At 40.6% G+C, this 277,877-nt stretch overlaps 17 protein-coding genes and 1 long non-coding RNA gene across 33 annotated transcripts; 10 read left to right on the top strand and 8 right to left on the bottom strand.

Moving 5' to 3' along the window:
• The first annotated feature begins 9,152 nt into the window (after window positions 1–9,152).
• On the top strand, window positions 9,153–26,478 carry LOC5501007 (ankycorbin). Of its 2 annotated transcripts, XM_048728165.1 has the most exons (23): window positions 9,153–9,499; window positions 10,804–10,898; window positions 11,631–11,690; window positions 12,010–12,098; window positions 12,574–12,696; window positions 17,830–17,900; window positions 18,452–18,558; window positions 19,234–19,337; window positions 19,575–19,658; window positions 19,810–19,853; window positions 20,930–21,016; window positions 21,271–21,300; window positions 21,425–21,514; window positions 21,999–22,076; window positions 22,424–22,507; window positions 22,748–22,810; window positions 23,211–23,267; window positions 23,613–23,654; window positions 23,771–23,839; window positions 24,821–24,901; window positions 25,502–25,630; window positions 25,808–25,873; window positions 26,299–26,478. In XM_048728165.1, exons 1-23 carry the CDS (start codon window positions 9,458–9,460, stop codon window positions 26,371–26,373), a joined length of 1,770 nt encoding a protein of 589 aa, XP_048584122.1. In that variant the 5' UTR covers window positions 9,153–9,457; the 3' UTR covers window positions 26,374–26,478. The 2 variants fall into 2 exon arrangements, with proteins under 2 accessions (XP_048584122.1, XP_048584123.1); XM_048728166.1 differs by lacking the exon at window positions 10,804–10,898.
• Window positions 26,479–26,713: 235 nt separating this feature from the next.
• LOC5502630 (fibropellin-1) lies at window positions 26,714–40,531 on the bottom strand. 2 transcript variants are annotated; one of them, XM_048728164.1, is made up of 14 exons: window positions 40,469–40,531; window positions 40,319–40,394; window positions 39,124–39,234; window positions 37,987–38,112; window positions 37,604–37,720; window positions 34,825–34,941; window positions 34,374–34,493; window positions 33,493–33,606; window positions 31,812–31,991; window positions 30,261–30,374; window positions 29,163–29,262; window positions 28,924–29,048; window positions 28,294–28,482; window positions 26,714–27,309 (listed from the first exon to the last, which is right to left on the bottom strand). In XM_048728164.1, exons 2-14 carry the CDS (start codon window positions 40,383–40,385, stop codon window positions 26,990–26,992), a joined length of 1,800 nt encoding a protein of 599 aa, XP_048584121.1. In that variant the 5' UTR covers window positions 40,386–40,394; window positions 40,469–40,531; the 3' UTR covers window positions 26,714–26,989. The 2 variants fall into 2 exon arrangements, with proteins under 2 accessions (XP_048584121.1, XP_032226797.2); XM_032370906.2 differs by having other exon boundaries at window positions 28,924–29,262.
• Window positions 40,532–41,283: 752 nt separating this feature from the next.
• Window positions 41,284–51,460, top strand: LOC5502631 (neurogenic locus Notch protein). Of its 3 annotated transcripts, XM_048728170.1 has the most exons (10): window positions 41,284–41,357; window positions 41,433–41,506; window positions 42,221–42,337; window positions 42,688–42,816; window positions 42,925–43,038; window positions 45,786–45,902; window positions 48,867–48,989; window positions 49,188–49,388; window positions 50,536–50,782; window positions 51,041–51,460. In XM_048728170.1, exons 2-10 carry the CDS (start codon window positions 41,446–41,448, stop codon window positions 51,129–51,131), a joined length of 1,200 nt encoding a protein of 399 aa, XP_048584127.1. In that variant the 5' UTR covers window positions 41,284–41,357; window positions 41,433–41,445; the 3' UTR covers window positions 51,132–51,460. The 3 variants fall into 3 exon arrangements, with proteins under 3 accessions (XP_048584127.1, XP_048584125.1, XP_048584126.1); XM_048728168.1 differs by having other exon boundaries at window positions 50,536–51,460; XM_048728169.1 differs by lacking the exon at window positions 41,284–41,357 and having other exon boundaries at window positions 41,364–41,506; window positions 50,536–51,460.
• A 6,200-nt stretch (window positions 51,461–57,660) lies between these two features.
• LOC5502622 (TNF receptor-associated factor 4) lies at window positions 57,661–64,273 on the top strand. Its single transcript, XM_048728174.1, has 4 exons — window positions 57,661–57,781; window positions 57,991–58,152; window positions 58,688–58,762; window positions 63,069–64,273. The coding sequence occupies exons 1-4, from the start codon at window positions 57,737–57,739 to the stop codon at window positions 63,708–63,710; spliced, it is 924 nt and encodes a 307-aa protein (XP_048584131.1). The 5' UTR covers window positions 57,661–57,736; the 3' UTR covers window positions 63,711–64,273.
• On the bottom strand, window positions 59,864–61,898 carry LOC125563182. The gene is made up of 2 exons (XM_048728173.1): window positions 61,419–61,898; window positions 59,864–61,123 (listed from the first exon to the last, which is right to left on the bottom strand). Exon 2 carries the CDS (start codon window positions 61,113–61,115, stop codon window positions 59,949–59,951), a length of 1,167 nt encoding a protein of 388 aa, XP_048584130.1. The 5' UTR covers window positions 61,116–61,123; window positions 61,419–61,898; the 3' UTR covers window positions 59,864–59,948.
• Window positions 64,274–66,088: 1,815 nt separating the features above from the next.
• Window positions 66,089–78,069, bottom strand: LOC5502632 (degenerin unc-8). Its single transcript, XM_048728167.1, has 12 exons — window positions 77,895–78,069; window positions 75,984–76,270; window positions 75,296–75,669; window positions 73,827–73,957; window positions 72,948–73,111; window positions 72,095–72,205; window positions 71,504–71,606; window positions 70,751–70,829; window positions 70,446–70,500; window positions 69,593–69,666; window positions 68,820–68,895; window positions 66,089–66,781 (listed from the first exon to the last, which is right to left on the bottom strand). The coding sequence occupies exons 2-12, from the start codon at window positions 76,209–76,211 to the stop codon at window positions 66,614–66,616; spliced, it is 1,563 nt and encodes a 520-aa protein (XP_048584124.1). The 5' UTR covers window positions 76,212–76,270; window positions 77,895–78,069; the 3' UTR covers window positions 66,089–66,613.
• Window positions 78,070–80,029: 1,960 nt separating this feature from the next.
• Window positions 80,030–81,658, bottom strand: LOC5502633 (adenosine 5'-monophosphoramidase HINT1). Its single transcript, XM_001623751.3, has 3 exons — window positions 81,503–81,658; window positions 81,127–81,231; window positions 80,030–80,320 (listed from the first exon to the last, which is right to left on the bottom strand). Exons 1-3 carry the CDS (start codon window positions 81,578–81,580, stop codon window positions 80,153–80,155), a joined length of 351 nt encoding a protein of 116 aa, XP_001623801.2. The 5' UTR covers window positions 81,581–81,658; the 3' UTR covers window positions 80,030–80,152.
• Window positions 81,659–81,825: 167 nt separating this feature from the next.
• On the top strand, window positions 81,826–154,177 carry LOC5500668 (poly [ADP-ribose] polymerase tankyrase). 3 transcript variants are annotated; one of them, XM_048728162.1, is made up of 49 exons: window positions 81,826–82,652; window positions 82,931–83,099; window positions 87,964–88,243; window positions 89,152–89,257; window positions 89,628–89,788; window positions 90,288–90,372; window positions 90,957–91,088; window positions 91,389–91,505; window positions 91,819–91,896; window positions 92,240–92,403; window positions 92,608–92,854; window positions 93,883–94,039; window positions 94,257–94,465; window positions 95,296–95,523; window positions 95,797–95,841; window positions 96,217–96,465; window positions 99,737–99,889; window positions 100,951–101,097; window positions 101,787–101,957; window positions 102,444–102,593; window positions 104,604–104,705; window positions 105,704–105,739; window positions 105,887–106,040; window positions 108,290–108,471; window positions 108,598–108,680; window positions 109,063–109,169; window positions 126,846–127,065; window positions 127,290–127,467; window positions 128,568–128,644; window positions 129,112–129,204; window positions 129,274–129,433; window positions 129,786–129,938; window positions 130,419–130,536; window positions 131,171–131,276; window positions 131,712–131,880; window positions 131,973–132,152; window positions 132,945–133,106; window positions 141,487–141,695; window positions 141,757–141,862; window positions 142,347–142,516; window positions 143,456–143,612; window positions 143,750–143,877; window positions 144,857–144,917; window positions 144,999–145,176; window positions 148,478–148,594; window positions 150,179–150,399; window positions 151,179–151,268; window positions 151,483–151,691; window positions 153,175–154,177. In XM_048728162.1, the coding sequence occupies exons 1-49, from the start codon at window positions 82,125–82,127 to the stop codon at window positions 153,344–153,346; spliced, it is 7,674 nt and encodes a 2,557-aa protein (XP_048584119.1). In that variant the 5' UTR covers window positions 81,826–82,124; the 3' UTR covers window positions 153,347–154,177. The 3 variants fall into 3 exon arrangements, with proteins under 3 accessions (XP_048584119.1, XP_048584118.1, XP_048584120.1); XM_048728161.1 differs by having other exon boundaries at window positions 105,701–105,739; XM_048728163.1 differs by lacking the exons at window positions 141,487–141,695; window positions 141,757–141,862; window positions 142,347–142,516; ... (7 more) ...; window positions 151,483–151,691; window positions 153,175–154,177 and adding an exon at window positions 138,479–140,108 and having other exon boundaries at window positions 105,701–105,739.
• On the bottom strand, window positions 136,758–138,268 carry LOC125563183. The gene is made up of 2 exons (XR_007308197.1): window positions 137,739–138,268; window positions 136,758–136,951 (listed from the first exon to the last, which is right to left on the bottom strand). It is a non-coding gene; the product is annotated as an uncharacterized LOC125563183 (long non-coding RNA).
• A 2,968-nt stretch (window positions 154,178–157,145) lies between the features above and the next one.
• On the bottom strand, window positions 157,146–167,424 carry LOC116610125 (dynein axonemal assembly factor 4). Of its 2 annotated transcripts, XM_048728171.1 has the most exons (9): window positions 167,119–167,424; window positions 166,311–166,595; window positions 164,530–164,875; window positions 163,566–163,687; window positions 161,754–161,863; window positions 161,505–161,585; window positions 160,687–160,759; window positions 159,802–159,907; window positions 157,146–157,553 (listed from the first exon to the last, which is right to left on the bottom strand). In XM_048728171.1, the coding sequence occupies exons 1-9, from the start codon at window positions 167,239–167,241 to the stop codon at window positions 157,450–157,452; spliced, it is 1,350 nt and encodes a 449-aa protein (XP_048584128.1). In that variant the 5' UTR covers window positions 167,242–167,424; the 3' UTR covers window positions 157,146–157,449. The 2 variants fall into 2 exon arrangements, with proteins under 2 accessions (XP_048584128.1, XP_048584129.1); XM_048728172.1 differs by lacking the exons at window positions 166,311–166,595; window positions 167,119–167,424 and adding an exon at window positions 165,247–165,567.
• A 245-nt stretch (window positions 167,425–167,669) lies between these two features.
• LOC5502555 (nucleotide triphosphate diphosphatase NUDT15) lies at window positions 167,670–172,130 on the top strand. Its single transcript, XM_001623674.3, has 3 exons — window positions 167,670–167,848; window positions 170,272–170,471; window positions 171,526–172,130. Exons 1-3 carry the CDS (start codon window positions 167,712–167,714, stop codon window positions 171,627–171,629), a joined length of 441 nt encoding a protein of 146 aa, XP_001623724.2. The 5' UTR covers window positions 167,670–167,711; the 3' UTR covers window positions 171,630–172,130.
• Window positions 172,131–172,323: 193 nt separating this feature from the next.
• On the top strand, window positions 172,324–195,089 carry LOC5502556 (alpha-aminoadipic semialdehyde dehydrogenase). Its single transcript, XM_048727881.1, has 20 exons — window positions 172,324–172,551; window positions 172,896–172,949; window positions 175,340–175,405; window positions 175,661–175,741; window positions 175,839–175,962; window positions 176,266–176,398; window positions 176,955–176,999; window positions 177,336–177,413; window positions 177,793–177,850; window positions 177,922–177,961; window positions 178,072–178,113; window positions 186,373–186,467; window positions 187,362–187,446; window positions 187,832–187,911; window positions 188,370–188,396; window positions 189,227–189,343; window positions 190,352–190,449; window positions 194,077–194,150; window positions 194,711–194,786; window positions 194,865–195,089. The coding sequence occupies exons 1-20, from the start codon at window positions 172,348–172,350 to the stop codon at window positions 194,917–194,919; spliced, it is 1,632 nt and encodes a 543-aa protein (XP_048583838.1). The 5' UTR covers window positions 172,324–172,347; the 3' UTR covers window positions 194,920–195,089.
• Window positions 195,090–197,265: 2,176 nt separating this feature from the next.
• LOC116610131 lies at window positions 197,266–212,230 on the bottom strand. Of its 7 annotated transcripts, none has more exons than XM_048727789.1 (5): window positions 212,065–212,230; window positions 206,963–207,316; window positions 202,719–206,626; window positions 198,421–202,322; window positions 197,266–198,288 (listed from the first exon to the last, which is right to left on the bottom strand). In XM_048727789.1, the coding sequence occupies exons 1-5, from the start codon at window positions 212,147–212,149 to the stop codon at window positions 197,466–197,468; spliced, it is 9,072 nt and encodes a 3,023-aa protein (XP_048583746.1). In that variant the 5' UTR covers window positions 212,150–212,230; the 3' UTR covers window positions 197,266–197,465. The 7 variants fall into 7 exon arrangements, with proteins under 7 accessions (XP_048583746.1, XP_048583749.1, XP_048583748.1 ...); XM_048727792.1 differs by having other exon boundaries at window positions 197,266–200,841; window positions 201,400–202,322; XM_048727791.1 differs by having other exon boundaries at window positions 197,266–201,950; window positions 202,215–202,322.
• Window positions 212,231–215,808: 3,578 nt separating this feature from the next.
• Window positions 215,809–223,800, bottom strand: LOC5502570 (synaptotagmin-1). 2 transcript variants are annotated; one of them, XM_048727872.1, is made up of 6 exons: window positions 223,643–223,786; window positions 222,247–222,359; window positions 221,165–221,385; window positions 218,844–219,701; window positions 217,459–217,579; window positions 215,809–217,234 (listed from the first exon to the last, which is right to left on the bottom strand). In XM_048727872.1, exons 3-6 carry the CDS (start codon window positions 221,336–221,338, stop codon window positions 216,921–216,923), a joined length of 1,467 nt encoding a protein of 488 aa, XP_048583829.1. In that variant the 5' UTR covers window positions 221,339–221,385; window positions 222,247–222,359; window positions 223,643–223,786; the 3' UTR covers window positions 215,809–216,920. The 2 variants fall into 2 exon arrangements, with proteins under 2 accessions (XP_048583829.1, XP_048583828.1); XM_048727871.1 differs by lacking the exon at window positions 222,247–222,359 and having other exon boundaries at window positions 223,643–223,800.
• A 607-nt stretch (window positions 223,801–224,407) lies between these two features.
• On the top strand, window positions 224,408–234,176 carry LOC116610130. 2 transcript variants are annotated; one of them, XM_032370826.2, is made up of 5 exons: window positions 224,408–224,675; window positions 225,596–225,642; window positions 228,446–232,458; window positions 232,735–232,882; window positions 233,778–234,176. In XM_032370826.2, exons 2-5 carry the CDS (start codon window positions 225,600–225,602, stop codon window positions 234,077–234,079), a joined length of 4,506 nt encoding a protein of 1,501 aa, XP_032226717.2. In that variant the 5' UTR covers window positions 224,408–224,675; window positions 225,596–225,599; the 3' UTR covers window positions 234,080–234,176. The 2 variants fall into 2 exon arrangements, with proteins under 2 accessions (XP_032226717.2, XP_032226715.2); XM_032370824.2 differs by lacking the exon at window positions 224,408–224,675 and having other exon boundaries at window positions 225,191–225,642.
• Window positions 234,177–239,432: 5,256 nt separating this feature from the next.
• On the top strand, window positions 239,433–241,093 carry LOC116610141 (synaptotagmin-4). The gene is made up of 2 exons (XM_032370843.2): window positions 239,433–239,664; window positions 239,807–241,093. The coding sequence occupies exons 1-2, from the start codon at window positions 239,659–239,661 to the stop codon at window positions 240,725–240,727; spliced, it is 927 nt and encodes a 308-aa protein (XP_032226734.1). The 5' UTR covers window positions 239,433–239,658; the 3' UTR covers window positions 240,728–241,093.
• A 5,495-nt stretch (window positions 241,094–246,588) lies between these two features.
• Window positions 246,589–251,198, top strand: LOC5502571 (synaptotagmin-11). Its single transcript, XM_032370839.2, has 4 exons — window positions 246,589–246,839; window positions 246,915–247,714; window positions 249,350–249,458; window positions 249,963–251,198. Exons 1-4 carry the CDS (start codon window positions 246,827–246,829, stop codon window positions 250,280–250,282), a joined length of 1,242 nt encoding a protein of 413 aa, XP_032226730.1. The 5' UTR covers window positions 246,589–246,826; the 3' UTR covers window positions 250,283–251,198.
• A 1,962-nt stretch (window positions 251,199–253,160) lies between these two features.
• On the top strand, window positions 253,161–272,287 carry LOC116610688 (protein disulfide-isomerase A4-like). The gene is made up of 16 exons (XM_048727904.1): window positions 253,161–253,331; window positions 254,121–254,205; window positions 255,194–255,317; window positions 255,551–256,515; window positions 257,957–258,283; window positions 259,643–259,800; window positions 264,437–264,524; window positions 264,962–265,082; window positions 265,472–265,519; window positions 265,670–265,732; window positions 266,277–266,400; window positions 267,410–267,624; window positions 269,954–270,146; window positions 271,057–271,159; window positions 271,365–271,573; window positions 271,817–272,287. The coding sequence occupies exons 1-16, from the start codon at window positions 253,189–253,191 to the stop codon at window positions 271,977–271,979; spliced, it is 3,129 nt and encodes a 1,042-aa protein (XP_048583861.1). The 5' UTR covers window positions 253,161–253,188; the 3' UTR covers window positions 271,980–272,287.
• The last annotated feature ends 5,590 nt before the right edge of the window (window positions 272,288–277,877 follow it).

Here is a 277,877-nt window from a genome sequence, read left to right as displayed (position 1 = left end):
AGTTATCGAGTTAGCTTCCCTTATCCATAAAAAGTCAGTTTTGAGCAGAAAAAAGAGACAGAGAAAAAAGAAGAATAAATTACTGCCCCCCCCCCCCCCCCCCCCCTCAACCAATCCCCACCCACCCTAGGAAGGAAGCTAATCTTATTATCAAGTTACTATGGAAATTATTAGAGAAAAAACGATATTTACAAAGTTTATAGGCTAGATTGACATTGCACAGACAGTAGATGATGTTTGGCGAGTTTTGGAAAAGAAAAGGTGCCTGAGTCCTTGAGAGAAAATGGAAGATCTCTCCAAATATCAGAACCGACAAAAGAAATTGATTGCTTACCTATATTTGTTCGTATTTTGGGTTTGTATAGATTTTGATTTGCTGCGTACCTAGTGTTGTAACTATGTAAGCTGCTGGCATATTGAAAAGTGTAATAAAAAATATCAGGAAGAAGTGCCACGAGTGTATGAATTTTAGGGCATGTAATTTGAAAACATTATCTACAGTCAGAATATCTAGTAAGTTTAGCAATGGTTTGGCACTTGCAGTGTCTTTCCCATAAGTGCGGGCAAAAAAAATTAATCTGACAAAATGATTTTGTTTTGTTTGTAAACTTTTCAAGTTCGTTTTGAAAGTCCTACCCCATGCTAATATGCCATATGAAATATGTGGATAGACCAGATTGTAATAGATTTGCTTCAATTGTTGGATGGAAAGATAGTGCCTTAATTTAGATATTATTCCTATGTTTCTGGAAATGCGGGAGCGAATAAAAGAAATGTGATTTTTTCCATGTAAGATGCTCGTCTATCATTACTCCTAGGTATTTAATGTACTTCTTACGTTCCAACAATTGATCAGATCCATCTGAATTTCTAAATCGAATATTAATAGGAGTATCTTTTTTTCTAGATGATTTGATTATCATGTAATTTGTTTTTGTCATATTTATAGAAACCTTATTAAAGTGGCATCAGTTTTCCACCTTGGCAAGCTCCGTATTCATCAAATTCTCTAGTGCTATAAGATCGCTGGAAGAGGCTTTCGCATTGGTGTCATCTGCGAATATTTTGAAACTTAGCTTGTCAGAGGAATGTGGCAGATTATGTAGATTAGGAATAGAAGCGGACCTAGTGTACTTCCTTGAGGAATACCACAAAGCATTGTCAGCTCAGAAGACCTGACCCCACCCAAGTCAACATATTGTTTTCTCTCTGTTAGGTAATTAGTTAAACCACTTGAGTGTCAATCCCCTTATCCCATAGGCCTCTAATTTATCTAGTAAAATGCCATGGTTAACTGTATCGAAAGCCTTCGAGAAATCTAAAAATACACCACAGGTATACATATTATTGTCGATCGCTTTTCTAAGAGTGTTTATTATTTCGGTTATAGCCAATGAAGTTGAGTAACCTTTCCGAAATTGAAATTGACATTCGTAAAGTATGTTCTGTTTTTCTACATAGTTAATGATTTGTTGATAAACAAGCTTCTCAAGTACTTGAGTGAAAGTTGACAGAGTTGAAATTGGTCGAAAATTAAACGGATCCGTGATTTCACCACCCTTGTCCACAGGGGTGATTTTAGATATTTTGAGTATATCAGGTACCACACCCTGCTGCAATGATTGATTAAGTATGGTGGTTAAACTGTCACTAATGTGACTAGACGCAGGTTTAATACAGCGCCTTGGTACGCCAATTGACGATACTTTAAGGTCCAATCCATATAGCAAGTCGTACACTTCGTGGACAAGAATGGCGCGAAAACTGAAGCTATCACGAAAAGTACGTTTTATGTACTGTTTTGGCTGTTGGGTACTATGTGGAATCTTGTTCGCGAGGTCTTGACCTACATTAATGAAATGCGTATTTAAGTGGTGTGCAATACTGGCTTTTTCAGTATGACACTTGTTGTTATAGATTAATTTCGTAATTGGCGGTAGACTGGTACTATTTTTCCGGTTTATCAGTAAACCTATTAATTTCCAAGTTGTTTGAGGTTGCCACTATTCAATTTAAATTGATTCTCAAAGTACACTTATTTGGCAGCCTCTTTTACACGATTTAATTTGTTGTTGTAGATTTTATAGAATCTAACTTTACTCGAATCGTTACTGAGAAAGTGCGTTAAGAAAAGTATTTGCCTTTGTTTTATCGAATTAAGTACTGCTTTAGTAAGCCATGGTTTTGCTTTCTGTTTAATTTGTTTATTGGTTCGTTTACGTAACGGTGCATGTTTATCCGTTAGAGATTGCAGCGCACTGATTACTTTATTAATGCTATCATTAACATCGTCAGTTACAAATTGTTGAAAATCAATTAACCCAAGATGGCTTATAAACAAGTCATTATCAAAATGCGAGAAATCACGGAAGTACTTATTGTCTTTACGCAAGGGAAGTTTATTTGTGACTGTACAAAAAACAGGCAAATGATCAGTGATACCTGCTAAACATATCCCCGCCTTAGCAATTTTTGCGGTACATTGGTATAAATATGGTCGATAAGGGTTGCGCTGTGATCGGTAATTCTTGTGGGCTTCGTGATCAATGGTATGAAACCCAAATCAAATAGCATATCTAAATAATCTGTTGTTTGTGTGTCTCTATTGTAGTGTAAAAGGTCTATGTTCGCATCGCTTAGAACAAAAGTCTCTTTACCCCTTTTGTTGGAGTTATCTAAAATCTCTTGCAGCATATTATGAACTTTTTCACAATCATACAATGGATGTCTATAAAGGCAGCCAATGAGAACGTTCTTTTGTTTGGCCCTTGTTATTTCAATCCAACAAGATTCAATGCCTCCCTCAGCTATTTCTAAATCACGCCTTTTAATGAAATCTAATTCATGCGATATGTAAATCCCGACTCCGCCTGCATTAGTCGGTGAGTTTGTACATCCCCCCCCCCCCCCCAGCATCCCCCCCCCCCCCATTTTAAGTGTAGTGTTGCTGATTTAAATGAAAATATTTGAAAGTTTTCGGGTCTCGCTCGAGTTTCGTCGGTCAGGTTACTGTAAAACGCAGACAAGAACTCGCAATGTTTGTCCGAGTCATGCGGGGGCTCCCTCTTCCTCTATATTTTTAGCCTGGTGGCGCAGCGCTATTCAACATGAGATCAAAACAATATTATCAGAGGAGTCGCTTCTAAAAATTTGGGGACGCTTTGTTTTGTATGATAGTCCTATGACCACTTGGAGGCCACCAAACGACCTATACTTTTTGTTTGAATTGCGTGGTATTTGGTAGGGTAGCACCCCCGGAAGTACGACGCGAGCCCCATTAACTAGCCCCCTTCCTCTAGCGGCCTAAGTCCACGGGCACAAAGGCTTTCACCGGCCTCCCAGCGCTACCCCAAACTTCACACTCCCCAAATCTATTTAAAAGCTGGGCACTTCAGAATTGTCATCCATGTGGGATAGCGTCAAAAAGTGAAATTGACTGAGACTGCAGTATGAAATGCGCATCTTGCCTGCGCAACATGTCATTTCAAGAGGATGACTTAGAACCGTAACAACGATTCACACGGGATTCTTTGTCTAGCGGCGCCTTACTAGAGTCGTAGCTCCTTCAAAGACAAAATTATCCTATGTTTGTAAGTAATATGTTATTTGGAAGATCATATGAGCTATAAATAGGGATCTTAGTCTTTATAATTTGCAGTATTGATCTCTTCCATGCGTGCCCGATGGGCGATCAAAATTTGCTATACTTTATCATCGACAATTGATCTACAATTTAGAAAGCACAAGACATCCTCTCCCATGCATTATATTATCGGAAAAAAATATCCGATATAGACAGATGTGATCATGGTTTAATTATTCGTAGATATCAATCAAAACTACTTATCCGAGAAAGAGTCTTTTTTTTTCCTTTGCCGGAAGATAAATGGAATAAAACCGGGTGTCATGATCCTACTGAACCGGAAAAGATGTTCATATGGTAAGGCAAGTAGCCGTTTTCTTTCCTGAACTCATTTGGAAAAACTATATTGTATTGAATATATTAAATCACTTTTCTCAGAAATATAAATAAATTTTCACGTTTGTTTCCATAGTCACACAGATGTCAGCGGTTGTTATGCAGGCGTTTCGGTGTAACTGATTATAACGAGTTTCTCTTAGAGAAAAAATATATATAAAGGGTATAAATATAAAATAAATTTGAACGTATAGTTTATGTCAGCCCAATCACACGGTTTTTATAGAATAACCCTCTCTATTCTAATCACAGGTAAATATAATTTACTAGTAGATCAGAGTTGATTAACTATGGTAATTAATCGGTAATTAATAAGATTGAACCAATATATGTTCTAAATTTTAAACAACCTCAATCAGCCGCCATTTTCCATCCTAGCAAAGTACCAGGTGTGAAAAAGCATCCATTTCCATCGGCTGATATGGGGAAGCCAATGTGATATTTTCGATTGAATTTGGTAAATAAAGTATTAGACTTTGTTTTCAGATGGTTATTTCGAGATTTTAGCACAACATATGCCTTTCAATATTGAATAAAAACAATAACAAAGGTTTGGCTGCCAAGGGCTCTTTTAGGCTACCTGTGTGTGAACAAGCTTCTAAACCATTGCCTGGGCTTCCTGTGTGTGAACAAGCTTCTAAACCATTGCCTGGGCTACCTGTGTGTGAACAAGCTTCTAAACCATTGCCTGGGCTACCTGTGTTTGAACATGCTTCTAAACTAAATTATCCAAAAAAGCCAAAATCTGGCACTTCGGCCTCATGTTATTTGTGTTTTGAAAATCAGTCCACAATACAAGGAACCTATAGCCATTGTAAGAAATTGTGTCTTCTCACACTATCTGGAATTGCGCGTTTTCCAGTCCGTCATGTCGTCCCCCTCTACTAACTATGATAATATATAGATTTGGGCACTGCCTAAAGGCGGAGCCAGCATTTGATACCTTTTTGTGTTGACTGATAGGGGTAATTTAGGGGGATCTAGGTGTCTTTAAAATGTTTTTTTTAAAATGAGATTAAAAAAGTCATTTTTTAATGCCATGTCTTTATGAATTGTAAAGGCCCGTACCTAGGAGGGGTGCGAACGCATCCCCCCCCCCACACACACACACACACAACGGCCAAAGGAACACTTTCAGTTCTCAATAGACGTGCTATTATTTGTAGACAAAACTCACTCTGGTATGTAGCCAAACCCTCTGGAAATACTGCAAAGGCGCGGTCAGATTTTTATTAGAGAACTCCCCCCCCCCCCCCCCCCCGGAAATATAAGGTCCACTTTTTTTTATTTCTCACCCCACCAAGAAAAATCCTCGGTATGGGTCTGTTGCATTGGCCCCTCCAAATGTATCAAGCAAGCACTCATTTAATAATATTAAGTATGCAGTATGAAAGTTAACAAATACTAAACCTTGGTAAGAAAAAGGCTGTCAAACTTTAGGTGTCTTAGTTGAGTCTAATGGTCAACTCTTTTTTTTCCCTCTTAATTAACTCCACTATCTATATTTTGTTTATTATCAAAATAGCATTCTAACAAGCTTTGACCTTGTGAAGAATATATCAAGGATGTAACAGTATTCCAAAGAATTAGATGCCATACTGTAGTTTTCACGTACTGCAACTGATTATTCATAAGAATGTGTTGGAATTAAACTCCACAAATATACCTCCTGTCATGCATTACATATTGGTGCACCCACCCTTTGGCCTTTTTTTTTTTAGAAATGTTGGATCCACCCATACAGGCTACTAAAAAATGAATGCAATGGAGGCAAATCCTAAATTACTGAAAGTTTCTAATTACAAACCAAACCATATTCATTGATCTATGTTGGGGGCAGAGAGGAATAAATATACAAATAAGCCAAAAATCAATGGGGAGCGAAGAAAAGGGAGAAATGTGACTCTGTTTGAAAAAAATGTTACTCTATTCTAAAACATTTATAACAATAATGCAATAATAACTTGACTGAGCACTTTCCTAGTATTTTTCTTTATATATATCTTTATAAATTTAAGTACTTTGATCTAATAAAAACCTCTTCCCTTTATAGAACTTGTAGCAAGGCTACATTCTGAGCAACTTTGCCCTTGCAAAGAAACAAATGAATGAAACAGCATTCCAAAGATATAATGATACAGTTATACATTTAAGGTGCCATATGGAAGTTTTGTCTATCACATACTGGTAACACTCCATCACCAAGGATATTACAGTCATGCATTACATATTCGTTTGGTGCACCCACCCTTTAGCATGGTGGCCTGCTGTTTTATAAAAACCCTGGATCCACACATGCTAATGCTACTCCAAAATTAAATGCAATGGAAAAGAACAAATTTACTTGGGAAGCAAATTCTAAAAAAAATTCTTGATATTAATGAAAGTAGTGCTAAATGAAAATGTCTTATTTCAAACATAACCTATTTAAATTTATTTAGGGTGCAGAGGGGAAACAGCAAATAATATCAATTGCATACAAAAATAGTGAACAGAGATGGAAAAAAGAAAGAAATGGGACAATATCTATGATAAAAAAATTAACAGTAATGCAACAACACTCTCCTAACATTTCCCCTTTCCTCATTATCTTTAGGTTGATAGAAAAAGTTTTCTTTACAGATTAATCATTGAGAGCAAGTATCTTGCTCTAAAAAACATTAATCTTATACTGTCATATAAAAGTAAGAAATCCCCTACTATATTATCTTAATATTTGCCTATTATTATGCCTTCCAGCATTTAGGATCAGTCATGGCCCTCAGGTAGTCCTTGGTTGGTTTTACCTAAATAAAAGTGAAAACAATTAATTATTTTTTTCTTTCAAAACAACATTTTCATCATGCCATTTATAACCTTACTAATTTTCCACAACTATTTGAATAAAAATAAATAAACACATCAGAAAGTATGCAAGATGCAGACAATATAAAAGCAAAAACAATATAGGTAATAAGGGTTGCATTTAGTTTTTTTTTTTTTTTTTTTTGAAGAGAAAATTCTTCTGTAATTGTAAAATTAAAGTTGTTATGATAATGTTGAAAAAATGTTGCTGTATCTTTTTTTCGTACTTACTTAATTCGTACTTACTGTGAGAAATTTACGCCTGAATTTACTTATAGAACTTGTAAGTATTTACGTATTTACATCAAAACAAGGATAGATGACTTTGATATGGCATCTTGACGTCAAACTAAAGCTGGTACGGTGTTTTAGTCTGAGCGATTGGTTATGGGAAAAAAAAACGAACAAACGAGCATTATAAAAGCACAACAATAAAAGAAAAATAACTTTCATATTCTCAATACAAATCGTCGTCTAAAACTCACCTTGGCAGTTTTTTTTTTCGCTTTCTGTTGTGGTTGTGTTGTTCGCTTTTGTTGTAAACTGTGAAGTTGTCGAATTTCTGCTAGCAAGGAACTCGTCGACACATGCGAATGATTTTTATAGCTGAAAACAGACATCAAGGCCCTTTCTTCTCAGGATCTCCTTACATAAATTTAGACGTGAATGAATATACAATGGTAGTGTAGATCCTCCATAGTCCTCCTCTATAGTCCTCTTTTTAGCTGTTGCGACGGGCGGGATTCACGAATACTAGGGTAGATTTTACTATCGACTCGTACTTCAGACAAAACGGTTCCTAAAAGACTTCAGTCCATTTGAATCCGCATACTTTCTCATTAAATACTGCCTTTTTTTCTGTGAACATACGAGTTTTGAACTAAAAACACATAAACGCGTAAGACCGAGAGTTGCGCGGCTGGATTACTGGCTGATTTGTGACACCACAGGGTAACCGCGCGATGACCGCAAAACCAAGTGGCATAGCTTACCATATTTCTATACCTATGGAGCTCCGCGCGGCTCCGCTATTATCATTGTTACTTTTATTATTTAATTGTATTTGGGGGGGGGGGGGGGGGGGAAGGGGTGAGGACGAGGGGAGGGGTAGATACATTCTGAACTACCTTATTGGTCCTCAGCCGTCAAGAAAGTACAGCCCCGTGATCAGCAAGATAATGCACATGATGAATTACAAGCAAATCATGCTTCAGTATATATAACAAGCATTCTCTATTTATGCGTTACAACCAGTAAAGCTTTGCAATCCATATTCCCGTGTTGAAGCTTTGTATTTCACTGGGTTGCTGCAATATCGCCCAGTTTAAGCCAACTTAAATTTTAGATAAACTTTTTATTGTCCAGTCCAGTCAATCTATGAAATTTTTATGGCCCAGGTGGAACTTATTGCAATAGAATTCCTCTCAGCGGATTTTGAACAAGTGATACAACCTAGTTAACATACTATAAGTCCCCAAAAATCCCTTTGGTGGAACATCTTGAAATATGTGATTTTTCTATTTCGGAGCAAAACGGGTACCCGCGTTGTTAAAACGGAAACAAATTAAAAAACACGTCTCAATCAGTACATTGAAAAGGCCATTGGTCAAAGCTGATTAAAGACAATGTTTGAATATCGAAATAAAGCAAATTGCCCCTGTTTAATATATTTTTTTCCAATTTTTCTGTACTCCAAAAACCACAGGGTACCCTCGCCGAAAACCATAAAAAAATGGCTTGAATTTTCAAATTTGTTTAGTGTTTTCGACGCGGGTACCCTGTGGTTTTTGGATTACAGAAGTATTGGAAAAAGATATAAAACAGGAGCAATTTGTTTTGTTTCGATATCCAAACTGGGTATTTAATCAACTTTGACCAATGGTCTTTCAAATATATTGATTAAGACGTGTATTTTATTATTTTTCCGTTTTACCGACGAGGGTACCTTGTGGTTTTGCTCCGAAATGGAAAAATCACAAATTTCAGGATGTTCCACCAAAGGGATTTTTGGGGACTTTTAGTATGTTAACTAGGTTGCATCACTTGTTCAAAATCCGTTTAGAGAAATTCTATTTCAATTAGTTCCACCTGAAACCACAGATTGACTGTACTAATACTAATTGCGTTATTTTTAAAAGCGAGCTTTAATTTGAGCATAATTGAGATTAAAAACGAGCAATGTTACTAGCATAATATGTTTTACTAGTTTTACTAGTACAATCGACCCTCTACCCCACTCGTGGTGGTACAGATTTGTACCAAAAGTTGGAACAACTAACAAAAGGCAAGGGGACGGGAGGGTGAGTCATTAACTTGTAACAACACTACCCCGGGTGAGGGTATTGTGTTTGGTGTTGTCGAATACCGATGGTGGTATCTTCAGATATGTCATTTGCGGGCAATTATCCTCCATAAACTTGTGTATAATTTCATAATTGGAGCCTTATAGACTTTATGGTCCACAAATCTACGCGGTTGAGACACTGGAGTTGATTTTCTACGGGGAAATAGCGAGATATTCCTGAATTTGGTCCGAATTGTATAGTTGGTTATTGAGTCAAAATGAACGTGTCTTCGCATGCAGAAAGTAAATTTTTTTATAAACGCATGTCGGGATGCTAGGAAACCATTATAATGAAGAAATTTAGAGGAAAGTTGGTAAAACGAAGTTCTCAGGTGAGTCTTGTTGGATGATATGAATTTAACGAATATAGGTTTAACGGTTTATGCGTGTTTTTGTAATCTCGCAACCACCGGTGGGTAAACATCCTTTGATCTAAAGTTAAGCAAAGGGACACAAATGATTTAGGATTGACCAGTGTTCTGAAACCCTATCCAAATACTTTCATCCTAGTAAAACCGTGTATTATTACAACACAATTTGTCCATAAAGTCCAGAAACCATTCGAGTGTCACAACTCATCTGACACTATTAGTGATTTGGCGTTGTATTTTGCACCATATGATTTTAGAAATTGTTGCTTGCTGCTCTATATAAAATCCACAGGGCTCTCTTATAATATTACAGTCAAATAAGAATAGTACGTAAAATACCAGTTTACTTTATATTTACTATCTATTTTAATCTTCACACTCGGGTCATATCAAAAGATTCTAAAATATCTTCCTTTTGTTCTTTCTAAATGAACCATATATTTATTCATAACAGTCATTAACGCAAATACGAGTTTTATTATTACGAAGCTCATCAAAGTTTCATATTGTTTTGATTTCCTTTTTTTCTCAAGCTGTTCTTACGTGGACGAAAAAAAAAGAAACCTGCTTGACAATTTTTTTTTACCTTACAAAAAGTGAGAGTTTCAACAGGCTTCGTCAAATCGAAGTGGAGCTTATTACTCAATATTATAGCTTTAAATAGTTTATCTCTCATTGCTGAATATTTAGTATAGACATATTTGTAAGGGGAGGGGCCTTTGGTTTTGCAGTATTGGCCCTTTTTTGTAAGAGATCGCGGTAAAAGAGCAAAAAGCATGTGGTGATGTAGTATTTCAAAACACTGTGAAATATGAGATTTTGCTTTTCGAACGACAATATTTCAGTAAAAAACACTGCAATCGAATGATTGCAGTGTTTGCGGTGTTAATTAGTCCTGCGGTGCACAGGATTTGCCCTTGATACAGAGTGATCCAGCAAATGTCGTTATGTCGCGCACTCTCTTTTAAACCTTTTCCTTCTGTGCTATTGCAGTATTTTCGAAAATTTTGTGCAGTATTGCAGTAATTAGACCCCCCAACGTCCTGCATTTGTATACATCCCTTGGCCAGGCCAAGAAATGAAAGAAAGTTCCACTGCAAGGTTATTTGATTTGATTATTCCATAGCCAGGATTGTGAGGCAGGCAGGGGCTCCCATTTCTTTTAGAATCTTCGTCAGAGGGGAGGTGACTGGCTTTGACACACCTCTCACTTGTGCATAAATATCGCTGGCTGCATTTAGAGAGTTCTTATGTTTTGTTTATAGAACAATCTGAATGGTGAGAGCCATTCTCTTGACTGGAACAAGTACGATGAGCGTCTCATTGAATGTATTGAGCATGGAGATGTTATCCGGCTAAGGTACAATTCTACAGAATATATCAAGAAATTATCCAACAATTCATAGACTAATGTTTTTATTTAGTGGGGGAAGATAGAGGGGGAGTCAGTCAATCCTTTTTATTTCATCATGTAGTTCATAGGCGTTACTCCAAATAAATTTATATGTAAAATAAAAAAATAATATATGTATGTTTATGAGCGGGGGAGAATAGGGGTATGTAAATCTGCCATTCCGCAACATTTTCAGGGCAAATCCGTGGATCCGCAGATATTTTTAGATCTACATGGTTTGACAGATAAACAATAGCATCGATTGAAATTCATTTAAAATCCGAAATTCGACCGTCAAAGCAGTCAAAATCCGAAATCCGTGCCTAAACTGTCAACAGATCAATTGATCCGCCGTATTTCCAAAATTTATCAATCTGCTGAAATAATCATCAAAATCCATAATCTGTGAGCATTTCGGGGCTGAATCCGCCGATCCGTGAACCTATTCACCCCCCCTTTATGTAATGGTGCCTTTCTATAGTCCCGTTTTTTTTGCACATTTTGTTTTATTTTTTATTTTGGAAAAGAACACTTTTGCAGCAATGTCACTTTCCCTTATTTGCTTTGCTTTCGAGATTGTTATTCTGCTCCCTTTTTAATGTGAAATTCTTAGCTGTTCTGTTATCCAGGACATACATATCCTTGTGCTCCTAGCCTGCTGTGATTTGTTTATTCTAAATACGTCCTTTGTATTGGTAGATCCACCCTATCAAAAAAGCAAGTCTCCCCTACCAAGATCAGCCCTTATGGAACAACAGCGTAAGTGTCAAAGTTGGGAGGGGCGGGGGGTTATAGTATTTGACAACCCTTCAAAAAGAAATTACCCAGCACCCAAGGGAATGTGCCTGTCTTTAGACACCCATTTCAAATAAGATAATCCATTGTAAAAATCTACTCTATTTCTTGTACTTCAAAGTGCTTTATGCGAAGTTTTATTATTTTTGTGTCTATATGTCTCCTTTACACATCCACATGCCTTTCAAAGATTGACATTTTGTCATTTATATGTTACCAATGTTCGACAGATAGATTCTCAGGGGGCATCCATTAATAAGTAGCTGTAAACGTTCTCTCACAGGTTACACAGTGCTTGTCAGCATGGGAACATCGAATGTCTGGATACCTTGCTGGAAATGGAGGCAAACATATCTGTCCAGGATAAATCAGGTAATTAGTTTTAGTTAAAATAATCCTGTGTAAATTAAGTTTTTCTCTTCCTACCAGTTGTTGTACAGGAAAAAAATCCAAAATTGTTTTTCACGACTCAAACCAAGGCTAGGGCAACTTGAGAGTATCCTGTATGCTGCTTTTATCAATTTTATTTTAACTTTGGACCTTAAAAATGCAAGCCCCAAATCCAGCATTTGGGTCTTTGCTTGTGTCTCCTACTGTATGTTTAATTAAAGAGCCTTAGTCAGCCATAGCTTTGTTGTTGTTTATTGGAAGTCAAATTATGATAAAATACTGAAATAACCACCAAAAACAAAGTCTTGTACCTTATTTACAAAAATCAGCCCATTATAGCACAATTAGAGCTTCTCCATACCAGTCGATCGAAATGGATAATTTCTTACACAAGGGGTTTTGACAGAATAGCAAAATGTCGGCTGACAGAGAATCTTTGAATCTGAATGTTCAACAGGCAGTACCATTCTTCACGTGGCTGCGAAGGCTGGCCATATTGAATGTGTCCAGAGAGTTCTAGACTTGGGTGTTGACAGCAACTGTCAAGACGGGAAGAGGATGACCCCATTGCATCTGGCGAGTATGTCAATGTAGCATGGCAGATCTAGGGGGTGTTTAGTATCAGATCTAGGGGGAGTGTTTAGTAGGCCATCTAGGGGGGGGGGGGGGGGGTGTTTAGTAGGCGATCTAGGGGGGTGTTTAGTAGGTGATCTAGGGGGTGTTTAGTAGGCTATCTAGGGGGTGTGTTTAGTAGTAGATCTAGGGGGAGTGTTTAGTAGGCTATCTAGGGGTGTGTTTAGTAGGCTATCTAGGGGTGTGTTTAGTATCATATCTAGGGGGGTGTTTAGTAGTCGATCTAGGGGGGTGTTTAGTAGGCTATCTAGGGGGGTGTTTAGTAGGCGATCTAGGGGGGTGTTTAGTAGGCTATCTAGGGGGGGTGTTTAGTAGGCTATCTAGGGGGGTGTGTTTAGTAGTAGATCTAGGGGGAGTGTTTAGTAGGCTATCTAGGGGGTGTGTTTAGTAGGCTATCTAGGGGTGTGTTTAGTAGGCGATCTAGGGGGGTGTTTAGTAGGCTATCTAGGGGTGTGTTTAGTAGGCGATCTAGGGGGGTGTGTTTAGTAGGCGATCTAGGGGGGTGTTTAGTAGGCTATCTAGGGGGGTGTTTAGTAGGCGATCTAGGGGGAGTGTTTAGTAGGCGATCTAGGGGGGTGTTTAGTAGGCGATCTAGGGGGGGTGTTTAGTAGGCTATCTAGGGGGGGGTGTTTAGTAGGCAATCTAGAGGGGTGTTTAGTAGGCAATCTAGAGGGGTGTTTAGTAGGCTATCTAGGGGGGTGTTTAGTAGGCTATCTGTGGGGGTGTTTAGTAGGCTATCTAGGGGTGTGTTTAGTAGGCTATCTAGGGGGGTGTTTAGTAGGCTATCTAGGGGGGTGCTTAGTAGGCGATCTAGGGGGGTGTTTAGTAGGTGATCTAGGGGGTGTTTAGTAGGCTATCTAGGGGGGTGTTTAGTAGGCGATCTAGGGGGGTGTTTAGTAGGCTATCTAGGGGGGTGTTTGATAGGCTATCTAGGGGGGTGTTTAGTAGGCTATCTAGGGGGGTGTTTAGTAGGCTATCTAGGGGGAGTTTTTAGTAGGCGATCTAGGGGGGTGTTTAGTAGGCTATCTAGGGGGGTGTTTAGTAGGCTATCTAGGGGGGTGTGTTTAGTAGTAGATCTAGGGGGGTGTTTAGTAGGCTATCTAGGGTGTTTAGTAGGTGATCTAGGGGGTGTTTAGTAGGCGATCTAGGGGGGTGTTTAGTAGGTGATCTAGGGGGTGTTTAGTAGGCTATCTAGGGGGGTGTTTAGTAGGTGATCTAGGGGGGTGTTTAGTAGGCAATCTAGGGGGTGTTTAGTAGGCTATCTGTGGGTGTGTTTAGTAGGCAATCTAGAGGGGTGTTTAGTAGGCAATCTAGGGGGGTGTTTAGTAGGCTATCTGTGGGGGTGTTTAGTAGGCAATCTAGAGGGGTGTTTAGTAGGCTATCTAGGGGGGTGTTTAGTAGGCTATCTGTGGGGGTGTTTAGTAGGCTATCTAGGGGGAGTTTTTAGTAGGCGATCTAGGGGGTGTTTAGTAGGCTATCTGTGGGTGTGTTTATTAGGCTATCTAGGGGTGTGTTTAGTAGGCTATCTGTGGGGGTGTTTAGTAGGCTATCTAGGGGGGTGTTTAGTAGGCTATCTGTGGGGGTGTTTAGTAGGCTATCTAGGGGTGTGTTTAGTAGGCTATCTGTGGGGGTGTTTAGTAGGCTATCTAGGGGGGTGTTTAGTAGGCTATCTGTGGGGGTGTTTAGTAGGCTATCTAGGGGTGTGTTTAGTAGGCTATCTGTGGGGGTGTTTAGTAGGCTATCTAGGGGGGTGTTTAGTAGGCTATATGTGGGGGTGTTTAGTAGGCTATCTGTGGGGGTGTTTAGTAGGCTATCTGGGGGTGTGTTTAGTAGGCTATCTGTAGGGGTGTTTAGTAGGCTATCTAGGGGGGTGTTTAGTAGGCTATCTAGGGGGGTGTTTAGTAGGCTATCTGTGGGGGTGTTTAGTAGGCTATCTAGGGATGTGTTTAGTAGGCTATCTAGGGGGGTGTTTAGTAGGCTATCTGGGGGTGTGTTTAGTAGGCAATCTAGAGGGGTGTTTAGTAGGCAATCTAGGGGGTGTTTAGTAGGCTATCTGTGGGGGTGTTTAGTAGGCAATCTAGAGGGGTGTTTAGTAGGCTATCTAGGGGGGTGTTTAGTAGGCTATCTGTGGGGGTGTTTAGTAGGCTATCTAGGGGGAGTTTTTAGTAGGCGATCTAGGGGGGTGTTTAGTAGGCTATCTGTGGATGTGTTTATTAGGCTATCTAGGGGTGTGTTTAGTAGGCTATCTGTATGGGTGTTTAGTAGGCTATCTAGGGGGGTGTTTAGTAGGCTATCTGTGGGGGTGTTTAGTAGGCTATCTAGGGGTGTGTTTAGTAGGCTATCTGTGAGGGTGTTTAGTAGGCTATCTAGGGGGGTGTTTAGTAGGCTATCTGTGGGGGTGTTTAGTAGGCTATCTGTGGGGGTGTTTAGTAGGCTATCTGGGGGTGTGTTTAGTAGGCTATCTGTAGGGGTGTTTAGTAGGCTATCTAGGGGGGTGTTTAGTAGGCTATCTAGGGGGGTGTTTAGTAGGCTATCTGTGGGGGTGTTTAGTAGGCGATCTAGGGGATGTGTTTAGTAGGCTATCTAGGGGGGTGTTTAGTAGGCTATCTGGGGGTGTGTTTATTAGGCTATCTGTAGGGGTGTTTAGTAGGCTATCTAGGGGTGTGTTTAGTAGGCGATCTAGGGGTGTGTTTAGTAGGCTATCTGTGGGGGTGTTTAGTAGGCTATCTAGGGGGGTGTTTAGTAGGCTATCTAGGGGGGTGTTTAATAGGCAATCTAGGGGGTGTTTAGTAGGCGATCTAGGGGTGTGTTTAGTAGGCGATATAGGGTGTGTGTTTAGTAGGCGATCTAGGGTGTGTGTTAAGTAGGCGATCTAGGGGGTGTGTTTAGTAGGCTATCTAGGGGGGGTGTTTAGTATCATATCTAGGGGGTGTTTAGTAGGCTATCTAGTGGGTGTTTAGTAGGCTATCTAGGGGGGTGTTTAGTAGGCTATCTAGGGGGGTGTTTAGTAGGCAATCTAGGGGGAGTTTTTAGTAGGCGATCTAGGGGGGTGTTTAGTAGGCGATCTAGGGGGGTGTTTAGTAGGCTATCTAGGGGGGTGTTTAATAGGCAATCTAGGGGGGTGTTTAGTAGGCGATCTAGGGGTGTGTTTAGTAGGCGATATAGGGTGTGTGTTTAGTAGGCGATCTAGGGTGTGTGTTAAGTAGGTGATCTAGGGGGTGTGTTTAGTAGGCTATCTAGGGGGGGTGTTTAGTATCATATCTAGGGGGTGTTTAGTAGGCTATCTAGGGGGGTGTTTAGTATCATATCTAGGGGGGGTGTTTAGTAGGCTATCTGGGGGTGTGTTTAGTAGGCTATCTAGGGGGGTGTTTAGTATCATATTTAGGGGGGTGTTTAGTATCATATCTAGGGGGGGGGTTTAGTATCATATCTAGGGGGTGTTTAGTATCATATCTAGGGGGTGTTTAGTATCATATCTAGGGGGTGTTTAGTATCATATCTAGGGGGGTGTTTAGTAGGCTATCTAGGGGGTGTTTAGTAGGCGATCTAGGGGGGTGTTTAGTATCATATCTAGGGGGTGTTTAGTAGGCTATCTAGGGGGGTATTTAGTATCATATCTAGCGGGGGTGTTTAGTAGGCTATCTAGGGGGGTGTTTAGTAGGCTATCTAGGGGGGTGTTTAGTAGGCTATCTGTGGGGGTGTTTAGTAGGCTATCTAGGGGTGTGTTTAGTAGGCTATCTGTGGGGGTGTTTAGTAGGCTATCTAGGGGGTGTGTTTAGTAGGCTATCTGGGGGTGTGTTTAGTAGGCTATCTGTGGGGGTGTTTAGTAGGCTATCTAGGGGTGTGTTTAGTAGGCTATCTGGGGGTGTGTTTAGTATCATATCTAGGGGGGTGTTTAGTAGGCTATCTGGGGGTGTGTTTAGTAGGCTATCTGTGGGGGTGTTTAGTAGGCTATCTAGGGGGGTGTTTAGTAGGCTATTTAGGGGGTGTTTAGTAGGCTATCTGGGGGTGTGTTTAGTAGGCTATCTGTGGGGGTGTGTTTAGTAGGCTATCTAGGGGGGTGTTTAGTAGGCTATCTGGGGGTGTGTTTAGTAGGCGATCTAGGGGGGTGTTTAGTATCATATCTAGGGGGTGTTTAGTATCATATCTAGGGGTGTGTTTAGTAGGCTATCTAGGGGGGTGTTTAGTATCATATCTAGGGGGGTGTTTAGTAGGCGATCTGGGGGGGGTGTTTAGTATCATATCTAGGGGGGTGTTTAGTATCATATCTAGGGGATGTTTAGTAGGCGATCTAGGGGGGTGTTTAGTATCATATCTAGGGGGGTGTTTAGTAGGCGATCTAGGGGGGTGTTTAGTAGGCGATCTAAGGGGTGTTTAGGGGGTGTAAAACCCTTTCCTGGCTGTCGATATGTGCACAGTATTGCATACTTGCATAGCTGTCAACTCTACTGTCTCTAGATTTGGAACCTTTTTTCAAGCCTAATTTTCTTGAAAATATCCACAGATTTACTGTATTCCCCTGCATTAGCTATCTTTGTACTTCTGATACATTCACTGTATTTTCTCAAGATTTTTCCCAAAACGAGGTTGACAGCAATGCATTTGGGTGCATACATGCCCCCATCTCTTTTGCAGCATTCTTATAACAGAAAGCCCAGAGAGTGGACGAGTTGCGTTCCCCCTAGATACCTGGTAACTTGATAACTGGTGTGCATTCTATCATTGAAACTGCATTCGGAGACAAATGTAGAACTTTTTATATCTTCCCCGCCCCTATTATGTTTGGCCGAAGCACCTAATACAAACTTTTAAGTACACAAAAGAAGCTCTTAATGAAATTTGCATAAGTGTGCAAGCGGTAATCAAGTGCATTTTAATTGGAATTGTGAGAAAACAATGAGCTATAGCAATAAGCAATGCCGAAAAATAATGAACGAACGCCCATTTAATCAATTAAATTTTAAGAAAATAATGTACACACATATTCAGCTTACGTGCGTCATCAGTTGAAAATATCAGATAACAACAGCAGTTGTGACCGATATATTCACATGTATTTATGTTGTTTTTTTTATTCCAGCGGCCAAAGGTCACATGGAGGTCGTGCAGCTTCTTGTTGGTTGTAACGCATCGCTGAATATCACTGATAAGGTGAGCTCTTGGTTTAAAGTTTCATCTTTTGCAACCAGTCCTGGAAATCATTCAGGGAAGAGCTGGGGGCGGAGAACTTGGTCTATTTTATTTATAGTTCTTTTCTAGAGTTTGACTCGATTATTTTTTGTAGGAGGGGAGAGGGGTGGTGGGATTTCGTTCCAGCCCTTACCTTAGAGCTTGTACAGTATCACAGAGCAGATGTCGTACTGTTTGCTTTTCACCCCAAGCGACTTGCCCTGAGAAATCACGTGACTTTTGAGAGGAATGTGTAATTCATGCCAAAATAAACACAGAAATGGCTGCGGACATAACGCGAAAGAACAAAAATAAGCCCTTTCTGATTAGAACATTTCCGGCTGATTCGTAAGCGCTGAATAAAATGACTTTTTGTTGTTATTTTGCCACCAAAAGCCGGAGCACGCGCGAGTTTGCTACCCAGAAAGTCACGTGATTCCTTAGTGCACGTCGCCTATTGTAGGCCCATAGTGATTTAGCCTATGGCTATAATCCTGGCGAAAAGTCTTCCCACTTCCCTTGCCTTTTCACAGGACGGTCGAACGCCCCTCTTGATGGCCATCCAAAGTGGACATGAGGAGATCGTCTGTCTCCTTCTGGACAAGGGCGCCAAGGTCAACATCGCTGACAACGCCAAAAAGTACGAGTAGAGGCCCATGCTTTTAATCCATTCCGACTTAACACCCCACCCCCCCCCCCCCCCCACCCCTCACCAGGGTACACGTCTGTAACTATTGATGGTTAGTGACTTAATATATTTGTTGTCATCTGTGTGTTGTCATCTATGGGTTGTCATCTATGTGTTGTCATCCATTGTATGTGTTTTCTGTGTTGTCATCTATGGGTTGTCATCTATGTGTTGTCATCCATTGTATGTGTTTTCTGTGTTGTCATCTATGTGTTGTTATCTGTGTGTTGTCATCTATGTTTTGTCATCTACTGTATGTGTTTTCTGTGTTGTCACCTTTGTGTTGTCATCTATGTGTTGTCATCTTTGAGTTGTTATCTATGTGTTGTCATCTTTGAGTTGTCATCTATGTGTTGTCATCTATGGGTTGTCATCTACTGCATGTGTTGTCATCTATGTTTTGTCATCTACTGTATGTGTTTTCTGTGTTGTCACCTTTGTGTTGTCATCTATGTGTTGTCATCTTTGAGTTGTTATCTATGTGTTGTCATCTTTGAGTTGTCACCTTTGTGTTGTCATCTATGTGTTGTCATCTTTGAGTTGTTATCTATGTGTTGTCATCTTTGAGTTGTCATCTATGTTGTCATCTATAAGTTGTCATCTACTGTATGTGTTGTCTCGTTGCAGGACGGCATTGATGTACGCAAGTTTATTGGGTCTCACGAAATGTGTTGAGACTCTTCTGAAGAGAGGCGCTAATTCTAGACTAGTTGACTCGCAAAGCCACACGGGTAATGACCTTTCCATCTTTTTTTTCTCTGATGCTCAACAGTTTTCGGCTTGCATTGAAACTATCATTCCCCTTCAATTATCCATGTACACCCTTTTTCATAAGAATCTTTTACTATAAGAACCGCCTAATGAAGGCTCTGAAAGCAGTAAAATATTGTTTTGTTAGTGTGCCTCAAGGGGGCTTAGATGGGAGACAGTTGTGATTATGGTTATTAAAATACATGTGTTTTTAACAGCCGAGGATTATGCGCGTATTGGCGGTCACAAGGAGGTCATCGCGATCATCAAAAATGCTCCAACAGTAGCAACATGGGACGCTGGTAATTAGGGAGCTCTCCTTCTCCATACCTATGTTATTATTTTTATACAAACCTGAAAGATGTTTCAAGTATTCTTTAAGTACCAGTAACTGTGGTTAGTTTTGATTATGCATAATGTTCCCCGGTAATTTTAACTCCATGTGTTACACAGGCGAAAATAGCGAGGAAGAAGAAGAAGAACCAGAAATTCCCAATGTATGTATGTCTACAAAATGCGTGTTAGCTTTTATTGTCTTAAAGATATTCTAACATTAGCCTGAGTATCAGGCGCAAGAGGCTGGGGAGAGGAAGGAAAGACAGGCGCTTACCTGGGTGGACCTTTTGCGCTTGCTTCGCAGGCTACCTTAAAATTGGACAACGCCATCTTTTCTACACTGCGCATAATGGTACTTATTCCTTTGCGTTTTCGGGATTTCTGTGGTTGAACGGTCTGCCTCACGCAAGAGGGGCTGGGGAGAGCCAAAAGTGGCCTTCATGTGACGTCACACTAATCAGAGGAATCCCGAAAGATCGCCTGGGGCCTGGTGGATGGTGTTTTACCGTGTGTAACCTCAATCTATCAGCAAATCGGCCGCCATCTTGAATTTGGTTCCATTTTCAACATATCAATTAATGGATGTTTTTCTAAATAGTCTAAAAGAGCCTGGGGCGAGCGCGTGGGAAACCTGTGATATTTAACAATTATACCATTTTCATTGTGGTTGATAGTGGCAAAATATCATATTTAGTTCATATAATAGATATTTTTAAAGCCACTATCCTTCGAAATGAGCTTTAGAGCAATTTTCTTTTCGGAAACACTTGCAAATCGGCTGTTACACCCGCCATTTTCTTGATTTCGGGGCGAGAACCGACTCGACATATCGGTCGATCAAACTGTTTCATTTCGATTCTGGACTGTAGTAAGGAAAATAAACAGCAGAACAAACAGCTTAGATAATAACCAATCAAATCGCTTGTTCTTGCGAGGTTCCCGAGTTTTATATACTAATCTCATATATTCTCTATACCATTGGGATAAAAAAATGACCATTCATTCTACCCAGGAAATAGAAAAGGTTAAAAGAGCAATAACTCCCTTTTGGTCCGTTGCACAAGGTGTTTGTTCTGCTGTTTATTTTCTCTACTACAGTTCAGAATCGAAATGAAAGAGTTTGATCGACCGATATGTCGAGTCGGTTCTCGCCTCCAAATTAAATGTGGATCAAGAAGAATTAACTGTATAAACAGGGATTAATTTGAGTCTAATTGATTTGATTTCTCTGCACAAGGGCGAGCTTGTATCAGCCTTTAGCAATCAAGACTCTGAGGAAATGTCCATAGCTTCTCACCAAAACATCGTTCCTAGCTCTCAGATGGTATGTAAAATTTGTGCCTTATATGTAAGTCTAATTGACCGTGTATGTTGGCCGTCCGGAATCGTATTGACCCGTGAATGACCAGAGAATTCGAGGCTCCGTGAGTGTTTGTACGGCCCATGACTTTTTCGGCTTTATTTTATTTTTTGTTTTTTTAGTTATCCGAGCTATTGTTTTGTAGTATAAAGTTTCTGAGCTTCACTTGGTGTCTTGTATAGATAAAGTTATCCGAGCTTGACTTAATCTTATTTCAGGTGTGGATTGACACATCTTCGCGAAGTTCGGTGAGCTTTTGTGTCGATTCTTTTTGCATATTTCTTTTCTTTTTTTATTGTTTTTTTTTTTTTAATTGAATAATGATTACTGACCATATTATTGATAATTTTATTCCCGACTTCTGAATTTTAGGGTTCGTTCTCTTCCAAAACATCCACTGCTATTTCCTCTCCTCGAGCCTCGCTGAGCATGCCGGGAAGAGATCTAACATTAGAAATCAAGGTACTGAAGGTCCGCAGGTTTAACGGGAGATGAGGGAGGGAGGGGTCCCTGTGACCCAGGCTACCCCCCTGGGTTACAATAATAGCCAGTTTACTTTCAATTGAGCGGAATTTCCAGTTAACGAGACGGAGTACCATGTCGCAAACACCACTTGGTATTTGCACCTTGCATGTTAACCTCCCTCTCTAGGGAATATCATTAGCTTCCCGTATATATTTTATTGATATTTTATTTATTTAAGCCGTACAGGATTGGAGGTTAGAAGTGGGATAAGTGAACTAGAGGAAAGTTCAAACCTTCTATCAAACCGTCGATCCTGTCATGTTACAATAGACGTGGATGATGTATTTTGTACAGTAGCCCGAGCCTTCATTCCTGGCATTTCTAATGTTTGCTATTCGTGGAGGGACCCATTACAAACTTATTGTCTTTGTTGGTTTGTGATTTAATATGAAACTGTTTTGTTTTTGTTTTCTTGTTTTAGGAACTAGAGGAAGAGAATGAAGTGTTGAATCAAGAGCTGGGAAAATTACGAGTTCAGCATCAGAAGACGCTGGACAGGGTATGTCACTAGTGCGCTGACAAAAACAAAGATACAGAAATCTAAATAAACGTAAGGGATCTTTTAAAAAGACCCCCTAGAGAACTTTGGAAGAGGGCTGGGGAAAAATAAATTGGAAAATAGAAATAAAAAAATATGATTCATGTATCTTTTTTGAAAATAATTTTGCCAAGATATTATAAAAAAAACTGCGATTATCATATAATGGTGTCGAGTTCTGTCTATATTTGGATGGTCATATCACTATGCAGTATTTGGATTGTCATATCACTATGGAGTATTTGGATTGTCATATCACTATGGAGTATTTGTTTGTTTACATATCATGCATTGTATCTTATCTTCAGCTGCGATTCACAGAGACAGAACTTGAGGCCGAGAGAAAAAAATCCCCCTCTCCCTCCCCCCTCAAAAACAGCAGGCAAATGAATGTGAGTAAAGCACCCGTTATTTACCTGATTTGAAAAAGATTTGCACTCTGAGAGTCCGTGTCGTTTTTAATATCCATTAATTTGATATCCGCATTTATTTTATATCCATGAAACAGGCGATTAGCGGAACATAGATTCTCGAATGCAATTTTTTTGGGGGAAATTGTACTGTAGCCGCTGTCCCCCTATTTGCGAATGTTTTTTTAAAAGTATTTTTCATACTTTTCATTTCATTTTCAGGGTTCAATAGAGGAGGATTTAACTGAATGGAAGGATCATAAAATTGAGGCACTAGAACTAGAGGTGTGTGTAAAGATTTGGAGGGGAAATTGCGTTATTGTAGTAAGTTCCTCGCTATCGTGGCCACAAGTACAAAGTTAGCAAATAGACATGCGATATTCACTGTTTCGATCGACACAAACTTGATAACAAGAAGGATCCCGTGTTTTTTTCGTGTTCAAATATAGAACTTCTCGCGCTGGTTGGCTAGTAATGTGTCTAATGTCAATCACATATGATTTTACCTATTATTCTCAGTGGGTTACTTTACAAAACTGTCGAGGTGGTCACGGTAGCGCGCGTCGAAACAGATAAGACGTTTCTGTCATCGTCATTGGCTTGCTTCACAAAACTGTTAGGGTGGCCACGGTAGCGCGCGTCACAGTAAAATATCCATCGCTGAAAATACTTGTCGATTTTGTAGGTTTCAAAGCTGCAAGTTGATCTACAGAATGAGAGAACGTCACGGAAAGAAACGGAGGTATTGAACATCAAAATATTCTTCAAAGGAAAATGGTCTTTCGCTAGGATAACAAAATGGCGACTAACATGGAGTCTTCAAAGAAGGGCAGTCACTCCCACACAAATAGCGAGTCAATAGCGAGTCACGGAAAGAATCCATTTTCATATGCTAATTCGAGCGAGTAGATCGTTGTATTTCAAAGGATTGGCTGACTGATATTCAATCTTTTCTGTTAGTATTTAAAGTAAGACTCCCTGAACTGGTATCCCCCTAACCCTAATCCTACAAGAAGTACTGTCTTTTCTTTCTATGGTAGTAGTACGCCCATAGCACACACGTTACGTGATTGGTTGATATTTTCAGGAGAAGGTCGAGAAGTTGAAAGCTCAAGTGACGTCATACGAGGTATTTATCATGACAATCCAGATCCTTACAACACAACGTAAAATCTTCTTTTATTTTACCTCAAACCAACGAAGTTATTTTATATGTACTTATAATTTTTTTTTAATTCTTTTCAGTCTCGAGTGAATGGGGATGTAAACCATAACGATAGTACAATATCCTTATCCGTCTATGAACAGCTCAAGGTATAGTCTTTTTTCCTGGTACTATTTTTTTTTCTTGTTTTCGTTTCCTGCTTTTGTTTGGCTTGTGATTCACATACACTTATTTTAAATAAACTTGTCGTAACCCGGGGGGCTAAATGAACATCAAATAAATTAGCAAATAAGCGTGAATAAAAACAAATACAGGTTTACAAAGCTGTATTTTTGATGTTCCTGAAAGCATTCGCGTGAATTTTATAGACCAGGATTCAGCCATTTATACCCGTGATGCACTGCGAGCTACGACACATGGATTCTCTGAGTGCAACCTTAGTCGATATAGGTGTCAACAAGTGATTCGGCCTATGGGGAACTAACGGATAAGACTCCTTCCTTCTTTCCTAGTTATTTCTTTCTTTCTTTTTTTTTGTCCCTACCGTATGTTAAGCTTGAATTCGTATATAAAACTTGTCGTAACCCGGAGTGCTGAAGACTCCTTCCTTCTTTCCTAGTTATTTCTTCTTTTTTTTTTGTCCCTACCGTAAGTTAAGCTTGAATACGTATATAAAAGTGCTTTGGGCAGCGTAACGCAAAATAGGCTTCTACGACAGCTCCATTCAGTTCTTTGTTATAATTTTCTCATTGATTCCTCAGTAAGGATGGATGTGAATTTTATCAACGCAGCATTCTAAAACTGATATCTGATAATCTGCAAGAAAGTATACGCGTAGAATAGTATCCTAAACATAATTTGTTGTCGTCCAGGCCGATTTTTTCTTGACGCGGGCAAATTCCAGGCTTGCTGTTCGGGTTCCATGTGGTTGTTGACGTGAGTCACTTAATACTTTCTTCTCGCTTTGAATCTTCCCAGCATCTCTTGCCTCACGGCCAATGGAATAGAATCCCGAACAGAACGGATTAAGGATTAGGACTGAATCGGACTTTTTTGCATGTAGCTTTTAAATTTGGTATCCAATGTGTTTTAGAGATGTTAGTATAGCCAGTCTATTTTCTATTTCTTAGGAAAGCAGCGAAGAAGAGATCTTCAGTTTAACGGAGCGAATCCAGGGGTTAACGTTGGCAAATGAAACCCTGGAAAAAGAGGTAGGTGTCCGTGGTCCCTAGAGAAATAAAAGTGCAGGATTTCATAGCGAACAAGATTTATTACTGGAAAAAAGGCGGGTGCCCCTGGTCCACAGAGAAATAAAAGTGCAGGATAGCGAGCAAGATTTATAACTTGTATTACTGCGGTTTTTATATTCTGCGAACTCTCGACGACGGTTTTCATCAGCTAAATCGCTTTCTATCTTCCGTCATTCAAAATCCTTAAGGCGTTTTCATTGGCCAGCACTGAAATGGCTTCCAATCACGCCACCTGTCCGCAAGGCGCTGACCAATCAAAAAGCCAATGTGTGCTTCCGTTAGTTTGTATGACGGAAGCATGGAGGCACTTCAGCATAAAAGCCCGCGGTGCATGAGCCTCGCTCAGCTGACGCCTTGCTGGCGAATCACTTCAAAAAATGGTAGTCAAGTGTGGTGTAAAAATTGATTAAAAAAGGAATGGTTTAAAAATAAATAAAAAATGAAATTAGGGAATTTAAACTCGGTTTTGGCATATGATGTTGACTTAAATACGCGCGTTCTTATTTTTATTCTATTTATTTTTTGACTATTTATTTTTGTTGTTGTTGTTTAAAATGCGAGGTGCTGGAATCACGTAGAAATATCGAGAAGTCTAACCAGGAGACCATGGCAGGCATCAAGTCTTCCGCAGAGCAGAGTCACAAAAAGTTCTTAGAATCTGAAGTAAACAGACTCCGTAAACAGATCAAGGTGAGTACTGTGGTATGCCTTGAAAGAACTACAGACAAGCTGCAGTAGAATAACTAGGTGGCATGGCTAGGAAAACTACAGACAAGCTTGACATAATTTGACATTTTGTTGCGAGTAATTATATGACGTGTGTTTTGTTACGACTAAGTATTTGACATATTGTGTTTTATCTTTCAGAGCGCCGAGGCTGAACACGAGCGTAGGATCAACATGTATCGAATCCACCTGATCAGCGCCGTGCAGGTACGGTTATGATAGTTGATTTATACGAAATGTTACATTTCAGCTACACCTTTTTATTGTTCTCATTAAACATTGCAGACAAATTTTGTGTCAAAATATCAAGATAATCATCTAAAAACAAAGTTTTATACTTCAGTTACCAAAATCAATCTAAAATGTCGCAACAGTTTTTTTTCCAAATCAGCAGATGGAAACAGATGATTTCTCACACTTGGATGACAAAATGGCGTCTTAAAATAACTTTGTAAGAACTAGTAAATTGAAATGAAAAGCTTTTATTGGGAGATTCTTCAGCCATGTAATCCTTTAGATTGAGTACCCAAAGCTGACGAGGCTTATTATTCTTGTTTTACGCTAGGGGCGAGGGGCGGTCTAGGGCGGTCTAGGAGCGATTGTATTAATATGTTGTTTTCAATCATTAATAGGGTGAGTTGGATGCTGATGTCGAAGGAGCTTTACAGACTATTATCAGTCTACGGGCCAGTGAACAATTCTGCTAACATTGGCTAAATAATAGTATTTAAAGAAATTTTTAGTAGAATATATATCGTTTTCAATTCTGTATATAGATTTTTTTGTACAGGCATTAAAATAAGCTTGACCTATTATGTTTTATCTGATATTTTTTGGATAAATAAGGGTTAAAAGAATTTACCCTTTATAAATGCAGGTAACTTTGCCTAGAAAACGTTTGGCTTGAATCCCTTTTACAGCGGTTTGTGTAAATCAGAACAAATTAAGCATTATTTGATACTCTATAATTAACTATGGATATATTTGGAAAAATCGAGAAATGGGGGACTTTATTGTGTGTCTCAAAATAACGACAATATAACTTACGATTTGAAATATGATATTAACTTCCCATTTATTTAAATTCTCTACATTCTATATTCCTTTATATGATTGCTTCCAAGAATAGCATTACATACTTATTATTAGAATAAAATCAGGCATTATCTACGTATTATTCCTCCTTGTTCTTTTGTGATCTATCCTTATACATGGAGCTTATAGCTGTGTTTAAAGCGTTCACTGTAAAGGATCCTTTTTCACCTATGCCCATTAAAGTTTCAATGCTCCATGGAGTGGAATCATTCTATTTTGTCTTGACGTTTAGAGACTCCTAGCAATCTGGTGCCTTCTCATCCATAGCGGCTGTTTGCGCCTTTCCCTCAAATCAATCCCCTTAGAACGCACCGATCTCCGTCGCTTTCTGTCGACCTTCAAACCCCAGGCAAGCCTCAAAGCCTCTTGTGCAGCATGGCAGTTGTTCCACAGGAAGTTGTAATTGTCGCCCACGATCTTCTGCATCTGACTCTGGGCTTCCTGTGGAGTGACGTCGATGTCAGCTGGCATTGCAGTTCCTTTGTTCTGCTTTGTCCAATCGTGGTCTTTTCCGTCTTTGTCGGGCATTTCGATAAAAGTCGCACCATCTGAAATTTAACAATAATAAATGAAGTCTAACGCTTATTGTGTTGGCCTTTATTGTTGGTATGCTTTTTCTTGTCGCTTTTATTGTTTGAGCTGTTGCTTTTGCGGCCACCTTCTGTTTTTTTTAATACATGATATGATGGTTGCTATTGCTAGTATGATGGTAGTTGATGTTAGTTGTTCACCACCAACAACAACAAATTGGAAATTTACCCCAAAGCTTATTAACTTTTTATTTAGAGATTCAGAATAAATATTTAAGGGGAACTGGCATAACTTTAGGGTTAAAGAGGACAGATGCCAGAAAAATAGGTACAATATGCAGTAGGTCAGGACACAACCACAAACATGATTGTTGTAAGTATGATTGTTGGTGATGTTATGATGGTTGTTGCTGGTATGATTGTGGTTGATAGTGTTAATGTTGTTGTTAGTATGATAGTTGTTATTATTATTTATGTATTTATTCATTCATTTATTTTATTTATTCATTTTTTTTTTTTATTTTTTTTTATTTATTTATTTATTTGAGCAGGCCACCCAATTCAGCATAGCCGGTTTAAATGAAGGCCTGTTTATATGATACGTGTTGTTTCTATTGTTGTTATGATGGTTTTTGCTGGTATGATTGTTGTTGTTGTTAGTGTAATGTTTGTTGTTAGTATGATATTTGTTGTTTCTATTGTTGGTATGATGGTCATTGTTGGTTGTTGTTTTGCTACTGCTGTTTTGTTGTTTATTTTAATAGTGGCTTCGTTGTTGTTTATTCGGTTGCTGTGTTTGATATTTACCTTGTTATTGTTGTTGATGATGATGATAAGAATATGATGGTGGAATGATTATTTGATAATGATAATCAATTTTGATGGTACTATTTGGTGATGTTGATTATATGAAATAATGGTGATGATGTTGATGATGATAAAATTACTATATCTGGTTGCCGTAACTGATGATGATTATTATTATCTTACTTTACTTTTTACCTGGATGATCTCCCTTTTTAATCTTGTAATTTGCTGGATAGAGAAGGGCCTTCCCATCATCCATATATTCCAACACATATTCCTTCCCGGATTCCGTCTGTAGGATGAGACCAGAGTGGGCGAGAATGCCGCAAGTAAACCATAGCCAGATCAGCTCACGCCGGATAACGTAGACTCGAACAACGCGATCTACAGTTCCATAAAATTTCATTTATTATGACATAAATCTGCTAAAAGCAAAAAGCGTCAAAGTTCAACCACGACTTTAAATCTGGCAGGCAGATATTTGATTTTAAAAAACGACGCTCGTAAATCGATCGCTCTAACTGTTCAAGGGTCCATGTGTTATCAGAAAACAAACGCACGCACGGCGTCAGCATGCGCACGTTCCCTAAAAGCTAGATTGTAAAGTAAGAAAACATTTGTATTGTTGTATAAAACAAATAGATCTCTGCGACTTATTGCATATTTTTTGTTCATGCCACACTGTGACGTCATCTGTGCATCTATGAGAGGACAGACGCACAAAATATGAGATCTATTTGTTAAGTAAAGCTCAGTGCAAACTTTAGCTAGCGTTACTTGGCAGCCAAAAGCCTAGCAATGGCTCCTTTTTATATAGAAACGAACCTCTAACTACCGTTGTCACCGCTGTTGTAACTGCCGATGGTGTAGAAGTAGTCACTCTCGTAGTCTTTGTAGTTGAGATGGATGTAGTACGAGGAGGTGTTGTAGTACTGGGTGTTGACACGGATGTTGTTGTGACCTGATGCTGTGTGGTAGACGTGGAGGAAGTCGGTGATGACACAGATGTTGTTGTGACCTGATGCTGTGTGGTAGGCGTGGAGGAAGTCGGTGTTGACACGGATGTTGTTGTGACCTGATGCTGTGTGGTAGGCGTGGAGGAAGTCGGTGTTGACACAGATGTTGTTGTGGTACGTGTGGTGGTACAGGGTCTACTAAGAGCAACTTGAAAAAGCGAACATTATGATGAGAAGTAAAGGACTACTGTAGACAGGGGTTTGGATTGGGTGAAGATCGCTCCATCACCACACACACACCTTATGTCTAAAAATCCTATTACTTTGTTCTGTATAAAAAGCAAATAAAATCTAAAAGTTGTACCTGCCCTTCTAATCCACACCTCAAGAGCCGCCCTTATTACTTTATATCAGGGGATAGACTCGTAATACGCTAAAAGATAATGGCAACTGAGCGTTAACATTACAATCTTCAAAGAAAAAAACCTTACAAAGCTACATACCCTAAACCATATATATCATACACATTGCACGAGGGCCTCGAAGTCGGCCAACATAAACATCATAGTAGATGCTGCAAGGTCATGTGATCAGCTGAACGAGGCTGGGGGGAGGGGGTGATTCTGGACAATGTTGGCGCTATATGGGCGGGGCTATAATGATACATGATGTTTATTGAGTTTCTAGATTGTGATTGAAATATTAGTCCCAATTCTAGGGCCCTCGAATGGTCTTTGGCGAGCACTTGCGAGCTTACAAGCAACCCGTTTTTTTATGCGAGACCAAGCATTTTTAGTTCTTGAATAAATCGAGCACGACGGAAAAAATTGCGCGAGTATGCGAGAACGGCGGAAAAATTGCGCGAGCATCCGAACATTAGCCGAAAACTGCAAGCACATCGAAATTTCGGTGGACCATTCGGGGCCCTAATTCTAGGATTTAAGGTGCTCTTAAAAAGAGACTCAAACTATAAGGGATCACTTAAAATAAGTAATTCCCCACCCACCCAACCCAAACCCACCGGGATCAAATAACACATGCAAAACTTTATTCCTTCAAGGGGTTCACGATACTCTTGCTTCTATTTCTGATTCTCACCTAAAAACGTTATGTGGTGTGTAAAATGCGTGCGTGATAAGTTGTGTTGGCTGTGATCGCAAGATGTGCATTCTCTGAGGACCGTGGCAGAGGGTCGCTGATTCTCACCTTCACAATGGTCTCCAGTGTATCCCATGAGGCACTCGCAGTACGCCCAATCAGGCGCACGCAGCCTGCATGCCCCCCCATTCTTACACAAGTCGGGCATGAACTCGCACAAGCCTGCAAAGTCAAATATATAGATCTATACATGAACTCGCACAAACCTGTAAAGTCAAATATATAGATCTATACATGAACTCGCACAACCCTGTAAAGTCAAATATATAGATCTATACATGTACTCGCACAAGCCTGCAAATCAAATATATAGATCTATACATGAACTCGCACAAGCCTGTAAAGTCAAATATATAGATCTATACATGTACTCGCACAACCCTGTAAAGTCAAATATATAGATCTATACATGAACTCGCACAACCCTGTAAAGTCAAATATATAGATCTATACATGTACTCGCACAAGCCTGCAAAGTCAAATATATAGATCTATACATGTACTCGCACAAGCCTGCAAAGTCAAATATATAGATCTATACATGAACTCGCACAACCCTGTAAAGTCAAATATATAGATCTATACATGTACTCGCACAAGCCTGCAAAGTCAAATATATCTGATCTATACATGAACCCGCACAAGCCTGCAAATCAAATATATAGATCTATACATGAACTCGCACAACCCTGTAAAGTCAAATATATAGATCTATACATGTACTCGCACAAACCTGTAAAGTCAAATATATAGATCTATACATGTACTCGCACAAGCCTGCAAAGTCAAATATATAGATCTATACATCTACGTTGGTACTCGAACTTCACCAGAAATGTAATCTGTGCTCACTAGAAATATACCCGTCAGACCGGACCTTGCGACGCTGAACAAAAGATCTTGCAAATGCAATAAAAATCTTCTTAAAAAGCAAGTTTTAAAACATATTATAGATAGCCTTAATAACCAGGACAATTCTCAAAATCATGTAAACTTATTAAAACCCTGAGGAGTGAAGAGCTTTGTACGCCCCTACGAAAAAATATTTTAGTCATGAAGCAGTCCATGGAAGTCTATAATGAATATCTATATATGGATCTATCAAATACGATGCGATACTCCATCTTACACTGTAAACCGACGGAAAACCTTGTATGTATGCACGATGCGAATAGAAGCCCCCTTCGAGATAATAATTTACAATAGATGACAGTGACAAATTAATTTGGAAAGCTTTTTCCCACATGCAATAAGAATGTGGAATGCTTCCTGGTGGCGCTATCACCCAGACCACTATTGACAGTTTTCTCGCATCTATTTAGTAAGATTATTGTATTTAAATTCTTTTATACCTTCACGTTATGGCTCTGCCTTTGTGGAGTAATGCATGTAAACGTAAAGCTCTTCCATCTCACCAGTATGTCCATTCAACACATAATGTATCTTCAAATACTATGCTTTTTCCATATTATTCATATGACTGCGTAACTAATCCTGATTACGCGCCTGCAACACTCATTTTTGTGAACCTCAAGTAGCTACTTTATTATATCTAGAGGAATTCCCCTTTGGAATTACTAGTGTATTATATCTATTTACCAAAGGTACAATATGTTCCATACCAGCCCATAGGGCAGATACAATGGTACGAGTCGCCGTGAGCTTCACATGTGCCTCCATTCTGGCAAGGAGAGTACGAGCAAAGGTTTGGGGTTGTTGTGGTGGTCACGTGGGACGTGGATGTCAGCCTTGATGATGAATACGAGGTGCTGGTGGTGACTGTTGGATGAGAAGAAGTTAGACAAAAAGATGAGATGAAGACAGACACAAAGATGAGATGAAGTCAAACAAAAAGATGAGATGAAGTCAAACAAAAAGATGAGATGAAGTCAGACACAAAGATGAGATGAAGGCAGACACAAAGATGAGATGAAGTCAGACATGAGATGAAGGCAGACAAAAAGATGAGATGAAGTCAGACATGAGATGAAGTCAGACAAAAAGATGAGATGAAGACAGACACAAAGATGAGATGAAGTCAAACAAAAAGATGAGATGAAGACAGACACAAAGATGAGATGAAGTCAAACAAAAAGATGAGATGAAGTCAAACAAAAAGATGAGATGAAGACAGACACAAAGATGAGATGAAGTCAAACAAAAAGATGAGATGAAGTCAAACAAAAAGATGAGATGAAGTCAGACACAAAGATGAGATGAAGGCAGACACAAAGATGAGATGAAGTCAGACATGAGATGAAGGCAGACAAAAAGATGAGATGAAGTCAGACATGAGATGAAGTCAGACAAAAAGATGAGATGAAGTCAGACATGAGATGAAGTCAGACAAAAAGATGAGATGAAGGCACACAAAAAGATAAGATGAAGTCAGACAAAAAGATGAGATGAAGGCACACAAAAAGATAAGATGAAGTCAGACACAAAGATGAGATGAAGTCAGACACAAAGATGAGATGAAGTCAGACATCAAAAAGATGAGATGAAGACAGACACAAAGATGAGATGAAGTCAAACAAAAAGATAAGATGAAGTCAGACATGAAATGAAGGCAGACATGAGATGAAGTCAAACAAAAAGATAAGATGAAGTCAGACATCAAAAAGATGAGATGAAGTCAAACAAAAAGATGAGATGAAGTCAGACAAAAAGATAAGATGAAGTCAGACAAAAAGATGAGATGAAGTCAGACATCAAAAAGATGAGATGAAGTCAGACATCAAAAAGATGAGATGAAGTCAGACATCAAAAAGATGAAATGAAGTCAGACATCGAAAAGCTTGCATCCAACTTGCCTGCCACTGTTGGCTTGTTTTGTTTTGTTTTTTTAATCAGGATGAATTAAATTTCACAGAGATAGAACTGTCATGAATACTAAGGAAGTAGGGCACATTGTTTGTACAAAATAGAAATCCAAAATCACACCCTGGTATACTGAAATGATATACCTTTCATAATTATTGAGATGTCCGTACACCTAGAGCCACTCCCACCGCCACGGCTCCGCTGAATTACCATTCTCTCTGAAAAAGCCGCGTTCCCACTACGCCGAGACATGTTTACTCTGAACGTCTTTCAAAATTTCGTGGTTAATTTTAAATTATATACAAATAGTGTATCATAACCCTGACTTAGAATAGAATTGTGATAATTTAGCAATTTTCGAGCATTTCTCTAAAACGAGTGTAACTCGTTTTGCCAATATGAACTTGATGTAAGACTTCCCCTCCCCACTAATCTCTACTTTGTCATCGTCACTTACCTATTCTCTGATCGCAATGAACTCCAAACCAACCTGCCGCACAGACGCACTTGAACACGCCATTAAACTCCACACATTGTCCGCCATTAAGGCACGGGATACAAGGGTTCAAATCTATACAAATGGCGAATGGCAAATGTAAAATGGCAGTTCTACAAACAAACTAAAGACGCATCATTTCTAAAGAATACATAAATGTGGATACATCATTCTATTAGCTTATTTGTTATCTTTATTTTTATAAACGTCTACATTATTAAAATGTAATGTGTAGTTCCAGAAAATCCATACCCCCCCCCCCCCCCCATTGAGGGGATTGGAAATTCTTGGGGGGGGGGGTTCAAACGCCCAGGAATTTCCAGAGGGTAGGGGGGTAAAATGCCCTTTTTTTCTTAACAGTAACTGTATTTATTTTTTTTCCAGGGGAGGGGGAATTCCGGAAATACCTTCGACCCCTCAATAGGGTGGGGTATGGATATTTTCATATGAAGAAAACGTTGTCGTTTTAGGGGTTTGGTACCGAGGAAACTTAATTTCTTTTCAGGGACCTTCTCAACTAACTGAAGATGGTCACAGTAACGTTTTTCAGTTCTGGTTACGAGTCATAAAATTTACGAAGCCCCTGGGGTACGCTCACCTTAAAAATTACAAGAATCATGCAGATTTTCCAAATAAGGAATATATTAGTTTCCTTATATGGAAGTGACCGCGTTTGGCAAAAACGACAATTTTTGGCTCAATTTTCTTGATATGCTGAAACTACACAATAGGCGGCGGTCAGTCAAATTTTCCATTTCCCACTCGCCATGCAAATGTAAACGTTTCTGTTGTTATTGTTGTTGTAATAGGTGTATACGCTGTAAGGTTTGCTATCAGCATACCATTTTCACATCTTCTTCCGGAAAACCCCGCCAGACACTGACACGAGTATCCACGCGCGTCGTTCTCGTTACAGCATTTTCCTCCATTCAAGCAGGGATTACTCGAGCAATCGTTAACAGCTGAAAAATAGTCTTCATTTGCATAAAGTACAAAAACATTGTGTACGAAAATAATTTTAGAGTTTAAAGACGTTCACTACCAGGACGCGTTAGAAACCTGTTTCACATTGATCGCCTGTGTAATTAGCGGAACAAAGGCAGTACCACACGTGATCTGCCATGCCGTGTTACAAACCTGTTTCACATTGATCGCCTGTGTAATTAGCGGAACAAAGGCAGTACCACACGTGATCTGCCATGCCGTGTTACAAACCTGTTTCACATTGATCGCCTGTGTAATTAGTGCAACAAAAGCAGTACCCCACGTGATCTGCCATGCCGTGTTACAAACCTGTTTCACATTGATCGCCTGTGTAATTAGCGGAACAAAGGCAGTACCACACGTGATCTGCCATGCCTTCTGCGCATGTGCCGCCGTTCATGCACAGACCGAGAAAGCACCTTGTTTCTGTGGAGGTGAAAATAGACTTTTGTAAAAGCGCAAGCAATTTATTGCAAACACGTGACAACATTTTTTTTGTTTTAGAAATTATTTTTTTTTCCTTTCCTCGTGCTAAGATGTTGCGCTTTTTATCGCCTCAGCTGTAAAGCCTTTGTTAAAAATATTGTATGCTGCTTGTAGCCTTCAATGATAGCTTGACACTTGTTCTTTTTCCTTAGCTTTTACATAAGGGATTGTAAAAAAAAAGAATAAAAAGACATTCATGAATATTTTATTAGGAATTATTTATGAACCTTTTTACACATTTGTAACTCGAGTTTTGATTTCAACGTTAATTGTTTATTTCTGCATTATAGTTATGGTATATCAACTACAAAAACAGGTTTTATAAATGTTTAGCGTCTTATTTTCTATTATTTGCATAGCTAATAGCAAAGCCGTCTCTAGATTCCACAGTCAGATGCTGAAGGGTCCACGCATGCGTCCTCGGCGTTTTTCCATTGGGTCCCTGCTGGGCATGGCATGTAGTAGATATAACCGCTGACACAGGAAACATAGCCGTCGCATCTCGACGTGTCGGGGTAGTCGCCATCAGCTTTGCCTCGACAGAAATTGCCATCAGCACTTCCACCTACAAGGCGTAGCATAAGGCACAGCTGAAAACTTGTTTAGAAAATCCCTGTGGTCAACCATATACCTTGTCAATATGGGAAGACAAGTTATATGTAAAACATATGTTAAAAATCTCTAAATAACATTTAAGAAACAAATTTAGCATGCTACATTAACCAGACTTTAATCAAGAGTATACCAGGCCCGTACCCAGGGTTTGGTAGCCCCCCCCCCCCCCACACACACACACACACACACACCACACACAACTACGGAAAGTCCACTACCGGTTCGCAATAGACGTGCTACTCGTAGACAAAACTACGAAGCATGAGCGAATTGGATAAAAAGGGGGCCTTCTACATCACTCCTCCATTTTGCTATCGGAATCTCGTTGCAGGCCGTGCCCAGATACCAAATGGTCGGTACCTTAATATACAGATACGTGCCTAGGACCGCCTTGGTCGCCTCAAATACCATGTGCTTTTTCCATATAATGCCTATGACTGCACAGCCCCTCAGCTAATCATGGGTATGCGCCTGTGATATGGCGCCTGTGATATGGCGCCTATGATATGGCGCCTGTGATATGGCGCCCGTGATATGGCGCCTGTGATATGGCGCCTGTGATATGGCGCGAGTAAGTACGCAGCTTATTCTTATTATCTTTCTTCTACAAAGGAGTTCTTTTGTCTCTATTCTTCTCGTTCTTTGTGTCGAGGTGCGGATATTGTTCATTTGCCCAATCAAATTGCAGCTTGTAAGAGCTGCGTACTGACCCTATGGCGCCTGTGATATGGCATAGAAAATGACTGAATATACTTACAGTCAGATAAAGAGGGCCACGTGCAAATGCCAACGCCAGGTCCAGTTGTTTGCCACTGGGTGCCACTCGGACATGCCTGTCTCGTCATCCCATTAGAGGCGCACGAAATAAACCCAGCACATCTGGCAGTGTCGGCGTAGTTGCCGAAGGGTTTGCCCTCACAAAACTCCAAGGAGCCTATGGACCCGCCGAGCCCTAGAAGACAATTCAGAATGATTTTGTCAGCCCAAAGCCAAAGGTATTTTAGTGGCAAAATTCACATTAGGAAACTTACGCAAGATGGACGCAACGAGGACGGCAAAGGCAAAAGCCTTGGTGTAGATCAGAAGGCATCCAAAGACAATATGTAATATTTATTTTCAAAGCATAGTCCATCCAGCTTAACCTTTTTTATCGGCAATTCAACCCGCTTCCGGCTTTCAACTGGTGTTTTTCGCCCTGCGCCGAGTCGTGACCGCCACCTTGTTTTTTTTATTTTTTTATCGCGCGCGAGCTGGGAAGGCGAAGGATCTGTTCTTGTTACCACCTTGCATAAGCTTTTGTCGAAACAACTTTTTTGGAAAATAAGTTGGAATCTAAGGACTTGTTTTCAAGTTTTCTTTCCCAAAAATTGTGCCTCGATTTTCATATATATATATATATATATAAATAGATCAAACAAAAAATAAAATATCTTGTTGCGTCATAGAGTACAGTCTAAATACTTGACAGTCAATAACTCAAGAAAAGTTAGAAAAACTATGAGTATTACATTCTTTTAGCCTCTTCCGCAGGCAAAGCGCTTTTGCACTGATAGCAGCAGAAAAAAAGCCAATTCGGGTGTTTTGTCCCCTTCCCCCTCCGCATATGTTCATCACAGGAAGCCCGCGTAGCTATTTCTACTGACTCTCGGGTTTTCTAACGTGATGCCTGCAGGGGAGTATTACATTTGTGTATGAGCTGCAACATCTTAGGCCATATACATGAGTGACAGCCAAATTTCAGCTATTGTCCAGGCTGGCAATAGTATTTTTTTCTAAGGACGCCATAAATGCTGACAGAAAAAGATTCCTGGCATCAAGAGACGGTAGTGCCACTATTCATTGCAGCAATATCGGTCTTACTTCCATATCAAACGTGAATCTATACTTATGCATTTTGCACAACACAAAATCATTAAGCTCAGTCAATGTCGTTAAGCTCAGATGTTCTGCAACGCACGTCGCGAATATTTGTGTGAGAGGGACTTACTGGTCTCACATCTTTGCCCGGTCCATCCTCCTGGGCAGGTGCACCGAATCTCCCCGCCCACCGACTTGCATATCCCATTCACACAAGGGTTGACGTCAGGGCTGCAGGGTGATATTTCTGAAATCGATGAAAATGTAAAAAAGAAAAGAAGAAAAAAAGAAAATGAAAGGAAAAGAACACAAATATATCATAAATAAGGACCGACTTATCAAGAGCTGCAGCTTCAAGTTGCTCACAAATAATTTACCCTAAAGCTACCGTGTTTAATAAGCTTTCACTTTTTTCAGATTCAGATAATTTCCTTTTAAGAAATGGCAGCATGGTTACCTTGTTTCACGCTTATATGACATATGGTTTTCTTTAAACTTGTTGAAGGCACTCACCCTTTTCGCACAGTTTTCCCGTGAAGTTTGGGGGACATACGCATGAGTAGCCTCCGCACCCTTCGATATGGAATCCTTTACATGTAGCGCTGTTATAGCAAGGGTTTGGCTTGCAGTAGTCGATCTCTATAGCAGGATAACACAACATATCCACAGTATAACCACAAGATATAATGCAGTAATCAATCTCTATAACATCATTAGCACAATATAGAAATACTGTATTATCCTATGTCCCCCTAGGAAATCCAACGCTCTCCTTTCTGAGCACCAATTAGAGACATAAGGGATGGGTGGCATTTTTCGCACATGGCACTTTCCACAGGCAGCCCAAGAGGGGGTTCAACCCCCCTAAAATCTTGCCCTAGTAAAGCGAACCACTATAGATATTGTTATTGTTGTGAACGATCTAAAGCTGGGAAAGAGGTAGAATGAAAGAATTTGAAAGTTGTGTACGAAGTCCACCAAAAACCAGTCTCGACTCGTAAACTAAAACAGCTATATCAAGATATATTTACCACTCTCCGAGTACCGAGAAGTTAAATATCAAGGTTTTAAGGTGTCGAGTATCGAGTTGTCGAATATCAAGGTTTTAAGGTGTCGAATATCGAGGTGTCGAATATCATAGTTTTAAGGTGTCGAGTATCAAGGTGTCGAATATCAGGTTTTGAAGGTGTCGAGTATCGAGATGTGGAATATCAAGGTTTTAAGGTGTCGAGTATCAAATTGTCTAATATCATGGTTTTAAGGTGTCGAGTATCGAGGTGTCGAATATCAAGGTTTGAAGGTGTCGAGTATCAAATTGTCTAATATCATGGTTTTAAGGTGTCGAGTATCGAGGTGTGAAATATCGAGGTTTAAAGTATCGAGGTGTTTATCGAAGCCCTATTCGGCTTTACCCGAATGTGTCTAAGTGTCGAGTCCCTTGGTATCGAGGAGTTCACAATAAGGTGTGAAAGAACAAAATGTCGAACATCGAGATGTCGGGGAGCAGACAATAGGGTTTCAAGGAACAATATGTAGAATATCGACTATCGGAGTATCGAATATCGAGATATCGAGTCTCGAAATGTCGAGTAGTGAGTCGTTATCCTTCACGATTTAAAAAAAAGCTTTACTCTAGTCGTACGTACTTACGTGTTCTACAGCCTGCCCCGGAGTACCCCGGTTGACAGGTGCAGTAGTAGCCGCTCGGTGATTCCATGCACGTGCCTATGGTGCAGGGGTTGGACGCACAGAAACCTGTTCCTAAAGAAATAATAATTTGTTAAAAATCTTTCTGAATCTTCCTAGGAATATTTAAAACACAGGATTCAAAATAAGAGCAGCCTGATAAGCATCACTGGTTTGGCATACATTAATTTGTCACAGAAAAGGATATTTACACATCCACGGAATGAATTTCCCCAGAAAATCTCCATTCCTCCCCCTGCAATTTCCGTACTGGGAATTTGCCAGGAATGTACGGAAAATACGTTTTTGCACCAAGTTTTGCACGGAGTTTTCATCTCCCTTCAAATGGGAGTTACTTTTTCTTCTTCTTCTTTAGGAATCACATTCGCTTTTCTACGTTCACACGCAATTTACACTACGCCGACATAAAAGGAAAACATGTCTTGACGTTTCCAATAAGCTCGTTAAGGCGGAAAATTTCCGTAAGACTTAGGAATTAATATCAAACAATATATCAAATGCGACTTTTTTTAATTGATGCGTCTTTCTGTTAAGTGTCATTAAAATTTGAGCTTTTCGTCCCTGAGCCCGCAAGCGCAAGGATGATCAAGAAAATAATAATCAAAATCTGGGTATATGTTCATTTTGGCCACACGTTATTTGTGTTTTGAAAAGTGAAAGTCAGTCCGGAATACAAGGGACTGATGGCCATTGTAAGAAATTGTATCTTCTTTCTCCATCTCTTCGGAAAAAGTGCGCATGTTCAGGGTTTTTCCGTCGTGTCCTCTACGCCGGTAAACACGTTTCAGGTCGTGTTTTTTTGGAATTGCTATTCATGTAGAACATTTCAGGTCGTGTTTTTTGGAATTGCTATTTATGTAGAACTCATAATAACTCTGGGTTGGGTATAATGACAATACAAACCTTGCACTGATCCTACAAATGTGACGAGAACAGGTGACAATACAAACCTTGCACTGATCCTACAAATGTGACGAGAACAAGTGACAATACAAACCTTGCACTGATCCTACAAATGTAGCGAGAACAAGTGACAATACAAACCTTGCACTGATCCTACAAATGTGACGAGAACAAGTGACAATACAAACCTTGCACTGATCCTACAAATGTAGCGAGAACAAGTGACAATACAAACCTTGCACTGATCCTACAAATGTAGCGAGAACAAGTGACAATACAGCTGCTTCTGTAACACACTTCATCTTCGCACCCTGAAACAAACCAAATAGACAAAATAAAACTAACAGGAAACCAAAGCAATACGTTACGATAACACAGATTTTACCTTAACTGACCAATTTTAGGGAACTGTACCTCAGTCCGAGAGCCCTCTTGTATTTAGGGTGTGTGTATTTGATTGACAACCTATCGACCAAATGATGCGCCAGGTAGCAACATGATTGGTGGAAAACAGCTTTGTTAAGTGGAATGAGGGTCGTGCCGAACAAGTTCGACATTCTTCACAAGAGCACGGATGGTTACCTTCTCGATTTGACCAAACGTCTTGCTGTAATTGCATTGTATGTTGTATAGACACTGTTGTTACGCGACTAAAAGTGTTATGACTAGCTTTGATAGTAAGACTTTTCTAACAATAAGAACTCTCTTGTGCCTTTCCATAGCAAATAAAAAAGGGGAAAAGTGCTTAATTTCTTAACTAATAATAAGTTATTGTTATTCAATGATATTCAGACAAGTGTCGATTTTGGTGTTCAATTCACTGACGCTATCAAAATGGAAATAGAAAGGTGTCGTTGTGTCTCAATTTAAAGAAGTTCGAGTGAATGAAAAAAAGTCTTAAATAAGTTTACTTTTAACTTTTTTATCGCTTGTTTTCTTCGAATGCTTGCAACAGTGTTTTTATTTTAACGAAAAAGTCTAGAAAAAGTCTTTCACTAGAACGGTCCACCCTTAGTATGAAAATTCAATTTTCTTATAAAAGGTAGGAAAAAAAGTATTTGATAATTATTTATTAGCATCAGTTGCCTGACAACTTTCGAGGCACCACATACAATGCACCAATACTTCATCATGCACTAATAGCTTATTTGACTTTCTGATATCCAATCACCGTATGCCATTCATGATAGATAGCTTTGAGGTATTTAATGGAATTTTAACGGCGCGCGTCCCTTAGGAAGTTTTATTCCACAGAAAATAGGCCATCGGCCAAGGTTGGCTTTTGCCACCTTTCTCTTTCAAACGTAGTGGTCTGTCACGTTTGTAAAGTAGTTCTTTTCCTTTTATAGGTTGTTCCCAGAAATGACCGCACTTTTTACGACGTTCGTCTTGTCACTGGCTCTTGGTTTGGTTTCAGTTCAAGGTAATATTTTATCACTCTTTTATTACTTTCGTCCTTGATACCTAGGTTATCTTTAAAAACTATTCTGTTTCGTGAAAAATTTGTGTACAAGAGGTGTAAGATGTCGCGCGTGCTATGGTTGGTATTTATGCTGCTCATTTAGCAGAAATCGTAATGAACGAGATTGAAGACGATTCGTAAATAAATAAGTCGAGTTCAATACCTTTTTCTATTTGCTTTCGCTCACTAAACGCGAATACTCCTTTTTGAGCGGAATCAAAGGCTCGTTTCGAGCTACATTTGACTGTTTTTATCTCGCAAGAGGACACATTTCAGAGAAAACGCCTGCGTACAGGCTAACTACAAGGCGTTGCGCTATAGCGTAAGCGCAGAATTCGCTAGTGAATGTCAAGCCAGTTGATGCCGTCCATCGACCCAAAGAATTTTTTCTTTAGTTCCCAATTCTCCATGTTATACATACTTACTTATCTCTCCAGGACCCGTGTTATACATGCTAACTTATCTCTCCAGGACCCGTGTTATACATGCTAACTTATCTCTCCAGGACCCATGTTATACATGCTAACTTATCTCTCCAGGACCCATGTTATACATGCTAACTTATCTCTCCAGGACCCGTGTTATACATGCTAACTTATCTCTCCAGGACCCGTGTTATACATGCTAACTTATCTCTCCAGGACCCGTGTTATACATACCTATTTTTCTTTCCAGGACAAGACCCATGTGCCTCAAATCCGTGTTTCGTGGGCACATGTGTCGCTACAGGTGACATATACGAATACTTGTGTTATTGCCCGCCTGGATACTCCGGAAATCGCTGTCGATTTCGTAAGTGTCGAATCCTCACTGCACGCTAGTCAAGCAAACTTTTGTAAGGGAAACTTGACCGCCTAAAACAGTTTGGAATTATCAAAATAGCTTTCTTAAATCACCCGATGTAGAAGCTTTCTAACACTTTTTATTTTGCCATCGGGCACTAGACGATAATACTAAATAAGATACATTTTCTACCCTCCCTCCCCCCCCCCAAAAAAAAATAACATTATAACAACAACATATCAACATCAACAATTGCTGAGGACGAAAATACACAGGACACCCCTCCCCTCCTGGAAAAAAGGCAATCCTGGCTGGTTGTACATCTTTTTCCTCCTCACACAAACGAGTTCTCTTTGTAGAAATCGATTACTGTCAACCAAACCCATGCAGAAACAATGCCACTTGCCAAGAATATACCGGGATCGGTTGCTATGGCTACTACTGCGAATGCCCCCGAGACTTCACAGGGAAACTATGCGAGTCAGCAGGTATAGCCAGCTTGCACAAATTGTACTGAAACTATGCGAGTCAGTAGGTTTAGCTTCTGAATCAGTAATAATATTGAAACTTATTAAGAAAACTCAACCTGGTTTCAGTGTATAATCCGTGCTCCAGTGACCCCTGTGTGAGAGGAACATGTGAAGTTACACCACTTTGGGAGTTTCGCTGCATATGCCCCCCCGGCTGGACGGGGAAGCGCTGTGAATTCAGTAAGTGTTTTCCTGTTTTCTGGGAGAGTTTCGCTGCATATGCCCTCTCGGCTGGAAGTAGTTTTTCTTGAGTTAACCTTGATGCATATTTTTCAAAAACGATTTTCTTGTTTTCACGGGGTTAAAAGTAGTTCCCTGCGCATTCCATAGTAGAATAAACTATCTATCTATCTATCTATCCAGACCATAGTGGAAGTGTGAAGTCCCTCTCCACGAATCGCTACTCAAATTGGGCCCAAATTTCGGAATTTTACGAATCACAATTAGGTTTCCATGTCCTGAAACCGTTTGGCCATATGTTGTGAACCAATCAAAATACACCTAATCTCTTACTCCTATTACCTCTATTATCTCTATTATCTCTATTATCTCTATCATCTCTATTATCTCTATTACCTCTATTACCTCTATTACCTCTATTATCTCTATCATCTCTATTATCTCTATTATCTCTATCATCTCTATTATCTTTATTATCTCTATCATCTCTATTATTTCTATTACCTCTATTATCTCTATTATCTCTATTATCTCTATCATCTCTATTATCTCTATTATCTCTATTATCTCTATTATCTCTATTATCTCTATTATCTCTATTACCTCTATTATCTCTATTATCTCTATCATCTCTATTATCTCTATTATCTCTATTATTTCTATTATTTCTATTATTTCTATTTTCTCTATTATCTCTATTATCTCTATCATCTCTATTATCTCTATTATCTCTATCATCTCTATTATCTTTATTATCTCTATCATCTCTATTATTTCTATTACCTCTATTATCTCTATCATCTCTATTATCTCTATTATCTCTATTATCTCTATTATCTCTATTATCTCTATTATCTCTATTATCTCTATTATCTCTATTATCTCTATTACCTCTATTATCTCTATCATCTCTATTATCTCTATTACCTCTATTACCTCTATTATCTCTATCATCTCTATTATCTCTATTACCTCTATCATCTCTATTATCTCTATTATCTCTATAATCTCTATTACCTCTATTACCTCTATTATCTCTATTATCTCTATCATCTCTATTATCTCTATTACCTCTATCATCTCTATTATCTCTATTATCTCTATCATCTCTATTACCTCTATTACCTCTATTATCTCTATTATCTCTATCATCTCTATTATCTTTATTATCTCTATCATCTCTATTATTTCTATTACCTCTATTATCTCTATTATCTCTATCATCTCTATTATCTCTATTATCTCTATTATCTCTATTATCTCTATTATCTTTATTATCTCTATTATCTCTATCATCTCTATCATATCTATCATCTCTATCATCTCTATTATCTCTATTATCTCTAATATCTCTATTATCTCTATTATCTCTATTATCTCTATTATTTCTATTATTTCTATTTTCTCTATTATCTCTATTATCTCTATCATCTCTATTATCTCTATTATCTCTATTATCTCTATTTTCTCTATCATCTGTATTATCTCTATTATCTCTATTATCTCTATTATCTCTATCATCTCTATTATCTCTATCATCTCTATCATCTCTATCATCTCTATTATCTCTATTATCTTTATTATCTCTATCATCTCTATCATCTCTATTATCTCTATTATCTCTATTATCTCTATTATCTCTATTATCTCTATTATCTCTATTATCTCTATTATCTCTATTATCTCTATCATCTCTATTATCTCTATTACCTCTATTACCTCTATTATCTCTATCATCTCTATTATCTCTATTACCTCTATCATCTCTATTATCTCTATTATCTCTATAATCTCTATTACCTCTATTACCTCTATTATCTCTATTATCTCTATCATCTCTATTATCTCTATTACCTCTATCATCTCTATTATCTCTATTATCTCTATCATCTCTATTATCTCTATTACCTCTATTATCTCTATTATCTCTATCATCTCTATTATCTTTATTATCTCTATCATCTCTATTATTTCTATTACCTCTATTATCTCTATTATCTCTATCATCTCTATTATCTCTATTATCTCTATTATCTCTATTATCTTTATTATCTCTATTATCTCTATCATCTCTATCATATCTATCATCTCTATCATCTCTATTATCTCTATTATCTCTATTATCTCTAATATCTCTATTATCTCTATTATCTCTATTATCTCTATTATTTCTATTATTTCTATTTTCTCTATTATCTCTATTATCTCTATCATCTCTATTATCTCTATTATCTCTATTATCTCTATTATCTCTATTATCTCTATTATCTCTATTATCTCTAATATCTCTATTATCTCTATTATCTCTATCATCTCTATAATCTCTATTATCTCTATTATCTCTATTATCTCTATCATCTCTATTATCTCTATCATCTCTATTATCTCTATTATCTCTATCTATTATCTACGTGTCTATGCCAGGGTTTCCATTGAATTGTTATTCTGGTAAACATAGCTTTTTTAGAAATCTCACGTGAAGAAATCGTCGAATATGAGTCCCCACAAAAACATTTCTGTTGACATGGCTTTAACCGTGAAACGATCAATGTGATTTAGGGATATCGCGATGGTCTTAATAGAGACATGCAAACCGATGGTATTTGGGTCCAACTTTAGAAGCCGTTTGTGGGGACTGGTACTAAGGACTGCGAGAGACTGAGTTCAAACAGAAGCATCAGGGTTGCAAAGAGTGGAAAAGAACTGGGAAAATATCATGCAGTAAAATATAATTTTTGCCTCCACAGAAACAGGGTGCTTTCCTGGTCTGTGCATGAACGGCGGCACATGCGCAGAAGGCATGGCAGATCACGTGTGGTACTGTCTTTGTTCCGCTAATTACACAGGCGATCAATGTGAAACAGGTTTGTAACACGGCATGGCAGATCACGTGTGGTACTGCCTTTGTTCCGCTAATTACACAGGCGATCAATGTGAAACAGGTTTGTAACACGGCATGGCGTGTGGTACCTTTGTTCCATGAACTTCATGGGCCAAAATTGCGAAAATGGTGTGTTTTGCTTATTTCTTTATAACCTCCTCCGCAGGCGTCTTTATGGCTTTTTTCACCTTTCTACTCGTGCTTAGTCTTCTTGTGCGTTTTCGCCTCAACACAGCCAACACTCAGCCACTCGTAGATTTTAGTAAGAGATGCCTGCGGAGGTGGCTTATTCATTTGTATGTACCTAGCAACGAACAGGTTGTCATTCATTTGTATTTACCTAGCAACGAGCAAGTTGTCATACATTTGTATGTACCTAGCAACGAGCAAGTTGTCATACATTTGAATGTAACTAGCAACTAGCAAGTTGTCATACATTTGTTTGTACCTAGCAACGAACAGGTTGTCATTAATTTGTATGTACCTAACAACGAGCAAGTTGTCATATATTTTAATGTACGTAGCAACGAACAGGTTGTCATTCATTTGTATGTACATAGCAACGAGCAAGTTGTCATTCATTTGTATGTACCTAGCAACGAGCAAGTTGTCATATATTTTAATGTACCTAGCAACGAACAGGTTGTCATTCATTTGTATGTACCTAGCAACGAGCAGGTTGTCATACATTTGTATGTACCTAGCAACGAGCAAGTTGCCATACATTTGTATGTACCTAGCAACGAGCAAGTTGTCATACATTTGTATGTACCTAGCAACGAGCAGGTTGTCATACATTTATATGTACCTAGCAACAAGCAGGTTGTAATTCATTTTTATAAATCCTTAAATCGAATTCGTATGAAATTGTGTAAACATTTAAAAATATTTCAGTATGATTGAATAATACAAATGAATTGCGTTCTTAAATTGTGTTTTAAAATAATAACAGCGTTCTCGTGCAGAGAGGACACACACACTGGGTCTAGAGGCACATAGAAAATAATACATGGAAAGTGCGCGCGTACGGTTTTTATTCACGAGTTGTGCAGTATCAAAAAACGAACGAGTGAGCGCAGCGAACGAACGAATTTTTTTTTTATACAAAACAAAGAGTGAATAAAACACTACAAAGCACTTTCCATGCTGTATTTCGTTTATTATATATATACTTAGAAACTTAATATATAGGTTTAGGCATTGCCTAAAAGCGGAGCTCCAAACGACCACATCTTTGCTAATTTCGCTTAATAATAAATATTATTAATATTAAATATTATTATATTTCTGTTTTTGACGACGTCAACGATTTCACAGATCACGCGACCAACTTGTTATACTTCCTTCCCCTCACATCTACATGACACTTAACAAGTTTAGTTGCCATACGATGTTTCGGCGTCAGGGTAGTTTTAATTTATTGACGTCATCGATGACGTCACGTGACCATCACATTGCACTCCCCTTGAAACATACATCACACCTACCGAGTTTTGTTGTCACACGATGTTTCTTTAATGAAATATATATATTTTTTTATCTTGATGACGTCAGCATATTTTTTATTCTAGTGACGTCATTGATGACGTCGCAATCACGTGACCATATTGGTGCACACCCCATAACACCTTCATGACACAAACCAAGATTGTTTGTTATATGATGTTTCGTTCATGAGATATGGATATTTTTTGTTCTTAATGAAATCGTAATAATTTTGCTTTTAGTCGTCCTCGATGAGGTCACAAATCACGTGACCATATTTTTGCACACACCTTGACACAAACATGACAGCTGCCAAAATTGGTTGTGAAACAATGTTTCTTTCAAGAGGTATATATGTTTTTGCTTTTAATTACGTTTTTTGCTTTGAGTGAGGTCATTGATGACGTCACACAACATGTGACCATATTGTTGCATCTCCCTTGACACCTACCGAGCTTGCTTGCCATACAATGTTTCCTTCGTGAAATAGAAATATTTTTTATTTTGATGATGTCAGCATATTTTTGCTTCTAGTTACGTCATCGATGACGTCACAAATCACGTGACCACATATTTGCACCTCCCTTGACACATATATGACACCTGCCAAGTTTGGTTGTCATACAATGCTTTTAAGGGACGGACGTACGGACGGACATCGCGTCACGAAAACTCGAGTCGATGGGTTACCAATATTTGTTACCATATTTGTTTTATATACCACTTTTTTTGCGCCGCGTGGGAGCTCCGCTATAATGATCTGATAACATAACATTTTATTAGACTTGGCTGCAGAGACTCCGAGGTTTGTGCTGTTCGACGGTTCAGTTGAAGACAGACAGAAACTTACATTGAAATGAATCTGTCTCGCTAATATATACACTTTTAAATCTCTAAAATCTCGACATCCTATGAAATAAATTACTAAATGGCAAATATTGTACGATTTTTATGCACTCATTGATGCGTTGGGCTTGAAGCCATTCAAGTGCAGTAAAAAAAATTTCGTTCGTCCAATCAGAACCGCGAACAACTTTTCTTCACGGTGAAAAAACATTGTTCGCGCCTCTGGTTTGCTGAGACCAGTGAACAAACGAAAATTTATTGAATATGTTTTCAGTGAGTATTTCTTAGAATGTATATAATAAAAACGAATCTTTTGCATGTACCTTACTTAAATCTTTGCCCAAAGTTGATAGTCTGAATATGAATTTTGCTTATTCGGATTGCGTGTTCGCATTGTTTCTGCATCCCCTTCTATGAAGCCCTTGTATTTGCTTCATAGTCCTATTGAGATTGAGGTTTGAAGTTTGTGTTTACTTTTCGTACTGGTTTTTGTGCAATTGCTCGTTCTTCACATCATTTTTGTTTTCAACACATGATCAGGTTTTGATAAACCTCATGCCACTCTGTTGCATGTCAAACACTTATCAATCTCTGCTTCCATAATGTTTTACTTCAGCTGTAAGTGATTGCTCGAGTAATCCTTGCTTGAATGGAGGGAGATGCTGCAATGAGAATGGCGGATACTCTTGTCAGTGTCTGGCTGGATTCACAGGGAAACGTTGTGAAAATGCCACCAAAGGTAGCTTTACAAACTTAAACAAACTTCAAATTTATTTCCTGTAAGAATGGAAGGATAAGGATTGTCGTGTTAAATTTTTTTTATGTTGTTATAGGTCTATATTTTTTTTTATTTGTTTATCTTTTTATTTTATTCTGTTGATTTGATGTCCTATGATAGTGATTTGCACTCATTTAATGTGGATTTGTGTATGGACAGATCGCGTGGTTCGCTTCTACATTATCCGGCGTAGCTTAGTGTGGTTCCCATACGGTTGCACGTTGACACTGGCGTACACTGGACTCATGCTCGAGACGGCCTCTGGGGAGGAGTATGCCGTGGAATTCCTCGCAAACAGCAGAACGGCCCTTCTGTACCCCGCTATTTACACTGTGAAACCCCGCATGGCGCATTACCCAGGTAAGGCTAGTATTAAACAGCACGTGAGGCTAGTGATAAACATCAGGTAAGGCTAGTGATAAACACCAGGTAAGGCTAGTGATAAACACCAGATAAGGATAGTGATAAACACCAGGTAAGGCTAGTGATAAACACCAGGTAAGGATAGTATTTAACACCAGGTAAGGCTAGTATTAAACACCAGGTAAGGCTAGTATTTAACACCAGGTAAGGATAGTGATAAACACCAGGTAAGGCTAGTGATAAACACCAGGTAAGGCTAGTATTAAACACCAGGTAAGGCTAGTATTTAACACCAGGTAAGGCTAGTATTTAACACCAGGTAAAGCTAGTGATAAACACCAGGTAAGGCTAGTATTAAATACCAGGTAAGGCTAGTATTAAACACCAGGTAAGGTTAGTATTTAACACAAGGTAAGGCTAGTGATAAATACCAGGTAAGGCTAGTATTAAACACCAGGTAAGACTAGTGATAAACACCAGGTTAGGCTAGTGATAAACACCAGGTAAGGCTATTAGAATAAAGGCAGAATCACAAAAATAAAGTGCCATAGCAGGTGTTGGGACACCCCCACATGCTACGGCACAGAAATAGTAGAGTAAAAAAAGCAAACAACAACAAAAACAATAGTAAACAAGGAGAAGGTCGACGATGATGACAGCAATAAATAATTATCAGCACTTTATTGAGTCCTTCTGACAAAATAAAAACAAAATTAATATCTAAAACATGAAATCTAATGACTTTGTAAGATGTAACTTTACGACCAAAAATGTTTATTCAATGTTGAAGATAAAAATATTCTATGTTAGATTCGGGGGGAGAAATGGCTAAAAGCGAATCCCTGATCCCCCCTCCCCTTATCTACCCCCGTTAGTGACGCACACGAAAATTTGCCAAGATGCCACATTTTTGTACAATTAGTAGACCTCCTTCTTCCCACCCCCGCTTTGCCCTAACACAGACACAATAATAAAGTCGTCGGAAAGACGGACAGAAACTAACCATCAGGATTTCAGGTTTTGGAATGAGTAGAATGCTAAAAATAAAAGGTAAGTGCAGCGCAGTGCACTTAAATATGGAAATTCTCTTGTCATCTGGCGTCCACTTCTAAACTCCATGGTGCAATGCTGTTGCTAATTGCAGCTGGCGCATCATACATCGACATGGCAGATCAAAACGGTACAATGCGAGAATGGACGAAGCCAGACAATGCGACCACAATGCCAGATGACATCAACGTCACTCCAGAACAAGTCCGCGAACAGATGCAGAAGGTTATGAATGACAAGTACGCTTTCCTGCTTTACAACTGTCGTGCGCCACAAGAGATGATGAAGCTAGCGTGGGGGCTGGAGGTAGCGAAGAAGAGAAGGGCAGTGCGTGACAAAAGGAGTGTAGTGCATGACAAGAGGAGTGTAGTGCGTGACAAAGGGGGTATAGTGCGTGACAAAGGAAGTGTAGTGCATGACAAGAGGAGTGTAGTGCGTGACAAAGGGAGTGTAATGCGTGACAAAGGGAGTGTAGTGCATGACAAAGGGAGTGTAGTGCGTGACAAAGGGAGTGTAGTGCATGACAAAAGGAGTGTAGTGCGTGTGCGTGACACCGGGAGTGTAGTGCGTGACGAAGGGAGAGTAGTGCGTGACAAAAGGAGTGTAGTGCGTGACAAAAGGAGTGTAGCTGTGAAGAGAAGTAAGCAGCCACTTTGGATGAGACGCCATCAGTTTTTCAGGAAAGTATAAGTGTCATAGCTTGATATTGGTGTAGCAAGGGAAGGCAGTATCTAAAGGCAGTACTTATCAAAAACATAGTTGAAGCTAAGTGGATTATGAAGCTAATCTAGGTGAAACGTCTTTTATCTTAATAATTGTTTAAAAGTCATAAAGTTTAGCAATATTGCCCATATGCATGTTGCCTACCCATGTAAAGACTGGCATATAAAAGGACGGAGGGGGCGGGGTCGAAGTGATGGGGATGCTCGCATCTACAAGGACTCGATTATCAAGTTGTTGGTTAAAAGCGAGTATAAATACAATGGCAATAAAAGCATAATAAATGACAGTAAATAGTACATGGGATATTTCAAGATTGCTTATCAATTCAAAAAGCTCTATGAAATACCACATTCCTCATCAATCATTATTGACTATTGTACACTATTATGCGTGTTCAACCTTCCTTCCCCCCCTCACCCTATTTTACACCCGCAACTACCCCCCCCCCAACCACACCTACATACACACACATTTCCTCTGCCCACCCCATGTGCCATGGTACGAATGCCCGCTTAACACAACTTTCAAAGATTTCCTAAATAACAGAAAATGCCCGCTTAACACAACTTTCAAAGATTTCCTAAATAACAGAAAATGCCCGCTTAACACAACTTTCAAAGATTTCCTAAACAACAGAAAATACTTTTAGGTCTTAAATAAAGGAAAGGTAGCACTCAAATAGTTGAACTATTAAAAGCTGGACTAGTTAGGGTTGGGGATTGACTGCTTACCAATTCTTTAAGAAGCGGATGGTCGTGCTAAATAGCTTTTGGTCTCCCTGTGTTATTTTATGGAGATGTGCGGTTGTGAGCATGCATCTTGGATCTATAGGATGACCGGAACACACCATTAAAACAGGCAGCTCATTTTTAGAACAACACAGGCGGCCCGAACGTTAGTCCGCTATAAATAAAATCAGGGAGTGGTAGTAGGGGGGGGGGGGGGGGACTCCCAAATATCACAGATGCTCGTCCTATCACTTAGGGTATAGAACTGGCCCCAAGTGCTATCCCTAGAAAATCCGCTATTCTTTGTTTATCTACTAACTTCCACCAGCTATACTAGTGCAGAAGGCACAACAGAGCTAGGGCTCCACAATCAAGTGCCCCGTGTGTGTATTGTTAGTAAGCCCTGTCACTGAGGGTGGTCACTGCCAGAGGGTTTATTGCGTCCTCGGTGGTTCTTTTGCGTCACTTCGGTTCAGGTTAGTGTAATGCAGCTTGAAGAGACGGGACCTCCGGTTTAGTGTCCTTATCCGAAAAGACTGGAAACACGGGAGAATAATTTCAACTCACTTGTGACACAAATTTGAATCAAGGCATGAACCCGGAAAAATCCCCAGTCAAAGCCAGGATTCGAACCTGGCCCACAGCGGCGAGAGGCCGACGCGCTAACACACTAGGCCACCCGTCTTTATAGATATAAAGTGAAACATCAAGCTTCGACAAGCGTTGTGGATTTTCCTTTTCATTTTTTTATACCTAACATGATGGACAGCACCTTTTAGCTTGCCAAGACAAAGGCGTGCTTCGAAACAACTAAAAATTCGTTAGCCTAGCTTCTATTGGCTGAGCGGCTTATCGGTTAATGGTTGACAACATAGGGCTGTCAGAAGACGCCTGGGGACGAGGATTGAATTGTCAGAGAATTGTGTCGTGTCGCGTGACACATCAAGCTACATACTCCTCTTTTGATCGTGTATTTTTATAACGGGTAAAGCACAGACTCTTCGGCTTAATTAATTCTACGAGCAATTCATAAACGAGACTCTTCGACCTTGGCAGGCAATTCAAACAACGGCTTAATTCTACGAGCAAATCATAAACGGGGTTTTAGCCCTACAGTGTAGTTGGACCGTACGGTAGCGTGACCGGGTCACTTGCGTGACATTCCTAAGAAATACAAAACGAAAGAAATCTGTACAGGACCCGAAATGATCCCAGGACCCGAAACGATCCCCAAAAGTACCCCAACTTATCCCGGGACCCGAGACGATCCCCAAGAGTCTCCGAAATGAACCCCAAGGAATTACAGTAATGGACAACTAAGGGAATGTGTAAGGATTGGCTTTCAGTTTTGAAAACATATAAAACATTTAGAATGAATGAATGAATGAATGAATAATTTAAAAGGAATCACGTCAAGGGTGGCCCTCTAATCTCCCGAAACGCACACTAAACCACAAGTCAACTGATCGGTTTTAACCGGAAGTATTAAAATACTAGTATTAAAATACTTCCGGTTTTATTGTCGGTAACAATACAGCATCCATCAGTCAATTAAAACGGGCATTGTTCAAGCGATGCTAAATAGAAATGTCAACCAAATGGCTTGACAGTTTACAGAAAGAACCACATCTATCTGATCTTGCGCAAATTATATCCAACCTCCGAAAATCGGTAAACTCTCCATAAGTCAAAAACATTATTGCAAAACCAACCTCGGTATATAGGTAAACCTTCAATTTCGCAATTATGTCAAAAACATAATTGCAAAAACCAACCTCGGTATATAGGTGAACCTTCTATTTTGCAGATATGTCAAAAACATAATTGCAAAAATCTATCTCTGCAGGGCGAACTCTCTAGTTCGCAGTTACGTCAAAAACATAATTGCAAAACCCAACCTCGGCATATAATTAGGTAAACCTTCCATTTTGCAGTTATGTCAAAAACATAATTGCAAAACCCAACCTCGGTATAAGGTAAACCTTCAATTCCGCAATTTTGTCAAAAACATAATTGCAAAAACCAACCTCGGCTTAAGTTTAAACTTCCATTTCGCAGATATGTCAAAAACATAATTGCACAAATCTATCTCTGCATATAGGGCGAACTCTCAATTTCGAAGTTACGTCAAAAACATAATTGCAAAAACCAACCTCGGCATATAGGTTAACCTTCTATTTCGCAGTTATGTCAAAAACATAATTGCAAAAACCAACCTCGGTATATAGTAAACATTCAATTCAGCAATTTTGTCAAAAACATAATTGCGAAAACCAACCTCGGCTTAAGTTTAAACTTCCATTTCGCAGTTATGTCAAAAACATAATTGCAAAAATCTATCTCCGCATTATAGGGCGAACTCTCAATTTCGCAGTTATGTCAAAAACATAATTGCAAAAACCAACCTCGGCATATAGGTTAACCTTCTATTTCGCAGTTATGTCAAAAACATAATTGCAAAAACCAACCTCGGATTAAGTTTAAACTTCTTTTTCGCAGTTATATGTCAAAAACCAAATTGCACAAATCTATCTCTGCATTATAGGGCGAACTCTCAATTTCGCAGTTATGTCAAAAACGTAATTGCAAAAACAAACCTCGGCATATAGGTAAACCTTCTATTTCGCATTTATGCCAAAAACATAATTGCAAAAACCAACCTCGGTAAATAGGTAAACCTTCTATTTCGCAGTTATGTCAAAAACATAATTGCAAAACCAAACCTCGGTATATAAGTGTTTTCGATATTTTGCAATATTTTTTCCCTGAGAAAGATAATTGCAAAATGCCATGATCCTCTATAGAAGAAGTTAACTGCGAAATTTGCAAATGTGTGTTATCCCGCCAAGCCGGCTGCCTAAAATGTGTCGGTAAAAATTCGCTCGTGTGAACAAGGATTTCGTGGTGAAATACATGTTTGGTTGTCAAATGAATATTAAATTTTAGGAGTGATGTTTACTGGAAGTGAGATTTATAGTGTCAAAGTCATAAGTCGGAACGACCGCAAAATGTTAAGAGTGTGATGGAAGGTCAAAAATTTGGTTGATCTGAGCAAAGCTGTGCTATGTTTATGCTGTATTCCTTTCAGTAGCAATTTAAAGTTGTGTATTTGTTTTGGACTCTGTTTATGGGTTTAACGCCGAGCAATGTAATAAATAGAAGTATTGTGTTGGAATTTAATATTTTTAAGTCACGTTGTTTAGAAATCGAGTCGTTGTTAACCCTTTATTATGCTTCAAGAATTGCAAGTATTTCTTCTACTTTCCCTTTGTCCATTACCGAAATTCCTTGTGGTTGATTTCGGGGACTCCTCGGTATCGTTTCGGGTCCGAGGATCAGTTGGGGTACTTTTGGGGATCATTTTGGGTCCTGGGATCGTTTCGGGTCCTTGGATCATTTCGGGTCCTGTACAATTCTGCTTGCCAAGCGACTTTAGCGTTCTTCTAGCAGCGACAAGGCGGAAATGGCGAGTTGTGGCTCAAATACAGGTGAAGGATTTAATCCTGAGCAATTCGAAACTCCTCCAAGCCAGGAATTGATGTGTGGTATATGTCTCATGGTGGTTAACGAGCCCTTCTTGACTTATTGTGGGCTTTCTTACTGCAATTTCTGCTTTAATAAATGGCGCAATGGGTAAGTGAGCTATTAATTGTCAAATAACTTGCGATTCTAAACGTTGATTATCTACTGGCCTCAATGAAACTTCTGCCTTTTTATCGATTGGGGGATCTGTGCTATGTTCAACTGTAATGAAAATGTAGGAAAGATAGGTATTACCCAGAAAGCCCGGCGTAGACGGTAATCGTGAACTAGATCACACTACTTGTTGGTAAAAGACAATCTAACGATAGAAGTTTTAATAAGAGAAAACGAGAGTATAACCTATTTTGTCTATGTCAGAAGTTTGTTTTCAAAGGCAGAAGGCATAAAGAGGAGCTTTTCGAGAGGGAATACCGTTTAATACTCTAAATTTACTTTTATACGGAGAGGGTTGAGCAAATTACCCAGTGAGGGCGGGGGGGGGGACACAATACAGAGGACAACAATACCTTCCTCTCCCCCCACCCTGTTATCACTTCTTCAATTCTCCGAATTACATTGTCAGAAAGTAAATGCCGTGAGGTTTATCACTGCGTGCGAGTTTAGGATGCTCAAGTACTCATCAACTGTAGTTATAAAACTTTCGTCAAGAATATTAATCAAACTGTGCTATGGTATCAATGTAAATGTTAAATTATTGTTTAGTAAGATAAGAACCACTATGCACTTGGGAAGTTGATTACTGCCGTCGGTCAAACTCTTTATTCAACTCTTAAGGGTTGTTAAGCTTAGTATTCTGAAAAATCTGGTGAGTTATTGATATTTGCATAGTTTTCACCAGAACGGCGAGAGAACAAAAGTCATTTAAGCGAATTATTCAACCACTTTATTTGTTAATCCCCGTGCAAACCGCCCCAGCATTTCTGGTGAGATGCTGGCTTGACGTTGGCCCAGCAATGTTGGCGCAGTTTGAACATCGTGTTGGGAGGTGCTGGCAAAATTTTGATTGGATTCAAACTTAATAGGCCAACACTTTGCCAGCATCTCCTTTGTCTCGTGGTCATTCGAGCATATCACAGCTTTGCTGGCGCAGTTTTTACACAAACCCAGAAATGCTTGGCTCATTCGCATCGTTTTCATAGAAAAAAAGTAGCTCGCGTACGAATAATGCTGTCATTTCAAAAAGAATAAACGTTAGCGCATCTATTATCAAGGAAAACATCGCCAATTTTTGGTCGTGAAAACAATATATGACTGAAATGTATCATGCAGAACACAATCCCACGTGCTACCACAGGTAGCCCAGGCAATAGTTTTGAAGCTTGTTCGTAGCTTGGAATTTGCGGTCCTTTTTAGAGGTAAAACGAGTCGATTGAAGTAGAGCGTTTTTGTGAAATGTTGCCCATGATATTGTCTAAAAACTTAGAACATTTTGTTGTCAAATGTATGTCTAATAACGATTTTGGGGTGGCTTTCTTCGCGAAATAAACAGCTTCACTCACCTTACTTTCCTAGCTACTTCAATCGACTCGTTTTACCTCTAAGAAGAACAGCTACGAACAAGTTTCAAAACCATTGCCTGGGCTACCTGTGTGTGAACAAGTTTCAAAACCATTGCCTGGGCTACCTGTGGTGCTTCTTTCTAATTATCAGATTTAATTCATTGTTTTTATCGTCCTCTTATCACTCATAGTCGTAAAAATGACGACCACTACAACATCAGGGGACAAACAGACCCGAATTCAATCCAGCGGAATCTTGTGTTGCCTTTTGAAAACACAAATAAAATTATTGAGTTTTGGGTTGCCTTTGGTCCCGTCACGCATCAAACGCAAGTCAAGTGTGAACTTATTACCAACATGCTGGGCTGGCCATGTGATGAGGCAGTTTGCACTGCACACCGGCTTGGGCTAGCAATGCCGGCAGGTGCTGGCGCATTTTGCACAGGGCTTTTTGTCCACCTTGCAATGACTATATTTGGCCGGTAATCTGACCCATTTTGATTATTTCAGCAAAGACGTGGTCACGTGCCCGTTGGACTATAAACAGTTGGAAACAAACGTTAGTGGACTCATGGTTTGTGTATCATCATCATCATCATTATCATTATTAGCATTATTATTTTTATTATTATAATTATCTTTTTTTTTTCTTATTCATACATGTGTGATCTATGTTTTACTCCTGTTGCCTAACAATTGATTATCTCCCAGATTATTTATTGACCATTATCTTTAAATATTCTAGCAATTTATAGCTGATAAAAAGACTGAAAGATTGGTGCTCTCACTGTGTGTGAAATACATGAATGGCCCGTGTTCGTGGAAGGGCGAACTGAGAGATAAAAAGGTTAGCATCATGGTCGTGTCGGAGGCAAATCACCCTCCCTATCTTGTACAGCATACTGGCATCATGGTCGTGTCAAAGGCGAATCACCCTCCCTAAGGCGTATAGGTAGTCGCTAAATATGTTAGAAAATTAACATTCAGCTACAAGAACTTTTGCCGATTCCTAATAAAAAACTTTTTTCATAAACTTGTATTGTGTTTATGATGTAGAAGCACCTGACGAAATGCGACCATGAGGTGATCAAGTGTGTGTTTGACGGATGCGACACGAGACTCGCCAGAAACTGGATGGAGAAGCACGAAGAGACCTGTGAATGGAAAATAGTCACGTGCGAATTCTGCGATGTGCCTTACCCCAAGAGAGAGGAGGAGGTACAGTACAGTAGCGGATCTACGGGGGTGGAGTGGGGGTTCAACACCCCTTACCCCCTTGGGCTGCCAAGTGAAGGGTAATGTACAATAGGAATACAGTGAAAAAAATCGAGTCAAAAGGCGAAAGAGAACGCAATAATTTTACATTTACGATGCAGTAACTGGCCCAGTATCCTGCCAATCGTACAATTTGATAACCTGCTAAAAATCTAAGAAACGTTTAAGAGTACCGTGGGAATTCCTCTGAGCTGAGCCTTTCACAAATATTGATCAATATGATAGAGCTGGGGTAAGGGAGTTTCCTACAAAAAACATCTTTGCAGACGAGACTACAAGGCTAACTCTATATTTCCGCCAGGGGCTACAAATAACTAAAACTAGCTTCGTAACACTAGTTATCCACCCATTTCCCAGCCTGGCACGGACTTGCCTAAAAGCCAAAAAGGCAATGCCTTTAAAAATTTGAATGACGTTCAAAATTTAGAATGCGGCAGGCGAGCAGGACAGCAGTAACTACTGCTTTAACATTTTGCAGACGGTGAAGCACCGGGGTGATTGTCCACTTGCCATTCTTCCGTGCAAATTCAGCGATATCGGCTGCACGTTTGAGTTAGGCCCCCTTATGAGGGGTTGGGATGTAGAGATGGGCACAGCAAGAATAATGATGTACCTTTCTTTTATATAAACAACTATTTTCCGGATGGAATGTATATTATCGACTTTGCGCCCATAGCAAACTTATACGGTTTTAGTCAATCGAAATGATTTTCTTAATAATCAATACTTTTGACTTATAATCACACAATCTTAGTCTTTAAACAATCACATTTGATCTAACCGTATAGCCCCTATCCTAACCCGAACTAACTCACTCATTCTTAGTAAACGGGTACCAATGGCCCAAAAAAAAGTTGGAAAATAAAACTTGTTACACTAGTTTGATAAGCAATCAACATTTTGGAGAATTATTTGTCATTCAAGCTCCCAAAACGACCCATCAATATCTTTAAAGGCAAAAAAGCTACACAAATTTATATATGCCTCGGTAATCAAGCTGAAAAGGAGACTTTTCCATGTCCATTTCTCAAAAACACACAAATACAAGACCGTTTAACCAGTAAAATACGCCTTTTTTTATTATTTTTGTGGCAGTAGATGAATTTTGTTGAATATAAACATCATAGAACACCGTAGACTCGTCTTTATATTGTCACAAATTTTGTTTGATTTAAGAGTTGAATCTATGTTTTCAAAATTATTAAATTGTTCTTCCTTTAAGTTTTTCTCAATACAAAATTAGAACGTCTTGAAATATACAACTACATTCAATTACTACCATCAATATCAAAATATTAAACGCAATAAAGTTGATTCTGATTTGATAAAGCAATTAAACAATATATGCTGATTGGAAATGGTAACGTAAATGACATGTAAAGTAACGTATATGACCTTCTCAGTAGGATACACGATGCAACTCTTAACTTGTAAAATTTTGGTCAAAGTTTCGCCTTTTAGTTATCATTAAAGGTTCTGAACAATAACTTGGTCATATTCATAATTTCTTAAACTTTTGCTACTAGTAACGTAAATGACAGTTTTCACATCCAAACAAAAAGAATCGTTTAAATGCTTTCAAGCGCTTAACTGTAAATATATATATATATGAAAATACTTGGTTCTACTTACAGGTGATTTTAATTTGATATTTGGTGCTTCGATTTGAACCATCGTTTTTCTAAAACCTCTATAAAAAACGGTAACGTAAATGACACTAAGGTAGGCGGAAGCGTGCCTCAACGAGCTCCAGTTTCCGTTTTACTACTTCGGGTGGGCGGCTCGATGACACATAAGATCATGTCCCTCTTGATCCAAATAACATCTTCGCGGGCAGGCCATGTGAAGCTGAAAGATTGAAGGGTAGTGCCACTACGTGACATAAAAGTCACGAGAGCTTCGCCGTCCTCCTGGTCGATCTGCTGTACTTTGCCAACATACCAGTCCCCTTCGTAAGCGGCAGCGACAAAGTCGTCAACCTTTAGAGCGAGCTCATTGCGTAGACTCAACGCACTGGGTGGAGTGAGCATGGCGGCTTTCCATGCACAATGGGTATCCTTTGGGCTGGAAAGGCAGTCGGGACAGTAACACGAGGTGACACGAGTGAGAACGGTGTGTCTGTCCACTGCGCATATGGCATGCATTGACATTGTGCCAGGGACAGTCTGTGTGCCATTGTACTTGTCCAGCCTTGCTGATGCCATTTTGAAGTCATCTGTTGAGTAGTAAATGTAGGTCACACTACTTTGATATTCGGTGGCCCAAACAAAGAAGCTGTGTGCATCGTCAATAACGACTTTGCCTGACCGCACCGCCTCGTCAGCCATCCGCTTGGCAGCTCCCCCGACACCATCACAGGGACCTTTTCCGTGCCCCGCTTCAAAATAGTTCCATCTTGCTGGGACTCCGAACTCTTCCTTGTGGTTCGCGACTATGGCGAAGATTGTCTTGTTTCTGTATTGTGATGTGGGACTATCTGTCCAATAGTGTACAAAGGCCAGTTCAGGGACAAGATCCTTCAGCTCTTGATTCAGTCTCCCCAAGATGGCATACACGGCAGCTGCATTATGCGAGACCTCTTCCGAAACAAAGGCAAAGCTCTTGTGCTCGAGGTCGTCTTTGCCTTCTGCCTTGTAATATACCACTACTGGATGTAGGGAGACCATAGTGGGGCCATTCCAGTGAGCACTTTGCACTTCCTCGCAAGACTGGCAGTTGTAATTCTCGGCAAAGTCCATTTGAATTACAACATGCCCAGCTTGGAGGTTGCTTTTCAAACTCCGGTGTTTGGATGCTGGTGTGTAGTATTTTTGCACTCGGATTGACTCATTTTGTTGCCAATTTGAATCTTTCCCTTTTTTTCGTTCTCTGTAGGCGCGTTGAATCTCTGCTCTTGATTTTCCCATTTTGAATGCTTCGAATAAAACAATGACCATAAAATGACCACAAAATTACAGAAAACTCATTCTGAAAGCTTTTTTAATTCTAAATAGTGGTCATTTGATCCTTTTTTAAGTAGCCCACCAATTGTTAACTAGCGTGCCTCATCCATAATACTTTGTCAATTACGTTACTTTCAATGTCATTTACGTTACCACTGGCAAAAGCATGTGCTGAGCCTCACTATTCTAGATATTAGCTAATGCGTATGCATTAGTGCCTTTATCAGTCATTTAGCTTCACACAATACCATAGGCGTGGTATCTTACCTTAATTCTGCTTTTCGAGAAGTGAAAACCAAATTGAGTTTAAAAGTGAAGATAGAGTTGATACTTCTACCGCGAAGGTCATCGAAGGAAAGACTTGTATTACAGCTTGTTGGGCTTTAACTAAAACGTTAGATATCTTGGCAATTTAATCCTATACAAATTATCCTTATCTCGCTAGTGTGTGTGCACGTGCGCCCCATTAGACGATAGTACGTAAATTCTATTGTCATTTACGTTACGGTAACGTAATGTGACACTAGCATTTGTCAAGCTACTGTCTCTTCACGTTTCAACCAAATTAGATTATTATTTTTCTTTAAGATATTACTAAGGTCGCTCTGCAATGTGACACTGCTAACAAGACCTCCTAAGGTCTTAAAGCTTGGCAGTTGTGACCTAGATTGAGTAACGTAAGTGACAGTGCAGTAAGATTATTGCCAATTACCTGGCATAAAGTGATGATTTCTTGAACACTTTGATTTTTATGAACAGTTCTTAATATTGGTTCGGGTCTTTGAGCCTTAAAGTTGTTATAAATATGTTTCAGGGCTTCTGTACGGATATACAAGAAATTATATTTCGATTTTTTGTGCCTGGTAACGTAAATGACTCAAATCCACGTGACACTTGGATCACGGTCCAGTGTGTTGAGCAAACCAACAACGACAACCGTAACTTTAATTTAGGTGAGTCCTGAAACATGTATCTCCAAATTGTGACACAATTTAGGCAGCAACTACAGGCATAACATCTCAAGTTTTCGGTTTAAACTTTGTTTTTTATTCTTGTGACATATGGTTTTCGTATAGCGTTACATGTTCAGAGGTCAATATTTTGTAATATGTCGAACTTTTTACACAGAAAACTTCAAACAAAATCTCCCATAGACTCAAACTCTTCGCAAAATCACACATCTCTCAAGAAATTGCGCCTAAATACAAAATGTAGAGCTTTATATGCGTGTGACATCAATGGTACCCGTTAACTAAGAATGAGTGAACTAGAAAAAAACCGGCCTAATTATTATAGAAGTAATATATAGTTAAGAGAATGCACGAAATGTTTTCGAGGGTTTATTATTTTATATTTAACAGATGAACGAGTAGTTTGGGCTTGAGTTCTCGGGGTTTTATTATAAAAGAAATATTTAGTTTTAACTAAGCCTGTAAACGGATTCACGACATATCGGTGTTTGAGTTATCAAAAGTTATTATAAAAGAAATTCTAGTCAACAGGATCCATGAGTTGTTTCGGGTCTGTTATATCGAGGTTTTATTATTAAAGAAATATTTAATTAACGATGCACGAGTTGTTGGGAGCTTGAGTATTCTTAGGTTTAAAAATATTTTATTGAGTTATCGGCTGGGATTTAAGTTATCGAAGGTTTATTATAAAAATATTTTATTGAGTTATCGGCTGGGATTTAAGTTATCGAAGGTTTATTATAAAAATATTTTATTGAGTTATCGGCTGGGATTTAAGTTATCGAAGGTTTATTATAAAAAAATATTTTATTGAGTTATCGGCTGGGATTTAAGTTATCGAAGGTTTACTAAAAAAGAAATAGTATGTTAACAGGATGCACGAATAGTTGGGGGATTGAATAAGTACACCCTCACCATTCTGATTTGTCTGATAAAATATTTCCAGGGTCGTCAGCATGCACACGTGGCTCATTGTGAGAACGCCCTCCAGGCCCACCTCGATATGGCTTGCGGCACGATCCGTGACAACAACAAGGAGATTCGTAAGAACAATAAGGAGATCCGTGACAACAATAAAGAAATAGAAACTCTCCACAAAGAACTCAATACTGCTAACCAGACAATACGTGAGTTGAAGGGGCAAATGGCAAAACTTGTTGGAACGTTCGTTTGGAGGATTTGCGACTACAAAGATCTGTACGAAGAAATATATAGCCCTTCATTCTACACCTCGAAATACGGGTACAAGGTGCAGCTTAAGGCATATCTTGACAGGAATCCTTTCACCGGGGGAACGCATCTGTCGCTATACGCATGCATCATGGTGGGCGAGTACGATGCTTTACTGGAGTGGCCTTTCAGACGCAAGATCACACTTTACGTCATCGATCAAAGCGATCAGCGGAAACATGAGACTCTTTTGATAAACCCTGATAAAGTGCTGTCAGATCGCAAAAGATGTTTCCACGGACCCATTATGGGTAATAACGTTGGCTATGGTCTCACTCGCTCTTTATCCCTCGAGGAGCTGACATCGGGCGGGTTCATCGCGGATGGCGTGATGTTCATCAAGGCGGTGGTCGAGTGATACCACGTGACAGAGGGTGAACACGAATTTGAGACTGCCACCATATCATATTTGAATAGTAAAATATCCGCCATAACTCTAAGGTATTTGCCCAGGCTTAAAAGGTGTCTTATTATATTTTAAAAGTTACGATAAAGTTGTGGTTATTTCTACAAAATATTTATAATCTATAAGATCTGCTGCATCAGAATTGTTATGATTGACACCTTGAGGTGTTAAGCTCATACTTTTTTGTTTCGTTTTTAAAGGCGATTGAAGGCAATACATACTCGAAACCTTTGTTCAAATTGCTGAAACATCTTCATAAAGTTAACTGAGAAACTAAAATTATCCTTTTTCCGAGCCTATAGCCTATTGGCCGATATGTAACATTGTAAAAATCTAAACATTGCGTTATTTGATTTGCATTATGAACCGTGTAAGTGAAAAAGAAACAAAACTACAAAAAGTCAAAAATAAGTTCATCACACCGTGAAGCGTGAGGGCCGATGTTCGCTTCATGCTTAATTATGCTAATTACGGTATTGTAACACATTTTGATACATTGTGAATAATAACATGAATAAAAAAACAGGTACCTTGTTGGTACATTTGTGTTCGCTGTTTAGGTACCCTGTTGGTACATTTGTGTTCGCTGTTTAGGTACCCTGTTGATACATTTGTGTTCGGTGTTGAGGTACCCTGTTGGTACATTTGTGTTCGCTGTTTAGGTACCCTGTTGGTACATTTGTGTTCGGTGTTGAGGTACCCTGTTGGTACATTTGTGTTCGGTGTTGAGGTACCCTGTTGGTACATTTGTGTTCGGTGTTGAGGTACCCTGTTGGTGCATTTGTGTTCGCTGTTTAGGTACCCTGTTGGTACATTTGTGTTCGGTGTTGAGGTACCTTGTTGGTACATTTGTGTTCGCTGTTTAGGTACCCTGTTGGTACATTTGTGTTCGGTGTTGAGGTACCCTGTTGGTACATTTGTGTTCGCTGTTTAGGTACCCTGTTGGTTCATTTGTGTTCGCTGTTTAGGTACCCTGTTGGTACATTTGTGTTGAGGTACCCTGTTGGTACATTTGTGTTCGCTGTTTAGGTACCCTGTTGGTTCATTTGTGTTCGGTGCTTAGGTACCCTGTTGGTACATTTGTGTTTGGTGTTGAGATACCCTGTTGGTACATTTGTGTTCGGTGTTGAGGTACCCTGTTGGTACATTTGTGTTCGGTGTTGAGGTACCTTGTTGGTACATTTGTGTTCGCTGTTTAGGTACCCTGTTGGTACATTTGTGTTCGGTGTTGAGGTACCCTGTTGGTAGATTTGTGTTCGCTGTTTAGGTACCCTGTTGGTTCATTTGTGTTCGCTGTTTAGGTACCCTGTTGGTACATTTGTGTTTGGTGTTGAGGTACCCTGTTGGTACATTTGTGTTCGCTGTTTAGGTACCCTGTTGGTTCATTTGTGTTCGCTGTTTAGGTACCCTGTTGGTACATTTGTGTTGAGGTACCCTGTTGGTACATTTGTGTTCGCTGTTTAGGTACCCTGTTGGTTCATTTGTGTTCGGTGCTTAGGTACCCTGTTGGTACATTTGTGTTTGGTGTTGAGATACCCTGTTGGTACATTTGTGTTCGGTGTTGAGGTACCCTGTTGGTACATTTGTGTTCGGTGTTGAGGTACCTTGTTGGTACATTTGTGTTCGCTGTTTAGGTACCCTGTTGGTACATTTGTGTTCGGTGTTGAGGTACCCTGTTGGTACATTTGTGTTCGCTGTTTAGGTACCCTGTTGGTTCATTTGTGTTCGCTGTTTAGGTACCCTGTTGGTACATTTGTGTTTGGTGTTGAGGTACCCTGTTGGTACATTTGTGTTCGCTGTTTAGGTACCCTGTTGGTTCATTTGTGTTCGGTGCTTAGGTACCCTGTCGTTACATTTGTGTTCGGTGTTGAGGTACCCTGTTGGTACATTTATGTTCGGTGTTGAGGTACCCTGTTGGTACATTTGCGTTTGGTGTTAAAGTTACCTGTTGGTACATTTGTGTTCGGTGTTAAGGTACCCTGTTGGTACATTTGTGTTCGGTGTTTAGGTACCCTGTTGGTACATTTGTGTTCGGTGTTGAGGTACCCTGTTGGTACATCTGTGTTGGGTGTTGAGGTACCCTGTTGGTACATTTGTGTTCGGTGCTGAGGTACCCTGTTGGTACATTTGTGTTCGGTGTTGAGGTACCCTGTTGGGACATTTGTGTTGGGTGTTGAGGTACCCTGTTGATACATTTGTGTTCGGTGTTGAGGTACACTGTTGGTACATTTGTGTTCTGTGCTTAGGTACCCTTTTGGTACATTTGTGTTTGTTGTTGAGGTACCCTGTTGGTACATTTGTGTTCGGTGTTTAGGTACCCTGTTGGTACATTTGTATTGTTATTCACTTTTCTTTCTTTAATTATTATAGATTTTTCATTACACTTTTCTCCCTTTCCCATCTCCCCCCAACCATCTCACCCGTATATCAAAGGAAAACAAAACAACAAACAAAACTGAACCCCTATGCCCGATCAATCACGACAACCATTTGAACATGACAGAAAAATCTAGAATCTTACGAACCAATAGTTGGATTTCGTACGTCTACTTATCCAGCTCCGATCGCATGGTATAGAAGGAGCGCACCCTACAGTGGTTCAAGCTTCTCGATTACTATCGAACTTCATGTTCTACTCTGTAATATTGCCCCAATGAACTGTACACGCGTCTACTACTACACCCTCTCATCTGCCATGAAGTATTATTAAAGACAAAAGTTTGGCAGAGTCGAATACCAGTTTTTGGTGTATTGTATTTCCGTTTATATAGTATACAGCGTAATCGCGTCTCAGCGACAGAGCGCTGAAAAGTGTTGTTTTATTTTTAAAGACGAGGTTCCAGACTGCGGCTTGTCTAATTCATGTTCAGGTCCCTCACTGTTTTTTTCGGGCCCCCGTGCACTTTTCTCGCTAGACACCAGACGACGTCTATCAAAAGCTTGAAAAACTCCGCACACGTGATCACCGACACTCCGATCCACAGACCAAGCTGACCCCCCACGTCGCCAAGAAAGCTCTCGGTCTGAGATAAATAAAGGTCACGTGACATGAGTCTGGAGCTGGTCAAATAAAGGTCACGTGGCATGAGTCTAGAGCTGGTCAAATAAAGGTCACGTGGCATGAGCCTGGAGCTGGTCAAATAAAGGTCACGTGACATGAGTCTGGAGCTGGTCAAATAAAGGTCACGTGACATGAGTCTGGAGCTGGTCAAGTAAAGGTCACGTGACATGGGTCTGGAGCTGGTCAAATAAAGGTCACGTGACATGAGTCTGGAGCTGGTCAAATAAAGGTCACGTGACATGTGTCTGGAGCTGGTCAAATAAAGGTCACGTGACATGAGTCTGGAGCTGGTCAAATAAAGGTCACGTGAAATGAGTCTGGAGCTGGTCAAATAAAGGTCACGTGACATGAGTCTAGAGCTGGTCAAATAAAGGTCACGTGATATGTGTCTGGAGCTGGTCAAATAAAGGTCACGTGACATGAGTCTGGAGCTGGTCAAATAAAGGTCACGTGACATGAGTCTGGAGCTGGTCAGATAAAGGTCACGTGACATGAGTCTGGAGCTGGTCAGATAAAGGTCACGTGACATGAGTCTGGAGCTGGTCAAATAAAGGTCACGTGACATGAGTCTGGAGCTGGTCAAATGGTGGTTAGCCAGTGGTAAGATCACTTCAGCAGAAACGGGCCGGAAGACCCCCTCCAGCCCCCCCACGGGCTCTAGGCTTTACCGTATAGGAGCGGGGATAAGTGATGGCTTCTGTGTTCAACTCCACCCCCTCCCCCCACGGGCTCTAGGCTTTACCGTATAGGAGCGGGAGTAAGTGATGGCTTCTGTGTTCAACTCCACCCCCTTCCCCCACGGGCTCTAGGCTTTACCGTATAGGAGCGGGAGTAAGTGATGGCTTCTGTGTTCAACTCCACCCCCTTCCCCCACGGGCTCTACGCTTTACCGTATATGAGCGGGAGTAGGTGATGGCTTCTGTGTTCAACTCCACCCCCTCCCCCCAAGGGCTCTAGGCTTTACCGTATAGGAGCGGGAATAAGTGATGGCTTCTGTGTTCAACTCCACCCCCTCCCCCCAAGGGCTCTAGGCTTTACCGTATAGGAGCGGGAATAAGTGATGGCTTCTGTGTTCAACTCCACCCCCTCCCCCCAAGGGCTCTACGCTTTACCGTATAGGAGCGGGAATACGTGATGGCTTCTGTGTTCAACTCCACCCCCTCCCCCCAAGGGCTCTAGGCTTTACCGTATAGGAGCGGGAATAAGTGATGGCTTCTGTGCTCAACTCCACCCCCTCCCCACACGGGCTCTAGGCTTTACCGTATAGGAGCAGGAATAAGTGATAGCTTCTGTGCTCAACTCCACCCCCTCCCCCCAAGGGCTCTAGGCTTTACCGTATAGGAGCGGGAGTAGGTGATGGCTTCTGTGTTCAACTCCACCCCCTCCCCCCACGGGCTCTAGGCTTTACCGTATAGGAGCGGGAGTAAGTGATGGCTTCTGTGTTCAACTCCACCCCCTCCCCCCAAGGGCTCTAGGCTTTACCGTATAGGAGCGGGAATAAGTGATGGCTTCTGTGTTCAACTCCACCCCCTCCCCCCAAGGGCTCTAGGCTTTACCGTATAGGAGCGGGAATAAGTGATGGCTTCTGTGTTCAACTCCACCCCCTCCCCCCAAGGGCTCTACGCTTTACCGTATAGGAGCGGGAATACGTGATGGCTTCTGTGTTCAACTCCACCCCTTCCCCCCAAGGGCTCTAGGCTTTACCGTATAGGAGCGGGAATAAGTGATGGCTTCTGTGCTCAACTCCACCCCCTCCCCACACGGGCTCTAGGCTTTACCGTATAGGAGCAGGAATAAGTGATAGCTTCTGTGCTCAACTCCACCCCCTCCCCCCAAGGGCTCTAGGCTTTACCGTATAGGAGCGGGAGTAGGTGATGGCTTCTGTGTTCAACTCCACCCCCTCCCCCCACGGGCTCTAGGCTTTACCGTATAGGAGCGGGAGTAAGTGATGGCTTCTGTGTTCAACTCCACCCCCTCCCCCCATGGGCTCTAGGCTTTACCGTATAGGAGCGGGAGTAGGTGATGGCTTCTGTGTTCAACTCCTCGTAGAACAGTTTGACTCGGAGAAAGTTTTGCCTACAAAAATGTTTATGGTTATAGCAAAGATTTATTGAGCGCAGCAGGAAAGGAAGGATAATCGTTATTAGGAAGTTAAGTAGATGGATATTAATAAGAAGAACGGTCCAATGGAGAGGGCGAGCAGACTTCAAAGCGAAAAAGGGTAAATGATGCCTTTTTTCTATCGCTTTATACCGTTACTAAGAAAATATTACGTAAGTGCAAAACTTTAGAATTTGATTTTGATGATGTTACGGTCAAAACCGATAGGTAGTAGGGCAGAACAAGGTCTTGCCGTTGTATATTTACAATTTCGTGGCTCTTAAAATCACAGGACGAGCATGCTGTTATTTACCAGTACTTTATTGCAAACACGATGTCCTGATGCTTGCAAACAATCACTTAAATGTGCTTGTTGCCCGAATTTTTATCAAAATGCTATACTTGCGGACAAAAACGGGGTGTTCCAATTTTCGCCTGTGCACGCATCAGGAGAATTTTCAACAGTACAGGGCCGCAGCAGAGGGTGGGCACTGGGGGCATATATTTCGAGATCTGCTATTTTTCTGAAGTAGTAATTAGAAAAAGATTAATTACGCATCAATGGCTGCAGCTAGTAACACAGAATATGATCAATTTGGAAAGCTTATACTACAAGGGTTTTTGAGTTTGAGGAGACTATTCTCTGATCACTCGGCTGGTTTACTGGTGTTACCTTAAAACACTTGCGTCTCGCATCTTCTTGTCGAAACCTTTGCCGGATTTCATGACCATTTTTTGAAACGTTTGCTGAAACAAAAGAATCAGAAGATGAAAAAAAAAATCTGCTTTCTCAATTCAGAAAATCAATTTTCGAAAAATCTTCAGGTAAAATATCACAAAAACGCTATCCAGCTATGGTAAAGGTCAATACTTCATGTAAGACCCCACGGACAGTACATCATGTAGGCTGAGGGTTAGGGAGATGATAATATCTAATAATAATCCTAATACTTATAAAGCGCAAAATTTATTATTTGTATGATCTAATGCTCATGTGGTCTTACATGAAGTACTAATCTACATAGTGGCCACCACCTCGGAGAGTGTTTAACTCAACCTTCCCATGATACATTGCCTGTTGTTTTCCATAACGAAAGATGTCACATATAGTCTGTAGTCGTGTTAGGATTTGGCGGATATTTGCAATCATTTGTAGGCATAAAAATGGAATCAAAGTAATGCATCATGACTAGAGTTATTCGGACCCTTTAAATTTCCATAATCTATCTCAAGGCTCGAAGCCTGTCGATCTGACATTCGTGAAGCATTGTTTTGTAGGTTATAACACCCTATGCATATGAGATGTTTATCTCAGTAGAGAATTTAGCTGCTTAAATCAAGGTGAATTTCAATCCATCCTACAACTAGAGCGGCTCAATTTTCAAAGTATTAAATAATACCGGAAAAGTTGCATTTTCAAAAATAAAAACAAACAAACAAATACACTTGTCATTCAAGTCGGATCTACAGGGTATAAGAGCTGAGCTTCGAGAGTCACCCTCAGCTTCTACACGCCTTTCTTTTACCTCGTATGATTCCGACCATTGCGACTGTGAAATAGTTCTTCTGAAGGAAAAATGACTGAAAGAAAATAACTTTTTTGGTCATTACATACTTCGACTTTTTAGTAGCAAGGCGGTCGTAGTCATGCGTGACTATATTAGGTTAGTTATGTATAAGTTTCAGTCAACAAATTTCTTGTTTACCCTTAGCTGAGACGAGACATTCAAAGTCAACAAGTTTTTTGTTTACCGTTTGCTGAGACGAGACATTCAAAGTCAACAAGCTTGTTGTTTACCGTTTGCTGAGACGAGATATTTACAGCACCTACCTGCAGGGCTGCGGGCATTTCCTGGTACAGCCCAACGTTCCTTTCTCGTACATCTTATTAACAGTGTTCAAGCACTTCACTAGAATTAGAAAATATATTCATATTAAACGTAAACGGATTGTGTGTAGTGTTATGGCGTTGTTTATTTACCTTCCGACTCGGACATGCATCGTCTTCACCCGGAACTTCCCCTTTAACATGTATTTGCCTTTTGACTCGGACAAGCATGGTTTTCCCTTCACCCGGAACTTTCCCTTTAAAATGTTATTAAGTTTCCGACTCGGACATGCATCGTCTTCACCCGGAACTTCCCCCTTAAAATGTTATTTACCTTCCGACTCAGACATGCATCGTCTTTCCTTCACCAGGAACTTTCCCTTTAAAATATTATTTATCTTTTGACTCGGAAATGCATGGTTTTCCCTTCACTAGGAAATTCACCTTTAAATTTTATTCACATTCCTAATCAAACATGCATGGTCTTCAAATGTAACCTACCCTTTAAAATGTTATTTACCTTCCGACTCGGACATGCATGGTCTTCACCCGGAACTTCCCCTTTAAATTGTTATTTACCTTCCGACTCGGACATGCATGGTCTTCACCTGGAACTTCCCCTTTAAAATGTTATTTACCTTCCGACTCGGACATGCATGGTCTTCACATGTAACCTCCCCTTTAAAATGTTATTTACCTTCCGACTCGGACATGCATGGTCTTCACATGTAACCTCCCCTTTAAAATGTTATTTACCTTCCGACTCGGACATGCATGGTCTTCCCTTGACCCGGAACTTTCCCTCAGTACAGTTACAAATACTGAATTCAGAATTGGCGAGGCAAGAGGACATACAACCCTGGAACAAAGAACAACGGGACCTTCACAACTCAACTCCATCAATATCAAAGAAAGATTTATACGGGACCTTCACACCCCCAACTCCATCAATATCAAAGAAAGATTTATACGGGACCCTCCTGGCCTTTCATATTGAAGGGTCGTAACATACCGCTGGCCTTTCCGTTTAAAGGATCGTCAAGCAATCAAGTGCGAGATAGAGAGCTGGCCCGGTGATGGCCAAAGGCATTGGGGTTGAACAATCACGGAGCCAGCCACGCATGAAAAAATAGAGAAAGGCCAAGGTCTTCGCCCTGGTATTTCTTTTTATGCATCAAATAAGCAGATGTCGCTTATCTTCCTTATTTACTAACTCGATATTACACAGTATTTTTTTTCCGTTGTTTGGAAAACTTATATAAGGTGATACCGTTACCCTCCTTAGATAAATACTACTGTATTGTATTCTATCCAAAGATAGTGCAAAATAAACTGGAACTGACTTACCTGTACGGAATACTTGAGGCTTTTGTGTTTACTGTAGATATTATCTTTCTCGAGCCCATCGCCAGAGTAACAGCTGCCGTTATTGAATGGATCAATTCGGTTGATCACAAGCTGAAGAACGCAATTGTTGTCAGTTTGAATAAATCCAATCCAAATAACTAAATATTTCTCATTTTTTTCTAGAACTTACACGACAGTACATATACATGTATATATACACGTCAGTACATACACATTGGATATATACACGACATTTCATATACACAACACAACAGTACATATACATTGGATATATACACGACAGTACATAAACATTGGATATATACACGACATTTCATATACACGATATTGGATAAATACACGACAGTACATATACATGACAGTACAAATACACGACAGTACATATACATGTATATATACACAACAGTACATGTACAAGACAGTACATATACATTGGATATATACACGACAGTACATATACATTGGATATATACACGACAGTACATATACATTGGATATATACACGACAGTACATATACATTGGATATATACACGACAGTACATATACACGTCAGTACATACACACGTATATAAACACGACAGTACATATTGGCAAACGGTACATATACATGTATATATACACGAAAGTACATATACAATCAAATACCATATTCATTATGCTTTTGTGCTACAGAAACTCCGCATCAAGTCAACTTTGACTACGTGCAATCTTTTGGGCGTGACTTAAGATTGGCCTGGCAGGAGGGCGACATATGAATCGAAGTCAGTTTTGTTGTTGAATAAAGAATTTCAATTGTAATTTATCGGTTGCTACAGTTAATTCCTGACATACCTTGCGAATCCCGACAGAGGCCGAGACGCCGGGTTGAACAGAGAAGCCGTCAGTAAAAGGAAAAGGGACATTTCTCTGATCAGATAGCAAAACTTTGACGCCGGCCTCTTGCGAAAGGGGAATAAGGTATTGCTCTTGATCGATAAACAAATCCAAAGTCAAACCTGAAAGAAGGAATTGAAGATTTGAGGCGAGGTGAGGTGAGGTGAGGTGAGGTGAGGTGAGGTGAGGTGAGGTGAGGTGAGGTGAGGTGAGGTGAGGTGAGGTGAGGTGAGGTGAGGTGAGGTGAGGTGAGGTGAGGTGAGGTGAGGTGAGGTGAGGTGAGGTGAGGTGAGGTGAGGTGAGGTGAGGTGAGGTGAGGTGAGGTGAGGTGAGGTGAGGTGAGGTGAGGTGAGGTGAGGTGAGGTGAGGTGAGGTGAGGTGAGGTGAGGTGATGGGAGGTGAGGTGAGGTGAGGTGAGGGAGGTGTTGTGAGGTGAGGTGAGGGAGGTGTTGTGAGGTGAGGTGAGGTGAGGTGAGGTGAGGTGAGGTGAGGTGAGGTGAGGTGAGGTGATGGGAGGTGAGGTGAGGTGAGGTGAGGTGAGGTGATGGGAGGTGAGGTGAGGTGAGGTGAGGTGAGGTGAGGTGTTGTGAGGTGAGGTGAGGTGAGGTGAGGTGATGGGAGGTGAGGTGATGGGAGGTGAGGTGAGGTGAGGTGAGGTGAGGTGAGGGAGGTGTTGTGAGGTGAGGTGAGGTGAGGTGAGGGAGGTGTTGTGAGGTGAGGTGAGGTGATGGGAGGTGAGGTGAGGTGAGGTGAGGGAGGTGTTGTGAGGTGATGGGAGGTGAGGTGAGGGAGGTGTTGTGAGGTGAGGGAGGTGTTGTGAGGTGAGGTGATGCTTACCGTACATAGGACCTGGTTTTGAGGATGTCAGGTGTGCAAGCAATGTTCCGTTTTCGTCAACGCCTTGGTTGAAGATATAACAGTTACCGTATCGCCAGTGCCAAAAACGGCGCCAGAATTTCATGAAACCCCTGAAACAATTTAAAAGGAAAAGTAACCCGGAAAATTTTTATCAAACGCTTTCAAATAGGACCCACGGCTTCAGTCCAGAAGGGTATCATGTAGACTTCAATACACACATTCAATTTAATAAGACATAGACTGGAATGACAGTTTTTGCTATGACTACTCTTGTTTTTGAAGGGTTAATAAATTCACCTATGGAAGGAAGATAAGGAAAGCAAAAGACAGAGAAAATGTGTCACAGCATGTCAGCGAAACACTGTTGCTTTTCAATCCAGAGAGGACCCAGGTTCAATGGTAAAAAAAAACATGTAAAAATCATCTCTTATGCTCTTAGATAAGGGGCCCTGTGCACAGAGTTGGTGCCCAATCGCGTAACAGCTTTTCGCAGTGCGTTTTTTGGTGCGTTAGTTGAGATGCCATTTTCGGTGCGTTTTCGAGGCGTTTTACGATGCGTTTTTGCGATGCGGTGCGTTTTGCGATGTTATTTTCAAGGCGTTTTAAGATGCTAATTTCGTTGCGTTTTGCGATGCTATTTTCGAGGCGTTTTGCGATGCTATTTACTTTTTGTTTTCGAGCTTTTCTTTTGCTAAAATTTCTTTTCGTTTGCTCTCGTTTGCTTTCGATCTCTCGGCACTTTCTTTAGATTTTCCTTGTCTCGATTCGTACAGGCGTTCTGCTCCAGTTTTTAACATGATAAATTTTAAGAAGAGACAAGGTGAGGTCGACGATAGAATAAATTGCTTGAAATAGTAATCCAAACACGACGCCAAACCCTCTAAAATGCACCGCACAACGCATCGAAAATAGCATCGCAAAACGCACCAAAATTAGCATCGTAAAACGCCTCGAGAATAGCATCGCAAAACACACCAAAAATGGCATCGCAAAACGCCTCGAAAATAGCATCGCAAAACGCCTCGAAAATAGCATCGCAAAACGCACCGAAAAACACACCGAACCAGTGTAAAATTGAAGAGAGTATTGGACATTTGTTCTCACGCTGGATTTAAATTTCGCCTGAGAAAACTAAAGGAGTTTCAAAGATAAAATTCAAAAAAAAATTTTTTGAAGAAAAACGCGTAATTTTGGTGTCGTTTGAAACTGGGCACCAACATCACGCACGAGGCGAAGGACGTTAGGTTAGAAATCCTGTCTCGCATTACATCGTGCCACATCCAGTAATAGTGTTTACACTCTGAATTACACTTATGAGTATAATGGAGCATGGAGAAATTCTTGTTTACACTCATGATCAAGTTAGACGCATTGGACGCCAACAGTGCCTTTTGTCATGTTGGTTGCGTTACACAAAATAATTCCCTACTTGGACAATATAAATTTACCCTTTGTTGCATGTGAAACCGTTCCAGACACAACGAAACACCAACTCGTCAAACTCGTGTCCTGCTTTTATCAAATCCTTGTCATCGACCATCGCCATGTGCCTTATGAGCATATCCTCGACATAGAGTTCTGTGTCCATTGAAGTGTCATCTAAAGAGACGGAGTTACTTCCATCGTTACTATCCATTGAGAGACGATCTTTGAGTACCGTCTCCATCTTACTGCCCAAGAAGGCCGATGAGTCCATGCTTGAATTGGAACTGACAAAAGCTTCAAAATCGTCAAATATTTTTTTTGACTGAGTAAAGTTTGCCAGGTTTTTTTTCTTGATCATGTTCAAGTTGCAGATGGTCACAGCCGGGAAGTTTGTCACCTTAAACATGGATGAATTATACCATTTACTCACAAGTCAAAATGCAAAAGAAACAAAACACTTACTTGTATATATGTTGTATGTTTAAAACGCTAAAATGGTGAGGTAACGACGTATTGAATCGTATTGGGAAGGGGGGGGGGGGGTACTCTGGTAGCATAGCCCTCTTCTCTCTGTATTTCGATGGGCTGGCGTTCGCGAAAACAACAGTTTTAAAATAGTGCTCGACGGGCTAAGAGTTTTACATTTCAAAATCGATGAAGGGCGCAAATCCCCAGTGTGCAAGCCCCTGTCTTTGAAAGAAAGAGACTGACCTCATCATAAGTGACGTCGACGGACGTAGCTGTTGGTTTGTCCAAGTAAATGCCAAGCAATGTGATGCACTGAAACAGCACCATTCCAAGACCGGCCAGGAAAGTCAGCAGCCAGAATATCCGCCAGGTCGGCGAATGTGATCCGTTGATCTGGCCGATCCCATGGCAACTTGTCCGGTCAGAAAAATCTCTTAGCAGTGCCCGGACAGATGGACCAGACCTAGACATCTCTTTGTCGTTGGGAACTACGCACGCACCAAACTGTAGAAGCTACGTGAACCCTAGCACTGAAGATACCAACCTCTATTAATTACTGTATACTGGAATTTAATTATTAATTACTGTATACTGGAATTGAATTATTATACTGTATACTGGAATTGAATTACTGTATACTGGAATTGAAATATTTTATTTTTCAAGAACGCCAAATTCCAAGAATATGCTAAAAAATCTCGAGGTTTAGATATAAGCAACATATTGTATTCAAGTGTGATGGATGCGCTTTAAAATGCAGAATCAAATTATGTCCATAATAACAACCTAAGAGATCATTTGTGTAATTCTCTTTTAATATGGTTATTATGTCCATAATAACAACCTAAGAGATCATTTGTGTAATTCTCTTTTTATATGGTTATTATGTATTTATGAAAAAAATCGCAGGTCTTTTTAAGCAGGCTTTGCTCCCCTCCCCCCCAAGATTGTTTTGATTTTATTACTTCTGCTGTTGCTTAGCAACGGCTATTAAGATAAAGAAGGAAAATGGCATAAAAACAAGAGGGCACAGACGGTTAAGAGGAAAGACGCTTTTCTATTTTTGCTCACAGTATACTTAAAGCATTTTAAGAATCACAAAATAATAGCTCTTGCATCAACACACTGTACTTGTCTATATAAAAGAATATACATCTGCGTAAGCTTAATGAGTTTTTAAGAGTTCCAACTGTTTTTTTAACAACAAATAATTATAAACAATAAAGTAATTTGTGTTATATGTCATCGGTTTTATAAGGAGAAAACTTTAACGACTTAATCCATCTTTATTCAAAGATCATTTCCTAAAATATTTTGAATTGTATGAAGTATGCTTTAATAAAGTCGAAGTTTAAAAACATATGACTTTCACTCCCATTACGGACATGGAACAAATAATTTTATTACAAATAAAGATTTCAAAGGGCTACTTATTTCCTTCCCTTATCTGTTATCTGCTATTTCAAGAACTTCCACCAGCCCTTTCGTGGTTGCTATGTCACTTCGAAAAATACCTTCTGTGCATATACACAAACTTCTAATGACCCCACTGTTTGAAGGTAAACATCCAATAAGCTAGGGTATATATGATTGTGTCAGGGGGCTAAGAAATAGGTCTTACACCATGTATCGGTCGACTATCCTCTCTCGCATATCGCATTATCTATATCTAGTTGTCTCATTTACTACTCGCAACTTTTTCCCATATGCTGGTACTTATATAAGAATGATTTAAAAGGTAAAATACGTCTAAAGTGATAAAGTTTCTAATTGTCTTTCTCGAGAGATCATTGTAAGCATATGGACTTCCTATGAAGGGACTTTTTGTCACAAACTTTCTGTCAAGTCTTTTCAAATTCTTTTCAAATTATGTCAACCTCTCCACAAAAACAAATAAAAAAAATCATAATAACCGGCTTGATTTCATTATGATCCTACTTCTGTTGGTGAAGTTCATTATGGTTTTGAATTCAATAGGGTTAATCTTCTTTAGCTTCTATCTCACGGTTAAAAATATACATTTTTCGAACAAACGCGTTTGTTTTCGGCTCACTTTTGCTTCTGCTCCGAGGCAAAGCAATTACTTGATTAAATAGGTTGATCACTGGTTATGATTGCTGAAGGAAAAACATATTAAAAAAAATATAATCCTACCTTGGTCTTGTTCCACTAATAAACGTGACTATTTTCGGAGATGAAAACGAGGACTTAATGATCCAGTGTATTTGAGAGCTAGCGTTTCCTCCTGTTCACGCTGAGATATGCGAGGGAACTGACAATACGAAATGAAGTCAAACACTCAACGCATTTTGATAACAATCCATTATGACTTTCGCTTATAATTGGTTGGGATTTCCTCGACTTAAATATTCTTTATCGAAAACCTTGGGGGTAATGACCAGATGAAAAATTAATGTTTGGATAGAGAAAAAACGACCCATGAAAAGAGAGAGAAAAGAAGGCTTAATCCCAGGTTACAATCGTTATTTATAGTTAAGATTTAGATATAAAGCAATGAAGTAATTAAAAGACTTTATTTTTAACACTTAATTTTCCATTTCTGACAAAATAACTTTATTATTTGATGAGAAGCAGCACTAGCGAATAATCTATATATTATAAAAAAGCAATCCTTCAAAATATTGTTACTCGACTATGCCAAATTTTCGCCTTTATTAAGAGTTCTCCATTCGCCTTCTTCAACTCCACATTCTTAACTCTGCTCTCGCCCTGAGTCTTATTAAGACGAAACTCTGGCAGAGTCAACCAGTTTTTGGTGGACTGTATTGATTAATCTGGATATTTTGATTGATTTATAAAAAAGCAAGGAGTCATCGTGCGGGAGGTATTTAGATACCACCTTGAAGGGGTGCATGGCAATATTCGAAGCTGCGGTGCGGTTAGTTGTCCCCTCAACATGGTTCCGTTAGTCACCGTCAAGCTCAAAGCTATGTATAGAGCCAGTAAAAAAAGGATTTGCATCGGCTTGTCCCCAACCCTTAAGCATTCGACCATTAAATGTTTCGTACGTTATTCGCAATTAGAGGGAAAAGCATACGAGACGCGGAATCAGTATTTTAAGCCCATAAATTCGCATAATTTAAATTGTTAATTATAATATAAGGTATTATAAAGATAAGATTAATAGCGGATTATCGTTAGGTATAGAAAGAAGTAACTATGTGATAAAATTCCGGTGGTGACGAGGGGGTTCCTGTGTGGCGCGACTTCGGCGCATGTTAGTGCCCCGGACGCTTCTGATTGGTGGAGTGAATAACTTGGAGGAAGAAAATGAACAAAGAGTGGTTTTTAAAATCCCGTGCAACAAATGTAACTGTTAAATTGTAATAGTCAAGGGAGAACAAAAGAAAACAAAGACATTACAGTGTATTAGTACTAAATAAAATAAATAGTATTTCACAGGTTTTTGAAAACCACTCTATCTGATTGTTTAAGTTCAAAGTACAAAATGTTACCTAGTTTTGCAGATATTATTCTTTATCTTGATGTACGTATCGCATGTTTTATCCTGGTGGTAGTGCCACATTATCCACAAAAGTAGCAGATATGTCAGCATATTATTGATAGCTGTATTTGACAATTATTTTATCTCATTTTCAGTAACCCTCTCTAGTTCTGTAACAGGGAATACAACTCAAAACTCAGTACATGTTGCCTGGATCAACAATAGCACTTATACCAGCTACGCACGTCCATCCTGGTTTGTTATGAAAAAAAAAACTATTGGAATCTTGAAAACAACCCCGCCCTGACACAAAATAAACTGGTCGCTTTACAAGGGCTTTTTTGAAAACACACATTATGATGGTGGATAAAATAACGATTTGTACTCGCATGTACAGTAAAACTGCTTTAAAAGAGTTGAAACTAGAAACAGTTTCAAGGCACAATAAACTTTTGGAGCAAGCATGGGCTATTGGATAATAACCACTGGACAAATTCTAAATTCTAATTGCTGGAATACTCGTTCCAACCTTTAGAAGTCATTCAGTGGCCTACCAAATATCGTACAGATTTTGTATTTGTGATGACTGGGCACGCGACTGTCACATACCACTTGCATGGCAATGCTGTTTGGATTTAATTTTGAATATTAAACTATCATTATTTTGTATTAGTTTATTCTTTAGCAATAAACCAGAGCCGTTTTTAATGTAGGGTGGGTAGAATTTCAGAGGATTTTTTTTAAACTCTATCTCATTCATATAGATGTCAACTAAGTGGAGCATAGAGTCTTTAAAATGTAAAAAGAACAACAAAGAAAAATATTTTACTCAAGAAAATTTAATTCAACTCAATTTAATCAATGAAATCTTACATATGTAAGTATTGAATTTGGTTTTAGCCTGGAGGCCATTTCATTTTCCTTCCCCCTAGGATGTGAACATGTTTTAGCCTGGAGGCCATTTCATTTTCCTTCCCCCTAAGATGTGAACATGAAGGTGGAATACTTCCTGTCCTCCATTTTTCCCATCATTTATAATGATGCGGTAACCATCATTGGCTAGATTCTGCATTGCAGCAACTTTCCTGGCGACAATCAGCAGCCGACCAAGGAGCTGTTGAAAATCATACAAATATTATAATAAAAGGGGAAAAAGGATAGTATTTTATGATACCTCAATAGAAAATGACCCTTTTTGTGCATGTCCCTGGTACATGCCTGAGGGATTTCACTTAAGGTCCATAGATTCGACTTTCCCATATTATTTAACACTTTAAAAATTGAATTAAGCTATTTTTGTTGTTGGATGGTTTGAAATTCACTTCAATATAAGCTGGTCTAATTGACTAGTTAGATGATTTTACCCTACATATGTAGGTTTCATATGCTAAATGCATAAATAAACTCCTTTTGCTCAAAACCGTGGCTAGAATAGATAGCCCAAATACAGTGTTAGTAGGATATGTACTGTATAAAGGGGTTTTAAGACCTAAAAATGTATAAGAAATCCCCAATAAAACCGATTGAGATTCAGTAAGTGCTACTTTCTTGTTGTTCTTAATGCTCAAGTGGAGTTCTTCTCCTCCATTCAAGAAAAGTTAGAACCTTCACATAAGGAACTGCACTAAAGTGGTGCGCCCAGCTGGTCTAAGACATCCTTCCCGCTAGCTCGAGTTTAGAGCTCCGTGAAATAAAACATATAGGTTTATGTTGAAAACCATGTCTAAGATCACTAGTAGTGCACGAGGGCTTCAGGGTTTTTAGACTTCTCTGAGAATTGCAAAGGAAGGAGTCATTGGGGTACTTGGGGCTTAAAAAAGGCATCCTCCCCCCCCCCCCCCCCCACCCCTCCCACCTCCAAAACAAATCACCAGATGTCAGTCCTGTAAGCTGGTTGAGGAGCAAAACCTGAGATTATACCTGTTCATCTGAGTCGTCAGCCTTGGATAGCTGCCTGATGGGCTTCTTAGGGATAACTAACACGTGTGTCGGTGCTTGGGGGTTGATATCTCTGAATGCCAGACACTGGAAAACACAAGAGGATGGAATCAAAACCGTAAATACATACACATCTACAGTACAGTCTAAAACGCGTGATAACTGGATAAAAGATCAAATTAGGGTACAAGTGTATAATCCAACTCCAACCGGACTTTGCACCTTGATTTCTATAGAACGGTGCAATAAATAAAATGGAAATTGCAAATAAATACAATGGAAATGCAAATAAGTTTGGATGTGGCGTTGAATTCTACAGTTTAGCCAAATTAGAATGTGCACGGGTTAAATTACTTACTTGGTCGTCTTCGTGCAGGATTTCTGCAGGAATCTCCTTGCGAATGATTTTTCCGAATATCGTATCGCCTCCTTCCATGTTTAAGTCGAACACTAGGGCCCAGACTCCTGAGCGGCACGATGGTAAAAGAAAGGGGGGGGAGGGGTGAGTAGCGAATGGTACCAATAAAAAAAAATTATTCTTTCTGCCCTAAAAATGAGTTTATACCATAAAAATCTTTCTATATAAATTTCAATCCATCAATATAGTGATTGCACATTTTCAGTTAACTCGAACTAGCTAGTTTATCAAACTACTAGAGTTTGGGTAGCCTGTGGTGTGTGGGTGTCGAAGGTTCAGGCTTGCCCAGGGTAGCTAATACTGTTTGGATCTTGATTTGCTGCTTCTGCTATTTTATTTGCTGATGATCAACTTTCACATGGAGTATAAAAGGCTTTGGGGTTTGTAGTATTCACAGAAGAGCTAAATTGGGTCCTAGAAAGCTACACGGTGTTTTGTTCGAGACGTCAAAAAGCTTCATTCATTTAAGCTTATTCGATTTAAAGCTTACTTATACTTATTAGAACTTTCATTCTAAAATTTCTTTTCTTTTCGTAATTTTGATTCATACGATTATGCCGAAATGCCTTTTCCTGGCCTGACTAGAAAGCTATCTTCTTTAGCTGTTTTGGTTGATCAGGAAAGGCAAAACTCCAGCTCTAGACGAGGAACCGCTGACGAGGAGCCACAACAGACGAAAGCACAATTGTCGGAGTCTCCCGTCACTAACGCCGTGCAAATCCATGGAGACAGCAAAGAGAATGAGGAAGGAGGCGGTACCGACATCGAAGGGGGTGATACCGATACAGATGTTGAAAACGAGCCTGAAATCCCTTCAATGCCAAGCCCGATGCGTAAAACCGCCAGCATGGACCATCTCGGAAAAACTTTGCCTAGAATGTCACGAAGGTTAATGTCAATGAAACGTCGAGGCAGACTCCAGCCCATGGTGGAGGTACAAGAAGAATTTGAGTTTTGTGCTGGGGACTGTTTGACAGTTCGAGGGGAAGACCAAGATTTTTTCCTATGCAGGGTGTTGGAAGATGTTTTGGAGGCAGCAGAGAATTTCCGGGTTTCTTGGTTTAACAGAATCGATGAAAATGTCTATGAGGTAAAAATTTTGCTTAACTTATTTGTATGTCACTATATGCATCTCTCCCTTTATTGATGAGATTATGGAGTTTCTTGCACCTGTTACTGGAAGAGCAGGGAAAGGGTGTTTAACAACCCGGCGACTTCCCTCCTCCCACCCCCCAAAAATAATAAATAAAATAGAAATAAATAAAGACACAAAAACAGCCTTTGCCTGTTTTGTCACAATAAAAAAAACACCAATTGCTAACATGCAGGTTAATTCACAGACAATTTATCTATGATTGCACTCCGCAGCCTTCATTTGATGATGTGTGCAGCATGGTGTCAGTGATAACCCGCGTGACACTTCTAGAACACATCAATGGGACCTTCAGCTTGCCAAAGAAGCATGTTAGACAGACAAAGAAGCTGTTAAGAGAAGCTTTGATGGCAGAAAGGGGAGAACAAATACTTGATGAGACAGGTACAAAATATGCATAGTATCACAGTAGCAAATCCAGGGGGGATTAGCCTTGTACCACAGTACCACAAACAGTGGCAAATCCAGGGGGGGATTAGTCTTGTACCACAGTACCACAGACAGTGGCAAATCCAGGGGGGGATTAGCCTTGTACCACAGTACCACAAACAGTGGCAAATCCAGGGGGGGATTAGCCTTGTACCACGGTACCACAAACAGTGGCAAATCCAGGGGGGATTAGTCTTGTACCACAGTACCACAGACAGTGGCAAATCCAGGGGGGGTTGAGCCTTGTATCACAGTACCACAAACAGTGGCAAATCCAGGGGGGCAGATTAGCCTTGTACCACAGACAGTGGCAAATCCAGGGGGGATTAGCCTTGTACCACAGACAGTGGCAAATCCAGGGGGGCAGATTAGCCTTGTACCACAGACAGTGGCAAATCCAGGGGGGGATTAGTCTTGTACCACAGTACCACAGACAGTGGCAAATCCAGGGGGGGTTAGCCTTGTACCACAGACAGTGGCAAATCCAGGGGGGGATTAGCCTTGTACCACAGACAGTGGCAAATCCAGGGGGGATTAGCCTTGTACCACAGACAGTGGCAAATCCAGGGGGGGATTAGCCTTGTACCACAGACAGTGGCAAATCCAGGGGGGGATTAGCCTTGTACCACAAACAGTGGCAAATCCAGGGGGGCAGATTAGCCTTGTACCACAGACAGGGGGGATTAGCCTTGTACCACAGACAGTGACAAATCCAGGGGGGATTAGCCTTGTACCACAGACAGTGGCAAATCCAGGGGGGGATTAGCCTTGTTCCACAGTATCACAGACAGTGGCAAATCCAGGGGGGGATTAGCCTTGTACCACAAACAGTGGCAAATCCAGGGGGGATTAGCCTTGTACCACAAACAGTGGCAAATCCAGGGGGGATTAGCCTTGTACCACAAACAGTGGCAAATCCAGGGGGATTAGCCTTGTATCACAGACAGTGGCAAATCCAAGGGGGTGGAGCCTTGTACCACAGACAGTGGCAAATCCAGGGGGATTAGCCTTGTACCACAGACAGTGGCAAATCCAGGGGGGATTAGCCTTGTACCACAGACAGTGGCAAATCCAGGGGGGGATTAGCCTTGTACCACAGACAGTGGCAAATCCAAGGGGGTGGAGCCTTGTACCACAGACAGTGGCAAATCCAGGGGGATTAGCCTTGTACCACAGACAGTGGCAAATCCAGGGGGGATTAGCCTTGTACCACAGACAGTGGCAAATCCAGGGGGGATTAGCTATGTACCACAGACAGTGGCAAATCCAGGGGGGGATTAGCCTTGCACCTCAGTACCACAGACAGTGGCAAATCCAGGGGGGGTTAGCCTTGTACCACAAACAGTGGCAAATCCAGGAGGGGTTGAGCCTTGTACCACAGACAGTGGCAAATCCAGGGGGGGATTAGCCTTGCACCTCAGTACCACAGACAGTGGCAAATCCAGGGGGGGATTAGCCTTGTACCACAAACAGTGGCAAATCCAGGAGGGGTTGAGCCTTGTACCACAGACAGTGGCAAATCCAGGGGGGGATTAGCCTTGCACCTCAGTACCACAGACAGTGGCAAATCCAGGGGGGATTAGCCTTGTACCACAAACAGTGGCAAATCCAGGGGGGGATTAGCCTTGTACCACAAACAGTGGCAAATCCAGGAGGGGTTGAGCCTTGTACCACAGACAGTGGCAAATCCAGGGGGGGATTAGCCTTGCACCTCAGTACCACAGACAGTGGCAAATCCAGGGGGGGATTAGCCTTGTACCACAAACAGTGGCAAATCCAGGAGGGGTTGAGCCTTGTACCACAGACAGTGGCAAATCCAGGGGGGGATTAGCCTTGCACCTCAATTACCACAGACAGTGGCAAATCCAGGGGGGATTAGCCTTGTACCACAAACAGTGGCAAATCCAGGGGGGGATTAGCCTTGTACCACAAACAGTGGCAAATCCAGGAGGGGTTGAGCCTTGTACCACAGACAGTGGCAAATCCAGGGGGGGATTAGCCTTGCACCTCAGTACCACAGACAGTGGCAAATCCAGGGGGGGATTAGCCTTGTACCACAAACAGTGGCAAATCCAGGAGGGGTTGAGCCTTGTACCACAGACAGTGGCAAATCCAGGGGGGGATAAGCCTTGCACCTCAGTACCACAGACAGTGGCAAATCCAGGGGGGATTAGCCTTGTACCACAAACAGTGGCAAATCCAGGAGGGGTTGAGCCTTGTACCACAGACAGTGGCAAATCCAGGGGGGATTAGCCTTGTACCACAGTACCACAAACAGTGGCAAATCCAGGGGGGGATTAGCCTTGCACCTCAGTACCACAGACAGTGGCAAATCCAGGGGGGATTAGCCTTGTACCACAAACAGTGGCAAATCCAGGGGGGATTAGCCTTGTACCACAAACAGTGGCAAATCCAGGGGGGGAATAGCCTTGTACCACAAACAGTGGCAAATCCAGGAGGGGTTGAGCCTTGTACCACAGACAGTGGCAAATCCAGGGGGGGATTAGCCTTGCACCTCAGTACCACAGACAGTGGCAAATCCAGGGGGGGATTAGCCTTGTACCACAAACAGTGGCAAATCCAGGAGGGGTTGAGCCTTGTACCACAGACAATGGCAAATCCAGGGGGGGATTAGCCTTGCACCTCAGTACCACAGACAGTGGCAAATCCAGGGGGGATTAGCCTTGTACCACAAACAGTGGCAAATCCAGGGGGGGAATAGCCTTGTACCACAAACAGTGGCAAATCCAGGAGGGGTTGAGCCTTGTACCACAGACAGTGGCAAATCCAGGGGGGGATTAGCCTTGCACCTCAGTACCACAGACAGTGGCAAATCCAGGGGGGGATTAGCCTTGTACCACAAACAGTGGCAAATCCAGGAGGGGTTGAGCCTTGTACCACAGACAGTGGCAAATCCAGGGGGGATTAGCCTTGCACCTCAGTACCACAGACAGTGGCAAATCCAGGGGGGATTAGCCTTGTACCACAAACAGTGGCAAATCCAGGGGGGGATTAGCCTTGTACCACAAACAGTGGCAAATCCAGGAGGGGTTGAGCCTTGTACCACAGACAGTGGCAAATCCAGGGGGGGATTAGCCTTGCACCTCAGTACCACAGACAGTGGCAAATCCAGGGGGGATTAGCCTTGTACCACAGACAGTGGCAAATCCAGGGGGGGATTAGCCTTGTACCACAGACAGTGGCAAATCCAGGGGGGATTAGCCTTGTACCACAAACAGTGGCAAATCCAGGGGGGGATTAGCCTTGTACCACAAACAGGGGGGATTAGCCTTGTACCACAGACAGTGGCAAATCCAGGGGGGATTAGTCTTGTACCACAGTACCACAGACAGTGGCAAATCAAGGGGGGGGATTAGCCTTGTACCACAGTACCACAGACAGTGGCAAATCCAGGGGGGATTAGCCTTGTACCACGGTACCACAAACAGTGGCAAATCCAAGGGGGTGGAGCCTTGTACCAAAGACAGTGGCAAATCCAGGGGGGGATTAGCCTTGTACCACAAACAGTGGCAAATCCAGGGGGGATTAGCCTTGTACCACAAACAGTGGCAAATCCAGGGGGGATTAGCCTTGTACCACAGACAGTGGCAAATCCAGGGGGGATTAGCCTTGTACCACAGACAGTGGCAAATCCAGGGGGGGGAGATTAGCCTTGTACCACAGACAGTGGCAAATCCAGGGGGGTGGAGCCTTGTACCACAGACAGTGGCAAATCCAGGGGGGATTAGCCTTGTACCACAAACAGTGGCAAATCCAGGGGGGGATTAGCCTTGTACCACAGACAGTGGCAAATGCAGGAGGGGTTGAGCCTTGTACCACAGACAGTGGCAAATCCAGGGGGGGATTAGCCTTGCACCTCAGTACCACAGACAGTGGCAAATCCAGGGGGGATTAGCCTTGTACCACAGACAGTGGCAAATCCAAGGGGGTGGAGCCTTGTACCACAGACAGTGGCAAATCCAGGGGGGGATTAGCCTTGTTCCACAGTACCACAAACAGTGGCAAATCCAGGGGGTGGAGCCTTGTACCACAGTATCACAGACAGTGGCAAATCCAGGGGGGGATTAGCCTTGTACCACAGACAGTGGCAAATCCAGGGGGGGGGGAGATTAGCCTTGTACCACAGACAGTGGCAAATGCAGGGGGGGGGGGGAGATTAGCCTTGTACCACAGACAGTGGCAAATCCAGGGGGGGGGAGATTAGCCTTGTACCACAGACAGTGGCAAATCCAGGGGGGGGGGAGATTAGCCTTGTACCACAGACAGTGGCAAATGCAGGGGTTGACTCCTCCTCTCAATTTCCTCTCAAGGGGGGGATCTTAATCTGGAATGAATTTTTAAAAAATCAGAGATAAGGACTTCGCATTCATATATTTTATATTAGACTGTGGCTATGAGAGGGATTCTCCAGTGCAACTTATTTAAAAAAGCCATAACTTTTTTTGACCAAAGTTATTTAAAAAAGCCATAACTTTTTTTGACCAAAGTTATTTAAAAAAGCCATAACTTTTTTTGACCAAAGTTATTTAAAAAAGCCATAACTTTTTTTGACCAAAGTTATTTAAAAAAGCCATAACTTTTTTTGACCAAAGTTATTTAAAAAAGCCATAACTTTTTTTGACCAAAGTTATTTAAAAAAGCCATAACTTTTTTTTACCAAAGTTATTTAAAAAAGCCATAACTTTTTTTGACCAAAGTTATTTAAAAAAGCCCTAACTTTTTTTGACCAAAGTTATTTAAAAAAGCCATAACTTTTTTTTCATGAGTTAATGTTAAGGATTTCTTGATGTGTTTTTAGATGAAGATGATGATGATGATGAAGATGATGATGAAATAGAGGAGGAACCACCGGCTAAGAGAACTCGGCACTCTGCGGCATCTACCACACCATCACCACGGAAAGGGCGACAGAAAAAGAGCTCTCCTACAAAGCAGGCTATGGGAAAGAAGAGGAAGGCTGCTCCACCAAAGGGGAGGAAGGAAAAAGTTGAGGCGAAGCCAAAGGCACGTCGTCCTGGTGTCCTCATTCCAAATCCACAGATCAAGTTACTGGATCAAGATCCTACTTTTGAATCAAGGTCAGGTACAGGCAGGATCAGGGAGGGTGGAGGTACAGGCAGGATCAAAGGGGGTGGAGGTACAGGCAGGATCAGGGGGGGTGGAGGTACAGGCAGGATCAGGGGGGTGGAGGTACAGGCAGGATCAGGGGGTGGAATAGAAGGAATGCATCCCTACTTATAAAAAAAAACAGTTGTTAGTTGTTATGATTATGCTTAAGATGATGATGGTTATGATGTTGATGACAGTGATGGTGATATTAATGGTGATTGTGGTGATGATGATGATGATGATAATAGTGATGATAGTGATGGTAAAGTTATTGTTGTTGGTGGCGTGGATGGTGATGATGATGGTGGTGATGTTTGGTGGTGATAATGGTGATGGTGATGATGATGGTGATGATGATGGTGATGATGATGATGATGATGATGATGATGATGATGATGATGATGATGACAGTGATGGTGATATTAATGGTGATGATGATGATGATAGTGATGGTGAAGTTATTGTTGTTGGTGGTGTGGATGGTGATGGTGATGATGATGGTGGTGATGTTTGGTGGTGATGATGATGATGGTGATGATGATGGTGATGGTGGTGATGATGGTGGTGATGTTTGGTGGTGATGATGATGATGGTGATGATGATGGTGATGGTGGTGATGATGATGATAATGATGATTATGATAGCGATGGTGATGTTATTGTTGTTGGTGGTGTGGATGGTGATGGTTGATGATGATGATGATGATTTTCAGCTTTAGAAATAATCTTGTCCCATCACTCTAATGTCCTATATTTATATGTACCTTCAGTGAGATCACCCTCCTCCAAAACACCCATTTTCCCTTGGTTGGTTGGTTGGTTGGTTTCCTTGGGACTGCTGTTATATTTCAATGTTCTTTTTTGGTTTTGCTTAACAGGGAGGATTTGAGTCTAATGCCTTGTAAGCTGCCTATTCGTGCTGTCCTACTGAATGATGTCAACATGTTGAAACAAGCCATTGATAATGTTGATGAAGTTCACTCAGTAGGTCTTATAAGAATTTTATTATCATCTCTAGAAACTGGGTTAGCTGCACCAGCTTCTTATAGTTTCCAAATACCAGAGACTAGCTTACTCTATGCCTACACTGGTTCACGATCGCCACAACCTCTGGGTTTTGCAGAAGACTTTGAATACTGTACATTCTTGCTTCAAAGCTGTTTGTTTTCGTTGTTGTTTACCCATAACAATTTTTGTACCTACAAAAATACCTACTGATTTACAGAAATAAATTTACAAAACTGATTTTAGGGCATAGGGTTACCATAAAGCCCCTTGGGTTGCTAGGGGCAGTAAACCCTTGTGGTTGAATGGTGGTATGTTTATGTCCTATCAATCATCTTTATTATTTCAGGTTAATTGGCCTCGAAGTGCCAATGTTAACAGATATGCAATTCACTATGCTTTCTTGAATGGAAACAAAGATGCCATTAAATTGCTCTTGCATGACATCGAAAAGCCAAAAAGCCGCTGTGGCCCTCCCAAGATAAGCCTGTCCAAGTGTGACACAGGATCGTAAGTGTGTAGTGTTTGTAGTGTAGTGTGTAGTGTTTGTAAGTGTGTAGTGTTTGGAAAAATCCATCTTTGGAAACCCAGGTTCTAAATGAGAAAAAGGACCCTGGATTAGTGAAAAAGGAGAAAATTGTACTATTTTGTTTAGACTCCCTTGCAATGTATAGACCTGTATGTAGCTATGTAGCCGGGGGGGCGGGGTGTTCTGTTGATTAGGAAAAGCCCTCCCATGAACCTGAAATATCAAGCTTTAACACGGTGGATTAAATAGATTAAATAAATTTCTGCTCAAAATCCAGATCATGAGTATGTATTGTTTAGTGTGGGGCAGCAACAGAAAAAAACCTCCCCTCTTTGAACTGATTGATCATCTACTGTATAGAACCCAAAGTCCACTTCCTCCCTCTCTTTCTTGCTAGGTCCTACATTAATTGCTTTGCTCTTATCCTCCCTCATTTGCCCTTATAGTCCATAGTCTAAGGGTAAGTCCTTCTATTTCAAGGTACAACTTCTACACTTTTGGACATGGGGTGTCAGAGATATATTCCAGTCGAGGATCACGAGAGGGCAATGATGCATTTCTGCATGTAGGTTTTGATGATGATAATGAGATATTAGCTTATTCCACTTTGGCAGCTTAACACTGAATCACAGGCCGCAGTCAGCATGATATATGGCAGTACAGAATTCTCGGAAATGTCCTGGTAGTCCTGTGATAGTGTCTGGTGTACCCATTGTGTGGATGAGGGATTTGTTGCTGAGGGACTCTGTTTAAATAGCCCAATCAAGGAAACCCTGTGTTTTATTTGACCAGATCATGTTTTTAGCGACAATTGGATGCCTTCCAGTCTACTCTCAAGATGCATGGCCACATCAGTGGTCCTCTCTTCCTGGATGCCAGCAACCCTTCCACCCACCCCTGGGAATGAGTCATTGCATAATATTATATTTTGTTTTTTATTGTAATGCACCATTGATACAGTTTATTCTACAATCAATTAGCAGCATTACTTATTAGTTCAAAAATGCTTTTGACATACATGTACAATGACAGCCATATTTATTTATTCACAAAGTCAAATTTTTAAAGTTAGCTTGTATGGAATTTTTTAAAATTACAATTAGAAAATGGAAAAGAACAAATTGACAAATCCATCTATACATTACACAGGATAAGAAGAGAAAAAACAAGGTTGAAAATTATTCTCTCTTGGAATTTTGCTTGAAACATGGAGTTTCGATTGACACCCTTCAATTTGCAATAGAAGAGAAATTTGGAAAAGGGAAACATTTCCATATGGAGGTAAGTGTCACAGTTTACTGTTTATTGTATAATTACTTTTAGTGATATATTTGGTTTTATGTTTCCTTTTGGTCAACTGGCACTATAGCTGGTTACTATAGTAACCAGCGCATTCCCAGAATTGGCTGAAGGATAGGGAAAGGGGGAGGTGGGGGTAACAAATAAACCCCCTGTTGACCCTGATATCAAATGAGAGGAGGGGATTTATAATTATTCTTAATTTATTTTTCCCTGTGTACGTGGCTGGTAATCTTAATATGAGAGGAAGGGGATTTATAATTTTTTTTTCCTTTATTTCAGAATGTCTATGATCGCATTTGGATAGCCATCCGTAGTGGTAATATAGAGCTTGCCGGATACTTGGTCAGCAAAAGTCTAGAGACAGGATATTCTAGCTTTAATTTTTTACACAAAGAGGTACAGTATTACTGTCATTTAATTTCCCTTGTTTCCTAATGAAAAGTTGATCACCAATCTACAGTATAGTTTTTTAATATTAATTTAACACTGTACAACTTTAATCTTATTGTAGAGACCTATTTGAAATAGCACTGCATAAGAATAATCAATATACAGTGATCTGGAACTTGTACTGCTTGGTAGCATGTACAGTAAACTTCAACTCAATATTGATGCAATTAGGTTTTAAGAGCTTGGTTACCTAAGAACGCTTCATCTGCAAAATTCCTCATTTCAAATTCAGACGATAATTGAATTTTCTGTAAAACAGGTTCTTCTCAACAAAACTGAGCCACTGACGAAATTCAGAAGCCAGTCGGTCAAAAAGAAATCCTACGACAACCAGGGGGTAAGAACCATCCCAGGTATTGTGACAAGTCCAGGAAATGGTGTACACTTTGCTAAAAAATGGTGTCCACTTTGCTTTAAAATGGTGTCCACTTTGCATATAAATGGTATCCACTTTGAATAAAAATGGTGTCAACTTTGCTTTAAAATGGTTTCCACTTTGCGTAAAAATGGAGTCCACTTTGCATAAAAATGATGTCCACTTTGCTAAAAAATGGTGTCCACTTTGCCAAAGAAATTGTGTTTACTTTGCTTAAAAAATGGTGCCTTGTCTTTAAAGCACGAGGAAGTGCCCTTTTGAACGCATTATTTTATACTGTTTTTGTTTTCATTTGTTTCTGTAGATCCTCCCAATTCACGCTGCTTGCATCAATCCAAATGCGAAATATCTGAAGCAGCTGTTGAACTCCGTCCCAGAGTACAACATACAAGACAGGGCAGGCTTCAAGCCCGTTCACTACGCTAGTGCCTGCCAGGGCCCTGGGCCACTCAAACTACTGCTCTCCAGGTAACCTAATGAATACGTTTAAGCCTCGATTGAACTAGAACTAATCCTCTATCAAATGGAGATGAGAGGTACAGATCAGTGTTACAACTCTCATAACCGTTTGATAGTGCACTCTTATCAACCCTTGTTCACCTTAAACCATCAAATGGCTTCAAACAGGTAAAATTCTATACGAAAGTTGATGATAGTTGTCACCGTTTGCAGAGGCATAGATCGCAGTGACCCCGCACCTAAAGGTGTCACGCCCCTGATGATCGCTGCAAAGTATGGGCGCAAGGAAAACATAGAAGCTCTCATAGCTGCGGCTGAGAAATCCGGTCAAGGTGATCACAGTGATGATAACGATGATGATTATGATGATGATGATGTCAAAGGCAGTACGCTGAACTTGGACGCCAAGTCTAAGGAGACGAGGGCTGCGATCCACTATGCAGCAAGTCATGGGCACGTGGTTAGTGGTGCACTCCAGTAACACGGCTGTATTAAGGTTGGGAGGGGGGGGCTTGCTGTATCTTGACGTGGGGGGTCTATATGTTGCGTTGGATGATTCTTGCTCATTTGTGCCGCGTCCTGTTTTCTATGCTTCATTCCTTTACTTGGGTTGTTCCCATATCACTGATTTTGTCATCACTTTTCTTGGGTTGTTCCCATATCACTGATTTTGTCATATCTTTTCTTGGGTTGTTCCCATATCACTGATTTTGTCATCTCTTTTCTTGGATTGTTCCCATATCACTGATTTTGTCATCACTTTTGCTTGGGTTGTTCTCATATCACTGATTCTGTCATCACTTTTGCTTTGATTGTTCCCATATCACTGATTTTGTCATCACTTTTGCTTGGGTTGTTCCCATATCTCACTGATTTTTTCATCACATTTGCTTGGGTTTTTCCCATATCACTGAATTTGTCATCACTTGTGCTCGAGTTGTTCCCATATCACTCATTTTTTCATCAGTTTTGCCCGAGTTGTTTTTCTCCATCACCCGCGATAGGGACATTAGGAAAGACAAAGACTTCTCGTTCTCCGCGCATGCGATTCGAACCCATCCTTCACATCTAAAAAAACTGTATACTTTTAACTTATGAATGCAAATGGAAAATGACAAATAAAGGCAGCTCGAATAACAACCGCTGCTTATGTAAAAAGATCCTTATCGCTTGATTTGCCTTTATTTTTCTTCATTCAGTAGAAATATGACGAGACACATGTTAAATTTCGACGGTAAAACTGCCATTTGACAATTCCATTCTCCATCTGCACTGACAATTTATTGTATTAAATAGAACAACGTTGTCGAGTCTAACGATTCACAAACTACTCACGCGCAGCCGATGACTAAATAACTTAATAACATGAAGAGTAAGGGGAACTCTTTTATCTTTAATCTTGTTTTGAGTACTTTTATTCACAAGCATAAAAAACCGGTTACAAACAGGTTCAGCCAGCCTCTTGAACAAGCTGTCATTTGGTTTCAGGAGGCTGTGCGAGCATTAGTCTCCCATGGCGCCAACATCAACCTACAAACCGGCAGTTACCGTGGCAACGCCACACCCTTGATGATCGCTGCCATGAAAGGGAACCTCGACCTGGTGAAAGCTTGTATAGAACTGGGCGCCATTGCAGACAAAAGAGGTAAGAAGTGTAAGTGTAACGCTTTTAGACCGTACAATGGCTTTAAAACTTAATACTTCCTCTAATAAGAACTACTAAAGAATTCGATTGATTGTGATATTTGCTAACTATTTCAGTATAAAATACAGGTCCAGAGTTTTGCAAGGGGAGCATGTCGTTGTGGCATTCCATGTATAGGTTTTCATCTTGTAACCTTGGTAACGCTTCCTTTCCGTAGGCAAACACAACATGACCGCCCTCATGCATGCAGTCAAGAATGGCCACTCGCCTGTTGCAGCTTATCTACTCCGCCTGGGCGTTAACCCGGACAGCTCGGACACGTCCGGTAATACTACCGTACACTACGCCGCGGCGTACGGCTGGATTCACTGCCTTAGGTTACTCATCCAGGCTGGCGCCAATCCGAACTCGTCCAATCAGTGGAAGGTAAGCCTTATCCAATCAGATAAAGGTTGATAAAAACTCATCCAATCAGAGAAAGGTTGATAAAAACTCATCCAATCAGATAAAGGTTGATAAAAACTCATCCAATCAGAGAAAGGTTGATAAAACATTATCCAATCAGATAAAGGTTGATAAAAACTCATTCAATCAGATAAAGGTTGATAAAAACTCATCCAATCAGATAAAGGTTGATAAAAACTCACCCAATCAGATAAAGGTTGATAAAAACTCATCCAATCAGGTAAAGGTTGATAAAAACTCATCCAATCAGACAAAGGTTGATAAGCCTTATCAAATCAGATAGAGGTTGCTAAAGACTTATCCAATCAGAGAAAGGTTGATAAAAACTCATCCAATCAGAGAAAGGTTGATGCAGACTTATCCAATCAGATAAAGGTTTATAGCCTTATCCAATCAGATAAAGGTTTATAAAAACTCATCCAATCAGTTAACGGTTGATAAAAACTCATCCAAACAGATAAAGGTTGGTAAAAACTCATCCAATCAGACAAAGGTTGATAAAAACTCATCCAATCAGAGAAAGGTTGATGCAGACTCATCCAATCAGATAAAGGTTGATAGCCTTAGCCAATCAAAGTAGGTTGATACAGCCTCTTCCAATCTGTGAAAGGGTAGTACTGCTGCAGACTTACGCAAGGTTTATTGCACACTCAGTCGACTTCTCCCTTTATTTTCCTCTTATCCAAGAGACTCTAGCTTGTCATCTATCTACCTTCAAGGGGAGAATTCCAGAACCTACCAGCACTGAATGCAAACATTTTTAGACTTATTTTCTCGCTTCATTTCCCTAGACCACCCCACTTGCCGTAGCGGTCATGAAAGACCATATTCACTGCGCCGAGTATCTACTCAGCCTTGAAAACTGTGACGTCAACTTTCCTGACGATAAGGGTAGAACTTTGCTGTCCCAGACGCTGGCCAGTGAGAAGGCGGGCTCACATTTGATGAGGAGACTGCAGTTCCTTGTGGAGGCGAAGTCCGCTGATGTCACAATCCCTGACATAGATAAATGGACTCCGGTACGCGCCGCATATCTATGAGGTCACTCTAGTTGTTTGATTACACCACCTTCCCTTGCTTGATACGCTATATATACTTTAAAACTGTTGCTCTGGGGATTTTAGCTGTCCTTTCGTATTTTGGTCGCTGCTAAAGCATACAGTCGTGTTGTCCAAGTCAAAATTTAGCTATTTTATTGAGATAATAATGACCCATATTTAGGGAGAGGGGAAATGAGAGTGATAAGATATTATTTTTTCCGAATATGCTTGTCATTCTATGTTTTCTTTTAGCTTCATTTCCTGGCTGCTAACTCTATCTACAAATCAGACCAACGTGTAAGTAAATATTTGGTTAAGATTTGATAAGTGAGTTGGGTTATGGAGTAAGAAGTGAGGATGGATTAATTAGTGAGTTGGTTCAAAAAGCTTTGATTAAGTCTTAACGAGTGGGTTAGATGGGACTTCATAAATCTGTTTTTTTTTTATTTTCCTAAATGTTGACGTCACGTCATGCACGACGCCCATTTTCATTGGCTTTTTTAATCGAGTTACTAAGACACGTGTATTATCTATCAAAAGTCTTTTAATTGGATATTTTAATCGACTTACTAAGACACGTATATTATCTATCCAAAGTGGATGGTTATTTCACCAGTTCGTCAATTTACGCTCTCCAACATGTGCCCATAATTGTTTTATTGCATCCGTCAGCTGTTTAAGGCAAAATGGCTGGGTCTCCCAGTAGAAGATGTAACCTGTAAGGAGCCGGATAGTGACGAAGAAAGCACTCCCTCAGATGATGGGGCACACCCAACCGCACCCACTCCCCCAGAGAAAGAGTCGTGTCCCCCTCATGGTAATGATGCTAGCATGGAGGTGGAAGAGCCCCCAGAGGGTGATGGGAAGGAGTATGATGATTCTGACCTTGAAGAAGATTACTTCAAACCTTCATCAAAATGGGTGAGTGTACTTGATGTAGAAGCATTTAAGAGAAAATTCTTAAGAACTTCGAGTAGCCCACAGCCATAATTCGTGTAACAAGATAACTACTACAGATTGCAATATTCTATCCGCTACACCGCTTTCTGGCTTTCGATATTCAAACATTTGAATGATTGAAGCCAGAAGGCGGTATAACAGCTGGACATCGTCGAAGAGAGTTCGCAGAACATTGAAAACTAAACACTCTAAAGCGATTGAGTTTAATTCAACCCTGCCATAGGTCACATTCTTATGGACGTTGTGTTGCCTTAGCGTGTTGGGGTATTCTGTTCTCCACCGTAGGTTACATTCTCATTGACGTTGTGTTGCCTTAGCGTGTTCGGGTATTCTGTTCCCCACCATAGGTTACATTCTCATTGACGTTGTGTTGCCTTAGCGTGTTCGGGTATTCTGTTCCCCACCATAGGTTACATTCTTATGGACGTTGTGTTGCCTTAGCGTGTTGGGGTATTCTGTTCTCCACCGTAGGTTACATTCTCATTGACGTTGTGTTGCCTTAGCGTGCTGGGGTATTCTGTTCCCCACCATAGGTCACATTCTTATGGATGTTGTGTTGCCTTGGCGTGCTGGGGTATTCTGTTCTCCACCATAGGTGACATTCTTATAGACGTTGTGTTGCCTTGGCGTGTTGTGGTATTCTGTTCTCCACCATAGGTTACATTCTTATGGATGTTGCGTTGCCTTAGCCTGCTGGGGTATTCTGTTTACCACCGTAGGTTACATTCTTATGGATGTTGCGTTGCCTTAGCCTGCTGGGTTATTCTGTTTACCACCGTAGGTTACATTCTTATGGACGTTGTGTTGCCTTAGCCTGCTGGGTTATTCTGTTTACCACCGTAGGTTACATTCTTATGGATGTTGCGTTGCCTTAGCCTGCTGGGGTATTCTGTTTACCACCGTAGGTTACATTCTTATGGATGTTGCGTTGCCTTAGCCTGCTGGGTTATTCTGTTTACCACCGTAGGTTACATTCTTATGGACGTTGTGTTGCCTTAGCCTGCTGGGTTATTCTGTTTACCACCGTAGGTTACATTCTTATGGATGTTGCGTTGCCTTAGCCTGCTGGGGTATTCTGTTTACCACCGTAGGTTACATTCTTATGGACGTTGTGTTGCCTTAGCCTGCTGGGTTATTCTGTTTACCACCGTAGGTTACATTCTTATGGACGTTGTGTTGCCTTAGCCTGCTGGGTTATTCTGTTTACCACCGTAGGTTACATTCTTATGGATGTTGCGTTGCATTAGCCTGCCGGGGTATTCTGTTTTCCACCATAGGTCACATTTTTATGGATGTTGTGTTGCCTTAGCGTGTTGGGGTATTCTGTTCCTCACCATAAGTTACATTCTTATGGACGTTGTGTTGCCTTAGCGTGTTGGGGTATTCTGTTTTCCACCATAGGTCACATTTTTATGGATGTTGTGTTGCCTTAGCGTGTTGGGGTATTCTGTTCCCCACCATAGGTTACATTCTTATGGACGTTGTGTTGCCTTAGCGTGTTGGGGTATTCTGTTCTCCACCGTAGGTTACATTCTCATTGACGTTGTGTTGCCTTAGCGTGCTGGGGTATTCTGTTCCCCACCATAGGTTACATTCTTATGGATGTTGTGTTGCCTTGGCGTGCTGGGGTATTCTGTTCTCCACCATAGGTGACATTCTTATAGACGTTGTGTTGCCTTGGCGTGTTGTGGTATTCTGTTCTCCACCATAGGTTACATTCTTATGGATGTTGCGTTGCCTTAGCCTGCTGGGGTATTCTGTTTACCACCGTAGGTTACATTCTTATGGATGTTGCGTTGCCTTAGCCTGCTGGGTTATTCTGTTTACCACCGTAGGTTACATTCTTATGGACGTTGTGTTGCCTTAGCCTGCTGGGTTATTCTGTTTACCACCGTAGGTTACATTCTTATGGATGTTGCGTTGCCTTAGCCTGCTGGGGTATTCTGTTTACCACCGTAGGTTACATTCTTATGGATGTTGCGTTGCCTTAGCCTGCTGGGTTATTCTGTTTACCACCGTAGGTTACATTCTTATGGACGTTGTGTTGCCTTAGCCTGCTGGGTTATTCTGTTTACCACCGTAGGTTACATTCTTATGGATGTTGCGTTGCCTTAGCCTGCTGGGTTATTCTGTTTACCACCGTAGGTTACATTCTTATGGATGTTGCGTTGCCTTAGCCTGCTGGGGTATTCTGTTTACCACCGTAGGTTACATTTTTATGGATGTTGCGTTGCCTTAGCCTGCTGGGTTATTCTGTTTACCACCGTAGGTTACATTCTTATGGACGTTGTGTTGCCTTAGCCTGCTGGGTTATTCTGTTTACCACCGTAGGTTACATTCTTATGGATGTTGCGTTGCCTTAGCCTGCTGGGGTATTCTGTTTACCACCGTAGGTTACATTCTTATGGACGTTGTGTTGCCTTAGCCTGCTGGGTTATTCTGTTTACCACCGTAGGTTACATTCTTATGGACGTTGTGTTGCCTTAGCCTGCTGGGTTATTCTGTTTACCACCGTAGGTTACATTCTTATGGATGTTGCGTTGCCTTAGCCTGCTGGGGTATTCTGTTTTCCACCATAGGTCACATTTTTATGGATGTTGTGTTGCCTTAGCGTGTTGGGGTATTCTGTTCCTCACCATAAGTTACATTCTTATGGACGTTGTGTTGCCTTAGCGTGCTGGGGTATTCTGTTTTCCACCATAGGTCACATTTTTATGGATGTTGTGTTGCCTTAGCGTGTTGGGGTATTCTGTTTTCCACCATAGGTCACATTCTTATGGATGTTGTGTTGCCTTAGCGTGCTGGGGTATTCTGTTTTCCACCATAGGTGACATTCTTATAGACGTTGTGTTGCCTTGGCGTGTTGTGGTATTCTGTTCCTCACCATAAGTTACATTCTTATGGATGTTGTTTTGCCTTAGCGTGTTGGGGTATTCTGTTTTCCACCATAGGTCACATTCTTATGGATGTTGTTTTGCCTTAGCGTGTTGGGGTATTCTGTTTTCCACCATAGGTCACATTCTTATGGACGTTGTTTTGCCTTAGCGTGTTGGGGTATTCTGTTTTCCACCATAGGTCACATTCTTATGGACGTTGTGTTTTCCTTAGCGTGTTGTGGTATTCTGTTTTCCACCATAGGTCACATTCTTATGGACGTTGTGTTGCCTTAGCGTGTTGGGGTATTTTGTATTCCACCATAGGTCACATTCTTATGGATGTTGTTTTGCCTTAGCGTTCTGGGGGATACTTCTCTCCTCCTCCTCGTCTTGTCATGTCAAGGGCGCGTGCGGCTTGTCTCGCCGCCGAGTGTTTGGTGAAAGCTGGGGCTGATGTTAACGCTACTACGTCCAGTGGGGAGACGGCTTTGATGGTAGCTGTGTTACAGGTAATGCGTCCGGGACCTTCCTGATTTTGTGATAAATGTTTTTTTTTGTGTTGTTGTAGTTATTAATTTGAAAATTCGTAGTTGTCACCATTATCATCACCATCATCATCATCATCACCTTCTACCATTGTCTTCGTCTTCAAAAATTTTCTTCTTTTCGTCTTCATTTTTTTCATAAATCTTCCTTCCACTCCATCTTTCCCAACCCGCTTTTGTAATAGAATATTCTAATAAAGCATCATCATCATCATCTTAACCATTTTTTTTCATCATATTAGTAATCATCATCATTATCATTACCATTGTTATCATCGCATGATTAATCATAATCATCATTATCATCCTCATCATTATCTTAACCATTTATATTCATCAAATAAATCATCATCATCATCATAATCATCATCATTATCATTACCATTGTTATCATCACATGATTAATCATTATCTTCATTATCATCATCGTAGCACCAATGTCTTCACCATAAATCATTATCATTGTCATCAGTTTGATAATCGTCAGCATAAAGTATCATGTTAAAGGCCCTATCATTATTATTATTATTATTATTATTATTATTATTATTATTATTATTATTATTATTATTATTATTATTATTATTATTATTATTATTATAATTATTATTATTATTATAATTATTATTATTATTATTATTATTATTATTATTATTATTATTATTATTATTATTATTATTATTACTATTATTATTATTATTATTATTATTATTATTATTATTATTATTATTATTATTATTATTATTATGTACGTATTATTTTTTTTAAATACAACTTTCCCTGCACTATTTTGATCCTTTAAAAATAGAATTAAGCTGTGTAAATGGTAAGTTGGATTATAATTCACTGTAATTCAAGCAGATTTTGGTTCACCGGTGAGATCTCGTTGTATAGAGTTTTATAGCATACGAAACAACGCGTCACGCAAGTCTGATTAACGGGCTTTAAGGTCACTGTTAGAAACATGATGATTGCAGCATGTTTTAACAAATCATCGATAACGTACTGGTTTTGGTCCCCCCCAGCGCAACTTCCCTCTCATACGTAAACTGATCGAGTTGGGAGCAAAACCCAATATCGGAGTCAACGAGCAGGGCCGAGGTGTTGTACATCTGCAAGTGATGAAGACTGAGGAACTGGACATCAGGCGATTTTATCCTGAAGAGACCGAGGTAAGGGTGTCATTATGGAGTTGTCCTTGGGGAGAACTTGCGAGAGGGTTTCCCTTTTAAGAATTCGAGCAGCGAGCAAAATCAATTCGATCTGAGCGAGCATCAAGACATTATTTCTGTGAATCAGTTTTCTTCTTGGAACAAAACGGTAAGGCCCCGTCTCTAGCATCATTAAACTTTCCTGAAGTATTGGGGGGAGGGGAGGGGATACCGGGGACAATGGATGGTGGTACGACCTTAAGTGTCAATGCTTACACACAAACTCACAATCATGTTTGTATGATGCGTGACGCAATCTGTAATTATGTAGCAGAAATAACAAGGTATAACGATCTAAAGATGATGCTTTCGGGCGTAAATAAGTTTCTCGCTACCCTGGGTACCAGGTCACGGCTGAGCGTCACTGGACGAGGGAAGTCTGGAGGCTCTGGTACCCAGGGTAGTTTTTCCTCTGCTTAAATATATCTCAACCCGCTGAATTTCTCATGAAAGCAAAAGCTAAAGCAAAAACGTCATCACCTGACAAGGAAACAATAGTGAGTCATATGAGAGAGATAAGTCTGCAACATAACAAAACAAGTTCAGAAAAATTAAATGAAAATAAATTATATATAATATTTATATAGCGCTTATATAAAAACTTCGGGAAGAAAAATAGGTAGCCAAAATCTAGTTTGCCTTCAAAACAGGACCAACTGAAGGGGACTGTCGAAGAACAGGAGAATCAGAGGAATGAGTTCCTTGCATCGCAAGTGAGACGCGCCTACAGTGAGTCGCTGAACCTGCTCATATCGGCCGGCGCGGACATGAATGCCGTAGACAAGGAAGGATTCACTCCGCTTATGACGGCCTTGAAAGGGGTACGCATGCGTCGAACCTTCATGAACCTTATTATTCAAAACCATGTATTCAGACAACTCGGCTTCTTGTCATACCCTGGGTGCCAGAGGCTCTTGTTCTCGCCGCGAAGCTCGGAGCCTCTGGTACCCAGGGTATTATTGTCATTGAAAGGTATAATTTTTCTTCGCTCTCTGGCGTGGAAGCCACCTCTGTGTTTGTCACTCAAAAGTCACGTGGTTTCTAAGTGCAAGTATACTAATTCATAACGCTGCGATGTGTCGTAAGGGGAGGGGGAGAGAGCCGTTTTAGTACAAACGAATCTACATATTTGAATGTATCACTTTTTTTTCACAGACGGAAGAAGAATGTAAAATAGCTGTTAACTCAATAGCGTGTTTCTTGTCAAACAAATGTTGCTAGCGCTATATGATTTCCTCACACAATTAGCGCGAAGTTCGTAAAAACAAACACGCAAGTACACGTTCCAACGCGTTTTTAATCCGAAGGGTAACGTGGAGCTGTTTGAAGTCCTCCTGACGAGTGGTGCAGACCCGGCAATTGGTCTAGACAACACTGGGCGAAACCTGATGCACATGATGAGTGGCAGCTGTCTATCACCCTCGATGGCTGCCTTTGCAACCAATGTTGCTAACAGGGTGAGTATATTAACAATTAAAGCTAGCACGGCCCGTGCTAGTTTTAAATGAAAGCTTAGAACTCTCCTTGCATCTGGAAAACTGAATTGCGAAAGCACCGATATAGTGTGGTCTAGTCAATAGAAGCGCCGATACAGTGTGGTCTAGTCAATAGAAGCGCCGATACAGTGTGGTCTAGTCAATAGAAGCGCCGATACAGTGTGGTCTAGTCAATAGAAGCGCCGATACAGTGTGGTCTAGTCAATAGAAGCGCCGATACAGTGTGGTCTAGTCAATAGAAGCGCCGATACAGTGTGGTCTAGTCAATAGAAGCGCCGATACAGTGTGGTCTAGTCAATAGAAGCGCCGATACAGTGTGGTCTAGTCAATATAAGCACCGATACAGTGTGGTCTAGTCAATAGACGCGCCGATACAGTGTGGTCTAGTCAATAAAAGCGCCGATACAGTGTGGTCTAGTCAATAGAAGCGCCGATACAGTGTGGTCTAGTCAATAGAAGCGCCGATACAGTGTGGTCTAGTCAATAGAAGCGCCGATACAGTGTGGTCTTGTCAATAGAAGCGCCGATACAGTGTGTTCTAGTCAATAGGAACGCCGATACAGTGTGGTCTAGTCAATAGAAGCGCCGATACAGTGTGGTCTAGTCAATAGAAGCGCCGATACAGTGTGGTCTAGTCAATAGAAGCGCCGATACAGTGTGGTCTAGTCAATAGAAGCGCCGATACAGTGTGGTCTAGTCAATAGAAGCGCCGATACAGTGTGTTCTAGTCAATAGAAACGCCGATACAGTGTGGTCTAGTCAATAGAAGCGCCGATACAGTGTGGTGTAGCCAATAGAAGCGCCGATACAGTGTGGTCTAGTCAATGGAAGCGCCGATACAGTGTGGTCTAGTCAATAGAAGCGCCGATACAGTGTGGTCTAGTCAATAGAAGCGCCGATACAGTGTGGTCTAGTCAATGGAAGCGCCGATACAGTGTGGTCTAGTCAATGGAAGCGCCGATACAGTGTGGTCTAGTCAATAGAAGCGCCGATACAGTGTGGTCTAGTCAATAGAAGCGCCGATACAGTGTGGTCTAGTCAATAGAAGCGCCGATACAGTGTGGTCTAGTCAATAGAAGCGCCGATACAGTGTGGTCTAGTCAATAGAAGCGCCGATACAGTGTGGTCTAGTCAATAGAAGCGCCGATACAGTGTGGTCTAGTCAATAGAAGCGCCGATACAGTGTGGTCTAGTCAATAGAAGCGCCGATACAGTGTGGTCTAGTCAATAGAAGCGCCGATACAGTGTGGTCTAGTCAATAGAAGCGCCGATACAGTGTGGTCTAGTCAATAGAAGCGCCGATACAGTGTGTTCTAGTCAATAGAAACGCCGATACAGTGTGGTCTAGTCAATAGAAGCGCCGATACAGTGTGGTCTAGTCAATAGAAACGCCGATACAGTGTGGTCTAGTCAATAGAAGCGCCGATACAGTGTGGTCTAGTCAATAGAAGCGCCGATACAGTGTGGTCTAGTCAATAGAAGCGCCGATACAGTGTGTTCTAGTCAATAGAAACGCCGATACAGTGTGGTCTAGTCAATAGAAGCGCCGATACAGTGTGTTCTAGTCAATAGAAACGCCGATACAGTGTGGTCTAGTCAATAGAAACGCCGATACAGTGTGGTCTAGTCAATAGAAGCGCCGATACAGTGTGTTCTAGTCAATAGAAACGCCGATACAGTGTGGTCTAGTCAATAGAAGCGCCGATACAGTGTGGTCTAGTCAATAGAAGCGCCGATACAGTGTGGTCTAGTCAATAGAAGGCGCCTCAGGCAGCCACCATAAAACTCATGTCTGACCACGGGATACAGCTAACAGCCAATAGAGGCACAGCACTACATAGCGACCGGGAAACCTGTGGTGAGAGGCACAACACCACGGGGCGATCTACAAACAGCGCCTCTCAGGCTCTTCTTGAAATCAAAGGCTGCAGATTTGTCCATGATTGATAGTTTCTGTTGCCATGGTTATAGCTGGACAAGCCCACGAGGACAGCCCTGACGAGCAAGGTTGATAATACGGGGTTTACTCCGCTCTTAGAGGCTTGTGAAACATGTACCAAGTCAGACAACAAGGTAATTATTTTTATTGTTTATGTTTTTGCTATTGTTACTGTTACTGTTACTGTACTGTTGCTGTTGCTGTTGCTGTTGCTGTCGCTGTCGCTGTTACTGTTACTGTTGCTGTTGCTGTTACTGTACTGTTGCTGTTACTGTTACTGTTACTGTTGCTGTTACTGTTGCTGTTGCTGTTACTGTTACTGTTGCTGTTACTGTTACTGTTACTGTTGCTGTTGCTGTTACTGTTACTGTTACTGTTGCTGTTGCTGTTGCTGTTACTGTTACTGTTACTGTTACTGTTGCTGTTGCTGTTTCTGTTGCTGTTACTGTTGCTGTTGCTGTTGCTGTTACTGTTGCTGTTGCTGTTGCTGTTGCTGTTGCTGTTGCTGTTGCTGTTACTGTTGCTGTTGCTGTTGCTGTTGCTGTTACTGTTACTGTTACTGTTACTGTTGCTGTTGCTGTTGCTGTTACTGTTACTGTTGCTGTTGCTGTTGCTGTTGCTGTTGCTGTTGCTGTTGCTGTTGCTGTTGCTGTTGCTGTTGCTGTTGCTGTCGCTGTTGCTTTTACTGTCGCTGTCGCTGTTGCTGTTGCTGTTACTGTACTGTTGCTGTTACTGTTACTGTTGCTGTTGCTGTCGCTGTCGCTGTTGCTGTTGCTGTTGCTGTTACTGTTGCTGTCGCTGTCGCTGTTGCTGTTGCTGTTGCTGTTGTTGTTGCTGTTATTTCTTTCTATTGTTTTATTAACTGAGTTAACTTAGCTAGGATCTTGCAAGAGGCCTTGAAGGCTAAAGCAAGTTTATTTTCGAATTGGGACTTGCGCTAAGAGATCACGTAGCTTAGGTTGGCAAACTAGCGCGCGCTCAGCCTTTTAGCGGCAAAATAACAGCAACAAAAAGCAACTTTTTAGCGCTAACGAATAAAGTCAGAAAGTCTTTTCTTTGTGAGAAAGGGTTTAAAGTATGTAATGGTTATTTTGTGTTGCTTAAAAAGTAACTTGTACTTTGTGTGAAGCAGAAAGAGAAGCACGTCGCTGGGCGGGACTTCATCAAGGTTCGTATTTGTAGAACCATTTTACTGGTGCAGAGGGCAAAACTGTCCACTTTTTGCTATTATCTTGTACAATGAAGCTGTCCGTATCATAAAGATTTTAGCATGTATCACATGTTCAAACCTCATTCACATGTCCTTCTTTTGCAGGTTTTGATCGAGGCTTTCGATGCAGACGTAAAGTGCACCGTGGGGGCCATCACACAGGGAGACCGAGTCGAATACCACGCTCGGGATACTTTCCAACTGACTGTAAAGCGGAAGGACGGTGAAAAAGATAAAGATGACGAATACGGAATGACTGGTTTGTGTCCCGCACTTAATCCTCCTCTGCTAGACTGCGTCAATGTCCGTAAACCCGACAAGCGTGAGACTTGTTTTGTTTTGGTTTTGAATATTCAAAAGTCTCATGTTTTAAAAAAATTCAATTTTCCCTTTATTGTTTAATCCTTCAATTCCAAAATCATGGTGTTTTAGCTTTAGGATGGGTTCAAATTCACCGTGATTCAAGTGGATTTAATTCACTTGAGATAAACTCGTTTGCATAGGGTTTCATAGCATACGAAACCACGCCTCACGCAGGTCGGGTTGACGGTCTTTAATGCTAAAACCTTGGATGAGAGGGAGGATCTTTGACTCTTAACCCACAAACTAGGGGATGGGAGGGAGGATCTTTGACTCTTAACCCACAAACTAGGGGATGGGAGGGAGGATCTTTGACTCTTAACCCACAAACTAGGGGATGGGAGGGAGGATCTTTGACTCTTAACCCACAAACTAGGGGATGGGAGGGAGGATCTTTGACTCTTAACCCACAAACTAGGGGATGGGAGGGAGGATCTTTGACTCTTAACCCACAAACTAGGGGATGGGAGGGAGGATCTTTGACTCTTAACCCACAAACTAGGGGATGGGAGGGAGGATCTTTGACTCTTAACCCACAAACTAGGGGATGGGAGGGAGGATCTTTGACTCTTAACCCACAAACTAGGGGATGGGAGGGAGGATCTTTGACTCTTAACCCACAAACTAGGGGATGGGAGGGAGGATCTTTGACTCTTAACCCACAAACTAGGGGATGGGAGGGAGGATCTTTGACTCTTAACCCACAAACTAGGGGATGGGAGGGAGGATCTTTGACTCTTAACCCACAAACTAGCGTGAAACTATAGATCCCCGAGCGTGAAACCCCCTCAGATAGATCCCCAAGCCTGAAACCCCCTCAGATAGATCCCCGAGCATGAAACCCCCTCAGATAAATCCCCGAGCGTGAAACCCCCTCAGATAGATACCCGAGCATGAAACCCCCTCAGATAAATCCCCGAGCGTGAAACCCCCTCAGATAGATCCCCGAGCGTGAAACCCCCTCAGATAGATCCCCGAGCGTGAAACCCCCTCAGATAGATCCCCGAGCGTGAAACCCCCTCAGATAGATCCCCGAGAGTGAAACCCCCTCAGATAGATCCCCGAGCGTGAAACCCCCTCAGATAGACCCCCGAGCGTGAAACCCCCTCAGATAGATCCCCGAGCGTGAAACCCCCTCAGATAGATCCCCGAGCGTGAAACCCCCTCAAATAGATCCCCGAGCGTGAAACCCCCTCAAATAGATCCCCGAGCGTGAAACCCCCTCAGATAGATCCCCGAGCGTGAAACCCCCTCAGATAGATCCCCGAGAGTGAAACCCCCCCAGATAAATCCCCGAGCGTGAAACCCCCTCAGGTAGATCCCCGAGCGTGAAACCCCCTCAGATAGATCCCCGAGCGTGAAACCCCCTCAGGTAGATCCCCGAGCGTGAAACCCCCTCAAATAGATCCCCGAGCGTGAAACCCCCTCAGATAGATCCCCGAGCGTGAAACCCCCCTTAAATAGATCCCCGAGCGTGAAACCCCCTCAGATAGATTCCCGAGCGTGAAACCCCCTCAGATAGATCCCCGAGCGTGAAACCCCCTCAAATAGATCCCCGAGCGTGAAACCCCCTCAAATAGATCCCCGAGCGTGAAACCCCCTCAGATAGATCCCCGAGCGTGAAACCCCCTCAGATAGATCCCCGAGTGTGAAACCCCCTCAGATAGATCCCCGAGCGTGAAACCCCCTCAGATAGATCCCCGAGCGTGAAACCCCCTCAGATAGATCCCCGAGCGTGAAACCCCCTCAGATAGATCCCCGAGCGTGAAACCTCCTCAGATAGATCCCCGAGCGTGAAACCCCCTCAGATAGATCCCCGAGCGTGAAACCCCCTCAGATAGATCCCCGAGCGTGAAACCCCCTCAGATAAAGCCCCGAGCGTGAAACCCCCTCAGATAGATCCCCGAGCGTGAAACCCCCTCAGATAGATCCCCGAGCGTGAAACCCCCTCAGATGAAGTCGATAAAATTTAAGAGCTCTTGTCAACCACGCTTTTTTTACTGAATATTAAAAGACAAAGTTTGTAAATAACCTTCTAAAACAATTTTTCCATGATCTCGTCTGCTGATTATGCTCTTTTTCCATGATCTCGTCTGATGATTATGCTCTTTTTCCATGATCTCGTCTGATGATTATGCTCATTTTTAGGTAAATTTACCTGCCTACATTTCCTCACTCGTCACAAAGATGAGGGCACTCCCACCTGCCTGCAAGTGCTGCTGGGAAGGCTTGCTGCCTGCCATGACGTCATCAATTCACGTGACCGACATGGCCGCACCCCGCTGCAGTTGGCTGTGAAATGGAACAACTTACATGCGGTCGAGGCTCTGGTGAGTCACGTGACGAGTTACGTCTGTGCCCGATGTCCGTTCCCCCTTTTGTCTAAGATGGCCATCTGAATATTCGTTATGTTCTGAGGTAACGTTTGGCCTGGTATTCGTTTTCGTTTCTTGCAGGTCAAAGCGGGAGTCAACCTTAATCTAAAATCCCACAATGCGGATGAAGACTTTTTTGGGACCGCTCTTATAATGGCTTGCGAGTAAGTATTTCCTTCTTATAGTGTCTCCAGTTCAGTTCGCAGTCCAGCTCATAGTTTAATTTCGTTCAAGGGAAGTATTTTACTTTTAAAAAAAGTACACTACAGAAGATCAAGAGTACCCGGAAGGCCTGGTGATGAGATAAAATAAGGAAGTAATGGGGAAGTAATGTGGTGTAAAGAATTTTTTCTGATGTTTAGAAAAAGGAAGAGTCAAACAAAGGAAACAACATGATGTAATACACAAAACTACGTCGCACATCAAACCCTGTTTTTCCTGTTGCACAGGCACACAACATTACAGAATATTTTACGCAACACAATATAATATGTCGTCTGTTGTTTATGTCTCAAATTGATAAAGCAATCTTTTTTAATCAACTAGCAATAAGCTGCAAGTGGTCAAGGCTCTAATTGAAGGAAAAGCAGACGTGAATCTCACAGACAAGCAAAACCGAACAGCGTTATCTTACGCTGTATCTAGTAACACAGGTACGCTGTATCTAGTAACACAGGTGTACTGTATCTAGTAACACAGGTATACTGTATCTAGTAACACAGGTATACTGTATCTAGTAACACAAGTACACTGTATCTAGTAACACAGGTACGCTGTATCTAGTAACACAGGTACGCTGTATCTAGTAACACAGGTATACTGTATCTAGTAACACAAGTACACTGTATCTAGTAACACAGGTATCCTGTATCTAGTAACACAAGTACACTGTATCTAGTAACACAGGTACGCTGTATCTAGTAACACATGTACACTGTATCTAGTAACACAGGTACGCTGTATCTAGTAACACAGGTACGCTGTATCTAGTAACACAGGCACGCTGTATCTAGTAACACAGGTACGCTGTATCTAGTAACACAGGTATACTGTATCTAGTAACACATGTACACTGTATCTAGTAACACAGGTATACTGTATCTAGTAACACAGGTATACTGTATCTAGTAACACAGGTATACTGTATCTAGTAACACAGGTATACTGTATCTAGTAACACATGTACACTGTATCTAGTAACACAGGTACGCTGTATCTAGTAACACAGGTATACTGTATCTAGTAACACAGGCACACTGTATCTAGTAACACAGGTACGCTGTATCTAGTAACACAGGTACGCTGTATCTAGTAACACAGGTATACTGTATCTAGTAACACAGGTATACTGTATCTAGTAACACAGGTATACTGTATCTAGTAACACATGTACACTGTATCTAGTAACACAGGTACGCTGTATCTAGTAACACAGGTACACTGTATCTAGTAACACAGGTACACTGTATCTAGTAACACAGGTACACTGTATCTAGTAACACAGGTACGCTGTATCTAGTAACACAGGTATACTGTATCTAGTAACACAGGTACACTGTATCTAGTAACACAGGTATACTGTATCTAGTAACACAGGTATACTGTATCTAGTAACACAGGTACGCTGTATCTAGTAACACAGGTACGCTGTATCTAGTAACACAGGTACGCTGTATCTAGTAACACAGGTACGCTGTATCTAGTAACACAGGTATACTGTATCTAGTAACACAGGTACGCTGTATCTAGTAACACAGGTATACTGTATCTAGTAACACAGGTATACTGTATCTAGTAACACAGGTACGCTGTATCTAGTAACACAGGTACACTGTATCTAGTAACACAGGTATACTGTATCTAGCAACACGGGTATACTGTATCTAGTAACACAGGTACGCTGTATCTAGTAACACAGGTATACTGTATCTAGTAACACAGGTACGCTGTATCTAGTAACACAGGTACGCTGTATCTAGTAACACATGTACACTGTATCTAGTAACACAGGTACGCTGTATCTAGTAACACAGGTACGCTGTATCTAGTAACACAGGTACGCTGTATCTAGTAACACAAGTACGCTGTATCTAGTAACACAGGTATACTGTATCTAGTAACACAGGTATACTGTATCTAGTAACACAGGTACGCTGTATCTAGTAACACACGTACGCTGTATCTAGTAACACAGGTACGCTGTATCTAGTAACACACGTACGCTGTATCTAGTAACACAGGTATACTGTATCTAGTAACACAGGTATACTGTATCTAGTAACACACGTACGCTGTATCTAGTAACACAGGTATACTGTATCTAGTAACACAGGTATACTGTATCTAGTAACACAGGTACGCTGTATCTAGTAACACAGGTATACTGTATCTAGTAACACAGGTATACTGTATCTAGTAACACAGGTATACTGTATCTAGTAACACAGGTATACTGTATCTAGTAACACAGGTATACTGTATCTAGTAACACAGGTACGCTGTATCTAGTAACACAGGTATACTGTATCTAGTAACACAGGTACGCTGTATCTAGTAACACAGGTATACTGTATCTAGTAACACACGTACGCTGTATCTAGTAACACAGGTACGCTGTATCTAGTAACACAGGTACGCTGTATCTAGTAACACATGTATACTGTATCTAGTAACACAGGTACGCTGTACCTAGTAACACAGGTATACTGTATCTAGTAACACAGGTATACTGTATCTAGTAACACAGGTACGCTGTATCTAGTAACACAGGTATACTGTATCTAGTAACACAGGTATACTGTATCTAGTAACACAGGTACGCTGTATCTAGTAACACAGGTACGCTGTATCTAGTAACACAGGTATACTGTATCTAGTAACACAGGTATACTGTATCTAGTAACACAAGTACACTGTATCTAGTAACACAGGTACGCTGTATCTAGTAACACAGGTACGCTGTATCTAGTAACACAGGTACGCTGTATCTAGTAACACAGGTACGCTGTATCTAGTAACACAGGTATACTGTATCTAGTAACACAGGTACACTGTATCTAGTAACACAGGTACGCTGTATCTAGTAACACAGGTATACTGTATCTAGTAACACAGGTATACTGTATCTAGTAACACAGGTATACTGTATCTAGTAACACAGGTACGCTGTATCTAGTAACACAGGTATACTGTATCTAGTAACACAGGTATACTGTATCTAGTAACAAATGTACACTGTATCTAGTAACACAGGTATACTGTATCTAGTAACACAGGTATACTGTATCTAGTAACACAGGTATACTGTATCTAGTAACACAGGTATACTGTATCTAGTAACACAGGTACGCTGTATCTAGTAACACAGGTATACTGTATCTAGTAACACAGGTATACTGTATCTAGTAACACAAGTATACTGTATCTAGTAACACAGGTATACTGTATCTAGTAACACAGGTATACTGTATCTAGTAACACAGGTACGCTGTATCTAGTAACAGGTACGCTGTATCTAGTAACACAGGTATACTGTATCTAGTAACACAGGTAAACTGTATCTAGTAACACAGGTATACTGTATCTAGTAACACAGGTACGCTGTATCTAGTAACACAGGTACGCTGTATCTAGTAACACAGGTATACTGTATCTAGTAACACAGGTACACTGTATCTAGTAACACATGTATACTGTATCTAGTAACACAGGTATACTGTATCTAGTAACACAGGTACACTGTATCTAGTAACACAGGTATACTGTATCTAGTAACACAGGTATACTGTATCTAGTAACACAGGTACGCTGTATCTAGTAACACAGGTATACTGTATCTAGTAACACAGGTAAACTGTATCTAGTAACACAGGTACGCTGTATCTAGTAACACAGGTATACTGTATCTAGTAACACAGGTATACTGTATCTAGTAACACAAGTATACTGTATCTAGTAACACAGGTATACTGTATCTAGTAACACAGGTATACTGTATCTAGTAACACAGGTACGCTGTATCTAGTAACACAGGTACGCTGTATCTAGTAACAGGTACGCTGTATCTAGTAACACAGGTATACTGTATCTAGTAACACAGGTATACTGTATCTAGTAACACAGGTATACTGTATCTAGTAACACAGGTACGCTGTATCTAGTAACAGGTACGCTGTATCTAGTAACACAGGTACGCTGTATCTAGTAACACAAGTACGCTGTATCTAGTAACACAGGTATACTGTATCTAGTAACACAGGTATACTGTATCTAGTAACACAGGTACGCTGTATCTAGTAACACACGTACGCTGTATCTAGTAACACAGGTACGCTGTATCTAGTAACACACGTACGCTGTATCTAGTAACACAGGTATACTGTATCTAGTAACACAGGTATACTGTATCTAGTAACACACGTACGCTGTATCTAGTAACACAGGTATACTGTATCTAGTAACACAGGTATACTGTATCTAGTAACACAGGTACGCTGTATCTAGTAACACAGGTATACTGTATCTAGTAACACAGGTATACTGTATCTAGTAACACAGGTATACTGTATCTAGTAACACAGGTATACTGTATCTAGTAACACAGGTATACTGTATCTAGTAACACAGGTACGCTGTATCTAGTAACACAGGTATACTGTATCTAGTAACACAGGTACGCTGTATCTAGTAACACAGGTATACTGTATCTAGTAACACACGTACGCTGTATCTAGTAACACAGGTACGCTGTATCTAGTAACACAGGTACGCTGTATCTAGTAACACATGTATACTGTATCTAGTAACACAGGTACGCTGTACCTAGTAACACAGGTATACTGTATCTAGTAACACAGGTATACTGTATCTAGTAACACAGGTACGCTGTATCTAGTAACACAGGTATACTGTATCTAGTAACACAGGTATACTGTATCTAGTAACACAGGTACGCTGTATCTAGTAACACAGGTACGCTGTATCTAGTAACACAGGTATACTGTATCTAGTAACACAGGTATACTGTATCTAGTAACACAAGTACACTGTATCTAGTAACACAGGTACGCTGTATCTAGTAACACAGGTACGCTGTATCTAGTAACACAGGTATACTGTATCTAGTAACACAGGTACACTGTATCTAGTAACACAGGTACGCTGTATCTAGTAACACAGGTATACTGTATCTAGTAACACAGGTATACTGTATCTAGTAACACAGGTATACTGTATCTAGTAACACAGGTACGCTGTATCTAGTAACACAGGTATACTGTATCTAGTAACACAGGTATACTGTATCTAGTAACACAGGTACACTGTATCTAGTAACACAGGTATACTGTATCTAGTAACACAGGTATACTGTATCTAGTAACACAGGTATACTGTATCTAGTAACACAGGTATACTGTATCTAGTAACACAGGTACGCTGTATCTAGTAACACAGGTATACTGTATCTAGTAACACAGGTATACTGTATCTAGTAACACAAGTATACTGTATCTAGTAACACAGGTATACTGTATCTAGTAACACAGGTATACTGTATCTAGTAACACAGGTACGCTGTATCTAGTAACAGGTACGCTGTATCTAGTAACACAGGTATACTGTATCTAGTAACACAGGTATACTGTATCTAGTAACACAGGTATACTGTATCTAGTAACACAGGTACGCTGTATCTAGTAACAGGTACGCTGTATCTAGTAACACAGGTATACTGTATCTAGTAACACAGGTACACTGTATCTAGTAACACATGTATACTGTATCTAGTAACACAGGTATACTGTATCTAGTAACACAGGTACACTGTATCTAGTAACACAGGTATACTGTATCTAGTAACACAGGTATACTGTATCTAGTAACACAGGTACGCTGTATCTAGTAACACAGGTATACTGTATCTAGTAACACAGGTAAACTGTATCTAGTAACACAGGTACGCTGTATCTAGTAACACAGGTATACTGTATCTAGTAACACAGGTATACTGTATCTAGTAACACAAGTATACTGTATCTAGTAACACAGGTATACTGTATCTAGTAACACAGGTATACTGTATCTAGTAACACAGGTACGCTGTATCTAGTAACAGGTACGCTGTATCTAGTAACACAGGTATACTGTATCTAGTAACACAGGTATACTGTATCTAGTAACACAGGTATACTGTATCTAGTAACACAGGTACGCTGTATCTAGTAACAGGTACGCTGTATCTAGTAACACAGGTACGCTGTATCTAGTAACACAAGTACGCTGTATCTAGTAACACAGGTATACTGTATCTAGTAACACAGGTATACTGTATCTAGTAACACAGGTACGCTGTATCTAGTAACACACGTACGCTGTATCTAGTAACACAGGTACGCTGTATCTAGTAACACACGTACGCTGTATCTAGTAACACAGGTATACTGTATCTAGTAACACAGGTATACTGTATCTAGTAACACACGTACGCTGTATCTAGTAACACAGGTATACTGTATCTAGTAACACAGGTATACTGTATCTAGTAACACAGGTACGCTGTATCTAGTAACACAGGTATACTGTATCTAGTAACACAGGTATACTGTATCTAGTAACACAGGTATACTGTATCTAGTAACACAGGTATACTGTATCTAGTAACACAGGTATACTGTATCTAGTAACACAGGTACGCTGTATCTAGTAACACAGGTATACTGTATCTAGTAACACAGGTACGCTGTATCTAGTAACACAGGTATACTGTATCTAGTAACACACGTACGCTGTATCTAGTAACACAGGTACGCTGTATCTAGTAACACAGGTACGCTGTATCTAGTAACACATGTATACTGTATCTAGTAACACAGGTACGCTGTACCTAGTAACACAGGTATACTGTATCTAGTAACACAGGTATACTGTATCTAGTAACACAGGTACGCTGTATCTAGTAACACAGGTATACTGTATCTAGTAACACAGGTATACTGTATCTAGTAACACAGGTACGCTGTATCTAGTAACACAGGTACGCTGTATCTAGTAACACAGGTATACTGTATCTAGTAACACAGGTATACTGTATCTAGTAACACAAGTACACTGTATCTAGTAACACAGGTACGCTGTATCTAGTAACACAGGTACGCTGTATCTAGTAACACAGGTATACTGTATCTAGTAACACAGGTACACTGTATCTAGTAACACAGGTACGCTGTATCTAGTAACACAGGTATACTGTATCTAGTAACACAGGTATACTGTATCTAGTAACACAGGTATACTGTATCTAGTAACACAGGTACGCTGTATCTAGTAACACAGGTATACTGTATCTAGTAACACAGGTATACTGTATCTAGTAACACAGGTACACTGTATCTAGTAACACAGGTATACTGTATCTAGTAACACAGGTATACTGTATCTAGTAACACAGGTATACTGTATCTAGTAACACAGGTATACTGTATCTAGTAACACAGGTACGCTGTATCTAGTAACACAGGTATACTGTATCTAGTAACACAGGTATACTGTATCTAGTAACACAAGTATACTGTATCTAGTAACACAGGTATACTGTATCTAGTAACACAGGTATACTTTATCTAGTAACACAGGTACGCTGTATCTAGTAACAGGTACGCTGTATCTAGTAACACAGGTATACTGTATCTAGTAACACAGGTATACTGTATCTAGTAACACAGGTACGCTGTATCTAGTAACACAGGTATACTGTATCTAGTAACACAGGTATACTGTATCTAGTAACACAGGTACACTGTATCTAGTAACACAGGTATACTGTATCTAGTAACACAGGTATACTGTATCTAGTAACACAGGTATACTGTATCTAGTAACACAGGTATACTGTATCTAGTAACACAGGTACGCTGTATCTAGTAACACAGGTATACTGTATCTAGTAACACAGGTATACTGTATCTAGTAACACAAGTATACTGTATCTAGTAACACAGGTATACTGTATCTAGTAACACAGGTATACTTTATCTAGTAACACAGGTACGCTGTATCTAGTAACAGGTACGCTGTATCTAGTAACACAGGTATACTGTATCTAGTAACACAGGTATACTGTATCTAGTAACACAGGTATACTGTATCTAGTAACACAGGTACGCTGTATCTAGTAACAGGTACGCTGTATCTAGTAACACAGGTATACTGTATCTAGTAACACAGGTACACTGTATCTAGTAACACATGTATACTGTATCTAGTAACACAGGTATACTGTATCTAGTAACACAGGTACACTGTATCTAGTAACACAGGTATACTGTATCTAGTAACACAGGTATACTGTATCTAGTAACACAGGTACGCTGTATCTAGTAACACAGGTATACTGTATCTAGTAACACAGGTAAACTGTATCTAGTAACACAGGTACGCTGTATCTAGTAACACAGGTATACTGTATCTAGTAACACAGGTATACTGTATCTAGTAACACAGGTACACTGTATCTAGTAACACAGGTATACTGTATCTAGTAACACAGGTATACTGTATCTAGTAACACAGGTATACTGTATCTAGTAACACAGGTATACTGTATCTAGTAACACAGGTACGCTGTATCTAGTAACACAGGTATACTGTATCTAGTAACACAGGTATACTGTATCTAGTAACACAAGTATACTGTATCTAGTAACACAGGTATACTGTATCTAGTAACACAGGTATACTGTATCTAGTAACACAGGTACGCTGTATCTAGTAACACAGGTATACTGTATCTAGTAACACAGGTATACTGTATCTAGTAACACAGGTATACTGTATCTAGTAACACAGGTACGCTGTATCTAGTAACAGGTACGCTGTATCTAGTAACAGGTACGCTGTATCTAGTAACACAGGTATACTGTATCTAGTAACACAGGTACACTGTATCTAGTAACACATGTATACTGTATCTAGTAACACAGGTATACTGTATCTAGTAACACAGGTACACTGTATCTAGTAACACAGGTATACTGTATCTAGTAACACAGGTATACTGTATCTAGTAACACAGGTACGCTGTATCTAGTAACACAGGTATACTGTATCTAGTAACACAGGTAAACTGTATCTAGTAACACAGGTACGCTGTATCTAGTAACACAGGTATACTGTATCTAGTAACACAGGTATACTGTATCTAGTAACACAAGTATACTGTATCTAGTAACACAGGTATACTGTATCTAGTAACACAGGTATACTGTATCTAGTAACACAGGTACGCTGTATCTAGTAACAGGTACGCTGTATCTAGTAACACAGGTATACTGTATCTAGTAACACAGGTATACTGTATCTAGTAACACAGGTATACTGTATCTAGTAACACAGGTACGCTGTATCTAGTAACAGGTACGCTGTATCTAGTAACACAGGTATACTGTATCTAGTAACACAGGTACACTGTATCTAGTAACACATGTATACTGTATCTAGTAACACAGGTATACTGTATCTAGTAACACAGGTACACTGTATCTAGTAACACAGGTATACTGTATCTAGTAACACAGGTATACTGTATCTAGTAACACAGGTACGCTGTATCTAGTAACACAGGTATACTGTATCTAGTAACACAGGTAAACTGTATCTAGTAACACAGGTACACTGTATCTAGTAACACAGGTATACTGTATCTAGTAACACAGGTATACTGTATCTAGTAACACAGGTACACTGTATCTAGTAACACAGGTATACTGTATCTAGTAACACAGGTACGCTGTATCTAGTAACACAGGTATACTGTATCTAGTAACACAGGTAAACTGTATCTAGTAACACAGGTATACTGTATCTAGTAACACAGGTATACTGTATCTAGTAACACAGGTACGCTGTATCTAGTAACACAGGTACGCTGTATCTAGTAACACAGGTACGCTGTATCTAGTAACACAGGTACACTGTATCTAGTAACACAAGTATACTGTATCTAGTAACACAGGTACACTGTATCTAGTAACACAGGTATACTGTATCTAGTAACACAGGTATACTGTATCTAGTAACACAGGTATACTGTATCTAGTAACACAGGTACGCTGTATCTAGTAACACAGGTATACTGTATCTAGTAACACAGGTAAACTGTATCTAGTAACACAGGTATACTGTATCTAGTAACACAGGTATACTGTATCTAGTAACACAGGTACGCTGTATCTAGTAACACAGGTATACTGTATCTAGTAACACAGGTATACTGTATCTAGTAACACAGGTATGCTGTATCTAGTAACACAGGTATGCTGTATCTAGTAACACAGGTATCCTGTATCTAGTAACACAGGTACACTGTATCTAGTAACACAGGTATACTGTATCTAGTAACACAGGTATCCTGTATCTAGTAACACAGGTAAACTGTATCTAGTAACACAGGTACGCTGTATCTAGTAACACAGGTATACTGTATCTAGTAACACAGGTACGCTGTATCTAGTAACACAGGTACGCTGTATCTAGTAACACAGGTACGCTGTATCTAGTAACACAGGTACGCTGTATCTAGTAACACAGGTATACTGTATCTAGTAACACAGGTACGCTGTATCTAGTAACACAGGTACGCTGTATCTAGTAACACAGGTACGCTGTATCTAGTAACACAGGTACACTGTATCTAGTAACACAAGTATACTGTATCTAGTAACACAGGTACACTGTATCTAGTAACACAGGTATACTGTATCTAGTAACACAGGTATACTGTATCTAGTAACACAGGTATACTGTATCTAGTAACACAGGTACGCTGTATCTAGTAACACAGGTATACTGTATCTAGTAACACAGGTAAACTGTATCTAGTAACACAGGTATACTGTATCTAGTAACACAGGTATACTGTATCTAGTAACACAGGTACGCTGTATCTAGTAACACAGGTATACTGTATCTAGTAACACAGGTATACTGTATCTAGTAACACAGGTATGCTGTATCTAGTAACACAGGTATGCTGTATCTAGTAACACAGGTATCCTGTATCTAGTAACACAGGTACACTGTATCTAGTAACACAGGTATACTGTATCTAGTAACACAGGTATCCTGTATCTAGTAACACAGGTAAACTGTATCTAGTAACACAGGTACGCTGTATCTCGTAACACAGGTATACTGTATCTAGTAATACAGGTACGCTGTATCTAGTAACACAGGTACGCTGTATCTAGTAACACAGGTACGCTGTATCTAGTAACACAGGTACGCTGTATCTAGTAACACAGGTACGCTGTATCTAGTAACACAGGTACGCTGTATCTAGTAACACAGGTACACTGTATCTAGTAACACAGGTATACTGTATCTAGTAACACAGGTACACTGTATCTAGTAACACAGGTATACTGTATCTAGTAACACAGGTACACTGTATCTAGTAACACAGGTACACTGTATCTAGTAACACAGGTATACTGTATCTAGTAACACAGGTATACTGTATCTAGTAACACAGGTATACTGTATCTAGTAACACAGGTACGCTGTATCTAGTAACACAGGTACACTGTATCTAGTATCACAGGTATACTGTATCTAGTAACACAGGTAGACTGTATCTAGTAACACAGGTACGCTGTATCTAGTAACACAGGTACACTGTATCTAGTAACACAGGTACACTGTATCTAGTAACACAGGTACACTGTATCTAGTAACACAGGTATACTGTATCTAGTAACACAGGTACGCTGTATCTAGTAACACAGGTACGCTGTATCTAGTAACACAGGTACGCTGTATCTAGTAACACAGGTATACTGTATCTAGTAACACAGGTACGCTGTATCTAGTAACACAGGTATACTGTATCTAGTAACACAGGTATACTGTATCTAGTAACACAGGTATACTGTATCTAGTAACACAGGTATACTGTATCTAGTAACACAGGTATACTGTATCTAGTAACACAGGTACGCTGTATCTAGTAACAGGTACGCTGTATCTAGTAACACAGGTATACTGTATCTAGTAACACAGGTATACTGTATCTAGTAACACAGGTATACTGTATCTAGTAACACAGGTACGCTGTATCTAGTAACAGGTACGCTGTATCTAGTAACACAGGTATACTGTATCTAGTAACACAGGTACACTGTATCTAGTAACACATGTATACTGTATCTAGTAACACAGGTATACTGTATCTAGTAACACAGGTACACTGTATCTAGTAACACAGGTATACTGTATCTAGTAACACAGGTATACTGTATCTAGTATCACAGGTACGCTGTATCTAGTAACACAGGTATACTGTATCTAGTAACACAGGTAAACTGTATCTAGTAACACAGGTATACTGTATCTAGTAACACACGTACGCTGTATCTAGTAACACAGGTACGCTGTATCTAGTAACACAGGTACGCTGTATCTAGTAACACATGTATACTGTATCTAGTAACACAGGTACGCTGTACCTAGTAACACAGGTAAACTGTATCTAGTAACACAAGTATACTGTATCTAGTAACACAGGTATACTGTATCTAGTAACACAGGTACACTGTATCTAGTAACACAGGTATACTGTATCTAGTAACACAGGTATGCTGTATCTAGTAACACAGGTACACTGTATCTAGTAACACAGGTACACTGTATCTAGTAACACAGGTACACTGTATCTAGTAACACAGGTACACTGTATCTAGTAACACAGGTACGCTGTATCTAGTAACACAGGTATACTGTATCTAGTAACACAGGTACGCTGTATCTAGTAACACAGGTACGCTGTATCTAGTAACACAGGTATACTGTATCTAGTAACACAGGTACGCTGTATCTAGTAACACAGGTATACTGTATCTAGTAACACAGGTATACTGTATCTAGTAACACAGGTATACTGTATCTAGTAACACAGGTATACTGTATCTAGTAACACAGGTATACTGTATCTAGTAACACAGGTACGCTGTATCTAGTAACAGGTACGCTGTATCTAGTAACACAGGTATACTGTATCTAGTAACACAGGTATACTGTATCTAGTAACACAGGTATACTGTATCTAGTAACACAGGTACGCTGTATCTAGTAACAGGTACGCTGTATCTAGTAACACAGGTATACTGTATCTAGTAACACAGGTACACTGTATCTAGTAACACATGTATACTGTATCTAGTAACACAGGTATACTGTATCTAGTAACACAGGTACACTGTATCTAGTAACACAGGTATACTGTATCTAGTAACACAGGTATACTGTATCTAGTATCACAGGTACGCTGTATCTAGTAACACAGGTATACTGTATCTAGTAACACAGGTAAACTGTATCTAGTAACACAGGTATACTGTATCTAGTAACACACGTACGCTGTATCTAGTAACACAGGTACGCTGTATCTAGTAACACAGGTACGCTGTATCTAGTAACACATGTATACTGTATCTAGTAACACAGGTACGCTGTACCTAGTAACACAGGTAAACTGTATCTAGTAACACAAGTATACTGTATCTAGTAACACAGGTATACTGTATCTAGTAACACAGGTACACTGTATCTAGTAACACAGGTATACTGTATCTAGTAACACAGGTATGCTGTATCTAGTAACACAGGTACACTGTATCTAGTAACACAGGTACACTGTATCTAGTAACACAGGTACACTGTATCTAGTAACACAGGTACACTGTATCTAGTAACACAGGTATCCTGTATCTAGTAACACAGGTACGCTGTATCTAGTAACACAGGTACACTGTATCTAGTAACACAGGTACACTGTATCTAGTAACACAGGTACACTGTATCTAGTAACACAGGTACACTGTATCTAGTAACACAGGTATACTGTATCTAGTAACACAGGTACACTGTATCTAGTAACACAGGTATACTGTATCTAGTAACACAGGTATACTGTATCTAGTAACACAGGTACGCTGTATCTAGTAACACAGGTATACTGTATCTAGTAACACAGGTACGCTGTATCTAGTAACACAGGTACGCTGTATCTAGTAACACAGGTACGCTGTATCTAGTAACACAGGTACACTGTATCTAGTAACACAGGTACACTGTATCTAGTAACACAGGTACACTGTATCTAGTAACACAGGTACACTGTATCTAGTAACACAGGTACACTGTATCTAGTAACACAGGTATACTGTATCTAGTAACACAGGTACACTGTATCTAGTAACACAGGTACACTGTATCTAGTAACACAGGTACGCTGTATCTAGTAACACAGGTATACTGTATCTAGTAACACAGGTACACTGTATCTAGTAACACAGGTACACTGTATCTAGTAACACAGGTACACTGTATCTAGTAACACAGGTATACTGTATCTAGTAACACAGGTATACTGTATCTAGTAAAACAGGTATACTGTATCTAGTAACACAGGTATACTGTATCTAGTAACACAGGTATACTGTATCTAGTAACACAGGTATACTGTATCTAGTAACACAGGTATACTGTATCTAGTAACACAGGTATACTGTATCTAGTAACACAGGTATACTGTATCTAGTAACACAGGTACACTGTATCTAGTAACACAGGTATCCTGTATCTAGTAACACAGGTACGCTGTATCTAGTAACACAGGTACGCTGTATCTAGTAACACAGGTATACTGTATCTAGTAACACAGGTACGCTGTATCTAGTAACACAGGTATACTGTATCTAGTAACACAGGTACGCTGTATCTAGTAACACAGGTACGCTGTATCTTGTAACACAGGTACGCTGTATCTAGTAACACAGGTATCCTGTATCTAGTAACACAGGTACACTGTATCTAGTAACACAGGTATCCTGTATCTAGTAACACAGGTATACTGTATCTAGTAACACAGGTACACTGTATCTAGTAACACAGGTACGCTGTATCTAGTAACACAGGTATACTGTATCTAGTAACACAGGTACACTGTATCTAGTAACACAGGTACGCTGTATCTAGTAACACAAGTACACTGTATCTAGTAACACAGGTATACTGTATCTAGTAACACAGGTATACTGTATCTAGTAACACAGGTATACTGTATCTAGTAACACAGGTATACTGTATCTAGTAACACAGGTATACTGTATCTAGTAACACAGGTACGCTGTATCTAGTAACACAGGTATACTGTATCTAGTAACACAGGTACGCTGTATCTAGTAACACAGGTACGCTGTATCTAGTAACACAGGTATACTGTATCTAGTAACACAGGTATCCTGTATCTAGTAACACAGGTATCCTGTATCTAGTAACACAGGTACACTGTATCTAGTAACACAGGTATACTGTATCTAGTAACACAGGTATACTGTATCTAGTAACACAGGTATGCTGTATCTAGTAACACAAGTACACTGTATCTAGTAACACAGGTACACTGTATCTAGTAACACAGGTATCCTGTATCTAGTAACACAGGTACGCTGTATCTAGTAACACAGGTATACTGTATCTAGTAACACAGGTATACTGTATCTAGTAACACAGGTACGCTGTATCTAGTAACACAGGTATACTGTATCTGGTAACACAGGTATCCTGTATCTAGTAACACAGGTATACTGTATCTAGTAACACAGGTATCCTGTATCTAGTAACACAGGTACGCTGTATCTAGTAACACAGGTATACTGTATCTAGTAACACAGGTACGCTGTATCTAGTAACACAGGTATACTGTATCTAGTAACACAGGTACGCTGTATCTAGTAACACAGGTATACTGTATCTAGTAACACAGGTACGCTGTATCTAGTAACACAGGTACACTGTATCTAGTAACACAGGTATACTGTATCTAGTAACACAGGTATACTGTATCTGGTAACACAGGTAGACTGTATCTAGTAAAACAGGTATACTGTATCTAGTAACACAGGTATACTGTATCTAGTAACACAGGTATACTGTATCTAGTAACACAGGTATACTGTATCTAGTAACACAGGTACGCTGTATCTAGTAACACAGGTATACTGTATCTAGTAACACAGGCATACTGTATCTAGTAACACAGGTACGCTTTATCTAGTAACACAGGTACACTGTATCTAGTAACACAGGTATACTGTATCTAGTAACACAGGTATACTGTATCTAGTAACACAGGTATACTGTATCTAGTAACACAGGTATACTGTATCTAGTAACACAGGTATACTGTATCTAGTAACACAGGTATGCTGTATCTAGTAACACAGGTACACTGTATCTAGTAACACAGGTACGCTGTATCTAGTAACACAGGTACGCTGTATCTAGTAACACAGGTATACTGTATCTAGTAACACAGGTATACTGTATCTAGTAAAACAGGTATACTGTATCTAGTAACACAGGTATACTGTATCTAGTAACACAGGTATACTGTATCTAGTAACACAGGTATACTGTATCTAGTAACACAGGTACGCTGTATCTAGTAACACAGGTATACTGTATCTAGTAACACAGGCATACTGTATCTAGTAACACAGGTACGCTTTATCTAGTAACACAGGTACACTGTATCTAGTAACACAGGTATACTGTATCTAGTAACACAGGTATACTGTATCTAGTAACACAGGTATACTGTATCTAGTAACACAGGTATACTGTATCTAGTAACACAGGTATACTGTATCTAGTAACACAGGTATGCTGTATCTAGTAACACAGGTACACTGTATCTAGTAACACAGGTATACTGTATCTAGTAACACAGGTACGCTGTATCTAGTAACACAGGTATACTGTATCTAGTAACACAGGTACGCTGTATCTAGTAACACAGGTACACTGTATCTAGTAACACAGGTATCCTGTATCTAGTAACACAGGTACACTGTATCTAGTAACACAGGTACACTGTATCTAGTAACACAGGTATACTGTATCTAGTAACACAGGCATACTGTATCTAGTAACACAGGTACACTGTATCTAGTAACACAGGTATACTGTATCTAGTAACACAGTTACACTGTATCTAGTAACACAGGTATACTGTATCTAGTAACACAGTTACACTGTATCTAGTAACACAGGTACACTGTATCTAGTAACACAGGTATACTGTATCTAGTAACACAGGTACACTGTATCTAGTAACACAGGTACACTGTATCTAGTAACACAGGTACACTGTATCTAGTAACACAGGTATACTGTATCTAGTAACACAGGTACGCTGTATCTAGTAACACAGGTACACTGTATCTAGTAACACAGGTATACTGTATCTAGTAACACAGGTATACTGTATCTGGTAACACAGGTACGCTGTATCTAGTAACACAGGTACACTGTATCTAGTAACACAGGTATACTGTATCTAGCAACACAGGTATACTGTATCTAGTAACACAGGTATGCTGTATCTAGTAACACAGGTAGACTGTATCTAGTAACACAGGTACCTTTTATCTAGTAGCACAGGTACGCTGTATCTAGTAACACAGGTATACTGTATCTAGTAACACAGGTATACTGTATCTAGTAACACAGGTACGCTGTATCTAGTAACACAGGTACGCTGTATCTAGTAACACAGGTATACTGTATCTAGTAACACAGGTATACTGTATCTAGTAACACAGGTATACTGTATCTAGTAACACAGGTACGCTGTATCTAGTAACACAGGTATACTGTATCATCTAGTAACACAGGTATACTGTATCTAGTAACACAGGTATACTGTATCTAGTAACACAGGTATACTGTATCTAGTAACACAGGTACACTGTATCTAGTAACACAGGTACGCTGTATCTAGTAACACAGGTACGCTGTATCTAGTAACACAGGTACGCTGTATCTAAACACAGGTATACTGTATCTAGTAACACAGGTACGCTGTATCTAGTAACACAGGTACGCTGTATCTAGTAACACAGGTATACTGTATCTAGTAACACAGGTATGCTGTATCTAGTAACACAGGTATACTGTATCTAGTAACACAGGTATACTGTATCTAGTAACACAGGTATACTGTATCTAGTAACACAGGTATACTGTATCTAGTAACACAGGTACGCTGTATCTAGTAACACAGGTACACTGTATCTAGTAACACAGGTACACTGTATCTAGTAACACAGGTATACTGTATCTAGTAACACAGGTATACTGTATCTAGTAACACAGGTACACTGTATCTAGTAACACAGGTACCTTTTATCTAGTAGGACATCACGATTGTGTCTAATAAAGGGGTGGCTGATGGACATTCTTTAACAAATCACGGTTTTGTCTAATTTTAGCAACTCCTATGGTCCAGTCGCTTCTCGAAGCTGGCGCTCACGTGAATACCGCTGACTCTCATGCTCGCACGCCACTACACTACGCAGTAAACGCGACCACTGGAGGCTTCGAGTCGCTCACGGAGACAGAGGATCTGGTCATCAAACATGGCGGCGATATCGCGGCCCAAGACATCAAGGGGAGAATTCTGCTGCACTACGCATTTGTCAAGCTTAAGAAGTATGTTGCTGCTCTTGATTTTTCCCTTATTCTTCCCTTTGTGTTTTTAATGGTCCAGTATTGAATATCAAAAGCCACTAAATAGCGCTTACAAATCAGCCAACAGATTTCTTTGTCAGAAAAGACTTATTTACATTCAAATATTTTATTTTTTCGTCGTTCTCTGGTGTGGCGTGGACAGCCTGTGTTTATTGTTCATTGGTCTTCGTTTCTTACTTTTCCAGGCACACGGACGCCAGTCTTTCTGACCCAGTCTCTATCTGCTCGCTGCTTTTGGAAGCCATGGCTGAACATGGCAAGGATATGAGCAAACTCCTCAACACGCATGACAAGTTTGGGCAGACACCGCTGCACCGAGCCGCCATCCGAGGCGCCACTATATGCTGTCTGAATGTGCTTCAGGTAAATCAGATAAATGGATTAATAATAATAAATGAAAATAAAATCAAAATGAAGATGAAAATGAAATGATAATAATGATAATGTAATATTTTATTATGATTATATCTTGGATGATAATCACCTAACTTGTAAATAAGATAGATATAGGCAAGGCATAATCACCTAACTTCAGGTAACGATAGATATAGGCAAGGCAGGGACCCTTGGTGGCGCAGATCGTTGTGCCTTTGCCTGGGCCTTTTACCACTTGGTTCAGCAACAACAAAAACAACAACAACAACAACAGCAACAACAACAACAACAACAACAACCACAACCACAAATAACCAATTCAATATCTGCCATGTTCCGTGTTCAGACATAAGTCATATGGTACCTGCCCGAGGTGCCCCCATGGCTTCGACTCGACACGTTGCATCTGCGCTCTCGCAATTCAGCATTCCATCTCCAAGAAGGGTCATGACCACCTTCCCAAATCTATTTATTCTATTCATCTGTTTATCTTTTGCCCAATTGCAAAAGTGGGATTCAGGTTTGCTAGTGCGCGAATACAGCGTGGTCGTGTCGCAGGCAAATCGCTAGAGGCCGACTGAACTGCCGCCATACAACCCCTTTTCTGACAACAGAATACGGCTTATGGCCAAATTTGTTTGATTTCTTGGATGAAGAAAGGCCAGAGAACCCGGGGAAAAGAGAAAAGGCGAAAACCAACAAAACTAATGTCGAAACTGGGAATCGAAACCCCGAACCCAGTGGTCGAGGCTTGTGGTCTAAAGATGAACGCTCTGCCAACTGCGCCATTGGGCTTCCCGTAAGATATCGTGGAAGGGCACAAGAAACGGAGAAATATGATCAGCGGAAGCCTGCCAATACATAGTTTAGGTATCGATCTTCCAAAGTTACCTGCTTGAGATAGGAACACTACATACTACCAACGATATGATTTAATGTATTTTATTCGCGATGTGCTTTAATGGCTAGCTTCTCTACGAAGGCCAAAGGTATATCCAAGCCTACGCTCTTCATTCTTTCCTCTATTTCCCACAACCAGCACGCGTATGTAGGCTTATTTTGACCTTATCTTTTCTTGTTTCTTTCAGAGAGGCGCGCGTATTGATGCCATAGATAATGATGGCAATACTCCCTTCTCACTCGCCGCAAGGCATGGCCACCACAGGTAAACCATAGACCTGGGAGACTTTCAGTCCACCACAGGTAAACCATAGACCTGGGAAACTTTCAGTCCACCACAGGTAAACCATAGCCCGCTAGTCAAGGTAACTTTTTTGTGTGAATTCAGTACAGCTCGTGGTAGCTTAAATTTGTGTCTAAAGGTTGATGAATTTAGCAGAACTCGTGGTAGGTCATTACTAGAATACCTGGGTCGCCTGGGAGAAAGTTAAGATCGTCTATAAAGGAGTTAATGGCCTGAAACCAAAATATATTACAGAAAAATTCACGTCTTTTAGACAACTCAGTACACAAGAAACAAGGAACGCGAAAACATATATCATTTTGCCAAAAGTAAAAAAAAAAATAGTTTGTCGAAAAGACTTTCGCTTTCAGCGCAGCAAAGCATTAATCCACTAATTTGGTGATTTTATCTCTTGATATTCGCTTATTTGGGTTAATATTCTTTTACAGTTGTGCCATGATGTTCATTCAAATGAATGCCCCCGCAAGGTGTGACGTCATCACACCTGTCACGCCAGAACAGCGTAACAAATACGAAAAACAGTAGGTCACGCAATTTTTGTCACGCGCCACGGGACCTCTTCCGACACCATTTTGTGATTATCATTTCAGGCGTCGATCGGCGATGTGGGTGTGGCAGGAGACGGTCAATCTTCACCCCCCTACCCCGGTCATTGTGTCCGCTTTCCGGTCCGTGGTTGAGCATGGCTGGCAGGGCGTGGCACATCTCATGCTGGACACGGCCGGACTTGACTTCATGGTCGCACTCAGGGTAAGACTGCAAAGGCAGCACACCGTAAGTTCCAAGCCATTAGACCACGACAATCGAGTCAATCGTTACCGTTGCTGTAATTTGATCGATCTCTCGCGTACCTCTTCTAGGCTGTGTTTGACACACGCGTACCTTTTCTAGGCTGTGTTTCACACGCGCGTACCTCCTCTTAGCTGTATTTGACACGCGCGTACCTCTAAGCTGTGTTTGACACGCGCGTACCTCCTCTAAGCTGTGTTTGACACGCGCGTACCTCTAAGCTGTGTTTGACACGTGCGTACCTCCTCTAAGATGTGTTTGACACGCGAGTACCTCCTCTAAGCTGTGTTTGACACGCGCGTACATTTTCTAGGCTGTGTTTGAGGCACGAAAGATGGATCTCGCGTGGACGCTGCTCAGAAAACAGCGCAAGGATTCCAGCATCCAGGAGACAGATTCCAATGGTCTCAGCTTGTTGCATTTGTTGGCGGAGTTCGCTACCACGTTTGGCGACGTCGAGAATAAGGTATACAGTGATAAAAATGATGTTCTAGCTTCATATCATAATCATAATCATCATCATAATCATCTACATCATCATCATCTTTTTCCAAAACGCCATCATCTTCACCCTTATAATGATATTTGTCTACCAATATCATTATTATCATCATCATAATCTTATTAAAACAACAGTAGCATCTTTACCACTTCCATAATCATCAATGTCGCTATGTCATTCAGGTGACAATTGCTATATTAGAATATCAGCTTGAGGAGGTTTGTGTTGCATATACGTTAAAACCAATCAGGATACGAGGAACGTACTTTGTGATTGACATGAACTTTACTCGCCTACCAACCAACGAGGCGAAAATCCTCCAAGTTATCAAGTTTCTGTCAATCAGTACTGTCACCCTCGTCATCATCATCGTTACTTTCTTATAACTTTGTCTTGGTGACCATCGCGCGTCTCGCTATAAGCACCTTTTTTGTTTTTATTCAGATTGCAGTTCACTTACTCCAGAGAGGCGTGTCTCCGTCCGCTTTAGACAGCAGAGGGGCACTTCCCTTGCACTACGCCGCAATAAACGGGAACAAGGGACTTTGCGAACTACTGCTTCGTACGTATATCCTTCATGGGATCCCCTCTCTAGGAACCCGGTCATTAAGAACATGGGATCCCACTCCGTGGCCCCCCTCTCAATAAGGACACCTTGTTATAAAGGGCAGTTTTTAAAGAACCAATTAAAGAAGCTCCGTATATAGCGTAACCACGCACTAGAGACACCTCATTATTAAGGGCTGCTTCCAAAGAACCACCAATAGAAGGAGCCCTATATAAATACGGAAGCTTCTCTAGGGACAACTCGATCTTAGGGACAGCTTCCGAATATAAGGATACCCACAGTTCTCTTGGTCCTAAAGTGTCCTTTTTGGCGGGATTTTCACCTTTAGACACGAATGGCCCATGGTTTAAAGATAACGTCACATTGGCCTTTGCTTTGAGTACATTACTGTCATTTGAAAGTAATAGATTGCGGGCGTCGTTGTAACTTGCATCGGTATTAAGCGCATACTCATACATAATTCGCACTCATAGACATTGTCTACAATACCTTTGGCACTTTAAACCATCGATTTTGATCAGCCAAGGATAAGGCTTTTCTTTAATGATTATTTTGTAATATTTATTTTGTTATTTGATATCGACCTCTCTAAGACATGGTTTCCTAATGTGGTTTCTTATTGTTTCAGGTTACAACCCGTCTACGTTGAACGTGGCTGATCCCAATGGCATGACCCCATTGGCATGCGCGTTTGAAACGACATCCAACCTCGCGACCAGATTTGAATTGATCAAGTAAGAGTGTGGTCGTAAATCTGACACCAGAAAAGAATGGTGACCAGCGAAAACCAATCACAAGCCGAGACTCAGATTACAGAATATCTTTCTTGTATGTGATTGGATCGCGTCGTTATGTAACAAGTATTAGTTAAATTACACTGGTGTTCTAACATCAAAGCGAAAAGTGCTAGACTTGGAAGCCTAAAAATGGCAATACCAATCCAGCCTGTTGGCTGTTGTGAGCAGGCCTGAATGCCCGTCAATCGGCCCTATTCCACAAGGAAGGGATTACGGTCACTAGACATAACAACAAGTTATGTCACCCATCGGTTACAACACTGAGCAGGGCGAAACATAAGCGGAAAAGGAAGACAAAGCGATACGGTCACGTATCGTATTCATGATATACTGGTTTGACATCTTGAGTACTTGGATATTTTTTATTGACAGGATGCTAGTATCAGCGAAGCCGAGAACATTGGACATCTGCTACCAGATCGGCAAAGATGATGACCCGGATCAAGACTCGACCACGCCCCTGATTCAAGCAGCTCTCCATGGCAACGAAAACATTGTGAAGACCTTTTTAGATAACAACGCAAGCGTGAATTTTCCTAAGGTATAGTACAATCCATGTCTGTGGCCTTTATCTTATTCATTTCAATTAATCCCTTCGCTTCATTTCCACTCCATCCCATTTCCTAACCTCAGGCAAACGGCCGCACAGCGCTTATGGAGGTGATTCGGGCGAATGAGGAGGACATGGCAAAGGTTCTGCTGTACGGGACCATAGACCGAGCTAAGTGGACTGGTGCGAGTACCTCTGTTGATATGAGCGCCAAGGACAAGGACGGGTGGACTGTGGTGCATCACTGCGTCCAGAATAGAGAGGTAAGGCCCGATCCATACGAGAGGTAAGGCCCGATCCATACGAGAGGTTAGGCCCGATCCATACGAGAGGTTAGGCCCGATCCATGCGAGAGGTAAGGCCCGATCCATGCGAGAGGTAAGGCCCGATCCATACGAGAGGTATGGCCCGATCCATACGAGAGGTTAGGCCCGATCCATACGTCGCGCTTCTGTCTTTGCGCTTTTTCCTCCTTTATAACCCTGATACCGTAATTGGAGAAATGTATATCTCGGGATTTTTTTTTTCGGAGTTTGTTACCTGTTACCTACAGACAAGCTGTAAAATAACTTGGTGATAAGACTTGGAAAACTATAAGACAAGCTGTATAATAACTAGGTGGCATGACTAGAAAAACTACAGACAAGCTGTGAATACACTAGGTGCTATGATATGGTTTGCGCCTGTGTTAAAACAGAGTAGTTGCGCTAGCGTTTCGAGCGATAGCCCTTCGTCGGAGCAAAAGGCAATGAATAGCACAAACGAGAATGGCAGACACGGACTGTACATCTCTAGAGGTAGAATAGGGAGAGAGGGGAAGAGGTATTGGAAAGGGTAGGGAATGGTAAGGTATGGTGAGTTAGGGGGAGAGGGAGAGGATAGGGTATGTTAGGGTAGGGTAGGGTAGGGTATGGTGAGAGTTGAGAGGGGGGGGTGAGTTATTACAATGGCGAGTGCAATCACATTAAGCTCGGAGAGGCTCGTACGTAGAAAATACCCCTTTAAACGCAAAGCTTTTAATTAAGATTATTCATTTTAAGTTTTTTTTCTTATAGTACGGCTCATCTGAGAACGTATCTATGCTACGACTGCTAGCGAAGTTCAACTCGCCGCTGACCGCTCCTGATAACACGGGCCACAGTCCACTTTACTACGCGGAACGTCAAGGATCCGGGAGGATGGAAGCAGTACTGCGGGAACTCATCGGCTGTGCTGAGGTAGGTTTTGCAAGGATGGAGCGGGCTCTTGGTGATCTACAAGTCATTCTTTGATCACGAACACCGCCCGTAAACTCTTTTATAACTACTATAAAGTACAAATAAACTGTATTTTTTTTTGTAATTTGTGTACAGAAAGGTTTAACAACTTGTTTCTCTTTTTGTATTTAACACTGGTGAGAAACGATTTAGAAATAAAAGAGGAAAATGCGAAGTTTTGTACGGCAAATTAAAAGTAACAATTTCCTGATAAAGATTCGTCCGGTTATTATTATTATTTTTTTAGGCCGGGAGTTTTATTTCAGCGAGTTTGTAAGGTGAGCTAAGTCGAGCATTGTGTGACAAGAGTGAATAATCTACATAATCACATGGCAGTGATGCGTGATACAAAACTCGCTCCATTGAAAGTGCTCTAGACACACGGAGACGCTATGAAGGCTGCCAAATCGCGCAACTACGCGCTGAACTGGCGCTTTGTAAAGCGCCTTTGCCGATGTCTTAGGATTATATTCCCTTCTTGGCACTCTACGACCTCGCTGCTTTTTTTGAACATGATTGGGCTGACCTTGGCCGAGGAAATGTTCATTTTCAACCTCGGGCTCGTACCAACACAGTTCTACGACGTGATCGGGACCAAAGACCGGGCTGGACTCAAGCCGTTGGTTGTGAAGGCTATCACACTTATTATTTGCACTTCTGCTATAAGAACTGCCGTTCAGTTCGTGGCAAACACATCGTTCGTGCAGTATCGGGCGTACATGTGCCGATTTCTGCATTCTATTTATTTCAAAGTAGACTCTCACTACGATATTTTGATCCTTGACCCAATCAAAATAATCGATAATCCCGACCAGCGGATAACTCAAGACACGGAAAAGATGATGCAGATGCTGAAAAAAATCTTCTCCAAGCTACTGATAGTGCCCTTCACGGCAAGCTACTACGCGTATCAATGTTCTATGGTCACGGGTTACTTGGCCCCTCTGATTATGCTAGGGGTGTTTATGGTGTGGGCCTTAGGTATCAAGCTGATTATGGGCCCTATCATCAATACTGTGTACCGAGTGGAACAGACAACTGGGAATTTCAGGTTTAAACACATGCAGGTGAGAAAAAATAGAATACTTTAACACTATTCAAGTTTCATGTCACAACACTATTCAAGTTTCATGTATTTTGATAAGCTCGATTTCCGGCTCATTTTTTGTGAGCCTGCAATACGGCTGCAAATAAAGCCCGGAATTTTAAAAAATTGATAATATATAGATTTAGGCACTGCCTAAAGGCGGAGCCAGCATTTGATACCTTTTTGTGTTGAGTGATAGGGGTAATTTAGGGGGATCTAGGGGTCTTGTTTTTTTAATGATATTAAAGAAGTCATTTTTTACTGCATGTCTTTATAAATTGTAAAGGCCCGTATCTAGGAGGTATAAGGTCCATTTTTTTTTTATTTCTCACCCCACCAAGAAAAATCCTCGGTATGGGTCTGTTGCATTGGCCCCTCCAAATGTATCAAGCAAGCACTCATTTAATAATATTAAATATGCAGTATGAAAGTTAACAAATACTAAACCTTGGTAAGAAAAAGGCTGTTAAACTTTAGGTGTCTTAGTTGAGTCTAATGGTCAACTCTTATTTTCCATCTTATTTAACTCCACTATCTATATTTTGTTTATTATCAAAATAGCATTCTAAGAAGCTTTGACCTTGTGAAGAATATATCAAGGATGTAACAGTATTCCAAAGAATTAGATGCCATACTGTAGTTTTCTCGTACTGCAACTGATTATTCAGAAGGATGTGTTGAAATTAAACTCCACAAAAATACCTCCTGACATGCATTACATATTGGTGCACCCACCCTTTGGCCTTTTTTTAGAAACTTTGGATCCACCCATAGAGGCTACTAAAAAATGAATGCAATGGATGCAAATCCTAAATTACTGAAAGTTTCTAATTACAAACCAAACCATGTTCATTTATCTATGTTGGGGGCAGAGAGGAATAAATATACAAATAAACAAAAAGTCAATGGGGAGCGAAGAAAAGGGAGAAATGTGACTCTATTTGAAAAATATGTTACTCTATTCTAAAACATTTATAACAATAATGCAATAATAACTTGACTGAGCACTTTCCTAGTATTTTTCCCTTTCCCTATTACCTTTAGGATTGATATAAAACTGTTTTCTTTAAAAATTTATTAATGAAAAAGCACAAGTTTGTTGTTATCTTTATATAATTTAAGTACTTTGATCTAATAAAAACCTCTTCCCTTTATAGAACTTGTATCAACGCTACATTCTGACCAGCTTTGCCCTTGCAAAGAAACAAATAATGAATGAAACAGCATTCCAAAGATATAATGATACAGTACATTTCAGGTGCCATATGGAAGTTTTGTCTATCACATACTGGTAATACTCCATCACCAAGGATATTACAGTCATGCATTACATATTGGTGCACCCACCCTTTAGCATGATGGCCTGCTGTTTTATAGAAACCCTGGATCCACACATGCTAATGCTACTCCAAAATTAAATGCAATGGAGAAGAACAAATTTACTTGTGAAACAAATTCTAAAAAAAAATCCTTGATATTATTGAAAGTAGTGCTCAATGAAGATGTCTTATTTCAAACCTAACATATTTTAATTTATTCAGGGTGCAGAGGGGAAACAGCAAATAATATCAATTGCATACAAAAATAGTCAGCAGAGAGAAAAAAAAAGAAGAAATGGGACAATATCTTTGATAAAAAAAATTAGCAATAATGCAACAACACTCTCCTAACATTTCCCCTTTTCATCATTATCTTTAGGTTGATAGATAAATGTTTTCTTTACAGATTTATCATTGAGAGCAAGTATCTTGCTCTAAAAAACCTATTACACTTATACTGTTGTATAAAATTAAGAAATCCCCTACTATATTATCTTAATATTTGCCTAATTTTATGCCTTCCAGCCTTTAGAATCAATCATGGCCCTTTCCCTATTACCTTTAGGATTGATATAAAACTGTTTTCTTTACAAATTTATTAATGAAAAAGCACAAGTTTGTTGTTATCTTTATATAATTTAAGTACTTTGATCTAAAAAAAACCTCTTCCCTTTGTAGAACTTATATCAATGCTACATTCTGACCAGCGAAGAAACAAATAATGAATGAAACAGCATTCCAAAGATATAATGATACAGTTATACATTTCAGGTGCCATATGGAAGTTTTGTCTATCACATACTGGTAATACTCCATCACCAAGGATATTACAGTCATGCATTACATATTGGTGCACCCACCCTTTAGCATGGTGGCCTGCTGTTTTATAGAAACCCTGGATCCACACAGTCTAATGCTACTCCAAAATTAAATGCAATGGAGAAGAACAAATTTACTTGGGAAGCAAATTCTAAAAAAAATCCTTGATATTAATGAAAGTAGTGCTAAATGAAAATGTCTTATTTCAAACCTAACATATTTTAATTTATTTAGGGTGCAGAGGGGAAACAGCAAATATTATCAATTGCATACAAAAAATATTGAACAGAGATGGAAAAAAGAAAGAAATGGGACAATATCTATGATAAAAAAAATTAACAGTAATGCAACAACACTCTCCTAACATTTCCCCTTTTCCTCATTATCTTTAGGTTGATAGAAAAAGTTTTCTTTACAGATTTATCATTGAGAGCAAGTATCTTGCTCTAAAACCCCTGTTACACTTATACTGTATAAAAGTAAGAAATCCTCTACTATATTATCTTAATATTTGCCTATTATTATGCCTTCCAGCATTTAGGATCAGTCATGGCCCTCAGGTAGTCCTTGGTTGGTTTTACCTAAATAAAAGTGAAAACAATAATTTTTTTTCTTTCAAAACAACATTTTCGTCATGCCATTTATAACCTTACTAATTTTCCACAACTATTTGAATAAAAATAAATAAATACATTAGAAAGTATGCAAGATGCAGACAATATAAAAGCAAAAACAATAGGTAATAAGGGTTGCATTTAGTTTTTTTTTTTTTTTTTCGAAGAGAAAATTCTTCTGTAATTATAAAATTAAAGTTGTTATGATAATGTTGAAAAAAATGTTGCTGTATCTTAGAAAAGACTAAATACACAGAATATAAAGACAAGAAAGGTCTTCTTTAGCAATATATGACAGGATGATATTTGTCAGCCTTTATTAAATATCTCAACACAGTCAATAAAGTATAGAGAGAACAAAGAATATCAAAGGATGTGTTATGCTAAACATGTTTGATTAGACCACGAATTCTCAAAGCAAACTCTAAAAACAAATGTATAAATCCAACAAGCTAAGTGGCATTGATACAGTAACTAGACTACTACGTATTTCTGTCGTTAAATTCGTACTTACCGTGAGGAATTTACGCCTGAATTTACTTATAGAACTTGTAAGTATTTACGTATTTACATCAAAACAAGGATAGATGACTTTGATATGGCATCTTGACGTCAAACTAAAGCTGGTACGGTGTTTTAGTCTGAGCGATTGGTTATGGAAAAAAAAAAACGTACAAACAAGCATTATAAAAGCACAACAATAAAAGAAAAATAACTTTCATATACTCAATACAAATCGTCGTCTAAAACTCACCTTGGCAGTTTTTTTTTTCGCTTTCTGTTGTGGTTGTGTTGTTCGCTTTTGTTGTAAACTGTGAAGTTGTCGAATTTCTGCTAGCAAGGAACTCGTCGACACAAGCGAATGATTTTTATAGCTGAAAACAGACATCAAGGCCCTTTCTTCTCAGGATCTCCTTACATAAATATAGACGTGAATAAATATACAATGGTAGTGTAGATCCTCCATAGTCCTCCTCTATAGTCCTCTTTTTAGCTGTTGCGACGGGCGGGATTCACGAACACTCGGGTATCTTTTACTATCGACTCGTACTTCAGACAAAACGGTTCCTAAAAGACTTCAGTCCATTTGAATCCGCATATTTTCTCATTAAATACTGCCTTTTTTCTGTGAACATACGAGTTTTGAACTAAAAACACATAAAAGCGTAAGACCGAGAGGGGCCTGAGAGTTGCGCGGCTGGATTACTGGCTGATTTGTGACACCACAGGGTAACCGCGCGATGACCACAAAACCAAGTCGCATAGCTTACCATATTTCTATACCTATGGTGCTCCGCGCTGGCTCCGCTATAAACTCATGAAAGTTTAAAAAATAACTCGAACCAGTTTTTTAACTTAGTTTTTATAAACTATTTTTGGATAAACTTTAAATACTAGATAACAACACATAACATTGCAAAGCAAAACTAGAGCTCATATTAATTAGTTCAATGCAATATTGTTGATATTTATGCATTCATTGTTTCATTTCAGATAAGAGTAAATTCTGAGGCCTTGGTTTTCAACGGGGCACGAAACCTTGAAGAGAAGAAAACAAACGAGAAATTGTATGATATGGTCGTCAAATGTCAACGTGAAGTCAACCTGAATATTTTCTTGAATATCGCAGTTAATATTTTCAACAACATTTCTGCTCCACTCTGTTATATATTTATAAGTGTAACTGTTTTCACAGGGAAATATGATTACCTTTCTCCTAGTGAACTCGGCTCTGAGATTACTAAAATAGCTTTTGTTTCAACGTATCTAATGGGATGCTTTACTCAGTTGATTGACTTGTCCGATACTTTAACTGACATGGCTGGGTATATACATCGAATTGGAGAGCTGATAGAGACGCTGGAATCTTGTCACAAACATAAACAAAATAGAGACTACGTAAATCGGTTAAGAAACGACAAGTTGCGTGAAGGGCTGCATCCAGGTGTCTTCTTCAAGTTAATCAACGTGAGCTACTCAATTCCAGGAACCGAAGAACCGCTAGTGGCTGACCTAGACCTGGTGTTTGCCAGAGGACAGAATGTTCTCATAACTGGAATGGCAGGCTGTGGAAAGACGTCATTGTTAAGGGTGATTCGAGGTCTATGGGAGCCATTATCTGGAGATGTTGTAAGAAACATCGACTTTGAGCCTGAGAAAGTGTTGTTCCTGTCACAGCATGCACTCCTGACAAATGGGAGCCTGAAAGAACAAGTTGTGTTCCCGCTTGAGGCGGAAGATTATCTTGATCATACAAGAATTATGGATTTACTTAGTGAAGTGGGATTGGCCTCAGTTTGTAGACGGGTTGGAGGAATTGACAGCCTTGTCGATGGCAGCTGGGAGGATATGCTATCACACGGTGAAATACAGCGCTTGGCATTTGCCAGATTGTTGTACCATCAACCAGACCTAGCAATGATGGATGAGGCTACCAGTGCGCTAGATATTGCCACTGAGAAAGCTTTGTACGGGATGTGTGTTGATAAAGGGATCACTCTGATCAGTGTTGCACACAGAGACACCCTGGATGAATTCCATGATGTCCATCTGAAGCTGCTAGGAGATGGAAAATGGACACTTAGTGATATCTCCTAGGCAACAGGGAGGATTTGTGATATCTCCTAGGCGACAGAGAGGATTTGTGTTATCTCCTAGGCGACAGGGAGGATATGTGATATCTCCTAGGCAACAGGGAGGATTTGTGATATCTCCTAGGCGACAGAGAGGATTTGTGTTATCTCCTAGGTGACAGGGAGGATATGTGATATCTCCTAGGCAACAGAGAGGATTTGTGATATCTACTAGGCAACAGGGAGGATTTGTAATATCTCCTAGGCAACAAGGACCACTTTGTGATATCTCCTAGGCAACAAGGACCACTTTGTGATATTTCCTAGGCAACAAGGACCACTTTGTGATATCTCCTAGGCAACAAGGACCACTTTATAATATCTCCTAGGCAACAAGGTCCACTTTGTGATATCTCTTAGGCAACAAGGAACACTTTGTGATATCTCATAGGCAACAAGGAACACTTTGTGATATCTCCTAGGCGACAGGGGGGGACTGATAGACACTTTGTGATATCATTTAAATTAAAAAATGACATCAAAAATGACATCAAAAAAGTGGAAAATGGCAGTTAAGCGCGGTGCACCCTGGGTGGATAATAACATTGTGCACGTGACACTGTTTTATGTGCTTTTTATGTTAAAGTGTGTACATCCGCAACATAGAAAACATAACATCGACATAATACACAAAGCTATGGCTTGCTATACACCTTTTTTTTTATTTTAAATTATGATTTCATTCTTTGACATTGCAAATGGCATAGCAAATTTCAGAGTAGATAAAGCCATCGCCCGGAGCGTAAAAATATGACATAGGACTACCTTACTAGTTTTAAGCGTTGCTTACCATAACTCAATGTTTTGTCCTGTTAATTAAGAAACATTAATCCAATCTTTACCATAACTCAATGTTTTGTCCTGTTGAGAAACATTTATCCAAGCGTTACCATAACTCAATGTTTTGCCTGTTTAGAAACATTCATCCAATCTTTACCATAACTCAATGTTTTGCCTGTTTAGAAACATTCATCCAAGCGTTACCATAACTCAATGTTTTGCCCTGTTGAGAAACATTCACCCAATCTTTACCATAACTCAATGTTTTGTCCTGTTAAGAAACATTCATCCAATCTTTACCATAACTCAATGTTTTATCCTGTTGAGAAACATTCATCCAATCTTTACCATAACTCAATGTTTTGTCCTGTTGAGAAACATTTATCCAAGCGTTACCATAACTCAATGTTTTGCCTGTTTAGAAACATTCATCCAATCTTCACCATAACTCAATGTTTTGCCTGTTTAGAAACATTCATCCAAGCGTTACCATAACTCAATGTTTTGTCCTGTTGAGAAACATTCATCCAATCTTTACCATAACTCAATGTTTTGTCCTGTTGAGAAACATTTATCCAAGCGTTACCATAACTCAATGTTTTGTCCTGTTGAGAAACATTCATCCAATCTTTACCATACCTCAATGTTTTGTCCTGTTGAGAAACATTTATCCAAGCGTTACCATAACTCAATGTTTTGCCTGTTTAGAAACATTCATCCAATCTTTACCATAACTCAATGTTTTGCCTGTTTAGAAACATTCATCCAAGCGTTACCATAACTCAATGTTTTGTCCTGTTGAAAAACATTCATCCAATCTTTACCATAACTCAATGTTTTGTCCTGTTAAGAAACATTTATCCAAGCGTTACCATAACTCAATGTTTTGTCCTGTTAAGAAACATTCATCCAAGCGTTACCATAACTCAATGTTTTGCCTGTTTAGAAACATTCATCCAATCTTTACCATAACTCAATGTTTTGCCTGTTTAGAAACATTCATCCAAGCTTTACCATAACTCAATGTTTTGTCCTGTTCAGAAACATTCATCCAAGCTTTACCATAACTCAATGTTTTGTTCTGTTAAGAAACATTCATCCAAGCTTCACGTGGGAGAACCAGAACCTGGATTCAACTTAACCACATCCCGTGATGCATTCTGGGACGGTGAGGAACCTGACGTGGATGCTGATGCGGCCGCCATGTTGGCCGAGGTCAAAGACGCCAATGAGGAGCCTGAGTACGACCCTGCCAAGCCGCCTCCTGTCGACCCCGTGACCAACAAACAAAAAACTGGGTACGAATCACGTGATCTATCTATACTGCTATTATATGCTAATTGCGCCTTTTTTAAGCAGCAAGGTATTCATGGAACCAGCCACAGGTATCCCATATGATATTCTGATGACCAAAGTCGATGTGAAATATGGTTACTTCGGACTGAACAACTTCTACAAGATGCAGGTAACGAGGTTATCTGGTAAAGCAAGGAAACTCCCTATTTTTGACAGTCTTGTGCCATTTACAGTCCAAATATTTTCACCAAATTCTGTAGGAACCAATGACCAATCCAGATAAAAATGGGTCATTTAAAACGCTTTTTTTTCACTGGATACATTTCATGCCAACGCAATTATATACAGCCAATGAAATGAGTAATTTACTGTCGATCAAAGGAAGGAGATTCGGGGAAAAATGCAGCCATTGACAAAAAATCCCGATTTCTAAAGTTTGCAAATTGGGCACTCTGCCCTCTACCCTTGGACCCAACACTATCGCCGAGATGCTTCATTCTACCTGGCATTTCCTAAAAGGGCGAGAATCTTTGGAGGCTTCTGACCCGATGGGGTACCAGATAGGGGGCACATCAGGGCCAGAGGTCCCACCCCCTCCCTCCACCTCCACCCTCTTGGGTCCGACACTGACATCTAGATGCTTCATTCTTCAGGTTATTTTCGAGAAGGGCAAGAATCTTTGGGTGCTTCTAACCCGATGGGGTCGTATCGGCGATAGAGGGCAACACCAGCTAACGCCTTTCAGCGATGCCAAGGCCGCCACGGACGAGTTCAAGAAAATTTTCCGAAGCAAAACTGGAAACCTGTGGGATGAAAAGGGCAGGTGTGGTGCTATGCATATAATTATAAAATGTGTGCCCTAAATGGCGCTCCTTCAGGCTGAATTGCTGTTAGATTAGTCTCTGTGTTTTTGTATGTTATCAATAAGTGTTCAAGTATCCGTAGTGTCGGGGCAAGCCTCGTCGGGACCTTGTGTCCGTTCGCCTTTCCTTCTCTGCACTTGTTCTTGTCTGTTTTTTTTTTTTGTTGATATTTTGTTGTATATATTTATATATAAGTGTGGAGGAAGCCTCTAAATAAATAAAATAAATAAATAATTGAATAAATAAATAATTAATTAATTAATTAAATAATAAAATACTATTTGCACCACCGTGATAAACATTTTTCAAAGTTTAAGATAATATTTAAAAGTGCCAATGCCTGTAGAAGAATACAAAATAAATCCAGCTTCCATAAACCCATGACCTCCTGAGTTCTTCTGCGCAAAATCAGTGTAAAAACAGAAACCCCCTATCTCAACTCCCTGACTACCGCTGACCCAAGACGGTATACCTTGAATCTTCCAACAGTGCACTGCGGTGTCTCTTCAGTCTTGCGAGGGCACTGCTTCAGCCTGTTGCTTACAACAGTTTTGCTTGTAATTTGCTTAAAAATTACAGCTTTTTCACATCAGGAGAGTGCCCTAGAACATCGTTAAGTCTATTGGGGCATAATTAATGCTGTGCTTATGGATGTTTGAGTGCTGAGGTTGATTCAATGGGATGCTTCTTCCTTGTTCGGGCTTCACTGTGTGGTAAAAATGAAATTTTCTAGAGAATGGCCTCATATTCTCCAATATGAGATTAGAGGTGCAGTTTGCCCGCCCTCTCTGTCAATGTCTTCCTGGAGCTCCCATGATGAAGGAAAGACAGCGAAACCCCGACAAATTTTACTTTTGATTTTTGTATACATTAAATGGTATGTATCATATTATTTCTAGTTTTGTGAAGCACCCCAAGAAGTACTCTCTTGTGTTGCCAGAGCGAAACCCTCAGTTTCATCATCATAAACCAAAAGACATCCTCAAGCCGTTCGACCTGGAGGCGTGCCCGCCCTCCAAGCTGCCGAAGCCATTACAGACTCTAATGAAGGCGATAGTAAGTTAGGGCATCCAGAACGTATTTTCTAATGGGTGTTGTTCAGAGAAATCTTATGAATACTTTTTTTCTAGGCAAACCAGGCAAACTTTATCTTAGGATTTTGTTAAAATACTTTTGTTGCCGCTTGTCTCTAGACAGACCAGGAGTGGCTAAGGAAGTCAGTTAGTCACCACTCGCTCCAGGTCGACCCAGAATTCATGCCGTTTGGCAGACTCTCGCTGGAGACCATCAACAGGGCTCGGGGTGTTCTCGAAAAAATCTGGTAAGTACGTCATATCCTTGAGCAAATCTGGTAAGTACGTCATATCCTAAAGCAAAATAGATGGTTACGTCATATCCTTTAGCAAAATAGATGGTTACGTCATATCCTTGAGCAAATCTTGTAATTACGTCATACCCTAAAGCAAAAGAGATGGTTACGTCATATCCTTTAGCAAAATAGATGATTACGTCATATCCTTTAGCAAAATAGATGGTTACCTCATATCTTTGAGCAAATCAGGTTATTTCGTCATTTCCGTGAGAAAATAATATGATTACGTTATATCCATGAGGAAATCAGGTAATTTTCGTCATATCCCTGAGCAAATCAGATAATTACGTCATACCCTTGAGCAAATCAGAAAATCACGTTATACCCTTGAGCAAATCATAGAATCACGTCATACCCTTGAGCAAATCAGTTTTAACCGGGCGCACCGACGTGTTAGACATTTTGAAACAATGAATTGAATAACTACACAGGGATGCCAGTGCGTTTTATATCATTCAAGATCAATTTAGCAGCTTTCCATGAAAGATATTTCAATTTTTTTTTATATTTCTTTCTGCCGTAGCATTCGGTAGGCCCTCGCCGGAAACTATCAAAGCCTGAGGTATTTGGCATTCTCTTGCCCATCTAGAAGAAGCCAGTTAGGCATTCCATTCCATAGTGGGGCTCTTTTTATAAACTGTCCTCCCAGTTCAGATCTGTTTTAAAACCGTATAGGGCGTTGAAATTTGCTTATTTTCACTGTCTATGAAATCTCTCTGTTTCTCCAAACTTCGAATGAAAAGGCTAAACATAACATAAAATTACGAAACTGTCTTACCTCATGATTGACAATGTTCGTATAAAAAGCCTAAAGACTGGCTTGTGGACTCTTTCTCAACCAATTAGTAACAGTGTCATGGTAGTGGCATAGCCATCTTCTGTATGGAACTGTGTGGCATGTATGGAACTCCGGTTTTGCTTGTTTCAGGGAAGTGCAGAAGGGGATTGATACCAATAACCTACGTGGATCGGAAGACAAATTTGACGAGGTATTACTATTGTTATTATTATTGTTGTTGCTATTGCTATTACTGTCGTTGTTGTTATTCTTGTTATTGTTTTTGTCGCAGATTGCTGTGCTGAGCAACGAGTACTACACGCTTATTCCAGTCGCTAGTTACGCCTTCGAAAGGATCCAGCCCTTGAATAGCGAGAAAGATGTAAACGCACAAATGGACGCTCTTTCTCGGCTGACGGATCTCGCCTTTGCCAGCAAACTACTGCTAGCGGCTCAGTACCGCAGCAAAGGTCAGTGAGGATATGGCATGTAGCCAGGCATGGCATGTAGCCAGACCGGAGTGAGTAGCTATGGTTGACTTCTGTAGCTTTAGGAATGATATAGTTTAGAGGAGGCGATATCTTCGCTTTGGTGACAAAACTCTCACAGAGACTATTACGGCGAGTGGATAAGGACATGAGCCCTGCATTTGGTAAGAGCCATGCAATAATCAGTCTGCGGGAAAATAATGCGCATCGCTCTCCTTTGCACAGCTTCCAGCAAATCTGATAGGAAAACTGGTAGACCTGCCCACACTGGTGCTGCATATTCTAGTACCGATCTTATCAACGCACAGTATATACGGACTAAGTCATTATACTGAACACCGGATTTTTTTAGTGATCTTAAGGCATATAACCGTTTGCTGGCCTTCTTAATAAGGTACTCTACATGCACGTTCCACGTGAGGTCACTACTCAAGTGGACTCCAAGGATCATGTAACTATCCACTCTCTTAATAGGTAAACCAGAAATATACAACTCCCCAGGGAGGGATGGTTGGTATTGAAGGAAACTAACACTCAGTTCTCTGCATTTCTTCGGGTTAAGTCGCATGCCACGACTGGACGCAAAGTTACTAATGTCATTTACGACTACTTGTAGGTAGCTAGGACTACAACGCGGGATGACCTCAAATACGGTTGTGTCATCTACATATTTTATACGTGCTGGCCATTGTGCCACTAGCTTGTTTACTAATATCACGAACAACAGAGGTGCTAGCTTAGTTCCCTGAGGGATTACCCCATTAGGGGACACAGGCAAAGATAATGAGCTTCCTATTCTTACGCGCTGTGACCTATCCGTAACATAATTGTTGCCTCTGTCAAGTGCCTCTAGAATAACATGAAGCATATACACTAACGCATGGGTCGTGCTCTTCCCACTCACGGAAAACTGCTGAATGTCAAGTTTTTTTAATTACTTGTGATGTAAGCAGATCCAGGGTGAACCCTTCTAAGATCTTCGTTAGGTCAGTAAGGATATCTAGGTCAGTAAGGATATCTAGGTCAGTGAGGATATCTAGGTCAGTGAGGATATCTAGGTCAGTAAGGATATCTAGGTCAGTAAGGATATCTAGGTCAGTAAGGATATCTAGGTCAGTAAGGATATCTAGGTCAGTAAGGATATCTAGGTCAGTGAGGATATCTAGGTCAGTAAGGATATCTAGGTCAGTAAGGATATCTAGGTCAGTAAGGATATCTAGGTCAGTAAGGATATCTAGGTCATTAAGGATATCTAGGTCAGCGAGGATATCTAGGTCAGTAAGGATATCTAGGTCAGTAAGGATATCTAGGTCATTAAGGATATCTAGGTCAGTAAGGATATCTAGGTCAGTAAGGATATCTAGGTCATTAAGGATATCTAGGTCATTGAGGATATCTAGGTCAGTAAGGATATCTAGGTCAGTAAGGATATCTAGGTCAGTAAGGATATCTAGGTCAGTAAGGATATCTAGGTCATTAAGGATATCTAGGTCAGTAAGGATATCTAGGTCAGTAAGGATATCTAGGTCATTAAGGATATCTAGGTCAGCGAGGATATCTAGGTCAGTGAGGATATCTAGGTCAGTGAGGATATCTAGGTCAGTAAGGATATCTAGGTCAGTGAGGATATCTAGGTCAGTGAGGATATCTAGGTCAGTGAGGATATCTAGGTCAGTGAGGATATCTAGGTCAGTAAGGATATCTAGGTCAGTAAGGATATCTAGGTCAGTCAGGATATCTAGGTCAGTAAGGATATCTAGGTCAGTGAGGATATCTAGGTCAGTGAGGATATCTAGGTCAGTGAGGATATCTAGGTCAGTGAGGATATCTAGGTCAGTAAGGATATCTAGGTCATTAAGGATGTCTAGGTCAGTAAGGATATCTAGGTCAGTGAGGATATCTAGGTCAGTGAGGATATCTAGGTCAGTAAGGATATCTAGGTCAGTGAGGATATCTAGGTCAGTAAGGATATCTAGGTCAGTCAGGATATCTAGGTCAGTCAGGATATCTAGGTCAGTGAGGATATCTAGGTCAGTGAGGATATCTAGGTCAGTAAGGATATCTAGGTCAGTAAGGATATCTAGGTCATTAAGGATATCTAGGTCAGCGAGGATATCTAGGTCAGTAAGGATATCTAGGTCAGTAAGGATATCTAGGTCATTAAGGATATCTAGGTCATTAAGGATATCTAGGTCAGTAAGGATATCTAGGTCAGTAAGGATATCTAGGTCATTAAGGATATCTAGGTCAGTGAGGATATCTAGGTCAGTAAGGATATCTAGGTCAGTAAGGATATCTAGGTCAGTAAGGATATCTAGGTCATTAAGGATATCTAGGTCAGTAAGGATATCTAGGTCAGTAAGGATATCTAGGTCATTAAGGATATCTAGGTCAGTGAGGATATCTAGGTCAGTGAGGATATCTAGGTCAGTGAGGATATCTAGGTCAGTGAGGATATCTAGGTCAGTGAGGATATCTAGGTCAGTGAGGATATTTAGGTCAGTAAGGATATCTAGGTCAGTAAGGATATCTAGGTCAGTCAGGATATCTAGGTCAGTCAGGATATCTAGGTCAGTCAGGATATCTAGGTCAGTCAGGATATCTAGGTCAGTAAGGATATCTAGGTCAGTGAGGATATCTAGGTCAGTGAGGATATCTAGGTCAGTGAGGATATCTAGGTCAGTGAGGATATCTAGGTCAGTAAGGATATCTAGGTCAGTGAGGATATCTAGGTCAGTGAGGATATCTAGGTCAGTAAGGATATCTAGGTCAGTAAGGATATCTAGGTCAGTGAGGATATCTAGGTCAGTGAGGATATCTAGGTCAGTGAGGATATCTAGGTCAGTGAGGATATCTAGGTCAGTAAGGATATCTAGGTCAGTGAGGATATCTAGGTCAGTGAGGATATCTAGGTCAGTGAGGATATCTAGGTCAGTGAGGATATCTAGGTCAGTCAGTAGAGCCACAGAACATGAAGCCAGTAGACGAAAAAAGTCTCAAACCTTAGTTTTAGTGGTGAAACTTTGTCTTTTTGCACTGATAATGGGATAATGCTCGGAGTGTCGGCAAAAAGCCATTTTTTATGTGAATGGCTTGCAAATTAGCAGGAAACAATAGACTTGCTTGATTTGCAGGTATTTGCATTTGGAACGATATTACATAAAAAGAGCTCCTCCTTTTTTAAGGCCCTATATTGTGCGATGAGAGACGAGAGAGACCTCAGGCTAAACGTTCACAGTCCCCTATGTAGAGAGTCGGGTATTTTTTATTATTTTTTTTTTAGATGTGAATCCGTTAGACTACTGCTTCCGAGCATTGGGAACACACGTGGAGATGATGGACCATACATCGGCAGAATGCCAATTGTTACTTCAGTACATCCACAACTCTAACGATGTCGGTAAGTCAACTGTCGATATATCCACAACTCTAACGATGTCGGTAAGTCAACTGTCAATACATCCACAACTCTAACGATGTCGATCAAGTGTCAGTAGATCCACAACTCTAACGATATCGGCGCGTGGCTGAGTTCTCGTGTGGACAGGGCTATAAACAATAGATTGAGACGGATCGCTGAGTTCTCGTGTGGACAGGGCTATAAACAATAGATTGAGGCGCGTGGCTGAGTTCTCGTGTGGATAGGGCTATAAACAATAGATTGAGACGGGTCGCTGAGTTCTTGTGTGAATAGGGCTATAAACAATAGATTGAGACGGGTCGCTGAGTTCTTGTGTGGACAGGGCTATAAACAATAGATTGAGACGGGTCGCTGAGTTCTCGTGTGGATAGGGCTATAAGCAATAGATTGAGGCGGGTCGCTGAGTTCTTGTGTGGACAGGGCTATAAACAATAGATTGAGGCGGGTCGCTGAGTTCTCGTGTGGACAGGGCTATAAACAATAGATTGAGACGGGTCGCTGAGTTCTTGTGTGGACAGGGCTATAAACAATAGATTGAGACGGGTCGCTGAGTTCTCGTGTGGACAGGGCTATAAACAATAGATTGAGACGGGTCGCTGAGTTCTCGTGTGGACAGGGCTATAAACAATAGATTGAGACTGGTCGCTAAGTTCTCGTGTGGATAGGGCTATAAACAATAGATTCTTGTGTGGATAGGGCTATAAACAATAGATTGAGACGGGTCGCTGAGTTCTTGTGTGGACAGGGCTATAAACAATAGATTGAGACGGGTCGCTGAGTTTTCGTGGCAAACGACGACAAGCGATGACTTTTTTTTAAACCCAATTCCCTCAATGTGATTTTACTACATTATCCTCATTACTAGAGCGTTTTAAGCTTTTTCCTGGGCCAGATCTCCTCTCAACATTTCGTTAAGGGTTGGGAGATTCAAGAAGAGATATTTTTGCAAATATGTTTATATATTTCTAATCACATAGTCCAGTTTTCGCTGCACTGATGACGCATAAATATAGCACGCCTCGGTATGGGGTACATTCCATGCGCATACCAGCGTGACTCTCTTGTAGCTTAAAATAAGACAATTTAAAGAAACTTTTGAATTCTTCACGAGCTCGCTTGTATTTGGGCATGGTTCGCCTGAAACCGGGTCTCATTGTATTTATGAGTGCTTAATGTTTATGTCCAGCGGTCACCATGAAATTCGAAATTAGAGTATTACTACTTTCTAAGGTAAAGCCGCATTGTCACCAGTTTACTTCTGGTCGATTACGTTACAATCTCCGATGATTTTTAACGGAAAACGCGAAAAATATTTCAAAATATTGAAAGCAGTGTGTATATTGCAAGTTTCTTCGAGGATGTGAGTGGTAATTTAGAGCGGATGGCATGTTAAATATCTCGGATTCTAATAGATTCTTTTGTCTTTTAACGGTTGAGGTTTCCGTCGGATCTCCGGAAGTGAACTGGTGACAATGCGGCTTTAATCATACATTAATGAAAATTGTCTTTTTTTAATCACCTTTAGAAAAATAAACGATCATAGTAAATTCTCCCATTTCACAGCTAAGACCTTACGCTGGGGCCGCAGACCCAACCAGTTCAAAGTCCAGGGAGTGTTCAGAATTTCCCGTCCAGGGGAGGGTGATCGTATGCGAAGTCATGGCGCCGGTAATCACCGTCTGTTGTGGCATGGCACCAGAACCTACAATGTACTGGGGATTCTAAAGGAGGGCCTACGGATTGCGCCAGCGCACGTGGACATTTCGGGACACTCTCTTGGAAAGGTAATACTTGTTCAATTGATGATGGAAGTGATAGGCGATCGGGACACTCTCTTGAGAAAGGTACTACTTGTTCAAATTAAGATAATGGGAGTGATAGGCGATCGGGGCACTCTTTTGGAAAGGTGATACTTGTTCAAATTAAGATGATGGGAGTGATAGGCGATCGGGGCACTCTTTTGGAAAGGTGATACTTGTTCAAATTAAGATGATGGAAGTGATAGGCGATCGGGACACTCTTTTGGAAAGGTGATACTTGTTCAAATTAAGATGATGGGAGTGATAGGCGATCGGGACACTCTTTTGGAAAGGTGATACTTGTTCAAATTAAGATGATGGGAGTGATAGGCGATCGGGACACTCTCTTTGAAAGGTAATCATTGTTCAAGTTGTTTGGAGTGAAAGGAGACTTGAACGCAGAAATTGCTGTCACTGAAAATAGCCCTTTCTGACAAAAAACTTTTTGGATGATTCGTGCACGTGTTGTCACCCAAAAGTGCTCTTAGCAAAGTTGTACACTGTGCTTTCGCCAATAAATTGACGTCACACCTAATTTTGATTAAATACGAATAAGAGAAAATCGCATCGTTTTCTGGGCCATATGTACACTGCTAAATTTTCGTTGGTTAAATCTGCGCTGTGTGCTATAGGTAAAAAAATGTTAAGCATATATTGATATCAAGTTTTAGTGCTTGGTACGTAGTGTATAGTTTTTCATTCGAATCCTTTTATTTCGGAGGCTTTGTTTTCTTGGTCTAAATTGTTGTATTGCGACTTCACAGGGTATCTACTCTACTGACAGCATCCAAAAGGCACTCTCGTACGCTAGGGGCTGCGGTGGACGGAACGAAGGGTTCCTGCTCCTAAGCGAGGTAACCTTTTAACGGGAACTTCGTATAAATAGTTTGGACTTTATTCAACAATAATCATCATCAACACAATGCCGCCTTCAGGCATCTTCGCTTTTCCATTATCATTATTGCCGTTGCAACTATTATTGTTCTTCATTATTGTTGTCGTTATTAACATTGTTTCGCCATTTTAATTATAATTACATAATTCTATTAACGTTGTGTCTTTTCCAAGGTGGCTCTCGGGAGGCAGTTTATCCTTGGCCTTGATGGGGACAAGTCGTTCCCGGAGTCAGCGCCTAAGGGCTATGATAGCCTTCTGCTCCCGACCAAGGAGCGACCGAACCCAGCGTATGATGTGACCACGCCTTACGGCGTTACGGTACCCGCGGGGGAATGGGGCGAGGATAAGACCCTACAGGAGAGATTCAAGGAAAAGGACAGGTGCGTGGTCACGTGGTGCGTGGTCACGAGTTTGGTGGGATGGAGAGCATCAATAGACTCATTTTGGGAAGCTATTGTGACATTAAGGTAGCGCGCCGAGGTTGTTTTGGCTAAACAGCTTTTACTAAGTTCCCTATATTAGACTCATTCTCGGCTCGATTTTCGTGAATTTTTTAGATTTTATTAATACATCTATGCTTTGTCAGATCCCGCAAGATTCACACTTGTTTGAAATCAAATTCTTTTTTTTTTCATGCCAGGTAAATGGAAGCAATTGTTTTATATCAAAATAAAAATATCGAAATCTGCGCGATGAATTTTTTTCTAAATTCACAGTAACACCTAACAATACTCCAGCTTGAAGCACACGAATTTTTTACTTAAACTAACCTGTCAAACTTCGCGATTGATGAATCTTTATTTTACGCCAAAATTGTCCTCGCAATCTTTGAAAAAATAAATGCACTCTTGCCTACAAAGATCTATCCCCGAATTTACGCCCCCTGCTAAGAAATTCTTTAGTTTTCAAATTATCTTAACAAAAATACTCTCGAATTGACTATCTGAAATTTATTATTGTGCATCACTGGTCCTCTTGCCCCTCTCACACAAGTTGCCTTAGGGTTTGGACTTAGCAGGGGGCGTAAATTCGGTGATAGATCTTTGTAGGCATGAGTGCATTTATTTTTCATTTTCATTTTCAAGATTACGAGGACAATTTTGGCTTAAAATAAAGATTCATCAATCGCGAAGTTTGACAGGTCAGTTTAAGCAAAAAATTCGTGTGCTTCAAGCTGGAGTATTGTTAGGTGTTACTGTAGATTTAGAAAAAAATTCATCGCGCAGATTTCGAGATTTTTATTTTAATATAAAAATATTGCGTCCTTTCAACTTGCATGACAAAAAATAATTTGATTTCCAAGAAGAGTGAATCTAGGGGAATCTGATTAAGCATAGATGTATTAATAAAATCTGAAAAATTTACGAAAATCGCGCCGAAAATGAGTCTTCTGTAGGGAACATAGTATATAAGCTGTTTAGCCAAAACAACCTCGGCGCGCCACCTTAACTATTTGGATTTGGTCGAAAGCATATAATAAAGATCATGTTTTCCTAGACCATGGTCGCCAATTTCCTGGGTAAAGATTAGTCCTTGTGTTTTCCTCTCAGTTACCTAGACCATGGTTGTCAATTGCCTGGTTACCTAGACCATGGTCGCCAATTTCCTGGGTATACATTAATCCTTGTGTTTTCCCCTCAGTTACCTAGACCATGGTCGTCAATTGCCTGGTTACCTAGACCATGGTCGCCAATTGCCTGGTTACCTAGACCATGGTCGCCAATTGCCTGGTTACCTAGACCATGGTCGCCAATTGCCTGGTTACCTAGACCATGGTCGCCAATTGCCTGGTTACCTAGACCATGGTCGCCAATTGCCTGAGTATAGCAGATTAATCCCTAACAATGTGTGCTTCCCCTTCAGTTACCTAGATCATGGTCGCCATAACGAGTACGTGGTTTATAACGAGGCGCAGTGCACTCAGCGGTATCTCGTGTTCGTGGGCTCAGAAGAAAAAGACAGTGGTGAAGACAAGGAGAGTGACTCTGATGATGAATCCGAATCCGAATCCGATGAATCCGAGGAAGGAATTTAGACACTAGCGAAAACAGCTAGATTTTAGTTAGTTTATTTCTGTTTCCATTCATAGTCATAGACTTATTACACGGGAAGAGCAAACGGCAATGACATTTAAGCATATAGCACTTCACAGACGCGAAATCACTCAGTTCTTGTCCCTCTTGTTTGTTCTTGTTGCGGCCGCGCGTTTTGTAGAATTGTAACGTAGCGTGTGTGTTTTTTGCTTCAGTTTTTGATAAAATAAGCTAGTGTACCCGGGTGATCAGTTGCTAGGTTGGATCTATATTTCCTAGAAACTTCATGCCTACCATCTTTTAGGTTCCCGATATTAGTTGTCAACAGGGCAGTGTCATAATTCAGGGATAGATAACAGAGAGTTTCCGAACCTTTACCAAGACAAAGGCGCTAGGGTAAATTAGTGAAAACAACACAGCCGTACTCTACGATGGGTCTAAAGGGCACAATGCACATCAATCATAGCTACGATAACACTAGGGACGAACAATGGTGATGATCGTGATGCATGACAGCATCGTATTATCTGCTGTTATGATGATGGGTGATAACGATAACAATGCCAATGATCATAACGGGTGATAATAATGTCAATGATCATGATGGGTGATGATAATGATAATAATGTCAGAGAAGATAATGATGGGTGATGATGATGGTGATGCAATGGCCATTTTTTAAAGTTTTTAATAATTGCGAGGACAACCATAGAAAGTTAGTTAGTGAGTTATTCATCTTCTGGGGTTAATAATTTTTTACAGGTTTTTTAATTATACACGGTGAAAAAATAAATTATGATAATTGTATGTATATAACATACATTTAAAACAAAGCGAGGCAATAGAAATGCCTATTAGCACACCAGGGCACAGCTATTATCAAGTGTCACTCACAACACACCAGGGCACAGCTATTATCAAGTGTCACTCACAACACACCAGGGCACAGCTATTATCAAGTGTCACTAACAGCACACCAGGGCACAGCTATTATCAAGTGTCACTCACAGCACACCAGGGCACAGCTATTATCAAGTGTCACTGACAACACACCAGGGCACAGCTATTATCAAGTGTCACTCACAGCACACCAGGGCACAGCTATTATCAAGTGTCGCAACACACCAGGGCACAGCTATTATCAAGTGTCACTCACAACACACCAGGGCACAGCTATTATCAAGTGTCACTCACAGCACACCAGGGCACAGCTATTATCAAGTGTCACTCACAACACACCAGGGCACAGCTATTATCAAGTGTCACTCACAACACACCATGGCACAGCTATTATCAAGTGTCACTCACAACACACCAGGGCACAGCTATTTTCAAGTGTCACTCACAGGGCACAGCTATTATCAAGTGTCACTCACAACACACCAGGGCACAGCTATTATCAAGTGACACTCACAACACACCAGGGCACAGCTATTATCAAGTGTCACTGACAACACACCAGGGCACAGCTATTTTCAAGTGTCACTCACAGGGCACAGCTATTATCAAGTGTCACTGACAACACACCAGGGCACAGCTATTATCAAGTGTCACTCACAACACACCAGGGCACAGCTATTATCAAGTGTCACTGACAACACACCAGGGCACAGCTATTTTCAAGTGTCACTCACAGGGCACAGCTATTATCAAGTGTCACAACACACCAGGGCACAGCTATTATCAAGTGTCACAACACACCAGGGCACAGCTATTATCAAGTGTCACTCACAACACACCAGGGCACAGCTATTATCAAGTGTCACTGACAACACACCAGGGCACAGCTATTTTCAAGTGTCACTCACAGGGCACAGCTATTATCAAGTGTCACTCACAACACACCAGGGCACAGCTATTATCAAGTGACACTCACAACACACCAGGGCACAGCTATTATCAAGTGTCACTGACAACACACCAGGGCACAGCTATTTTCAAGTGTCACTCACAGGGCACAGCTATTATCAAGTGTCACTGACAACACACCAGGGCACAGCTATTATCAAGTGTCACTCACAACACACCAGGGCACAGCTATTATCAAGTGTCACTGACAACACACCAGGGCACAGCTATTTTCAAGTGTCACTCACAGGGCACAGCTATTATCAAGTGTCACAACACACCAGGGCACAGCTATTATCAAGTGTCACAACACACCAGGGCACAGCTATTATCAAGTGTCACAACACACCAGGGCACAGCTATTATCAAGTGTCACTCACAGCACACCAGGGCACAGCTATTATCAAGTGTCACTCATAGCACACCAGGGCACAGCTATTATCACGTGTCACTCACAACACACCAGGGCACAGCTATTATCAAGTGTCACTCACAACACACCAGGGCACAGCTATTATCAAGTGTCACTCACAGGGCACAGCTATTATCAAGTGTCACAGCACACCAAGGCACAGCTATTATCAAGTGTCACTCACAACACACCAGGGCACAGCTATTATCAAGTGTCACTCACAACACACCAGGGCACAGCTATTATCAAGTGTCACTAACAACACACCAGGGCACAGCTATTATCAAGTGTCACTCACAGCACACCAGGGCACAGATATTATCACGTGTCACTCACAACACACCAGGGCACAGCTATTATCAAGTGTCACTCACAACACACCAGGGCACAGCTATTATCAAGTGTCACAACACACCAGGGCACAGCTATTATCAAGTGTCACAACACACCAGGGCACAGCTATTATCAAGTGTCACTCACAACACACCAGGGCACAGCTATTATCAAGTGTCACTGACAACACACCAGGGCACAGCTATTTTCAAGTGTCACTCACAGGGCACAGCTATTATCACGTGTCACTCACAACACACCAGGGCACAGCTATTATCAAGTGTCACTCACAACACACCAGGGCACAGCTATTATCAAGTGTCACTCACAGCACACCAGGGCACAGCTATTATCAAGTGTCACTGACAACACACCAGGGCACAGCTATTATCAAGTGTCACTCACAGCACACCAGGGCACAGCTATTATCAAGTGTCACAACACACCAGGGCACAGCTATTATCAAGTGTCACAACACACCAGGGCACAGCTATTATCAAGTGTCACTCACAGCACACCAGGGTACAGCTATTATCAAGTGTCACTCACAACACACCAGGGCACAGCTATTATCAAGTGTCACTCACAGCACACCAGGGCACAGCTATTATCAAGTGTCACTGACAACACACCAGGGCACAGCTATTATCAAGTGTCACAACACACCAGGGCACAGCTATTATCAAGTGTCACTCACAACACACCAGGGCACAGCTATTATCAAGTGTCACTCACAGCACACCAGGGCACAGCTATTATCAAGTGTCACAACACACCAGGGCACAGCTATTATCAAGTGTCACTCACAGCACACCAGGGCACAGCTATTATCAAGTGTTACTCACAGGGCACAGCTATTATCAAGTGTCACTCACAGCACACCAAGGCACAGCTATTATCAAGTGTCACAACACACCAGGGCACAGCTATTATCAAGTGTCACTCACAACACACCAGGGCACAGCTATTATCAAGTGTCACTCACAACACACCAGGGCACAGCTATTATCAAGTGTCACTCACAACACATCAGGGCACAGCTATTATCAAGTGTGACAGCACACCAGGGTACAGCTATTATCAAGTGTCACTCACAACACACCAGGGCACAGCTATTATCAAGTGTTACTCACAGGGCACAGCTATTATCAAGTGTCACTCACAGTGTATTGTTTATTGGCTAACTTTCTTAATTCTTTGGATTGTAGTAGTGCGCATCGAACTCTTTATTTCTTTTTTGCTTCAAAATCCTATAATGAAAAACCGTCAAGTCAAGTTTGGGTTTTCGCACCCATAGATGTACCAGTCCCTTAGATCATCTCATACTCTCAACATCCACTGATAAAAGTCCCAGTATTTTTAGCTAGGCACCAGTCCCAGTCCCCTCGTGTCTTTTCATCTTTTCTACAAAGGTCCTGTATTTTGAGCTGCTGACTGACATCCCCCGAATGAGCGCTCATGTCCTTTCATCTTCTTTATGGAACCGCTACTAAGTTTCAGTATGTTAGGCTGCTAGGTACCAGTCCCCTGGATAATGGCTCGTATCCTGTCGGCATCTGCCCGAAGGCTCTCATTGTTTGGGTCTATCTTGAGGGCACTTTCATAATCTTTTAGAGCTAAAAAAAACAGTAACGGCATGAGATAGAGCTAAAGAAACAGTAACAGCATGAGATAGAGCTAAAGAAACAGTAACAACATGAGATAGAGCTAAAGAAACAGTAACGGCATGAGATAGAGCTAAAGTAACAGTAACAACATGAGATAGAGCTAAAGAAACAGTAACAGCATGAGATAGAGCTAAAGTAACAGTAACAACATGAGATAGAGCTAAAGAAACAGTAACAACATGAGATAGAGCTAAAGTAACAGTAATGACATGAGATAGAGCTAAAGTAACAGTAACAACATGAGATAGAGCTAAAGTAACAGTAACAGCATGAGATAGAGCTAAAGAAACAGTAACAACATGAGATAGAGCTAAAGAAACAGTAACAACATGAGATAGAGCTAAAGAAACAGTAACAACATGAGATAGAGCTAAAGTAACAGTAATGACATGAGATAGAGCTAAAGTAACAGTAACAACATGAGATAGAGCTAAAGAAACAGTAACAGCATGAGATAAACTAAAGAAACAGTTACAGCATGAGATAGAGCTAAAGAAACAGTAACAACATGAGCTAGAGCTAAAGTAACAGTAACAGCATGAGATAGAGCTAAAGAAACAGTAACAACATGAGATAGAGCTAAAGAAACAGTAACAGCATGAGATAGAGCTAAAGAAACAGTAACAGAGCTAAAGAAACAGTAAGAGCATGAGATAGAGCTAAAGAAACAGTAACAACATGAGATAGAGCTAAAGAAACAGTAACAGCATGAGATAGAGCTAAAGTAACAGTAACAACATGAGATAGAGCTAAAGAAACAGTAACAACATGAGATAGAGCTAAAGTAACAGTAACAGCATGAGATAGAGCTAAAGTAACAGTAACAACATGAGATAGAGCTAAAGAAACAGTAACAACATGAGATAGAGCTAAAGAAACAGTAACAGCATGAGATAGAGCTAAAGAAACAGTAACAGCATGAGATAGAGCTAAAGTAACAGTAACAACATGAGATAGAGCTAAAGAAACAGTAACAACATGAGATAGAGCTAAAGTAACAGTAACAGCATGAGAGAGAGCTAAAGTAACAGTAACAACATGAGATAGAGCTAAAGAAACAGTAACAACATGAGATAGAGCTAAAGAAACAGTAACAACATGAGATAGAGCTAAAGAAACAGTAACAGCATGAGATAGAGCTAAAGAAACAGTAACAACATGAGATAGAGCTAAAGTAACAGTAACAACATGAGATAGAGCTAAAGAAACAGTAACAACATGAGATAGAGCTAAAGTAACAGTAACAGCATGAGAGAGAGCTAAAGTAACAGTAACAACATGAGATAGAGCTAAAGAAACAGTAACAACATGAGATAGAGCTAAAGAAACAGTAACAACATGAGATAGAGCTAAAGAAACAGTAACAGCATGAGATAGAGCTAAAGAAACAGTAACAGCATGAGATAGAGCTAAAGTAACAGTAACAACATGAGATAGAGCTAAAGAAACAGTAACAACATGAGATAGAGCTAAAGAAACAGTAACAGCATGAGATAGAGCTAAAGAAACAGTAACAGCATGAGATAATGCTAAAGAGACAGCAACATAAAATAGATCACTTCTTAATGAACGATCAAAAACTAACTGTTCCCATATGGTACCATGGCTTGGTACATGTATGACTGCGGTGATAATTTTGTCAGAATTTAACCTACAAGGGCATACTAAAGGTGCAGTAATGCAGCAGGTTAATGATAAGTCTGTACCTACGTTAGCAAAGTTAATCACGAAGTAACTGTATAAATATACACATTTCAAAGAAGATTCTCAGGGCAAACAGTAAATAGCAACATGCAGTCCAATGGGAGTAGTGTACTAATTATTTGTAATAAGAAGCACTCCAGCAATACACAAGCAATAAAATAATGCCCTTCAGGACTATAGCACAGTTTCTGTATTTTTTACTAAATATATCCATGGATTCTTTTAGTCATAGAACTGTTAACTGAGAACAATTTGACGATAGCACTGCCTTTTCTTAAATTAGTGTATGACTAGGTTTCTATTCTGCTTCACTGATCCCCATCCCAGGACTAAATAACAAATCCCTGATGCCATCTTATATAGCCCTTCATGTTGGGGCAAATGATTTTTTATCCCAAGAGAAAATAGCCACAATCCAAATATTTTGAAAAATGATACTGATATACATTGTTACTACCAAATAGAAAAATATCAAAACAAACTGTTACTGTACCTTCCACATACTCCTCTGAATGATAGGCAGCCGTACCCCTCCTGACATAGGCCTTACATCTTGAGACTGCATTAGCAGGGACAGGGGGGGTCAGCAGCTCAAGAGCCTAGACACAATCAAATGACACAGTCATCATCATCATAATCATTATCATCAACAAAACCACCATGACTTATCATCAACAGCATCATAATTTAGAAGTCAGTTCTACAAGAGTTGCAATTAAAGAGATTTATCTATCTATCATAATAATATATACATGCACAAATTTCTCGATTCTGATTGGCTGAGAGCAGTGCAATTTCATGTTACACCAGTGCAGAAAGTTTCATGTAACACCAGTGCAGAAAGTTGTTATACCAGTGCAATTACATTCAAAGTCAAAATCCACAAAAAAATTAGTATTTTCTTACACGATAGATACTGTATAATACTCTAATACAATTTTCAAAACCTTTTTTGATGAAAACAATTCAAGCATTAGAAAGAAGAAGTGAGAAAAGAAATGAAATTGTAAGGATTTCGATGCAAAGTTTTCAATTTTCACAACCCGTCTCACGCACTGTTCATTGTTTTACCGTGTTTCAAACAAAAACTTGACTTTCCTAATTTGTACATGTTTTATTATTAATAAGTAATCATACAGTTTTCTTGTTCAATTCGGGATAATTTGCACTTGTGAGTTTTTCAAAAAACTTAAATTGCACTCGCCGAAGAAGGCTCGTGCAATTATGATACTTTTTGAAGAACTCTGCAAATTAATCCCGAATTGAACTCAAAACTGTATGATTACCTATACTCATCATCATCACCATGATAATCATCAACAGCAACATTTGACACCACCATAATAACCATCACCCTCATTAGCAGTGTCTGGCGTACCGATGTGCAGTCTTGGGCACACTCCTTGTACTGTTTCATGTGAAGATGACACGCAGCTCGGTTAGAGTACAGACTGAACAAAAGGTCAAGGATCATTTGCACACAGTACCATAAGTACAGAAATATACAAAAAACATGGAAAGTGAACAGTTCCAAAAGCACAAAAATATAATAAGTAAATTTAAATAATAAGAAATAAAGCACAGTGTAGAGTACAGCAGCAGCAAGTCATTTAAAGGAACACTTTATAATTTAAAATTTCTTTTATCTGTGTGAGTGAGAATTTGCTCTTACAAGCTCAAGGAATTGTTGGTCTAAAAGTTGCTATAATGTAGATGGCAGACCAATGAATGTCCACCCAACCCCCCCCCCCCCCCCCCCCCCCTCCGAGTCCTGGGCCCTCAGAGGTGCAACAACAATGGAAATTCAGCCGCAAATTCAATGGTAATGGTAATGATATTGGGGTAATAATATTGGTAATGGTAATGGTAATTGTAATGGTAATGGCAATAGTAATGGTACAGTTACACATAATAACGGCAATGGTAATTTGATTGGTAATGAAGATGGTGATGGTGAAAATGGTGATGAAGATGGTGATGGTAATGGTAATGATAATAATGGTGAAATAAGTGAAATAATAAGTGGTGATAATAATGGTGAAAGTAATGTTAATTGATAGGATACGCAGGTAATGGTGATTGTGATGGCGATAATGATGAAGATGGTGGTGGTAGTGATGGTGATGAAGATGGTAATAGTAATGGTAATAACAATGGTGATAATAATGGTGAAAGTAATGTTAATTGATAGGATACGCAGGCATTGATCCATCCAGAAGAAGAGCTGCGGTGAAAGCATTGATGGCTGCCACATGGTTACCAGACTTGTAAAAAGCCCTGAAGAGACAATAGTTAATAAGTACCAGACTTGTAAAAAGCGCTGCAGAAACATAGTCTATAAGTACCAGACTTGTAAAAAGCCCTGCAGAAACAATAATTGCAGTCTATAAGTATTGCACTCAGTTAAGTCTGGAATTGTAATTACCACCCAGAGAAGTGACTCACATTCCTTTTTCCTTGAGCCACACAGGATTCATCTCCTGATCATCTACGGCATCAGGGTTATCCTTGGCAGTCTGCTTAGCATGGCCGGACTGGGCCACTTTCTTTAACCACTGTCAAGAGGATAAAAATGATGAGTTGTTTAAATAAACAATAGCAGTGTTTGGAAAGTCATTATTTTGTAAGACGCTTTTACTAGCCTGTGACAGTGACTGTTCTGTTAGGCTGTGTACTAAACACCCCTGTCTACTGTAAACACATATATCAAACAAACATCATTAACTCTCCAGCTTTAACATAAATTTTCGCAGGATACAAATATTGGGGTCTTTTTTTTTGTTTTGGCCTGAAAATTGACATTCGGATGGTTGCAATATGTTTTGTGGCTATTGAAGGCTACATGTAGTTTTATTCAAGCAAAAAAAAATCACAAGATAGGTAAATTTACAACCAAGTGTAACATTGCAATCACCTTAAGGTCACATTTTAGGCAGAAACAATGGAATTACTAAAAAGCGGAACCAGCGGAACCAGTATATTTCATTTAGTTTAGGGGTAGGGATGTCATACTAGGATCACCATTTATTTTCTTTCTAATCTGAACAAAATGCAAGGCGATTAAACATTACGTTGTGAAATGCTAAGACAACATCACTGAGTGCAAATGTGCTACCTCATCTCACGCATATTTGACATTTTGTCATATGCAATTTGTATCCAATTTCCGTTGAACGTTCCTAGTATCCGGATTAGTAACAAAAAAAACCTTGTTTAGAAGCGTGTCTTGTTAGAGGTAACACATGCACGTGTTCTTAGTTTTAGCATTCGTAGGTTTAGCGTTCCGATTTCCGTTGAAAGTTACGAATAAGAAACAAAAAACAAAAAAATCCTTGTTTAGAAGCGCGTCGTGTTAGTAGCGTTGTCCATAGTGTCCTGTTAGAGATAATGCCAAATATCATACTGTAATACTGCAAGCGTGCAGAGGGCACGATTGTCGCTAGAATTTGTTACTAATAAATTATCCACTTCTTTATTATGTACATGTGCTGAATGAATACAATCAAAATCCAATCTGAAACAAAATATAATGCCGGTTCCGCTTTTTAGTAATGCCGCTGAAACAAGTAAAACAGTGGCCAACAATTACGGTACGATCGCCCCAGAGTACTGTAGCCCTATCATAGTTGGGTACGATCGCCCCACTCAGAGAACAATCGCCCCACTCAGAGAACAATTGCCCCACTCAGAGAACAATCGCCCCACATTAGAAATGTTTGTCATTGAAGCAAAAAAGTCATGCAGAAGCGGACATTCTCTACCACGATAGTTATTTCTATTTAGCAACGGCAAATTTCGGTGTTTACTTTTTGATAACAGTACTTTGTATTTTAATCATTTGAAGCAAGAAAGTTATGCAGAAGCAAATATTCTTGACCACGGTAGAACTTTTGATCAAGCAACTGCAACTGTAATTTCAATTTTTACTTTTCGATAACAGTACGTTGTATTTTTTACTTTCGAAGCAGCGAATATTCTCGACCACAGTAGTTATTTTGATCAAGCAACTGTGAATTTCAAATCCTAAACGACACAATTTAGCCAAAGCAATGATAAGGTTCTGTTATCGGGCCGACTTTCGGCAGTAAATAACGTGAATAAACATCGTAGAGAAATAATACTCATGCCTGATACCATAGCCAATATTCAAACTCTAGGCCATAAAGTTTTCTGTTAAGCTGTGTACAGTACTGTGGTTCTGGTACTTGGAGGGTTTGGCTTCCTACTTTTAAAGCATACTACTTAATCGTAGAGTACCTCTTCCTCTTCTGGCGCCTTGGACTCCCTGGCAGCCGTTTTGAAGACTTGGTGAGTAAACGACACTTGGATGGATCCTGTTGGTCGAGGCTCGGGCAGTACCTTGTCTGGATTCTTTTTCCCTAGCAACCACAGCTTTGTTACCACAACTCATTTTTCACAATTACATTACATATATATGAAATCATATCAAAATCATAGAACTATAATGTAGTTGTACCTGCATGTGTGAAAGCAAGTACTGTACAGTAGAACTCACATAAACAGGACACTTTTTTGGATGGATGCGTTTTTTTACATAAACACTGGGTTTAAATGTAGGGGGGGGTGAAGGGTGAAGGGAGTGGAGGGGTGAAGGGGGGAGTGGAGGGGAAAGGGTGAAGAGGGGAGTGGAGGGGAAGGGGGAAGGGGTGAAGAGGGGAGTGGAGGGGAAGGGGTGAAGGGGGAGTGGAGGGGAAGGGGGGAGTGGAGGGGGAGTGGAGGGGAAGGGGGGAGTGGAGGGAAAGTGGAGGTAAAGGGGGAAGTGGAGGGGAAGGGGGGAGTGGAGGGGAAGGGGGAAGTGGAGGGGAAGGGGGGAGTGGAGGGGGAGTGGAGGGGGAGTGGAGGGGAAGGGGGAAGTGGAGGGGAAGGGGTGAAGAGGGGAGTGAAGGGGAAGGGGTGAAGGGGGAGTGAAGGGGAAGGGGGGAGTGGAGGGGGAGGGGTGAAGGGGGAGTGGAGGGGGAGGGGTGAAGGGGGGAGTGGAGGGGTTGAAGGGGGGAGTGGAGGGGGAGGGGTGAAGGGGGGAGTGGAGGGGGAGGGGTGAAGGGGGGAGTGGAGGGGGAGGGGTGAAGGGGGGAGTGGAGGGGTAAAGGGGGGAGTGGAGGGGGAGGGGTGAAGGGGGGAGTGGAGGGGAGGGGTGGAGGGGGGGCTGCTCCTTTTTCTTTGTTGTCAATGTCTGAAAAAATAATATTTTTAAAATTCTAACCTTGCCCTTGTTGGCTAGACCATATATCCTTTATTTTTCTCTCTGTTGGCTTAGTTTTTAAACCATTTTTATCTTGTGTATGTCCATTTGGAATGTGTTTACTGTTTCCTGTATTGATATCTTTTGTTTCCTTATTGTAGCCATCATTGCCATTGCCATCAAACAGATTTTTACCATCGTCACCATCATCCTTATCATCAACATCATCGTCATCATCATCACTATCTAAGCATGTTATTGTGGCCCTATAAGACTGAGTCTCTTTCCAGTTTTCAATAGCCTCAGTTGCTTTACGCCTTTCCTCTTCTTTTATGTCTGCCACCCTTTGCCTCTCTTCCTCTTCCATCTAGAAAACAAACACAATTCAAGCTCACACTGTTATATTTAATTGGTTCAATCTCTGCTACAAGCTACTGTAATCAGGCAATGGAGGTGGGGGGGGGGGGGGGGTCAACACTATCATGGACTCTTGTTTACTCTCCTCTTTGTTTGATCAGCAGTAAGTGCATGATACTGTATTTGGACAGCATCTGTACAATACATATATTCACCTTCATCTGCTGTCTAAGAGCATGATACTTGGACAGCATCTGTACAATACATATATTTACCTTCATCTGCTGTCTAAGAGCATGATACTTGGACAGCATCTGTACAATACATATATTTACCTTCATCTGCTGTCTAAGAGCATATCTGTACAATACATATAATCACCTTCATCTGCTGTCTAAGAGCATGATACTTGGACAGCATCTGTACAATACATATATTTACCTTCATCTGCTGTCTAAGAGCATGATACTTGGACAGCATCTGTACAATACATATAATCACCTTCATCTGCTGTCTAAGAGCATGATACTTGGACAGCATCTGTACAATACATATATTCACCTTCATCTGCTGTCTAAGAGCATGATACTTGGACAGCATCTGTACAATACATATATTCACCTTCATCTGCTGTCTAAGAGCATGATACTTGGACAGCATCTGTACAATACATATATTCACCTTCATCTGCTGTCTAAGAGCATATCTGTACAATACATATATTCACCTTCATCTGCTGTCTAAGAGCATATCTGTACAATACATATAATCACCTTCATCTGCTGTCTAAGAGCATATCTGTACAATACATATATTCACCTTCATCTGCTGTCTAAGAGCATATCTGTACAATACATATAATCACCTTCATCTGCTGTCTAAGAGCATATCTGTACAATACATATATTCACCTTCATCTGCTGTCTAAGAGCATGATACTTGGACAGCATCTGTACAATACATATATTCACCTTCATCTGCTGTCTAAGAGCATATCTGTACAATACATATATTCACCTTCATCTGCTGTCTAAGAGCATATCTGTACAATACATATAATCACCTTCATCTGCTGTCTAAGAGCATATCTGTACAATACATATATTCACCTTCATCTGCTGTCTAAGAGCATATCTGTACAATACATATATTCACCTTCATCTGCTGTCTAAGAGCATATCTGTACAATACATATATTCACCTTCATCTGCTGTCTAAGAGCATATCTGTACAATACATATATTCACCTTCATCTGCTGTCTAAGAGCATATCTGTACAATACATATAATCACCTTCATCTGCTGTCTAAGAGCATATCTGTACAATACATATAATCACCTTCATCTGCTGTCTAAGAGCATGATACTTGGACAGCATCTGTACAATACATATAATCACCTTCATCTGCTGTCTAAGAGCATATCTGTACAATACATATATTCACCTTCATCTGCTGTCTAAGAGCATATCGACCTTGCTCCCTTCTTCCCTTTTCTCTTTTCTTGGCTTCTTCATCTGCCCTCAGGTGTGCTTTCTCAATGGCCTCCTCACGTTTCCTTTGCATGAACTCTTTATCAGCTGCGTCTGCAGGCTGTAGACTCTCCCAAATTCCAGCTTCTTTCTTAACCAAACTAAACACTACTACACCATTGCCAATGGCGGCTTTGCCTTTGACGTCCTCCACTGGTGCAAACAGGAAGACTTCAAAAAGATAGGGAGGGTAGCTCACCTGCATAATGCAATGAAGCAAATAAATACAGGAGGCTAATAGGAGGTTTTAATGATTAAAATAAATTCAAATCTAAACATATATATTTTTAGTAGGGATATAATTTATCCCTAATGACCCTGCATTCTCCATTGAAATTTCGATAATTGCCTTATAGCTAAACAAGAGCTATTATTTTGTGATGAGGGTTTGGTGCTTAATAGGCGACTTGCACTAAGAAGTCATGTGACTTTTTCAGTGGCTGCCATTTCAGGAGTTTATTTTGGATTGAATATTGATGTTTTAAGACATTATTTCTTAGCTTAATCCTAATCTTTTTGCTTATTGTAATGGATCCCAGCACTTGAGGATGTCTAGCGGGAGTGACGACTGAGACAGGCCCTTGTTTAACTGATGAACATTGGTGTGCAATGGTTTAGCTATTAATCATAGGGAATCATAAGAAACATAAACATAAATTTAAATTTATGATTTAAATTCTATCGATCTCAGCGCTTCGTTTAAAGAAGTAGCTTTCGCACACCTTTAGGTACTCGTCGGTTGAGAAGACATCAGCTTTGCTTGGATTTACTCCCTTCAGCGGTACTGTTATTCGCACGGAAACATCTGTTTGCTGCCACTCGTAATCCTTCACAATCAACGGCATATTGGGCACTAGTTCCTAGTGCTTCCCACATGAAAAAGAACTATCCGGATAGAAGAGTTGTGGAAATTGTTACAGGCATCAATTGTGGCAGCTAAAACATGGAGTTGAGAGGGAATTTTCGATAGTTTTCCAATCATGTCTCAAACAAACAAACCAAACTTCAAAATTCCCCAGGCGCCGTCACTATGTAGGATCCAGGCCTTTTTATTGCATGTCTACCGCAGGGAGCCAGTCTCAACATGGCAGTCTCAACATGGCACGTATTTCCCAAACAAATAAAGTAAATAAATAAATAAGTAAACAGTACACACGTGAAATTGCTCAGAAAAGTATAAATTCCTCATTTCATGTATTAAGCGACAAAATGGGCAAAAGTTGTGCGCAAACAATAGCTATACAATCTTGTTCAGGCTTCCTGTGGTAAATAATAATTTGCATATTCTCATCTGACCGCCAAATTCATAAGAAGAATGTGTTCACGGCCCGGCATCGGCGTTGGCGTGTTTATCACAAGCCGTGATCACCCGCACTGCGTGTTAGTCGGCAAGAGGAAGGGGTCGACAGGCAGCGGCCAATGGGCTACACCAGGGGGACACTTGGAGTTCGGGTAAGGGGCAATGATGGAAGTCAACCAATCATCATAAACTTTATTAACGTGTCAAAATCTACTAGCGCGCCAAAAGTGGCGTACTAATTGGGGACACCTAATACAATAAAATAAGCTAATATAATGGACTATATGATAAGAATGTTCTATATACGATATTAAATATGTGGTTAAAATATACATTGAATCTGATAAAAATTACATCAAAATTGTACTAACCGAGAAATGATAAATATTGGTGAATATAGGAGTGGTAAATATGGGAAATTAAAATATAAGTATGAGCTACACAAGAAGCAGTCGCTGGGGCAGCTTCTATCCAACAGATCATTTATGTTTAATTTACGAATTTTCGTTTTAAAGGAGTTATATACTGCCCTCAACCCTCTCTCGTTCACTCTTTCCAATTTATTGCTGTCAGACTTTTGGCAAAAATGCCAGGTTAGTCCACAGTAACTAAGGTGTGGCAAGATTGCAGCTTTATATATTCTTAGCTTGGCTGTAACTGGGATTAGCTTGCGGAGACACATGAGAACTCCTACGCGTGAGCTGACTTTCTGTCATGGGTGTCTGTAGTCTTGATGTTAACTCCATCAATCTTCACGACGTGTCTCCATCCGATGGTCTTGTTGCTTTTCTGGAGATTATCATAGTTTGATATTTCTTGGGATTTCCGGCTAGGAAATTGTCCTATGAGAGGTTCTCTCACCATCAACTTTTAATGCTTCTAGAGCTTTATCAGGCTTGTGGTGATTGTAGTATAGCTGATGGTCATCTGCATAAACAGACAGCTGACTTTCCCTAGTTATAAAAAATAGGTCATTTTGGTAGATGTTCCAAAGTAAAGGACCGAGTGACGATCTCTGCGGTTACCTCCTCCCATCCACTGGTAACGTTGCCTATATTTGTCCTGTTTTTACGTTCAGTGAAATACGATCTCATCAGTCCGAGGGCTTGCTTGCTCAATCCATAGGCTTCTAGCTTGGCGATCATCAGCGTAGGATGTAACGAATCAAACGCTTTGCTCATGTCCGTACTGAGAATAGCTGTAGTGTGACCGTTGTGCCTTGCTTTTCTCCAGTCCTCAACAAGACGTATGAGGGTTGTTTCACAACTATAAAGTTTCCTGTAAGCAGACATAAATGGGTCGAAAATGTTTTCAAACTTGGCTCCCAGCTGTTTCCCAATAATTTGTTCAAAGATTTTGTCCACAATTGTTAGAATAGTAACCAGTCTATAATTAATTTATCCTGGGGATCTTCTTTCTTGAATATCGGTACCCACTCGCCCTTTTTCCAGTCACTAGGCCAAATGCTGTCCCTAATCACCCTATTAAAGATACGTGTTAAGGAGGGCGATATCTCATTAGCAACGAGTTTTAGTAATCTTGGGGGAATGTCGTCGTACCATGTTGCTTTAAGTGGATTAATGCTCTCCAAGGCCTCCCTAACTTCACTGTTCGTAATTTCACTGAATGGAACGAGTTAAGCGCGGGTCGTTTGGATGATATCGTTATTATTTAAGTCCTGCGAGACTTTCCAATACTCTTTAATAGCTTTTCGCCTCAAGCGTGTGGCCTCATTTCTCATCATCTTTATTGAATTTTTAAATGTATAAGTTACTGTTCAAGGAAAAAGCTGAAGCCAAAGGCTTTATAAGGCTTGGTCAGCAAAGTTTAATAATTATAATTATTATAACATATAATAAGACCTTAAAATTTCAGCACACTAACACACACTGCACACACACACCCACGCATCACCCACACGAATAATAATAATCATAATAATAACAATGACAATGACAACGACAACGATAATGATAATAAATGATTATTAATGAATAATTATAAATTCTAGTCTACATGTATACTTACTAAAATACTACTTGTCGTCTTGTTTCTATTGCTAGAAAGAATATATGATTTAAGGTTCTTTTTGTAGTTGGCCAAAAGTGGTTAATTTTTAATCAAGGAATCAAATACTATGCTTTTTCTGTGATACGTATGACTGTGTATCAACTCAGCCAATCCTGAGAACCCACCTGTATACTTAAGCCTGCATGCAGCCGGAAATAGTTCATTATACGGTAAAAATGGAACTATTTCCGTCTGCACGCAGGCTACCTGTATACTAAAGATGTGAAAAAGGCTAAAAATAATTGAAGAAAGATGAAAGATTCTTGAAATATAAAAAAAATTGTTTGGAATAAGACGGAAGAGGTACCCTCCTCCCTTTTGCCCCCCCCCCAATCCAGAACAGGGGGATGGTTAAAGAAGGGTTTGTTTTTTACAAAACCAAGAGACTTACTTTTCCTTTTTTAGCTGAAAAGGGAGTTAGAACTGTATAAAAAAATGCCTAAGAATACAGTGCAAAACCTTGTGTAAGTTGAAAGTTGGAAGAAATCTTTTTTTTTCGTGTTAGGGAGGAATGGGATGAATGTGCAGCAAGGGAGTCCATGGAAGAAACAGGACTAGCACTCAAAAACATCTGCTTTGCTACTGTTGTGAATGCCATTGTATTGGAGGAGAAATATCACTACGTTACAATTTTCATGAAAGCTGAAGTAGATTCTGATAAAGGACCAGCAGAGCCTATGAACTGTGAGCCAGACAAATGCGAGGGTGAGGGTGCCCCCTTAGTGTTAATAGGCACAAGGCAAGGGTGTCGCAAAGTTTTTTTAAAGGGGCCTTATCCTCACCCCCCCCCCCCCCCCTCAATCCAAAAACTTTCCCCTAGCTTGGTATACCGCTGCAATAAGATTGAAGAAACCTTATTCTGGCTTAGAGCAAGGAAGCACGGCAGAATGTGTTTTTGTGTTTCTATATAACACACGATTGAGATTATTACGAAATAAATCACTTTGTTATGCAACGCGTCATGTGTGTTTGTTTTGTAAGGGAACCACTTGTGCTGGTGGACCAGTGGATTATGTTTGTTAGCAGGGTCTTAGTTCATTTCATTGGTTATCAGACAGTGCTTTCATAAAGTACTGACGAAAGATGCACAAAGTGCATCACAAGCATCTCTCTCTTTAGAAACCATTTGGGCATTATATGAACAAACATAATCCACTTCAAAATCCGAGCCCGACACCCCCAACAGCGCATCTGATAACTCCACAACACAAACAAACACATGTGACGCATTGCTATAACAAAGTGGTTTATTTTCCTAATAATCTCAATCACCTGTTTTAGAAACATATTTTGCAGTGTTCCCTTGCCTATGATCTTCCATTAGCGGCGGTGGTTTATAAAAGAATGCAAGGCCTGATGGGAAGGTTCAAACATCTAATATTGATGATAGTAGCAACAGTTCTGATGATGATGCTGATAGCAATGATAATCATTAATCAGATATGCCAATGCCCTAGACTTTGAAAAGCTGGAGGGGCTTTTTTTTGGGGGTGGGGGGGGGATTGGGAACGGGGCGGGGACAGGGTATTGGGGGTACACATTCACATCAAGGTGAGATAACCACTGCGTTTGTATTGCCTTAGTACGTGTTTTTTCAAATTGTTTATTCACTTAAAATGCTGGAGATTTTTTTTTAAAAGCTGGAGTATGGGAGAAGGGTCCAAAAAGCTGGAGACTCTAGCCAAAAGCTGGAGGGTTGGCATCTCTAAATAATGTATGGTGGCTGTTTTTTTCTTATTTCTTCCTATTTGTTTTTCAGGTTGGGAATGGTTTAACTGGGACTCAAGTTCATTCCCATCTCCCTTATTTAAACCCCTTAAAGTTGCAAGACAGCAAAATTACAATCCATTAGAGAATGTTTAGTACACCACAAGGCAATCTATATAGTGGAGATAGTTTAACCTAATCTACCTTAGTCATGGCTGGCCTTATTCAGAGCAAGATTGGTTCGATGAATTTAAAAATTTTTAACAAAATAAATACATTTGTAATGTACATTTACAAATGGAGCTATTTTGATGACCAGATTAAAATCTTTAATTCGCGCTTCCTTTTATGGCAGTGAGGCTGGTACTGTACTATTCACACTGTAATCAGATATTGTCTTTTATGTTCCAGCTAGTGCTAGCGAACGGACTTTGAGTAAACGCGTCTATATATTATAGTCTGTTTTCCCCTCCCACCCTCCCACCCTAACAGTGCGCTGAGAAGTCTATTGGTTGTTTCAGTACAGCTTTCACCATTTTTAGTGTATTATCTTTCAATAAACTTCTCATTGTGCCAAACTCATGCTTATGTTGTCTAGTATTTTTACTGCGAGAATTTGTGAAGTGTAAATAAATCGTAGTGAATGGCTTAAAAAAACTCATTTTGGGGGGGGGGGGGGAGTAGATGCCACAACCCTTTCTGATCTAACCTGAAACTAATTCCCACATAAATTAAAACTTGACATTGCCGACATTTTCGGATGGGATCCCTGTGGCAAGCGTGATTGTGTGTGTCCCTTGGCAGGATTTTCATTGGTCAATGGGATCACGTGGTAGTCTGCACATGGGAACGTTCTATTTCGAAGTCAACCAACATGGCGGTACAGTTGAATTTGCGAGTTTTGCCTCGACTTTTTTCATCTCGTTGCGGCTTGTTCTTAAATTCTCGGAATTGTTTTTCTACGTCACAGAGTGGTGCGCTACTGATCGAAAATGAGAAGTATTCGTGGCTGAGAGAACTTGGATTAAAAGCTGACAACCCCGGCGTCTACAACGGCACATGGGGGGGGAAAGGAGAGGTAAACTTTGTTTTTTTTTCGAAACTAAAATTATGAGAAATCCAATCAGGTTTGATATTATGCTATCTTGCACGACTTAAGACAACTTTTCTGCAAAAGTAAAAGTTCAATCAGTGATCAACAGTTTATTTACACTTCTATCTGTCTATCATTGTTTACTTAAAAGTAAGTTAAGTACCTACCTTGATTTGTATAAATAAAAGTACTTTAAGAACTAAGTAATAAGTATTTTAAAAACAGGATAACAAATCTTCCGACCTAATACTCCATATTTGCAATGTTGTGTTTTCCAATATTTTTTTTCTCTTATTGTTTTAATGAGAATTCTATTTTACCATTCTCAGGTTGTCACTTCAATTTGTCCCTCAAATGGACAGCCCATTGCCCGCGTGCAACAGGTATAAACAAGGGTGCTACTTTTACTCGCTTAACCCATTGACTCCTGGCTTTTTTTGAGCTGAATTTACAAAAAACAGACTGAAAACAGATACCTCCCCCCCTATTCTGAGTTTTATACAGCCCGTCAAAGTCAAACACAGCTGCACCTAGTCAGCGGTATCCAAGCTTTCCAACAGTGCTTTGCAGTCCCCACTTTTAATCCCTTGTCGTTGTGCTGAAGCCAGCACAAGTTGATGGTTGCTTGTATTTTTCATCAAAAATACAGCTATGAGCATATTAGGAGAGTGTCTCAGGACATCATGAAGTCTTTTGGGGCATAATTGAGTGCTTTGCTTATGGATATTTGCAAGCAAAGGTGGATTCATGATGATTTTTTTCTCGTTTGGCTTTGCCTGGATGAGAAAATAATTTTCTAATGAATAACCACAGCTCTCCTAAATGCTGTCTTTTCTGAAACCAAATTGATCCCAAAATTGTTTACACTGCTATTCTGGGTCTGTATGACCTGGAATTGATTTGTTTGGCTTTGGGGTGAAAAGACTTATAAAAAAAACATCTGACTTTGGGGAGAGGAGTGTTGATTGGCCCTCCCCTCGTGAATTTTCCCCTGGATCTCCCAGAATGCTTTGCAATACGTAAAGACATCTTCGTGGTTGTACAATCCTTCAAGGAGTGGACATTGTGTTTTGAGGCCATGGAAATGTACCTGGAGGATCAGAATAAAGGTATCTATTTGTGTCTTGAGCTGTGTTTGCTGATCTCTCTCCTTGTGTGGTATTTTGAGCTTTTCTCTCCTTGTTCGATTTGAGATTCGTCAAAGAACCTGTGCTATTATTTGGCTTAAGAGTAGATGCCAACACCTTGGTTGGATGCATATCTGCAAGACCATTTATCCCTTAGACTGATGCCTGAGTATCTTCATCTTGTTGTGTTTATTTTGCATTAATGAATTTTTTGGGTTGTGGGTACTTCCCAAAGCCGGTACAGAACGGTTGAGGGGTCAATGTGTTAAGCATGGTAGCAACATAATGGCATGGGTGTGCTCTCATAATAGCATTGGTGTTTTCTCATGTTAAAAGCCGCATTGTCACCAGTTTACTTCCAGAGGTTCGACAGAAACCTCAACTGTTAAAAGACAATAGAATCTATTAGAATCTGCGCTATTAAACAAGCCATCCGCTCTAAATTTTCAATCACAACCTCAAAGAAACTTCCAAAAGACACAGTGCTTTCACAATGAAATATTGAAATATTTTTCACGTTTTCCGTTAAAAATCATCTGAGATTGTTACGTAATCGACCAGTGTGACAATGCGGCTTTAAGTGTGTACATCAGCAAAATAACAACATTGATGTAATGTCTAGTCCACACTAGTGACATAACAACATTGATGTAATGTCTGGTCCACACTAGTGACATAACAACATTGATGTAATGTCTAGTCCACACTAGTGACATAACAACATTGATGTAATGTCTAGTCCACACTAGTGACATAACAACATTGATGTAATGTCTAGTCCACACTAGTGACATAACAACATTGATGTAATGTCTAGTCCACACTAGTGACATAACAACATTGATGTAATGTCTAGTCCACACTAGTGACATAACAACATTGATGTAATGTCTAGTCCACACTAGTGACATAACAACATTGATGTAATGTCTGGTCCACACTAGTGACATAACAACATTGATGTAATGTCTGGTCCACACTAGTGACATAACAACATAGGCGCACACTCTTATGTTCTATGGTCGAGGGTAAATGGTTCCGCATACAGACATGTTTTTTTTCTTTTTTGTCTTATGCCTATGTCGTTATAATGTCGGGCTTATTAACATATGATCATAAGAAGGTGCACACCTAAGTCGTTGTGTCACTATTTTGCACCAGGCATACAACATGAATCTGCATTATTTTCCTTTTTTTGATTGTTTGAAAAAAATGCTTCAAACATTCAAACCAGTAGCCAATCAGACGACAAGAAACAAGATAAATTTTTCAAAAAAAAACATGCATGTTTGAAACATAGCCATATTCAATAAAGTGGTCATGGTTAATGGATGGCTGAAAATGGTACTAATGCCTGTCTACCAAATATATTTTGGTTACTTATTTGAGGATATATGTATTTACTGTCAAACCTGCCATTAGGTAGACTCTTGTCATTAAATGGATAGTGAGTGAGTGATATTATTCATAGGAAATCAAAGGATGTGGTAGCAAAGTTTCCAAATATTTGCTAACAAAAATTGCCACCATTTCCTTAATTGGCAGATCTAGGTCATTCATTCCCTAGAGTATTTAGTACTTGGGATAGGTACTTGTTAGTAGACATGGGGCGATACTAAATACCATGTGAACTATTCTGACTGCAGGGCTCCGTGCAGGATTATGATGCTACAGTGAAGCTTGCTAAAGAGGCTTGGAAGTGCTGGGCAATGGTATTGTTAGGAATAAGAATTATAATTCACTGTTATGTTTCTGATAAGAATTATTATCAACTGTTATATTGTCATATCTGCCAACCCAACTTGCACAAGAATCATGTGAAATACAGTTAATATGTGAAAAAAAAACCGTAAGAGAGCCAACGTGAATACAATGCAATGCAATACATTGCGTGTGAATACAGAGAATGAATCTGGTGACACCAGCCTCATGTGGGTGAGTTGACAGCTATGTATTGTGTTTTCTAGACTCCTGGACCAAAGAGAGGGGAGGTTGTGCGCCAAATTGGGCATGCACTTCGTGAGAAACTCACACCTCTTGGAAAACTGGTATGTACCCTAATGTAGTTCTGCGTTCTATTTGGAATTTGATGGTCTAAATTGAGCTTCTTGGAAGATCCAAAGATAACTGTTTGTACTCTTATAGTTATCTTTGGAAGTTGGTAAAATTTTCCCTGAGGGTGTTGGCGAGATCCAGGAGTACATAGATGTGTGTGACTACGCCGTCGGCCTGTCGCGGATGTTCGATGGAAAAGTCTTCCCATCTGAGCGTAAGTTTCCTTGTTTTCAGCTTGTTTCTGTGCTTTTTTTCACCATTGAAAGATATTTTAGTGTTACAGTAAAACTCTTTATTGTATAACATGTAACAATAATAAACAAATATTTTCAATGTACATACTATACAAATCCAGTGTCTGCCTGCCTGTCTCTATCAGTCTGTTTATCTTTACTGTAAAATCATTATTTCATTATATTTCTTTCTGACTGTCTGTTTCGGCTTTTTGTCCTTCTAAACTTCTAAATTTCTTCTTTAGATACCAATTACTATCTTCTTGTGTATTCTATTCCTACAGGTCCAGGGCACGCGCTGCTGGAGCAATGGAACCCTGTTGGAACTGTGGGGGTCATCACAGCGTTTAACTTCCCTGTCGCTGTGTTTGGCTGGAACACCGCAATCAGCATGACCTGTGGCAATGTGAATATCTGGTAGGCATCACTACAAAATCTTTACACTCTAAATAAATGCACTTTGCTCTTGGCTAGATTCTTCTTTTGCACTGAGCATGAATAAGGGTTTTATCACTGAGCATGAATAAGGGTTTTATCACTGAGCATGGATAAGGGTTTTATCACTAAGCATGAAGAAGGGTTTTATCACTGAGCATGAATAAGGGTTTTATCACTAAGCATGAATAAGGGTTTTATCACTGAGCATGAATAAGGGTTTTATCACTGAGCATGAATAAGGGTTTTATCACTAAGCATGAATAAGGGTTTTATCACTAAGCATGAATAAGGGTTTTATCACTAAGCATGAATAAGGGTTTTATCACTGAGCATGAATAAGGGTTTTATCACTAAGCATGAATAAGGGTTTTATCACTAAGCATGAATAAGGGTTTTATCACTGAGCATGGATAAGGGTTTTATCAGATGGCTGAATGTCGTTTGTGTTTACTTCTAAGATATTGTATTTAGTTTTATTTGAATAAGCATTATAATAATGTAGAGGTGTTCATCAGGAGTTTTCTAATACTCATAGGAAGGGAGCCCCCTCGACACCTCTAACCAGCGTGGCAGTGACAAGGTAAGTTATATGTACAGTGTGAACTGTGGTTTGGCAGTGACAAGGTAAGTTATATGTACAGTGTGAACTGTGCTTTGTCAGTGACAAGGTAAGTTATATGTACAGTGCGAACTGTGCTTTGTCAGTGACAAGGTAAGTTATATGTACAGTGCGAACTGTGCTTTGTCAGTGACAAGGTAAGTTATATGTACAGTGTGAACTGTGCTTTGTCAGTGACAAGGTAAGTTATATGTACAGTGTGAACTGTGCTTTGTCAGTGACAAGGTTAGTTATATGTACAGTGTGAACTGTGGTTTGTCCTAATCACCTATTTACAATATTCTTGTTTTTTTTTAGAATTGTTGGCTCTGTTCTTGAGGCAAATGGCTTCTCTGGTGCTGTGTCATCGCTAGTGTGTGGCGGAGCAGAGATAGGGTGGGTATGGACCAGGCCTGGCATGACAGCAGGGGCTTGTGACAAAATACTACCACCCCTTCCTGAAATATGACACCCTTAACTTACAGAAAATTGATGCTAGAGCTGTCTAAACAACCACATCTCCGCTATTCCCATTTTTTCACATGTTAGTGTTGTTTGATCATGTTTACACTACAGATTTTTATGATGGGAGAGTAATCCTACCTACCTACCCCCACAAAAGCAAGAAGGTTACTACTACCGTAACCCTCCTCCCTGCTCTGACGATTTAGGCAACCTAAAGTGATATCCAAAATTTTGATGACCATATTGTGTCATGACTTGTTAGGTTTAAGACAAAAATAAGAAATAATGTTTCTTTTCCTGCTTTTGTTAGGGAAGCCATTGCAAAAGATCCCAGAATTGATCTAGTATCATTTACTGGAAGCACAGCAGTAAGTGATAACCAGTGCAACCATTCAAAACCATTCATTGGAAGGCAACTAATGTTGTATGTAATTCACAGGTTGGGCAGAAAGTTGGAGTTGCTGTACAAGAGAGATTTGGTATAGTATTCAGCTTTATGTTTAGTAGTGTGGTTACTTTTCTTGGCATTGACTACATTTCACTGCATTTTTCAAGTTGGAATTTATGATATCATCCTTTGCAACTTCAGGTAGAAAGCTGTTAGAGCTAGGTGGCAACAATGCAATTATTGGTAAGTGACAACTGACACAATGTTATTATTGGTAAGTGACGACTGACACAATGTTATTATTGGCAAGTGACAACTGACACAATGTTATTATTGGTAAGTGACGACTGACACAATGTTATTATTGGTAAGTGACAACTGACACAATGTTATTATTGGCAAGTGACGACTGACACAATGTTATTATTAGTAAGTGACAACTGACACAATGTTATTATTGGTAAGTGACGACTGACACAATGTTATTATTGGTAAGTGACGACTGACACAATGTTATTATTGGTAAGTGACGACTGACACAATGTTATTATTGGTAAGTGACAACTGACACAATGTTATTATTGGTAAGTGACAACTGACACAATGTTATTATTGGCAAGTGACAACTGACACAATGTTATTATTGGTAAGTGACAACTGACACAATGTTATTATTGGCAAGTGACAACTGACACAATGTTATTATTGGCAAGTGACGACTGACACAATGTTATTATTGGTAAGTGACAACTGACACAATGTTATTATTGGTAAGTGACGACTGACACAATGTTATTATTGGTAAGTGACAACTGACACAATGCAATTATTGGTAAGTGACAACTGACACAATGCAATTATTGGTAAGTGACAACTGACACAATGTTATTATTGGCAAGTGACAACTGACACAATGTTATTATTGGTAAGTGACGACTGACACAATGTTATTATTGGTAAGTGACAACTGACACAATGTTATTATTGGTAAGTGACGACTGACACAATGTTATTATTGGTAAGTGACAACTGACACAATGCAATTATTGGTAAGTGACAACTGACACAATGCAATTATTGGTAAGTGACAACTGACACAATGTTATTATTGGCAAGTGACAACTGACACAATGTTATTATTGGTAAGTGACGACTGACACAATGTTATTATTGGTAAGTGACGACTGACACAATGTAATAATTGGTAAGTGACGACTGACACAATGTTATTATTGGTAAGTGACAACTGACACAATGTTATTATTGGTAAGTGACAACTGACACAATGCAATTATTGGTAAGTGACAACTGACACAATGCAATTATTGGTAAGTGACAACTGACACAATGTTATTATTGGTAAGTGACAACTGACACAATGTTATTATTGGTAAGTGACGACTGACACAATGTTATTATTGGTAAGTGACGACTGACACAATGTAATAATTGGTAAGTGACGACTGACACAATGTTATTATTGGTAAGTGACAACTGACACAATGTTATTATTGGTAAGTGACAACTGACACAATGTTATTATTGGTAAGTGACAACTGACACAATGTTATTATTGGTAAGTGACAACTGACACAATGTTATTATTGGTAAGTGACAACTGACACAATGTTATTATTGGTAAGTGACAACTGACACAATGTTATTATTGGTAAGTGACAACTGACACAATGTTATTATTGGTAAGTGACAACTGACACAATGTTATTATTGGTAAGTGACAACTGACACAATGTTATTATTGGTAAGTGACAACTGACACAATGTTATTATTGGTAAGTGACGACTGACACAATGTTATTATTGGCAAGTGACAACTGACACAATGTTATTATTGGTAAGTGACAACTGACACAATGTTATTATTGGTAAGTGACAACTGACACAATGTTATTATTGGTAAGTGACGACTGACACAATGTTATTATTAGTAAGTGACAACTGACACAATGTTATTATTGGTAAGTGACAACTGACACAATGTTATTATTGGTGAGTGACGACTGACACAATGTTATTATTGGTAAGTGACAACAGACACAATGTTATTATTGGTAAGTGACAACTGACACAATGTTATTATTAGTAAGTGACAACTGACACAATGTTATTATTGGTAAGTGACAACTGACACAATGTTATTATTGGTAAGTGACAACTGACACAATGTTATTATTGGTAAGTGACGACTGACACAATGTTATTATTGGTAAGTGACAACTGACACAATGTTATTATTGGTAAGTGACGACTGACACAATGTTATTATTGGTAAGTGACAACTGACACAATGTTATTATTGGTAAGTGACAACTGACACAATGTTATTATTGGTAAGTGACAACTGACACAATGTTATTATTGGTAAGTGACAACTGACACAATGTTATTATTGGTAAGTGACAACTGACACAATGTTATTATTGGTAAGTGACAACTGACACAATGCAATTATTGGTAAGTGACAACTGACACAATGTTATTATTGGCAAGTGACAACTGACACAATGTTATTATTGGTAAGTGACGACTGACACAATGTTATTATTGGTAAGTGACAACTGACACAATGTTATTATTGGTAAGTGACGACTGACACAATGTTATTATTGGTAAGTGACAACTGACACAATGCAATTATTGGTAAGTGACAACTGACACAATGCAATTATTGGTAAGTGACAACTGACACAATGTTATTATTGGCAAGTGACAACTGACACAATGTTATTATTGGTAAGTGACGACTGACACAATGTTATTATTGGTAAGTGACGACTGACACAATGTAATAATTGGTAAGTGACGACTGACACAATGTTATTATTGGTAAGTGACAACTGACACAATGTTATTATTGGTAAGTGACAACTGACACAATGTTATTATTGGTAAGTGACAACTGACACAATGTTATTATTGGTAAGTGACAACTGACACAATGTTATTATTGGTAAGTGACAACTGACACAATGCAATTATTGGTAAGTGACAACTGACACAATGTTATTATTGGCAAGTGACAACTGACACAATGTTATTATTGGTAAGTGACGACTGACACAATGTTATTATTGGTAAGTGACAACTGACACAATGTTATTATTGGTAAGTGACGACTGACACAATGTTATTATTGGTAAGTGACAACTGACACAATGCAATTATTGGTAAGTGACAACTGACACAATGCAATTATTGGTAAGTGACAACTGACACAATGTTATTATTGGCAAGTGACAACTGACACAATGTTATTATTGGTAAGTGACGACTGACACAATGTTATTATTGGTAAGTGACGACTGACACAATGTAATAATTGGTAAGTGACGACTGACACAATGTTATTATTGGTAAGTGACAACTGACACAATGTTATTATTGGTAAGTGACAACTGACACAATGCAATTATTGGTAAGTGACAACTGACACAATGCAATTATTGGTAAGTGACAACTGACACAATGTTATTATTGGCAAGTGACAACTGACACAATGTTATTATTGGTAAGTGACGACTGACACAATGTTATTATTGGTAAGTGACGACTGACACAATGTAATAATTGGTAAGTGACGACTGACACAATGTTATTATTGGTAAGTGACAACTGACACAATGTTATTATTGGTAAGTGACAACTGACACAATGTTATTATTGGTAAGTGACAACTGACACAATGTTATTATTGGTAAGTGACAACTGACACAATGTTATTATTGGTAAGTGACAACTGACACAATGTTATTATTGGTAAGTGACAACTGACACAATGTTATTATTGGTAAGTGACAACTGACACAATGTTATTATTGGTAAGTGACAACTGACACAATGTTATTATTGGTAAGTGACAACTGACACAATGTTATTATTGGTAAGTGACAACTGACACAATGTTATTATTAGTAAGTGACAACTGACACAATGTTATTATTGGTAAGTGACGACTGACACAATGTTATTATTGGTAAGTGACAACTGACACAATGTTATTATTAGTAAGTGACAACTGACACAATGTTATTATTGGTAAGTGACAACTGACACAATGTTATTATTGGTAAGTGACAACTGACACAATGTTATTATTGGTAAGTGACAACTGACACAATGTTATTATTGGTAAGTGACAACTGACACAATGTTATTATTGGTAAGTGACAACTGACACAATGTTATTATTGGTAAGTGACAACTGACACAATGTTATTATTGGTAAGTGACAACTGACACAATGTTATTATTGGTAAGTGACAACTGACACAATGTTATTATTGGTAAGTGACAACTGACACAATGTTATTATTGGTAAGTGACAACTGACACAATGTTATTATTGGTAAGTGACAACTGACACAATGTTATTATTGGTAAGTGACAACTGACACAATGTTATTATTGGTAAGTGACAACTGACACAATGTTATTATTGGTAAGTGACGACACATACAATGTCCTGAAATTTACAAACACACAAAAAAATTCTTATATTTTAACATGCAGCTTCCAGTTACACCTACCCCCTCCCCATTATAAGACTAAATATTGAAAAACCCATCCCTCATTCAATTTATCGCCCAGTCCCTTTTTCCAGTTCAAATGGTAACTACTGTATAGTATGAACACAGGGGATATGTTATAGCGGAGCCAAGCAGGCGGCGCGCGGAGCACCATAGGCATAGAAATATGGTATAGGTATGCGACTTGGTTTTTGTGGTCATCGCGCGGGTACCCTGTGGTGTCACTCGCCAGCCAGCCAGCCAGTCAGTCAGCCGCGCGACTCCCAGGCCCCACTTGGCCCCGAAATGGCGACTAAATACAAGCACGGAGCAAGGGAAAAAGTTCTTGTCGATTATGCAATGATTATTTATTTTGCCTCAAATTTTGTGACTTAAGGATAAAGTCAACTAATTCACGCCAAGATTTATCTGGTTTTAGCTAGTAAATTTATACAAGTAACAGTTCACATTAAAAAGCGAACAGAACCACAAGAAAGCGACAAAAAAAACAATGCAAGGTGAGTTTTGGACGACGATTTGTATTGTCTATTGAGGATATGACAGTTATTAAGCTTTTTGTTGTCCTTTTTGTATGCCTTGAGAATGCGAGTACTCAACTTAGTAATCAAATTATTTGAGCATAACAGGTTTTGTTTTGACATTCTTCGTTTTATCTATATTCTTGATTGTGTTAAATAAAATACAATACAACAAAAACTGGAATTCGTCTTTAATAAGACTTCTTCAGGGCAGATTGATTGTGTTGAGATATTTCATAAAGGCTAACCAATATCGTGTTGAATTCGTCACATACTGCTAAAGAAGACCGTTCTTGTCTTTATATCCTGTGCTCTTAGTCCTAAGAAGATACATATCCTTAGAAGATACCGCAGCTTTTTCAACTTACAAGAGAAATTTTCCTTACCTAAAAAAAACCTATTTACAACAATATGTATTGTTGTTATTGTCTGCATCTTGCATCTCATGTGGTTATTTTTTTTTTTAAATAGTTGTGGAAAATTAGTTAGATTATAAATGGCTTGATAAAAAGATTGTTTTGAAAGAGATAAAAAATAATTGTTTTCACTCTTTTATGAACCAGGAACTACCTGAGGGCCAAGATGAATGCTAAAGACTGGAAGACATGAGAATTAAAAATCATGTCTTGAAGAGAACAGTAGATGTTCTTATTCACTAGTCATTTGATACCCCCTTACCCATGGTCCCAGGGAAGGGTGGGGGATTTAACTTTAATAAAAGCCTGTTTCCAAGTTAAGAGTCAAAAACAGTCAATACCACCACCCCTCTTGACATATTCTGGTTAAAAAGTGGTCTAAAACCCCACATTAACCCCTGACTTCTGCGGGACCATAAGGGAGGGGGCGCAAATGACTAGTTCATTACTATGTGATTCAGCAGTACACACTCAATAGGTTTTTTTAGAACAAGATACTTATATAATATAAAACTAAAAATAAACTTTTGCTTTTTAAATAATAAATCTGTAAAGAAAACAGTTTTCTATCAACCTAAAGATAATGGGAAAGGGGATATTTTAGAAAAGTACTGAATATAATTATCACATTATTGTTATTATATTTTCTTTTCAGACATTTAAGGAAGAGTCATATTTCTTCCTTTTTCTTCTCCCTGTTGACTATTTTTATGCAATTGATGCTCTTTGCTATTTCCCCTCTACACCAAAAATAAATTAATGAACAGATTTGATTTTTTAATTAGAAATTTTCATTTATTACTTTCACTTACATTTTCTTTTTAGGATTTTCTTTTCAAGTCTCTTGCCCATTACATTTATTTTAGATGTTTAGATTTATTTCATTGGAATAGTTAGATCCAGGGTTTCTCAAAACACCAAAATATAATGCATTACTGGATGTATATTTGTAGATATTAATTCCCATGGGGATGGAAAATCACCACTTAAAATGGTACATTAAATCTTCAGCATTGCATCTTATCTAAAATTGTGTCTGACACTATATTCCATCTTTGAAATCCTGTTTCATCCATTGTTCTTCGCAAGAACAAAGCTTGTCAGAATATAGCTTTACAAATGTACATTAATGGACCTTTTATTAAGGGGAAGGGTTTTTTAGGGCAAGATACTTAAACTTTATAACACTAGCAACAACCTTGTTCTTTTTCAATAATATAATTCTGTTCACATAGCTTGGATAGCAAAGACATGGCCTCTTTAGAGGCCTGTGGTGGTGAAAGGGTTAAGATAATGGGAAAGGGGAAATGTCAAGAAATGCTCAATCAAATTATTTTCATTTCTGTTATATTTTTTTCACCAAACCTTTCAAGTAGAGTCAATTCACTTTATATCTCCTCTCCCGTCGATTATTTTTTAGTCAATTGATATTCTTTGATTCCTCTCTACCCCAAACATAGATCAATAAAAGGGTTTGGTTTGAAATTAGAAGTTAGCATTTTCAATCTGTTTTTTTCTTCATTGCATTCATTTGGGAGTAGGCCACCAACAACAAGGCCACTATATGGTAAAGGGGGGTGGGTCCAATGAAGGAGAGAATCGCCACTAAATCAATACATAAAAATCACAGTATGGCATCTAAACAGTCTAAATATATTATTTGAATCTTTGGAATGCTGTTACATCCATGACATTTTCTGCACAAGGGCAAAGCTTGTGGGAGTATTGTTTTGATTAAAAAAAGATATTCATAATGGAACTTCTATGATGGGACATAAGAATTTACCCTTAGACTCTTGACAACTTTGACAGCCATATCCACACCAGGAATTGTATTTGTTAACTTTGATGTACTGCATAATTTAAATTATTGAATAAGGCCTGGATCCATTTGGCTGGTACAATAAATAAATCTCAGTAGAGAGCAGGATCCTAGATCCCCCAATAATACCTTTGATCAGTCAACACAAAAGGTGTTTATGCTGGCTCCGCTTTTAGGCAGTGCCTAAATCTATATATTAGTGTTGGAATGTTTTAACTACTGTATAGTATGAACACAGGGTATATGTTATAGTGTTGGAATGTTTTAAGTGCTGTATAGTATGAACACAGGGGATATGTTATAGTATCTATATATTAGTGTTGGAATGTTTTAACTACTGTATAGTATGAACACAGGGTATATGTTATAGTGTTGGAATGTTTTAAGTGCTGTATAGTATGAACACAGGGGATATGTTATAGTGTTGGAATGTTTTAAGTACTGTATAGTATGAACACAGGGGATATGTTATAGTGTTGGAATGTTTTAAGTGCTGTATAGTATGAACACAGGGGATATGTTATAGTGTTGGAATGTTTTAAGTATTGTATAGTATGAACACAGGGGATATGTTAAAGTGTTGGAATGTTTTAAGTACTGTATAGTATGAACACAGGGTGTAATAGTGTTGGAATGTTTTAAGTACTGTATAGTATGAACACAGGGGATATGTTAAAATGTTGGAATGTTTTAAGTACTGTATAGTATGAACACAGGGGATATGTTATAGTGTTGGAATGTTTTAAGTACTGTATAGTATGAACACAGGGGATATGTTATAGTGTTGGAATGTTTCCTTCGAATATTGACTTTGCTTATTAATGTTTTCTTTTAATTAATATTCACAATGCTTGGAATGTTACCTTGGAATATTCACAATGCTTATAAATGTTTCCTTGGAATATTCACAATGCTTATTAATGTTTTCTTGGAATATCCACAATGCTTATTAATGTTATCTTGGAATATTCACAATGCTTATTAATGTTTTCTTCAAATATTCACAATGCTTATTAAATGTTTTCTTGGAATATTCACAATGCTTGGAATGTTTTGTTCGAATATTCACAATGCTTATTAATGTTTCCTTCAAATATTCACAATGCTTATTAATGTTTCCTTGGAATATTCACAATGCTTAGTAATGTTTCTTTTGAATATTTACAATGTTTGGAATGTTTTCCTGTTTTTCTTTTCAGTGATGGACGATGCTGATATGGATCTGGTTGTGCCGTCTGTGTTGTTCGCAAGTGTTGGAACTGCTGGACAGAGGTGCACTACCACAAGGCGATTGGTGGGTAGTGGAATTCATGGATCTGGGGGGGGGGGGCTGGTGGGTAGTGGAATTCATGGATCTGGGGGGGGGGGGGGTTGGTGGGTAGTTGACATCATGGGTCTGGAAGGGAAGTATTGGTAGTGGGCATCATGGATCTGGGGGGTTGGTGGGTAGCGGAATTTATGGATCTGGGGAGTGGTGGGTAGTTTGACATCATGGAACTGGGGGGTGGTGGGTAGTTTGACATCATGGATCTGGGGGGTGGTGGGTAGCGGAATTCATGGATCTGGGGGGGTTGGTGGTTAGTGGGCATAATGGATCTTGGGGGGTGCTTGTGAGTAGCGGAATTCATGGATCTGGGGAAGTGGTGGGTAGTTTGACATCATGGATATGGGGGGAGGTTGGTGGGTAGTGGGGATCATGGATCTGGGGGGATGGGTGGATAGTTGGGATCATTGATCTGGGGGGACACTGTTGTATCTAACAAGGGAGGGGCACACAACCCTCTGCCTTTTCTCTCACTTAAGTTCTGAGACATATCTATATTCCCTAAATCCCTGTAACTCAGCATCCCCCCTGCAAGTCCATTAGCTTGCCTTGCTGTTACAGGCTATATACTAAAGATGGATTGATTAAAAGCCACTTTGTCACCAGTGTACTTCCGGAGGTCCGACGGAAACCTCAACTGTTAAAAGACAAAAGAACTATTAGAATCCGAGATATTTAACAGGCCATACGCTCTTAATTCTCTTAATTCAAAGAAACTTCCAATAGACACACTGCTTTCAAGGCTTGAAGTATGAGTCTGAATTTTCTAGAAACCAGTTCATTTAAAGACATACCCACTTTAAAAATATTCATTATACTAAAACTGTAATCTGTTAAAATGTAAGATGTTGATTTTGTATACAGATTCTTCATGAATCAATTCATGATCAAGTTGTCGAGAAACTTAAAAAAGCGTATGCACAAGTCAAGATGGGAGATCCCCTAGACGGTGAGTCTATTATAATGTAGTCATTTTATTTCTGCTTCTTGAAATGGGAATAATGAAAAACGACTCCTGATCTCAAAATGACCTCTTCTGGCCTCAAACTAAAACTACTAACTAAACCAATCTATAAAACTACAAACTAAAACTTATATGGAATGCTAAACAATATTAAAATAATCATGTACAGCAAAACCCCCCTATAAAGGATATTTTGGTCGGAATACAAAACTGTCCTCATTTGTATGAGTTGCTCTTGTGAAACAGGTATCCAAAAAGCAAAGTTCTGCTGTCAAAGCATCTCTTGGTTCTACAATAACTATATTTTTAATGTATTTGTATCTTATCGTAACCTTCTTTAAGTAAAGTTGATTATATCTTTTATCTGCAGATGGTGTTATCTACGGACCTCTTCATAATGAACAAGCTGTGGCAATCTACCTGAACGCCATTGAGGCAGCCAAGAGCCAGGTAACACATGACAGCAGCAGTACTACCTTTTCAATTATCACAGTTCTGATTTTAGTTATCTCACAGGATGCGCAAGTATGCTTGAGCAACTACTGCCCACCTATTTATTGATTATTTTAATAATTGTCAACCATCTTTTTGCCTTTCCCACTGTTTCCTTTAAGTTTGTCATACTTTTTTTGCCTTTAAAGAATGGTTAAAATCAAAACCAAAAGCATGGAATCCGCTGCACAATTCAGTAGTTTTGCTAGCTTCAATGTATGAAGAAATAATGGTCAGGGGTTTTTGTAAAACTACTACACTATGGACTTACTGTATATTGTTTGTTTTATTTATTTTTCTCGGTGGATTCTGTAAATTCTGCACAAACCCGTCCTCACAGTTTCTTTGTTAATCATACTGATGCATTTTATTCTGTTAATAAGAGTGATTTTAATTATTTTCTGCTTGTTTTTCAGGGAGGAACAGTTGAATGTGGAGGCAAGGTAATGTGACATTTTCTGCCAGCAAAACCCAAAGCTTTAAAATTTGCTATTTTGCTATTATCTATTCTTGTATAAATTTTCCGAAGGTAATATGATATAGATAATTTGCGACTTTCAACTGGTAAAAAAAAACAGAAACAATGCATTGCATTGGATATTGGTGGTTTGGCACCTTTAAGTTTATTTGTTAATCCATGCTTAATTTATACGTTGCACTCCCTGCTGTGCGTAATGTTGCCTTATATGTTCCAACCTCGAACTCGTGCAGTCAAGGTTGATTTGATTTTGAGTTTCTGTCTCACAAATCAAAACCAACATAGCATCTGACTTGGAACAACAAGACATGCTCTTCCCATGCAGTACAGTGGCACAGTTGTGCTCAGCGCCGCACAAGCCTTAGTTCTGGCATGCTGAACTTATGATGTTTAAGTGAAAATTTTTTCTAGATTCAGCACAGCAGAATTGCAATGTCTGAAACGCTGCTCTTATGATTGCTATTGTATGGGCTTACACTTGGTGTTTATTTGTCAGTTGTTGATAGGCCTGGATATCATGTTGAGCCAACCATTATGACTTGTATTCATTTGTAGGTGGTTGATAGGCCTGGATATTATGTTGAGCCAACCATTATGACTTGTATTCATTTGTAGGTGGTTGATAGGCCTGGATATTATGTTGAGCCAACCATTATGACTTGTATTCATTTGTAGGTGGTTGATAGGCCTGGATATTATGTTGAGCCAACCATTGTGACTTGTATTCATTTGTAGGTGGTTGATAGGCCTGGATATTATGTTGAGCCAACCATTGTGACTTGTATTCATTTGTAGGTGGTTGATAGGCCTGGATATTATGTTGAGCCAACCATTGTGACAGGCCTGAAGCACGATGCTGAAATTGTTCACACCGAATCATTTGTACCCATTTTATATGTTCTTAAATGCAAGGTAAGGCAGAATCAGTTTTAACACATTAATTTTGCTTTTGAGTGTCTGAGTTCTTTTTTTTTTTTTTCTTGTTTTGAAAACAGACTGTTTACTCTTTTCCTTGCCCTGGCTTGCACAGTGATTTGAGTTTTCTTACAGGGCTTCTGAAATTATGCGGAAAAAACTCAAAATTACGCGGGAAATCAATCATTACGCGCTAAGTTACGCGGGATTTTGCAATACATTTTTCATAAATAAAAAAGGTATTTTATTATTAGTCCTAGGCCTTCGCCGTTTAGCAAAGAACGCCTAGTCAATTTATTAGTTTTCGAAACTCAGTTCGAAATATCGCGCCTTTACGAAGAATATCTGTTTTTTTTTACGAGAAATAGTGGTTAGAACCCTAAAATAACACATCAGCGGTGCACTTAAATGTTTTGTCTTTCAAAATTTACGCGGGATTACGCGGAAATTTGTGGATTACGCTGAGAAAGCCAAATTACGCGCTTCCGCACAATCGCGTAATTCCAGAAGCCCTGTTCTTTATTCTGAGTACATCATTTGAGTTGTTTTGAACCCCGGAACTCCAGCTCGGGTGGATTGGAAGCTTGAAAGATTATTTATCCAATTAAATAAATTTCACAAGGTTGTGCCAAATATTTGATAGCCTCAATACAAAAAAAAAAAGCTCTAATAACCCCCTTTGGGTAGAGGGAGGGCTTATTTAAGAGGGTGACCTTCTTCACTGGGAAGGGTATTTATTATAGGGAGTTGGGATCACTATGATAGCGCATGATAGCGCTTCGGTAAAGGGGCCTCTCACCTCTGTTAGGACGGCTTTGATTCCTGGAGACATGGATAGTATCTTTCTGTTTCTCAGCCCTGAATTTGACTCGTTGAACGTGTGTGAGCTTATTAAAAATGTCTTTCCACTGCTTGAAGATGGGCAATTCTTAATTGTGTTTTAGGATTTTAAGAGTAAGAGCGTTCAGTATATACGAATTTAAAAATAACTAATTTTATCAACAGAACTTTGAGGAAGCAGTCAGTTTCAACAATGAAGTCAAGCAAGGTCTGTCCAGCAGTTTGTTTACAAAGGACATGGGGAAGCTATTCCAGTGGATGGGGTAAGCAATGGCAGGAGATAAGAGCAGGGCGGACACGGGGAAGCTATTCCAGTGGATGGGGTAAGCAATGGCAAGAGATAAGAACAGGGCGGACATGGGGAAGCCATTCCAGTGGATGGGGTAAGCAATGGCAAGAGATAAGAACAGGGCGGACATGGGGAAGCCATTCCAGTGGATGGGGTAAGCAATTGCAAGAGATAAGAACAGGGCGGACATGGGGAAGCCATTCCAGTGGATGGGGTAAGCAATGGCAAGAGATAAGAACAGGGCGGACATGGGGAAGCCATTCCAGTGGATGGGGTAAGCAATTGCAAGAGATAAGAACAGGGCGGACACGGGGAAGCTATTCCAGTGGATGGGGTTAGCAATTGCAAGAGATAAGAACAGGGCGGACATGGGGAAGCTATTCCAGTGGATGGGGTAAGCAACTGGAAGAGATAAGAACAGGGCGGACACGGGGAAGCTATTCCAGTAGATGGGGTAAGTAATTGCAAGAGATAAGAACAGGGCGGACATGGGGAAGCTATTCCAGTGGATGGGGTAAGCAACTGGAAGAGATAAGAACAGGGCGGACACGGGGAAGCTATTCCAGTGGATGGGGTAAGCAATTGCAAGAGATAAGAACAGGGCGGACATGGGGAAGCCATTCCAGTGGATGGGGTAAGCAATTGCAAGAGATAAGAACAGGGCGGACATGGGGAAGCCATTCCAGTGGATGGGGTAAGCAATGGCAAGAGATAAGAACAGGGCGGACATGGGGAAGCTATTCCAGTGGATGGGGTAAGCAATTGCAAGAGATAAGAACAGGGCGGACATGGGGAAGCCATTCCAGTGGATGGGGTAAGCAATGGCAAGAGATAAGAACAGGGCGGACATGGGGAAGCTATTCCAGTGGATGGGGTAAGCAACTGGAAGAGATAAGAACAGGGCGGACACGGGGAAGCTATTCCAGTGGATGGGGTAAGCAATTGCAAGAGATAAGAACAGGGCGGACATGGGGAAGCTATTCCAGTGGATGGGGTAAGCAATGGCAAGAGATAAGAACAGGGCGGACATGGGGAAGCTATTCCAGTGGATGGGGTAAGCAATTGCAAGAGATAAGAACAGGGCGGACACGGGGAAGCTATTCTAGTGGATAGGGTAAGCAATGACGAGAGATAAGAACAGGGCGGACATGGGGAAGCTATTCTAGTGGATAGGGTAAGCAATGACGAGAGATAAGAACAGGGCGGACATGGGGAAGCTATTCCAGTGGATGGGGTAAGCAATGGCAAGAGATAAGAACAGGGCGGACATGGGGAAGCTATTCTAGTGGATAGGGTAAGCAATGACGAGAGATAAGAACAGGGCGGACATGGGGAAGCTATTCCAGTGGATGGGGTAAGCAATGACAAGAGATAAGAACAGGGCGGACATGGGGAAGCTATTCCAGTGGATGGGGTAAGCAATGACGAGAGATAAGAACAGGGCGGACATGGGGAAGCTATTCCAGTGGATGGGGTAAGCAATGACAAGAGATAAGAACAGGGCGGACATGGGGAAGCTATTCCAGTGGATGGGGTAAGCAATGACAAGAGATAAGAACAGGGCGGACATGGGGAAGCCATTCCAGTGGATGGGGTAAGCAATGACAAGAGATAAGAACAGGGCGGACATGGGGAAGCCATTCCAGTGGATGGGGTAAGTAATTGCAAGAGATAAGAACAGGGCGGACACGGGGAAGCTATTCCAGTGGATGGGGTAAGCAATGGCAAGAGATAAGAACAGGGCGGACACGGGGAAGCTATTCCAGTGGATGGGGTAAGTAATTGCAAAAGATAAGAACAGGGCGGACATGGGGAAGCTATTCCAGTGGATGGGGTAAGCAATGGCAAGAGATAAGAACAGGGCGGACATGGGGAAGCTATTCCAGTGGATGGGGTAAGCAATGGCAAGAGATAAGAACAGGGCGGACACGGGGAAGCTATTCCAGTGGATGGGGTAAGCAATTGCAAGAGATAAGAACAGGGCGGACATGGGGAAGCTATTCCAGTGGATGGGGTAAGCAATGGCAAGAGATAAGAACAGGGCGGACATGGGGAAGCTATTCCAGTGGATGGGGTAAGCAATTGCAAGAGATAAGAACAGGGCGGACACGGGGAAGCTATTCCAGTGGATGGGGTAAGTAATTGCAAGAGATAAGAACAGGGCGGACACGGGGAAGCTATTCCAGTGGATGGGGTAAGCAATGGCAAGAGATAAGAACAGGGCGGACATGGGGAAGCTATTCCAGTGGATGGGGTAAGCAATGACGAGAGATAAGGACAGGGAGGACATGGGGAAGCTATTCCAGTGGATGGGGTAAGCAATTGCAAGAGATAAGAACAGGGCGGACATGGGGAAGCTATTCCAGTGTATGGGGTAAGCAACTGGAAGAGATAAGAACAGGGCGGACATGGGGAAGCTATTCCAGTGGATGGGGTAAGCAATGACGAGAGATAAGGACAGGGAGGACATGGGGAAGCTATTCCAGTGGATGGGGTAAGCAATGGCAAGAGATAAGAACAGGGCGGACATGGGGAAGCCATTCCAGTGGATGGGGTAAGCAATGGCAAGAGATAAGAACAGGGCGGACATGGGGAAGCTATTCCAGTGGATGGGGTAAGCAATGGCAAGAGATAAGAACAGGGCGGACACGGGGAAGCTATTCCAGTGGATGGGGTAAGCAATTGCAAGAGATAAGAACAGGGCGGACATGGGGAAGCTATTCCAGTGGATGGGGTAAGCAATGGCAAGAGATAAGAACAGGGCGGACATAGGGAAGCTATTCCAGTGGATGGGGTAAGCAATTGCAAGAGATAAGAACAGGGCGGACACGGGGAAGCTATTCCAGTGGATGGGGTAAGTAATTGCAAGAGATAAGAACAGGGCGGACACGGGGAAGCTATTCCAGTGGATGGGGTAAGCAATGGCAAGAGATAAGAACAGGGCGGACATGGGGAAGCTATTCCAGTGGATGGGGTAAGCAATGACGAGAGATAAGGACAGGGAGGACATGGGGAAGCTATTCCAGTGGATGGGGTAAGCAATTGCAAGAGATAAGAACAGGGCGGACATGGGGAAGCTATTCCAGTGTATGGGGTAAGCAACTGGAAGAGATAAGAACAGGGCGGACATGGGGAAGCTATTCCAGTGGATGGGGTAAGCAATGACGAGAGATAAGGACAGGGAGGACATGGGGAAGCTATTCCAGTGGATGGGGTAAGCAATGGCAAGAGATAAGAACAGGGCGGACATGGGGAAGCCATTCCAGTGGATGGGGTAAGTAATGGCAAGAGATAAGAACAGGGCGGACATGGGGAAGCTATTCCAGTGGATGGGGTAAGCAATGACGAGAGATAAGGACAGGGAGGACATGGGGAAGCTATTCCAGTGGATGGGGTAAGCAACTGGAAGAGATAAGAACAGGGAGGACATGGGGAAGCTATTCCAGTGGATGGGGTAAGCAACTGGAAGAGATAAGAACAGGGCGGACATGGGGAAGCTATTCCAGTGGATGGGGTAAGCAATGACATGCACCATGTAGCAAAGCTACTAAGATAATAATAAGATAATAACGTAGTGGTAATATTGAGTTGCATTTGTCAGACCGATGGGCTCAGACTGCGGAATTGTGAATGTCAATATCCCTACTAGTGGAGCAGAGATTGGAGGGGCATTTGGTGAGTACATTTTTAATGACTCTCTGATTAGTCTGTTAGGCGATAAGAAAAGGGGTAGGGGTTGCTTTAGTTACTGTCACTGTTCATTGTTCAAACCGTTCATCTAAAAAGGTGGGGACTTCAGGGGGTGGCAAAACCTCAAAAACCTCAGGCGTGAAAACGACTGCCACTTTGAATATTCTTTCACGACGCCCTCTTCCCTATTTGGAAAAATGAACGACCGGTCCCCTATATTTTAGCACATTTTTGTAATTTGTTTTTAGTCCTTAAGTTGAAGGACTCCAGGTTCCTAGAAAGCAGATTAACGCTAACCCAGGGATGAATGCCCTTTTTACTCAATCAAATGTCGAGATAACTGTATGTATCCTTGGGTTAGCCCTTACGTGCTTTCTAGGAACCGGCCCGAGAACCCCCACTACTGTACTAAACTTTTCATCTTTATCACAGTGAAAAATCTGTCAGTCGTTATTTTCTGCAGCAAAGTGTAACAAAGAAACCATGTCCATCAGCCGATTTGGGGAAACTATTACAATATTTCAACCTTATGCTATTTCCCATAGGCGGCGAGAAGCATACCGGAGGGGGTCGAGAGTCGGGTAGCGACTCCTGGAAAGCCTACATGAGACGATCCACATGGTACGTGACTACACCACGTCGTTATAATTTTCTTGTGTGTGTGTGGGGAGGTAACTTTGTATCAATCTTTCCCTGCAGCACAATCAACTATAGCAAGGATCTTCCGCTTGCGCAAGGAATAAAGTTCGGTTAGGTCAAGCGGCTACCAAAGGAAATGAAGCACCGCTAGAAACAAGTTTTCGATGGCAAACGTCTAACAATTGCAGGCTTGTAACTCAAAAAAATGTGTCTTAGTGTCCTAAATTATGAAAAGTCGAGCTAGCGTTTCGAAAGGGTTGAATAATAAATTAAGTCACTTGCTAATCCACTGTGTTTTTTATTTCATTTGTGTCGTTCGTGTGTTCGTCTGATGTGTTTAGCTGCTTACCTTAGGTCTTGTACAGACTTCTTTCCTTCATAAGTGGATGATGATTCAGTTACAATCATGTTGTGGAGTTAACTGTAAACTTGATTTAAACGTTCTTCTCGCTGTAAAAATTGGTCTCGTGAGCTTCTCAAGACTATCCAAATAAAGTTTAGTTATGAGCCTTGAAGAACTCCTTAAAAAACAAAGTTAGTATGCGAACAGGCGCTCTTCTTGCTAGATTGAATCACTGTAAGCTCGTTTAAGGCGACTTGACACCTCTCAACTTTGCGCATTTGCTACACGGGCGCATTGCACTAATTTGTAGATATTAATGCACTACATTACCAAGGAAGGATGAAAGTTTATATATTCTGAAATTTTTTTATAGTAGGGCGTGGTCTCCCCAAGATATGACGTCACCCTACCTATTCTAATGCCAATAATGCTGCTTCCAGATCGCAAGTTTCAATGAAATAAATCCATGGAGCTTGAAGATACTATTGTTTTCCAATTGCGGGGTGATTTTGAACAATTTCCACATGAGCGTTTTTGAGAAAATGAACGATGTTGATTTTTGAGGTTTAATGTATACGATGTTAACCCGTATTATTTAGACCACCACAACTTCGTTCAAGGAGGTAAATTCGACAACCAAATCTGTCTAGTATTTTGCTTGATACCTATATTCTAAGAATTGATGTCAAAACCGATTGAATGTTTTTTAGATCTCGAGATTTCTTTCCCACGTACAATATTTTTCTAAGTCGCTGACCGAATACTTTGATGATTAATTAGCATGCTGTGTAAATTGAGCGGTCATTGAAAACCGCCTACATATCTTTTAATCTACCCTAAACGACGCATAATTCCAGCTCTTTTCCCACGGACCTCTATGTTTTGGTCGTTGGAGTGCGGAATGGAATGTGATCACACTTCGCTTGGTTAGTTTCCGAATCTTTTCCGATTCGACCAGACCCCAACGATCAAGATCAAGACCCCAACGATCAAGATCGGGACCCCAACGATCAAGTTCAGGACCCCAACGATCAAATTCAGGATCCCAACGATCAAACTCAGGATCCCAACGATCAAAATCAGGACCCCAACGATCAAGATCAGAACCCCCTAATGGTCGGTTCCTAATATCCAATTATTGGCCCCTAATAATGGTCGTAATAACCACGGCCTAAATGATTTTTTATATGAAACAAAACACTCTTGGTTGTTAGTTTGGTCAGCACAACTTATCTCCACAGGAATCCCAATACATAAAAATACTGAAAAAGTAAAAAAAAACGCTCGAGATGCCTGCGGAGAAGGCCACATCGATAACGTGTATTGTACGTTCATCAACATCACACGAAACCTCATTTAGCGTGACTCTAACAATAATTGAATATTCGTGAACATTTTTTAGCATCAACGTATGCTCCCCCTACCCCCGGGCTCAAGAACAGTCAGTCGTCAATGTTTCAACATGTCAGGAAAATTGCTCTGAGCGCTAAATTTAAATTTCATATTCTTAACCAAATCAAATACCATTCCTAGAGTTGTCAATCTAAAATGGCTCTATTTATAGTAAAATAATGCAATTTGTGTGCGCTCTTAAATACGAGTATTTTCATCACAGCGCGAGAATAATTTATGCAGATGCGTCAATCTCTTAAGACAACTGTCTTGTTACCAAAAATATAGCAAAAATAGTTTTATTCCAGCCGACTGAGGCTCAGAGATAGGTAAATTTACAGGAGACTTCTGTTTTATGACAGCTAGCGTGGCAGTGTTATGATTATAATTGCAAATTCGAGCCCGGGGGTGGGAGTAGCTTTCTTTTTTATAGCGGAAACTCGTGCTTAAGTCAAGTTCAAACAAGCCGCTATACGGCTCTCATTGGAATTTTTTTTTTCGATTGCAAGTAATCTAACACGGCGCCGGTATAGGCTCGTTTTTCGGCTTCGTGTTCTGTTGAGTTCTAGCGCCAGTAAAGGGACCCCCTCCAGGCGCATGTTAGGGGTAGGCGCTGGGAGATTAAACCAGTATAGGGAAAGGGAAGCTTTAAAAACATTGATGAAGGGAAGTGGGGCTTAATAGAGCTTTTACGATTCTTCGAATAAATCCAAAACATAAAACATATAACTTTTAAATTCGCTTTATTATCATTGTAATGATACGAGAAATGCACCATTAAAACTTTCAATTTTCACTTTCAATTTTTGTTTACATGCCTAACTGTGCAAGTAGAACTACAAAAAATAGAAACATTATCACTTTATCAATATTATCTATTGTGCTGTTGTTGAGAGTGTGCCCTTTATCTAACCAAGTCCAGGAATCTACCCACACCTTATCTTTAATGAGACGACACGGCCTCTACAGCACTTGTTGGTTTTGGGATTATAAACACAGCGATTATCACAACACCTCGACTTGATAGGATCATAGAACGCAGCGCCGCAACGAGCGAGCTTCACGCATGCGCCTTGGATAGGCACCACGGCACCATTACAGCAGCATTTCTCACGTCGGTAGTCGTACACTTTACGGCCGTCGCAGCACCTAGATGTACGGGGATTGTATGAGCGATGGCCACAGGTGAATGCCTTCTCGCACACCGTGCGCAACGGCACGACACGACCGAAGCAGCATTTTTGGATCTTCACATTGTAGACATAGCGGTTCCCGCAGCACTTGAACTTACGAGGGTCGTAGTGATTTTTTTCCATAATTGCTTGGCAGCCCTTAACTTGAGGAAGATGGGAAACGTGAGAACAATGCGCACTTATTGAGATTATTCTTCCATAGCAGTACTTGTGGGTCTTGGGGTTGTAGATGTACTTGTTGTGAGCACATCTGTACTTCATTGGGTTGTAGAATCGCTTTCCACATCGCGGCAACTTGACGCAGTGTTTGCCTTTAGGGATGATTCTTCCATAGCAGTACTTGTGGGTCTTGGGGTTGTAGATGTACTTGTTGTGTGCACATCTGTACTTCATTGGGTTGTAGAATCGCTTTCCACATCGCGGCAACCTGACGCATTGTTTCCCTTTAGGGATGATTCTTCCATAGCAGTACTTGTGGGTCTTGGGGTTATAGATGTACTTGTGTGCACATCTGTACTTCATTGGGTTATAGAATAGCTTTCCACATCGCGGCAACCTGACGCATTGTTTCCCTTTAGGGATGATTCTTCCATAGCAGTACTTGTGGGTCTTGGGGTTATAGATGTACTTGTTGTGTGCACATCTGTACTTTATTGGGTTGTAGAATCGCTCCCCACATCGCGGCAACTTGACGCAGTGTTTGCCTTTAGGGATGATCCTTCCATAGCAGTACTTGTGGGTCTTGGGGTTGTAGATGTACTTGTTGTGTGCACATCTGTACTTCATTGGGTTATAGAATAGCTTTCCACATCGCGGCAGCTTGACGCAGTGTTTGCCTTTAGGGATGATTCTTCCATAGCAGTACTTATGGGTCTTGGGGTTGTAGATGTACTTGTTGTGTGCACATCTGTACTTCATTGGGTTATAGAATAGCTTTCCACATCGCGGCAACTTGACGCAGTGTTTGCCTTTAGGGATGATTCTTCCATAGCAGTACTTGTGGGTCTTGGGGTTGTAGATGTACTTATTGTGTGCACATCTGTACTTCATTGGGTTGTAGAATCGCTTTCCACATCGCGGCAACTTCACGCAGTGTTTCCCTTTAGGGATGATTCTTCCATAGCAGTACTTGTGGGTCTTGGGGTTGTAGATGTACTTGTTGTGTGCACATCTGTACTTCATTGGGTTATAGAATAGCTTTCCACATCGCGGCAACTTGACGCAGTGTTTGCCTTTAGGGATGATCCTTCCATAGCAGTACTTGTGAGTCTTGGGGTTGTAGATGTACTTATTGTGTGCACATCTGTACTTCATTGGGTTGTAGAATCGCTTTCCACATCGCGGCAACTTCACGCAGTGTTTCCCTTTAGGGATGATTCTTCCATAGCAGTACTTGTGGGTCTTGGGGTTGTAGATGTACTTGTTGTGTGCACATCTGTACTTCATTGGGTTATAGAATAGCTTTCCACATCGCGGCAACTTGACGCAGTGTTTGCCTTTAGGGATGATCCTTCCATAGCAGTACTTGTGAGTCTTGGGGTTGTAGATGTACTTGTTGTGTGCACATCTGTACTTCATTGGGTTATAGAATAGCTTTCCACATCGCGGCAACTTGACGCAGTGTTTGCCTTTAGGGATGATCCTTCCATAGCAGTACTTGTGGGTCTTGGGGTTGTAGATGTACTTGTTGTGTGCACATCTGTACTTTATTGGGTTGTAGAATCGCTTTCCACATCGCGGCAACTTGACGCAGTGTTTCCCTTTAGGGATGATTCTTCCATAGCAGTACTTATGGGTCTTGGGGTTGTAGATGTACTTGTTGTGTGCACATCTGTACTTCATTGGGTTATAGAATAGCTTTCCACATCGCGGCAGCTTGACGCAGTGTTTGCCTTTAGGGATGATTCTTCCATAGCAGTACTTATGGGTCTTGGGGTTGTAGATGTACTTGTTGTGTGCACATCTGTACTTCATTGGGTTATAGAATAGCTTTCCACATCGCGGCAACTTGACGCAGTGTTTGCCTTTAGGGATGATTCTTCCATAGCAGTACTTGTGGGTCTTGGGGTTGTAGATGTACTTATTGTGTGCACATCTGTACTTCATTGGGTTGTAGAATCGCTTTCCACATCGCGGCAACTTCACGCAGTGTTTCCCTTTAGGGATGATTCTTCCATAGCAGTACTTGTGGGTCTTGGGGTTGTAGATGTACTTGTTGTGTACACATCTGTACTTCATTGGGTTATAGAATAGCTTTCCACATCGCGGCAACTTGACGCAGTGTTTGCCTTTAGGGATGATTCTTCCATAGCAGTACTTGTGGGTCTTGGGGTTGTAGATGTACTTGTTGTGTGCACATCTGCACTTCATTGGGTTATAGAATAGCTTTCCACATCGCGGCAACTTGACGCAGTGTTTGCCTTTAGGGATGATTCTTCCATAGCAGTACTTGTGGGTCTTGGGGTTGTAGATGTACTTGTTGTGTGCACATCTGTACTTCATTGGGTTATAGAATAGCTTTCCACATCGCGGCAACTTGACGCAGTGTTTGCCTTTAGGGATGATTCTTCCATAGCAGTACTTGTGGGTCTTGGGGTTGTAGATGTACTTGTTGTGAGCACATCTGTACTTCATTGGGTTGTAGAATCGCTTTCCACATCGCGGCAGCTTGACGCAGTGTTTGCCTTTAGGGATGATCCTTCCATAGCAGTACTTATGGGTCTTGGGGTTGTAGATGTACTTGTTGTATGCACATCTGTACTTCATTGGGTTGTAGAATCGCTTCCCACATCGCGGCAACTTGACGCAGTGTTTCCCTTTAGGGATGATTCTTCCATAGCAGTACTTGTGGGTCTTGGGGTTGTAAATGTACTTGTTGTGTGCACATCTGTACTTCATTGGGTTGTAGAATAGCTTTCCACATCGCGGCAACTTGACGCAGTGTTTGCCTTTAGGGATGATTCTTCCATAGCAGTACTTGTGGGTCTTGGGGTTGTAGATGTACTTGTTGTGTGCACATCTGTACTTTATTGGGTTGTAGAATCGCATTCCACATCGCGGCAACTTGACGCAGTGTTTCCCTTTAGGGATGATTCTTCCATAGCAGTACTTGTGGGTCTTGGGGTTGTAGATGTACTTGTTGTGTGCACATCTGTATTTCATTGGGTTGTAGAATCGTATTCCACATCGTAGTAGCTTTACGCAATGTTTTCCTTTTTGGATGATTCTTCCATAGCAGTACTTGTGAGTCTTGGGGTTGTAGATGTACTTGTTGTGAGCACATCTGTACTTCATTGGGTTGTAGAATCGCTTCCCACATCGCGGCAACTTGACGCAGTGTTTCCCTTTAGGGATGATCCTTCCATAGCAGTACTTGTGGGTCTTGGGGTTGTAGATGTACTTGTTGTGTGCACATCTGTACTTCATTGGATTGTAGAATCGCTTTCCACATCGCGGCAGCTCAACGCAATGTTTGTTTTTAGGGATGACTTTTCCGTTGCAGCATTTATCGGTCTTGACATTGTAGACCAAACGATTCCCGCAGCACTTGAACTTACGAGGGTCGTAGTGATTCTTTTCAATAAGTGCTTGGCAGCCTTTAACTTGAGGAAGATGGGAAACGTGAGAACAATGCGCACTTATTGAAATAATTCTTCCATAGCAGTATTTGTGGGTCTTGGGGTTGTAGATGTACTTGTTGCGTGCACATCTGTACTTTATTGGGTTGTAGAATATTTTCCCACATCTCGGCAGCTTTAAGCACTGTTCTCGTTTAGGGATGATTCTTCCATAGCAGTACTTGTGGGTCTTGGGGTTGAAGATGTACTTGTTGTGTGCACATCTGTATTTCATTGGGTTGTAGAATCGCTTTCCACATCGTAGTAGCTTTACGCAGTGTTTTCCTTTTTGGATGATTCTTCCATAGCAGTACTTGTGGGTCTTGGGGTTGTAGATGTACTTGTTGTGTGCACATCTGTACTTCATTGGGTTGTAGAATCGCTTTCCACATCGCGGCAACTTCACGCAGTGTTTTCCTTTAGGGATTATTCTTCCATAGCAGTACTTGTGGGTCTTGGGGTTGTAGATGTACTTATTGTGTGCACATCTGTACTTTATTGGGTTGTAGAATCGCTTTCCACATCGCGGCAGCTTTAAGCACTGTTCTCGTTTAGGGATTATTCTTCCATAGCAGTACTTGTGGGTCTTGGGGTTGTAGATGTACTTGTTGTATGCACATCTGTACTTCATTGGGTTGTAGAATCGCTTTCCACATCGCGGCAGCTTGACGCACTGTTTGCCTTTAGGGATGATCCTTCCATAGCAGTACTTATGGGTCTTGGGGTTGTAGATGTACTTGTTGTGTGCACATCTGTACTTCATTGGGTTGTAGAATCGCTTTCCACATCGCGGCAACTTGACGCAGTGTTTTTCTTTAGGGATTATTCTTCCATAGCAGTACTTGTGGGTCTTGGGGTTGTAGATGTACTTGTTGTGTGCACATCTGTACTTTATTGGGTTGTAGAATTTCTTCCCACATCTAGGCAACTTGACGCAGTGTTTGCCTTTAGGGATGATTCTTCCATAGCAGTACTTATGGGTCTTAGGGTTGTAGATGTACTTGTTGTGTGCACATCTGTACTTCATTGGGTTGTAGAATCGCTTTCCACATCGCGGCAACTTGACGCAGTGTTTTCCTTTAGGGATTATTCTTCCATAGCAGTACTTATGGGTCTTGGGGTTGTAGATGTACTTGTTGTGTGCACATCTGTACTTCATTGGGTTGTAGAATTTCTTCCCACATCTCGGCAGCATTAAGCACTGTTCTCGTTTAGGGATGATTCTTCCATAGCAGTACTTGTGGTTTTTGGGGTTGTAGATGTACTTGTTGTGTGCACATCTGTACTTCATTGGGTTGTACAATCGCTTTCCACATCGTAATAGTTTTACGCAGTGTTTTCCTTTAGGGATGATTCTTCCATAGCAGAACTTATGGGTCTTGGGGTTGTAGATGTACTTGTTGTGTGCACATCTGTACTTCATTGGGTTGTAGAACCGCTTTCCACATCGCGGCAACTTGACGCAGTGTTTTCTTTTCGGAATGATTCTTCCATAGCAGTACTTGTGGGTCTTGGGGTTGTAGATGTACTTGTTGTGTGCACATCTGTATTTCATTGGATTGTAGAATCGCTTTCCACATCGCGGCAACTTGACGCAGTGTTTGCCTTTAGGGATGATCCTTCCATAGCAGTACTTATGGGTCTTGGGGTTGTAGATGTACTTGTTGTGTGCACATCTGTACTTCATTGGGTTGTAGAATCGCTTTCCACATCGCGGCAACTTCACGCAGTGTTTTCCTTTAGGGATGATTCTTCCATAGCAGTACTTGTGGGTCTTGGGGTTGTAGATGTACTTATTGTGTGCACATCTGTACTTTATTGGGTTGTAGAATCGCTTTCCACATCGCGGCAGCTTTAAGCACTGTTCTCGTTTAGGGATTATTCTTCCATAGCAGTACTTGTGGGTCTTGGGGTTGTAGATGTACTTGTTGTATGCACATCTGTACTTCATTGGGTTGTAGAATCGCTTTCCACATCGCGGCAGCTTGACGCAGTGTTTGCCTTTAGGGATGATCCTTCCATAGCAGTACTTGTGGGTCTTGGGGTTGTAGATGTACTTGTTGTGTGCACATCTGTACTTCATTGGGTTGTAGAATCGCTTTCCACATCGCGGCAACTTGACGCAGTGTTTTTCTTTAGGGATTATTCTTCCATAGCAGTACTTGTGGGTCTTGGGGTTGTAGATGTACTTGTTGTGTGCACATCTGTACTTTATTGGGTTGTAGAATTTCTTCCCACATCTAGGCAACTTGACGCAGTGTTTTTCTTTAGGGATTATTCTTCCATAGCAGTACTTGTGGGTCTTGGGGTTGTAAGTATACTTGTTGTGTGCACATCTGTATTTCATTGGATTGTAGAATCGCTTCCCACATCGCGGCAACTTGACGCAGTGTTTTTCTTTAGGGATTATTCTTCCATAGCAGTACTTGTGGGTCTTGGGGTTGTAGATGTACTTGTTGTGTGCACATCTGTACTTTATTGGGTTGTAGAATTTCTTCCCACATCTCGGCAGCTTTAAGCACTGTTCTCGTTTAGGGATTATTCTTCCATAGCAGTACATGTGGGTCTTGGGGTTGTAGATGTACTTGTTGTGTGCACATCTGTACTTTATAGGGTTGTAGAATCGCTTTCCACATCGCGGCAACTTCACGCAGTGTTTTCCTTTAGGGATGATTCTTCCATAGCAGTACTTGTGGGTCTTGGGGTTGTAGATGTACTTGTTGTGTGCACATCTGTACTTCATTGGATTGTAGAATCGCTTTCCACATCGCGGCAACTTCACGCAGTGTTTGCCTTTAGGGATGATCCTTCCATAGCAGTACTTGTGGGTCTTGGGGTTGTAGATGTACTTGTTGTGTGCACATCTGTACTTCGTTGGATTGAAGAATCGCATTCCACATCGCGGCAACTTGACGCAGTGTTTTCCTTTAGGGATGATTCTTCCATAGCAGTACTTGTGGGTCTTGGGGTTGTAGATGTACTTGTTGTGTGCACATCTGTACTTCATTGGGTTGTAGAATCGCTTTCCACATCGCGGTAGTTTTACGCAGTGTTTTCTTTTAGGGATAATTCTTCCGTAGCAGTACTTATACATTTTGGGATCGTAGATGTATCTGTTGTGTGCACATCTGTACTCTTGCGGGTCGTAGAAATGTTTCCCACATTTTGAAAGTTTGACGCATTTCTTTGTCACTGGAATAATTCTTCCATAGCAGTGCTTATACATTTTGGGATCGTAGATGTATTTGTTGTGTGCACATCTGTACTCTTGCGGGTCGTAGAAATGCTTCCCGCATTTTGAAAGTTTGACGCATTTCTTTGTCACTGGGATAATTCTTCCATAGCAGTGCTTATACATTTTGGGATCGTAGATGTATTTGTTGTGTGCACATCTGTACTCTTGCGGGTCGTAGAAATGCTTCCCGCATTTTGAAAGTTTGACGCATTTCTTTGTCACTGGGATAATTCTTCCATAGCAGTGCTTATACATTTTGGGATCGTAGATGTATTTGTTGTGTGCACATCTGTACTCTTGCGGGTCGTAGAAATGCTTCCCACATTTCAAAAGTTTGACGCATTTCTTTGTCACTGGGATGATTCTTCCATAGCAGTGCTTATACATTTTGGGATCGTAGATGTATTTGTTGTGTGCACATCTGTACTCTTGCGGGTCGTAGAAATGCTTCCCACATTTCAAAAGTTTGACGCATTTCTTTGCCACTGGGATGATTCGTCCATAGCAATTCTTGTACATTTTGGGATCGTAGATGTATCTGTTGTGTGCACATCTGTACTCTTGCGGGTCGTAGAAATGTTTCCCACATTTCGAAAGTTTGACGCATTTCTTTGTCACTGGGATAATTCTTCCATAGCAGTTCTTATACATTTTGGGGTCATAGATGTATCTGTTGTGTGCACATTTGTACCTTTGTGGGTCGTAGAAATGCTTCCCACATTTGGAAAGTTTTACGCATTTGTTTGTCACTGGGATAATTCTTCCATAGCAATTCTTATACATTTTGGGATCGTAGATGTATTTGTTGTGTGCACATTTGTACTTTTTGGGATTGTAAAACTGCTTCCCACATCGCGAAAGTTTCAAACAGTGTCCTTGAACTGGGATTATTCTTCCGTAGCAGAATTTGTACTTTTTTGGGTCGTAGATGTATTCATTATTTGCACATCTGTACTGTTTGGGATTGTAGAAATGCTTCCCACATCTTGAAAGTTTGACGCAGTGTTTTCTTTTAGGGATGATTCTACCATAGCAGTACTTCTGGGTCTTAGGATTGTAGATGTATTTATTGTGTGCACATCTGTACTTCATTGAATTATAGAAGTTTTTTCCACATCGTGGAAGCTTGACACAGTGCTTTTTTATTGGAATAATTCTTCCATAGCAGTACTTATGGGTCTTGGGGTTGTAGATGTACTTGTTGTGTGCACATCTGTACTTCATTGGGTTGTAGAATCGCTTTCCACATCGCGGCAACTTGACGCAGTGTTTCCCTTTAGGGATTATTCTTCCATAGCAGTACTTGTGGGTCTTGGGGTTGTAGATGTACTTGTTGTGTGCACATCTGTACTTTATGGGGTTGTAGAATCTTTTTCCACATCGGGGAAGTTTGATGCAGTGTTGTTTTACTGGGATGATTCTTCCGTAGCAGTATTTATATATCTTGGGATTGTAGACGTACTTGTTTTTCGCACATTTCTCTTTCAGTGGGTCGTAAAACTTTTTTCCGCATTGTAAGAGTTTTATACAAGCTGCATCTAATGGAATGACATGAATAAAGCAGCATTTGCTGGTTTTGGGATTATAGATGTGTTGATGATTGCAACATCTATATCTTAGCGGGTCATAGCTCTCTCGCCCACAAAACGCGTGCGGTACTGTATGATACTTCATCACACATGGCTTGTCTACTGCTATCAGCTTCCCAAAACAGCACCTGTGGGTATCAGGGTTGTAAATGTGTTTATTGTTACAACACGCATTCTTTTCCATGTCATAAGGTTTCATCCCACACACTTGCATTTGCTGGCATTGTTCTAGGATAGGGATAACTTGATTGTGACAGCACTTGTGAAATCTTCTGTTGAAGATGTAGTGGTTACCGCAGTATCGATAGTCTCGAAGGTTGTAAAAGTTTTTGCCACATCGGAGGAACATCTCACACTTCAGATACTTAGGTATTATGCGTCCATAGCAGCATTTGTGCGACTTGCTGTTAAACTTCTTTTTTCTGCATGGCAAAATCCTGTCTGTCGAAAAACCTGGAATCAAAAGAATGATATACTGGGTCGATTAAAGCGTACCTTGTGTGATTTATTTTGAGAAATGTTAGAAAGATAAAAAGATCTTTACATAAAGAATTCTTAGTTAAATCTCAATCTGAATCTTTAATATTCAATTGTTGGCCAATAAAAATGTTTCAGAATTTCTATTTCTGGAATCGGTAAAGTGGTTTATCGGAAAGCATCCCTCTGAATTAAATGAATGAAAAATATTCAAAACCTAAAAAAAGTAATTTAATACCGCTTGATAGGAGAGCAAATTCTGCTTACTGTCTGTAATATGTGAAATCGTACAGGTGCTCTTGGTGATCATACCTTTCCTGTTTTTTCCACTTTTTTCTTTTTTTGGAGAATCGAATTCCGTAAAAGAGTCTTCTTTCTTGTCGGAATCATCCTCCACGATCATTCCCTCTTTTTCTTGTAAGCCGTCCTCCTCTCTACCTCCATCGATCATTCCCTCTTTGTCTTGTAAGCCGTCCTCCTCTCTACCGATATCGATCATTCCCTCTTTGTCTTGTAAGCTGTCCTCCTCTCTACCTCCACCGTCATTTTCCGGTTGACAACATTTACTCTTCGCAGGTGCATCCTGCTCTTCAGCCGAAAGGGGACTGGGGTAATGTTCAATAACGTGGCCAACATTTGAATCAGACTGGCTGGACCTTTCTAGTTCTGTTAAGAGAAAAATGGACTGAGCATCTAAAACCTATTGAAACTGGGCTTTTTTTTAACAATCGGTGACATGAGGGGGAGGATGGCTCCGTATCTTTCAAACAATAACCCAGTAGGGTAGGTGGAATTACTTAAGACTTGCCTCCCCCACCCCAACAAGGAATTACTTAGTCTCACCCCCCCCCCCAACCAGAACAAGGAATTACTTAGGCTTGCCTCCCCCACCCTAACAAGGAATTACATAGGTTCCCCTTACCAGAACAAGGAATTACTTAGGCTTGCCGCCCCCCACCCCAACAAGGAATTACTTAGTCTCACCTCCCTTACCAGAACAAGGAATTACTTAGGCTTGCCGCCCCCCACCCCAACAAGGAATTACTTAGTCTCACCCCCCCCCCCCCTACCAGAACAAGGAATTACTTAGGCTTGCCTCCCCTCGCCCCAACAAGGAATTACAAAGGCTTGCCTCCCCCCACCCCAACAAGGAATTACTTAGGCATGCCTCCCCCCACCCCAACAAGGAATTACTTAGGCTCACCCTACCCCATCAAGGAATTACTTAGGCATGCCTCCCCCCACCTCAACAAGAAATTACTTAGGCTCACCCCCCCTACCAGAACAAGGAATTACTTAGGCTCACCCCCTACCAGAACAAGGAATTACTAAGGCTTGCCTCCCCCCACCCCAACAAGGAATTACTTAGGCTTGCCTCCCCCCACCCCAACAAGGAATTACTTAGTCTCACCCCCCACCCCAACAAGGAATTACTTAGGCATGCCTTCCCCACCCCAACAAGGAATTACTTAGGCTCACCTCCCCCTACCAGCACAAGGAATTACTTAGGCATGCCTCCCCTCACCCCAACAAGGAATTACTTAGGCTTGCCTCCCCCCATATTTGTAATTTTGTTTTTTTCAATAGAAATTGCCAGGCAAAGACAACTGAGTATTGTATGAGAATGTACATCACGGATGTCTGAGAAAAGATTGAGAATATTCGTTGGAGCTACTACATAGCAATATCATGCATGACATTGATAAATTTCAAAGTGGACAAAGCTAACTGGTAAGATTCCAGCATCTGAAAATAGTAGGATTGGGTGGTCTCTTCAGTTTGCAAAATATAAAAGCCTAGAGCTCATTTTTGAAGGATAAGGATTTTGTTTAAATGATATTATTGGCTGATCCCCAGACAGTTATTGGATAGAAAATATCCAATATTTGAGACAATATTTTGTGCGGTAGAAAATGTCTAAGTTTTGCAATCATTCCTATGATCTTGCTGATTGCAATTTGATGAATAGGATTTTAGTATACATTTTTAACAAGTAACAAAACCAGATACTTAACAAAGTCTTTGAACTCCAAAGCTTGATTTTATCTATTACCTGGAGTGAACGGAGTGGATGAAAAGCTGGATATGCCTAGCAATAACTTTTTGTGTTGCTTTTTCCAGGGTAGAATCCATAAAATGGTGAAAAACCTCTATTGTAGTCATTCTGTTGAATTCAATCTTTTCATTTGCCTCTTACAAGCATTACATATTCTTTCATCTTATTTTTCACTCTTGCCACTATTTAAAAAGAAGTCTGGGAATCCAGAATTTCCCACGTTTTCTGGTTACATTGTTTGGGTTAACTTGTTACTCAAGTCGGCCATTGAGACCCATTTCTCAGCTCATTGTAATTTCAGACTCAAGAAGCCACAAATGCTTGTGTAGCACACAGGGTATTTGTATCATCAGCAAAGAGATAAAAACTGAGTTAAGTAGATTTGTATCGGATGTTTTCGTATGGATTACAAAAAGAAGAAGACCAAGCACAGAGCTTTGAGCAGGCCCGTACCCAGGGGGTACCCTCCCCCCCACAATGGCCAAAAGTCCACTTTTGGTTCTCAATAGACGTGCTATTTGTAGACAAAACTATCACTCTAATTTGTCATTAATCTATAAGTCAGACTTTTTTGTAGCCAAATCCGGCAAGAAACGTCCCATGGAGATACTACAAAGGCATAAGAAAAATCCCTTTCTATTCTTTTGGGGGTGGTCAGATTTTTACCCCCCCCCCCCCCCCCCCCCCCCCCACCCCTTTTCCCCAGAAGAATTAGGTCCACTTGTTCGGATTTCGCACCCCACAAAAAATCCTGGGTAAGGGCTGTAAGAGACTGCTCCTGGGGGATGGGAGCTTGCCTCCCCCCAGGCCAGGAAATACCAGGAAATACCAGGAAATACATAAGGTTGCCCTTATAACCAAATGTTCTATCCGCGGGCCTGTTCGATTGAGAAGACATTTCTATCGTGGTTGAAATGGGTAAAATCAAAAACATGCCTTCACTACACTACTGACAAGGTATAAATCAACACAAGGTTTTGATTACTTACTTATTGTTGTATCTGTGCGTCTTTTCTTTTGGAAAAAAACGGACGAGTCTTTTATCATCGTACTAAACATTTCAATCAATTTGAGAGAAGTCAGAAGAATAATTTACAAAGGCCAGGATATCAATAAAAACTATCTCTTCATCTTTTGAAAGACATACCTTCACGTTTATATTTTAGAGTAGATATTTTCAGAGTAGATATTTTCAGAGCAAATTTTGATCATCTCCATGTAGTCCTATACTGTGTCAAGTACATAGCGCGCGCGTGCTCATGGGGTTTCCCGCCAAAGACACAGGGAGCCCACTAATTTGCTTTCAGTTAAAGCTTTTTTGTTTATTGTGTACAGTAATACAAGCCAAAGGCTCGTGAATAAAACAGCTGGAGTGCTTATGAGATAACTGAAAACATCTCTAAAAGATAATGGTTGCCGTCTTTCTAAATACTGGTGAGAGCGAAAGCTTCGTTCCAAAATGGTGGTCTGCATTGTGATGAAGAATGAAGAAGAAGAATGACGCAAAAATTCATTGCTAGGCATGTCCACGAATGCCTCTGCATAAAGAATAACTTAATTAAATACCTATTATGAATTAAGTGGGGCCTGGTACATGTACTATTCTGTATAAGACCCCAATAAACGACGTCTCTCACGTCATCACCATACATGACTAATTACTCATAATGACTAATTAATCATTAATTAATCAATAAAATTTTCCGGTCTATTGAAATCTCAAGTGCATTGATATTTTAGGAGACATGTAAATCCAACCGAATAATAGAATTGAACTTAATCGACTTACAACGAAAAAAGTCGCAGAGACAAACTAGGGTTTCTTTTCACAATATGCCAGCAAGTGATCGCTAACATCCTATGTACTTGGCAGTTTGTACATTTTTATTGAGCTCGGCGGGGTTGTGTAAGCAAAAAGTTGACTCTCTTGATAATATGCAATCATTTCAATATATATCAATCATAAATGGGCGGAGTAATTATATATGTAAAAGGGGAAACATTAAACTATGAAAACTACAGTTAAGCTGCGACCACAAACCTCTTTCTTCCGTCTTTCTTCCTGTATAGCCAATGATATGGTATCTATGGTCGCGCACATCGACCACCCCCCCCCTAAAGCCCCACCTCTACCCCCTAGACTCCCTACCCCCTAGCCTCGCGGCTGCTGACGAAGGGCTTGACCGAGCGTGTCGAACAATTCATTATATATTACATATTCTTATTAAAACACCAAAACAATCACGCCTTCGCATAAACCAACATGACTTTGGTTAGATAATTGCCAATTAATCAATAAACATTCCCGGTCTTTTGAAATCTCAAGTGTTTTGACAATTACGATTGAGAATATGAAGTATTTACAGTCGTGGGCCTAGGATCTGCCACATCAGCGCGGGATGTGCCATGGACCATAGCCGGGAAATAACAATACATCGATAACGACACTTCTTTTTATTATTATTTAGTCAAGTACATTTTGGCCGCTTGCTGCTTAAATTGGGAGTTGGAGATGCAGTACAGCTTAGCTTTTCAACCAAAAAGAAACTTAGTCACGTTTACTTTTTATTTATTCTTAATAAGATAAAGATGATATATTAGATTATTTCAAGAACAGGCCCTTCAATTAATTGGATCTTTTCATGCCATTTCTCTTTTGAATACAGCTTCGAATAGAACGTTAAAAACAGATTATTTTCGACTGAGGAACAAAAAAGCTTAACCACAAGCAACATCTATAAATAACCGTTTTTTATATGATTCCTTGGCAGTTTTAACACACCTATGTTGAATTTTTCATTTAACATTTGAAGACGAATTAAAAAGAAAAAACTCGAAACAATTATCTAATACAAAGTTTTATCATCAATTCATGAAATTCAATCGTTATCGCTATAGTCTCGAGAAATCCGCCGATGGAAATTGATTTTTTTCTCTTATTTGCTGATTTGCTAGGAAGACTTTAAAGTGATCATAAAATATCGTAATGTGCGGTAAAAAATGCTCTGCTGACCTTCTAGATAGAGGCTAGACGGCAATTTAATAAGAATATATGTGAGTTGCAAGGGAATTGTTTCAAATAAAATACACAAAAAAACACCTTGTACAAAATAGACGATCCTCAGAGTAATACGTTTTACATAGGCAACACCAAGGCCAAGCGTAGCCCCGATATCAGATATTCGATATCAATCGTTTAACTCTCATTGGTGAACCGTCGTTTAAAGGGGCGTTCCTGAGTTTTCAGTTTTAAGCCTACCACCCAAATTCTTCGACAAGGATAAAACCGGATGCACATATTGATTTCATCTCTGAGGTAAGGGTTAATATTGCCTTTTTAAGTCCTATTCGTCCTCACCATAAAGGCTTAGTTGTTCGTCTTGTTGCTTGTCTGCAGAGACAGCGATGAGAAGGCCCACTAGCAAAAGTGCTTTCAGCATCATAGCTCATGCTTTGCAGAGCTCTTACTTCTGTCGAAGAGGAGAGCTGCTCGCTTCTGCGAGGAGAGCAAGAGTTCCTCCCCATTTATCCCCTTCCAGTTATGCTTAGGTGGGTACTGAACAGAGACAAACGACCATCTTCTTGATCTGCATACCAAGTGTGCCACTAAGTACAAAACACCATCATCTTATATTATGCATGTCCAAGTGTAGCACAAGTACTAAGTACGATACTCTGGAACTTTCCTTACACAGTAAATTAAAAAGATAAGAAGCAAACAAGGATAACGAAACAAAGGGGAAAATCATCTTTTCTTATGCTAGGCTACGATCCTCCTATAGTCCTATATTTCCTACCCCGTCTCTCAAAATGTAAATTTGCTCACTGTACCCTTATATTCCACGACTACTACAAGATTGAAGCCGATAACTCACACTCACATTTGCACTAAAAGCAGGTTGCGACCTTTATTCAATCATTCTTCTCCTAGTCAATCAAATTGTTGCAATAAACGTAGACAAGGATAATCGTAAAATTCCTGCTATTTCAAGAGGGCGTTCAAGGTGATTTCTGCGTTGTCACCTATGCTTTGAAGGAAGAAGTCTTATTAAAGACGAAGAAGAAGAAGTCTTATTAAAGACGAAAATTTGGCAGAGCCGTATTCCATTTTTTGGTGTATATACATATAGGCTTATACAGTATCAACTATGTTATAAGGGCCACAAGTTAAGGTCACATACGTAAAAGTCAAATTCAGGGAAGAGAAACAGATACTACCCATGAGTCGACCGGGAATCGAAGACCTGTTCCAGCAGATGGAGGCCCAATACGCTGACGTGCTAACACAGTGAGCGACCTGTGGTGAGAGGCCCTATACGCTGACGCGCTAACACAGTGAGCGACCTGTGGTGAGAGGCCCTATACGCTGACGCGCTAACACAGTGAGCGACCTGTGGTGAGAGGCCCCATACGCTGACGCGCTAACACAGTGAGCGACCTGTGGTGAGAGGCCCTATACGCTGACGCGCTAACACAGTGAGCGACCTGTGGTGAGAGGCCCTATACGCTGACGCGCTAACACAGTGAGCGACCTGTGGTGAGAGGCCCCATACGCTGACGCGCTAACACAGTGAGCGACCTGTGGTGAGAGGCCCCATACGCTGACGCGCTAACACAGTGGGCGACCTGTGGTGAGAGGCCCCATACGCTGACGCGCTAACACAGTGGGCCGCCTGTGGTGAGAGGCCCCATACGCTGACGCGCTAACACAGTGGGCGACCTGTAGTGAGAGGCCCCATACGCTGACGCGCTAACACACTGAGCGACCTGTAGTGAGAGGCCCCATACGCTGACGGGCTAACACAGTGAGCGACCTGTGGTGAGAGGCCCCATACGCTGACGCGCTAACACACTGAGCGACCTGTAGTGAGAGGCCCCATACGCTGACGCGCTAACACAGTGAGCGACCTGTGGTGAGAGGCCCCATACGCTGACGCGCTAACACAGTGGGCGACCTGTGGTGAGAGGCCGCATATGCTGACGCGCTAACACAGTGAGCGACCTGTGGTGAGAGGCCCCATACGCTGACGCGCTAACACAGTAGGCGACCTGTGGTGAGAGGCCCCATACGCTGACGCGCTAATACACTCGGCCTGTAGTGAGAGGCCCCATACGCTGACGCGCTAACACAGTGGGCGACCTGTGGTGAGAGGCCCCATACGTTGACGCGCTAACACAGTGGGCGACCTGTGGTGAGAGGCCCCATACGCTGACGCGCTAACACAGTGGGCGACCTGTGGTGAGAGGCCCCATACGCTGACGCGCTAACACAGTGGGCGACCTGTGGTGAGAGGCCCCATACGCTGACGCGCTAACACACTCGGCCTGTAGTGAGAGGCCCCATACGCTGACGCGCTAACACACTCGGCCTGTAATTCCATTGGAATACGTGGGAAACCACCATCAGAGTTCGCAAAGATGAGGGAAAATTTTATTTCCTTCAATATCTATCCGAAGAAAAACATAATGGGAAGGATAATCAACCAAAATATTGGCACTTTCCCTTTTGCCAGAATACTTTTCTTTGAACAAAGTTAAAGAATTCACGATTTTACCATTTGCTAACTACCCATCTTAATTTTTGATAATCATTAGTAGTAGTAAGACAATCACTTAGTCGCGCTCAGATCTGCGCCATTCACATCTGGGTCACGACCTTTTCTTTTCAATCTTCTCCCAGTCAATCAAGCAATTGCAATAAATTTCTTTCGCGGAGACAGCGAGGGTCGTTAGTAACGTGCAAGCTATTTTAGGAGGGCTTCAAGGTGAATTCTTTGTCATATATTTAGGCTCATTGGCGGATCAATGGATGAATCAGTAGTTCAATACAGTCCCCCTCTTTAGTAGAATAACGCTCTTAGGAATAGACAAGTGAAAACCCGCCTGAAATTGATATGATCCATAGATTAACTAGATCTTTGTAAAACTTCTGGCCCCATTAGTGATAAGAATGCTTTGGAAAAGCAAAATGTGTGTGTTTCACAATAGAGAGGAATGCTACCGACTAATGACTGCTTTAATTCCATAGAGCCATCAATCTCCTCGCATTTTCATAGTCATGCACGGAATGTCCTCTACGCCCTGAGTATTCATACGCAGTCAGTTCTAGACTCAATAACAAATAAATCTTCCATCAGACTGTCATTTCAAAATAAAATCAAGTACTAAATATAATGACAATCTAGTGGATGGCATAGTGAAGTTTTAGAAATGCGTTAGTCTGTCCCAGCATTGGGACGAACATTTTAGAAGAAATGCATGAAAAGTTAAAAAGAAATACCAACCCCCTCCCTTTAGGCCTTCCGCCCCTAACCCCCCCCCCCACCCCACCCCCTTTCAGATAATCATTTCCCTAGTACACGGTAGACTGAGATGTCTATTGAAACTTCACTTGATCAGGCTTCCTAAGAAATTAAGAAACACATTTTAACGAGTGGATCTTTTGGTTTTATTAACCCGAAGACGAACTCTTTTCACACTGCCATAAACGGTGTTCGAGCTAGTGCAGTCACAGCTCAAGATGGTCGCATACGAAGGCGTGGTAAAACCGAGTTAACAAGAGTAGGGCGCAAAGAAAGGATCCGACTATAGCGACTATAGCGATACGAATCATTCGTGCGCTTGAGTTTCATCTTTGACACGACACACAGTACTTAGCAATTATTATTTTTCCAAGCTGTCCCTAAAAATGTATAATTGCCATACACTCGAGTCAAAGGTATACAGTTCTTCACTTGATTAATTGTGGCTCGGCTCATTTACCAGAAGAGTATAATGACCATGCAATATTTCAGGCTCTTTGTTGAATTTTAGAGTCATTAAAACGCAATGGATCAAGTCCGACAATGAAAGATCTGTGCTATTTCAGTCTCTATATCATTCTGATTCTATCGTGATACAAATACACCACACTTTCATGCTCGAATAAAAAAATTCAAAACTTGAGTTTTATATCATGGACTGTGGTGTTGTATTATTCCACTCTACAGTTATTGACTGATAGTTTCTTTGTTCGAAAGCTTTCCTTGTAAGTAAACTTAAGTGCACCTCACCAGGAAAACTTTCAGTTTACTTAAAACTTTCAGTTGCATTCACCTCACAATTGAAACAAGAGTCATTTTATCTAAACGCTTTTTGACACCATATTTCTACGTTTGTAGACCATCCCATTAGCTATCGTCTAGTGCCTTTCAAGAGTAGAGAGAAAGGAAACACTTCAGGGTTATTCTGTGACGAAAGTTCAGAAGATGTGATACGGAGCACGTTAGAAATGAGTCACATGAAGGGACAATCTTAGATTCTTTCGATAACAATAGGATGGTGAAGCCTTTAAGGGTTAAAATGGTCGGATGAAAAAGTATTTTTTTTAATGTAGAAAGTTTGGCGTTGATCTCTCCCGATCCCAAAAAAGAGAAGGCTTATGATCACCATAGAATAATAGTGAGATCTACAGCTAACTGGAACTCGGGTATTTAGACGCGGGGGACGCTAGATAAATAGAATTCTTTTTTAACTAGAACCAAGATTTTTCTTGAAACCTAATTTCCAATCACTTTTACCCAAATAACTCGAGCAAAAACCTCACCTCACTCCCTGATGATTTTACCATTTTGTACCATTTCGAAGTTCCCTTCGTTTCTCCTAAGAATTAGAAATGTAGATTGTTTTTAATTTGATTTCATACCTATGTATGGATTTATATAACTATATAGAAATATGGAGCAGCTAATGTATTATTTCGATTGGAACCTAACTAATTCAGTGAAATATAATGAATAAGATGAACTCCCTTCCCCCATTGCACTTAATTGTGCTGACATCTTGGCTAGTTGATTGACAGGAAGTCTAGCCAATCACATACGCTCTCGTGTGCATGCGTGTGGATAGGCATCTCTGTTTCACCGAGAAAGAAAGATGACAAAAAGGACGATTAGACTGAGGGCGAAGAACTGTTCAGAAGAAATGGGTTCGCTACCCTGGCTCCAAGGCGAGACGTGTGATTAAATTATTTATTGACCTTATTGAATCATCCCTGGATCCGCCCCAGAATACAGATGGACATGTACAAGACGCAACTAACTAACTACAATAGCTTTCTATACTGTTTATTCAATTTATCATGTTCTAAACCAATTCCTTTTGCAAATCCACGTTGTTCGTGTTATATAGGGTCATTTGTGTTGAGTTCATTGAGGCACGTAAGGTGCAGCGGGCCTAAGCCAGGTCGTCCGGCAATATCTTATGCCATTTCTCGATGTGCCGACTAGGCGACTCCAGCATACCATGCCATTGTTCCTGACCGGACCCTCGAGAGTTATACCCCAGTAACACCAAACCGAGGCTCGGAGCGTGGGCTTCGCGATGGTTGGCAACCCTGAGCGCGACGGTGGTGTGCGAGATCTGGTCAGCGGTTACGTTGAAGTTGAATTTCTCGTTGTATATGGGGTTTAAGGTCCTCCGCTTCACTCGTGTGTTAGCTTTTGAGAGGCGAACTCCATCGCAGTATAACGACAGCTTTATATAAGGATCTGAAACCAGACACTTTAAGGTTATTCATGTTTTTTTGTAACAGTACCGAAGTGGTGGTAAAAGGCCGAGTCGTTTTTTGGCAAGGTCTTTAAACTTTATCACCGTGCTCGAGTACGTTATCGCTAAATATTGTCGGTGATGCCACCTCAAATTTTGTGCACAACTTTTCCTCAAATTTTCCTCGTTTAATGGGGTATAAAAGGTTTGATGTAGATGTATCTACCTGTTCGTTCGACCGCTACTTTAGACAGCCCTTGAATCTTGGTGACCGTTACAATTAGGCGACCGCTGAATGGACGGAAGCACAGGGAGACGCAGACCTCACCGAGATCGACAGGATCAGACTGGAAATCATGTAATCATGATGTATTGTAATCATGTAATCATCATCACCATCATCATCATTGCACCACCATCATCATCACCATCACCACCTTTACCATCACCATCATCATCACCATCACCATCATCACAATCATCACCATCACCATCATCATCATCACAATCATCATAATCACCTTCATTACCAATACCGCCACCACAATTATAATCACGACTATCATTATAATAATTGTCACTATTATTATCGCTATCTTTAGCACTGAGACCACCACCACTGCCATCATCATCATCACCATAACCATCATCACTACCATCACCACCATTTATCATCATCACCACCCTAGCAACCCTCATCACCATCACAGCAACCGTCATCACCACCCTAGCAACCCTCATCACAGCCACCATTATCTCCACCCTAGCAACCGTACTCTCACCTCGCCACTACCCTGGTTCCAGAGCCTCGTGCGTCTCTCTATTCAGTGGCCAGCGAGGTTGAGACGAGGCTCTGGCCTCTTGAAGCGCTATTTCGACTTCTGCCTCACTTCCATGTTAATGTTTTGTGATAAGAATGTGTCAGTTTCTCCTTGGATGTAAACATCTCTTTGCTCGGGAATCGAATTCATGAGTATGAATGAGCCCATGAAAACTCGTTTTAAAAATAACAATATTTATCTGAAAACCCATGGGATCATTACTGTAGTGTTAGTGACAAGAATCTGCCCATAGGAGGTGGGGAATACGGCATTTTCTCGGGAAAGCGCTTCAAGTAGGAGAAAATCGCGGATAAGCTCGCAGTTATCCCCGGATAAGAGTCTATCAAAGAACTCAAGGGGCAAATGACCAGTACAATCGCTTGCTTGGGAATTTGAATCCACTATCGTTGAGGCGGGAGCAAACGCCGGGAATAAGCTGGAAATCAGCGATTCCCCGTAGCCGGTCGGCAGCACATAGAAGACATCTCGCCGCTTGTTGATGAACTCCTTTTGGACAGGCTTTACATTTTTAATACTAGTGAATCTTTTAACTAATTTGGACTGCAAAGCACTAAGAAAATTGCGATCAAAATAATCTATCGCTCCTCTACTTCGTTCGTTTAGATGTCTGTTATGGCGAACTTGCCACAGGGCGCAAGTCCATCCATCATCCTCATCATCCTCATCACCATCACAGCCACTATCATCTCCACCCTAGCAACCGTCATCACAACCACCATCATCTCCACTCTGGCAACCCTCATCCCCACCCTAGCAACCGTCATCTCACCTTGCTACTTGCCACAGGGCGCAATTCCGTCCATCTCGTCAGTGATACGGTCGACTTATCATCCGGGACCTTAAGCTCTGACAGCGGGAAGTGAATCTCCCCAATGACGTCATCTGCGTACCTCTCCTTGAAATACTCGTGATAATTCACAACACAGAAGCTCAACTTATACTCACGAATACGCTCTTTAGAGAATCCCGAGATAACAAAAGATTCGTTAAACACAGCGTCCGGTGAGTCCTCGACAATCCGAGTCTTTTGCCAGCAGAATTTTTGCGGTAAAAGGCTTATTTTCACGTACGGGTTTATGCCCTCTTTGTTATCGTGAACAAATAAATCACTCGCTTTTATGATAGTCACCTGGAGCTCTGTCTTCGTGGCGTTGTAATTTAACGCAAATCGCAATCTTCCTAGCCCTGAAGTATGCTTTTCATTTTCATCGATATTAATAATAACATCCTTAACTTCTTCCATGTTCACTTTTTCAGGGCTATTTGTGATCATAGTGTTATTACTGCTTTGCCGTCTTTTTTGCCGCTTTTCCCTTTTTGCCCCTTTCTCATCATCCGTGCGGTCAGCGTTATCCTCCATTGACGCATGCAAACTAGAGTCGCTCTCATCCCGGGAATCACGTAAGTACGCATGCTTTTCTTTGTTGTCTTCGTCTTCTGAGCCCGCGCTTTCCTCGTCTCCGTGGGTCTTGACGTAACCATTGGTATTGCCTGTTTGATTGATAAGTCGGTGGTAGTAGTATTTATGAGGCACGTGTTCTGGCGGGGCCCGTACGGTGCCATCTTGGACATTCATAGAGACTTTATCCGGGAACGACGAGTCAATCACCTCGTTGCCAAGGACAACCTGAAAACAATAAAAGAAAAGAGATGTTATGCGACTAGAAAAACTACAGACAAGTTGTAGAATAACTATAAAGGGGTGTGAGTAGACAAATTACAGAAAAGCTGTAGAGTTACTAGGTGGTATGACTAGAAAGACTACAGACAAGCTGTAGAATAACTAGGTGGTCTGTGTAGGCGTGGTGGAATCAAAAATAAAACTACACACGGCTGAAATGATCTGTTATAAGCCTCTATGAAAAAAGAGTCGGCTCGGGCGCTACGTTAGAGACCAAATTGGGGGTTGTATTAGTTGTGCAGTTCGCGAACAACAAGGTAGCCGGAAGACGCTGGGAGCGCGAGCCGAGAAAGCGGCAATAGAGCGGGGAGCGCTAAGGGAATCATAATAAACGTTACAACCTTAAGCTCTGCTTAGAATCTCAAAATCTCAGAATCTCAAAATCTCAGAATCTCAGAATCTCAAAATCTCAGAGTCTCAAATCTCAGAATCTCAAAATCTCAGAATCTCAAAAGATAAAAAATTCCACTTCTCAGGGTCCAATTCCCCCTCCCCTCTTCCCTGTCTGGCCCTCCCCCCCTCCCCCCTCCCCCCCACCCCTATTATATATACACTATACCTTAACCTTCTTGTACACCGATCCACCCCACCCCCCTCAATTATTGCTTAACCTTAATCTTCTGGTACTCCCCCCCTCCCCCCTCCCCCCACCCCTATTATATATACACTATACCTTAACCTTCTTGTACACCGATCAACCCCAGCCCCTCACTTATTGCTTTACCTTAATCTTCTGGTACTCCCCCCCCTCCCCCCTCCCCCCACCCCTATTATATATACACTATACCTTAACCTTCTTGTACACCGATCAACCCCAGCCCTCAATTATTGCTTTACCTTAATCTTCTGGCCCTCCCTCCCTCCCCCCTCCCCCCCACCCCTATTATATATACACTATACCTTAACCTTCTTGCACACCGATCCACCCCAGCCCCCTCAATTATTGCTTTACCTTAATCTTCTGGTACTCCCCCCCTCCCCCCTCCCCCCCACCCCTATTATATATACACTATACCTTAACCTTCTTGCACACCGATCCACCCCAGCCCCCTCAATTATTGCTTTACCTTAATCTTCTGGTACTCCCCCCCCTCCCCCCTCCCCCCCACCCCTATTATATATACACTATACCTTAACCTTCTTGCACACCGATCCACCCCAGCCCCCTCAATTATTGCTTTACCTTAATCTTCTGGTACTCCCCCCTCCCCCTCCCCCCCACCCCTATTATATATACACTATACCTTAACCTTCTTGTACACCGATCCACCCCACCCCCCTCAATTATTGCTTTACCTTAATCTTCTGGTACTCCCCCCCCTCCCCCTCCCCCCCACCCCTATTATATATACACTATACCTTAACCTTCTTGCACACCGATCCACCCCAGCCCTCAATTATTGCTTTACCTTAATCTTCTGGTACTCCCCCCTGTCGATAGCCTCTTGTTTGCCTCTTGCTTGGACCTTGCGGTACGTGGTCACCCCTAGTAGGACAAGCAGGTACCCTATGGCCACGCCCACCAGCACGGGAAAGACAAGGAGCCCGAGTACACACGTGACACCGGTATTCTGCCATATCATACGACTTACATAACTGGTATTCTGCTTGCTGCGGCGAGGGTCAAAGTCTGGGGGAAGCACGAATCAAAGACCATCATAATAAAGACTATTCAATCGTGCGCGTATCATAATAAAGTATACGCCATGTCGTAAGCCGCTGTGCTTCATGGGTAAAGTGCAAACGGCCGAATCCTGGTCTCTAAAATGCATGTTTACAGGTATATAAAGAATGCAGCTACACAAACCTGAACTGTTTTTTATCTGTATGCTTAAAATTCTTCGAGTGCTACCATATTTGAAAGAGGTGTATTTGATGAATTGAAGAGAACACTGATGTATGCTTTTGTCTGCCTGATGTTCGCAACACGACAGAAGCGGATCCAGAATTTAATAAGGCGGCAAAGGAACCGGACTTTTGTTTAATACTCTAACTCCCCTTCTGCCCTATCAGCGAGTCGAAACAGGACCGAGAAAGGCAATTTCGCTCTCTTTCTCTCATTACCAAGACTTCAGACTAACTATTTACACATCGAGTTGTGTATCAGTCCTCTAAAGAGGGATAAAGTGGCAATGCCTCTTGATATCGATACAACCTTGATATCGATAGAACCTTGATATCGATAGAACCTTGATATCGATAGAACCTTGATATCTCTCTCCAAATTCCATGTAATTGTGTTTCAACTTTTGGGGACCAGTAGCGGTTGGCGCCTGAACTATACATTTGTTTGTTGTGCGAATTTGCATCAGAAACCACCAGAAACCATCGTGGCGCTTGTTTGCACAGTGAAGAGACTGTTTGACTGTTAGAACCAAATTGTTAATTAGGATCGAGGAAGGAGGTTCTAGTCGTGACCATTCTTCTGCATAATTTTAGCCCTCGTTGTTTGCAATTTATGTCTGGTTTTGGCGGCATGCATTTTTTTTACATTTGTGTGTGTCTTGTCTTGTATGGATTTGGTTGTTCTACCCCTCTTTCTTTCTCTGTCACTTCTTCAACTCCGTCTCTCGAGCTACCCAGAACCTTCTACTATGTTCCTCCCTAGAGAAAGGGAAATTGGAAGAAACTGGAAACATTGTTTCTTCGCGCGGAAAATTTCAATGAAACTCGGGTAACTAGGACACTATGAGATGGGAACTTGCTGGAGGTATTGCACAATTAGCACCTCTACCTCGGCTAAAACGGGCACCAGTTGCTTCCAAAAACATTCAATTCGTTATATGTTTGGCTTCGGTTGTGCCTAGTCAAGGATGGATAATTTAATAATAGTATTAGCTGTAACACAATCCACTCCCCCTGCTTTTACTGCAGCCCATTGAGCAAGCAACAATTCAACCGTGGAATCGCTGTGCTTGACAGTTTAAATATAATCACAAACGTTTGTTCCTTATAAAATACATGCTCGAGGATCCAGCGTACTTTGCGGGCGCTCCCAAAGGTACATGTATAAAATAAAAACATGTTTGACCTTAGGCAAACACATGCATGCAAATGTATAACGCTGCTGTATATGAATTGTTATAGGGTTAGGGGAGAATTAAAGGTGAGAATTATTTTATTTGAGCTAGTTGCCACGAACAGCTTTAACTGTTTAATGCGTAAAAAAATGGTCTAAATGCATGGACAATGGTCCCTCTTGCACAAGTTATGCCAGCGGCAATAGCCCGCCAGGAAACGTTATTAGGGCAAAGTTTTACTTGAAAACAAGAACTAATTCTGGAGAATGTATACACAGTTTACAGTCAAAGCTCCCTCGATTCCGTCTTATTCCAAGTTCCTCGATTCCCTCCGCCGGTTATAGAAAACAGAAAAAGACAATAAGTTTTGTTCTGTAGATGAGGGGGGTATTTGTGACAAAAGATCAAACATCTTCTCTCTTTAGACAAACAAGCGTGAGCGACGACACATATTTCTCGTGCCATTACAAAGAAAACCGTTAACCTAGTCTCCAAATAAATATTTAAAAAAAAACATTTCAATTACTTTCCGCTTTTTGAAAATCTTATGGTCTCATAAAAAAAGTATACTTCTTAATTGAATTTGATTTTTGAAATTATATGGATAGTCCAATGGAATTATTCAGAGCCTAAAATTCAAATATTGCTCATGCAGTATCACGCAGGATCCCTCTATCACACAAGGGATATTGATCACAACTATGGATTGCACAAAACTAATTCATTTCGACTCGCTCAATTAAATTTTCACTGGATTGAACACGTCTTTATAGAAACAAAGCACATCTTGATATCGCGATTGCAGTCAGAGGATCTCCTAAAGAGCCATCCAAGGCCAAGACACTAAAATGAAATACGGACTTTTACCTTGGAACTTTAACGGTAGCCCCATGGCTTCCTTCAGCTACGAAGCCTTTAAAAGCCGCTTATCCATTTCTGTTCGGGCTCGTTTTTGTAGTTTTCCCGCTCGTTGTTGTTCTCTGGCGCTATTTTGCATTCGGGGACCGGTTAGCTATGTGACGTCACTATTGTACCGGTCGGATACGGGTGGGTTGTTTCTAACAGCGCGTTGTTTGAGATTTATCTGTTGATGTGAGGACCAGGGATTATCTAGTCTAAATAACAATGAAACGGTGATTCAGCTATATTATGACAATCTTGATGCCTTTGAAACCTTGAGATAGAGAAAGATTTGTGTTTTGTAAACCTTTCCCTTGGAACGAAAGAGTTTGTTTGGTCATGTTATACAAATGCATCGTCTTTTAAAATTGGACTTATTTTTTAGTAAGATTTATTTACGAGCTGGTACATTTTGTGTTATTTACAGTATATTTCTTAAACCTAGCACAATGAAGCAAAAAGTTCCGGTGAAAAAGAGCGTGTACTATTTCATGAATTTGACAAGTTGCGGTTTGTTAGATGAAATCGGGCAAAATTCTTTTTCTGCCGAATCTTTGTTCAGATACACAGATATACTTGATGTTGAAAGATTGGTCACAGCGTGTATCTTATCGATCCGAACAGCGGTCTAAATGTCCTACATTTATTACGTCTGCATTTCGGTCCTCACATCCTATCGAAAGAAAACGCCGACAGCTTTACAAATTTTACGACACGTTCACGGGATGTTATCGACATCTTCGCGAGGTAAGAAATCGACTCTGCCAAATTTTCGTCTTAAATAAGACTTCTTCAGGGCAGACTAAGTGGTCAAATCTGCATTCAGCAATTTACCGTGAGGACATTATGAAGCCCCTTATGTTGTTCGGCTTGAGTCTGCCCTGAAGAAGTCTTATTAAAACGAAAATTTGGCAGAGTCGATTTCCAGTTTTTGGTGTATTGTATTTATTGTTCTGGTACGAGATCGCGACAGTTTGGGCTTTTTGATTCTATTCGCGAGGTAGGTATACTCTTTTACGAGGTCAATACGATACAACAGCTACACACATTTACACACGTTCACGGGATGTTATCGGCATCTTCGCGAGGTAGGTATACTCTTTTACGAGGTCAATACGATACAACAGCTACACACATTTACACACGTTCACGGGATGTTATCGGCATCTTCGCGAGGTAGGTATACTCTTTTACGAGGTCAATACGATACAACAGCTACACAAATTTACACACATTCACGGGATGTTATCGACATCTTCACGAGGTAGGTATACTTTTTTCCCAGGTCAATACGATACAACAGCTACACAAATCTACACACGTTCACGGGATGTTATCGACATCTTCGTGAGGTAGGTATACTCTTTTACGAGGTCAATACGATACAACAGCTACACAAATTTACACACGTTCGCGGGATGTTACCGACATCTTCGTGAGGTAGGTATACTCTTTTACGAGGTCAATACGATACAACAGCTACACACATTTACACACGTTCGCGGGATGTTATCGGCATCTTCGCGAGGTAGGTATACTCTTTTACGAGGTCAATACGATACAACAGCTACACACATTTACACACGTTCACGGGATGTTATCGGCATCTTCGCGAGGTAGGTATACTCTTTTACGAGGTCAATACGATACAACAGCTACACAAATTTACACACGTTCGCGGGATGTTACCGACATCTTCGCGAGGTAGGTATACTCTTTTACGAGCTCGTTCCGACACCAGCACGAGCTCAATACGCTCCGCTAACGTCACGTACCTAGCAGGACAAAAGACGCAACTACCCTCAAGTGGTCACGTGAGGTGCGGGATTTTCCCGCGCTGGTAAGCTGAGTATCTTTCGATCATAAAATAAGAGATGTGCTTCAAGCCGAGCTTTGAGATTATGGTATTATGATTATTAGGATTATGGAAAATTCTTCGCTTATAGGCAAGGGAACAAAACTAACAGGTAAGCGATTTCAGGAAGCATTAAGTGTTGAATTTAGGAATGATATTTGCGGCTTATTTCCTACTTGATAATCGCGAGAAAAAACAACCCGAACAGGTCTCACGACAATTCTCTGCAGAATTTTAAATGCAAAACTGGCATTGGAAATCTACGAAAACTAGTTGTATTTTTGGCAAAACGCTTATTGCTATTTTGATAGTGATTCGAATTGAAAAACGTTCGTATTGTAAAACGGCATGAGCAAATGACTTTTGACCGCCACACCTCAAGATATCGCGTTCAAAAGCTTTCGCAAAATATTTATATGAAAAGCCAATCCTACTAAGAAAATAAATCAATTTTTATTTGGTTTGCATTGGTAATACGAAAGTATCCCAGAGCTTAACAAACGTAGGAGTATTATTTTTCATGACTTTCATGTTGTTTCGCCGGGCTAAGTGGGAACATGATGAAACGACGGCTAGGCCAACGCGCATGCGCATTGTATGTGCTTGCGGGTGACCAATGAATAAAACAAAATCTCGCTTCGCACAAAAAAGACGGACAAATTATTACTAAGATTGCATCTAAAGTCACGTTGTACTAATAAGCGCATTACGTTACATTTACATATATAATACACCGATCGCGCACTACTTGTTTCTTGTGCCAAATTTGGCTAGTTATTGCTGGATTTGCCTCCAATCGTTGACCGTAGACGTAGACTTTAGAAGCACACTAGCATACACACATTGGCACCAGTCGGGTGCCAATGGACCATGGACAGCTGTTTCGTCCTTATTAGGACTCGTCAGCATAGCATAGCCGGTTTGCCTCAGTTAAACTTCATCGGCAAAAAAAAACTGCAGGGCGACTTCGACTCGAACGAAGTGCTTTAAACCACAGCTCAGATCCATGTGGGATCTAGAGCTGCGACCGGGCTAGCGTGATGCCAATTGTGCGGATCACGCATGCGACCTTTGCTAGTCTAAAACTCCGTCGGATAGCCAAACTATCCTTGCGAGTATGTATACATAAATGTGGACTTTAGAAGCACACAAGCATACACACATTGGCACCAGTCGGGCCAAGACGGGACGCTAGCACAGTCTATTACCCGGCAGTTCGGCAACCATGGACAGCTGTGGGGGGTGGAGTGGGGGGTGGGGGTAACAATACTAGCGGAGTGGGGGGTGGGGGTAACAATACTAGCGGAGTGGGGGGTGGGGGTGGGGGTAACAATACTAGCGGAGTGGGGGGTGGGGGTAACAATACTAGCGGAGTGGGGGGTGGGGGGTAACAATACTAGCGGAGTGGGGGGTGGGGGTAACAATACTAGCGGAGTGGGGGTTGGGGGTAACAATACTAGCGGAGTGGGGGGTGGGGGTAACAATACTAGCGGAGTGGGGGGTGGGGTAACAATACTAGCGGAGTGGGGGGTGGGGGTAACAATACTAGCGGAGTGGGGGGTTGGGTAACAATACTAGCGGAGTGGGGGGTGGGGTAACAATACTAGCGGAGTGGGGGGTGGGGGTGGGGGGAACAATACTAGCGGAGTGGGGGGTGGGGGTAACAATACTAGCGGAGTGGGGGGTGGGGGTAACAATACTAGCGGAGTGGGGGGTGGGGGTAACAATACTAGCGGAGTGGGGGGTGGGGGTAACAATACTAGCGGAGTGGGGGTGGGGGGTAACAATACTAGCGGAGTGGGGGTGGGGTAACAATACTAGCGGAGTGGGGGGTTGGGTAACAATACTAGCGGAGTGGGGGGTGGGGGTAACAATACTAGCGGAGTGGGGGGTGGGGGTAACAATACTAGCGGAGTGGGGGGTGGGGTAACAATACTAGCGGAGTGGGGGGTGGGGGTAACAATACTAGCGGAGTGGGGGGTTGGGTAACAATACTAGCGGAGTGGGGGGTGGGGTAACAATACTAGCGGAGTGGGGGGTGGGGGTAACAATACTAGCGGAGTGGGGGGTTGGGTAACAATACTAGCAGAGTGGGGGGTGGGGGTAACAATACTAGCGGAGTGGGGGGTGGGGGTAACAATACTAGCGGAGTGGGGGTGGGGTAACAATACTAGCGGAGTGGGGGGTGGGGGTAACAATACTAGCGGAGTGGGGGGTGGGGTAACAATACTAGCGGAGTGGAGGGTGGGGGTATCAATACTAGCGGAGTGGGGGGTGGGGGTATCAATACTAGCGGAGTGGGGGTTGGGGTAACAATGCAAGCAGTGGGAGCCCTGTCCAGGTTACGCTACACAAAGCTCACTGATAAGATGTAGAGTAAAAAATATCAGGGTCCGTCAGGGCGCGCGTGTCTCACAGGGGTAGGTTGCTATAGTGATGCAGCCCGCGCTGTGTGGACAATTGGCTTGACACTGTACCATCGCGCATATAAAAATTGTATTTTTTCCTTAATTAATAATAGTATATTTTTTTATAAAGCGTTAAAACTATGTGTTCATATTCCAAAGCGCTAAATAGAATGAAACAGAGAAGACAGACTTTCATATAGAAATGAATAATTAATAAATTAGTACATTGTAAGCTAGGCGGAACAAATGTGTCTTCATAGCCTGTTTAAATGAAGTCAGTCCCTTTATCCCGCTAATGTAGCTTGGTAATTGGTTCCAAAGTTCTGGACCGACACAAGCAAACGCCCTGGCCCCTAGAGTTTGTTGAGGTGTATGGACAAAAAATGGTCATTTTTTTCCGTGTGTAAATGAACAGACAAAGTTCTTTCTGTGATCACTCTCGTAAACTCGAGTCGTTACCAAGAGTCTACTTGTAGTACGTGACACGAACTGTTTCTTTTGTTCCAGAATTCTTCCAGCAGCACAATGCCCGCAGTACCTTTGACCAGCAGTTGCATGGAGCAAGTGGTGACGATGCGACATCACTGATATTTCCCGCGCTTGGTGCTCTTTTTATGCTTCTCTTTGGCGGGCTTCTTCTCACTTCCGCTTCCGCTTGCTGCAAATCCTTCTCTAGCAACAGCACAGGCAGCCAATCAAGAAACGAGAAACACAAACAAGGTGGTATAGATTTCTCAGCATTTCTCGAGGAAAAAGCTCATCCCCAGGTCTCCTCGGTCCTCCAACAGGAAAACAATGACGTCGTGGATGCCGTGAAAAAATCCTACTGTGAACTCCCGCAATATGCACCACTCAGCGGGGTTATGGGAAATGTCCCGGGCATGCGCGCAGAGGCGTACTCTATATATGGTCATGTGCAGTCAAAGACATCAGACAAGGGACTGAGTCCCATTCACGAGGTTACTGAAGAAAGCGACAAAAATATTGAGGGCGCCGAAAGCAAAAAAAATAGAAACAGCAATTGCCAGTCAGAAACAAGAAAAAGCGATGGAATTCAAAACGGTAATGACGTAGAAGGCATCAGCAAATTAGAAAAGCAAAGCGATGTTGTGTCGTCAAGTAGCGTCTCAATAAGTTGTGACCAAGACGAGTTGTATTGTTATTCGCATAAAAGACATGAGAGCCCAGATTCGAGGGTCAGCGTTTGCTTATCTAATCACATGCGCAGTGATTCAAAACGTGCTGAGAATCTTAGCCATGCGGAAGGAAGGCTGAGTGTGCTGAAAAACGAGCGCGCGCCAAGCGACCTTTACCGCACTGCGCAGGATTGTTCTCTTAAACAAAGTAATGATACGAATACTCACGCCAGTACTACTGATGGATTTCGCCAACTGGATAATACCGCAAGAAATACACCGGGGCTCCAAGTATCAAATCAAAGTGATACCACTTATAATGACGCCATCGACAATGATATCATTGAAAGTCCTTTAGGACGCTTTACGATCGAGAAATGGCTTGCTGACGTCATAGATAGAGACACCAGTAGACAGGAGGAACCGTCGTATGACTGGAAGAGGAAGCGGAAACTAAGCAAAGATGAACAGCGAGAGATTTTAAGGCGACTGCAGCCTGGAATACAAGTCAAGGATTCAAGTGAGGGAAAGAGGAAGGGGCACAAACCGTTCGTTACTGGAGAGATTGTAAACAGAGAAAGCAATGTTCTGAAAGGCGGGAGATTAAGTCGGTTGCGTGTCGTCTGTGCTCCCTCGGAGATGTGTATTCACGGGACGGCATGCTGCGAGCGGAATATTCACGGGACGGCATGCTGCGAGCGGGATATTCACGGGACGGCATGCTGCGAGCGGGATATTCACGGGACGGCATGCTGCGAGCGGGATATTCACGGGACGGCATGCTGCGAGCGGGATATTCACGGGACGGCATGCTGCGAGCGGGATATTCACGGGACGGCATGCTGCGAGCGGGATATTCACGGGACGGCATGCTGCGAGCGGGATATTCACGGGACGGCATGCTGCGAGCATTGCAGCGAACACCACCAAACATCAATTAAACACGAAGAACAAGGTTTTTTCTCAGGAAAGAGTCAAAAGCACGTGCGCGTGAAAAATATCACGGAATCAAAGCCAAGAAACACAGATGTTGTGCGAGGCGCAAGTGCGTTTGCAGACTCAACGGCAGAAATGTCTAATTCCCACGGGCAGCAGGATAGTATTCGTGGCGCAAGCGCCTTTGCTGGTTGGAATGCTGGTTTACACGCGCCCGACTTAGCTGGTAAATCGTTTACACTTGGCGATAACAAAGCTATCACTCGAGGCGCCAGCGCTTTCTCCTGTTCATCGTCAGTGGGAGATGCGGCTGATGTACGCGGCGCAAGTGCATTTGCTGGAAAAGACTACAAAAAAAGTTTCCACGCTTCTAGCGCTGACATGGTGGGGCATGACATAAAAGGAGGTGCGGATATCCGCGGTGCTAGTACATTCGGCGAAAAGGAAATCCCTCGGGGTGCGAGTGGATTTGAATCCCCATCTGAAGATAACACAAGTTGTGAGAAGTCCAGAAATTCTATTAGGAGCATTTCGACATTGCAACGTAAATTATTGCCGAGGGGGGAGAACAGCTTACGTTCAAGACCGGAGCTTGTAAGCTTGTCAGCCGCTGGTATCCCTAGTACTGATGCAATCATAGATACAGTAAATGGTGCAGAGAGAAAAGCGGGCTTGCCTATGAGAAATGCAGATAAACACCAGTCACGAAAAGAACTTACAGATGCTGAGCGGAGAGGATTCAAGATGCAGGGGTTTCATTCCGAGCGCGCTTCCAGTAAAGCAGAAAATAACGCGCCAAATTGGATACCAGATGCGAGCTACCCAGAGAGCATTGCGAGCAATCATCGGAGCTCTAAAGAGCAATCCAATCACGGCCAATCAAAAAGAAAATTACGCGATTTCATGCCTGACGATAAGCATCTTGGGAAACCTGAAGCCCATTCCACACGCGAATCAAATCGACTGTTTGACTGCGCACAGAGCTTAACACGCCGGCCAGGGCATCATGGGTACCCAGACGAAACCGCGGCACGTCTGACTGGTGTGGGAGAGGCACTCACGTACCCAGAAATCATTGCGAGAGGAGAAGAAGAGGGTGAGTTTGCATGCCCAGAAGACACTACAAGCTTAGTGGGTACTTCGAGCGTGTCACTTAGCCTCGCTGTCATGTCTGATCAAGGGGAACCTATGGATGAATTCATGCGGGGGACTGGCCCGAGGGATGTACATAGATTAATACAGAAAGAGTCTGGGGACCGGTGTAAGTCTGCAAACGAGGCCCTTACGGTTAAGCGTAGAATTCAAGAAAATAATGTAAGCATAGCAAGCTGTGCGGGTCATAACGAGGCTACAAACCACAAACTTAAACGGCATCAAAGCTGTGAGGAGCTCAGACGAAATAATGAGAAGAACGTTGATATAAAGCAGTTGAAAAGATTCTTTTCACATGTAAAATCAACTACGAAAATAAGGAATGATGACAACGAAAGTCAGAGGATGCGAACTGGTTCACATGGGGTAGAGAACATTGAAAAAAAGCCAGATTCAGCAAGACATCAATGCGCATCGTTACAAATGTTGAATAACAAAGGAATTTGCGATGATCCGCGGAGAAGTAGCACCCCAAAATGTCTTCTACAAGAGAGCGACGAGAGACGAACATTAAGTAGAAACAGCATTGAACCAATAGCAAGCCTTAAAAAGGACCCAAGCATTGAGCCAATAGCAAGCCTGCGAAAGAACCACAGCATTGAGCCAATAGCAAGCCGGGGAAAGAACCACAGCATTGAGCCAATAGCAAGCCTGGGAAAGAACCACAGCATTGAGCCAATAGCAAGCCTGGGAAAGAACCCCAGCATTGAGGCAATAGCAAGCCGGGGAAAGAACCACAGCATTGAGCCAATAGCAAGCCGGGGAAAGAACCCATCAGCTCTGTCGGGGCTTCTAAAAGCTTTGAAACGCGATAAGCAATCGAGAAGCAGCCTGTCTCAAAAGCAAACGGGAAATATTTCAAATATTGAGGAATCGTTTCTAAGTTACAATGGTGAGGCCATGGGGAAGTTAGATTTCTGCTTGTTTTATGACAGAATGAATTGTCGCAACCCCACGTTATATGTCACTGTTCTCCAAGCTACAAATTTGTCACTTGACTTTGAGAGCGCTTCAAGCATCCACATTGAAACATGCATAGAAAGTGAAAACCCACAATGGAAGAAAACAAAGACAGTACGTTCAGGAGAAAACAGTGTTTTCAATGATTTGATTGTCATTTCGGGTCTAAAGCAAAGCGAGTTATCGAATGCAATATTGCAGTTTTTGCTGGTCAGCGATAATATACAAAGAGCATGCGCAAACGCCAGCATTTCATTGGCTCCTCTCAAATCACGTGATAAATTGAAGCAAACATGCTCACTTCAAAGGACTCTCGTAGAAGACGATGACACGTTGGTAAGTGAAAAAACACAAGTCACTGTGCCCATCGAGAAAACACGAATCCTGCCTAAGCAGTAAAAGAATGGGTGTGGTGAACACCAATTTGAATCCATAAAAGATAGCACAAAGAAAAACAGGCGTAGACACAGATACCTAGGGCCTCCATTTATTGTTTTTCATATCTAGAGGCAATAGGAAGTTAATAGTTGAACGTCGTCTGACGAGGACTTTACATCAGCTCTTTGCTCTCCACTTCCTGTTAGACTAAAAAACACATAATTGAATCAATAGGAAGGCAGGGGAAGACACGATCAACAAACTCAAGTTCCTGTAGGAGCCCTCTACCTCGGCCTCAAGTACAGCTCTTTGGAAGAGCAACTGCTGGTTCAAATTCTCAAAGCTCGCGGGTTACCGGCAATGACCAAGACTGGAGAAACAGGTAGGATGGGAACCCTGTGCTTAAAATACTTTGCGGTTATACTGATAGTTCACTTTTTTGTCCGTTTTGTCCTTAATATCGCTCTCCAGCGCCGGGTAGAGTGATATACACAATGTTCTTTCCTGTCAGTTTTATAGTTACAGATTCGCGTGTATCGCTTAGGAGAATGTCTAAGTAGATAAGAGGAAAGCTCTCTTATCGGGCGCTCTTTCCCTGTGCATACCATGATATTAGGAAGAATGCAAATTTGGTTTATTGAGCAATTGTCTCAAAGTTGTACTAGTCTCGTAGGCTGAACTTGGGTTGAAGGGGGGAGGGGGCGTTTTCAAGGCTCCAATTATATACTGCAGTCTAAAAAAGCTCCTTTTCCACCATTCATACCATTTCATACACTTTCATACCATTTCATACACTTTCATGCCATTTCATACACTTTCATGCCATTTCATACACTTTCATCCACCCTTCATACCATTTCATACACTTTCATCCACCCTTCATACCATTTCATACACTTTCATACCATTTCATACACTTTCATACCATTTCATACACTTTCATACCATTTCATACACTTTCATACCATTTCATACACTTTCATACCCTTGAAATGATATTCTTAAATTGTCGAATTCGTTTTGGGAGTGTTTTTGTACATATCACTCAACTAAAAAGAAGAGAGATAGGCGGCGTGGGTCGCTTAATTTATGTGACTGGACGAAACCTTTCTCGTGATTCGCTCTATGTTTATTGGCAACAGCTGCTTTATTAGAACCGGCGCCTTGCTCGATATTTCGGGGCCGTTTTTTTAGATATAATGAGATGCTCTCTTTTAAAAATATTATTTTGTGACATGTAAATTGCAAGCTGTCTAAACGTTGACATTTCTTTTCAGATCCGTTTATTTTGCTGACCGTGAAGGATCCTGGAAGTGTAGTTGCTGAAAGACGCACTTCCGTCCAGCGGTCTCAGCGGAACCCGGTATTTGACTCAAAACACGTGATTGACATTCAAATCACACGAATGCCGCTGGCGACACTTGAGCTTTTAGTAATACACAAAGGCATCGCTAAGAATAGATCAATCGGAAATGTGAGAATTGGAATGGATGCTGGAAAGGACGGAATGGATCACTGGAATGAGATACTTTGCAATCCTGATGATATTGTCCATAAATGGCACCAGATATACAAGTAAAGAGGAGTGTGATTTTATTCATTTATTCTCTACAAGAAATTGTGAATATACAAAGTGCTTATTGTAATTCTCATAAGTAATATACTAGTCAAAGCGTCATAGTGTGAATAAATGGCCCTTTGCGACCGAAACAATTCAAAAAGCTCCCAGGTCTGTGCATTATTCTCACCCCTTTACAGACGACTCCTCCCCTCCCCCATCCCCTTGCACATCGTTTTCCATTATTCGTTCAGGTCAACCAAGGGTTGCCCCCTGGAATATTCCCCCTGGGGTAGTCCTCCCTGGGGTAGTCCTCCCTGGGGTAGTCCTCCCTGGGGTAGTCCCCCCTGGGGTAGTCCTCCCTGGGGTAGTCCTCCCTGGGGTAGTCCTCCCTGGGGTAGTCCTCCCTGGGGTAGTCCTCCCTGGGGTAGTTCCCCCTGGGGTAGTCCTCCCTGGGGTAGTGCTTGGGCCTCCAAGGTTCTTTGAGGATAAAAGCGCTTGCGCAAGCTACCACCGTAACCGTATGAACGATTAAAAGTTATTGAATAAGAATAGCTTTCGATTAACGATCCCACATTGAAGCATCAATGAAGCATCAAAAGAAAATACGTGAAAAAATTAGAAAACAATAACTGCAAATAATGAAGGTTTTTACCAAGTATTCCTCCACTCAACCGCACAGGTTTCTTTGTCGCTCCTTTCGACACTGTTTCTCTTGTTTCGACACTGTTTCTCTCGTTTCGACACTGTTTCTCTCGTTTCCACACAGTTTCTCTCGTTTCCACACTGTTTCTCTCGTTTCCACACAGTTTCTCTCGTTTCCACACTGTTTCTCTCATTTCAACACTGTTTCTCTCGTTTCCACACTGTTTCTCTCGTTTTCACACTGTTTCTCTCGTTTCCACACTGTTTCTCTCGTTTCCACACTGTTTTTCTCGTTTCCACACTGTTTCTCTTGTTTCCACACTGTTTCTCTCGTTTTCACACTATTTCGCTTATTTCTAGATGCGTGGACTCGACACTACTCAGGCTTGCAACTATGCAGTTCTGCCATCATGCAAATGTGGTTGTTCCGGGTTAATTTTCACTACAATCCTGAAAGCTGTGGTTTGTATGGGCGTGGCGAGTTACAGCTGCCTTGCTCGCTGTTCTCAGGTTAAATAAAACATATGACTTTCCATTAAAGCCCCATTGGCAACCAAACGGCGATTGTTGTTGTTTTGAAATAGCGCCATTGTCTTGCGAGCGATTTGATTGGAGGACTATAATACGCATAATTATTCACTACCGAAACTCGAGGTGCGTGTTTAATCTTGTTTTCGCCGGTGAAGAAAGCTTTTCAGCCACTGTTTCCACAGTATTTAGGAAGACAAGAACATAACGTAACGAAGAAACGACCAAGCAATGCGTGCTTCAGGATAAGGATTATTGACAAATAAAGATTGATGTCATCGGGAAAGATGTTGGTTTATCCCACGCGACCACTCAAACTCGAAACTATTCTTTGTTTTATCACTGATAAGTACTATAACCTGTAACTAAAACTCTAGGTTAATAACCATGAAGCGAGAGGTCGATGAAAATATATGCCGAACACATAGGAAGTATATATTTCATTGCTATGATTTGCAAATTCCACTCACGGCAAAACTTCTAAATTTTGTTTGTTCCTCTTGCATTTTTAGGATTGCATCGAGGTGGTATTAACCGTTTTCATATGACATCGCATAAATGCCAGCATATAGATAAATCTTAGAATTATCTGCAAGGTATTGTTGTAAAACGATAAAGTAAAAACAATTTTTTCTAGGTTTCTGTATTATCGTCAGTCTCAAACCTTTCCTGATGAGCGCACGGAATCTATTTGAATAAGGCGCGTACACAGGGGGGGGGGGGGGGGGGGGTGCGCAGTGAGGGCGCGTACACAGGGGGGGGGGGGTGCGCAGTGAGGGCGCGTACAAAGGGGGGGGGGGGTGCGCAGTGAGGGCGCGTACAAAGGGGGGGGGGGTGCGCAGTGAGGGCGCGCACTCCCCCTTGGCGGCCAAAAAGTGGGCCATTTCTTATTAAGGAATGCTTTTTCCATATATATAGATAGATTAAGTTTATTAGCAGCTTACACACACAAGTACATGGCTGTCACGCTAACAAACATTAATATAAAAAAACAAAACGAGTAATACAAGAGTCCAGCTACTTTTAGACTACCTATCCCTAGATAAAAAAACAGTCAAATATTAATTTAGCGACCACCCTCTGATACCTATGACTGTTCACCCTCCCCCCCCCCCTCTCAGCAATCCTGGGTACGCATCATTTGTGAAGTGACGGTACTGGGGTTAAGAAGGGACTCTCCGTGATCCGTGATCCGTAATCCGTGATGCGTGATCTGTAATTCGTGATTAGACACAATTTTCTCTAAAAAAAACAATCAGAGAAATTCAAGCCATGGTTCGTGAAATCTTGTGTCCTTACGACCCGCGAATTAGATAATTTCTCTTGCGTGAATCTTGATTACAAGCTTCAAATTCGTGAACATGACATTTGTTCTATGTACCACGCAAAAAATAATAATTGTTTGCAGATCGTGTGTGTTTATGTATATTCATTTCTTGATTTCGCGTCCTGCTTTGTATTTCATATTTTGTTGCGATATTTCGCGTCCTGCTTTGTGTTTCATATTTTGCTGCGATATTTCGCGTCCTGCTTTGTATTTCATATTTTGTTGCGATATTTTGCGTCCTGCTTTGTATTTCATATTTTGTTGCGATATTTCGCGTCCTGCTTTGTGTTTCATATTTTGCTGCGATATTTCGCGTCCTGCTTTGTATTTCTTATTTTGTTGCGATATGTAGCGTCCTGCTTTGTATTTCATATTTTGTTGCGATATTTCGCGGCCTGCATTGTGTTCCATATTTTGTTGCGATATTTCGCGTCCTGCTTTGTATTTCATATTTTGTTTTGTTGTTGTATTTCATTTTTTATTTTGGCTCGTGACTCGTGATTGCTACACCCCAGTCCCCTTCACCCCCCCCCCCCCCCCAATCCCCACCCCACCCCTTGAGGTTGCAGCAAATCAAACAAATTTCTATTGCAAATATCTATTGCTATTTCTCAAGTACGCGAGTTCTTCAAACACACTTTAACATTCGTTGGGGTGAAGAAGACTTTCAGAACCATCCCTCCCCACCCTTCCCTCACCGGTTTAGAGACAAATGACGCGAGGACTAACAGTTTTATAAATTTACACAAGCCTCGATTTCAAAGCTTATAACTTTTAACATACACACATACATTAATACATACATAGTTTATTGGTACAATAATTTAGATTCGGTATGTATGCCAATAATGCTTTGGGAAATAACGAACGAAAAAAGAATACGTACAGTAATGGCATTTTGTTTTGTCTTATTCGAAATGAATCTCACACGTATTTTGCAGCTGCCGCAGCATTGTTTTCAGGGGGTTGATTATTTTTAGAAACGTATTGTGTGGGAAAAGGCTCTTGTTATAGAAGAATCCGTCTCTAACGTCTTTATACGCGTCGCAATTCACGGCAAAATGCCACTCGTCTTCCGTACCCAATTTGCAATAGGACAAGTTCTTTCTTCTGGTCTATTATAGGCTCTCAAATGCCTCCGTATTTCTTCTGGTATATTATAGGGTCTCAAATGCCTCCGTATTTCTTCTGGTCTATTATAGGGTCTCAAATGCCTCCGTATTTCTTCTGGTCTATTATAGGCTCTCAAATGCCTCCGTATTTCTTCTGGTCTATTATAGGCTCTCAAATGCCTCCGTATTTCTTCTGGTCTATTATAGGGTCTCAAATGCCTCCGTATTTCTTCTGGTCTATTATAGGGTCTCAAATGCCTCCGTATTTCGATTTGTAAGGGATGGCTGCTTATTCTGAGACACGTAAATGCTGTTCTATGTTTTGAGCTGAGGACATACATTTACTGGAGACTGGAGACCTTGAGGGGTCTTGTGCCCCCCTGACATACCTGTCAACCTCTGAAAATCTCAAGGCTTGAGAATATTTTGGGGGGAGGGGTGGGGTATATTAATTTTTGAGGGGAAGGGGTGGGTTTAGCCTTGCAGGCGTTTGCAGTATAGAAAGCTCTCACGAACAAATCCACTTGTTGATCTCACGAGGGTGTTAGATTAATTGTGCTACGCAATGGAATCATTGTTTCAAATATTTCCAATAATAAAAAATAGGCAAAATAACAATTTTCTATAGAATAATTTTTTGGAGCCGATAAAAATCGCTAAAAGCGGGAGATTTGGTGCTTAACGCGGGAGAGCGGGAGAAGGGGTCCAAAATCTTGATACTCCCGCCTAATGCGGGAGAGTTGACATGTATGCCCTGCCCCCCCCCCCCCCCCCCCACCAATCATTTTTTTTTTTGCTTTTTCTAAAGACAGTTTTTATTTTTGCACAAAGCACTTCCCATAGCCAATATTTTTTACGACCGTTAGGTACGATTCTAGTCTATTTTTTTGTTTTAAAGGTTCTGTACGTTCTTAACTTTTTTTCATTATTTCCCCTGTTACGCTGGTCATAAAAAAGTTCTAGCCATTTTTGTTTTTTAATATCCTCCAGTCTCTCTAGACTGTCCACTAGAAATCTCTGTACATTGAGAGTTTGTGAGTTTTGTATATTCCAAATTAATCCAAATTCTATTTTTTCTATATATTTTTCTACTTTTTCCGACCAGTATTCTTTTTTCGGCGTATCCTTACATTCGTTGTACATAAGATTGTTCAGTTTTACATTCTGTTTGAAATGATTTTTGTCCAGTATTTAAGAGTCCTAAAAACGTATTCTGTCATTAAGGGACATCTTCCGAGTTCTACTCTGCAGGCTGTTTGTAAAACTTTATTTGGAAGGGGTCTCTTATTAGGCTTGCCTTTCACTCCCCTCTCTCCCCTCCCCAACACACACCTCGATTCCACTGTTCTATTATTATTTGCATTTATTATGGAAAAGAAAACATAAACGCTTTGTTAGTAATGTCTTCAACATCTATTGTTCTTTTCAAAAAGGATGATATAACCCCTGCAGTATCGAGAAAGGGAAAAATTTTAGTTTTCACAGATAGCATCGCTTTCAAGTCATTATTGCCCGTGGCACAAAAAAGCAAGTCAACATCAAGACATGATTTTACATAGAAATTTGATTGGCAATTGTATGAATTTCACAGCTCAACAGCTATTATCCTTTTCCTAATTCTCTAAAAGGCGGTCAATAAACCCAACATGATAGATAAAAAGCCCACTCACAGGCTCAAATCTAATTTGACACTTAACCATACAAACAGTAGGGTTTATATTTGTCAGGGAACTTGTGAATTCTCGCCTTGTGCCACGCTACGCACGGAGTTCAGGCAGACTAATGATGTTTGATTAGCATAATTATGCGCAAAGATAATCAAGTGCTAGCGGGGGTGGTTTCACTATTGATGTCGTCAGCACTCGCGAGCTGTTGAAGAGAGATCCGCATATCAAATTTTATTTGTGGTCTCACATTTCTCCAACTGCCGCTCCAAGAGCGGGAAACATGAACTCCAGTAACAACACCCTCGAATATCCCTAAACACTATGACGGTTTGTATAAGCTCTGGGTTGTTTATTCGACTTATCCCTTGACTCTCCAGCTTTTTGCTGTGTTCTTTTGCTGCTTGTAAACTTGGTCAGATTTGGAAGGTTTCTTGAAATGAAGTATGAAATCTGGTTTTGTTTTGGTTAGGATACAGCGAGTCTTGGGATCGTCCTGGGCGCCGTTTTAGGGTTCCTGTTTGGCGCCGTGGCCGTCTGCGTTTCATTTCTCTGCTACAGAAGGCATGCGAAGGGTAGTTATGACACGCATGATGTCGATGGTCGCAGGCGAACGATTGAATATTACAGTGGTACGCCGCAAGGCTACCTCCCACCAGCGCACACCAGACCCTACCCTGTACAACCGAATATTTACAGATTGACAAAGAAATCCGAAGAAGAGGCTACTGAATGTGAAGACGGATCCCGCGAGGACGATGGAGAGCGCGTACGGATCACTGACCCGTATGACTCGTCGGTGGTAGAAGAATTAGCCGAAGGGGAAACTGATAGAGATACCATCGCTGATCTCGACACAAGTACTCCTACTAAAGCGAAAAAGCCTAAGAAACCACTGTTAAAACAATTCAGTCTCCCGGCTAAGATCGGTCAACTTTCCGAAGATCTTGTTCATCACAGCCCGGAGAAATTTATCCGAGATAAACAAACAGAGATGCAAGAATGCGTGCTTGAAATCTCTCTGTTCTACGATACTGCGAGCAAAGAGCTGCACATTACGGTGATCAATGTGTCCGGGATTCCAACTTCTGATGAAACTTTCCTTCGACCCCCAAACTGCAGTGTAAAGATGCGGATTTTGCCCGAGATGCTGCACTGGCAGTGGACAAGGAAAGTGTCGAGAACATTGAATCCTGTGTTCAACGAGACCTTTATTGTTCCCGGGTTTGTGCATAATAAGTTGCGGGAGTGTACTGCCCACTTCGTTGTGCTGGATTTCGACCACATCCAAGACAACGTGTACGTTATTGGCGAAGTTTTCATGCCTTTGTCTGAACTCAGAGCTAACAGACTCGAGAAAATAGTCAAGCGAGTCAATCCTCTGTCCTTCTAAAAATAATCCGAAGACTTGGCGAATAATGAGGCGATTTTGTGGGGGGCTGTTAGCCTTATCCGCGGTCACTCCACTCTCTTCAATATAAGAGCACAACAGGAAAAAGTAAAACAACAGCTTGAAACTAATTGTATTTTCCAACTCCGACGTTATGATATAATGTTATTTAGTCAAACAACATTCTAAAATAAGTTTCTGGAAAATGAATCTTAAAACTCATCCCAGCGGTTGTTAAAGAAGACACCAGGGGAAATATATTTTGTGGATTTGTTTGGATAAAGGGCAAATCACGGAGAAATATAAAACCAATGATTGTTAGTGGACAATAGCACTTCTGGGATATAAATACAATTTACTATTTACATAGAAGGCCCAGCAGTTAAGTTTACTGTCGTGTCGTTCGCGATGCGGAACTGATCTCAATTCCCCTAATCCCGTGTCGTGTCGTGTCGTTCGCGATACAGAACTGATCTCAATTCCCCTAACCCCGTGTCGTGTCGTGACGTGTCGTTCGCGATACGGAACTAATCTCAATTCCCCTAACCCCGTGTCGTTATGTGTCGTATCGTTAAGTGTGCTGTCTAGTTGTTAATTGTACTGTCGTGGGTTCTTAGGTTGAGGGGACCGACATCTTTTTTTCTTTTCTTTTTCTTCACGGGGATACTTTGGGGATTGAAGCTTTGTAAGAGGAGAAGCACAACTTGCTTTATCGATATGCTCGAAATTATGTTTACTTAATAGATATTGCTTTAATACTTCATATTTCTTTTTCAATTTCACTTTTGGTTTATTATGATTGAACTAATCCGGAATGTACGCACGCGATGCGGAACTGATCTCAGTGGCCCTGGCCCCGTATCAGCGATTAGTAATGTCTGCACGATAACAGAAAAAAGCTGGAGCTTTTATCATTCACAATTTCACTTAGAAAGTGATGTTTTCATTAGCGTTTTAGCGCGAGAAAAGTTAGTGACTTTCGTAGATTCTCTACGAAAAGGAATATATAAATGGTAAACAGTGATATATATTTGTTTGCGCCCTCTCATCCTCTTGTCAAAGTTATTGTGTGAAAATACTAGAAGCCTTTGACCTCGTTTCAGAGACATATTCTATTCAATTTCCGATTTAATCTTGTGGTATCAAATGTATCCCAATGGCTGTGCTGAACAGTATAGATCGTTTTAAAAACCGAACAAGCAAAGGTCTGTATTTTCTAGAAAGTCTGGCTTGTTGTGTAATTCAGTAATTATGGAGGAAAGAATGAACGAGAGTAGCGCAGGCCAAATCTTCAGTCCTACCTAAAGAGATAATATCATCAAAAACGAAAGTTAGCTTGATTCGTGAACTCGTAGAGTGTGCCTATTTACCGAGCCAGGACTCGAGTCAGGACTCGAGTAAGGACTCGAGTCAGGACTCGAGTTATAAATAATAAGGATTTAGACAGTTATCGCATGTTTTTCAATACTACAGTCAATATGGAATTATTTACTCATAATATACTTATTCAGTATTACCAAAATCAGTTTATAGGGATTTTCGCGCGCTAGGAAACGGATATTTCGAATTTCGCTTCGCGGGCGATTTTCAGAGTCATGTCAGACGCTTTTTGAAAATTTTAAAAATTTAAAATATAATATTTAAAAACAATGTTTTCTGATTTTATCCAACTGGACCTCAGGATCGATGAACAGCGGCAGGATATATTTACCCTGAAAACACAAGAAAACTACCTAAAAGTGGACATAGTGGGACACCCCTGAGATCTTCGTTCGCGAAGCCAAAAGAATACCTAAGTCTTCCTCAAACCTTGTTGTCAATATAAGCATGCCAGATACCATGAAATTATATCGAAATGACTTGGACAGAAACTTAAGAAAAAATCAAAACTCGGACTATAGATGTCCTGTAAGCTAAAAGGTCTTTAAACAGTAGTGTAATTTTACCACTGTAGATCGTTGAGTAAGTCTCCGTCGCAATCGAGATCTAGGCGACAGTCCAGTAACACAGAAACCATTTCCTTTATTTGTGACAAGTCATGGGAGCAAAGTTCGGGTTTTCGGGGTTGAATTAGGCCAAGGGGAACGAAAAATTCGTCTAGTTAGCAGGGAATGTCCGTTATAGCCAAGTTTTAGTGGTCAGGAAAGGTGAATCGTTGTATGCATTTTTGTTGTTTTGGGCTGTCATGCAAGATTTTTTTGTTTTGGGCTGTCATGCAAGATTTTTTTGTTTTGGGCTGTCATGCAAGATTTTTTTGTTTTGGGCTGTCATGCAAGATTTTGTTGTTTTGAGCTGTCATGCAAGATTTTGTTGTTTTGGGCTGTCATGCAAGATTTTGTTGTTTTGGGCTGTCATGCAAGATTTTTTTGTTTTGGGCTGTCATGCAAGATTTTGTTGTTTTGGGCTGTCATGCAAGATTTTGTTGTTTTGGGCTGTCATGCAAGATTTTGTTGTTTTGGGCTGTCATGCAAGATTTTGTTGTTTTGGGCTGTCATGCAAGATTTTGTTGTTTTGGGCTGTCATGCAAGATTTTGTTGTTTTGGGCTGTCATGCAAGATTTTGTTGTTTTGGGCTGTCATGCAAGATTTTGTTGTTTTGGGCTGTCATGCAAGATTTTTTTGTTTTGGGCTGTCATGCAATGTTTTTTTGTTTTGGGCTGTCATGCAAGATTTTGTTGTTTTGGGCTGTCATGCAAGATTTTGTTGTTTTGGGCTGTCATGCAAGATTTTGTTGTTTTGGGCTGTCATGCAAGATTTTGTTGTTTTGGGCTGTCATGCAAGATTTTTTTGTTTTGGGCTGTCATGCAAGATTTTTTTGTTTTGGGCTGTCATGCAAGATTTTGTTGTTTTGGGCTGTCATGCAAGATTTTGTTGTTTTGGGCTGTCATGCAAGATTTTGTTGTTCTGGGCTGTCGTGCAAGATTTTGTTGTTTTGTCCCCCCCTCCCCTTCACTTTCCTGATGGTCCGTCTCTTGGCGGGGGGGGGGGGGGGGGGGGGGGGGGTAAGTCACCAAAGTCTTTTGTGCTATCGACTGTGTATGACTTTTCGACCATTTTCTATGCCAAATCTATGAAAACCCGGTAATCGAGCAGTAAAGAGTCAATCTCTTGGCTAAACTTCAGAATATCCGTCCACATTTTAAGGCCTCTAAATTTCATCGGTCTACGGTCCGCAGTCCAGAACTACTTAATGTAAAGTGCCCATTATTGCACAATTAATTTATAATACTACTCAATATAAAATATCCATCATTGCACAATTAATTTATAATACTACTCAATATAAAATATCCATCATTGCACAATTAAATTATAATACTACTCAATATAAAATATCCATCATTGCACAATTAATTTATAATACTACTCAATATAAAATATCCATCATTGCACAATTAAATTATAATACTACTCAATATAAAATATCCATCATTGCACAATTAATTTATAATACTACTCAATATAAAATATCCATCATTGCACAATTAAATTATAATACTACTCAATATAAAATATCCATCATTGCACAATTAAATTATAATAATACTCAATATAAAATATCCATCATTGCACAATTAAATTATAATACTACTCAATATAAAATATCCATCATTGCACAATTAAATTATAATACTACTCAATATAAAATATCCATCATTGCACAATTAATTTATAATACTACTCAATATAAAATATCCATCATTGCACAATTAATTTATAATACTACTCAATATAAAATATCCATCATTGCACAATTAATTTATAATACTACTCAATATAAAATATCCATCATTGCACAATTAAATTATAATAGTACTCAATATAAAATATCCATCATTGCACAATTAAATTATAATACTACTCAATATAAAATATGCATCATTGCACAATTAAATTATAATACTACTCAATATAAAATATCCATCATTGCACAATTAATTTATAATACTACCCAATATAAAATATCCATCATTGAACAATTAATTTATAATACTACTCAATATAAAATATCCATCATTGCACAATTAAATTATAATACTACTCAATATAAAATATCCATCATTGCACAATTAAATTATAATACTACTCAATATAAAATATCCATCATTGCACAATTAAATTATAATACTACTCAATATAAAATATCCATCATTGCACAATTAAATTATAATACTACTCAATATAAAATATCCATCATTGCACAATTAATTTATAATACTACTCAATATAAAATATCCATCATTGCACAATTAATTTATAATACTACTCAATATAAAATATCCATCATTGCACAATTAAATTATAATACTACTCAATATAAAATATCCATCATTGCACAATTAATTTATAATACCACTCAATATAAAATATCCATCATTGCACAATTAATTTATAATACTACTCAATATAAAATATCCATCATTGCACAATTAATTTATAATACTACTCAATATAAAATATCCATCATTGCACAATTAAATTATAATACTACTCAATATAAAATATCCATCATTGCACAATTAAATTATAATACTACTCAATATAAAATATCCATCATTGCACAATTAAATTATAATGCTACTCAATATAAAATATCCATCATTGCACAATTAATTTATAATACTACTCAATATAAAATATCCATCATTGCACAATTAATTTATAATACTACTCAATATAAAATATCTATCATTGCACAATTAATTTATAATACTACTCAATATAAAATATCTATCATTGCACAATTAAATTATAATACTACTCAATATAAAATATCCATCATTGCACAATTAAATTATAATACTACTCAATATAAAATATCCATCATAGCACAATTAATTTATAATACTACTCAATATAAAATATCCATCATAGCACAATTAATTTATAATACTACTCAATATAAAATATCCATCATTGCACAATTAAATTATAATACTACTCAATATAAAATATCCATCATTGAACAATTAATTTATAATACTACTCAATATAAAATATCCATCATTGCACAATTAATTTATAATACTACTCAATATAAAATATCCATCATTGCACAATTAATTTATAATACTACCCAATATAAAATATCCATCATTGCACAATTAATTTATAATACTACTCAATATAAAATATCCATCATTGCACAATTAAATTATAATATTACTCAATATAAAATATCCATCATTGCACAATTAAATTATAATACTACTCAATATAAAATATCCATCATTGAACAATTAATTTATAATACTACTCAATATAAAATATCCATCATTGCACAATTAATTTATAATACTACTCAATATAAAATATCCATCATTGCACAATTAATTTATAATACTACTCAATATAAAATATCCATCATTGCACAATTAATTTATAATACTACTCAATATAAAATATCCACCATTGCACAATTAAATTATAATCGGATATGTCATGTTGGTCCGCGCGGTCTATAAATACACTTGATACTTCGTTCTATAAATATGCACAGACGGCTACACAGCGGACTGCGGACCGTGGACCACGGTAGCAGTGACTTAGATTATTTAGACTTATTATTTGATACCTTGTTCTATAAATATGCAATGTGCAAAGACGGCTTCACTGCGCACTGCGGACCGCGGCAGTAACGTGGCTCCACAGTGGACGGGTATTCTGAAGTTGCTCCAATCTCTTTCTAGCCCCGTTTATGTCTAAAAATATAACTTTATAATAATAAGTGGTGTGACGATTAATGGAATCCTTTTATTAGTCAGCATGCCCTACCATATTCCGTCTGATTGAATGTTGTGTCCTTTGATCAAGTGGAAGTCGTTCTGATTTTCTATCGAGCCGTTTGATTGGCTGGTTGCGGTTTTCGTATGCGTTCATTGGAGCGTTGACAGGACTTAAGTACGTGTTAATACACGCACGGGGTTTTAATCATCGCGCGAAAGCAGAAGCGCGCACGGTACATAACGCTTCCTTCCGCTATGAAATACTCCATCAGCAATCCCTAGAATAATAGAGCTGACAGAAATCACTGAACAAAGCTTTAAGAACACGGGATGGAACGTAAATCGAGATTCAAAAACCATCACGACTAAATATCCGCATGACCACTCAAGGTTAGTATTCTTTGCTATTTAAACAGGAAATTTTATATGGGGGTTTTGATATCAAGTTTGTTTCTTTCTTATCAGTTATTATCGGTATTGTGAGTGGGCTATCTGCAGGCCTTGTCATCGTAATAGTTTATCTATTATACTTGCACTTTCGACAACCCAAATCGGGCCGAGACGAAAAGAAATTTGATGATCAAAAGTTACGTTCACGCTCCATCGTCCAAAATGAAATACCCAATTTCTGCATCCCGACCACATTTCCCTTGGCGATTCAAGAGCCTCATAGACACAACAAAGAATTTCTTGAAAGCCAGGACGAGTTTGATTCTACCCCAGTATTGAATCATACCGTGGTTCAGCCTCCTTCCAGCCCTCGGAGATGTTCAGTTCAACTGGAACAGATTCTTACTCGGTCCCCCGCGCACCAAACCGGAACCCCGCCACAATGGCAAGGGAAAAAACGGTCTGGCTCAACCACCGCACTCGGCCAACTGGAGTTTTCGATATTTTACGATGAGGGATTTAAGGTGCTTCAAGTCTACGTGATAAAGGGGATGCAGATTTTTCTGCCAGGTTCGGAACACCCACCTGACACGTTTGTACGAGTCTCCATGACTTCTGGGACTAGGAAATTATGGGAGCAGTCTACAGGTGTGGCGCACCGCTCTTGCCAACCGAAATACAACGAAAAGTTGGACTTTGCAGGTCTTGATTCTAACAGGATAAAAGAGTGCCTCTTGAGCTTCATGGTGTTTGAGGCAAGCCAGAGGGTTCCGATTAGCGAATGTGTGTATGGCCTCGTGGATTTGCCATTCAATGTGTTCGTTACCGAAGTTCTAAAACTGTCAGATACAGAATATATTGAAAAACCAACGAAGGTAAGAATGTCCATCTTTCGCTAAATATAATCTATTGCACTTTAGTTAAGAGCATAAAATTCCAAAGATTGTTAGATATTGCTCAAGATTTCTTTTATGAAATATTTTAAGACGTTTTTTTTTCGAGCTTAAAGAGCCCTTTTTACCGGGCAACGTTATTGTAAGCAAACAGGTTTAGGAAAACTCAGGTGTTATGCTTTTCAAACCATTTATTTTCCTAACATATTTTAGCAATTGTCAATTGAACGATTAATTCCTCTGTTCTCGTTCCGCCTCGAAGATTTTAATATTTCTCCTGGGCTCGAATAACCTGCGTAATAAGAACATGTGTCAAGCACCGTCCACCAGGATAATGCATTTTCTTGTAGCAACAGGTATTTCCATAGGAAAAACAAACATCTGTTTTAGCGGACGCACCTCTATCTTAGCGGACGCACCTCTATATAAGCGGACGCACCTCTATCTTAGCGGGCGCACCTCTATATAAGCGGACGCACCTCTATCTTAGCGGACGCACCTCTATCTTAGCGGACGCACCTCTATCTTAGCGGACGCACCTTTATCTTAGCGGGCGCACCTCTATATAAGCGGACGCACCTCTATATAAGCGGACGCACCTCTATATAAGCGGACGCACCTCTATCTTAGCGGACGCACCTCTGTCTTAGCGGGCGCACCTCTATATAAGCGGACGAAGCTCGATTTTGGCTTCGTCTATTCCAGATGGCACCAGAAAGCCTCAAAAACAATAAATATATTATGATCTGATATTGAAGTGGTTCTGCACTCTGTTGTTTGTTGAGATATATTTAGAAACACAATACTGACCCTGTGCGTCATACGTCTTGACGTACGATGACCCACATCGACAGGGCTCATATTTATGATATTGGGCAGCCTGTGGTAGCCTGGGCCCTGTGAACCTTCCAGAAAAAAGCTGTGATTTAGTTGAAGTATTCTAGTTTAAGGTAGCTCGTGTTACTGATGTCTGACCCATCTTGAAACAATAACCTTTTTCTTTTAAATAGTTGTATTTCGTGTATTTGAGGTTCTAGCTTTCTCTCGCCAAAAGCGTGGCTAACTTATGCCAAGGAAAGAATAACGAGAGCAGCGTGTGTATTGTCGCTCGGTCTTGTCTCGGTTTTGTCTCGGTCTTGTCGCTCGGCCTTGCCACAGTCTTTTCGACTACAACATTTTCTATGTCTTAAACCATCGTATAGCCTTTCTCTTAGTCATCTTGGAAAGCGAAGTAAACATGGGAGCACCTAATCTAGACAGGTTTGACCGCATCACCATCTCTCTCTCTGCCGCCCATTGTTAAACATGACCCTCCATTAATAATGTCTTCTGCGTAAATGGTTAAACAAGACCCCCCTTTATAATGTCGTCTGTGTACATGGTTAAACATGATATTTCCTTAATAATATCTTCTTTGAATATGGTTAAACATGACCTTCCCTTAATAATGTCGTCTGTTTAAATGGTTAAACAAGACCCTCCCTTAATAATGTCGTCTGTGTACATGGTTAAATATGACCCTCCCTTAATAATATCTTCTGTGTAAACGGTTAAACATGACCCTTCCTTAATATTGTCGCTTCTCCCGCCCTAACCGTATACCCTTGACTCCTCCAGACATTTGGAAAGCTGTTAATCGCCATGTCACATAATCCGATCGACAAGAAGCTGACTGTTCGTGTGGACAGCGCCAGGGGTCTCCCCGAGATGTCTAGACGAACTACAAGTAAGTTTAACCATACACCCCTTTCAAGGATTATATATTGAATAAGCGTTATTTTAATTAAGATAGCTCAATAGCCACGAAACAACCTGTAATCACAAAGCAATCCCATTTTTACTGGCTCAACGAAAGATGAAAGCAACGATAATTGATATACTAGGTGTGCACCTGTTTAGAACAAGGCGCACGAGTGATCACGTGTATCCTCATGTAAACAGGACGCGTTGCCATGGCAGTAGCTAGCGGCGGTGGGAGGGAAGGTAGTAGTGAATACTTCTTATAAAAGAACACATGGGTGGGGTGGAGGATCAAGTCAATACTTCTTGCAAAAGAACACATGGGGATAACTAATTCACACTAATTCACTAATTCAATAGTTTCGTTGAGGTTGTTTGAGATAGGTGTATAACTTATTCAATAATCGCTACTTTGAGAGAAGTGTTAACTGATTCAAAAATCGTCAATTTAGCATTGCTAAGAGCAACTTTGACATTTTTCTTATTTCAGATGCATACATCAAGGTCGACATCTGGTTTACTGGCCAAAAACTCTTTTCTCGAGTCACTAAAGTGCAGTACAAATCCAAGTCACCGATTTTCAACGAAGTTTTTATCTTTGACGTTAGCGACGATAAGCTTCCACAGATCACTATCAGCTTTCGCGTGAAGCATCATGGGAAGCTGCGTGAAAAGCATATTGGGAGGGTTGACCTAGGGGCTAACGCCCTGACCGAGATCGAGTATAGGCACTGGGAACAAGTACTGGATAAGCCTCACTTGGAGATCGACCAATGGCATGACATCAGGAGTTACAACGGCAGCGAATAGGAAGAAGGCCGGCGCGCTGCCAGGATTTGCAGGGGTAGGGTGGGGGCACACGCCTGTATGCAGTCAACTTTTAACAAATGCGGAGACGCTTTTAAACGGGGGCGGTGCAGTGAGGTTTTAATACCTTGTAATAGCAAGATGTTAGCAGGAACCAAAAGGTAGAGAAAAGAGTTCTAGAGATGAACATTAAAAGAAATGTAGTCCACAATGGTAATAACGAGCAGTCTGTACAAACAAACAAAGAGGATTGGGCACTTTGCCAAGAAGAAAATATATGTAAATAAGATAAGGGAAGGAGCTAAGCAAGCTATTTTCCATTCAGGTTTTAACAATAATGAACATTTCATATATTTGAAAATGGCAACATTTTTACGGGGGAGCATGTCCTCAGACCCCCCTATACGGCCTACACAGTAGTATTTACACCCCTAGAAAATGGGCTCGAAACAACGCTGCCCCTTCATGGCCACGCCTAAGTCATTGTCTCACACACACACACACACACACACACACACACACACACACACACACACACACACACACACACACACACACACACACACTTACACACACACACACACACACATCAAGTTGACATACGGGGGAGTGGGGCGATGTCTCCCCATAACTTGAATTTGAAACAGCGATAAAACCAGGCCATATTCCGATTAACAAAATGTAATGCATATCTTTTCATGCCACCAATCGGAAAAGTTAGTAGGGGAGGGGGGACTTTGACATGAATTGAAATTCGCAAATTCAGTGATGCCAGCGAAACGCAAGGTCATTAAAGTGTAAGCAGGAGGCGCATCACATTCATTCAATTTTGTAGGGGGTCTGGTGTTGAAATTCTAGATTTCCAGAGGCCCGGAAATTGTTCAGAATACTTGTTCAAAAAATAAAGCCCTCCCCTAAACCCTGTATCAAAAGTTTTGGCTCTCCCCCAAATTGATTCTCGAAAAATCGCAACCCTCCCCCCAAACATAGCAGCCCTCCCCCCCCCCCCCCCCCCCCCCGTTAAATAATGACCCTTCCCTTAGTTAAAGCCAATTGCTGTTAGTGAGGTTTGGTATTGTTGAAGAAGTGTTCAGTAAAAAGTGCTTCCTAAAATATTTGTGTGGGTTGGTGTTTGAGAACCTTTGGATCCAGCGCGCGGTAAGACGGGAAATAATGGGTTTTTGAAGATAAATGAACTCTAGCATATAGAAAGGTAAGACGGGGAAACATGGGTTTTTGAAGATAAAATGAACTCTAGCATATAGAAAGGTAAGACGGGAAAAAATGGGTTTTTGAAGATAAAATGAACTCTAGCATATAGAAAGGTAAGACGGGGAAACATGGGTTTTTGAAGATAAAATGAACTCTAGCATATAGAAAGGTAAGACGGGAAATAATGGGTTTTTGAAGATAAAATGAACTCTAGCATATAGAAAGGTAAGACGATAAAAAATGTTTTTTTTTTAAGATAAAATGAACTCTAGCATATAGAAAATATATCCTGACAGTTTTACGTTCGCTTTAATCGATTCAAGGAAGTGAGAAAGACTACATTTCTTACCTCGAGAAAGAAGGTAGATTCTTCACGCAAAATGTTTTCGCAGACACCGGTCAGAAAAATCCTGATAAAATTGATTAGTTTTTAACCATTAGAAATATTATCATTAGTATTAGTATTAAAAATATATATAGACATTAATTATATAAGTGTTAGAGTTTTTAGCGAAATTATTGAGTAGAATAGAGTAGGATGTTTGAAAAGCATTGAGATGTTTATAATTCTATATTAAATTATTATTATTATTTTTATATTTTCTTTATTATTATTAATTATTATTAATTATTATTATTATTATTATTATTATTATTATTATTATTATTATTATTATTATTATTATTATTATTATTATTATTATTATTATTATTATTATTATTATTATTATTATTATTGTTATTATTATTATTATTATTATTATTATTATTTTAACACTCCATACTTTTAGAATTAGTTTTTTGCTTTTAAATTATTTTTACACATTGTCATTATTATTATTGAATTCATCAGTGTTTAACCAAAAAAAAATTAATGTCAAAAAATGTGAGTGTAGAGAATTGTACATCATCATCATCATCATCATCATTATTATTATTAATATTATTATTATTATAAATATAACCTTTCCCGTTTTTAATACCCACCCGTCGAAGCTGATAATCACCCTTTTTTTTTTGTTTTTTTTACATTCAGAACCTGATCTTGTGTCCCACAAGGACAAGACACAACTCGGAATTTCATTGTAAACACAAAACCGACTATTTCAAATACAATATGTTTTTTTTTTATTATGTGGAAGACGTTGGAGCTTCTCTTTGCCTTTTCATCTCATCATCAAACACTTTTGCCCCCTTTTGACTAAAGATTGTTAATGGTGTGGTTTTAAAGTTTTCTAACTCCTAGGCTTTTCCGTAAGATTTTTCCGTGAGGTTTTTCCCTAAGGTTTTCCGTTACTTAGCGTATACATATGATGTAGGATGGCATTTGAAAAAAACAATTTATCTTATCTAGTCTTTATCTTGATCAAACTAAAATGTGCACAGAAGAGTGTAAAAACATATCTCTTAATATTTGAAAAGATATGAAAGAACCGAACCGGCCAGCGAAAATTGACCGCACCCAAAAAGCACAAATATTTGTAGAATTTACGTGAAATGTCAAGTCAATTTCCCTGGTCTTTCCCTTCTTAAACGAGTTCACTCATATAGTCATTAGTCGATTTCTGTGACTGTCCACATACCAAATAGTAACGTCACGAAGTGAAATACAAAACACATGATGGCCACCCGTCGACAGGTCAAACAACACAATCTGAAGTACTCTGGAATCACAGCAGTTTGCACACCACGCCAATATGGAGTCCTCCGTTTTCATACTGCTGTTTTTCTCTGCCTTTTCGTCTGGCTCCGCAAACTTTGTTTATGACCTGAATGCGCAGAATTTTGACCAGATGATACGAGAAAAAGATATAATGCTGGTGGATTTTTACGCGCCCTGGTAAGTGGGGGCTGTGTCTATATTACACGGTTCAGTGGGTCGATTGTTCGCCATGAAAGGGAGACCTGCTAAAAGTTGTTCCCATTTGTTTATCGGAATGATATTCTAAGTTAAAGTTCTTAGTAAAGCCAGAACTGTTATGGTCCTAAATTTGATCTAGTATGCATTTTGCATTGTGATTTTGGTTTAAGATCATCTCGGGGTTTTAAACTAGCTGATAAAACAACCGCGCCCGCGTATAAAAGCTTACAAAATTCATTTCAATTTAAAAACAAAAGGAAAAAGAGCGCGTGATATTATTTCTATGCTTTCCTGGTTTACTCCTAGTACTACAAGCATAGATATAACCATGTCATACAAAGATAACAGAAGACAAACAGGCTCTGACACTCCTGAAACAAAAACAAACTCGTACTAATGCATGCCAGGGAGGGAATAGAGACAACTGAAAATGCTGATTTGGTTAAATAATCATCAGATAAAACATATTCTTCTTAAGGTTTTTGACAATCTATTTTCCATATCACAGGCGACCCGTACGTTTGGGCAAGCATTATGGAATTTAATCTTCATATACCTGTAGGGGGAGGGGGATTTCGTGTCAAGTTTTGTATTCAGACAAATGCTAAAGAAGTAAATGCAGAATCCAATAAATCCTTTGGGAAGTGGGAGATGCATTTATTTCGTTCAAAGATATTTCCAGAGGAATGACTTCGAGAGGAGAAGTTAAGTACAATCTATTGAGGAAAACCAAGTTTACGTTCTCCTCTTTATTTAACAATTTTTAAGGTGCCACCACTGCCAAGAACTCCTCCCCCAGTTGGAGGGCGCGGCCAATGCTTTGGCTGCCAAGGGGCTTTTCCAGTTTGCAAAGGTAAAGTACATAAGTGCATCGTGTTGGCTGCCAAGGGGCTTTTCCAGTTTGCAAAGGTAAAGTACATAAGTGCATCGTGTTGGCTGGAAAGGAGCTTTTCCAGTTTGCAAAGGTAAAGTACATAAGTGCATCGTGTTGGCTGCCAAGGGGCTTTTCCAGTTTGCAAAGGTAAAGTACATAAGTGCATCGTGTTGGCTGGAAAGGAGCTCTTCCAGTTTGCAAAGGTAAAGTACATAAGTGCATCGTGTTGGCTGCCAAGGAGCTTTTCCAGTTTGCAAAGGTAAAGTACATAAGTGCATCGTGTTGGCTGCCAAGGGGCTTTTCCAGTTTGCAAAGGTAAAGTACATAAGTGCATCGTGTTGGCTGGAAAGGAGCTCTTCCAGTTTGCAAAGGTAAAGTACATAAGTGCATCGTGTTGGCTGGAAAGGGGCTCTTCCAGTTTGCAAAGGTAAAGTACATAAGTGCATCGTGTTGGCTGCCAAGGGGCTTTTCCAGTTTGCAAAGGTAAAGTACATAAGTGCATCGTGTTGGCTGCCAATGGGCTCTTCCAGTTTGCAAAGGTAAAGTACATAAGTGCATCGTGTTGGCTGGAAAGGGGCTCTTCCAGTTTGCATATCAAGAAAAATTTAGCCAAAAATTGGCGTTTTTGCCAAACGCGGTAATTTGTAATCAGAAAAGAAAAGAAAAACAGTGAATGTGACCATCTTTAGTCAATGGAAAATGGTCTTTAAAGAGAAACTAAGATTTCTTGTTACCAGATCCCCAAAACGACAACGTTTTCTTCATACGCAAAGGTAAAGTTCATAAGTGCAGCGTGTTCGCTGATGGAAGGTCCACTATAAAATACGAATAACCACTGCGAGCTAGGACGGATACCCTCACCCTAAACTCCTGGGTATGGACCTGACTTGAATTGTCATGTTGTTTTCTTGTCGGTAATATTGCTTTGAGCTGTTGTTTGACTTGTCTGCTTGTGTGTCGTTTTTAGGTTGACTGTACAGATCCCAGAAGCAAAGTCTTATGTGATAATTTCAAAATTGAAGGATACCCTTCAGTAAAACTGTTCAAGTTTGGAAAATATGCAGGGGACTATATTGGCCAACGAACTGATGGTTAGTCCCTCTAAAGACAAAATATTTTTTACTCTACTAACTCTCGGCAGCCCTTTGCGCTAATGGTGGTCCTCTAAACCTTAAGTCAGCGGAGCGCTTAATATTTTGTCTGTAATAACTATCAGTGTTAAAACATATTTTGCCCAGTCTATCTTTATGGGAGTAACCCCTCCCCACCCCCCAACACCAAGCCACAATGCTCCTAATAACTCTGCCAATCGCCTCCTCAACAGCCGCACTAGTGAACTACATGGAATCCGTGACGTCAACAGCCTCCCAGCAAGCACCGTTCACCTCTGAACCAATGAATAACGCTGCTCAACTCATGCAGCCCCAGACCCAACAGTTTGCGCCACAACAGGCACCCCAACCAATGCCATTTGCGCTTCAGCCCCAAGCTTTTAACAGTGCGCCAATTATGCAAGGTTTCTTCAACAGTCCACAAGCTCAACTACAGGTATCCCAGCCCCAAGCTAGCGCTTACGCTTCAGGCCCCGCTGCAGTGACCGGCCCAAAAGTCAGTGCGAGCCCCGACCCAGTCGCTAGCCATTTTGGCGGGAATATGCTAGCGCTTGAGATTCTGAGGGCCAAACTAAAGATGATTGCGGCGTACAAAAACTGGCAAAAGCGATTAAAGGAGTACAAAGAAAAGATGGCCGAGGCTGCCACAGGAAGCAGGTTTGGAGTCACGAAGGCGGCCATCGCTAAGAAGCCATTTAAGGCAGGAGCAAGATCAAAACTTGCGCATTATAAACCCGCGCCGACACACTTCCTACAGAAGTTCCCAAGGATTCTGAATGCCGCACAAAAGCACGCCAAAGAGGTAGCTCAGTATAAACTACGAAAGGCAGCTTATCAAAAGGCTTTAGCGGCAAGAAGACAACAGATAGTCCAAAGACGTAAGAAAGAACAAATGAAAAAGTATAATATTCTTTACGGACGAAGCAATATCCCTATGTACCAGTATCCTCAGTATCTGCAGTCTTCGCCCTACTATAAGCAGTATTACCAGCAACAACAAGCGCGCGCAATGATACCACATCTCAAGGTACCGCAGGCGCAGCCCCAAGCATCGCTGGCTCAATATCAGCCTCAGTCTCTCCCCCAGGAAGCCGTGGATGTCGTGCAACCGGAAGCTGATGAAACGACTGAGGACAAGACCCCGGAAGATGAGAGTAACGCGGAATCTAATGACAAGGTATTTAACGTAGACCCGTTAACTCTGCCCTGAAGGTTAATAAACAGCTCGAGTTCGGAGCGGGAAGTTATCCGAGCTGAATTAACTGAAAAGTGTCCAGGGAACTTGAAGTCGATTGGAGAGTTTCGCTAAGAGATCACGTGACTTTTTGGTAAGCGCGTGCTCAAGCTTTTAGCGGCAAAATAACAGTTACTAAAAGCAGTTTATTTAGCGGTTACGGATAAAGCCAGATTTTTCTTCAGAAACGGTTGATTTTTATTTAAATACGTTATTTGTTCGTCATTCTCTGACTTGACGGGCGTACTTATTTCTGTATTTATTTTGGCTTGAATTTGCCACCCAAAACGTCCTGTGATTTCTTAGCGCAAGTCCCCTTTTGGAGTTAGTGTGGAGTTCGAGTTGTCCGAGAAAAAATAATGGGGAATTAATATAAAGGTAACTTTTTCAGTTTGAGTATGCAGGGACTCGAGTTACCCGAGCAGAAATGATAGAATAAGAGTCTCTAGGAAACTTGAAGTACTCTAGAGTCAGTTTGGAGGTCAAGTCTCGGGTGTTGTCATCCGAATAGTTACGCCAGCCAGCGTCTTGCTAAACGCGTTAGCTTGTGGTATGCTTGTGAATAGTTACGCCAGCCAGTGTCTTGCTAAACGCGTTACCTTGTGGTATGCTTGTGAATAGTAACGCCAGCCAGCGTCTTGCTAAACGCGTTAGCTTGTGGTATGCTTGTGAATAGTTACACCAGCCAGCGTCTTGCTAATCGCGTTAGCTTGTGGTATGCTTGTGAATAGTTACGCCAGCCAGCGTCTTGCTAAACGCGTTAGCTTGCGGTATGCTTGTGAATAGTTACGCCAGCCAGCGTCTTGCTAATCGCGTTAGCTTGCGGTATGCTTGTGAATAGTTACGCCAGCCAGCTTCTTGCTAAACGCGTTAGCTTGCGGTATGCTTGTGAATAGTTACACCAGCCAGCGTCTTGCTAAACGCGTTACCTTGCGGTATGCTTGTGAATAGTTACACCAGCCAGCGTCTTGCTAAACGCGTTAGCTTGTGGTATGCTTGTGAATAGTTACACCAGCCAGCGTCTTGCTAAACGCGTTAGCTTGCGGTATGCTTGTGAATAGTTACACCAGCCAGCGTCTTGCTAAACGCGTTAGCTTGTGGTATGCTTGTGAATAGTTACGCCAGCCAGCGTCTTGCTAATCGCGTTAGCTTGTGGTATGCTTGAATTGAAAGTAAAAAGAGATCACAGTGTAATGGAAGCTGTTTATATTTATGTCCGCGACATCCACTATGACAATAAGCGACGAGGTGATGATACGTTTTGGCAGTGGTGGTAGAGGCGACAAATATGAGCTTGATAAACCACTAAATAATTATTGTTTTGATTTTTGGCAGTAATAAAAATGATGATGACTTTAATAATCCTCTAATCTTTATGTTTCAGTCATCAGCAAAAAGCGATGACAGCCCATCGATCAACGACCTTCGTGCCGACATCGAAAGCGCTATCAAAGATGCCCTGAAAACAGGCGACAAGAAATCAGCACCTAAACAGACCGCTGAGGCATCGGACAAGCCACAACTAACAGCCAACAAACCACAGAGTCACGCTACAGAAGGAAGCGGTGAAGTCGTGGTCACGTCATCCCCCACCCAGGTCTCTGCGCAACCAGTTGTAGCGAGCGGGTCTGGTTCCAAGGCAGGCTCCGGCTCAGGGTCGGGAGATGCTGGCGCGCTATTGGCCAAAATCAGGCGAATGGTCGGCGAAGAATAGAATTGATGGTCACTCTTGAAAATTGTAATCAAGTTCTTTGTGATACAGCGGCTGTAGTATTGCGTCTTGATATACAATGTATACATCCAATTTATGATTAAATATCTTATTTTTATACTTATTTTTATAACAAACTTGTATGTGGAGTACGAAATCGTCTGTCTCATAGCCAAAATGAAATGCACATCTTTCATCAATGCCACCTCACGCAAATGACATCAAATTAGAATTTCAACATGTGTATTATGCTAGTATGCTCTCGCCAATCACACATCGAGTGTCTAATGTCTCGTCCTTGGTAATCACTCATCGAGAGTCAAATGTCTCGTCCTTGGTAATCACATATCGAGTGTCTAATGTCCCGTTCTTGCTAATAACTCATCGAGAGTCTAATGTCACGTTCTCGCTAATCACACATCGAGTGTCTAATGTCTCGTTCTTGCTAATCACACATCGAGTGTCTAATGTCTCGTTCTCGCAAATCACACATCGAGTGTCTGATGTCACGTTCTCGCTAATCACACATCGGATGTCTAATGTCACGTTCTCGCTAATCACACATCGAATGTCTAATGTCTCGTTCTCGCTAATCACACATCGAGTGTTTAATGTTTTGTTCTCGCAAATCACACATCGAGTGTCTAATGTTTCGTTCTCGCAAATCACACATCGAGTGTTTGATGTCTCGTTCTCGCTAATCACACATCGAATGTCTAATGTCTCGTTCTCGCTAATCACACATCGAAAGTCTAATGTCTCGTTCTCGCAAATCACAGATCGAGTGTCTAATGTCTCATTCCCCCAAATCACACATCGAGTTTCTAATGTCTCGTCCCGGTTAATCACGCATCGAGTGTCTAATGTCTGGTCCCGGTTAATCACACATCGAGTGTCTAATGTCTCGTCCCGGTAAATCAGTGTCCAAATCTAAATGTAGTATTTGAGCTCTTGGGAGGAGTACCGCTGACTGCTGTCGTGGCAGTAAAAATAAACAACCTGTTCCTGCACCGCGTGCAAACGATCGTAGATATGAATAAAATGCCTTTCTCATTCAATTAGAAAAATTTATCTATAAAGAATCTGGTGGTTTGCTCTAGACAAAAATATGCATTTTCTTGTAGTTAACGGCAAATAAGGGTTAATTTTCGGAGCGGTTTTAGTTTATTTTTGTTGCAGTTGAATAATTCTTGTGTCATTTTGCTGATCAAATCAGTGAATCATGACCGTGTAGTCAACCAACCAATCAGGAATAAGAAGCAACTAATGACCTCATGAATAATTCAACAGTGACTTGTACCGGACTGAGGATTGCTAGACCTAACTTTCCACTATCTGCTGCGATAGAACTTGGTTTAGTTCCAGAGAATGCTGGCGATCGCGTTTGTTGTGGCGTTGTGCGTTATCGCACCTTCCTACGCCAGGAAAGAGAACCCAATTTTTGAGTTGACTGACCAAGATTTCGACAACTTCCTTAAGGACAAGGAAGTCATGCTGGTGGATTTCTACGCACCATGGTAAGACTGGCATTTACCCCACTAACAAGATCATATACTCCCTAGGAAATTTATCTTGTGCACTTAAAAGGCAGCCATAAAGTGTTCAGAAAATATTCTATCACACATTTGTTGACGACAAAAACGTTCCAAATGAGTATTGGCAATGCTAAAAAGACCTGCTAAAACAAACAGGTCTCTGCCCTTGTGCCTAACAAAATAATAAGGCAATCAGCGAACACTGATGCTGTATAAATATAATATCTATTCAATATTTTTTTATTAACAATTTAAATCAGTTTACAGCAATGCTGCCCGCAAATATCTGAAGCTAATCCAGGCGGCAGGCTGTATTATGACACCCTGATCGATGGTCCCGTGCAGTTGAAGGAGTGCCTTGGAATTAATGCTCGATTTTGCGTGGCACATTTATACAAACGCCTGAATCGTGGAAGAAAATCGACCGTGTCTTTAATGTGTCTTTAATGCTGTTAAGGGTTAGGATAAATTGAGAGGGGAGTTGGTGTAGAAGATGATGATTGTTTGCTCATGGCTTGCCTGAAAACTATTTCTGCTCGATGACCTCAGGTGTAGCGATTGTGATAATCTGAGACCCAAGTACGAGAAAGCTGCACGTGATCTCGCAAAGGAACACAAGTTCGTCATGGCCAAAGTAAGCGATAAGAACTGGGAGACGCCCATGACTCGCACACCCAGCGTCATCTCTAATTCTATATTCTATACATAGCTAGAAATATTCACACAACTACACAGGCAATACTACATAGGCGCAACATAACTACACAGGCTACCCACTCATCTCTAATTATGTATTCTATACATAGCTAGAAATATTCACACAACTACACAGGCAACACTACATAGGCGCAACATAACTACACAGGCTACCCACTCATCTCTAATTCTGTATTCTATTAACTTTTGCCACAAGGCACTCATGAATACAAATAGCACACAGACCACGTGCTTACCTATGGGCGTACACTATTGGCGTACACTATTGGCGTACACTATTGGCGTACACTATTGGCGTACACTATGGGGTACACTATGGGCGTACACTATTGGTGTACACTATGGGCGTACGCTATGGGCGTACACTATGGGCGTACACTATGGGCGTACACTATGGGCGTACACTATGGGCGTACACTATGGGCGTACACTATGGGCGTACACTATTGGCGTACACTATTGGCGTACACTATGGGGTACACTATGGGCGTACACTATTGGTGTACACTATGGGCGTACGCTATGGGCGTACACTATGGGCGTACACTATGGGCGTACACTATGGGCGTACACTATGGGCGTACACTATTGGCGTACACTTTTGGCGTACACTATTGGCGTACACTATGGGCGTACACCATGGGCATACACTATGGGCGTACACTATGGGCGTACACTATGGGCGTACACTATGGGCGTACGCTATTGGCGTACACTATGGGCGTACACTATGGGCGTACGCTATGGGCGTACACTATTGTTGTACACTATGGGCGTACACTATGGGCGTACGCTATGGGCGTACACTATGGGCGTACACTATGGGCGTACACTATGGGCGTACACTATGGGCGTACGCTATGGGCGTACACTATGGGCGTACACTATGGGCGTACACTATGGGCGTACACTATGGGCGTACACTATGGGCGTACACTATGGGCGTACACTATTGGCGTACACTATTGGTGTACACTATTGGCGTACGCTATGGGCGTACACTATTGGCGTACACTATGGGCGTACACTATGGGCGTACGCTATTGGCGTACACTATTGGCGTACACTATGGGCGTACACTATGGGCGTACACTATGGGCGTTCACTGCGCTGGAGCCTACCTCACCTAACAGATGGACTTTTGTAAGCCCCATTTTTCGTATTAATAGATGGACTTTTGTCAGCCCCATTTTTCGTATCAATAGATGGACTTTTTGTCAGCCCCATTTTTCGTATCAATAGATGGACTTTTGTAAGCCCCATTTTTCGTATCAATAGATGGACTTTTGTAAGCCCCATTTTTCGTATCAATAGATGGACTTTTGTAAGCTCCATTTTTCGTCTCCCAATAGATGGACTTTTGTAAGCCCCATTTTTTGTCTCCCAATAGATGGACTTTTGTAAGCCCCATTTTTCGTCTCCCAATAGATGGATTGTTTCGGCGCTGGACGAGCTACTTGCTACTACAGATTCGGGATTCACCAGTGGCCCACTTTGAAGCTCTTCCGCTATGGACAGCCATGGGGAGATTACACGGGACCACAGGACACCGGTATGTACACACGGGCGTATAATGTGCCTTGAAAGACAGGGAAGGGGATCTGAATAGAATCCATATCTTATAGCAACCTTTACAAGTATATTAGAAACAGAATCCATATTTCATAACATCCTTTTCAAGTATAATATCACAAACTAATTCCAACATTGGCCTCATTCAAAACGAGGGCCATTTTCAAGATGACCCGTGAATAGAGGAGCATTTGTATGATTCAAATAGCTGTTGTACCCAGTTCCCCTGTAATAGGGGCGGATCTAGGGGTGGCCGAGCGGGCCCTGGGCTCCTCTATTTTCAGATATTTTGCGTAAAAATAAAAAGATAAATATAAGGAAATCCATGGAAGAACAATGAATCCGCCCTTCCCCTAGTTTCTTGAAACCCTTGTGCGTTCCCCTCTTTCGAACTCCTGTATTCGCCCAGGGGCCTAATGTAATGTTCAGCTAGAGGGTTTTATTTTGCCTTGTCTCGTAGATTGTAGGCTACAATCTACAATCATTCCTGCATATAAGAAATCTGACATTTCGGTGGCTTCATCTATTTCTAGCCTCGCTGGAGTCTTACATTCATGATCAACTCGGTGATGGCAAAAAGCGTCTGGATGATAGCCGCGGAGATAATGGACTGTGGAACCAAAACGGACAGAACTTATACAACAACGCCATTCAAAACAACGGCTGGACCTTCACGCAGGTCTCTGGTACCGCGGGCCGTAAAAAATAGACCAGAAGGATTATAGAATCACCACGAGGACGTCAGGATTGAATCCAACAGAAATTGTCATTTTGTACAACCCTCTAAAATTACTCTGCTCATATAGGGAAGCAACATATATATTTTTTTACTTTGTGTGGATTCGATTATTATTCTAGTCCTAATGACGGAATTTAACCACAAAGAAAAGTCAGTTTTACACGGGAGGTTGCCGTTTTTCGAGACAAATGTGCACTTGGGCAATTGGACGAGCAGTGCCATTCAATAATTAAAATATAATTTTTGTAATATCGTTTTTATTCCTGTATAGGCACCTGGCCTACTTTTTTTCTTGGTTCACATTTGTAATTAGTAAATCCACATTCTTGCTCATGCGAGTAATTAAATCAGCTCTAATTTGGGTTATGAAGAACCACTTGCTGTCGCAGGCCCGTACCCGGGAAATGTTTTTTTTTTTTTTTTTGGGAGGGGGGGGGGGGGGGGGGGGGTGCGAAATCCGAAAAAGTGGACCTATTTTTCCCTTTTTTTTCCCTTGGAGGGTGGAGGGAGTTCTCTGATAAAAATCTGACCACCCCCGAAAGAACAAAAAGGGATTTTTTTATGCCTTGCAGTATCTTCAAGGGACGTTTATTGTCGGATTTGGCTAAAAAAAAGTCTGACTTGTGATTGATGAAATACCAGATTGAACTACCTTATGCTTTATAGTTTTGTCTACGAACAGCACGTCTATTGAGAACCGAAAGTGGGGTGGGTGGGGGGGGTGGTGGGGTTTGCACCCCCTGCACTCCCCCCTGGGTACGGGTTTATGTCGAAAGCATGGGTTTGCCTTATGAATAAATAAATCATTCTATCGACCACAATTGACATGTATTTTGTTAGTAAGCTAGTACACACAATATGATTCACAAAGGACATGACGGAAAAACTTGACGTTTCCGATAAGCTCATTTCAAATCAAATTAGGCGGAAAATTCCCCTAAGTAGTTATTGACAAGAGAGCATCTTATGTTCAGGGTTTTTCCGTCATGTCTTCACAAAGTGCTTTATTTTTTATCGCATTGACCATTGTGGTAGAAATGACGTTGTATGTTAGATGGGTTGCCTGTGGTTTACCTTAAATGTTTTTTTTTTAAAAGTCATTCAGTCATCAATGTAATTTTTCTCTGCCTTTCTAACAAATGTCATATTTCCCATTTTTATTTTCCAAATTCCCCTGAAACTTTCTAAGTTGTCCTGGTGATCATCTATCTAGCCAATAAAAACTTGACACAAAATTATCACGTGACCCTGTATGACCAATAAGAATGCGCCACCAAGTCCCCTATACTTTTGCCCATTGTCCACGTGGTTTGCATTCTGACACAATTCTTCTCTACTTTCTTCTGTGATTTTTGCCATGAAAACTTGTAGAATGTTGTATTCTACAGCTTTTGTACTTTTATTTGTGGGCTCAACCCTTTCTTCAGATGTCTTGGATCTAGGGGATAGTAATTTTAAATCCGGGGTTGCCGGTAAAGATATAATGCTCGTCGAGTTCTTCGCCCCTTGGTAAGTATTCCTTATTTGAACGTGCCTTTCAAACTCGTCTTCGCGGGTCTTTGGTTATAATGTGTACATTTGCTTCATTAGGTGCGGGCATTGCAAAAGACTAGCCCCTGAATATGAAACTGCTGCCGAGGCTTTGAAAAAGAACGATCCACCGGTTCCTCTAGCAAAGGTAATCACGACTTAACATACAAATCAAACCTTACATTCGAAAGGTTTAAAGTTTCAACATTCTCTCGTATTATCTTAATAGTTTCATAAGCTTTCAAAAAGTAAAAATATTGAATTTTAAGTTAGCTGAATTGTTATTTATGGATTCAAATAAACTTTATGCTCTTTTCTATTTATACTTCTTTTAGTTGTTGTACAAATAGTACAAAACAAAGCTTGGGAACATTTCTAACATAAGCTTAAGTACTTAAATTGCACTGTATTATAACTCAGATGCTTAAAAATCATCAGTTGCCCTACGGTACATAGTATTTGGTTGATGTACTGTACATTCGAAGTACATATTATATTATTGTTTATTTGTTTTTATTTCAATGTTGATTACTATGATAAGGATATAAATAATGCAACTGGTTCTTTCTGTTATTTCTCTTTAAGGTTGATTGTACTGAAGCTGGGAAGGACACTTGTAGCAAATATGGCGTTAGTGGCTACCCTACACTGAAAATATTCCGTAATGGCGAGATGTCAAAGGATTATGACGGGCCACGTGATTCAAGTATGACTTATATAGTGCACGATATTTCCAAGAGATGCAATCATGGGTAGCCACCGTACAGGTCCTCTCACTTCTGCTGAAATAGGTTCGATTGTGGGTCGAGACATGGATAGTATTTTTCTGTTTCTTGACCCTGAATTTGACTTGTTGGACCTATGTGAGCTTACTAGAAGCTTGCGTTCCTTAGTTCCAAGGGGGGACATTCTTAATACATACGTAATATCTATGGCAAGTCTTTTATAATTTGTACTATTCAAATGCTTATGTTAAGTTATCTATCCTATAAGATATTAAAAAAAGGAAGAATCCCATTTCTACGACTAGCTCTTCTCATTCTCCACTCTATTTCTAGTATCACTTCTAATAATATCAATTTATTTTTCTTGCAGGTGGAATTATTAGATATATGAAAAAGCAGGCTGGACCAAGCTCTGTTGGTAAGAATAATTGCATTAATAGTTAACCAGGGAAGTCAGTCTTTCTACTTAAAAATGTCTGAGATTGGGCTGTATATTGTGACTTTTGCTCAAAAGTCTTTGTGTATCTTTTGTGCTACAAGCCAAAACCAACAAAATTTTCCCTTGCAGAAATTAAGTCAGTTGACCATCTTGAGAAAAAGCTGGATGACGCTGAATCTAATGTAGTTGTTGGTGAGTATTTTATATTAAACAGATCTTTAATCCTTGTTTTCCTGGAACAGGTGACAATCCAAAACAGCCTTCTCAAAACTGGATGGCTGCAGGCCCAATGACCCACCTCCTCTAGAGGTTTGACTATCTCCATGCAAGCAGAAATTATATTGTTTTTGTTTTGTTACCGACAAGGAAAACAAAACTTGCAGTACCCAAACTGCCTCCAGACTCAATGACCTGCTCCTCAAAATCTTTTTGAAAAGGCTGCAAATACAATGATAAAGTGTTTTTTCTATGCACAATACAAACAAGAACTAGCACTTTTTGATAACAGCAGGCTGCATGTTTGTAATACAGTAAATTAGTTTAATCTAGATATTCCGTATGAAGTTAAATGAAAATAAATTTCAATTCCATTCCATCTCCAAAAATCTGTATTTTGTCTTTGAGGAGGTCAGCAGCAAGTGTAGCTAGGTAGTATTCTAGTACAGTGGTATTTTTTTTTCTTTTTAAAGTGCCTGCTTTAAAATGCATCATCTCAATGCCTATTGTTTTTGCTTAGGTTTTCTTGATGGCGATGATGATCTCAAGAATGCTTTCATGAGGACTGCAAATGAGATGAGAGATTCATTTTCATTTGCACATGCAAGTGTTACTGATGTCTTAGAGAAATACAACTACAAAAAGTAAGTGAAATAACCAGAGCACTGTTGTGATTGCCTAGCTTGATTATCATACCCTTCAAATGAAAGCTTATCTACTCTATATTCCATTAACCATCAGTTGTAATTTTATGCTTCTGCTGTACATTTGTTGTAGTGAACTGATGAGAATACCTTGCACATAAAAACTTACAAAGGAGTACCAATTTCTTACAGTGGCTGTTGATGTCTTGCATTCTGGACTGAATTTCCCATTTCAATACATTAATAGCATATGGAAAAAATGAACAAAAGGGAATTAGTGGGGAATGTAGTAATTAGTGGTTATCTACTAAGGGATTTCTTGGAAGAAAACAATGAAAACAAAGTTGCAACTTAGGGAATACTAATCACTAAGTAGATGACTACTAATATATTACTAACTACAAACCTTACTGAAATGTCCCTGTTATTCAAAATCCTCAACTGCTTTACATCCTAGCGAAAAAAAGAAAAGAAAGCAATAATGCAATGTTAATTGTGTTTACTAATATCAAAGTTATTCACAAATATTTCAACATAGCTCAGCGATGGAAGCAAAGAGATAACACCCGAAGACCTTGGTTTGTCCTTTTCTTCTCAAGTCTGCAGACCGTACTTTTTTGTGTTTTTGTTAGGGATTTGTTCCCGCCTTCTCTTTGCTTACTTTTTTCACCAAATGGTTTTTAAGGCGGTGCGCTTTCTTTTCTGGGGATGGAAAATCAAGCGCTTCTGCTTCGAATTCTGACTAGAATTCCAACAGACCGAGGAATCTAGTTTTATTCGCACACAATTGACCTATCAGTCTGGTTTGCCCGTGGTATTATTAACATTTCAGCTTTGCAAATTTTATTTAAATTTTAGGCTTGATATTTCTAGGGATTTTAGCCTGTTTGTATCTTTTTTTTTTTAAATTTCATTACTGAGATGTCAGGTGTAAAACACTTGGTTGCCAACAAAAAACATTTTGCAGGTAACAGATTTTTCTCACATGTTTTGTTTGATTTCTTTGCAGTCAAATAGTCGTGTTCAGACCCAAGCACCTTCACACAAAGCTTGAGCCAAGTTTTATTGCCTACACTGGGTCACCAGATGACTTCTATATCAAGAAATTCATCAACGCCAAGGCACATGGTCGTGTTGGCCAGAGAACACCAGACAATGAGGAGCAATTTCCTAAACCCCTTTGTGTAGTTTTCTTTGACGTGGACTGGAAGAAGAATGCCAAAGGTAAGTTGAAAACCCCTTTGTGTAGTTTTCTATGACATGGACTAGAAGAAGAATGCCAAAGGTAAGTTGATAACCCCTTTGTGTAGTTTTCTATGACATGGACTAGAAGAAGAATGCCAAAGGTAAGTTGAAAACCCCTTTGTGTAGTTTTCTATGACATGGACTAGAAGAAGAATGCCAAAGGTAAGCTGATAACCCCTTTGTGTAGTTTTCTATGACATGGACTAGAAGAAGAACGCCAAAGGTAAGTTGATAACCCCTTTGTGTAGTTTTCTATGACATGGACTAAAAGAAGAATGCCAAACGTAAGTTGAAAACCCTTCTGTGTATTTTTCTGTGACATGGACTAGAAGAAGAATGCCAAAGGTAAGTTGATAACCCCTTTGTGTAGTTTTCTATGACATGGACTAGAAGAAGAATGCCAAACGTAAGTTGATAACCCCTTTGTGTAGTTTTCTATGACATGGACTAGAAGAAGAATGCCAAAGGTAAGTTGAAAACCCTTCTGTGTATTTTTCTGTGACATGGACTAGAAGAAGAACGCCAAAGGTAAGTTGATAACCCCTTTGTGTAGTTTTCTATGACATGGACTAGAAGAAGAATGCCAAACGTAAGTTGAAAACCCTTCTGTGTATTTTTCTGTGACATGGACTAGAAGAAGAATGCCAAAGGTAAGCTGATAACCCCTTTGTGTAGTTTTCTATGACATGGACTAAAAGAAGAATGCCAAACGTAAGTTGAAAACCCTTCTGTGTATTTTTCTGTGACATGGACTAGAAGAAGAATGCCAAAGGTAAGTTGATAACCCTTTGTGTAGTTTTCTATGACATTGACTGATCGAGGAATGCCAAAGGTAAGTTGAAAACCCCTTTGTGTAGTTTTCTATAACATGGACTGGAAGAAGAATGCCAAAGGTAAGTTGATAAATCTTAGAGGAATCACTCTGTCTGCGATGCATTGCACTCTGCTTATTCTCACATAAACAATGTGGAGTGATCTTTAAAATGAGCTTATTGTGCTGATTTGGCTTGGCTAATATGGAGCTGGTATGCATTGCCGAATGCAATAGGTGCATGTAATAGTTTATAGTGCACTTGAATCCTAGACTATTATTTGCATTGCCGAATGCAATAGGTGCATGTAATAGTTTATAGTGCACTTGAATCCTAGACTATTATTAACATTGCCGAATGCAATAGGTGCATGTAATGGTTTATAGTGCACTTGAATCCTAGACTATTATTTGCAAGGCCGAATGCAATAGGTGCATGTAATAGTTTAGTGCACTTGAATCCTAGACTATTATTAACATTGCCGAATGCAATAGGTGCATGTAATGGTTTATAGTGCACTTGAATCCTAGACTATTATTTGCATTGCCGAATGCAATAGGTGCATGTAATGGTTTATAGTGCACTTGAATCCTAGACTAAGTTCAATTTCTTCATTTTGAAAGTATTAAATAGTCCCAGGAATGGCCTCTAAAACTTACAATCAACAAAACCGATTACGTTCATTTTTGGTAGGCTTTTAGAAATAAGAGGTAGCTAAATAAGAATGGTGAAAAAATCCTTGCCCGCATATGGATTTTTTTCATGGGCGAATTTCAAAGTAGGTAAATAACAGAGTGACTGAAAATAAAAATATGCCAATTTCTCGGAATTCCTCTTATAGATTTTAATAAAACGTCCTCTAAGTGTCGACCAAGGTCTGATGTACAATGTCCTATAGTTTATTTATTAAAAATTTCCCTGTAGCGAACAGCACTTCGCGAATAGTGAATTTAATGGGTTCACCGTTCTGTTGCCATAGAAACAAAAATAAATAATTTATTAAGTTCATTCCTAGCTACATGGCATGGCCAAATAGTTTGACGATCCGATCCCTGTACCAGAAGATACAAGTTGTGATTGACAGGATGGTTGGAGATTCAAGAAACTGTATCGAGTCTTCTTAAGAGATAAAATAACTCCCACCCCCTACTTATCAATCTCCACTGTCTACTCTGAAAGTTAATGAAAGCCCTGCTTGTGTTATTTGTTATCAGGTTCCAATAACTATTAATAATGATTTGTCTTGTGTTATTTGTTATCAGGTTCCAATAACTATTAATAATGATTTGTCTTGTGTTATTTGTTATCAGGTTCCAATAACTATTAATAATGATTTGTCTTGTGTTATTTGTTATCAGGTTCCAATAACTATTAATAATGATTTGTCTTGTGTTATTTGTTATCAGGTTCCAATAACTATTGATAATGGTTTGTCTTGTGTTATTGGTTATCAGGTTCCAAAAAATATCGAAAATTATTGAACTTATTGCTCACAGGTTCCAAATACTGGCGCAACAGAGTGCTTAAGGTGACCAAGTTCTTTGATGACAAGGCCATGAACTTTGCCATTGCCTCTTTCTCTGACTACGAGCGAGTCCTATCTGATATCGGCGTTACTGACAAAGCCAACCCTAGTGCCGTTGTCTACAATGATGCTGGTGACAAGTTCTTGATGAAAGAGAAATTCAGGTAAGCAGGGTAGAACAGATACCCCAAGGAACCAAGTAAGCAGGATAGAACAGATACCCCAAGGAACCAAGTAAGCAGGATAGAACAGATACCCCAAGGAACCAAGTAAGCAGGATAGAACAGATACCCCAAGGAACCAAGTAAGCAGGATAGAACAGATACCCCAAGGAACCAAGTAAGCAGGATAGAACAGATACCCCAAGGAACCAAGTAAGCAGGATAGAACAGATACCCCAAGGAACCAAGTAAGCAGGATAGAACAGATACCCCAAGAAACCAAGTAAGCAGGGTAGAACAGATTCCCCAAGGAACCAAGTAAGCAGGGTAGAACAGATTCCCCAAGGAACCAAGTAAGCAGGGTAGAACAGATACCCCAAGGAACCAAGTAAGCAGGATAGAACAGATACCCCAAGGAACCAAGTAAGCAGGGTAGAACAGATACCCCAAGGAACCAAGTAAGCAGGATAGAACAGATACCCCAAGGAACCAAGTAAGCAGGATAGAACAGATACCCCAAGGAACCAAGTAAGCAGGATAGAACAGATACCCCAAGGAACCAAGTAAGCAGGGTAGAACAGATACCCCAAGGAACCAAGTAAGCAGGATAGAACAGATACCCCAAGGAACCAAGTGAGCAGGATAGAACAGATACCCCAAGGAACCAAGTAAGCAGGATAGAACAGATACCCCAAGGAACCAAGTGAAGTTTAATCCCTCAGCTCATTCGAGCAAGAAATTAATGTCATGGGACAATAGCTGTGATTCTTGCTATTTTTGGCAGTCCCAAGTCAGTTCAAATACTCTGTTAAGTGCTTGAATTGTTCCTTGCTTATTTTGTAAAAGCTTACAAAGTATCATTGATTATGATTTGCCCTCAACAAACCATGCCTTTGTTTGAATTCTTTTTTAGCGTTGATTCATTCAAGCAGTTCCTGGAAGACTACTTTGCTGGCAGCCTGAAGCCACATATCAAATCTGAGCCACTCCCTGAGAGCAATGATGGCCCCGTCAAGGTGAGCTCGACAGAGCATTGTGAAGTGGCAAAGACTGTCTTGTGACTATAGCCAGAGTTTGTTATAGCAGGGCCATTCAAATCCTGAAGACCCTTAAATAATGTGTGAAATGTTCTTTGTCTTCTGAGAAATCACAAGCAAGAATTTAGATAACTGAAACTTTGAATGAGTGGAAGGGTTTTCAAGTTTGTATTCTTTAATCCAGGTTGTTGTTGGTGAGAACTTCAAGGAGATTGTAAACGACCCAACAAAGGATGTCCTGATAGAGTTTTATGCCCCGTGGTGTGGACACTGCAAGAGTCTGGAGCCCAAGTACAATGAACTTGGTGAGAAACTCCAGGATGTCAAGGATATTGTCATTGCTAAGATGGATGCCACCGCTAATGATGCACCACCAAACTTCAGTGTTCAGGGGTAAGTAAAATTCTCTCATGTGAAAAAGAGATGGAATTAGGCTATTGAATTTTTTTTTGTTCATTACGTCATTTCCATTATCATCATCATTACCATCGTTATTATTAGAATCATCATTATCTCCATTATCGGCATCATCATTATTGTCATCATCATGATTATCATTATCACCATTATCATTATCATCATCATGATTGTCATCATCGCCATCACCTCTAAACTAACTGATTGCATCTTGCCTAGATTCCCCACTATTTACTGGGCGCCAGCCAACAACAAAGAGAACCCCGAGAAATACGAGGGTGGGCGAGAGGTATCTGACTTTGTTGACTTCATCAAGCGCAAAGCAACCAAACCAGTCAATTTAGACGAGAAGAAGAAGAAAAAGTCAAAGAGCGAGCTTTAACTTGCTACCAGTCCCTGGAATGATGTTCCAGCCCTATGTCCCAGACATTCACAAAAAAAGTAGATAACAAGAGCTTCTAAGCCTAATTGACATTGGCTAAAAATGAATGCAAAAAAAATCTAGGAAACAAGCTTTGTCATCTAGGACCCCAAACTACACTAGTGTTTAAGCTTGATTATAACATATTCGCTGTGTTGCTATAGGAACCGGTATCGAGGTTGTGAGGAAGTGTTCACACAAGAAATAATGGGGAGAATTGAATGTCAAACCTTAGCTTTTGGTGTCAGGAAATTTTGTACAATATGTTGGATGCGTTGTTTTTCATAATTTCCCCATGGACCTGAAGACAACCCATTGGAGTTCCCCCCCTCTCCCCCTGCTTCAATAACCCAGGCCTTCTATTCCCCTCAATAACCTGGAAAATGTGAGGAGGGCGAGCTGTCCCCTCCTTCGATAACTGAGGCCCCCTTCTTGATAACCTGGGTTTATAACACCTCTTTGGATCTGCATTTTACCCCTTTCTTCCTATTCCGACATTTAGGCTCTGACTTGGTGAGATTCTTTGTATAATGCTTCAGGGTGGGACCCTCACCCCCCCCTCCTTTTTTTAATACCAAAGGCAAGATAGTTTGGCAAATATATAGCAAAGATAAGATAGTTTTGCAAATATATTGCAAAGATAAAAGAGTTTGGTTTACTCTCTATTCCGTGACACTCTTGGTAGTAGTGTCACTCGCTAGTCCATGGCATTTTTTTTTACTAGACTAGACATTGCAAAAAAAAAAAAAATCGCCCTTCTGTCCCCTCGTCCGCCTATGAAAAACGAGCTAATTTACTGCGTTTTCGATATTCTGCGAATTCTTAGTGATGATTTCTAATATTTAAATCGCCATCAAAACCCTTTTTTATTGGGAATGAAATGGTTTCCAACACTACCCCCCCCCCCCGCAAGGCACCATCGAAAAAGAGCAAAAGTAATAAGTAATTCCGTTAGTTTGACGACAGAAGCCAGATAGTGGTTAAGCAATATTTTGGCGAAAGTTCACAGAGCATTGAAAATCTAAGCAAGTTTAGAATTTGGCGCTTGACATAAAAGCATGTCTTGGTCACCCCCTCTCACTGTCGCCGTCGTCGTTGCGTGAGTTTGCTATCGACTGTGTAGCTATAGAACTCATGATCTTCTTTGACAAAGAGAGTTCCCTCCTTGCACTGTTACACATTTACTCTGAGATTTATCAATATCTCCCATGCCAGGGCGCTTTTCAAAATTGTTCGAGCATGCAAGGAATTCTGCCTCCACGTGGCTGGGCGGAGTCACGGCACGCTTCACAAAGTGGAAGCGGTACTCGGAATAATTCCTAGATAAGTGCTTTTTTTAAGAACTTTCAATAACAAGAACCAATTCTACCCACGTCAGAAAGTGAAATTGGACGTGTAAGAGCATCAAAGCCATGAACGTCACAAGCTAGTCGGCGTTCTAGGTTTGCACTAAGCGAATCCTTTTGTTATCGTTTACATTTAAGAACAAGAGGGTCACCCCCACAAAGTATCCCAGTCTCTAGATTGATTGGGCTTGGAATTGGTTTACATTGGGCGGCTTTATTTCTGCATATTTCTGCATTCTATGAGTGCGCTAGCTAACAAGTTCTTTTTCTCTTTGTGTCTGTGAGGCCGATATTATTTGTCTTAAACGTTCTAAAGATTGCACTTCAAGATCGCGTGACAATACCCTAGGGCGGTCTGATTCGTTTCGATGATGATAGCTTGCTTATTGTTAGAACAGGGCGGATTTCTTCTCGCTGTCTAAAGGTTTCGAAACTATTTTTTTCGAACCTCTCCTAGGTTGTCGTTTTCCTGTAAGTGAAAACTATTAGTGGAAAAGTGATATGTTGGGTAATCATACGCTAGGTTTGAAGGCATTTCAACAATCAACACCCCTTTGTTCCAGAATTATAAACAATTTTCAATATCGCAGTCAGATTTCAATTTCCTGCTTTTGTCACGTCTGACTCTTCTGAGATAAATTCCTTTGGATTGGTGACTCAGAAAAACGGAACGGGAGGGGGTGGGAAAAACAGTTTTTTTACATTGTATAATAAACCATTATCCGCAATCTTTTTTTTTTATTCTAAAAAAAGAAGCACACACATTAAACACAGATAGTCGGCTTTTATTGTATGGTTTTCTTATGGTTGTCGTTTGTGATGTCTTGTGAAGCTAGGATATGGAATTTAAACACAGCCTCGAGCAGTTTCTTCTGTTTTTTTTTTTAAAGGCTAATTGTTTTCACATGTTTTGTGAGTTATACGAATACTAGGACAACCCAATATATTGGCCAAAATATATAGTCTTTTCAGCTTTTTGTAAATCGCAAACTCTCTCTTCATGCCGTAGCTTATGCTCCGTATACCATAATCTATTTCTGTAATAGCCGCTACGCCACAACTATGGGCCATAATTAGCCAATTATGCTAAAAATAGGAAAGCTATTTAAATTCTTGAGCAAGCTGACAAAGACCGAGGGGAGAAATGTTTTGAGGAAAAGGCTCAAAACAAGTCTTTTTTTTATTGCTCTAAGTATAGTTGTTGCAGATGCTCTCTTTCATTTAGCTGTCTCACTTTAGGTATAACAATGTAACAGTATTCACAAGGATAATTTTAGAAAACTTGCTTAAGCTGTATTTATATATTTCTCGTTTATTATAGCACTTAGAGCACTTGACATTTAAGCTGTTGTTAAACACCACCGGCGAAAACTTGAGAGCCAGTGAATTTTGATAATTTAGGTGAGATGTATCTCGATAGAGTTGGAAAAGGGAGGGAGGGAGGGAGGGAGGAGGTTTTGATAGAGAAGGTTTAAGTGAAAATGTGTCTCTTGGAAAAGGGAGCTGATTAGGAGGCTTAGAGGAAGGTGGGGGAGGGGGTGTTGATAGAGGAGGTTTAAGATTGGGAAAGGAGCGTGGGTTGAATAGAGACTGTATTCAAAGAAAACATGACAAATTCAGTCCTGTAATCCTTAAAATTACCGTAGGAGCAGAGCACCTAGATGGACCCGGCAAGCCGGGGTACAATACAAGGTGCAACAAGGTGTTTAGAGTAATGACTATAATATGTTTATTAATGGCTTATTCCTAGTTTGCTTAAAATTCCCCAATTATGAATAGATTAAAAAAAGCGAAGTACTTGATGTTTTGTCTGGAAGACGCTTGCATATCAATAAATTCCCCCAGGGGAAATCGACATTCATATCTCTCAAAATCGCGATAACACAGCTTTTTATATCCGAAATCTCTCCAGTACGATATGAAAATCTTAAGGTTTTGATGAGCAATTACCTCTATAATCTTTTGCCTACCGCAGCGGATTAAAAAGATATCAATGCACAATACTCCTCAACTACTCTCCCAAATAAGGGTGCACTCCAGAATCCATATCTGTAGTAATCCACACCGCTTCACGAGTAGCGTATATATGGCTGAATCCTGTCCTCTGAAAGCCATGAAAATGTTAACAGGGAAATATACAAGAATGCTTCAATTGCCCAGACTATTTACGCTTATTTGCCTTATTTGATTATACCCATAAAGCACTGCGTGTTTACGACACAGAATCTCCGAGTACCTCATTTGAGACAGGTAGCAGCCGCAAAGAGTCGGAAATCGGCTGTCACTCGTAAATATGACATAAGATCTGACAGTTTCTTCAACCAAAAAAAATATTAGATTTTCAAACCATCACCATCATCATAGCTGATATATTTATGATATGTAAATAAGTGTATAGCTGATATATTTATGATATGTAAATAAGTGTAGCTGATATATTAATGATATAGAAATACGTGCATGGCTGATATTAATGATTTATAAATTGTTGTGTAAACGGTTGTGGTGGTTTTTATATTCTATATTTTACAATAATGATTTACAATATTTGCGCTTTAGTTACGGCAATAAAACCTCTCTTGATGATACTTCCCATCATTTCGTCATTTTCATAATCTAGCGAACACTTCAAATAAAACAGTTTCAAATGGCTTGGATTTGATCCTGTTCTTTTCCGGTGTGGTTTTTATTTTCGGTCCAAAAGTTTTTGTCTCTTTGGTCGGCTCTACATTGGTCTTTAGTGCGAGGCAGGGCGCCAGAAAAAAAAAAAAAAAAAAACTTGGACTAAATCTCCCGGTGTAACAATACATTTCTTATTGGCTTGCTACCAGCCAACTGCTTCAGGGTTCCCCAATCTCTGCTCTGATTAAAACAGCACCCGCAACGACGAACTCGTGTTTAGGGACACGGGGGACAGATCATCAGCCTTTAGCCAATAGGATCACACTTATCAATGGATTTTTCAATCATCCAGAATGCTTCTAAATTTCCTGATTGCGCACTAGATTTTACATTGTCATTCACTTTAGCTGAATTTTCCCTCTGTCGTGTAAATAAAGAACGGTATTGCTATTGTAAGTTATGAGAACACCCTCACTTGACCTCCCTATGGACTTTAATTTTTCAAGATGTCCGTAGTGACGCTTGTCTTTACTGTTCTTCCCTATCGCCTACGTATAGTTTGTATTCGCTGACAATCCAATTATGCAAAAACGCGCGTTTAGACTTTGTATTAGGTTATCCATAATAGCTTTCACAATCATATTATTCAGATATGAATCTGTTATTATATATCGAAAAAGCACTTTTTCTCAGATTGTGCTTTCTCAGAAGCTTTTCCACCCTCTTTGTATTTTTGGTAAGTTTTTGGTTTCTCTGCTTGAGCAAAAAGAGTTGGTGGATTCCTATCCTATCTTACTAGCTATGGAATCCCCGTTGCTTTTTAATTTTGCACTTAAATTCTAAATAAATGCTCAAACTGGGTTGTATGAATCAAGGCGAAGGCCCCCGACATGGGTTGAAATTGCATCACATCTTCTATCCAAAGTTCTAAAGCCCACCATTCCTATCTATCATTCTCAGTCAGGGAGGGGAAGCTCACAGCGGGCAATAAAGACGCCAAAAACAACAAACTCTTTCCATGTTGCCCTCTACAAGGAGATTGAACCAGCAGAAAATAAACTGTGAATGGCTTAGTAACGATTCGACTGACTTAACCGCATCATGATTGCAAACAAACACGACGGACATAAACGATAAATGTCCAGACAGGACAACATCTCGACGAAACCGCGGGGCTCCCTAGGTTGGGTTTCGGGCCAAAAAGACTAGATGGGCACACAGCGCAATGCATGGCGGACAGAACCAATCGCAATTTCGCCTAGGCTCAAACAAATCTGAAAGTGCCTCGTCACAGTTTGCGTCGCTCACGCCGTGCTGTGAGGAACTATTACAATTCGCTCATTGTGGAAAACCTTTATTCCAACTGCGAGAAAACCTGCACGAAACTCAGCAGGGTCCCACGGAGCATGCGCAGTGAGCCGCTCTCTAACCCACAAGCCCTGTGTTTTCGCTGTCACACACAGTGGGGGAGAGACAAATTCATGCGAGCCAAGCTACTTGAAAATGCACCAATTTTACCACCAGCTTAGCAAAATAAGGGTTTCATTTCAAAGCCCTCGGACTGATTTCCTATTAAAAATAATGATTGCTTACAGTTTCTTTTTTTTTTTTTTTACTAAAGATACGATACGCCCGATACAAAGCGACCCCTGTAAACGGGTCGGGGTCAAGCTAAGCGTTAATGTGTTTTTGGGCTTAAAATCACGTTTTTGTTGATACAGTCAGTAATTTTATGAAGATTCGTGTTTCCGTGGTTCCGTCTTTCCGTGGTACTAAACCCTTAGATGTGATCCCGGAGAATCCCGGGGGTTTGAGTCGTCCATGTTGCGGTAGGCAATTCCGATCCGCACATTCTAGGAATACTTAGAGGGCTTACGTACTACTGTGCGAC

Source organism: Nematostella vectensis, chromosome 5 (assembly GCF_932526225.1).
Source record: "Nematostella vectensis chromosome 5, jaNemVect1.1, whole genome shotgun sequence".
Taxonomy (NCBI): Eukaryota; Metazoa; Cnidaria; class Anthozoa; order Actiniaria; family Edwardsiidae; genus Nematostella; species Nematostella vectensis.
Note: the sequence above shows the minus strand (reverse complement) of the source record. Positions and strands in the feature narration are given on the sequence as shown.

Excerpts from the sequence above, each read along its gene's own strand:
- LOC5502632 (XM_048728167.1), bottom strand. The coding sequence starts at position 76,211 with ATGTCTAGGTCTGGTCCATCTGTCCGGGCACTGCTAAGAGATTTTTCT. Across the intron at positions 70,830-71,503 it reads ATGCATGTCCGAGTCGGAAG|TGAAGTGCTTGAACACTGTT; the intron begins GTAAATAACATT and ends TTCTAATTCTAG. Across the intron at positions 70,501-70,750 it reads AAATGCCCGCAGCCCTGCAG|TCATTTTTCCTTCAGAAGAA; the intron begins GTAGGTGCTGTA and ends ATTTTCTTTCAG.
- LOC5501007 (XM_048728165.1), top strand. The coding sequence starts at position 9,458 with ATGAAGAAATTTAGAGGAAAGTTGGTAAAACGAAGTTCTCAG. Across the intron at positions 11,691-12,009 it reads AGCCCTTATGGAACAACAGC|GTTACACAGTGCTTGTCAGC; the intron begins GTAAGTGTCAAA and ends GTTCTCTCACAG. Across the intron at positions 25,874-26,298 it reads ACCTGATCAGCGCCGTGCAG|GGTGAGTTGGATGCTGATGT; the intron begins GTACGGTTATGA and ends AATCATTAATAG.
- LOC5502570 (XM_048727871.1), bottom strand. The coding sequence starts at position 223,667 with ATGGGGCTACCGTTAAAGTTCCAAG. Across the intron at positions 219,702-221,164 it reads GGGAGTACCAGAAGATTAAG|GTTGTCCTTGGCAACGAGGT; the intron begins GTAAAGCAATAA and ends TATTGTTTTCAG. Across the intron at positions 217,580-218,843 it reads GCCCTGTGGCAAGTAGCAAG|TCTGATCCTGTCGATCTCGG; the intron begins GTGAGATGACGG and ends CATGATTTCCAG.
- LOC5502555 (XM_001623674.3), top strand. The coding sequence starts at position 167,712 with ATGTGTTCACGGCCCGGCATCGGCGTTGGCGTGTTTATCACAAGCCGT. Across the intron at positions 167,849-170,271 it reads GGGGGACACTTGGAGTTCGG|GGAGGAATGGGATGAATGTG; the intron begins GTAAGGGGCAAT and ends TTTTCGTGTTAG. Across the intron at positions 170,472-171,525 it reads TGAGCCAGACAAATGCGAGG|GTTGGGAATGGTTTAACTGG; the intron begins GTGAGGGTGCCC and ends TTTGTTTTTCAG.
- LOC5502630 (XM_032370906.2), bottom strand. The coding sequence starts at position 40,385 with ATGAAGTGTGTTACAGAAGCAGCTGTATTGTCACTTGTTCTCGCTACA. Across the intron at positions 31,992-33,492 it reads TCATTGCGATCAGAGAATAG|TCACCACCAGCACCTCGTAT; the intron begins GTAAGTGACGAT and ends CTCATCCAACAG. Across the intron at positions 28,483-28,923 it reads GGTGACAACGGTAGTTAGAG|ATCGCGTTGTTCGAGTCTAC; the intron begins GTTCGTTTCTAT and ends ATGGAACTGTAG.
- LOC116610130 (XM_032370824.2), top strand. The coding sequence starts at position 225,585 with ATGATTATTAGGATTATGGAAAATTCTTCGCTTATAGGCAAGGGAACA. Across the intron at positions 225,643-228,445 it reads CAAGGGAACAAAACTAACAG|AATTCTTCCAGCAGCACAAT; the intron begins GTAAGCGATTTC and ends CTTTTGTTCCAG. Across the intron at positions 232,883-233,777 it reads GACCAAGACTGGAGAAACAG|ATCCGTTTATTTTGCTGACC; the intron begins GTAGGATGGGAA and ends ATTTCTTTTCAG.
- LOC116610131 (XM_048727786.1), bottom strand. The coding sequence starts at position 212,149 with ATGATGCTGAAAGCACTTTTGCTAGTGGGCCTTCTCATCGCTGTCTCT. Across the intron at positions 207,317-212,064 it reads CGAACAACTAAGCCTTTATG|AACTAGAAAGGTCCAGCCAG; the intron begins GTGAGGACGAAT and ends TTCTCTTAACAG. Across the intron at positions 206,627-206,962 it reads AAGTGGAAAAAACAGGAAAG|GTTTTTCGACAGACAGGATT; the intron begins GTATGATCACCA and ends TTTTGATTCCAG.
- LOC5502571 (XM_032370839.2), top strand. Across the intron at positions 247,715-249,349 it reads ATATTGAAAAACCAACGAAG|ACATTTGGAAAGCTGTTAAT; the intron begins GTAAGAATGTCC and ends TGACTCCTCCAG. Across the intron at positions 249,459-249,962 it reads GATGTCTAGACGAACTACAA|ATGCATACATCAAGGTCGAC; the intron begins GTAAGTTTAACC and ends TTCTTATTTCAG.
- LOC125563182 (XM_048728173.1), bottom strand. The coding sequence starts at position 61,115 with ATGGGAAAATCAAGAGCAGAGATTCAACGCGCCTACAGAGAACGAAAA.
- LOC116610125 (XM_048728171.1), bottom strand. The coding sequence starts at position 167,241 with ATGCCGTTGATTGTGAAGGATTACGAGTGGCAGCAAACAGATGTTTCC. Across the intron at positions 161,586-161,753 it reads TGGCTCAAGGAAAAAGGAAT|GGCTTTTTACAAGTCTGGTA; the intron begins GTGAGTCACTTC and ends TTGTCTCTTCAG. Across the intron at positions 160,760-161,504 it reads CTGGATGGATCAATGCCTGC|TCTGTACTCTAACCGAGCTG; the intron begins GTATCCTATCAA and ends CCTTTTGTTCAG.
- LOC5502556 (XM_048727881.1), top strand. The coding sequence starts at position 172,348 with ATGGCGGTACAGTTGAATTTGCGAGTTTTGCCTCGACTTTTTTCATCT. Across the intron at positions 172,950-175,339 it reads CCATTGCCCGCGTGCAACAG|GGCTCCGTGCAGGATTATGA; the intron begins GTATAAACAAGG and ends TTCTGACTGCAG. Across the intron at positions 190,450-194,076 it reads AAGCTATTCCAGTGGATGGG|ACCGATGGGCTCAGACTGCG; the intron begins GTAAGCAATGGC and ends TGCATTTGTCAG.
- LOC5502631 (XM_048728168.1), top strand. The coding sequence starts at position 41,446 with ATGACCGCACTTTTTACGACGTTCGTCTTGTCACTGGCTCTTGGTTTG. Across the intron at positions 42,817-42,924 it reads GAAACTATGCGAGTCAGCAG|TGTATAATCCGTGCTCCAGT; the intron begins GTATAGCCAGCT and ends ACCTGGTTTCAG. Across the intron at positions 48,990-49,187 it reads TTGTGAAAATGCCACCAAAG|ATCGCGTGGTTCGCTTCTAC; the intron begins GTAGCTTTACAA and ends GTGTATGGACAG.
- LOC5500668 (XM_048728161.1), top strand. The coding sequence starts at position 82,125 with ATGCCTTTTCCTGGCCTGACTAGAAAGCTATCTTCTTTAGCTGTTTTG. Across the intron at positions 91,506-91,818 it reads TTAATTTTTTACACAAAGAG|GTTCTTCTCAACAAAACTGA; the intron begins GTACAGTATTAC and ends TCTGTAAAACAG. Across the intron at positions 130,537-131,170 it reads ACTTTGCGAACTACTGCTTC|GTTACAACCCGTCTACGTTG; the intron begins GTACGTATATCC and ends TTATTGTTTCAG.
- LOC5502622 (XM_048728174.1), top strand. The coding sequence starts at position 57,737 with ATGAATGGCCCGTGTTCGTGGAAGGGCGAACTGAGAGATAAAAAG. Across the intron at positions 57,782-57,990 it reads GCGAACTGAGAGATAAAAAG|AAGCACCTGACGAAATGCGA; the intron begins GTTAGCATCATG and ends TTTATGATGTAG. Across the intron at positions 58,763-63,068 it reads ATATCGGCTGCACGTTTGAG|GGTCGTCAGCATGCACACGT; the intron begins TTAGGCCCCCTT and ends AAATATTTCCAG.
- LOC116610688 (XM_048727904.1), top strand. The coding sequence starts at position 253,189 with ATGGAGTCCTCCGTTTTCATACTGCTGTTTTTCTCTGCCTTTTCGTCT. Across the intron at positions 254,206-255,193 it reads GGCTTTTCCAGTTTGCAAAG|GTTGACTGTACAGATCCCAG; the intron begins GTAAAGTACATA and ends TGTCGTTTTTAG. Across the intron at positions 267,625-269,953 it reads CTGGAAGAAGAATGCCAAAG|GTTCCAAATACTGGCGCAAC; the intron begins GTAAGTTGAAAA and ends TATTGCTCACAG.
- LOC5502633 (XM_001623751.3), bottom strand. The coding sequence starts at position 81,580 with ATGGAAGGAGGCGATACGATATTCGGAAAAATCATTCGCAAGGAGATT. Across the intron at positions 81,232-81,502 it reads TCCTGCACGAAGACGACCAA|TGTCTGGCATTCAGAGATAT; the intron begins GTAAGTAATTTA and ends TGTGTTTTCCAG. Across the intron at positions 80,321-81,126 it reads CTGACGACTCAGATGAACAG|CTCCTTGGTCGGCTGCTGAT; the intron begins GTATAATCTCAG and ends GATTTTCAACAG.